Genomic DNA, 288,358 nt, shown 5'->3' with positions numbered 1-288,358 from the left:
GGTTAACAATATTTTTATATCTGTCTGCAGAGATGACAGGCAGCCCAGCTCTCGAGCAGGCCTAGAGGCCTCTGCACGGCTGTTTTTAGAGGCAGGCTCCATAGATGAAAGGCAGAAATCCCACCACCCCAGTGTCTCCTGATTAGCCCGGAGAAAAGCTGAATGACAAACATGTTTCCAATCTGCCTGGCCCATGCAGGGAAATGGGGCAATCTGGCCTGAAAAGGGATTTAGACTTTTGTTGTGTGCAAGGGAGGGGGGTTGGAGAAAAAAGCTGATTTAAATCCATCCACAATGCTTTCCCACTTGGTGAACTCTTAGATAAGAAACAGCCTGGCTGTGGTTCAGACCCCCACCACGCCCGTGCATCTTCCTTCTGCCTGCGTCACTGCTAGGTGATCTTGGTCCTCTCAGACAAAGTCGGATACTATAGAGATGACTGCAGCTGGACATTTCAGAGCACTCACCCTTTTGGCCAGAAGCCTATGTGCTTGTTGATTAATAAAACTGGCATAGAGCAAAATCCTCTATAGAATTTCTAGGCTAAAATAAGCATCAGTAACAAGGTATACACTACCTAGTTAGCTCTTTGGTTGCTTATGCTAATCACACTACAGTACACTAGTTTCACAGTAGTATAAAATACTACATAAAATGATTGCAAGGCTTATGTGGCAAATACTGAGTTAAATATGTGATTTATTTATTGGACACATTGCATGAAAACAGAATATTTTCATTTCTCTCTTCCTGATACAGAGAAGAGCCCCACAGATATTGAAATTATATACAGTTGATACAGACCTTCTTTTAACCATATAAGTCAATAAATCATCTGCCACATTTTATTACATAATTGTATATTCAGGTGGGCAGGGTTTCGGTGCTAATTTCTTTTTAACCCACAAGCCACATAGATGGCAACACTGTACTCTGATAACATTTATTCTGGCTTCAAACAAATCATCCTTTTCCTTTCTCAATGCATACACCCGGGTATCAAACTGATGGAATAAAGGGTAGGGTTGAGGGGAGTCTGTCCCCTTCAAGAGTCCCTTTCTTAGGGTGTGGTATATAAAAAGCACCTGTAAGATGGCTGCCTGCCACATGGCCATGGCTGCCTGGGTACAGCTAAGGCGCCCTGCTCTGCCGGCATCAGCACAGGGCTTCTTCAAACACAATTATCAAGAGAGTCCTCAGTGACCTCTTATTGCTGCCGTATTTGGGAAATAGCATTCAGATGCAGATTGGCTTAAATCCTATCAATCCATTCAACCATGTGTGTGAGTGTGCTTGTATGTGTGTATGCACACGCGCATTTGTGAACACACATCACACATGTATTTGCACTTATATAAGTTCTCCGTAGGGCATTTAAACCCCCCAACCTAAAATGTCCAAATGAGGAGAAATGATTATTTTCCCAGGCAACTTTGTCAATTGCTCCTGTGCTCTTCTTATAAATATTTCATAGCAAATATTTAACATGATTCTTTCCCCAATCGGATCAGCTTTGAAATACTCCTCAAAGTGAATTCTCCCCCAACAATAGCTTGATGCAAAAGCGCTTTTTTTCTCTCTCTTAAGCACAGGGTCTGCTGCCATAGCAGCATGAATAGTTCTTATTTAATGGAAAAGAAAAGATACTTTCCATTAATTCAGTAGGCAGTGCAGGTGGGGGTGGTGACAGGCACAGCACATGCGTACCTTAGGCTTCCAGTATGGAGGCGCAGCCTACCTTGACCTCCCCTCCCCCAGCATGCCTGCGATTACTACCCAGCCGACATTAGAACTGTAATGGGAAGTGACAAGTTTATGTAAATGATCCACATACGGATTTTGCTCTTGTAAAACAGAGCAGTTATTCTGGGCTTTCTAATTATTTCATGCCTCGTGGTTCTCTGATGGGGCAGAGATGACTATACTTGAAAAGTACCCTGTGATTGACAGACTTCTGTCCCCCTGGAGCTCATTAGGGCTTAGGCTTTGGAAGATGGGAAATAACCCTACCAGGCACCAAAAAAAAAAAAAAAAAAAAAAAAAGAATTCTCCCCAGCACCAGTGATTCTGTAAGATTCATTTGTTCAGATTTATGTTTTGTTGGGGAAACAGTGTTATCAGAAAATTGCACTATTGCTTTCCTGATCCAGCCAGACTCTCTGCTTTGGTGCTTTTGATTTTTAAAACCTACGTTTAGAGCCACACCAGCTGTATGATGTAGAACTTGAAGGGTATGAAATGCCAGTGGAATTCTTCACAATGAACTATTCTGAAGAAGAAAGTGGGGAAGGAGGGAGGTGAGAGGAGCAATATGCCATATAGAGCAGCTATGGAATCTAACTGGACTTGAACCAGTGTTATCATTTTATAGACACAGCGTGACCTGTTCCTAAGTCAAATCCACAGAGACATCAATGAAGGGAGCAAATAAAATTGAATCATTGATTAGGAAAATCTGACTATCCTCTCACTTGAAATACACCCTGAAGAGAAAGAGAAGAAAGTGCTGGGATGGGGGAAGATTGTGAAAAAAATATCCATAAGCTGGAAAGATTTCAAGGTTCATTTATTTTAGTCTTCCCATTTTATGGGTTAGAAAATTAAGAGGCAGAGTGGTCATATAGCTCACTAGCAGTATAGCCAGTATGGACTGCAGCTTTCTACCCAGTACCCGTTTCTCTGGCGCAGAACCAGGAAGGGGATAGGATCTGGGGAGACCAGGAAACAAGGTCTCCAATGGGTAAGGTTCCAAATTAAGGAAGCCAAAATTGTTAGTCTCATTGTAGTAGGGTCAGATTTTTATCCACCACACTGAAATATGTAAACATTGGAGCATTCTTTATGTTTCTATAACTGAGTAGTAAGGAAAAAATACTTAAACTTCCTAATTAAAGTAAGTTCAGTGTCTCTCAGTATTAAAAGTTTCATTCAGGTTGGTTTATTTTCATTCAAGTTCAATGGCCATTTGTCTTGTCTCAAAACTTCCCCAATCCCCATGACTACTTTCCTAAGAAGGCATCTGCGTATGTTATGTGCCTGTGTTGTGACTAGAGGGACTGCTTGGGCTGCCCTCTGGTCTTCCGATGCCTCTTCAGCTTGTCTGTTGTCAAGTAAACACATATGCAGATAGCCAGCTTCCCTTCCCGTCATCAATACAAATGCAAGAAAATGTGCCTCGAACCAAAGAAATCATCTTAGAACCTAAGAGAGAGAGAGAGGGGAGAGAATATTTATTCAAAATGCAATTGTGTTAAACCATGTTACTGAGATACTTTCTTTATATTTTGCAAATTTCAGTACCACCACATACCCTTATGTTGTCCTTCCCTGCCTCTATCACTGACCTCATGAAGGGATCATAAGGAAGTTTGAGTCAGTCATAAAAAATTGTTACCATTAAATGCACATCTGAGCCCAACGGTATAAATTTTCACTGCCTGCTGTATATAAGCAACACAGAGTCAGAAAAGAAGGCACAGACCATGAAGGGGTGCATGTAAACCAAACCAGGCATGAGAAGATGGAAGTGTGGAAAGGAAAAGAAGGCCACTCTGTAACAGAGGCATGCCACAAAACCTCCAAGTTAAAGAACACAGAAAAGGAGGAAAGCAGCCTAACTCATTTTAGGAGGCTAATAAAACGTTGATTTCTAAAACCAGTATGGACAGCACAAGAAAAAAATTGCAGGTCTATTTAACTTATGAGTATAGGTGGAAAAATTCTATATAACATGTGATCTAAGTAAATACCAAATAATGTATTTAACAACAAGCCAAGTGTGGTTTTTCCCAAAAATACAATGGTTTAATATCAGAAACCCCAGTGTTAAAGGAGAAAAGAAAGAAAAACATCTATGAATGCAAAAGAGTTTCATGAAATTTATATTTCCTTGTGATAAAACAATAACAATCTCAGTCGCCAGGAATAGAAGAGGACTTTCATTTGCTATAGATGCTATACCAAAAAAGTAACATCAACATGATAGCTGGTGGATAAACCTCAGGCTCTATTCCTTTAATATCTGGAACAAAACAAATTCTCCTTTGTCTCTGCTGCTATATAACCTGTCATGGGATGTTGTTGCCAACAAGAATTAAAAAATAGAAAACAAGAAGGATAAAAGATTACAGGATGCGGTGGCTTGAAATATACTCACAGAGTCTTTGAAAGTTCCTTGAAAAAGTGGAGACTAATTTTTCTCCCCTTAGTTTGGACTGAATTTAGTGAATTGCTTCTAACAAATAGAATAAGGTGAAGTAATGCTGTGTCATTTATGACACTAGGTCAGATTCCAGGATTCTTGACCTCAGAGACTGTATGTATGATCATATATGTCTATTGTTTTAAGCTGCTAAGTTTTGGGATAATTTGTTTGCAGCAACTGATAACTGGTACACCAGCACTGGAATAAAAGATATTAAATTGTCATTCATTGTTGACAGTATGATCATCTACATAGAAAATCAAGAGAGCCAACGGACTATTAAAAGTAGCCAGGGTTTGGCAAATTTGCCTTAAGGCAAGTTCAACTTACAAAAGTCAATAGTGTTCCCCCATCCCAGCACTAACCAGCAGAAAATTAAGTACCATTCACAATAAGAAGAGAACTGTAATGCATCTGAGAGTCAAATTTACAATAAATGTACATTTATGGAAACAAATATTAAAATTCTACTAAGAGACATAAAAGAAGACTGAATAAATGAAAACATATACCACAGTCATGGTTGCTGACTTGATATTTAAAATATTTTAATTCTTTCTCAATTAATGTATAATTTCAACACAAAGACAATAAAAATTCCAGCCAGGTTTCCCATCTGCCTGATGGCTTATTATTGCCTATCCCTGTGTTCTACAAATACTGAATACTTTCAAATAACTTCAAATACTATGCTATGCCTTTATCATTAGAGTTCCTCAGGTTGCCTTTGGCTGGGTCGATATCAAGGGCCTATCTTACCTCAGTGTCCACATTTCTTTTCCAAGCCTCCACCCTATGTGCTTGGGCTCACCTTGTTATTTACTGAGCTACAAGCTTCTGTTGTGAGTTGAGGGATGATAAGAAAGGGCAAACGAGGAAGGAAGGGGAAGGAGGAGGAGTGGGAAGAGCAGGAAGGAGGAGGGCACTACAAAAATAGTAATAACAAATATGGATCCTGTGAAGACTGGACCCCTTTGAAGATAGTTTTGTTATGAAGTCAAGAGACCATAAGATGGGAGGGAACCTGGTTATCAATTCATTGGAATAAACCCATGGGGCATATTTATTTGCAGTAATTAAAACCATTAGAAGTGAGAACTTTTATGCAAAGTTTAGAAAATACATCAGAAGAAAAGATGTCAGAACTGTGTGGCTATTTTATTTAACAGATCAGTGCAAACAACATTTTTATCATCTTCATGAATAAAACAGTAGGTTTAAAAATTATAGACTAGTTTAGATTGGCAAGGAGGTAAATATGAAATAGGGCTTTATCAAAAAAGAACACAGGATTACCTAAGCAGCAATTCTTTTTATTTGTTAGTCAAGAAAGGTTATCATTGATAAGGAATGCAGCTACAGGACATCCTGTAGCTAGGTTTCAAAAAATCATCTGATACAATGAGTAGTCAAGTAATTCAGCTATGAAAGATTTTTCCTCCATCTTTTATTTTAGATTCAGGGGTACACGTCCAGGTTTGTTACAAGAGTATATTGTGTGATGATGAGGTTTAGGGTCCAGTTGAACCCATCACCCAGGTACTGAGCATAGTACCCAACAGGTAGTTTTTCAGCCCTTGTCCCCCTCCCTCCCTCCCTCCTCCCTCCCTCCTCCCTCCCTCTAGTAGTCTCCAGCATCTATTGTTCCCATCTTTCTGACCACGTGTATCCAATGTTTAGCTCTCATTTACAAATGAAAACATACGGCGTTTGGTTTTCTGTTTCACATTAGTTCACTTAGGATATTGGCCTCCAGCTGCATCCATGTTGCTGCAAAGGACATGATTTCATTCTTTTTATGGCTGCAGAGTATTCCATGTTGTATGTGTACCACATTTTCTTTATCTAATCCTCTGTTGATGGCCACCTAGGTTGATTCCATGTCTTTGTTACTATGAATAGTGTTGTGATGAACATATAGCTGTATGTGTCTTTTTGGTAGAGTGATTTCTTTTCCTTTGGGTATATACTCAGTCATGAGATTGCTGAGTCAAATGATAGTTCTGTTTTTAGTTCCTTGAGAAATCTCCAAACGGCTTTCCACAGTGGCTGAACTACTTTATATTCCACAACTATGAAGGATTTGACGTAATGCAGAGGCAAACATTGCCCCCCCTAACTAGAATCTGCACTCCCAACATATTCACAGCCCACTCCTCCTGGCTTATTTCTTTTCATGCTTTGAAACTCAACTCTGATGTCAACAGTTCTGGAATGCTTTCCTTCACACCTCTTCCTTCCACCTCAATTTCTACTAATTGCCCCTTCTCAATTCACCTTGCATTGGCCCTTTCATAGACACGTTACCAAAGTGGAATTTGTTTATTCATCTTCTTCCCCAATAGACTGTGAGCTCTTCAAGAGCAGGAACTGTGCCTTTAATTTCTGTCTCCCAAAGACTCGATCCAGTCCCTTGAAGATAGCAGGCTCTCAATAACATTCACTCAATGAATGAATAAATGAATGCTGTTTCTCTCTGTAAAAGAGAATTACATGTAATCTCTACAAAGATGAAAAGAATTTGTATGCATAAGAGAATAGTGTCACTGAGCCAAATGTGAAGGACAAGTATGAAAAGGGAAAAGAAATCTGAGTGTCCAAAGGCACAAAGGAAAGTCATCAGAGACTGGAGGAGACAGAAGAGGTGGTAAGCAGGAACTTAAATAAACCACAGGAAATGAAGAAGATAGAGTTCAAGGGCACTATAGGCAAAGAAAGGTATTTCCAGAAGCTAAGGATAAATAAGAAAGTACAAGAAGAAGACAAGAGGAACAAAGTATCCTCTGAGAAGTGAAGACACGGTAGCGGGTTTCACTTAACCTCATCTGAGGTTTCTACAGAGGAAAGATGAATGATGAAGAAATTAGGGAAACTAACAAATTAATGCCTATACCAAGAAGGTATCGAGAGGGCAGAAATGCCAAAAAGAAGAGTGGCATAATAACAGTCAACATTTGTTGGGCATTTTCTCAGGCCACTGTGCTAACTTGTGTGTGTTAACACATTTACTCTTCATAGGTAGGTGCTATTTTATAGATGTGGATACAATGACTCAGAGTAGTAAAATATGTTTAAATTCACAAACTTAGTAAGTTGTGGAGATAAGACTCCAGTTCAAATCTTTCAGTACCTGAAGCTCAAGACCTGAGACAAATAGGCACTGAGGGGAGGGGAAGAAGGAATGACTTACGGAGGAAGCCTGAGTGTACCAAGTACATCCATCAAATATAGGTAATGCATGACTCCCAGTAGAATCCCACGATACAGATAGCATGAGAATGTCAGAATTTGGCTTTCAGCGCTCTAAGGAAGTAACTTAAGGGAAAAAGGAGAAGAACAAATGTTTTCCTCTATGTGGTTAGGGTCAGAGAATTTCTTTGTAGGAAGAGACACAAACATGTTGAGACCTAAAGAAAATAGTACAAGCTAGTAGCAACCACCTGCCTCTCTGCGCGGGGCCCTAGTTTCATAAGAAAGTGAGCAGGTGCTCTACATGATAAAATAGCGGGAGTAATTGAAGTTTCTAGGGGGGAGAAAATGCAATAAGGAGAAGAAGAAGGAAGTAGGCAAGAATGTGGCTCTATAAAGAGAGGCTGGAGGAAAAACATTCCCCCAGCCAAGAGAGCATCCCTGGGAGATGATACAGAAAACTAAAATGTCTAACTGGGATTTACGAAGTGTTTTATTGTGAGTTGTTAGAGTTAGGGATACAGACTCCTGTATGATCTTCAGCAAAGGCAATGAAAAACAGAATTTAACATTCTGAATATGGCTGTGTTTCTTACATAAAATGTTGAAGCTTGCTAGGTCAGAATGCTGGTTTTACATTTGGTCAACAGCCTGTTTGACAAGAGGACAGCTAAATCTGGATTACATTTATAATATATGAATACTTTCAGAGCAAACCCATGAAGCATCACATATCAAAAGCCTGAAAAAACTGAGAGTCATACCTTTTGTGCCAGCAATTGTAGTACTTGGACCTCATCTTATGGAAGTAATAGGTCATGATTTTGCCTGCCATTATTTCAATGGAGAAAACTTGTGAGGAATATAAACTGCCGAAAATGATTGGTTAAATAAATTGTGATAAATCCTTACAATTGAGGACTATCTGCATGCAAAAATTACATTATAGAGTCATTCATTCATGTGGCAAGTGTTTATCAATTGCCTGCAATGTGGCCAGTGTTATTCTAGGCACAAGTGACACAGCTGAGAACAAGTAAATGTTTCTAATCTGCTGGAAATTACACTTCAGTGGAGGAGAGAGAAAAACAACATGCAAGTAAACAAATAAATAAACAATATAATTCAGATAGTGGTAAGTGCCAGGCAGAAGAAGGAAGAAAGGGAGATAAATTCAAATGTAGAAGAAACGGCTATTTTATAAGGGTGCCCAAGGAAAGTCTCATTGAACCTAGGGTTGGCTACACACAAAGCCATGTGTCTCCTGGCCAGAGGTGTTTCCTCTTTGGGAAACATGATCTCTGTGGCTGAATAGCTCAGCATTGAGAAGACAGGAGGTACACAATCCCAGTGGATTACCAGGAGAGATGGTAAGTAGGATGACTCCTACTTCCATTGGTTCCTAGATCCACATATTCCACTTACTGGGACACGTCTTCATTTAAGTTTTTTTATTTAAAGTGACAACTGCATTTGCAAGGGTTGTTCCCCATCCTGCAAGCTGGCACTGCAGCTATGCCTTCATATTCCCGTTCCATCATTCTAGCAGGCTGGCAATATCTGGATGTGTCACATGTAGTATGACCAGTGGATCCCATGAGTATGGAAAGGAGGGTCTTGGTCTGATGTAATGTTATGTGTAATCCCATGCAGATGGACCAAACACTTCATAAGCTTTTGGAATGTGATACTGGCTGAGATCTTGAAGACAGGAAAGGCAAACATAGGTTCGAAATATGTATCTCTTCCAGTCGAGGTGAATGCTGCTTTTTTTCAGGTAGAAGGAGCCCAATGTGGTCGACTTGCCACAGGTAGCTGGCACTGTATCTGGGTCTCACAACTGATCTCTGTTATACACAGCTTGGATGTTTGGCAATGGCAGCTATATCGTATTTGGTTGGTGAAATTGTATAAGGATTCCTAACCCTAACTCAGCCACACAGCAAAACACTTCATAAATTTCCATTCATTTATATTTATTTCAGTAGACATTTCAGTTCTTCCCAACATTTCAGTTCTTCTAGCCTCTAAGGTTACTCTTCTGGCCAGAGAAGATTTTCTCATCCAGCCCTCTCTCCATAGAGCTTCATTCTGGCTTGCTCACTCCTCATTTCCATTCTTAGCCTCCATGACTAATCTGTTCGAGCATTCAATGTGCCAAGACCAGGGTGATGATAGAGGCTGGCTGGTGTCAACCAGGCTAAGTTATTGTGCCTACTAACCAAGTACTTACTCTCCCATGGTGGATGCTTTCTTGTGGGCATTAATAAGCAAGGGAAAGACCTTCACACTGCATGGCCATTCCCATGTTGATCCACAGGCCTCTACCCCTGGTCTCCTATCTTCCAATCCTCCTCCCAGGACCATCAAAAGGTGGCTATTTGCCACAGCCCAAGTAAGAGTCTGTGCATATTCTACCCTCAGGCCATTCTCTTTCCACACAAACTGGGCAACCAGGTGCACCACCCAAACCTCCATCATTGGGAAGATTTCCCCCTACTCTTGAGTATGGCAGCAGTGCAACTGCCATCTCTTTTCAGTTTGCACACACAGCACACCCGGGCTGACACACCCATGAACCAAAGAGGGCTTATTACTCCTCTGTCAGTTTGTCATGAAGGATTCACAGGAGGCCACAGATACCAGCTGAGAGAGAAGGGCCAGCCCAACAGTGGTGGGTGGCGTGGGGTCCTGGGCTACCTTGTATAGCTTCCCTGTGCTCTCCAGCCATGCTGGATCCTGGATATGCCACTTGCATCCTATGATGATTTGAACTGGGCTCATCTACCCTCACGACTTGGTGGTCTGACAGGACCCAGCTCAAGATGAATTGTTCTGGCGGCCTGATCACTTGGTGTTCCATGATCCAGCACTTCATCTCTACTAGGGCACAAGGCTGGGGGCTGTTTTCAAAAGGTGTATAATTCTCCATGGCAGATGGCATACTTCTGCTCCAAAAACCCAGGGCTCTGTCATGTGAATCTTCCACTGGGGCCTGTCACAAAAACCACATGGTGTCTTTTCCCACCATGACATCTCTAATATCATAGGTTCTGCTGGATCATATGGCTCAAATGGAAGGGCTGCTTGTACCACAGCCTGGACCTGCTACAGCAAACATCCTGATTTCTACTTAAATCCAGTAGCTTTTTGTGTCATCTGACATATGGATCAGAGCAGTATTTGCAAGTGTGAAATACGCTATTTCCAGAACCCAATGAGGGGTTATGCTTTCTTTTTTTATGATGGGAGATACAAGATGAAATAATTTATTTTTTATTTTGTAGTGGGTTTGGGGATTTTCCCCATGCCCACACCACTGGATCCTCACAATTTTCACTAATGTGAAAATGCCTCTGGATCTTTGTCAAGTTTATCTCTCACTCTCTGGAGGGGATGTTGTCTCACCAACAGGCAAGCCAGCAGGATGTCATCACTACAGTGGACCAATGTGATGTCTGGCAAGCTGTTCAACCACTCAAGACTCTTCAGACAATATTATGATAGAGGACAGGAGAGTTAATATAGTCCCAGGGCAAGATTGTAAATGTAATCTCTTGTCCGTTCCAAATGAATGTGAATGGTTTTTGATCCTCTTTCCAGATCAATGACCACCTATCATGGACCTAAGACCTAGTTAATCTGCTGTAGCAAAGAGACCACACCTGACACAGCAGCTGCAATTGTGAGTACTACATGTCTGAGTTTGCAGTAGTCCACTGTCATCCTCCAGTATCTGGTTTTTGCCGGGGCCAGACTGACGAATTAAACAGAGATATGATGGGGCCCACAACCTCAGCATCTTTTCATCTTTAAAGGTGGCTGGTGTGTGATATTATTTTTGATTGATTATTTTGGCTGGGAGTGGGGAGCAAGTTGCAGGATTCAGAGCTCCACTTGGCCTTCCTACTATGATAGATCTCATTCAAAAGTTGAGGGAATACAGGATTGTGTCAAATACAAAGTACACATGCTCCTTATTTTACAAGGGGGTTGCGTCCTGATTAACCCACCATAACTTGAAAATATTGTTGAGTCAAAAATGCATTTAATACACCTAACCTACTGCACATCACAGTTTAGCCTAGCCTGCCTTAAATTTGCTCAGAACACTTACCTTAACCTATAATTGGGCAAAATTATCTAACACAAAGTCTATTTTATAATAAAGTGTTGACTATCTCATGTAATTTATTAAATACTGTACTGAAAGTGAAAAATAGAATGTCTCAATGGGACTTGAAGTACAGTTTCTACTTAATGCTTATCACTTTCATACCCTCATATGGCTGAAAAATCCTGTCACACCACTGTAAGTTGGGGACCGTCTGTATACCTTCTCCCATTACACATTTGGGAACAGAGAACTGACCACCAAATGGATCCGTGGACCCAGTGGAGCCACTGTGAGCCAGGCCTGGGTCAGGATTCTACTTATTACTTGACTTCTATATGACCACATCATGATGCTTCAGGTCTTTGGATATCAATGTTAACTTCGAGCCTGTGTTTAGTTAGGTATTCCCCTTTCCCTAGTATATGGTCTCCCAAATAAACGGCCATAGGTCCCTTTGAAGGAGGACTGGGGATCCATTACCACATCTTCTTGTCATGCATGATATTGTAGGATCCTTTATCCTGGGGATGGCAGCTCCTTCGGGCAGGGGTTCCTAAGAATAAAAACTGTCTCAGGGTCAGAAAGTAAGCAAGAGACTGTGATTTTTTTTATATATATAAGTGTGATGACCCTCAGTCTCCTGATGGCATTCATCCGTGATTTCTTTTGATCGAACAGCTTGAGTAGCACCCTGTTGGCTGCCTATCTAGTTTCCCCCAGGGATAGTATATTCTATTAGCCAATTATATAATTTTCTCTTTTTTCATTTTATTTTTAAAATTTTATTATTTTTAATTTTGGGGTACATAGTAGGTGTATATATTTATGGGGTATGTGAGCTGTTTTGATACAGGCATGCAATACGTAATAATCACATCATGGAGAATGGGGTATCCATCCCCTCAAGCATTTTTCCTTTGTATTACAAACAATCCAATTATACTCTTTTAGTTATTTTTAAATGTACAATTAAGTTATTATTGACTATAGTCACTCTATTGTACTATCAAATAGTAGGTCTTATTCATTCTTTCTATTTTTTTTTTGTATACATTAATCATCCCTTTCTCCTCCCCACCCCCTCTACTATCCTTCCCAGCCTCTGGTAACCATTCCTCTACTATCTCCACGAGTTTTATTGTTTTGACTTTTAGCACCCACAAATAAGTGAGGACGTGTGATGTTTGTCTTACTGTGCCTGGCTTATTTCACTTAACATAATGATCTCCAGTTCCATCCTGTTGTTGCAAATGACAGGACCTCATTCTTTTTTATAGCTGAATAGTATTCCATTGCATACACATACCACATTTTCTTTATCCACTCATCTGTTCATGGACACTTGGGTTGCTTCAAATTCCTAGCTATTGTGAACAGTGCTGCAATAAACATGGAAGAGCAGATATCTCTTCGATATGCTGATTTCCTTTCTTTTGGGCGTATACCCAGCAGTGGGATTGCTGAATCATATGGTAGCTCTACTTTTAGACTTTAAGAAAACTCCAAACTATTCTCCATAGTGATTGTACTAATTTGCATTGCCACCAATAGCGTAGGAGGGCTCCCTTTTCTCTACATCCTCACCAGCATTTGTTATTGCCTGTTTTTTATATACAAGCCATTTTAACTGGAGTGAGATGAAATCTCATTGAACCAACTACATAACTTTCTGTGGGGCAGGTCCCCCTGCACTTCATTCTGACCTTACTCAATACATTAATTGCACTGACTTGGCCTCTGTGGTCAAATGCCACCACTTAGTCTCTAATGTTTGGGATTCTCTGATCCCCATTGCTATTGATGAAGACATAGCACTAGTTAGTGCATTTCTCTTCTACCAATATCCCATTCCAGTTCCCCATTCAGTGAAAGCTTTAACAATGCTCTGCTTCCTTGGGCCAGGGGTTGTCTATACTCCATCCACCACCACTCACAGGGTCTTGGGGAGAAAGTGAACCAGCTAGAAACTTGTATCATAGAGTCTGCTTTCTCAGACCACTCCCAATGTAGCTGTTATAGATTGGGCCCCCCAGAGAAAAAATTCTGAGACCGAGAATAACATATAGGAAGTTGACAAAGGAGTACTCCTAGGGTCGTGTCTCTGGAAAGGAAGTCATGGGTTGGCAGGACTGAGCAGAGGGAGAAGAGGGGCTATAGTGCTGTCCCAATGAAGGCCTCAGTCTACCCTACAGGGGGTTCTGAAGCTGGAATAACCCTTAAGAATTATCCCAAGCCAGGGCAAGAGAGCCTAGCCTTTATATCCCTGCATCTTGCAGCCACTGGAAGCCTGCAGCTGATGGATATGGGTTTTCCCTTGGGCAAGGCAAATACCTTCATCCAACAGTTCTAAATGGAGTAGAGGGCTAAGGGGCGCCTGCCAGCAGCATACAGATGGGTAATTAAGTCTTCTAGTTCTGAAGGGAGATCTGGATGGGACATTATAGCATCAGCTTATCATTACTTTGAATGAACCAGAAAGATACTGAAAATAGACTAATAAATGAAAAAAAAATCATGTTATAAAAACATATGACTAGATGATCCCTTCTGGAATAGCAGAAGGGATATATATCTAATATTGATATAAGCTAATAATAGTTTGGCATATGAGCTACATACATACCAAGATTTCCTATCTACCTCCTGTCCCCACACATGCAGAGCCTCCCCCTGTTATCAACATCCCCCAGCAGAGGGGTACATTTGTTACAAATGATGAACCTGTTGTAACACATGATTTTCTGATTTGTTTTTCCTCCTACATATCTACATTTTCTGATATTCCTTCAATTGATTACTTCTATAATAAAATTCTTAATTTTAAAATTTTCTGAGGATCAAATTGGTCGTTATATAAGAAATTAGAAATAAAGTGTTTTTTATTTCCCTTTATATTTTAAGCTATTTAACTTAAAAGTTTCTTTCTTTTTTTTTTTTTTTTTTGAGATGGAGTCTTACTCTGTTGCCCAGGCTGGAGTGCAGTGACGTGATCTCAGCTCACTACAACCTCCCCCCATTGGGTTCAAGAGATTCTCCCGCCTCAGCCTCAGGAGTAGCTGGAATTACAGGCACCCGCCACTACGCCTGGCTAATTTTTTGTATTTTTAGTAGAGACAGGGTTTCACCATGTTGGCCAGGCTGATCTCGAACACCTGACCTCAGATGATCTGCCCACCTCAGCCTCCCAAATTGCTGGGATTACAGGCGTGAGCCACCACACTCGGCCTTAACTTAAAAGATTTAAGTTGTGACCTTTATTGATTTAAGTAGGTGAAAGTACAAACGTGAGTTAAGGAAAATATGTTGGATTGTATAACTAGTAAAAACATTCACATTGCCTAGTTCTTCTAAGATTAAAAGTTATATTGCTATCATATTGTGATTTTCATCCGTGCACCCAAAAACTTTTAATGAGAATGGTAATTCCTACTTAACTGATGGACAAAATAAAATGTAGAGAGGTAAAGGGATCCAGCCCAAGCTACACAAATTACTGGCAGAAAAGACTTCTCAGCTTCTGATTTGGAACTCCATTTTCTAATTACTCAGCTATCCTTTCTCCAAGTAAAGTTTAAAAAGGTCAAGGGCATTCAATACCCAACTCACTAGTTCTAAAATGGCCCTCTTAATTACCAGTGCTCATTAACTTTATGTGTCATTATTAGAGCAAGGAGGTGGAGAGGGAAGTGGGAGATATAAAGGAAACAGGAAGTAATAAATTAATTTCTAACCAAGGTCAGCTGTTCCCCAGAGCACAAAGCAATGGACAGTGGATTGCTCCAGGGGCTTATATTGGCAAGAAAGTTATTTTGACAAAGTTCTTATGAAGTGGACAGAAAATTCTGTCAACGACAGCAAATATTCACCAGATAAAAACTATTTTTTTTTTAAAGAGATTTGAGTTTAAATATTTCCCTACAAGTCCTTTCTTCTATATGTCTGTTCTGCATAGAATAAGTTTAAGCAAAAGCAACCTATAGGGAAATAGAATGAGATGATCTTGGTAAAAGGAATCAGAGAGACAGAGAGAGAGAGAGAGAGGGAGAGAAACTGAGAGAGAGACTGAAAGAGAGAGACAGAGTGATCTCTAAGCATTCTTTCAGTTTGCCAGGCAGTTTGGACAAGCATTTCAGTTTCTGTCATCCTCTTCAAGGAGCTATCAATATTTCTGAGAGTCACACATTATTATAGTCATCAGTTAAGAAAAACCTGTTTGATATAAGCTAATAATAGTTTGACATATGACCTACATAGATATTCAAGACTTATAACATTTTCTATATAGACACTACAAATTCCAGAGATTTTGTAGATGAGGACAAAAAACACTTTAACTAAAGTTGACAAGAATCAACACAAAAAACCTTAAACAAGTGACCAAGCTTAATGTGCAACTGACACTAAGAGTCTCCTAAAGGGACGACGCAAAGGGAGACACTCTCACCGGGGTAGTCTTCTTATTAGAAGGCTTTACCTGGACCTATTAGCAAGACCAGCCCAGAACACTGGCCAGCATCCTCACAATGTCATTGCCATGAAAGGAGAAAAATTCACAGGTGGGAGTTGGGGGTTCTGTTTTAGATTAAAGTTGACTAAAGAGACATGACAACTAAATGTAAGGAATGATATTTGAGAAAATTCTAGATTTTTTTTTAAAAAAAGAGTGATAAAGAATATTTTCAATAGGGTAAACTTGAATATGGACTATATGTTAGATGATATTATTGTAATATAGTTTATTACTTGTCTGTGATAATGTCATTTTAGTTATATAGGAGAATGTCTTTGTTCTTAGGGGATAGGTGCTGATCTTTTTAGGGGTGAAATGTCATGATATCTGCAACTTACTTTAAAAATGGTCAGAAATGACTGAGCATGGTGGCTCAACCCTGTAATTCCAGCACTTTGGGAGGCCAAGGTTGGTGGATCATTTGAGATCAGAGTTCAAGACCAGCTTAGCCAACATGGTGAAACCCTGTCTCTACTAAAAATACAAAACTTAGCCAGGTGTGGTGGTGCACACCTGTAATCCCAGGTACTCAAGAACCTGAGGCAGGAGAATTGCTTGAACCCAGGAGACAGAGGCTGCAGTGAGCCAAGATCGTGCCACTGCACTGAAGCCTGGGCAACAGAGTGAGGGAGACTCTGTCTCAAAAAAAAAAAAAGTCAGGAAATAACTGAATGTTCATACATATAAAGAGAAATGTTTATACATGGGTATATATACACATATCTGCATGTTTATAAATACATATAAAACATATGTACATATATAGAAATATTTATGTGTGTATATAGAGAGAAAGAGAGAATATGACAATATGATAAATGTTAATTAGTAAATCTAGATGATGTACTGTTTTTTCAACTTTTCTACAGGTTTGACTTTTTTTCAAAATAAAAAGTTAAAGAAAAAAAAAGAATGAACTCAAAATGGAGTCAATTATTTGTCCATGGAAGTGATCTACACACTAAAGGAAGTATATATCCTGCTCTCTGAGCTTTACGTCCTTGATGGCAGGCCAAAGGAAAAGGTGCTGGCTCTTAATTCTCAGGTTGGACCCCTTTTCAAATAATTGATGTTCAAAGCAATAAATCCAGTCTTTTAATTTTCACTATTTAGTGAAAGGAAATATATTTTCCAAACTACTTTTTGATCTATATGAAATGTTGCCTATCAGATACACTCTCCTATAATTTTTTTTATTTTGAAGAAATTTGAACTTCAGTTTCTTCCTTTAGGACTATGCAAGAAGACTTTGGAAATACATAAAATATAATCAAAAGCAACTTATGATCTGGCTATAGAAATTTAAATTTTGAATTATAAAGACCTAAGACTATTATTATAAAAATGCATTTTTTCTAGTTAATGATGTCACAGAAAAATATGTAAATTTGGTTGAATATATGAACTTGACATTTTTATAGGTCAAAAAAAGTTGAGTAGAGGCAATTTCATATAGTTCAACTATATATTTTTCTATTTACTATACAGATCCAATTATAATATAAGGTGCTTTTATTTATTCAAAAAAATCCTTCTGAAAAGAGTTTATTCAAGTCCTTGCAAATCCTCTAGTATTATCGGGAGCTCTATAATTACTTTATTTTGAACCACAAAATATTTTGGGGAAAAACACATTAGCCTGAACTGACTTCGCCCAATATGTACTTTGGATGTTTTTGGTGGTTACCCAGAAAAATCATTTAATTTTTTTTTAAAAACAAATTAACACATATTTAATAATTACTCCAGAGGAGTTGACCCATCTTTAATGTTCAAATTCATTTCATTTTTATTTATTTATTTCAATTGTGGTGAGATATACACAGAGCCACCCTCATACAAAGAGAGATGATGATGATGATGATGATGATGATGATGATGATGATGATAGCAATTTCATGGAGAACTATATCGCAGGCACATTCCTAAACAGTTTATGTGAATCAATTCAAGTAATTCTCACAGCATTCTGTGCAGTAGCCTATGAAGCCCCCCATGATCTGGCTCAAGGCTCTATCCTGACTTCATTTCCTAGCATTTTTCCCACTGATTGGTCATTCTTCTTCAACCATACCAGTCTCCTTGGATTCCCTGAACATATCAAGAATGTTCCATTCTCAGGGTCTTAACATTGCCTGCTCCCTCTGCCTGGTGTGCTCTTTCCCAAGATATCTTCAAGGCTTAATCTTCTCTTCCTTCAAACCTCACCTCAAATGTCACCATATCAGAGAAAGCTTCTTTTACTACCACATTAATAGCACATCCCTTATAAATTTGTGTTTTAAAATATAAAATTGTGGTATAAAACTGTGTTATAATCATGTTGTAAATAGCACTATGTACCCCATCTATAGTGGAGATGGTTATATGCCACCTCCATCCCCTTCAGGACTGAAGGGCTTGTTCTTCTAAGTGCTGGGAGTAATGTCAGTTGACAACTCTAAATTCTCAGCCTTCCCTAAAAATTGCCCTTAGCTGAAAAGAGCCATTTTTCTAGGGGCAGCCCATGTCCAGTGGCTGATCAAAGCAGGGATATAAAGACCCAAACCCTTTGTCCCAACTTGGGTCAATTCAGAAAAGCCATCCCAGCTTCAGAACTCCCCATGGAGTCAACTGAGGCCTTTCCCCTCCTCCTGCCTTTCTGTTCCCACCAGGTATGATCCTGTGTCTCCATCGCAGAACCTGTTTCCCAGGGAACCCAACCTGCAGGACCACCCATCATTCTCTTTTATTCCTACTCTGCCTATTGTTCTTCAAATAACTTAGCACATCTGGATATATTATGTATTTATTTGCTTATTGTCTCTCTAACCATCTGTAGGTGAACTCCATGGAGTCAAGGACTTGTTTTGTTTGTTGCTGTATCCCTAGAGGACCTAGAGGACCTAGAGTAGCACCTGGCATGGAGGCAGAGCTCAAGGAACACTTGTTGAATCAATAGGTGGGCAAATAAATTAACAAACACCACTAGGAAGTTATTGGTGTTGGCATTTTACAGTTGAGAAAACCAAGATTCAGAAAGATTAAGTAACTCGCCCAAGGTCACACAGCTAATGATCAGTGAGGGGGATAGAAATACTTATATGGCATGTCTCAATAGAATGTAGACAGGAAGAGCTGCACATAATGTGCTAGGGGAACTTGAAGTAAGCCAAATAAAGGGACACAGTGGTGGGAGACAGAGGTAAGAGAGAAATGAGACAAATCATGGTTTCTGCATCACAACTTGGGAAGTACCAGGGTGTGAAGCTTATTTTTTAAAAAGTCAAGAAAGCAAAAAGAAGCATTTCACCACCCTGGTGAATGGCTAAATACTCTGGACTCTAAGAAAGATCAATCATTTCCTAATCTATCCCTTTATTTAGATCCAAAGCCATCTGAAATTAAGTATTTCCACTGAATTCTTACTTTTTCCTAAACCATCAGTTACTGGGAGCCTCATTTAAACTAAGATTTGGATCATAACGAATAATCAGATGTGTTATGTCACTGCCGGTATTCCTAGCTGTTCCAAAGTGGTGAGGGCATGGTGGGAATAAAAAAGGAGAACCTTCCCCTGTTGCAGCTGCTGAGAATTTCAGTGACACCAACAGCTGATGGGTGACAAAGTTATGGAAAATAGTTCCTTAGTGAAGCCTCCACATTTCAAGTATAAAACTTCATCTTTAGACAAGTGAATAGCTGCTTAGAAAAGTTACCATTTGCCTCTTGTTTCTCTTGTAAGAATAACAACAACAAAATTTAACGATCTGTGTCTCTGCCACAGAGAGAAGCAGTAGAAGATTATTCTAGTTTTTGGAACCAAAACAAGGAGCATTTAGGATCTGGGTGAATACGAAGTGTGAGGGGTGGGGCAGGGGGATATTGAAAGAAAGTCGAGGGTCCTACAACCGAGAAGGAGTTTTGACTTTCTTTTTCCCTACAACAAGTAGCGGTCACTTTGAACTTGTGGAGGATATTTCAAAGATCACAAGGAAAAAATCTACAAGAAAGGTATGTGGGACCATAGAAGGAAATCAAAGACTAACACATGACTTTCGGTGGCTTGCAAAAGAAAAGATAAAGGAAGCAAAGAGACAAAATACACCACAGAGTTAGAAAAAAATTATACTTTCACAAGTCTATCAAAGGGAATAAAATCCCCAAAGGGAAGTATACCGCTAAATAAGGAAGGCAAATATAAGAAGAAAACTCAAACTATTAAAATGCTTAGCAGACCACGCTGCAAACTGAAACCTTGCATGCTCGTTAGAAATTACTAACACACAGTATATTTTCCCCTAATTATTGAGATACCTAGGTTGACCATCAGCAAATTGAATTCAATGTGATTAAACTTTGCTCATTCATCATCTCCCCTCACCAGAGGCTAGTGTGGAGCTGAGCTGGCTTCTGAGGATGACTTCAGATTGAGAGCATTGGGTATCTGAGCCTGGAAGTCAACAGCCAAAGGGCATTCAGCTTTGCTTCAGATCCTTCCAGAGGTTACCTCCCCTCAGCCCACCTCCCACCTCCAACATCTCCCCACCCTGCCTCCCCCGACACAACATCCCCAGACAGGAATACCCTGGGCTTCTCCCTTACCCTTCCCTTCACAACTATTTACTGAGTGCTTGCTGTAATAAGTGCCTGGCACTATGCTAGGCCTTGAACCTACGAAAGTGAACAAAAGACACACAGTCCCTGTCTCATGTGGAATCACGTGGTAATAGAGACACTAATCAGATGATCAGACAAAGATTTAATTATACATTGTGGCAGGCGCTGAAGAAGCACCGTGAGAATATACGACGTGGGGTTCAGTCTAGCCTGGTGGGTCAGCGCTTTCCTGAGAAATTAATGTCTGAGCTCAGAACTGAAGGACAAGCAGTAGCAGCCAGATTTGGGGAGTGGGGCTGGAGAAGAGGATTCCAGGCAGAGGAAACAGCCTGTACAAAGGCCCTGAGGTGAGAGGGAATGTGGTGCACTTGAGGACTGCAAGAAGGCCAGAAAGCAGGTAACAAGAAGGAAGGGACAATGCAGGGCTGGAGAGTGAATTGAGGCCCAACAAAGCAGGGTTTTACGGACCACCGTAAGGGCTTGTGTGTACTCCAATAACAATCAAGAAGGGTGTTAAAGGGGCAGGGAGCATTTGACACACTAGATATTTTTAATTTGTTGTAAGTAGAGCCAAGATCAACTATAATACATAATTTTCAGGATTCAAAGCAAAATAAAAACACAGGGCCCTTTGTTTAAAAATTATTTAAAATGTCAAGGCTGTAACAGCAGAGCATTATAACCAAGCAGGCCCCTTCTAAGCCAGTCCTGGGAGGAGCATCCCTGAGTCCCTGGGATGTCTTGGTCTTGGGTTAGTCGGCGTGGCTCCAGGACTGATCTCAGCCTTTGCATAGTCAGGCCTGCTCTGAGCTCAACAAGAAAGCAACATGGGCCCCTTGCTCTGCATTTTAAGATGCCATGCAAGGTTTCCAGTCTTCAAATTCTTTAAACTGAGTAATATAGAGAGAGAAGTTAGTTGAGGTAAACAGAAGAGCTATCAAGCAGAGTGAGAGTGATCTGGCTGTGAGGCTTCCTGCACTAACACAATCCACAGATCTCTCACCAGAGACTCTGGAGTCCAAGGCCCAAAGTAGGGTGAGGCAAGGGAAGCTCCTGGGTGCAAAATTTAAGGAAGCACTTACTTTCAAGGAAGTACAAGTGTCGGTTCGGGACCTGAGATGTAGTGCCTCCTTAAATTTACCCCTCCCACCCCACGTCTGGCTTGCCTCTCATCCTAGTTCCAGCCCTGGTCTGAGCAAAGCACCAGAGGTGTAAATCTGGAGTTTTGGAAGCCCAGCAGGCAGCAAGTCAGCTCTATGCCAGGGGTAGAGAAATGCCTGCAGGTTGAGAAAGCAGGCCATCTTTGGGGTGGAAATACCTTCTGAAATTCAGTACATGGGGTAGGCCCTTTGGAGCTATCTACTTGCTAACTCTGTACTAGCAGCCTTGAGCCAAGTAAAGATCTGGGTGACCCAATGGGCATCTTTGCTGTGTTATAGTTTGTATATTACAGTGACCTATATAGGGTCTGCTCAGTTGGAAACTCAGTTTAGCCGACATACTTGTCTAGGAATTCAGACAGTGCATTGCTGATAGGAAAACAGATCTATCCATGTTAGCTCAGCCTTGTCTTATCAATGCTGTTATTTATTTCAAGCAAATCTCAAAACACAGGCTCCGACTCTTTTATGTGAAGAGAAATAAGATGGTGATTTGGTTAATCTTACCTTTTCTGCCATTTCAGTACTTGTATTCTCCTACCCTCCTTTCCCTGTCCCTTTATGAAGAAGAGAACCTCTTCATGCCCCACTGTCCATTACAAAACATTAAAGATGATTTCATTTGTGGCCAAGTAAAAGCTCTCTGCAAGTCCCATCAGAAGCCTGGCCAGGAAAGCAGGTAAGTTTTCCAAAGTGCAGACTATCTCCATAAAGTAGTTTGACCCCAGAGCCCTGTCTGATTTTGTCTGTCTTCTGTCTATTGCTTTGTCTGGATTTTTGCTCCCCTTTGCATTGAAAAGTGCAATTATTCCACAGCAACTGATTTTCCTGTTAGAAGATGGAAAGGCCGTTATTAATTTGTCCTCATGTTAATATACTTCATTTCCTTTCATCTTTATTACCCATCTATATATTCCTCAGAGGTCTTGTTTACATAAAACAGAACTCCTGGATGCAGAAAGTACTTAATGAGTCTCAGCATAACCACTACAGAGCAAACATAGTCCATTCACCCTTTATAATTATGAATCACTTGACAGTATTAAAAAACATCTTCAGCAAATGGTGCCAGGCAGTTTCTTTCTAGATTTTTTTATTACCATAAAGATCAGCCATAAACTATATTATGAGTTTGGTCTATGACATTCTGGCTTTAAGCTCTAATAGTAAGGGCATATATCTTAAACTATACTCACATTATAGGCTTGAACAATTTGGTTCTTCTTACCTTCACAAGTTCCCCGTCCTTCCTTCCTTCCTTCCTTCCTTCCCTCCTTCCTTCTACCCTCCCTTCCTTCTTTCCTTTTTTCCTTTCTTCCTTCCCTCCCTCCCTCCCTCCTTCCTTCCTTCACTCTTCTTACCCTCACAAGTTCCCCTTCCTTCCTTCCTTCCTCCCTCCCTTCCTTCCTTCTTTCCTTCTTCCTTCCTCCCTCCCTCCCTTCCTTCCTTCTTTCCTTCTTCCTTCCTTCCTTCTTTCCTTCCTTCCCTCCTTCCTTCTTTCCTTCCTTCCTTCCTTCTTCTTACCCTCACAAGTTCTCCTTCCTCCTTCCTTCCTTCCTTCCTGTTTCAAGCATTTGCACACAATTGGAGAATTATGCACAGAGAATTAAGACTTCAGGGGCATCACCTCCCTGAATCCTACTCACATTCTGTTTACTCACTTATGGATCTCTGGTTTAGCAAGACTGATCTGAGAGCCTGAGTTGCTGACCAGTGGGTTTTCTTCTAACTGAAACTATACCATAAACAAAGAACTTGGAGCAATTGGTTCAGTTTCAACAACTAGTTATTAAGCAACCAATATGCAACTGGCATTGTTTTAAGCACTGACAAAAAACAAATATGAGAGCAATTAATTCTGTCTTGGTAGGATGAGAAAGCCTATGAGATTCACAGGATATTTTAGTGGGCTTTGAAGGATGAGTAGAAGTTTGCTAGATAGATAAGGAGAAAGGACATGCCACACAGAAGGTCCAGGATAATCAAAATCTGGAAATACAAAAATACACCAGGGATTGGAGAAGCCTGCTACATCCTGGTATGATTGGGTTACAGGGATTTTAGGAAGGTGTGACTGGAGTGGAAGATGAAAATGGAGATGAGGGATGGGTGGCGTGTGAAAAGCCTTATGTTTATAGAGAAATAAGTTGATCAGTTACACAGAGGTGATCTCTAGTGTTTACAAATCATAAACACAGTTCAAAGGGAATTTAAAGGTGAACAATGTAGGATGATTCATTCTTTCACATAAACATTTTTGAGTGTCTTCTACATGCAAGTAGGTGTTAGGGTGGAATAGAAAAAATCTGGTCCCTGCCCACTGGGGGCTTACAAGCTACCTAGGAATAGAGAGCTCCATAACCAATGACAACTCAAGGCAATGTGAGACAAAGGGGTAATAGGAAGCCTATAAAGCAAGCATACAGGAGGGAGCAGTGAATGCCAGAAGGAATGGCTTCAGGAAAGGTTGGCTGGGGGGAAATATATGTCTAGGGGTACAAAGAATGGCATAAAACAAGGCAAGAGCATGCCAGGCAAAAGGAATGTCCTGAGCAAAATAAACAGGATGTGAGAGATCCGTTTGTGTTTAGAAAAAGGTGGAGCACAGAAGTTAGGCTTTGAGGTAGAAGATGATGGTGGAAAGATGGGCTGGGATGAGTTCACGGAAGGCCTTGAATACCATAGCAAGAAGCCTAGGCTTTATCCAGGAGAAAATGGAGATTAATAAAAGACTACTTAACAGTGACATTTTTTCAAGCACATAGTCAAGGCAAATATATTTCATCTTTAGAAAGTACTTATTTTGATTTATTAATAGCCATTACTGCCAGTGAAACTGGACACTTCCCTGACCCCTTTGCGGGGCTCACAAAGGGTTCTCTTGTTTACTCAGCCCATAGCTCTCAACCCCTCACGGGAGGGGGAGCATGCAGGTGAGCAGGGGCAGTGGCCAGGATGAGTACTTCTGGGCACTGGCAGGAGTAGAACTCCATGCAGCCCCACAGCAGCTTCTAGGGGGGTACCTGCAACCCCCAAAGCCCCAGAGGGTGTGTGTTACAGTGTGTTCTTTTAGCTTTGCCATCCACTGATGGCTTAAGTGTTTAACAGCTCAGTGGGGGGTCAGGATGATAGCCTTTTGCACCCACCTTCTTGGTACTCAAGTCCTTGTCTGACATTCAGAAAGAATCAGGCTGCATGAACGAATTGAAAGGCAGTGAATGTGGAGGTTTTTACTGAGCGGTGGAAGTGGCTCTCAGCAGGATGGGGAGCTGGGAAGGGGATGAAGTGGGAAGGTGGTCTTACCCTGGAGTTCGGCCATCCTTGGCTGAACTCTTCTCCGAAGTCCCATCGTCAAGCTGTCCCTCTGAAATCAAGCTGTTTCTCTCTGATGTCTGGCTGCTACTTCTCTTTTCTCCTTCGCTGCTGCTCCACTCTGCCTCTCAGCCACTCTGCTGTGCCTCTGTCAGTGAAGCCTGGGGTTTTTGTGGGTACAGAATCAGGGGTGGGGTGGGCCAGGGTGGTTTTGTAAAAGGCAATATTCGGGTGGGAAAACAGGAATGCATGTTCTCACTTTGGGCCATGGTCCCAGGCTTGAGGGTATGGCCCTCGCCAGGGACTGTCCTCTTCTACCCAGTATTTCCCTACCCCCTGTCCATATCACCAGAAATACTGTCTTGAGAAGGATTTGGGGCTCAGTGAGGAAGAAATGAATTCATTTATCCACACAGTTACGTGTCATCACTAGCCTACAGGGCACACCTTCTATGTGAGTAGTAGACAGCATCTGGGACAACAATGGTTTGTCTTTGGGAATATTTCCCTTATATTCACCTGACTAAGATCTCAGGAATAGTGGAGCAATACTCATAAGAGAAAGCAATTCTACCCTCATCAACTCAACATCAGAACTAAGCTATTAATACTGGCCAAATCTTTTGAAGTTCAAAAGTACCATAAACACACTACAAATTGTTATTAGTAACCAATGAAAGAGAGACATCTTTCTAGCATCCAACATAAAAGGCCAACTAGAAAGTTTGAAGATCCCAGGCTGGGCACGGTGGCTCATGCCTGTAATCCCAGCAGTTGGGGAGGCCGAGGCGGGAGGATCACTTGAGGTCAGGAATTCAAGACCAGCTTGGCCAACATGGTGAAACTCCGTGTCTACTAAAAATACAAAAATTAGCCAGGCATTCTGGTGCATGCCTGTAGTCTCAGCTACTTGGGAGGCTGAGGCAGGAGAATGGCTTGAACCCAGGAGGTTACAGTGAGCCGAGATCACACTCCAGCCTAGGTAACAGAGCAAGACTCTGTCTCAAAAAAAAAAAAAAAAAAAAAAAAAGTCTGAAGATACTGTAAGTGGTATTCCCTCCTTCTCAGTTACTACAATGTTTCAGGACATTGTCTCAGTTCATGTCACAGGCAGCTCTGCTTTTCCTAAATATCAGAGGACACTAGGAATATGCAGGGTCACCTGGCTCTAGAAATCACTGGCATTACTTGCCAAAACAACAAAGAGAAAAACAGATGAGTTGTTAGAAACCTTAGAAGACAATAATGGAACACAGCAATAGAGTCTTTGAGATGGGGAAATTGGAACAATTGTATTCTAGGTCTAGACAAAGCATCTGTAATCAGGGATCCATAGGATACCCTCCTCCCCAAAGGGTGCCTTGGATGAAATTTGAGGAGGTAGTCACTGAGCTTGGGTGGAAAATAATTTCCATCTTTATTTTCAATTACCTGTAATTGAAATTTAGTGTTTCCTTTAATTATGAATGTAATAAACCAACCACAATAATATTAGCAGTACTTGTGATTTTTTTTCAGCGAGAGAAATCAGAGTCATTTTCATGTCACATTGCAGTAGTTTTGGATATCCTGGAATATTGTTTATAGTCATCACTAATTTGAATTATGGTAGACTCAGTGCTAGATCTTCTTAAGTGTTAATAAAGAAAAGTATATATTAGTTTAGCACAAAAGTAGGATTTTTAAAACATATAGACTATTTTTTAAAGTGGTGTTAGATTCACACCAAAATGGAGTGGAAGATACAGAGTTCCCATGTCCCTTCCCCCAACATGCATGCGGAGCCTCCTCCACTATGGATATCCTGCTCCAGAATGGTACCATTTGTTACAATTGATGAACCAACATTGACAAACCATTGTCACCCAAAGTCCATAGTGTACACTAGGGTTCACTTTTGGTGATGTACATTTTATGCATTTTGACATGTATAATGTCATCTATCCACCACTGAAACCGCTGTTGCAAAATTATAACTGAGAAAATTACTACAGTGAAAGAGACCTGACCTAACTAACTCCATGTTGTTTCTAACCTCCATGTTGTCCCTGTTCATTCCTGGGCATAGGCCAAACTAACTTTTGGGAGGAACTTAGTTTACAGTTTAATTTTGAAACAAAGATGATAACAGCCCTTTTTCAAAACAAACCTCCTTCCTGCCTGGGGACTTGACTGCCTTCGTTAAGACTAACAAATTAGCCACAGGATTAGAAATTACAGTGAAGGAGTCAGGCAGCTGGAGGCTACAAGATTCCGACCCTCCCCAAATCTCTCCTGGGGATAATATCAGTATTGTAAAACCCAAGATCAGTACTTGAGATATTGTGGAGACCCTGCACTTGATGGATCAGCTGGCACCACCCAGATCAATGAACTAGCTCATCTGGTCTTGTGGTCCCCACCCAGGAACTGACTCAGTGCGAGGGGATGGCCTCACCTCCCCATGATTTCATCTCCGACATAACCAATCAGCACTCCTAACTCACTGGCCCCCCACCCACCAAATTATCCTTAAAAACTCTGATCCCCAAATGCTCTGGGAAACTGATGTGAATAATAATAAAACTCCTGTCTCCTGCACAGCCAGCTCTGTGCGAATTACTCTATTGCAATTCCCCTGTCTTGATAAATCAGCTGTCTACGCAGTGGGCAAGGTGAACCCACTGGGTGGTTACACCATTATAGTATCATATCAAATAGTTTCACTGCCCTAAAAGTTTCCAGTGCTCTACCTGTTCATCACTTCTTCCCCCCAAACAAATGTGGTTTAACATTTTTTTTTGATTACAACTTTACTATAACAAAAATCCTATATCTCTTATGTGTTTAAAAATTTTGAAAAGGAGTCCATTGGCTTTACTGGACTCCAAAAGAGCCCAAGGCAGAAATAAGTTTAAAGACACTGTGTTCCTTCCCCCAGCTCCCATATCCTCAGGGGTGGAGTCTCCTCTCTCTTTCCCTTCCAGCATACTGTCTTTTTTCCTTCATCTTCTTGGTACATCTCCCATCTCTCCCTTTTTATGTAAAGCTATTTAACTTTTCCCAGTTTCTCTTTCTAAACTTGCATACTTAATACTTTATACTGAGATTGAGGAATTTGTGATTTGCAAACAAAAGATTATCTAGTTACCAAGATCCACCCTTCTTGAAGACAGTGGGGATTATACACAGTAATTTTTTCCCTGTGACATGTTCAAATTAAGAACCAGAGATTAGGCAGTGTGCGGTGACTCAAGCCTGTAATCCCAGCACTTTGGGAGGCCGAGGCTGGTGGATCACTTGAGGTCAGGAGTTTGAAACCAGCCTGGCCAACATGGTAAAACATCATCTCTACTAAAAATACAGAATTAGCCTGGCATGGTGGCAGGTGCCTGTAATCCCAGCTATTCAGGAGGCTGAGGCAGGAGAATCACTTGAACCTGGGAGGCAGAGGCTGTAGTGGGCCGAGATCATGCCACTGCACTCCAGCCTGGGCAACAAGAGCGAAACTCTGTCTCAAGAAAAAAAAAAAAAAAGAACAAGAAATTACATGTCCAAAACAGGAGCCAGACCATTTTGCATTTCACCAATTACATAAGGAATAATGTGAGAAAACTACAGCTAAACGGCACCATATTCCTAACTTTCTCCAGGGGGTATTTTTGTACCCTTTCTAGAGAGGCACCTGGGAGCCAGTGGCTTGCCCATCCTTGAGTTCAGTTCTCACTCCATCTGGAGTGCCCTTTCCCCACCCCACTTGGTCTTGTCCATCTGCCTCTTCACTAACATCTCTTCTAGAAGGTTTTTGTTTCCTACCCCTTCAGGCATGGTCTCCTGTCTATGGACCTAGCACTTATTATATCATAATTGCTTGCTTAGTAATACTGGCTAAGACTTATTAAGTATCTGCCATGGGCCAGGCACTCTTTTCCACCATCTCAACAGTGGTTTATTAAATGCTTAACATATGCTGCATCATACTAAGACTTGGTAAATTTTATCCAATATTCACAACAATTCTAATGATATTAGACTCTTCCCCAGGTCGCAGATAAAGAATCTGAGGTCCAGGAAGGTTATATAATATTTCAAAAGTCACACAAACCTGGTCAGCTTGACTTTAAACCTTGTGTCAAAATCTAGTCCTGCTAATAACTTACTGGTTTTGGGCAAATCACTTACCTTTGCAGGGCTTCAGTTGTCCTCATCTTTAAAATAAGGGGCTTCTACTAATCAGGAGGCCTAGATTAGTAGATACTAAATAATCAATATTATAAAGGGATTACTTTAATAAATGCTTACATCTCTTCTATCTTGAAACTGTTCTTTTTCTGGTCATGGGATGTTGATGATTAGGGGAGTGGGAAAATTGTCCTGGTCACAGGAGAGCTGGAGGAGACTCAAGAGGTACACTCCAAGGGAGGTCCCTTTGTATCCAAAATACCCTTAAGGGGCACCAGTTGGCAAACCACAAAGTGTCTACTAGCTGACATTATTACTACCAAATTGCCTGGTTCTCCCAAGCCTTTTCCTCCCTCAAGCTTGAGCCAGGAGACCACAAAGTATAGCCTCAGCCCTATTCCAGGCCCCACAACAATCAGAACATATTATTATTAAGAAGTCCCAATTCAGTATTCAGGTGACTGAGTATTAAACCAATATATATGTCTAGTCCTTTGCTAACCTAGTTCTAGGAACTGGGCTTCTTTCTTGTTTTTGAGAACAAGCTTTCACACATAACCCAATCCTGGACCATGTCTTTTTCTTTATTGGGCCTAAGATACAATCTTAGTAGTTGGCTTACTACAAAATGCAGGAATAGAAAACATCTCAGCAGATGTCACCAGTTGATCACAGCATTCTTTCCTGCAGACTCCAGAAGTGACTTCAGGATCTTTCTCTAGGAAGCCACTACACTCAAGAGGAAACTGATTTGCCACAGCTGTATTTCCTTAGGGTCTGGCACTTGCGTCATTCTGGTTTTCTTCTCCTGAAGAACTAGAGTACTACCATGGGCCTTGCTGCCTGCCAAGTGAACTTTCTGATGCTGAGCACAGCCTGCACACCTGGGATCACTGGAGAAGACAGACTGCCCTCCCTGCCTCCCTGCCTCCCTGAAGGAGGGATTTAGTAGAGGTCATTGGGTTAAAGCCATAAGAACACATACATCTCACTTAGATTTCAAGGACACAGTATAAAAAGAATAAAAAGAAGTGTTAACTTCTTAAAGCCATGAAAGGAATTTCAGGAAGACTGTAAGCAGCAATTGAGGGCCAGCACAGGGAAAGGAAACTGGAAAGTGAAGGAGACCAGACGGTGGTGGAACAGATCGAGACCGTGGATGGATGAGGGATGAGGAAATAATTATACAATCCATCACACTTCTCTTATTGTTGCCAGAAGCTCAGAGTGAAACTTATGATATAAAAATAGTAACTATATTGGCTTTCATCACTAGACTATCTGCTCTCACCTCCCTTTAGAGGGTTTAGGGTTTTTGTTTTGTTTTGTTTGAACAATATGAGGTGTATCTAAATATATACATATTGCATATGTATTAATTTCTACATTTTCCATTTACAATAATAATGGATCTGTCCTAGCCTTGCTAAAAGCCCATGTGACCTCAGACTTCTATATGGAAGGAGCGATTTTAAAAAGTAGCACGAAATAAAAAGCCAGAAATCTTCTGTTGATCTTCTTCTCTCGGTATAGCTCAAGAAGTCTTCATTGGGAATCGAATTTGTGTTGAGCTCTGAATTAAATGCTGTGAAAAACATAAAACAGAAACGGTGACCATGATACTTAGGAGCTTAGCATCTTGGAGAGGCTGACTATACAAAAACATAATAGTTCATGTAAAAAGCTGGCTCATGTGGTTATATTGTGTGAGTAGTAAACCTCTGTTTTTGTAAGTGATTGAGATTTTGCAGGTCTCCTACACACAGCACACCCTAATCCAGTGATTCTCACAGTGTGGGGCCCAGACTAGCCTCATCAGCATCACCTAAATATTGCTAGAAACAAAAATCTTCAGGTCCCACCTCAGACATACTGAACCAGAAACTCTGGGGTGGGGCCCAGGAATCTGTGTACTATGTCAGGGGATTCTGATGTGCTAAAGTTAAGAAAATTCCAACCACAATATTCTTTACAATGCCCCACATTTTCCCCTCTTCCACCTCCTGTAACACAGGACCAGATCATGCAACTCTACATAATCCAAAATGCAACGGCAGATAGAGGAAGAATAGAATTCAAACAGAAGCCACCTTACTGAAGGTCCAAGCTAGCAGTTCCCTTTGTAAAAGTTAGACTCAAATATTTACACAAGAGGTTGTTTAAAATGGTATAAGCTCAAGGGAAGGTGGCTGAAAGACACAAATTCAAAGAAAAGAAAAGACCACAATTATTGATCATCTCCTATGTGTTATTTGATCCACCACTTCCTTACCTAGTTCCTTAACCCAAACCTACAAAGAAGGCAAAATTATCATTTCCAATTTACAGAGGAAGACAGAGAACCTGAGAGCATTCAAGGAACTTTCCCAAGACTCTACAGTTTGTATATGGTAGAGTGGATTTGAAAGCAAATCTGTCTGACCTGACCACAGAGCCTGTGCGCCCTACAACTCACCTCCATTAAAGAAATAAGCTATTTTGTGAGAGTGCCTGAGAGCTCGGAGGCCTGAGTAATGAGTCAACCCCCTGATCATATTACCAACTCTACCCCTAATTTGTTGGGCGTCACTTCACTATTGTGCCTGTAGAGTTTTTTTGCTTGAAAAATGAGAGATTCTGCTACTTACCACCCACTTACTTACCTGGAATGAATTGAGGTATGTAAAACTTGAGAGAACTAAGGATGAAAAGTGTTATAAATAGTATTATTACAAGTAGCAATAAATCACGTAAAGAATGTAATGTGCAGGTTGGAACATAAACTGGAATTAAGTCTCATAAATATAAAATAACCCAAAGCATGTGGTTCTTTGAATTCTGACAGTAAAATGTTTCACCTAAATTTTAAGTTACAGAGGCATCCAAGGAGCCACCTCAGAAAGGCACCCTCTGAGAACACTGGGGTAGGAAAATAACAAGGAACTTTTTTTTTTTTTTTTAGATGGAGTTTTGCTGTGTTGCCCAGGCTGGAGTGCAATGGCACAATCTTGGCTCACTCCAACCTCCGCCTTCCAGGTTCAAGTGATTCTCCTGCCTCAGCCTCCCAAGTAGCTGGGATTACAGGCATGCATGACCATGCCTGGCTAATTTTTGTATTTTTAGTAGAGATGGGTTTTCACCATGTTGGTCAAGCTGGTCTCGAACTCCTGACCTCAGGTGATCCACCCACCTCAGCCTCCCAAAGTGCTGGAATTACAGACACGAGCCACCATGCCTGGCTAAGGAACATTTTTGAAAAGGTGGCTAATCTGGTGTATATGTTTAATGTTTTTAGGAAATATTATAGTAATAAAATTTGACTGGTTACTGTGTGCCTGAGATGGTGTCTAAGCCCTTTACATTATTTAACTCGTTTATTTTCACAATTCTATGAAGTAAATCGTATTATCCCTTATTATGAAGATGGGAAGACTGAAAAACTGAGTTCACATAACTGTCAAGTAGCAAGCTAGAATAAGAACCTATGTAGTCTGGCTCTAGAGTATACAGTCTTAAGCCTAATGTTATGTACTAGGACGCACCTTTTTTTGTTTTGTTTTGTTTTGTTTTGAGATGGAGTCTCTTGCTCAGACTGGAGTGCAGTGGCACGATATCGGCTCACTGCAGCCTCCGCCTGCTGGGTTCAAGTGATTCGCCTGCCTCAGCCTCCTGAGTAGCTGGTACTACAGGTGTGCACCACCACACCTGGCTAATTTTTGTATTTTTAGTAGAGATGGGTTTCACCATGTTGGCCAGGCTGGTCTCAAACTCCTGACCTCAAGTGGTCTGCCGCCTTGGCATCCTAAAGTGCTGGGATAACAGGCAGGATGTATCTATTGATAAGTAATTTTTACAATCTCTTCCTCTTTTTCCATTAACTTGCTCTGTTTATCCCTCTTCTCTGTTTTTTACCATTATCCCTGGCTCACACTCCTTACACAGAATTCCAGTAGTAGGTCAGTGAGTGTTACAATAAGCTATTAATACAACAAAACAAAACAGCACTGCAATGATACATGAACTTTTCAATCTTCTCAAATAAAACCATCTAGACAAGAATGTTAATTAAACAGATTTGTGTCAAAGAACTCCCAAACAAGAAGCAAGTATTTTGCCCTGGTACATAGCATAACAAAAGGAACAGAGTATATTTATATCAATGCTTTGTTCTCAGTGATAACTGCTGCTCTTTACAACCTCACACACTTCCTTCCTCTAGCAAGTCTCACTCAATTCTTCTTATCTAAAAACTCTGCCCCAAATTGATGCCTTCTAGATAACTTTTTCAACGTAATTTCATTTCAAAGTATCTTAAAGTTGGTCAAACTCTTAGAAATCAACTACCTTGATCCCATGAGGCCCTGAGAAGTGAGATTTGCTCAGCCTAAAACAATGGGTCAATGCCTATTGCAGCAGGCCAGGCTGTGCCTGCCAGACCTGCCCTGAGCTTGCCTGAAACATTCCTGAATGAACAGGACATCTGAACATGGTCTCATCTCTCCAACAGATTCCAGTGCCAGGCCCAGTTTCACCATTTCCTAGATATGTCATCTTAAGAAATTAAGCAGACATTACTATCAGAAAGAGATTCAAATAACATTATTTGCAAAGAGTGCATGATTGCACAATTAGAAAAGCCAAAAAAAGTCACTAAAAAGCTATTTACTTTCATAGATAATATTTTATCTCTCCAGATACATAATAAACATATAAAAATTCATCACATTCCCATGTACCAATAATAACCAGTTATAATGTTTAATTAATTTCTTCCTGAATGGCTACCCAAAATATAAAATACTTACAAATTTAGCAAGAGGGATACATTACTTATATGCTAAGAAAGAAGTCAAATGACTTGGTAGGAGGAGAAATGTTTCTTCTCCTAAATGGAAAAATTAGATGTATAAATTATGTGTGATTTTTTACCAAAATAATGTATGTCTTAAACGCAATCCCAATAAAAATCTCAACAAGATTAATAACAGTATCCTACAAAATTAAAATAAAATTCATCTGGAAAAACAAATGAGTAAAACTATAAGCAATATTTTGAAAGAAGTGCACAAGGATAAAGGGCTATTTTTGGTGGATAGTAAAATATGATATAAAGCAAAATCAGAAAAGTGTTAATCCTAGTACAAAAGTAGAGACACACTAATAGAACTATATAGAAAGTTTGTTATGGTTTGGGTTTTTGTTCTTGTTGTTGTTTTTTGAGACAGAATCTCGCTCTGTCACCCAGGCTGGAGTGCAGTGGCACAATCTTGGTTCACTGCAACCTCTGCCTCTTGGGTTCAAAGATTCTCCTGCCTCAGCCTTTTGAGTAGCTAGGATTACAGGCACATGCCACCATGCCTGGATAATTTTTGTATTTTTAGTAGAGATGAGGCTTCACTATGTTGGCCAGGCTTGTCTCAAACTCCTGACCTAAGTGGTCTGCCCACCTCGGCCTCCCAAAGTGCTGGGATTACACGTGTGAGCCACTGTGCCCAGCCGAGAAAGTTTGTTATGTAAGAATGTAATACTATATGGAAACTTAAACTATTTTATTAATGGTGGTGTACTATCTGGTTAGAAAATGGGGGAGAGAGATAAACTTCAGTCCATACTTTACTTACACAAAAACCCAAATGAGTTCCAAATGCTGTTAAGAATTAAAGGGGCCGGTTTTTATACCAGTATCATGCTGTTTTGGTGACTATGGTCTTATAGTATAGTTTGAGATCAGGTAGTGTGATGCCTCCAGATTTGTTCTTTTTGCCTAGTCTTACTTTGGCTATGCAGGCTCTTTTTTGGTTCCATATGAATTTTAGGATTGTTTTTTCTAGTTCTGTCACATAGACGAATGGAACAGAATAGAGAACACAGAAATAAATCCAAATACTTAGAGCCAACTGACCTTCAACAAAGCAAACAAAAACATAAAGAGGGGAAAGGACACCCTATTCAACAAATAGTGCTGGGATAGTTGGCTAGCCACATGTAGGAGAATGAAACTGGATCCTCATCTCTCACCTTGTGCAAAAATCAACTCAAGCTGGATCAAGGACTTAAATCTAAGAGCTGAAACTATAAAAATTCTAGAAGATAAAATCAGAAAAACCCTTCTAGACATTGGCTTATGCAAGGATTTCATGACCCAAAACCCAAAACCAAATGCAATAAAAACAAAGATAAATAGCTGGGACTTAATTAAACTAAAGAGCTTTTGCATGGCAAAAGGAACAGTCAGCAGAGTAAACAGACAACCCACAGAGTGGGAGAAAATCTTCATAATCTATACATCTGACAAAGGACTAATATCTAGAATCTACAACACACTCAAACAAATTAGTAAGAAAAAAACAATCCCATCAAAAAGTGAGCTAAGGTCATGAATAGGCAGTTCTCAAAAGAGGATATGCAAATGGCCAACAAACATATGAAAAAATGCTCAACATCACTAATGATCAGGGAAATGCATATCAAAATTACAATGCGATACCACCACACTCCTGCAAGAATGGCCATAATTAAAAAATCAAAAAACAATAGATGTTGGTGTGGATGTGGCAAAAAGGGAACACTTCTACACTGCTGGTGGGAATGTAAGCTAGTACAACCACTATGGAAAACAGTGTGGAGATTCCTTAAAGAACTAAGAGTAAAACTACTGTTTGATCCAGTAATCCCACTACTAGGTATCTGCCCAGAGGAAAAGAAGTCACTATACAAAAGAGATACTTGCACATGCATATTTATAGGAGCAAATTTGCAATTGCAAAAATGTGGAACCAACCCAAATGCCCATCAATCAGTAAGTGGATAAAGACACTGTGGTATATATGTATACAATGGAATACTACTCAGCCATAAAAAGGAACGAATTAATGGCATTTGCAGCAACCTGGATGGGATTGGAGACTATTATTCTAAGTGAAGTAACTCAGGAATGGAAAATCAAACATCGTATGTTCTCACTCATAAGTAAGTGAGAGCTAAGCTATGAGGATGCAAAGGCATACGAATGATATAATGGACTTTGGGGACTCAGGGGGAAAGGATGGGAAGGGGGGTGAATGATAAAAGGCTACAAATTGGGTTCAGTGTATACTGCTCGGGTGATGGGTGCACCAAAATCTCACAGATCACCACTAAAGAACTTATTCATGTAGCCAAATACCATGTGTTCCTCAAAAACCTATGGAAATACATAATAATAATAATAACAATAAATAATTAAAGGGGCCAGGTCTGGTGGCTTATGCCTGTAGCCCCAGCACTTTGGGAGGTGGAATCAGGAGGATCACTTGAGCCCAGGAGTTCCAGACCAGCCTGCAGGCTAAGGTGGGAAGATTATTTGAGGCCAGGAATTTGAGACCAGCCTGGGCAACAAAGCAAGATCCATCTCTGCAAAAAAATAAAAATAAATTAGCCAGGTGTGGTGGCTGTGCCCGGAATCTCAGCTACTTGGGAGGCTGAGGTGGGAGGATCACTTGAGCCTGGGCGGTCAAGGCTGCAGTGAGCCTTGATTGCACCACTGCACTCCAGCCTGGGTGATGGAGCAAGATCCTGTTTCAAAAAAAAAAAAAAAAAATAGGAAAAGGAAAAGGAAAGAAAGAAAGAAAGAAATTCTCTTAAAATTTTTTTAAAATTATAAATATTAAAATAAGAAGGCAAATAGACTAAGAAAAAATCAGTAAAAGCGACAAATTGTCATGTTTATATTATCTTTACAATATAAAACGTCAGTTCAAGTCAATTTTTAAATGATATTGAAATATTACTGAAATAAATTATATAAAGAACTCTCACACATAGACAAGAAAATAATAAGACCTTAATGGATAATTAGGCAAAGGACAAAACACAGACAATTCAAACAAGAAGAAATGCATTTAATAAACAGGTCTATGGAAAAACATTAACATCACTATTAATCAAAGACATGCAAATTAAAGCAACAATGGAGCACCATTTTCCAGCTGTAAAATTAACAAACATTCTTTTCCACTAAAAATACTCAGTGCTGGTGAGGTTATAATGAAGCTGTACAGGCATGTATTTCTGATAGCAGTGTAGAGGAATATAGATATTTTAAGCCATAAAAGTGTAATTCACTTTTTGTTAAAATAGTTCAAAAAAAAAAAACTGGAAGCACAAAGGTGTTTACAGTACTGTTGTATTTTTTAGTAACAAATCCCTGATCTGTTGCTTCCTCACCTTGAGGCCACGTCAGTGTTACTCGCCTGTGCGTGCCTATCACTGGCATGTCCTCGACTGCTGGCAAGGACCTGCCACATGGTAGGGCCTTAATAATTATTTGTTGAATGAATGAATGAATCAATCAAATGAATCCATCTTAAACAGTACCAGATTGCCATAGTATGGTTCTTGATGAAATGTGAACCTATTAATTTGCTAATTATGAAAATTATGTTGCAACTTGGAAAATGCTTCAGGGTAGTAGAGCAAAGTGAGGGAAAACAGAATACATAATTGTACATATATTATGATTGTAACTAGATAGCAGTTGTCGGCACATGGACAAACCCTGGAAGATAATATGTAAATTTAATAATGTTTTTGTTGGAATCATGACATTATGGATGTTTCAGACTTTTTCTTTTTTTAAAGCATATTAATTTTTCTCTTTTTACAATTATAAAAAAAAGGCAGAGGAAAAATTTCACTGGCTTTAGAGTCAGAATAGTTGAGTATCAGTCCTGGCTCTACTATTTAATAGCTTTGTGACCTTGGACAAATTACTGGAACTCTGTGAGCCTCAGTTTCTTCATCTATTAAATGGGAACTATAATAGCTACCTCTCAGAGCTGTTGTGAGGTATAAATGACCTAATGCATGTGAAAGGATTTTATAAGCAATAAAGTGCTATATAAATGTAAGACACCATTATTATTAAAGTAGCCACTTTTTACACACTTGATCTTAGCCAAAAGGCCGAGAAGTGACAGTAGCCACTGTTTCTTAAGAAAAATAAGCTTTTTATTTCTTCTAAATCGTTTATGTTTGGTAATTTACATACAATGCAAAAATAATTTTAAAGTCATTGAAACACACACAGTGAAAACTGCGTTTCACAAGCTGATACTAAACAGGCCCTAAACACAGTCCACCAGGCAGCAGTGGACTTCCAACTGGGTAACAGAAAGGATCTAGAGATTCTGGGAATGAATGGGAAATGCGCCCAAAGTGAAAAAGTTTCCCTGGGTAATTAAGTCATAGAAAATCTATCACCAACTGTATTAGTCCGTTCTCACACTGCTATAAAGAACTGCCCGAGGCTGGGTAATTTATAAAGGAAAGTTCCCTCAGGAAACTTACAATCATGGGAGAAGGGGAAGCAAACATGTCCTTCTTCATATGATGGCAGGATGGAGAAGTGCCAAGCAAAGAGGGAAAAGCCCCTTATAAAACCATCAGATCTCACGTGAACTCACTCACTGTCTCGCAAGAACAGCAGCGTAGGGATAACCTCCCCTCATGATTTAATTACTTTTCACTGGGTCCCTCCCACGACATGTGGGGATTATGCGAACTACAATTCAAGATGAGATTTGGGTGAGGACACAGTCAAACCATATCACCAACTTTTAAATGTTAATTATTTTATTATTTCAAAACTCAAAAATATATAAAGGGAAAAAGAGAAGAAAGCCACCCTCCCATTCCTGTCCCTAATCACTTAGTGCCCTTTCTCCCAAATGGCTACTATTATTTGTCCTATATGTGTCCTTCTAGGATTTATTATGTGTCCTTCTAGGATACTTTATGCACATGTAGACAAACATAAATGCGTTATTTTTCCTGTTAAAAAAATTAACAATACATCTTGGTGCTATTTACCTACTAGTACATAAACCTCTTCCCTATTCTTTTTTTTTTTAACTTTTTTTGCAGCTGTGTTCCATTCATGGTACAAATGCACCTTTATTTAGTGCATTTTATCAGTCCTCTTCGAATAAAGGAACATCTAGGCTGTTTCCAGTCATTTGCTATGCCCTCTGAAGAAGGAAGTTTCATTTTGCCCTAAGCAGTGACAACAAGGCAGGAAGGGAGCGTCTCTCCAGTGCAATCCCGCTGAGAGATCCCATTGCTTGCTTCTCTTCTGATCCATGAGACAGGCTTTTGGAATCTCCTCAGTTATTTTTCTCAGCCTCGCTCAGAACTACATGATTGGAGGGATGTACCTCAGCCTTTTTCTTAAAAGTCATTAACATGTTGTGTTTAAGACTCTGAAGCTAGACTACCTGGGTCCAAGAGCTGGTTCTTCCCATTTACTATTCAGATTTTCTCTGCCTCAGAGTGGGGATAATCACAGTGCACCCCTCACAGGGTTTCACATGACTTAGTGAGTTATTATGTGCACTGGTGACTCTTATGATGTCCTCCATCTTTTGGAGGATATTCAGTTAGGAGGATCCACCAAAGCAAATAAAAGGCATCTTAATCTCAATAAATTATGCCCTAAATATTCCAAGTATGGTCATGGACCAACAGTATCACCTGAGAACTTGTGAGAACTGCAAACCTACCGAATCAGAAACTCTGAGGGCAGGACTTAGCAATCTATGTTTTAACAAGCCTTCTAGGTAATTCTGTTGCACACTATAGTTTAAGAATTATTGCTCTAAAATATAAGGATTGACAGGGGAAAGTAGTTTTTAAACATATTCAGATCATGGAACACCTGAAAACAATTCATGTCACCATGAATTGGTGACATAGAATTCCATGCATTTCACTAGTAGAAAAATATCCCCATATTATTTGTATGCTATTCTCTGCACCTCAAAATATACATATGGAATTGTTTTCCCTTAAATCACATTTCTAAAGTTTTCCCTTAACATTTGTTTGCTATGAGTTCAGTAGCACTGCTAAATTAAATATCAGCAGATCTCAATATTTTATTTAAAGGTAGAAAGGAGAAAAATTCAAAACAAAATATTCTGGTAAACTCATTCTAAATTACAAAATGGGAATAGAACACCATGATTTAGCTTTAGCCATTTTTTCTTTTCTTTTCTTTTAAATTGTATTATTTTTTGAGACAGCGTCTCACTCTGTCACCCAGGCTGGAGTACAGTGGTCCAATATCGGCTCACTGCAATCTCCACCTCCCATTCTCAAGGAATCCTCTCACCTCAGCTTCCTGAGTAGCTGGGACTACAGGTGCATGTCACCACGCCCAACTAATTTTTTTTTTTCGTGTGAGAAATGGGGTTTCACCATGTTGCCCAGGCTGGTCTTGAACTCCTAGGCTCAAGTAATCTGCCCACCTCAGCCTTCCAAAGTGCTGGAACTAAAGGCGTGAGCTACTAATCCTGGCCATTTTTTCCATTCATTTATTAATTCAGCACACATGTACTAAGTATTGACTACATGTCAAAGACAGCAAAGCACTTGGAATGTTGGTGCAAACAAGACAAACAGGAGGAAGATATTACCTGTCTATAGATCTATCCTATGATCCATCCATAGAAAATAACAGTCCACTTGTACTATACTCATGTTTCCATGGTATTAGGCAGACCTTCCAGAAAAAAAAACAAGCCATTACTCTTCCTACTCTTCCTGGGTCCAGCAAAATGGTTTCCCCAGTGAAGAAATGCTGCTATCCTATAGCATAAATCGAAGATGTCAAATGGGTCTGAGGTTAATTTCAGCCAGTTGGTAAGGCCTCCTTGGAACATTACTTTGAGAAGGATTATCAGACGATATCCTGGCTGGGCAGGAAAGAGTGCTGTGATGAACAGTCATACACAAGAAAGAAGGTAGTACCAAGATAAAGGTCTTTCATTTGCATCCCTTGGATAGTTCAGCCTTCCTTTTCCTTTGGGATATGGGAGGCTTTTTCTCAGCATTTCTTGGATTACAAAATCAGGCCCTTCACCTCTGCCTGAGGCTACCATTATTCCCCTTCTCTTTTCCCCTTGTACTTACCAATGGCTTCAAGAGCCGTTGGGAATGGGGTTGCAAAGTTCAGAGTCAGTGAACAGTGGTTTCCTGATGCCAAATACATTACCATGGAAGATGATCTCTGTGGTGTTTGGGCTGAGGTCCAAGTGCCCAGCCCTAATTCTTTCTTCCACTGGCTTTGAGACACCTGGCTTGCTCCTAAGCATGAAGCAGCAGGATTTGTATTTCTGAATGAGAGAGGACACACTTTCTCCTTTGCTATTTGGCTTGTGTTACATAGATGTGAATAAATGGTCCTTTACCTTCCACCTCCATGTAAACCACCCTCTCAGAATAAACATAAAGAAGAGTCACACTGCAAGCTTTATGCAAGAGAACACAAGAGAAGATGAAGTGGGCATTATAGTCAAGAATCCACTGTTGGGCTTGTTCTCCATTTGCTGTACAATTAAAAGGGTGCATATGACATTTCTAGATAACTCTATTTGTTTACATGCCTCTCCTACAAGAAAATAATAAATCCCTATTTAGGATCCATTACACTCATAGCTGTAGGGAAGTTTTATCAGCTCAATCTGGATCATATGGTCAGCTAGAACCATAACTTGGAATGTATGGTGCAGAAAACCTGTTCCATGATTTAAGAAATGACAAGGACACTGGATCTCTATGTCTGAAGGTCAAAAATTTTGTTTCCTAACCAATTTCCTTCAAGAAGATCCAATATGCAACATTCCTAGGAGATTCTTCATTAGCTCTACTGAGAGTAAATGGAGATTGTATTTATCCTGATTTGCTAAAGACATCTAGAAATCACCTTTCCCAAGAATGTTATTTTATTTCCCTTTCCTCATATTTTGCCTCTTTATCAAAATCCAAAAACGTTCGCAATACTCACTTGTCATTTGATTATTTTTAGGTACTCTTTGGATCTCCATTTATTGGCTTTCCTGTCTAAATATTTCTGGTTTTTAATTAGTTTTTTTTTAAGATCTTATTTTACCTTTCTTTCTGGTCATGAAAAAGTACATATATATTCTGGAGTTATCTAATTCTAAACCCCACCACGAAGTCATGCTTTATACTTTTTGTAAAGCTGTAAACAGGGAATTAAATCAATCTTCCCCCCAAGATAATTAACTGTAAAACTATTAGGTCTTCACCTGGTTGATTCTAATTTTATGCCATCTGATTAAAAGATGAACAACTCTCAATTACTCCCTAGTAATAATGGATAGGAAGAGCAGTCTATATTACATTAAATTATAAATTGCTTTTTTAAAAAATATTATTTTTAGAGACAGAGTCTTACTTTGTCACCCAGGCTGGAGTGCAGTGTCATGACTATAGTGCACGATGGCCTTGAACTCCTGGGCTCAAGCAATCCTCCTGCTTCAGCCTCCTGAGTAGCTGGGACTGCAGGCACACACCACCATGCCTGGCTGTAGATTGCTATTTTTATAGTAACATCAGTTTCCTCCATCACCAAATGTGTACACAAAGGTAACACTGAAGAGTAAAACTGATAGATGAATGCTCACTTTCTTGTTGTTTTTCTTCCCGTCTTCTTTCAGAAGAAAAACAAAGAGTAAAGGAGAAAAAAAGAGAGTAAAGCAGAAGGAACGTGGCTCTGCTGACATGTTAATTTTGAACTTTAGCTTCCAGAACTGTGAGAGAATACCTTTCTGCTGCTTTTGTTTTTAAAGAGAGAGAGAGTAAAGGATGAACATCAAAAAATGGGAAAATGCCATGAAGAGTAAAATGCCCTGGAGAGTAAAAAATTGGCTTTGGTTGGGACTTTCAAGATTGTGGACAAAAAAATGTAAGCCATGTCCATTCCTTGGCTCTAAGCACAGGTTTTTTTACAGCCAGTCATAAAAGGGAAAGTAAAGGTTCATTGTGAAACAGTTGGCACATATTTAACAAAGGTAAGACAAGCTGGCACCACTATAATTTATACTTATTAGTCTTAGGTGGTTAGCCTATGGTGGAGGGCATAGCTAATAAAGAACTTCAAAAGAAGAGAGAACAAATGATAAAGCATAGTGTGAGCAGTTCACAATTTCAACTATGGTGAAACTAAATTCTACTTGCAAAGATTAGAAAATATCACTATTAGCACATATAAATAGCCCAATGATTCTATACATGAATGCAGATTTCACACAATGAGTTTTACCATAAAAAGGCCCTGTTATCACTGTACTATTTAACTTTTAAAAGAAATGAAATGGAAGCTCTTGAAAGCACTTAAGAGAAGTTATCTGTCAAATCTTCACTTGTAAAGATTTTCCTTGTGAAGAAAGAGAATAACTGGATCTCTTTGCCTCATAATGACCTCCCATATTTCTAAAAATGAGAATTAAGTGACTCCTTCATCTCTACCTTTACAGGTAAAACAATTCCATCCCCATCAGCTTTTTCTTAAAGAACCCATTTCCATCTCCATGGTCATTTGGTTACTTTCCTGTGGATCTCCTCCCTGCTCCCACTTTTCTCTTAAAATAAGAAAAGTAGTTAAGTCTCACTAAAATTCTTCCAAACCTCGCCCAGAAGCATTTCCACTTCTTCCTCTTGTGTACCTTTCTTTAGCTTGGGCAGTTTCATAAAAAAATAAAATTAGACTATTTTAAATTCCTGAGAGAACAGATTTGAACACAAATCAAAGATGTCAACTCATCCTCCAACATCGTAATAATACCAAGCTCTCCATTAAGTGTATGGAGGGTCTGCAAATCACATGAGCTCATCCTAGCAAACATGCTGTTTACCTGTGAACCAGCAGCTTCACCATGAGTCAGGGTCTCTGCTCCTCTTAGGTTTTGGCCAAAGAGCTTACAGCGTAATACACAATATAGAAGGGAAGGAGAGCAAAACATTGTGATTAGGACACTTATATCTGTTTGGTTTTTGTGCATTACATTAATTGTGAGAAAGCTGAATGAGTCAAACTCTTTCTGAGACCCCAGATATCAAAGAGAATTCAGTTAAGGGAAATTGTTTGAAGAGTAGTAACCATACTAACCTTTACCAAAAGTTCTGAGAAATGTGAGTCTTGGCACACTTACTTCTGTCGTTGTTAGGCACATTTCACATGTCATGGAAATCTGTGAAAATGTATATGTGACCATTTGAAATTTGTCTGGACTAGCATTTTGTTGTAGGATAGCAGATTGTGGCATGGCGCAAGCTGAAGGCATGTCTTGATGTTATTTAGTAGTGCCACAATGGTTACATCAGTGAAATCCCTCAAAAGTTATGAAATAAATACACACAACTGTAAAGTGCTTGGTAGTCAAACTAAAACAGAGACTTTTGTTGTTTAACCAGAGGGACTACACTTCAGACCTAAAAGAAGTGCCATAAATACAACATTCATAAACCCTTGTCTCTGTTTTTCACCCGTGTTGTTCAGCACCTTGTTGCTCAAAGTGTGGTCTCCAAATCAGCAGCATAGACATCACCTGGGGGCTTGATAGAACTGCAGAATCTCTAGTCTCATCTCAGACCAGTTTTTAAATTAGTTAAAAACACTAATTTAACAAAAAATAGAGCAGCTGCAACTCTCTTGTAGAACCATCAGCAAAGCCTTCTTTCTGTCTTTAGATTCATAGGGTGGCCTATTCCACTATTTCACCCAAGCACTAAGGCAAGGGAATAAAAAATAGTTAAAAGAGTGCATTCAGTGTCTTACCTTGTCTGGTGAAGGATCTCTCTAGAAGCAGCTTTTTTTTTTTATTTCACATGCTTTCCTACTACTTAGAATTTTTAAAAATTTCAAAGGAGAACCACGTGCTCTAAGATTAACAGCTATTCCTTATTGTAATTAATTTACTGAAATAGATTGTTTAATTCCATAGTCATCCTAAGGAGATTTTGAACCAACCAGAAGAGCGAGTAAACTATAGGTGGACTCGCCAAAGATCACTCTATCCTGCAACTCGTAAAAAAATGAACCTTAAAAGATAGGGGAGGTCCAGGCGCGGTGGCTCACGCCTGTAATCGCAGCACTTTGGGAGGCCGAGGCAGGTGGATAACGAGGTCAGGACATTGAGACCATCCTGGCAAACACGGTGAAGCCCCGTCTCTACTAAAAATGCAAAACATTAGCCAGGCATGGTTGCACGTGCCTGTAGTACCAGCTACTCGGGAGGCTGAGGCAGGATAATCGCTTGAACCCGGGAGGCGGAGGTTGCAATGAGCATAGATCGTGCCACTGCACTCCAGCCCAGGCAACCCAGAGAGACTCTGCCTAAAATAAGTAAAAATAATAAATATATTTTAAAAAGATAAGGGAGGGGGGAATATTCTATTACCAAAAGTTCTTGGAATCTTTTCTCATCTGTTCAGATTAACACAGGAATGGAATTGTGGGGATCTAACTCGAGGTGAATTGCTTTTCTTTTGCAAGGACCTCGAAACAAGCCTGTGGTTTAGTCTTCCATGATGTCAAGCACTTAGCAAAACTTCCCTGGGTAAGGATTTTAGGAGTGGAGGCATGGGTTCTGATGAAGGAAGGGTAGATTTCCAAAGTTTGGTTTCAAAGGATATGGGAAATTATTTCTCACAATTCTAGATAATTTTCACTGGGGACGAAACAGAAATTGATGGTCATTCTTGCTGGTTCTGCAACTTATCCTTCTCTAGAAAGTACTTAGATATTTTCAGGCATTTTAAGGAATCATTTATAAATGGGTTGTTATGTTCTCCCTTTTTTGTTTTTTTCGGCCTACCATATGTGTGGCAGTATCTTCAGGGGATAGACTGTAAGACAAGCACTGTAAGCGATTCCTTACAGTAGTGTTTCTTAAAAACTGGACCAGAAGTCATCTGTACCAGAATCACCTGGAATGCTTGTTAAAATAAAGAAATGTGGGTTTCACTCCAAATCTACTAAACTAGAATATATAGGAGTTGCATTTTAGAATCTCCCTTTTTAGCAAGCTCTTGAGTGATTTTTGCATGTGTGAATTCCTGCTTCCAGTTTAAAATCAGTTGAATTTCGGACTATGAGAGTACTCCAGCCTGCATAGTACTCCATTACTACCTCCAACATTTAGCTAGGGTTGTGAGTAAGCCTGAGATGTCTTACTATGCTAGAAAATTCAAACCCAGCCCAGATTGTTTCTCCATATAAATGCATTAGGGGAAGGAACAAAGTATACCAGTAGACACTTTGGCAAATTGAAATGCTCCCCTGGTGACTTAAATTGTAGCTTGGTGGATCTCTAATCCAGATCCTCTCTGCCCAGTTAAAGATGTTTTTACACCAGCTAGCTCCAAACTGTGAGAATGGAACAATCACTGCAGGACAGGAAGTGGTATTCCAGCTAGATAATTGTAGAGACCCCTAAAGTTTCACCCTAGTAGACCACCTTGGAACATATAGCCTTACCAGTAGGTATCTGCTTAGTCCATGTTTGAACTTACCTTGCAGCTGATTGATTACATCTTGTGTTGTTTTAGAATTTATAACACCACCAAAATTATGCTCCCAATTCTTGGTTTGTACACTAATAAATGGTTAAGTTTAAATTTTCCATCCAGGTAAGTAGTAGTCAGCTGTGGTTGAGTGTGCCTATTCACCAATCTCTAAATTCACTGTGTTTTTGTCACATTATAGGTGTTGTTTTTTGTTTGTTTTTGTTTTTTATCTTTCCCTGGTAGAAAGGGAACATTCATATGAACAGTAGAATAAGAAGGTGGTCCAGAAAGAGAACCATCACAATAATCAGTGTTTATAAGTGAGTACTGATGCATATTTTAATTTAAGCTCCAAAGACAAGTGAATTATCCAGTACACGCTTTAAGCAACATGTATAGCAAAAGAGTTATCCTTCAATTATCTGTTTCTTATCAACATAAATTCAATCTTCCACTGAAATTAGCAATGACATAACAGATTTTCAGCAGGGTTTTCCCACCAACCCATATACCCAGCCCAGATTCATAAGCCATCATCTGGACACCTACATATTATGATTAATAGCCAACAGTCTCATGTTTCACTTAATGTGAGATTTCCTCTTTGAGGTCCTGTATTTAAAAAAAAATACACAAACAATTAAGTTTCGCTTCAAAGGAGCAATAAAAGAAATGTTATGCTTGGCCCAAGATCTAAATGATTTCCATCCTCTTGAAAAGCAGACAGCCATAGGTGTATGACCAGTAATTGATTCAGGTCCCTAATATGTAGTCATCAATTCCTTTTCCCTAAAATGACCCTATAAATGACTTACAACTAACAAAACTCAGAATGAAGTAAGCTTGGCCTTTGGATGACAGGAAGTGAGCATACCTGAACTTTGAGTGACATGTAGCCACCCTCACTTACATTTTTAACCCTTTGTTCTCCAAATGTCATTGATATGTAAAGCAGATATGTATTCAGGATGACTCAAAAAATTATTAGCCCAATGAACTACCTATTTAGTGTTTGATGTTTCTTGATCTGAAGTGTCCATACAATTGGCCAATTTATTTTGAATGTTTTAACAAAGCTTTGTGTGTTCAGGTGACAAAAAGGCAAATCGTGTATGACAGCAAGTCAGAGGTAGGGGAAAAAAATGGCTGTTTTCAATGTGAGTTTTGTGAAGCATGCTTTCATTGTCAGGTAGAAGTGAAGAAGTTGCTGCTTGAGCATTCATGAAGCCCTGTGGAGACAAGATGCACCCTTATGCCAAAGTTCATATTGCTCCCAGCAGAGCTGTGCATTTCTCATTGATCATCAGTTTACGAAATTACTAAGAGCTTGTTTGCCCTTAATTTCCAAGATTAGTAGGAAATATCATCAAAGATTATCACTATTTAATAGATCAAAAATACGGTACTTTTCAAATAAGTTGAATGATTTGACTCAAGTTATGTAATAATTACATGCTGAGGCTAGATTAAAACTCAGAATATAAAAAGGCCTGGGAAGAGGATATAGAGTGTGTTCTCTGGGCCCATACCTTATCTAACATAACAATCTAACAAGAATCCTGTGAGGTAGGTTTTCTTATACCCATTTTACAGGTGAAGGAATAGAGACTTGGCTTAGGTAATTTGGCTATCTTTACAGCATTGGAAAATGTAAGAGCCAGGAATTAAATACAAGCCTCCTTATTAAAAGCTCATGCATTCTAAGCTCTAAATCTAGTGTTTCCCAAAGTGTAATGAGCACAGCCCATCACTAGCTGGTATGTGGAAGAAAACTTCTTCAGTCGTGCAGTAGTTCTCAAACTTTATTAATTTTTTTTTTTTTAAAGACAGGGTCTCACTCTGCCACCCAAGCTGGAGTGCAGTGGCACAATCTCAGCTCACTGCAGCCTTGAACTCCCAGGCTCAAGCAATCTTTCCACCTCAGCCTCCTGAGTAGCTGGGACCACAGGCACACACCACCATGCTCGGTTAATTTTGTATTTTTTGCAGAGATGAGATTTCGTCATGTTGCTTAGGCTGGTCTAGAACTCCTGGGCTCAAGCAATCCACCCAACTCAGCCTCCCAAAATGCTGGGATTACAGGTATGAGCCACCGCGCTCAGGCTCAAACTACTTTGAGTGAGAATCACCTGTGAAGCTCATTAAAGCGCTTTCCTCCCTAGGAGCTTCTGAGTCAGTGCTGCCCAGGTGATTCTGGAGCAAGTTCTGATGGTCTCACGCTAGGGATGAAAATTTAATTAGCACTATGAGCCCAATTCACAGGCATTTTCCTCTAAATAAACTTAAGATTTGGGTATTGGGTACACTAAAAGCTCGGACTTGACCCCTACACAATATATACATGTAAGAAATCTGCACTTGTGCCCCCTGAATATATAAAATAAATGTTAAAGTTTTTAAATAAACTTGAGTGAAAAAGTGGGAGGGTTAAACCCACACACATTAACGCTATTTTTTAAATTTAACTTTATTTAAAGAGGCAAACAGTAAGGAAATAATAGTAGCAGTGATGGCAGATCTGCCAGTTTGGGGAGGTGGTCTATGATAACTGACATTTGGGAAACCCAGTAACTCACTAATCTGAGATTGAAAGGAAAGAAACATACCTCTGTTTGTCCAGATATAGGCATAAGCTGGTGAGCAAAGACCTGTCTGGAAACTCAGGGACCCTCTGCTGCTTCATAGCCTGATTCTGGCACTGGGGACATGATGGAGGTGAGGGCACAAGAAAGATCACTGGAGTCCAGACAGCCAGACCTTCTCCTCACTTAGCCAAAGTCACAAAGAAGCACCTCCTGCACTACAGTGGTTCAGTTGCACAAAGGAACATCACAGCTCAGGAGCTTGTTCAGCTCCTCCTGGGTTTTGAGGGTTCCTGAACTTTGGGATCACAGACCCCTTTGATAGTTAATGAAAGCTTTGTACCCTTTCCCTAGAAAAATGTGCTCATACACAGAAAACAAGTCTCATAACATTTCAGGGGATTCTCAGGCTCCTTGAAGTTCAATCACAGACTCCAATTTAAGAATCTCTTCTTTATGTGAGAACAGAGAACATTTCAGCTCATGGCAAGTTTTATTAATTTCATTCACTACTGATTAATATTGAATTTTGTTTGAATTCACCTTATCCCTCCCTGAGTAAAATATCTTTTAAACAGGAATTCTCCATCTGGAGTTCATGGTTCCCAGTGGAGTGGAGCTGGGGAGGCAGGGGTTGGAGGTGTCTACGGATCCCTCAACACCACAAGAAATAATCAGATGTTGATACAGTTTTCTGGTAAGGACTTTGATCAGAATGTCAGAGAAGCTTACGACTAAAACACGGTTTTTAAAATACATCTTTTAAAAAAAACTTAAAAAAATCTTTAGAAATCTACAATAAAATACAGATAACAGAAAACCGTCACTAAACGAAAGTCTGGCTTAGTGAATTATTATTGAGGCAGGAGAATAGGGTCTGGAGGGAGGGAACCTAAGGTCAATTCACACTGACTTCCTATAACTCAGTCAAAAGGAAAACCCCAACTTTCCATGCCCAAGTAACAAAAGACCAGAGGCTACTCCCTTTGCAAGCCCCCTGCTTTTTTCTGGATGGCAGACGAAAAATTAAAAGTACCTTTGATTGGTCCCCTTCTGCAACCAAACGGGCTGGTCACAGGCCAAGTCTTCATTTGCATAGGAGTATAACGTTGTAACTTCACTTCAGCCTCTGATAGGTCACCTTCCGCAACCAATCAGACATTTGCATAGGGTGTAACTTTGTAACTTCACTTCAGCCTCTGATTGGTCCCTTCCCACAGCCAATCAGACTGATAACAGTCCACTACCTTATTTACATAGGATGTATACCACATAACTAATGGGAAACATCTAGAGGACATTTAAACCCCAGAAAATTCTGTAACCGGCCCAGCCCACTCCCACCCTGTGGAATGTGCTTTCATTTTCAATAAATCTCTGTTTTTGTTGTTTCATTCTTTCCTTGCTTTGCTTGTGCATTTTGCCCAATTCTGTGTTCAAAGTGCCAAGAACCTGGGCACCCTCCACCAGTAACATTATCAGGGTAACATCCTGTAACCACCAAAGTCAAGAAACAGAACTTTGCCACCAGCAGCTCTTCTCTGTGCCTCATTCCAGTCACAGGCTCCTCCCTCTTTCCAGAAGTAACTACTATCCTAAGACTAAAAGTAATCATGTCCTAATAATATTTTGCTTGAATAGTGAATGCTATGTTACCAAATAGGCTTTATTATTTTTAATATCTTATATTAAAACTTTGTGATTCAATAATAATAAAAGTAATCATGTCCTTGCAATTCTTTATGGTTTTATCACCCAAGTGTGCATCCTGAGACACTGTAGTTAATTCCTGCCCATTCTTTAACATTTGAGATACATTTTCCATTTCTTTTAATCTACGTGTTATCTTCCAACCTTGTTTTGATTATTATTTTTACTGTGTAAAGTGTAGAACATGATGTTTTGATATACTTATCTTGATATACATATACATCGTGATCACAATAGTCAAGGAAGTTAACATACCAAGCACCTCATATAGTTACCTTTCTCCTTTTTTCTTTTCTTTCCTTTTTCTTTCTTTTTTTTTTTTTTTTTGTGGTAAGAGTAGCTAAAATCTACTACGCTTTTGGCAAATTACTAGTATACAATACAATATTCTTGACTATAGTTCTCACGTTGTATATTATCTCTAGACTTATTCATCCTTCATAATTGCAACTTTATACCTTTTGCCAACACCTCTCCATTGCCCCCCTCTTCTCTCCTCCCTGACCTGGTAACCACCTTTCTACTCCCTGTTTCTATGTATTCGATTCACTTTTGTCTGTTTCACATATAAGATCATGTAGTATTTATCTCTTTCTGTGTCTGGCTTGTTTCACTTAGCATAATGTTCTCATAGTTTCATCTATATTGTTGTAAATGGCAGGATCTTCTTCATTTTTAAGGCTGAAAAATATTCCATTGTATATATAAATACAATTTCTTTATCCATGTGTCCATTGATGGGCACTTTGTTCCATATCTTGGCTATTGTGAATAATGCTGTAAATAAATATGGAAGTGCAGATATTTTTACAAGGTGGTGATTCCTTTCCTTTGGGTATATACAGAGAAGGATTGCTGGGTCATATGGTAGTTCTATTTTTAATTTCTTTAGGAACCTCCATAGTGTTTCCATAATGATTGCACCAATCTGCATTCTTATCAACAATATACAAGAGTTTCCTTTTCTCCACATCCCCCCCAACTCTTATTTCTTGTCTTTTTGATATTAGCCATCCTAACAGGTGTAAGATGATATCTCTGTGGTTTTGATTTGCATTTCCTCAATGATTAGTGATGCTAAACATCTTTTCATATGCATATTGGCCATTTGTTACGTCTTCTTTTTAGAAAATGTTTAGTCAAGTCCTTTGCCTATTTTATAACTGGGTGATTTGGTTTTTTTGCTATTGAGTTGTATGAGTTTCTTACATCATTTGGATATTAACCCCTTATCAGATATATGGTGCACAAATGTTTTCTTCCAATCTGGAGGCTGCTTTTATTTCCCTTGTAATTTATCTGTTGAAAAAAATCTCTAGCTATTTGATCTGTAGAGTTTCCCACAGGCTGGATTTTGCTGACTGCATACCCTTGGTGTGGTTCAATATGTTCCTCCAACCTTGGTATTTCCTGCAAATTGGCAACTGGTTCCAGAAACCAGATCAGATTCAGTTTGTTAAAACTCTAGATGGTGTTGTGTTCTTTCATCAAGAGGTACAAAATGTCTGGTTTCCCTCCATTTTGATGTAAGAAGCCATTGATATTCATTGTTTGGATCTGTTAATTCATTAGGAGCTGTAAAACTGACATTCTAACTGTATCATTTTGTTTCTATTTGTTAGCTATAATAATTTTATAAGGAGATATTTGTTTAGTAGTACAGTTCACAGAAGAAAAGCAGATAAATGCTTGATTTTTCTCTTTTATCAACCCAGTTTTCAAAGCAACAAATTGGTCCTTGTTATATACACACGCATAGCAGCTTGCTCTCTAAAATGTCCTGGCTCAGTGCTCTCAACCCACCCACCTTTGCCTGAATCTTTTCTTCTCATCTCTCTGGTGTGGGTCTCTACCTTAGAAGAGAGCCTGGGACATCAGTTTAAAGAGCTCACAAGGGATATGCTGCTCCAGTCATTTAAGCCTCACCATGGGCCTCCTACATCACCAGCAACCGGGTAGGCAAACACTTGACAGTTTCAGCAGTTGTTATCAAATTGATCTAGTGTAATTTCTACTTTCATCTATTTTGGGGTCCTTCTATTCTCAAACCCATCCAATTCAACCTCATTCCTTGCCTGTTTTCTCTTATACAGATGCCAGAAAGGCACAGTCTTGTGGCTAATATTTTAGGGTTTCTAGGTTCACTTTATCCTCTGGCTTTGTCATACATGTTGTCCATGAGTTTTTGGTTTTATGATCTAGTTGGTCTGGTTTTTTTCCTTATAGTTTAGGATCCTGAGCTTTCACATATATATACATATATATTTCACATATATATATATATGTATATTCGCATATATACACATATATACATATATGTGAAATATAGATGTATTTTTAATACAGGATCTCACTCTTTTGCCCAGGCTGCAGTAGACTCAAATTCCTGGGCTCAAGCAATCCTCCAGTCTCAGCCTCTCAGCTAGCTGAGACTACAAATGTGAGCCACTATGCTTAGCTACTTTAAAAAAATTTTTTTGTAGAGACAAGGTATTGCTATGTTGCCCAGGCTGTTCTTCCTCCCAGCACTGAGATCAAAGGTGTGAGCCACTGTGCCCAACCATGTAAATATATATATATATATATGTATTTTTTCCAACAGCTTTATTGAGAAGTAATTCATATACCATAAAATTCACCTTCTGGTTTTTTTTTGTGGGGAATTCAGGAAGATCCAAAAATCACAGTACCACCATTTTCTCAGCATTCCAAAACCATACTTTAAGACAATCATCAACATTAGACTTTTGAGATAATGAAGATTTTATTATGGTAGCAGGTAGCAGACCCAATGGCTAGTGTAATTAGAGACAGATTGGGAATGTGTAGTGGGTGGCAGAGACATGGTGCTGTAATTTTCCATTTATTTAAAAGCAGGAACTCCAAGGGCTTCTTGTCACGCGTGGTACATGAGCAGTTCACAATTATTGACAGTGCTATGATGGTGACATTGTGATATGGTTTGGCTCTGTGTCCCCACCCAAATCTCACCTTGAATTATAATCCTCATGTGTTGGAGGAGGGGTCTGGTGGGAGGTAATTGGATCATGGGGGCGGACTTCCCTCTTGCTGTTCTCATGATAATGAGTGAGTTCTCATGAGATTTGATGGTTTAAACACGTGGGTACTTCCCCCTTCAAGCTCTCTCTCTCTCTCTCTCCTGTTTTGCCAGGGTAAGACATGTGTGCTTCCTCTCACTTTCCACCATGATTGTAAGTTTCCTGAGGCCTTCCACTTATGCTTCCTGTTAAGCCTGCAAAACCATGAGTCAATTAAACCTCTTTTTTTTCTTAAATTACCCAGTCACAGGTAGTTCTTTTTTTTGTTATTGTTGTTGAGACAGAGTCTCGCTCTGTCACCCAGGCTGGAGTGCAATGGCACAATCTTGGCTCACTGCAACCTCCACCTCCCAGGTTAAAGTGATTCTCTCACCTCAGCCTCCTGAGTAGCTGGGATTATAGGCACCCACCATCGTGCCTGATAATTCAGGTAGTTCTTTATAGGAGTGTGAAAATGGACTAATACACATTGGCAAGGACATTTGAAGTCCACCAATTATCCCCCAAATTCATTAATTTTATCTTTGTTATCTATTGCCTGAATTTCTTCTAGTTGATCCATGTGAGAAGTAACAAGTAATGAGGGTTGGAGGTGGCTATTCATTGGGTATAAAGTTTCAGCTATGCAAGATGAAATAAGTTCTGGAGATCTTCCGTACAGCCTCATGCCTAGAGTTAAGAACACTGTGTTAAACACTTAAAATTCATTAAAAGGGCAGCCCTCATGTTAAATGTCCTTACTACAATCAATCAATAAATACATAAATAAATAAATTACACACGTGTAATATTTCCACCTTCTGCCAGGGCCTCCACATCTGTGTGGAATTCTCCTTGTCTCACCCAAGAAGCACAGTTCTGCACTGAAGAAGTTCTCAATGATTCAAAACCCAGGTCACGTTGGAACAATCAACGCACTGTGAAACAACATACTGGGTTGGCGCAAAAGTAATCGCGGTTTTTCTCATTGCTTTTAATGGCAAAAACCGCGATTACTTTTGCACCAACATAATAGCTTATTTCCAGGGGCTCATTTCTGAAAACTTCTTAACACAATAACAAACAGAACACTCAAGGTCTCATTTGGGGCTCTTCCTAGCTTTTATGACTTGGAGGACACAGAAGCCTGTAATATCATTTTGAAAAGTGTTTTCCAGGCCTATCTGACAAGAAGGCTATATTTTTTTATCCAGGCCCATGAACTTCTGATTCTACTACTAACTGATAGACATTTCTAGCAGAGCCTGATCATACAAAAGTCTGTAAACTGCTAACTAAGCAAAATTAAACTTGTTGGAAAGAATCTACTCAGCCTACAACAATTTCTTCCCACAGGTGTTAATAAGTCTCAATATAAATGTATATAAATCTCATCTCTTCTGTCTGCCCTTGCCCATTTTTTAGGCAATGTGTTAAAAGGCAGCCAAGGAGAGGAAGTAGAGCACCCTCACATAATCCACAGCATGGATAATCAGTTCCTAAGAAATGGACACGAGACTTCATAATATTTTATTTTACAGCTGCACCTAGACCTTGTAGGTACAAAACAGCAGCCCTTTCTCCCCAAAACAGTCTAAGGATAGAAGCCACCCTCAGAATGCCACTCTAACACAAACTGATTCTCATATACACCCCACTAGTCATGATTTGTTTTCTTAAACAGCAAAAGTTTATTTTATTTCACTGCTCCATCAAAATTATTTATCTCATTTATCATACAGTTCCTGTCTAATGTATTTTGCCAGAACTAACATGCATGAAAATTATGTTAATGGGCCCTGGACTGGTTTTAATGTACTTCATATAATCAAGAAATTAAACAAACAGAAAGCTTTCTGAAAGGTGCTCATTCTACCAGGAAGGACCGCTTGCTCTCCTAAGACACGTTTTTGAGGGAAGGAACTGCCAAGAATCAAACCACCAGCAGTGCCCTTAGAAAAGACCAGTTTATTCAAAGAAGAAAATCGACTGAGAACTTATGGTTGTATCCCACTCCATCAAGTACCCGAGGTTTCCATTAACCAGTGGTGGTTTCATGGAGAGAGACTGGGAAGTGATTTGGAAAAGATTTTTAACACGAAAACTAACCGACAGAAAAATGAAGTTTCGATTTTTGAGGAGCAGCCAGCTTGGTGAGACTTGTCCACTGCATGAGGAAATCACTGTGGGAACACACAGGATGTCACTATCATGCTGGCCGGTGGGCCCTCCATAGCACACTGATGTAGAGAAAAGCCGGATTATAAAGAGGTCTTTCTGCTCCTTCTGAGAAGTGAATACCCAAGGATTTAGGACAAGAGGAACCCACATTATCATAAATTTTCCTCCATAAATAGGTCTTACGGAAAAGCTCCATTAAACTTGTTCAAGAACTGAAATTTTGAAGCACAAACTTTAAATAGTTTTGTGATATTGCTTTCAACAGTTATACTCCCATGCTGATTTTTTTATAAAAAACTGCAAAAAAAATTATTGAGAGCCAGGAATTGGGCTAGTCCCTGCAATACAACCACCCTCACAGGAACGACAACAAAAAACCTTATTGGCAATATCAAAAGAATGCTAAAATCAAATAAAATCTATTTTCTGAAATGAAAAAAGTCATTATTTTCTTTAGCTAATTTAATGATAGTAGCAGATGGACTGATTGACGAATCGAACCCATGGATTTGGACTTAGTAGTTAAGAGGGTCAAAGTATGTGATCTCTAAGGGATTTCAATGTGTAAAATACGTAACTTTCATTTTTATCTCAGATTCCATCCAGGACATTGACATCATCTCTGCACTAGTGACAGGAGGACCTTTGTGCATTTCACAGGAGAAATGGAGCTGGCTTCCAAGTTTTTGTTTTTGTTTTGTTTTATTTTTGCCTAATCTGTCTTCCATTGAGAACAAGTATTTTGATTAACAATAAGACAGCAAAACTCATGGCTAGACATGACCAAGCTCAGAAGAGCAGGCCCTAAGCATGCTGGGCCATGGGACAGGTTGCTGGAGCAGGGCTAGAGATTACAGGCTGGCAAAGAATCTACAAGTGAAGCAGGGAACAAAATACATGATATAATTTTGGTAAAGCACCCTCCCTATATGGTTCAAAAACAACAGCTACAGCTCCACAACTGGAACACTTGCTTTGATTGAAACTAATCAAGTCTTGGTGTATGGAAATAAAAATATATACTCTTGATGAGAGGTGGCATATTAAGCTTATCACTTATTTTGCACTTCAACTCAAATTCACTCCTTACTGTTTGTTGTAATAAGGACCAGCTTGGTGGGGAGGGTTTGTGGGGGTGGAGTAGGGGTGAAGGTAGCAGTGATGGGACAGACAGAAAGGGAAAAAAGTGAGATGACCCCTGTGGTGAAAAGAGAAAATAAACTCTGAAGGAGTAAAATAATAGAAATAGAAGAAGTAAAAATAGAAAAAGAAGTCAAGTCTTAATCATGTTGCCCCCTTAGGCCCTTCACTTATAGTCAGTCCTGCAGGCAGAACAAGACAATAATTCCTCTCTACTGTAAACTATTCAAATTTATGACAAATATTAGGTCTATGAGTATGCCACATTTTTAAAAAAAGACATTGACCAATTGTAGTATGCCCAGCACAGTATGACTAGAAAGATGAGAATTATGTAGAATCTTTTAGGAGGCTAAGTATGTTTAGCTAGGGAAGATTTCGCAGAGGCATGATAATTAACTCAGAGTTTACAAAGGGCACAAGGCAGGTACATGTACACTTATGACAAGCTTGGGCAACATAGGGAGACGTTGTCTCTACAAAAAATTTAAAAATTTGCTGGGCATGGCGGCATGTGCCTATAGTCCCAGCTACTCAGGAGGCTGAGGCAGGAGGATCGCTTGAGCCCAGGAGGTTGAAGCTGCAGTGAGCCATGATCGCACCCCTGCACTCCACCCTGGGTGATAGAGTGAGACCTGTCTCAAAAAAAAAAAAGATGTACAGTCATAACACAAGTGTTGCTACTGATAGCAGATATAGGGTCAATGAGCTCAGACAAATTTGGAATCAGTGTAGAACTTTGTAATATTCAGAATCACCAAAAAGGAGATGAACTGCTTCACAAAATGGTGGGGGCCCCTATCACTAGATGCATTCAAGAGTTGGCTGCTGAGTACTCATTAGAGTTATCACAGAAAGGAATTATATTTCTCAGAGCTCTCAATTGCAAGTGACAAAATACTAATTCAAATGGCTTGAGCAAAAAGGAAATGAATTTGGTTCAATATAATTCTAGATTCAGGCATAAATGGGCCCAAAGGCTCAAATAATATCATCAGGACTCTCTCCATTGCTCAGTTCTGCCTGCTTTTGTGTTGGCTTCATACACAGGAATGTCACCCCTGAGTTAGTGGCAAAGATGGCAATCTACAGCTCCAGTCTTACATTACACCAGCAATGCCTTTTTCTTGATAGCACCAGCAACTACTAGAATTCACTCCAGCTTAGGTCAAGTGCCTCATCTCAGCCTACTGCTGTGGCCATGGGAAAGACACGATCCCATCAGCCAGAAGGCATATGCTTACTTTTGTACACATCTTGGTGGCCATGGGCATAGAGCACTTTCTATGGCCAGATCTGGGTCATGTGTACACACCAAAGCAGAAGAGAGGGACGGGGGCCAAAAATTCCTCCTTCCTAGATCATGTGGACTGAGAGCTGGCAAGAGAAAACTCAAGATGTTATTATCAGAAGAGGGAAGAGATTCACCACAGACAAAATAACAGCTATCCTGTAACACGAGTTCTTCATAAAATAGGAGGCTGGCCCACAAAACTTTTACAGCCTCTTCCAGTTAATATTGTATTTATTTCTAAGTACACATGCTATGTCAAGAACTGGGTACTCATTCTATAATTTAAAGCTACATTTTTGACATTTTAGGTACTTAATCCCTTTAGATATTCTGTAAAATCAACACAGAAAGTGGATTATTCAAGTAGTAGCTTGTTACCTCCCTTTGTAGGATGTGTATAGACAGAAACAAGTGTTATGCTGGTATGATGGCTATCTGAAAAATGAACCCCTGATTTATAGCATTTGCCAATTTCCATGGTGTTAATACTCCCATAATTGCCAATTTCAAGCTATCAACATGAGGTCACAAAACACAGAGTTGGTGAGAGATGCAATGCTCATGTACCTTCATCTCCCTGAGCTGGTGCCATTCAGCTCTAACACATCACTTAACAAGAACTACTAAATGTTACAAGTCTGTGAAAAATGATCTTGGATGATGGTGTCTAGCTTGATCCCATTTCGTTTGAGGACATAGTAAAAGACTGTGGATTGTGGTGGCTCACGCCTGTAATTCCAGCACTTTGGGAGGCCGAGGAGGGCAGATCACCTGAGGTCAGAAGTTCAAAACCAGCCTGGCCAACATGGCAAAACCACATCGCTACTAAAAATACAAAAATTAGCCAGGCATGGTGGCAGGTGCCTGTGGTCCCAGCTACACTGGAGGCTGAGGCAGGAGAAGCACTTGAATGCGGGAGGCTGAGGTTGCAGTGAGCCGAGATCGCATCACTGCACTCCAGCCTGGGTGACGGAGTGAGACTTTATCTCAAAAATAAACAAATAAATAAATAAATAAAATGTGTATATATATATATATATATATATATAGAGAGAGAGAGAGAGAGAGAGAGAGAGCATAAAAATTTAACTGTATCAATTTCCCTACAGCAGATGCTATTAACTACATCAGTGAGTTTTTTTCAATACGATATGGAATTCTTAGTGAGGTTGTCATAAAATAGTTCTCATTCTCAAAGTTCGAGAATTGGAATGGTCTTGAAAGGAAACAGAGGTACTGTTAATTATTGATAGCTAATGATGATACCCACAGCCCTGTTTGAAAAGCCTAATATAAGACCCCTCTCCACCTAACAAAAACTGGTATAAATTTTGTCAAAAAGAACCAAACCTAATTGGGAATACAACACATAAGTTTATGATAGTTTATCAGTGACTTGACTTATTTTGTAATCAATATGAAAATATCACAAAAACAAATATAACTATGTATCAATGTCACATAGCAGGCAGTCAGCTAAGGAAGAAAATATGGGGGAGTGGCACAGAAACTCAACAGAAGAGTCATTCCTTATAGTGTGAGAATACATTAAAAGTGCCTTTAGCCAAGATTCTTCTTATGTTTCACTCCCAGATGCCTCAGTTCCAACTTCAAGCAGCTTGTATCCCAGATAGACAGTGGCAATGATTTAAAAGGAATTACTTATAATTCCAACTTCTTCAAATACTATAAAATAGAATATAGCTAAATGTATTTCTTAGTTTGTTCATAATATCCTATATGAATTTTAGAAACTAGTTTTTGTCCTCACCATCAGCAGCCTCAACTATTTAACTATTTTTGAACTGTGATAAAGACAATTTCAACTCAACACTGGGAATAGTGACAGTTAACACTTATACAACCCTTACTTTGTCTCAGGCACTGTTTTACTTAATATGGGCCCTTTGATGCATTCATTCAACAAACAATTTTGCACCAGACTGTGGTCTATAGGCCCGGTAAATGGGTCCCAAGAGGTCATTCAAACATGTAAGTGCTGAATCAGGGGTTAGCAGCAGAAGCCCAAGCACAGAGGTTGCATAGAATGACAAGAGTGAGGGAGACCTGAGAACAGCCAGGAAGGCCAGAAACAGGTTCTTTCTTTGCTATATGAGGCCTCTCAAGAGTGCTTGTTCCACTTATACCATAGATAAAATAAATATAGAACATCTTTTTAAAAATTAGAAATCTGAATTTACAATGAGAGAATTTTTAAAAATTCTGTAGGGAAAGTATTTTTAAGGAAAACAGAAACCATAAAAAAAGATTAATCTACTGAATTTGTCTCAAAATTTAAAATTTCTATAGGAAAAATATGCCATAAGTAAAGTCAAAAGACAAACAACAAACTTGAATACAACTTTTGCAATACATATTATTTCATATAAAAAGATCTCTTATAAATCAGTGGAGGGAGAGAAATAGAGAAAGAGAGAGGAGAAAGGAAAAAGGTAGAATTAAGAAAGAAAGGCAAAAAAAAGCAAAAAACAAACACAAAAACATCTCATAATTTTATATACATCATTCATAATTTAAAAACATTAACATCCCTCATAATTTTAAAAAGTCAAATTAACACCACAATGATGTATCCTGTTATAACCTACACATCCAAAATTTAAGCAAGCATGTAAGCAAGTATGTGGTGAGAGATAAATTATGCAACTTCTCTCGGGGACAAATTTGGCAAAACATCAACATTTAAAATACATGTATTCCTTGACTTCGAAATTTGATCAGAATCCAGAAAATAAATGAAATCAAGATTTTGACTAACAAACAAGCAAGCTACCTAAAAATGAACACTACCGTTTCTAGGTGATTGATGATGTGACTTGTAATATGGGAGAATCTGAGTTTTCCTGGACTGTCCTAATGGATACAAGTCAACTTAGCGGAATATTTATCAGCAAAGCTAATAACAAATTCTGGGCCTAATTTGATCTGTGCCTTGCTTAAATTGGTTTTGCCTTTGCCCTCCCCCAGACTCAAGAAACCCAGAGAAACCAAGGCTGTTCAATACCCAGCATATTACAACCCAGATTAGCAAACCATGTGTTGCACTGTGCCGGGGACCTGGGAGGAGAGAGAGAAAGCAAGAGGCCAAGTAACAGAGAAACCAAATGCTCTGTGAATGCATGGGTGGAAACAGCTTCACAGAAGAATACTACATGAAACAGACCTTGAACAACAGGAAGAAATTGGAGAGCTGCAGAGGATTAGAAGAGCATTCCAAGGGTAGAGAAGAGCAAGGCCAAGAGTCAGAAATGGGCAGGAAAATTCGAGACTTAAAGACAAATCTAGAAGATATTGGAAGAGGAGCCATAAAATTCTTGGCACTCATCCATAGCCATCAACAGACAAAGGAAAACAGAGTCCCTGTATCGCAAGATGCCCTATAATGGTGTCTCAAACTTCATACATTCATGAATTTCCTTCAAAGTCTTGCCATATTGGCCTATAGGCATATTTACTCTAAATTTTTTCTTTAAGTTGACTTCTTTTTTCTTCAGCCTCATTTTAGGAAACAATATCCATGAAATAGCAGGTTTGGTATGCCAGAAATAGTCTTCTAATACATGTTAAATAAATATATAGCCAATAAGATGTTTTTAAAAGTTCATGGTTTACCACCATATCTCATTGTGAGGAATGTTGCTCTTCAGAGATAGTCACTTTAAACTGAGCACCAAGAAAGCTGTATTTGTTCATGTTTATACCACATATGACAACTTAGACCAAACATGGAGTATGAAATTGGGGATACCAGATGGCATTGTAAAAGTGTGCTGAGGCATAAGTTAACTTACTACAGTAGAATGATAAGCTAACATTTTTTGAACAACTGTTATGTGCAGCCTGTGTACTACTTACATAAAATAGCTTATGAATGCACATGGAGTTTATAGAAAATCAAATAACATAACCAAGCAAGTAAGCTCCTAATGCAAACACCTTCACATTCTAAAACCCTGACAACCTGACATTAAATTAAATATCATTTCAAAGTCATTTTGGCTCAGTTTTGACTTCCAACCTTTGAGGAAGGTTGTTGTATCCCACTTAAAAGGATGACTATCCTTTAAGGGAGAAGACCACAATACCACAAGAAACAAGAAAAAAGATACAACCATCAATTATCCTACAACATTTACTAAAGACGGGAGAGGTTTCACAATAGTGTGGCAGCTGGTTGGAGTCATGGTGTGGTTTCTCTTTATCTGTTTATTTGCTCAAGGTACATGCATTTATGTCTCCCACCAGCATAGTTTCCTGGGTGACTAAGGAAGATTTTTAACTAGGATTCTAATTGTGTTAATATACACCTATCTTCATGGAAAACTAAACGACTCATCTTCCATGGGTCACAGAAAGAAATGAAGGAATTGTTTCTTATACTCCTAGTTAAATGGCCTATGGCTTTGGGAATTTGAGCAAGGTCTGTTTCTATTCCCCTGTTCACCCCTAAACCATACAAAACCCCTCTTCTTCAAGTAGCCATATGTGTTTGCTGAAGTGGAACAGGGCAGAAAGTACCAGCTGAAGCATGTTCTGGGACACTTGGAGAGAACAACCAAAATGATTAAATGTTTGGGAAATAAGTTTCACAACAAAAGAAATAAAGGAATTTGGGTATATTGTGCCTTAAGAGAAGAAGGCTGAGGGCAGACATGTGACTATGTTCCCAAGGGACGGGGGTAGTTCTTGACAGGCAGAAGACAAGGATCTGCAGGCATATACATGCAAGTGAAGCAATATTGACCTTAACAGATGTGTTATGTGAGCTCTAATTCCCTGTAGGTGAGAAGCAGGACAGCAAACAAGTTAGGTACACAGACTCTGGAGCTAAATTGCAGCACTCCTGACTGCATCACTACGGGCTCGCTAAGCCTCAGTTTCCTTGCGTGTAAAATAACAACAATAATAGTGCAACAATAATAGTGCCTACCTTATTAAGGTTTTTGTGAAAATTAGATTTGTTACCATATGTAAAATGTCTGAACCAGTGCCTGGTGCATAGTAAATGCTATGTGTTTGTTACTGCTGTTGTTGTTTTGTTAGGGTTACACTAATTATAAGCATTTGCCATATTTCCATTAAGAATAAGAAGTTTGGGAATTAAAGTGCATGAAATTGAGGTGAGATGTTGAATAGAATGAAATTTCTTACTAAGGGAGACTGGGAGTTTTGTCCTTCAGGATTGTTTTGACTTATTTTTATTTGTTTCTCCTGTTTAAGCTGGGCTGCTATGAATGTAGTTCTTCCTAGAAGGTAAGGTGGATACAAGGTGACCCACTGAGTTCTTCACAGCCTGCGCATTTGGTATTAACAATGTGACCACACCAGCCTCGGATAGAAAAGTTTTTCTTAAATGCAACTCACAAGAAACGTCTCCTGTCAAGGTCAATGTTGTTTCACTTGCATGCATATGGCCGACAGATCCTTGCATCTACCAGTCAATAAACATGTGTGATGGCGTCTCTTCCTACATTAGGAGTGGGGGTTGGGGAGTGTCTCTGAATCCAAACTTTACAAAAGATGTGAGCAGGCTCTGTGTGTCTCTGCAGTCCATGTCAGTCAATAAAATTAGTTCCTTACATCTCCCTTTTCTTGAAGACATTTAATAAGTTACATATTCATTGTTTTAAGAAGCACACTTGAGTAACAATACAGCTTGTGGGCAGAAAAAAAGAACACTCAGGCTGGGTTCTGATGCCATTAAAAAACTTGGTGATAAGAAGTAACCTCAAACCCTGGTGAAATCTTCTGAATAAAGTAGGAGTCTGCTTGCTGAAAGACTGCAGGGTTCGATCTGAGGGGAGCCACTTAGTAGTACACAGATGTGGCTCATTGGGTATTTAAATCCTGTAGAGCCTCGACATTTGCAGATTCAGCTATTCACAGTAGACCATTGGAGAGAAACCTCAACAGTCTATCCCATGTAATCATTCGTACTTCTACTGCAAGACTGGAGTTCATGAGAGACCACATAGCTAATGATGGAATACAGTGGACTACCTAGGGCAGTTCAACATAGTGCCAAAATTGAGACAACTTATTTATTGTACATATTGGGACAACTTTTGACAGTAAAGGGTAATTATTAATAATTACAAGAGGACGACAAGCATAAACTGAGCCTGTTCTGGGCAAATAGAAACATGTGGTAAGCCTATTTTTCTTAGTCCATTTTGTGTTGCTATAACAGAATACCACAGACTGGGTAGTTTATAAACAATAGAAGTTTACTCAGCTCACATTTCTGGAGGCTGAGAAGTTCAAGAAAGAGAGGCCACATCCGGTGAGAGCCTTCTTGCTGTGTCATAACATGTGGAAGGCATCACATGACAAGAGAGTGTGCAAGAAAGAGAGGGAAGGGGGCAGAACCTATCCTTTATAAGGATGCCACTCCCGAGATAGTGGCATTAATCCACTCATGAGGGCAGAGCCCTTGTTACCTAATCACATCTTAAATGTCCCACTTGTCAATGCTGTTGCACTGGGAATTAAGTTTCCAAAATGTGGGCTTCAGGGGAACATTCAAATCATCGCACTACCCCATATCCAACTTTAGGATCCTCTATTAGTGTAAGCCATATTGCTGATTAATTACTTTTTTAAAAATAATTTCTTTATTTAAAATAGTAGTAAAATGAGATATAAATTTTTAATTGTTCGATTAACTTGTGTGAAGGTTTACAGACAAAATGGATAATGGTGGGAAAATCAGGGAGCTATATAAACATTTCCATTTTGGATATTTATCAACATCTTGCTCTAGAACCATCATGAGATTCCGAAGAGTTTACTGAATTGTCACACAGAGAATACATCTGAAGATTTGTATGTCCTAGTCCTATTTCTATCAAATTGAGCCAGAGCACTTAAGTAACAAGAAGACCACCTGAGCTCAACTCCAAACACCAGCACCAGGGTTTGTTATTATTCTGATAACTACAATAAACGGTCAAGTGGGCCACTGGTGATATTGATTTCTTGTAAGGCATTATTTGGTAGCTGAAACTAATTATTTAACTTGGAAAATTTTGGAATCAGGAACATCAAATTTTGGAATTAGCAGCCCTACTAAGGCTCCAGGTAAGAAGAAATAATTAACATGTGCCATACACTCAGAATTGCCAGGCTCTGGGCTAGACTACATATATGAATGCTCTAATTTAATCTTACCACTCTCTGAAGGAGGTATTATCCTCATTTATCAGCTTGAGAAATCAGACAGCTTGTGTAACTTGCTCAAAGAAAGTCATTTATATTTTTCCTAGATGTTTTTACACAATCATGGCAAGAAGCATGCTTAAAGTTGAAAGCAGAAAAGCAACTTTCATCTTCTGTTCACCTGGGAAGGTGAAGAGATGTTAATTTTTTGCTGCTCCCAAAAAAACACTACTTTTCTATCATGCACTGACAAACTTCTAGAAACTAATTTGGCTAATCGGTGCTTTCCTACAAACTAGCCTGTCTATCCGTTGGCCGTGACTTTGTTGCTCTGTGCAATTCCCAGGAGATCTAGAGTAATTCTGGAGCCTAAGTGACATAAACAGGGCAGTGGTTTGCAAATATTTTACTATCAACAATCAGAAAGCCCTGTTTTGGGTAATCTCTTTCCTAGTCTTCAATTAAACATCTGTATTGAAAGAGTCATTAAAATGAAGAGGAACAAATTGGCATTACAGGGTGTAATGGGAAGACACAGTAACTTCAAACTGAAGCCAAGAGGTGGCTGAAAAGCGTTTTCTTACAAATGCAATGATAAAGAAGTGTAGAGAGCACCAGTGTGTTCAAAACTTAGCCACCATCTGTAATATGTGACCTCCCGTTGAACTCACTTCAGGTTGGAAGGTGAACAGACTGAGGTCTATGCTACAGTAATTACCTGTAATTATCATTTTGGAATGTTTTTTACATAAAAGGAAATCGGTTATAGTTATGCTGTAATCATCTACTTATGTACAGTTTTTGTCAGTTCTGCCTATGACACAAGATGGGAGGGTACAAGGAAGAACACTCTCTAGTCAAAGCTTTATATGAAAGTGACACCACAAGTTGAGCAAATAAAATGACCCAGAATTTTTATTTTTTTATTTTTTTATTTATTTTATTTTATTTTATCATTATTATACTTTAAGTTTTAGGGTACATGTGCACAATGTGCAGGTTAGTTACATATGTATGTATGTGCCATGCTGGTGTGCTGCACCCATTAACTCGTCTTTTAACATTAGGTATATCTCCTAAAGCTATCCCTCCCCCCCTCCCCCCACCCCACAACAGTCCCCAGAGTGCGATGTTCCCCTTCCTGTGTCCATGTGTTCTCATTGTTCAATTCCCACCTATGAGTGAGAAGATGTAGTGTTTGGTTTTTCGTTCTTGCGATAGTTTACTGAGAGTGATGATTTCCAATTTCATCCATGTCCCTACAAAGGACATGAACTCATCATTTTTTATGGCTGCATAGTATTCCATGGTGTATATGTGCCACATTTTCTTCATCCAGTCTATCATTGTTGGACATTTGGGTTGATTCCAAGTCTTTGCTATTGTGAATAGTGCCACAATAAACATACGTGTGCATGTGTCTTTATAGCAGCATGATTTATAGTCCTTTGGGTATACACTCAGTAATGGGATGGCTGGGTCAAATGGTATTTCTAGTTCTAGATCCCTGAGGAATCGCCACACTGACTTCCACAAGGGTTGAACTAGTTTACAGTCCCACCAACAGTGTAAAAGTGTTCCTATTTCTCCACATCCTCTCCAGCACCTGTTGTTTCCTGACTTTTTAATGATTGCCATTCTAACTGGTACAACATGGTATCTCATCGTGGTTTTGATTTGCATTTCTCTGATGGCCAGTGATGGTGAGCATTTTTTCATGTGTTTTTTGGCTGCATAAATGTCTTCTTTTGAGAAGTGTCTGTTCATGTCCTTTGCCCACTTTTTGATGGGGTTGTTCGTTTTTTTCTTGTAAATTTGTTTGAGTTCATTGTAGATTCTGGATATTAGCCCTTTGTCAGATGAGTAGGTTGCGAAAATTTTCTCCCGTTTTGTGGGTTGCCTGTTCACTCTGATGGTAGTTTCTTTTGCTGTGCAAAAGCTCTTTAGTTTAATTAGATCCCTATGACAAACCCACAGCCAATATCATACTGAATGGGCAAAAACTGGAAGCATTCCCTTTGAAAACTGGCACAAGACAGGGATGCCCTCTCTCACCACTCCTATTCAACATAGTATTGGAAGTTCTGGCCAGGGCAATTAGGCAGGAGAAGGAAATACAGGGTATTCTATTAGGAAAAGAGGAAGTCAAATTGTCCCCGTTTGCAGATGACATGATTGTATATCTAGAAAACCCCATTGTCTCAGCCCAAAATCTCCTTAAGCTGATAAACAACTTCAGCAAAGTCTCAGGATACAAAATCAATGTACAAAAATCACAAGCATTCTTATACACCAATAACAGACAAACAGAGAGCCAAATCATGAGTGAACTCCCATTCACAATTGCTTCAAAGAGAAAAAAATACCTAGGAATCCAACTTACAAGGGATGTGAAGGACCTCTTCAAGGAAAACTACAAACCACTTCTCAATTAATAAAAGAGGATACAAACAAATGGAAGAATATTCCATGCTCATGGGTAGGAAGAATCAATGTCGTGAAAATGGCCATACTGCCCAAGGTAATTTATAGATTCAATGCCATCCCCATCAAGCTACCAATGACTTTCTTCACAGAATTGGAAAAAACTACTTTAAAGTTCATATGGAACCAAAAAACAGCCCGCATCACCAAGTCAATCCTAAGCCAAAAGAACAAAGCTGGAGGCAGCACGCTACCTGACTTCAAACTATACTACAAGGCTACAGTAACCAAAACAGCATGGTACTGGTACCAAAACAGAGATATAGATCAATGGAACAGAACAGAGCCCTCAGAAATAATGCCGCATATCTACAACTATCTGATCTTTAACAAACCTGAGAAAAACAAGCAATGGGCAAAGGATTCCCTATTTAATAAATGGTGCTGGGAAAACTGGCTAGCCATATGTAGAAAGCTGAAACTGTATCCCTTCCTTACACCTTACACAAAAATTAATTCAAGATGGATTAAATACTTAAACATTAGACCTAAAACCATAAAAACCCTAGAAGAAAAACTAGGCAATACCATTCAGGACGTAGGCATGGGCAAGGACTTCATGTCTAACATACCAAAAGCAATGGCAACAAAAGCCAAAATTGACAAATGGGACCCAGAATTTTTAATGCATATACGAAATGTTGAAAGCCTGGCACTGGCAGATTTCTTTTTTTTTTTTTTTCTTTTATTATTATTACACTTTAAGTTTTAGGGTACATGTGCACAATGGGCGGGTTAGTTACATATATATACATGTGCCATGCTGGTGTGCTGCACCCATTAACTCGTCATTTAGCATTAGGTATATCTCCTAAAGCTATCCCTCCCCCCTCCCCCCACCCCACAACAGTCCCCAGAGTATGATTTTCCCCTTCCTTTGTCCATGTGTTCTCATTGTTCAATTCCCACCTATGAGTGAGAATATGCGGTGTTTGGTTTTTTGTTCTTGCGATAGTTTACTGAGAATGATGATTTCCAATTTCATCCATGTCCCTACAAAGGACATGAACTCATCATTATTTATGGCTGCATAGTATTCCATGCTGTATATGTGCCACATTTTGTTAATCCAGTCTATCATTGTTCGACATTTGGCTTGGTTCCAAGTCTTTGCTATTGTGAATAGTGCCGCAATAAACATACGTGTGCATGCACTGGCAGATTTCAAAAGTAAAATAAAAATTTGAGTAACCTAGCGAAGATCACCTAGACCTGTGTATCCAACTGGGAAATGTGTTCAAAGATGAAAAATCATTTTTGGCTGACTTTCTCCAGGACACCCCTTTGCTCTAGAAAACTCCCTTGGTAGAAGCAGACTTCCCACTCCTCCCATGCCCTGTGGCAAACTCCTGCTCATAGTTCAAGATGCATCTCAAATGTCACCTCTGCTGTGAAGCCTCCCCTGAACCTCAAGGCAAAAATTTGTGATCTCTTGGCAGGCTCCTTTAGCTTCTTGTACAGAAATACCTTTCCCACGGCTCGCTGCACATGGTGTTAGTGCCTGAGAGTGGTCTGCCTCCAGCAGGTCAGCCCACTGACCTCTAGAGCTGATTCTAGTGACCTGAAGGATTAGACACAGGAATTCTTCCTCATTCAATATCCAAGAAAATAATGTGCACACCTGGTGGAAGGCTTTTGTTCAGTACAGGGCAAGGAAGTAGGTCACAAGTGTCTGCTGTTCATGTGTGTGTTGTCTACTAGGTGTGAGTTCCTAGAGCCCAGGTAATTAGGTCCTACTGACTTTTTATAATCTGTGCATTTGTAATATAGAGTATACATGCCTTATACATAAATGTATGCTCATACAAGAAACTGCAAAGTAAATCATGTAACCCTTCTCCGTTTCTAGAAATGCCATTTTCCCGATTTTTATTTGCTAGGCTTTATCTCAATTTGAAAACACTTTTTTGACTGTAACTGAGGTAACCTCAAATTTGCAAAGGAATTCAAACTTCTGTCTCCCCATCCCTGGGATCCAGATACATATATGCAACTTCTGACCTGACTCTCTACTTATAAATCTAATAGGCATCTCAAGTTTATCATGGCCATAAAAGAACTATGGAGTTTACCCTCACCCCATCCCTGAAAGTGATCTTCCCCCACTCTTCCCATCTCAGTAGCTTCAGTCTCGAATCTAACCACTGCTATCACCTTGGTCCCAGCCATCAACATCTCATCTGAATGACTTCCATCTAGTCTCCTCGTTACCATTGTTGTTCCCTTACACACAGGAATAGCTTTAGTGTTCTTCTTAAATTATTAATGTCATGTTATTCTTGAACTCAAAAGTCTCCAATGTTTTTTTAAGATAAATCATGCGTCACTTAACAACGGGTACATTCTGAAAAATTTGTCCTTGGATGATTTCATTGTTGTGCAAACATCACAGTGAGTACTTTACACAAACTTAGATGGTATAGCCTGATACTTACCTAGGTTATATGGTATAGCCTATTGCTCCCAGGCTACAAACCTGTACAGCACGTTACTGTACTGAATACTGTAGAAAATTGTAACACAATGGCAAGTATTTGTATGTCTAAACATATAAAAGATGTAATAAAAATATGGTATAAAAATAAAAAATGATACACCTGTCTAGGGCACGCACCATGAATGGAGCTTGCAGGACTAGAAGTTGTTCTGGGTGAGTCAGTGAGTGAGTGGTGAGTGAATGTGAAGGCCTAGGACATTGCTATCCATTACTATAGATTTTATAAACACTGCGCACTTAGGCTACACTTAATTTACACCAAAATTTTCCTTCTTCAATAATAAATTAGGCTGGGCATGGTGGCTCATGCCATGGCTCATGGAATTTTAATCCCAGCACTTTGGGAGGCTGAGGCGGGTGGATCACCTGAGGTCAGAAGTTCAAGACCAGCCTGGGCAACATGGTGAAACCCCATGTCTACTAAAAATACAAAAATTAGCTGGGCACAGTGGCGCGTGCCTGTAATTCCAGCTACTCAGGAGGCTGAGGCAGGAGAACCACTTGAGCCCAGAAGGAAGAGGTTGCAGTGAGCCGAGAATGCACCATTGCACTCCAGCCTGGGTGACAGAGCAAGACTCCATCTCAAAATAATAATAATAAAAATAAATTAACCTTAGCTTACTACAACTTTTTTACTTGATAAACTTTTTAATATTTTTAAGCTTTTTGACTCCTGTTACACTTAGCTTAAAACACAGATTGTACAGCTGTACAAAATGTTGTCTTTATATCCTTATTCTATAAGTTTTTTCTATTTTTAAAAATGTTTCATTTTTTACTTTTTAAGCATTTTTGTTAAAAACTAAGACACAAACACACACATTAGCCTAGGGAAACACAGGGTCAGGATCATAAAGACATCACTAGGTGACAGGAATTTTCAGCTCCATTATGATCTTATTGGGACTAGTGTTGTGCATGAAGTCTGTCATTGACCAAAACATTGCTATGCAACCCATGACTATACTGAGGACAACATCCAAACTCCTTAGGGGACTCCAATGTTGAATATGGTCTGCGTGCTGACAACCTCTCTGAGTTCATTTCCTACCTCTCTCCATCATATACATTGGGCCCACATGCCCTCTTTCTATTCCAGGAACCTGCCAGGCTTTTCTCCTCTTAAGACATTGCATTTGGTCTTCCCTCCCTGGAATGCACTGACAGTTCTTCTCCGGGCTGTCTCCATCTGGTCATTCCAGTTTCAGCCTGAGCATTGATTCTTAGAGAAACCCTCCTCAACCAACCCTCTACAACAGATCTCCATGTACTCTCCAGAGCACCCCCTATTTTGTTTGCTTTGAAAATTACTTTGTTCATTGTCTTATTACCTACACTAGGATGCAGACTCCATGACAGCAGGGACCTTGCCTGTCTCATTCACTACTGAATCCCCAGCTCCTAGAACAGGAGAGGTGTTCACTTGTGGAAAGAAGAGGGAGGAATCCTGAAAACAAAACAAAAACACTGCCATGAGAAATTGAATTGTAATGCAAATGCCAGGAGGCGGCTGTCCTATAGACACATGATGCTCTCCTTGTTGTCAGCTGTAGGAGTAAGTGAGAATTACACACAAAGAACAATCTGGTGACAAATGTGCAACAGTTTGCTTTGTGACCTCCCTAACATGGAAGTTTGTCAGTGTGCTGGCAGAACAGATGTTATCCAAATTGCCTGTATGGCCAACACAGCTATGTTAGACATGTGGCCTGCTCAAAAGATAATGGGCAGGACTCTCAGTTCATAGACAAGGTTCTCATAACTGAAAACATGGTAGCAGATCCAAAACATGCTGAACCAAACAAATAGCCCAGCCCTTCAGTACAATGGAAAGAGGCTGAAGAATCGATCAGTGTTATAAGTTACAAATCTCAATCCTACCCTGTCTCAAATCCAGATCAGGGTGACTAATTAGCTCCCAATCCTAGTACACTTGTGTGACAGGCAAGTTAGTGAACTTCTGTGATCCGCGATTTCCTCCGATATTTAATGTCCCTGTTTTAAGCCCTTTTGTGATCAGCAAGTAACAGTGTGGCCATCACCTATCACCTAAGCAGAAATGTTATATGTCTCAAGAAATACCTCTCTGTGCTGTTTCTTACACGACACAGCATACCTGCTAGTGACAGGGCAGCGATGGGAAGAGAAGGACCTCCAGGTTCTGGGATGAGGTTATTGGAGAAACAGAACGGGGGCATGCCCCATTTCTTCTGTGGCTGTGAGTGAAATAAAGGACATGCAACAGAACTGGGTTTTAAATGAGGCAGTTAGGAATTCAAGCTCTGGAATTAAAAATGCCATATTTTGCCATTTATTGGTTTGTGATATCAGGTGACTAACAACCTCTTTAATTTCAATTTCTGAAAATGAAAAAAAAAATACAGCACCTACATTGCAGGCTGTTGGAAGGATTAAATTAGGTAATACATGTGAAGTGTTTAGCATAGTTCCCAGCATATGGTAAGTGTGTCAACAAATAGTAGCTTTTACTTTCACGGTGTAGAGAATTTGAGTTTTCAGATGCTATTTACTGATAAATACTGGTTAAAATGCATCTTCAATTACACTTATTGTTTGATGGCTTTGTTGGAAGGGTTTGGGCAAGGAAGGTGGCAGGCCCTTCCTGCCATGTATTTCCAGTGTTCCTGCAAGGGCTACAGGATACACAGAATGTGCCAGCAGAGGCATTAGTCCACAGAACTGATTACCTGGGAGTCTAATACACAGGTGCCCTGGCATGGGTACTGTATGAAAAAATGATAGAAATGCTCAATTTATAGGATAATTATAAGAAGTAAGTGAGATAAATTATGTAAAAGTACCTGGAGTCTAAGAAGTAATTTTTTTTCTCTTTCCTTGGCATGGTTTGGAAAATGCTTAAAGTCTTTACGTAGTAATTTACAATAATTTTTTTTTACCTGAAATCTAAAAGGAGATTGTTTCTTTCCATGATAAATTCCTGGAATGCTATGTGTTTATTAAACATTTTTTTCTAATAATCTCCCTTTCCCTTCTCACCCTTTGATCCTTTCCCTTGCAGTCCTTCCATTTTTCACATTCCATTAATTTACACTTTGTTGCAGAATCCGGTACAAGAGCTTTATTGTGGCACCAATCATAGAAAGACTTTTTCAAATGGTCAGTTTCTGTAGAAAAGAGAAGAATCCTGGCAGGATGCATCCTGCCACACTCTGATAGATGTTCTTTCTCCGAATTAAAAAAAAAATGGCTCTTTTGGTATTCTATGCAAATGATCTTTGACTGTAAGTTAGAAACACATTCAGCTGCCTCCTCAAGCAAAGATGTCTTTTCAATGTCAGAATTCTTAAAAGTCCTTGAATAAAAATTCACTTCCCTCTAGAGTTGTATTTGATGTATTTTTAATATTGCTATTTTTCTTTCATTGTTGCATAGAGATGCATTCCAATTTTGTTTGTTTGTAGTTTATAATAAAAAGGAACCAAGGGAAAAATTAGTAAGGGTCTATTGAAAGAGTTAAATCATTTCCCTACAGCTTCCCTAAGCGGAACTGATAGTCTTAGTCTGACTTAGGGAGATGGAATAGAAAGGCTGCCAACATCTGTTTTGGTCAGAGTCAGATAAAAGAGACTAATTCATAGTGGGAATAACCCATGTATGGCATTCTGTATTCCATTACCCTTTTCACAAAAAAATGCATGATATAGATACACAGATATATTTCTACCTAAACTTTTCCACAGTGGAAGTAAAAGAAAGGTGAAAGGCTCAATAGAGTTGTTACTGATTTATTTACCTAGAATAAAGACAGGAGGCATAGCACATCAACATTACCACCACTATGTTGTAGGGGCTAGGTCTCAGCCATTTGACAAAACTGATTTTGAAATTTTTAAAAATAGAAGTGAGAATAACTCCTCAAATACCAATAGAAACATGGGTTAGGACTGACATAAACAGCTGAAACACCAGAATAATGCAAAACCCTAGTTTTATCCATTAGTTTCAACTTTCTCTCTATTAAAAGTAATTCAAGAACTGCTAATATGTAACCAAATGAACTAGTTCGAGACCATCTTCTCTCATTATTGGTAAACAAGCTAACAGGTAGGCAAGAGAAGTAGTAAACGATCTGAATAATTGACAAAGTGAGTAAGGCACAGAGAAATAATCAGCTCATGGCTATATCAAGAGCTCAACACCAGAGACAATGTTTTGCATTTGGCAAGGGTGCAGCAGTGGAGGTGAGTGAACAGACAGTTGGTTTCGTTGACTGGTTGGTTGATTGGTTGGTTGTATGGGAATGAATACTATCAGTTCCATTTCTTACCCAAGGATACACAAAAAGCCTCCAACACCAGGGTCATCAAGAAACTTGTTTAGCTCCAAATTCCTTAATACAAACAGCTCAGGCTTAACATTTATTTTATTTTTTGAAATCTTTGCATGATTGAAATAGTGTTGTGATAGGAAGAGGGTTTTATGATATCCTGTTGACAAGAAGCAGGAAAGTCTGGAGTCAAAACAGCCCAGTGGATGAACTACATGCCACAGTTTTGATACCTAGAACCCATGATTCCCATTAGAAGACAGGCTCCACCGCAGGCACTCTGCAAGTGGATGCAACTGGTGTTCTTGTTCATAGAGTTCGAATTCTGTTCTCCTACTTAAAAATTAATCACAAGCTCTGGGTGGCTAACCCTGCTCTTTTGCTCTTCTATCTCTTTCCTTCTTGGTCATCTTTCTCACACTCCCTTTCTCTTCCATTGCCTTGGAAATTGGTCTTGGTCGTTTCAGAGAATATGTCGTGTACCTGAACACTGGAATGCAAGCTCCTTGGAAGCTGAGACTGCATAACGAGGACACATAGATGGTGCTCTAAAAAGCACTTTTAATTAAAGAGTAAGGCCATGACCACCCCAAAATCCAGTACTGAGGAATTAGCTGCATCCAAGGAAAAGCAGCTCCTGCCACAGGGTGGGTCAGGCTGAAAACATTTGCTTATGAGCAACTGTCTTGTTAAATAGCAACTGTAGTCTTTGATACCCAGAACACAGTACAAATGTTTTATGTTTCTGGAGTCTTTAAACATCTTAGCACTTTAACCAGAACCCAGCAAAATGGAACACTACCACCACCACCCCCTAAAAACTATTTGAAACTTTTTTGACATTCCACTTTTGTGAGAGAGATTTAAACTTTAAGTGATTCATGGAGACCACAGACATAATTAATAAAATATATTATTTAATCAATAAAAATGTCTATGCATGAAGTAAAAATACAACTAATAAAAGGGTTTTCTAAGATATTATATGTTTAAGCCAATCTCTTAAATCTTCTACAGGCAAAGCAAATGATGCTGAATGCATAATGATCATTCATATTCCAAATCTCAATTCTGCAGCAGAACAGAGCCATGATAATAGGAGAAATGCTGTTATGTTCTCTGTTTTTACCAAAGCAAGAAAAACTGCTACTGCCCTTCAAAAAGATTTTCAATAGGAGAGAATATTCTCTTTTTTTTAATTTGCATTCGAGATAACTGAATTTCTTTTTTCATCTGCCAAAGAATGTCGGTGCTCTGATCCTTCTAAGAAATCTGGGAGTAGTAGCCTGGAATTATTTATGATTTATGCCTACTGCCATAAAGGATTTGAGACCTGGGATTCAAATAATTGATACGACCAACATGCTAGACTCTGCCCTTGACTTTCTCACCAAAGACGTGTGTGTCATTCACCCTGTGAAACAAAAGATGAAGTGTCACAGAATGACAGAGTTATAAGGAAACTTTACTACTGGAAACTGTAGATAATTTTATATAAAACTTAGTTCCAAGGAAATAAAATAACCTGTACAAAGCCAAAGGGCTCATTAGTAACAGAAATGAGAGTAGAACCAAGTCCCCTGAGTTCAAATCTTTCCCCACTGGTCCACACAGTCCTCCCTCTGTGCAGGAGTCATTAGAAGGATACTGCTATGAGGGTGAGAACATTTTCTAAAGTCTCTGAATGCTTGAACATGCCCAGAAAGTACAAAATAGTAAGTTTAATTTTCTTTCAAATATGGTATTCTATCTGATACTTAGACTAACTCAAGGGGCACCCCAAATGAGTCACAAGCAAGCCACCATGTGGCCACCATCATGTTCCTCTTTTCCCTGTTACTGTCCCTGGCAAAGCCACTGGTTAAATGACATCCAAAGAGCCCCTGCCTTTTGGTAGATGCTATTAGGCTACCAGCCTGCCCTCTCTTGATGGTGTGGGGATGTGGGTGCCGGGAGGTACAGTCTGACTCACAGGCTATGAGCCAAAGCTGGTGGCATTAACAGATCCCAGACCATTAAGGCTGGGTGGAGTTGCATTAAAGAGAAGGAAGTATAACACATTGTCAAACTAAAGCATGTATTGGGAGATGGAATATGGCTCCATGCGCTCAGAGTACTAGAACAAAAAATGCCATGGGAAGGCAGCCTGGGTAAGTAACTGAAAAATTTTTTCACATGTATTTTTCTGATGAATAGGATCCATATTTAGGGCCTGGGGAGGCATGAACAGAAAGACTTCCTGTTGCCTCTTCTCTTCTGGCAAAGCTGTAGTTCTTTTTTTGGGGAATCCCTAGAGTCATCTTAAGCAGGCTAAGCATGTTTCTCCCTCACTTGTGCCATTGCTTCTCCAGTATCTAATACAGGAGGGACTTTGGCTCTGGGAAAACAAAGGCAAATTCCAAGCAGGAGGAAGAAACCCAAATTTATTTATGGGCAGTGATGTGCTAGTAAAAGTCTAACAATCAACTCTCCAGGAAAGAAATGTATCCATAAATATGTGCATTGATTTACTATCAATGTTACCAACATAAAGGATATAAGGACATAATTTATAAGTATAATAAAATATACAAAACTCTATATTGTAAATTCTATGTAGTAAGTTGATTTCTCACAGGATGCTCTCCTTGATTTTTATCTAACTCGTGTCCTTAGCCAACCTATAATGGCAGTTAACAAGTATAATTCCTGCATAAATTGTTGTTTAGTATTTTCACTTATATTAAGGAATAATAAACAACAAAGACTTATGTCAGTACAACACTTGTTCACTGATGACATGGGCAACTTCTTTGCTGAATTGGATACCATTTTAATAGTTGTTAAATACTGGAAGAATCTTTTCTCAATGTTTAGGCTATTCATATGTAATAACTGCAAGCATAACACATGTTTAAATTTAGTATGCATTATTAACATTTCCTCCACTTTCTTGTCTGGATCATCAATGAAATGATAAGTCAACGCCCTGATTTGTAGTCAGTTTCTGTGAGGCAACTACTCCCAACATGTTGACTTGAAACTATCCATGTGATGTCACTGAACATGGAGATGTAATGAGATACACAGTGGCCCACCATTATACAGTATTTCCATCAAATAGGTACAAGAGATGTAACTAACCTCAAGAACATAGATCATAATAAAATGTAGCAAAATAATTAGGAAATGATAATGAGTTTGGGACATTTCTTACCCTTGTTTTTAAGATAACTTTGAAAGTTTATGTAATTTAATTTTTAATAGCAGCTGTGTTTGACAACTGGCTCACAAAAGTCCTGAAAACTTAACAATCAGCTCTCATAAGCTAGTGTGAGCTGGCTCCAGTACTCCATGAGGGAGGAAAGGACATCCTTTGAAAATGAAGTATCAGGAAAAGGATGACTATTTATAAGATATATATTCAAATTAAGTTATAAAGCTTTGTAAAACCATTTGTTTAAAAAATGAATTTCCCAAATCTTGTCCAGTCAGTAGATTTGGCATTTCTGTCCAAGTGTGTGCAGGGTTAGAGTTTCTCCACTTTCCCCACAGCCTTTGACCACCCCCTCCAGCTCTCCCGCAGTTGCCCACTGCACAGAGGGATGCATTTAACACACCTCATGAGAGCTTCACCTTGTCCTGTCCAAAATAACTCGTTCTGGAGCCAATTTTTTAGTGTAATTTATTCCAAACCTTTGATGGGGAAACTTGTACTCCTGAAGCCGTTCAGATGTGCAGCCAGCAGGGAGCTCCTGAGCCACATTGGCTTCTCCAGCCACAGATGTTCTGGCCAAGCCTGACACCCAGGGACACCACGTGGATTTATAACATTCCTTGACGGAGAGTGGACCCATATCCTGTAAATGAATGCATTATGCTTATCCGCGTTCTTGTTTTTCATCTGTGACAGGTATTTTATGGATTGGAGGTTTCATTTAAACGTTGCATAATCCTCCTTTAATAAACAATGTGAATACTCAATATAATTGAAATAAGAAAGACCGCCTTTGTTTCAACATAACTGATTCAAAAATAAAAGGACTCATGACTAGAAATTGATCTTCAGAAATATCAGTTAGATTGGAAGGTATGATCACACGTGTATCACAGTTTAATCTTAATGAAAGAAGAATAAACAACCTAAGAATTTATGCCTTTTTATATGGTTACCATGAACCCCTCAGACATAAGACGCTAGAGAATGTACATTTGGTCAAATTACTAATTTGGCTTAGTTCAAAGCAAAGCCAGGATGTATCAATAAAAAATATTAAGTTATAAAATACTTTTAAAAGAAATTAAGTTGCATTACCTTGTAGTACAAGATATAATTGAAATTGCTGTCCACATTATCAAGTAGAGCTCCTGCTTAGGCAGCTTGAATGTGTGGGAGATTATGTGAAAAAGGGAATCTGTGACTACGTCTTAAAGAGTTTGTACCTGTAGCACTTAGCACAATGCCTGACATGTGGTAAACAGTCAAAAGTAGTTACTGGAATAAATTAATTAATAAATGTCTTAATGATTCAAGAAAATTTACTCTCATTATTTTAAAAGCTTCTTCTGTTCTATAGACTAAACATAATTAGTAATGCCATCTATGACACTAATTTCTTTAAATAAATATTTTCTCTATTAATACCATTAAAATTTAGGCCTTTACGTAAATTATCACACTTTGAATTATGGGAGTCAATAATTAAGAAGTTATAGTACTCTTCTGTTGTTTTTTCCTGCCCAGGGTCCATTTCCCTTTCTACCACTAGTAGCACTCTTATTTTACCTTGGGAAACCATGTCTCCACTTCTCACAGTCCATGAAAATACTTTGAAGCTGACTGCAACCCCTGTCCAGAGTGGGCATATGATCTAGGCCTGGCCAGCAGGGCTGTCCACAGTGACTGATTTGGGGATGAGCATATGACCTATTATGGGTCAATAAAATAAACTCCCAAGAACTTTGCTGGAACTCTTATGAGAGCTATTCTCTTTCGGCTAGTATGCTAACCTGGTAAGATGTAGGCCTGGTGTTGATGGCTATCACATTTAAGCTTAGGAAAAAAGCAGGACCAGGACTGAGGCCAGTGCAGGAGAATGCAGAGCTGAGAGATAAGGAAAGACAGACTCCAGATGGATGACATTATCTGCATATCTTCACAGTGACAAAAGGCTGCTCTACCCTTGGAGTTTTCCATTGCAGAAGCATGTAATTTAGCGGGATTTCTGTCATTAATAACCAAATGAGTCTATTCCATAAGTTTGTTCTATGCATATTTTCATAGCATATTCTTCTTGGTTATATTTTAAGTCCCAATAAAAGTACATAGGTTTCTTCTGCTGACAAAACACAAAATTTTAAACTCTGCTAACCATTCCAAACATTTAAATTACAGACTTCAGTGATTGAGAACTTACTGTATAATTTAAGCCAAGAACTGACTTTTTAATTCTTTTTTTTCTAGGAAAAAAGAATATTTCTGTGTATTTTGATCGCTTACAGAAGCTAAGACGGTACCTTGCTTTCAGAAAACAACTCAAATGTTGAGACATTATGATTTGGAAAGTCCTTTCCTATACAGGACCTTGGGTGCCAGCTTAATCATACCCGTCACTGCCAAGGGATAAGGGATCCAAGGTACCCAGAAGTAAGTAAGACATTAGGGTGACAAGAAGTACACAAAATGAGAAACAGGGTGCTCTTCTTCTAGAATGCATGAAATGCCTCACAAAACTCTTGTCTTCAGAGGGGAACTAGGAACTTTAAAGATTCCGAAACAATTTTTTACCATCCCAAATATAGTCTTATGAAACCAAAACACTGTAGAAGGAGCCCTGATCTTGGTGTGATGCCCACTTCTGACGTTACCGTCTCTGTGATCCCATGTGTTATTGTTGGTCTCTCCATCTAGAAAATGGGGACCATACTTTCTTCCTCATGAGAATCAATGGAGATAGTCAATTTTAACTACACTAGAGCTTATAAATGTGCATCAACTATATTTTCATCAATGTATTATTAATATGTTTATTGACAGAGTTCACATACTTGAAAGAAGCTCTGGTAAGGTGAGTAGTTAGTATACAGGAGATTTTATCCACGAGTCTCCTATTTATATACCTGAGACAGACTTATACCAGGCTAAGTACCCTGTAATAAGGGGATAAATAGTATGGGTGCTCCTCTGCTTTTGAACTGTGCTTAACTTTGGCTTGGCATAGTTAACCTTGCTTTTCTGTGCAGGCAGGATGCTAAGCACTATTAGTTACAGAGGTGTGTGTAGGACAGTCTTTAATTTCTAGGAACATACAGGCCGGCTGTAGAGCAGATGTAGCTCATACCAAGCACAGCATGAGCGCTAGCCCTGATGGGCATGCAGAGGACTATCTCGGTGGCACATAAAAAGTGGTTCAATCTAGTTAGCCTTCATCAAAAAGGGCATTTCAGCAGAATTTCAAGAATAGCATGGTTTTTAACAGGTGCTATGAAAGAGGCCTCACAAAGGAAAGGAAAAGTATATGGCAAGGTACTGAGCTGTGAACATGCATAACGGAATCACAAAAAGGCAGAGTTGGAGAATAAACTACGAATGAAGGCTTTATCAGATTGGGGAGGGCTTTGAACACCTAGCTAAGAAGTTGGACTTCATTCCATAGGCAATGAGGAGTTATTACAGGTTTTTAAATAAATGAGCTATAAAAAGCAAGATAAAATTTAGGAAGAAAACTCAAGTATCAGTGTGAAGAATTTCTTGAATAAGAGAAAGTATGTTGGCAGAGAAAAGAAGGAGGGAGCTGCTATGATTTATCTGGGCAAGGAAATGTTAGAACCTGAATTATGGAAGAGCCAGTGAGCGTGAAAATGAAGGAAGATATTTTAGAGACTTCTGCATATAGAATACAAATATTGCTTGATAAGTAATTAGATATGGGAAATAAAGAGAGGCACCAATATTTTTTGATAGAGTGACTGGGAAGTTGGTAATAGCATTATTGAAGTAGAAAATTCAAGTAGAAGTACATGTTTGGAAATGAAGTCACATTTTGTACTTTTTGAGTTTGAGGTGCTGTGACACAGTGTGAGAGATGTTACAAGGCAACTGGAAATAAAGACGTCAAGTCAGAAAGAAGGTTAGAGCTGGAGATTTAGAAATCATTAGATTTCTCAGGGAGGAAACGTAGACGGGTATATAAAATTACATGAGAAAAGATCCAAAAGTAATTCAAAAAGTAGAGTTCAAAACCAAAAGAATCCAGAGTCATTGAAGTGAAAGAACGAAGGACTTTAAGAAGAAAGGTGTGGTCCCCACCTAACAGGCTGCAGAAGGAGCAAGAAAGAAGGAAGATGAAGAGCATTTGCCCACTAAAAGCTCAATCTGCCCATTTGACTTTAACCAAAAGCTTGCAACTTTTAAAAAATCGCAATGCATACATAGATACTTTCGAGAGATCCCCCCCCCGCCCCCAGGACTAGGGCCAATTAACACACTAGTTGTAAAACTAGATATTATAGAAATCTGGTACAGTAAGAATTATCATTTATATTTCTTAAATCCCAACTTCTCTCTCTAATATTATTTTTCTAGTTTTTCTCTCCCCAAATTACCTTTGTTTCCAACAGAAAGTGACATTCGGGATTCAGGTGTTTTTTTTGTTTTTTTAGCCTTTCACTTTTAGGTATTTTTCTATTTTTAGAAATATTTTAGTCTGGGTGCAGTGGCTCATGCCTATAATTCCAGCACTTTGGGAGGCCAAAGCAGTTGGATCACTTGAGCTTAGGAGTTTGACACCAGCCCGGGCAACATAAAGAAACTCATTTCTACAAAAAATTTAAAAATTTGCCAGGTGTGGTGGTGCGCACCTGTGGTACCAGCTACTCAGGAGGCTGAGGTAGGAGAATCGCTTGAGCCCGGGAGGTCGAGGCTGCAGTGAGCTGAGATCATGACACTGCACTCCAGCCTGGGCAACAGAGTGAGACTATGTCTCTCTCTTATCAGATTTCATATATATATATATATATATATATATATAGAGAGAGAGAGAGAGAGAGAGAGAGAGAGAGAAGAGGTAGATATATTTATATAAATTTATATTTAAATTTTTATAATATATAATAAATATATTAAATATATATATACATAGAGAGAGAGAGAGAGAGAAACCTCTTCCTTTCTGAGGAAGGGGTCCCTGGATTCAGGTTTTCAGCTGCCACAAAAATATATATATAATAAATATATCTATACTTTGTTTACAGAGCGCTTATGTATAAATTATAATTTTAAATAGCTCTTATTTGAGAAAACTATAATTACTTAATGAGAGAATTCAAAATTACTTCAGAAAACAGACAAAAAGACCTTCGATTTCTCCCTGTTCTGGAAGCTCAGCAATGGGAGGAAATCCATGGAGAGGAAAATGAGAACTCCTTGGCGGATAGATACTTCTTACTTAGATAGGAAAATGTTGCAGACCACCAAAATGGCTTGGCTGAAAAGATCCTCATGGTGGTCCACACAAGCTTTCTGTAGAAGTAAGAGGATGAGGTCCTGGTGTCATGAACTGTCCTTTTGGATAGACGAGCACCACAGGTAGTTGCACTGCAGTTAAAGGTGGAGGAACAAGGCCTGGACACCAAGATGAGAATCTAATAAGAGAGAAAGGAAGAGGTTTCCCTGATGACAGCTGAACTTCTGCAGAGGACCGTGCTGGACTACTCTCAGCTGGGTACTCTAATGCAAGAAGCTACCAGTGATTTCATAGGCTTGATTTTTGTCCTAGTGACTCTACATTTCCAGAAATGTCAGCCCTCAATCTACCTAGAGCTAACTATTTAGACTTCTTTGTTTAGGTTTTGTTCTGTTTTGTTTTTTACTATAAAATCTATTTCACTCTGAAGTATAAGAATTGGTTAAATGGAATTAACTTTTACCAGTCACCCACCTCTGTTCAAGCTGTTCCTGATCACTCATTATTAAGGCTGACACCTTTTAAGGGTGAATTGAGGTCACTAAATGTTTATCTAAGTTTAAACATCTCAAGAATTTTACATTTTCTCTCAAATACTTTAGAAAGTTGCATAGCAAGGTGTTTCCCCTTTCTCACAGCTAACTTCTTTTTTTTTTCCTCTTTTTTTTTTTAATTATACTTTGAAGTTCTAGGGTACATGTGCACAACGTGCAGGTTTGTTACGTATGTATACATGTGCCATGTTGGTGTGCTGCACCCATTAACTCGTCATTTACATTAGGTGTATCTCCTAATGCTATCCCTCCCTCCTTCCCCCACCCCATGACAGGCCCCAGTGTGTGATATTCCCCTTCCTGTGTCCAGATGTTCTCATTGTTCAATTCCCACCTGAGTGAGAACATGCAGTGTTTGGTTTTCTGTCCTTGCGATAGTTTGCTCAGAATGATGGTTTCCAGCTTCATCCATGTCCCTACAAAGGACATGAACTCATCCTTTTTTATGGCTGCATAGTATTCCATGCTGTATATGCGCCACATTTTCTGAATCCAGTCTATCATTGATGGGCATTTGGGTTGGTTCCAAGTCTTTGCTATTGTGAGTAGTGCTGCAATAAACATACATGTGCATGTGTCTTTATAGCAGCATGATTTATAATCCTTTGGGTATATACCCAATAATGGGATGGCTGGGCCAAATGGTATTTCTAGTTCTAGATCCGTGAGGAATCGCCACACTGACTTCCACAATGGTTGAACTAGTTTACAGTCCCACCAACAGTGTAAAAGTGTTCCTATTTCTCCACATCCTCTCCAGCACCTGTTGTTTCCTAACTTTTTAATGATCACCATTCCTACTGGTGTCTCACAGCTAACTTCTAATTGAGTGAAAACTTTTGCTCCAAAAAAATTACCCAGAATCTAAGGATTGCTGCCCATGCCACCATTTCCAAAAGAAATCTGCAGTAATGAGGTCCCTGGATTCAGGTTTTCGGCTGCCACAATCTCATACAGCTTCTGCAGGAGAAGCCTGAATAAATCTAAAGCAGTTCACAGCCTCTTTGTGGCTATGATGACCAAATAGAGCTGCTTCTGGTTGCCAGTGTCCTAGGAGTCACAACAAACAAGTAGGACACTCCACACAATTCAACCTGGTTCCCAAACTGCTCCCAGTAAACAGGAAAGTGCATCAGTTAAGTTGTTCAATGGCAAAGGAGAGGCACATCCAAGGCGGAGCTGTTCAATGCTCTCTTTCGTTCCTTCCTCCCTCCCTCTTTCCCTCCTTCCTGTCTTCCTTCCTCCCTCTCTCTATGTGTTTGTCTTTCTCTCTCTTCCCCCCTCCTCAACTTTATTAAGGGACAGACATAGAATAAGCTGCCCATATTTAAGCATACAATTTGATGAGCTCTGACATAGGTATATAGGTATAAACCCATCATCGCAATCAAGGTAACAGACATTTCCGTCACCCCAAATTGTTTCTTTGTGGCCTTTTGTAATTCATTCCTCCCCCTCCCTCTCTCTGCAGACAACCAGTGATGTGCTTTCTGCCACTATAGATTTGTTTATATTTTCTAGAATTTTATATAAATGGAATCATGCAGTATCCACTGCTTTTTGTCTAGCTTCCTGCAGCCTACAGATTTTTAGATTCATCCATGTTATTCTGTGTATCAATACTTCATTCCTTTTATAGTAGTATTCTAGTATCTTGATATACCATAATTGGCTTAACTATTCACCTATTAATGAGCCCAGTTCTACAAATAAAGCTACTATGAACATTTATATACAAGTGGAAATGTTGTCCCAAGGCTCATTAATACTGTTTGGGTATTTTCTTTCACTTTTTTCTTTATTTTGTTTTCCTTATTGTTTTTTCAGTCTTTTTTCTTTCTGTGCTTCATTTGAGATAGCTTCTATTGCTATGCCTTCAAAATCACTAACCTTTTCTTCTGCAGTGTTTAATCTCCTATTCATCCCATCTGGTATATTTTTCATCTGAAGCATTGATTTTTCATCTCTAGAAGTATCATTTTGGTCTTTTTAAATATCTTTCATGTATTTCCTTATCATGATCATGCTTTCCTATATTTTTTTGAACATAAGAAGTGTATTTATAATAGCTCTTTTAACATCCTTATCTACTACATTTATGATTCATGTCATTTCTGTGTCTGTTTCTGTTGACTGATTCTTCTCCTCACTATATTATGTGTTTTCCTACTTCTTTGCTTGCCTGGTAATATTTTATTAGATACCAGACATTGTGAATTTTGGGCTGTGGGGTAATACATTTCTTTTGTTATCATGTTTAAGTATTCTTGAACATTCTTCTGAGACAGATAAGTTACTTAGAAACAGGTTTGTTAGGCAGATCTAGAACAGCATTTAGTGTAGAGCTTGACTGCACTACTAAGAAAATGCCTTTGTGAGATCTCTACTCAATGCCTTATGTGTTAAGAGGTCTTTCCACTTTGAATGGTGGGAAGATGAACTATTTCTGACTTTGAGTGAGCTCCGGGGATTGTTCACCTGCTTCTTCCCACTGATTCCTTCCCTGGGCACAGCACTTTCCTTACATACATGCACTGATCAGTAATTAGGTAAAGACTTGGGGTACCCTCTGCATATCTCCAGAGCATTTTCTCTGTGACTGTCTCCTGTTTGTATTCTGCCCTGTGAATTCTAGCCACCTTGGTCTCCTCAAGCTACAGACTCTTTCTCCTCATGGCAGGGAGGATTGCACTGCAGCCTGAAAACATTCACCAGGCAGCATCTGGGCCAATCATAGAGCTCACCTCATTTGTTTCCCTTCTCTTACAGATCACTGTTCTGTACTATCTATTTTTAAATAACATGATTGTTCCACATATTTTTGTCCTTTTGTTAAAGTTGTTTAAGGCAGAAGGGTAAACCCAGTCCTTGTTACTCCATCATAGCTCAATGCAAATAGCTGATTCAGGGGATTTAATGCCAGCTTCAGAATTCTAAATTATCATTTCTAAGGGTTAATGTTGAATAGTTGTTACAAATTTCTCAGTCCAACCCAGAGCCACATATGTGGACTAAGTGAATTCAGTGTTCCTTATATGAGTCCTATTTTCATTCCCATAAATCATGGTTCTAAGTATTATTGTGTTTTATACCACCATTTTCAGATTCAAGCCCAATGATCTATTGCTATTTCCTCTCTAGCTGTGTGCGTGTGTGAGTGTTTGGGAGGTGTTCCTGTAAACACACAGCATATATATTTTATATCCAGCTGTGTGCCTGGATTTAGGCTTAAAAGAAAACTTATAAGTACACCTTGTTTAATGTCCATAAACAGGAAATAACTACTTGTGAATTCATTAATTAGAATCCTGTTTATGCAAGTATTGTAAAGGATAATCCTTTGTTTGCATGAGTGAGGTCCTGCTGTCGGTATGGAAAAAATATGGAGTGATGTCCTGCTAAAGAACCACCTGGGAGCTTCACTGTACAGCCAGCCAGTCTCTCTCAAGAGCCCTCTGCACTACCCATATCCTAAGATTAGGTGTTACTCTCAAAGGCTAATTAGCTCCTAGCTGGACTAGAGCCTTGCATGCGAATCAGTGGCCCATTGACCTGCCCCCTTCCTTTGACTCTGTTCCTAGAGCCGCCTTGGCAGGCTGCCCAGACCCTTGACAGCTCAAGTTTCAGCCCACCTTGTTTCTCATGCCTGACTGAACCCAAGGCCATTCGCCTTTCCTTGACTTTTGGTATAAACTTTCTAGGCTCCTGTCTGCCTGTCCACCTGGCCATTGCTTGGCTTGATGCCCAGCATACACTAAAAGCAAAAGGCAGTATACAGGAATCTACTTGTTTCCTCTGAACTGCACAAAGTCAGCCAGCAGTCAAGAGAGATGAATATGGTACATATTTATAAAGTTAAGTGAACCAATGACACAGCTACAATATTAATGCAATTCAACAGTACATTTCTTAAGCTAAGCACTATGCAGAGGTCTGTAAGACAAGTTGAATAAGATATTACATTAGCCTTGATGATGGGGCCTCACCCTCTAGCATGGGAGACAGGCAAGAAAACAGATTATAATATACCACTGAGGGGACCACATCTTCTGTGTGCCTTTCTAGTTTCTAATTCACTACATATATATATATATATATATATATATATATATATATATATATATATATATGTTTGTACAACAGACTATGTTACTACTTGATGACACTGACACCGTGCCCAGACTGACATCTACCAACAGTTTATATGTCGGTGTTTCTAACTAAATTGTAAATTCCCAAAGAACATGGGTCATATCTTATTCCTCTCTTGTCACTCCCAGTGACCAATATAAATTTCCCTTGAATTGAAATACATGCGATGCATATACAAGGGTTTACTACAAAGTAATACACTCATCATACAAGCAACACATAATAAACTAAAGCACACTTCTTGATAAATAGTAATGATCCTAACTTAAGAAAATGTAGATTGTCACAGTTCACAATGGGAAGTGCTATAAAGGCTAACAAAGTAAACGCATTAAAGGTGTTCATTGTTCACCTTCCGGCAAGTTGCATCTTTAATGAATATATGTATGTGACCAGGTTACATCCACATATAAGCAACTCTAGCACTGCCAGCACCACACATTTGGGTGACTGACAAGATGGCAACTAGAATTCATATTTTCAAACAAGAAAAATCCTAGATCCCGCCACTGTTACTATTTTCTGGTTCTTTGGACATAACTTCAGCTACCATACCTTTATCCTTGCCTGGAGGAGAGAGGATAACTCCAGATAGTTTTGTGCCTAGGCAGCAGTAGTAAGGGTTTAGCTAGCAGTCAAGGAGAGGCAGGAGTTGGGGGTGGGGGGAGTCAGGCCAGCTCTGGTTAGGACTCTTCCAAGTGACAAAAAGCCAGACTCAAGCTGCTAGAGCAGTAAATAAATAATAAATGGAAAAATGTTCATGCTTCAGGCACAGCCAGACTCAGGGGGCTCAAACAGTGTCATCAGAACCCTGTCTCTTCATCATGTGGTTCTACTCTCCTCCATGCTGGCTTCATTCTCAGCCTGCATTCAGCTCATTGAACAATTCTACCTTTGGTAGAAGCTGAATGCATATTTTCCAAAAACTTCTTAACATGGCATTTGATAATAAATAAAGGATAAATGAAACTGTTTAACCACTCTTTGCTTTAGTAGGCTGCAATGTCAATCTCATTGACAACTAAAAGAATTAAAACAAGATCTAACCAAGAGAGGGCTGGCACCTTCTATTTTGGCACTCCCTGAACTCAATGGTGGTCAAGTCTTATAAACGCATACTATGTTATACAAAATGATGGATACACAGTTCTGTAAGTCTGTTTATGGATCTGAACCTTAATAAGCAATACTTTCACAGTTTATCTCTCGAAGTTCATGATAGGATTTATAATCCAGTTTGTGTGTGTGTGTTTTGGAGTTTGTTTGTTTGTTTGTAGACAGGATCTCACTCTGTCACCCAGGCTGGAGTGCTGTGGCCCCATCATAGCTCACTGCAGCCTCGACCTCCTGGGCTCAAGTGATTTTCTGACCTCAGCCTCCCAAAGTGTTGGGCTTACGGGCCTCAGCCACTGTACCCAGGCTATAATCCAGTTTTTAATTACATTTTATATCCTCAGTTTTCCATTTGTCATGGTAAAATAATATCATTCAGTTCTTGCTCTTGTCTCTGCATTGGCCTGGCTTACCATGCATAATTTGCAAGGTCAGATTATGTTTGTTCAAGTATTTTTCTCCAGGAGAGTGCTTGATCAGAAGTAGGTGAATAATACATATATTTTAAATGAATGGCCTACATCTTCAACAGTCTGACTGTCAGCCCCTGCCATTTGCTAACTTTGCCAGTCCCTGTATGCCTGCTTGCTGACTCATCCAACACATACGGATCATATGCAGTGTGTGTGTGTGTCTGTGTGTGTGTAAATTAAGGTATAACTTACATATAGTAAAGTGCACCCATCTCAAGTGTACAGCTTGATGAATTTCTACCAAGTGAATAGACTTGTGTGACCATCAGCAAGCTCAAACATTTCCCAGAAAGCTTCCTTATGCCCCCTTCCAGCCAATATCGGTAGTCAGATAACTATTATTCCAACCTCTATCACTGTAGATGAGCCTGTTTGTGAACTTCAGATAATAAAATCATACAGCCTATCAGTTATCTTTGCTGCATAACAAACCACTCTGAAACTTAGTCACTGAAAACAACCACAATTTTATTTCCCCACACTTCCTTGGGTTAGCAATTTGGCTTGGGCTCAGCTAGCCAGTTCTTCTGTTTGTCTCACTTTGGGTCACTCACATGGCTGCAGCATCTGGCAACTCAATTTGGTGCTTTAAGATCTGATGGGGCCCAAATAAATATCTTTCAATCAGCTTCAAACTGAAAACAACCCAAATGGTGTTTTTGTGGGCTGTCAATTGTGCTCTATGTCTTTAGCAGGGTGGCCTGGGCTTTATCACATGGCATCCATGTTCCAACAGAGTGAGAGCTGCAAGCCTCTAAGGCCTAGGCTGAGAAGTCACACAATGTCACTTCCTTCACATCGTGTTGATTAAAGTAAGTCACAAAACAACCTGCATTCAAGGGGCAAGTAAACAGACCTGGTCTCCTGAGAAGAGTAACTGCAAAATATATGAAGACATTTTTTATTCACCACATACAACATGCACTATTTTGTGCCTAACTTCTTTCAGCCAACTTCCTGTCTGTGAGATTCATACAAAAGATTGTGTGTACTAGTAGTTCATTCTTTCGTATTGCTGTGTAGTATCTTATTACATGAAAACACTTCAAACCATTTATCTATTCTACTGGTGGTGGACATTTGGGTTGTTTTCAGTCTGAGGCTATTCTAAACAAGGCTGCTGTGGATATTCCTGTTCATGTCTTTTGGTGGACACAGGCACTCATTTTTATTGGGTATATACCCAGGAGTGAAATTATTGGATCATGAGGTATGTGTATGTTTAGCTTTAGTTGTACTGAAAAATATTTTTCCAAGTGGTTACTGCAAAGTGTTTTGGTCTAGAAGTTTCACAGTGGCTTTGGAGACTATTTCAACACTGCTACCCATGTGTCTTCTTGGGTTCTCAAACAAAACTATGGATTGTTTTTCTTCTGTCGGGGACCCCTGTTACTCCTTTAATGATAAAATGATTTCAACATAGCCATTTCTTAATTTATTTGATCCTAACCAAATTTTCTTGAGCATAAAAATATCAATCTTTTTTTCCAAATTGTGCAGAAATATATGACAAATCTAGTCAGTGTAATTGACAAAGTATGCAGCAGCTGACTCAAACAGACATGATGAGAATCACACCAACACCAAAGTAGGAGAGGAGGGGAAAGAGAAGGAAATTACTGTTTACTGGAGACCTCCTGTATGACAAGCAAGCACTGTGCTATGTACTCTGCCTATGGAATCTCATTTAATCACAACAATATAGTGAGGCTGGCTTAATGATTCCCATTTTGTAGATGAGTAAGTGAGACTCAAAGAAGCAACCTAAAATCACACTCATTTGCCAAGTGGCAAAGTCTAAATCTAAGTTTTCATATGTAATACCTAGCACTGTATCATATCATTGTGAAATAAATATCTCTGAGATGACCAAGATTCATGAATTGTAGCAGATCAGGCTGAAACTAATTGCTTGATTAGAATGTGAATATATTGAGGCTCAGAGAAAGCCAAAATGACAGGTGCTACAAATTCCTCAGCAAGTCCTCAAAACACAAACTAAAAATGTCTCATACTTTGGTTTGAATGACTTTTCAAACCAAATTTCCTTCACCTATCTCAGGTCCCAGAGGGTGAATAGCATCTTCAACCTGCCCAGGAGTGAGAAGCATTGTGTGGTTGAAATAACCCAGGGTTCAAGGAAAGCATATCTGAGTCCACATTCATGCGATCTATTTCCTCACAGTATTCTCCCAGTTCTAAATTCTGTCATGCCCCTAGATTGTAGCCTTTTAAGCTCCTTGATGAAACTCTCCATGCCTTGTTGGAGTCCCTATTCCCACCTTCACCATTTACCCCTCACTCACTCTGACCCCAGGCATTGGATGAGATTGTCTCTCTCCTGTGCACACTACACAATGACCGCGTAAGCCCCACTGCCTTTGCTCAGTCCTTTCACTGGGCAAAACACAACCCATCCTAACATATACATGGGGCATGATTGCCATTTTTTTAAAGACAGGATCTCACTCTGTCTCTCAGGTTGGAGTGCAGTGATGCAATCCCAGCTCACTGCAACCCCCTCCTCCCAGGCTCAAGTGATCCTCCCACCTAGGCCTCCTGAGTAGCTGGGACTACAGGCACACGCCACCATGCCCAGCTAATTTTTTTATTTTTTGTAGAGACAAGGTCTCACTATGTTGCCCAGGGTGGTCTCAAACTCCTAGACTCGAGTGATCCGCCTTCCTGCCTTGGCCTCCCAAGGTGCTGGAATTACAGGAGTGAGCCACCGCGCCTGGCCGATTGACAATTTAAGAAGTATTTAGTCTGTGCTTCCTAAAGTTTTGCCACATTAGGAAAACACTTGGTCTGCCTTGTATGCTATCAAAACAATGTGCCTCTACACACAACTGTTAATTCCGCCATACTTCCACACATACACACGCATGTGCGTACACACACATTAACACATACACACATTAACACATACACAACATGCAACTCTCTCTTCATGGAAGATAACCGATGTTCTTGTCCTTTTCAGTCTGTTATTAAAGAAGGCATTTTTCTTCTGTCAAAGTTGAATAGGTTCCATAATTACGTAGGCCTTTCTTAAGAAAGAAAAAACAAACAAATAATCAGTTCATGCTGCAATTGCCTCAGTCTGTGAGGTGCTTTTCGAGGCTGGGGTTCACTGTGCGGCTTTGAAGTTCACTCACCCCAGGCTAACCAAAAATGAATGTCCTTCTCCTGATAACTACCTAAAAGAACACAGGACCTGAAATGTTCTGAATTCTTAGAACTTTTACCCCTGGGTGACACCTAGGAAGTGTCTGTGAAAAAGCAACACTATGTGGGGATTTATTTTTGGAGTCTGGAAGTGTGATGATTAAGGGGACAGGCTCCGGACATTTGAATCCTAAACCTGCCACTGGCCAATAATGGGGAGGTTACTTCACTTTCTAGAAGACAGAAATGGTATTAATTGATTTCATATTACTGCCGTGGGACTCAGAGAGAGAATTCATGGAAAGTGCTTCGTACAGTGCTTAGCACATAATAAGACCTCAATACATGTTAGCTATGACTACTTCTGCAACCTCAGTCAGCATCACCATTTCATCTTCAGCCTGTCTCCCAATCTCCTTCCTCCTCCTAATCCTGAAATATTGCCCTAGATGGAAATAGTCACCATCGTCTTCACTTTGTACACTCTCATTCTGATCTGACTCAACCCAAACCTTCTCCACAAGACAAATCCCTGAACCCCTATTGGGCTGTTTCGCCATGTCCTGGGAACCTCTGTTCTAATGTAAACACACACCCTCTTTGTCCATTCTCCTTAATATTGGCTTATCCCTGAGGATACCATTTCCCTCATAACCCTTCCCCATGGTAACCACTCATCTTACAATCCATTGTCCTGTGAGGTGAGCATGCTCCAGTCACAATCAGCCTTCTCCCCACATCTGCTTACCCCTGAAATCAAGGCCATCCATATATAGCACCTTTTTCCATTTTCGTTGCTGCCATGTATCTTAGCTATTTCATAAATTATACTTGGTTCAAATTTTGTTCTTATTTATGTATTTAATAATTATATAGCATTAATGGGTGCATGAAATTCTGCACCAGGCACTGGGGAAATAAGACTTTATTCAGGTTATAGAGGAAATACCAGGTGAGCAGGAAGAAGGCAGACATAAAAAGAAGATAACCATACAATTAGCTTAATCAAGGAGATAAGTACTGGTATAGTGGAAGCTCAAACCCTGTAGGTACCTCAATATCCATATGTCAATTCTTCCTCACATTTTCTCGATCATCTCAACTATTCTACTTGCCCTTCCTGTAAAGAGACTCTCAATTTAGATCAGATGATCTGTAACTTAGAACTGCACACTTCTAAGATCTAAAACTCAAATTCCCTCTCTTTGCTCATAACCTCCAATCCCTATTAAACTTGCTGTCTGCTCTCATTTTCCTTCTATTCCTAAAACATTCCCCATTCTCACTATTCATTGGTCCTTTTGAGACCTTTTCACAATCTCTATTTATTGCTATTAATTCTACTAGCCCAAGCTCTCTAGCGTTATTCACCTTAACAATTCCTAAACCTGGGTCTTCATCTATACTCAAGTTTCCTCCTAAGGTACTAACCATTACTGGAGACACTAAAATTTTTTTTAATCTTTAAAAGCTGAATAGCTCCACTAAAATTCATATATCCAATTTCATCCTTCCCCTTTTCCTACTCAACAGTTTTTTTAACTCAATAATTCTCAGTCACATTCCCTACAAAGCCAATTCTACATAATTCCCTTTCTTCAAATCCTCCTACCACCTTGCCTCAGGTCAAGATATAGCTCTTTCAACTTCCCCAGTTTCTCCTCAAAATATCTTTAAATTTTTGTCCATTTCTCTTCTTTCCTTCCCAGCACAGAGAATGGTTCCCGCTTTCCATACCTTATCCATCCCATTCCCCTTGAGCATCCCTATCAGCTATCAGTCCACAGGACTGTTCCCTTTCTCCTTCTCCACTGAGTCTTCCCTCTCAGCCAATAAGCAAGCTCAAACCTCCCTTCCTATCCTAGAAGAGCACTCTCTTCATCATACTACTCCTTAAGCTATCATGCATTCTCTCTTCTTCTCTTCACTGCCAACTTCTTAAAAGAAATCTACTCTGCTGAATTCTACTTCCTGACCACCCACTCCTGCCTCATGGTTTTGCAATCTGGCTTCCAGCCTTGTGGTCTAGTAACAGTGCTTTAGCATGACCACTGAGGAAAATACAGGATACTAGAAGGATCACTTGAAACCAAGGTTGAAATAGAACAGAGTTAGGCCTTGTCAGTGGAATTCTTACAAGAATTAACCAACACCCAATTCTCACAGTGCTGTGTTGTTGATTTTAAAAGGAAAAAAGTGTTCTTAATTATTTTTCTGAAAGAGGAAGAAACTCCAGGATGTAAATTACAAATCATATGGCTCTTTTTCCTCTTCCCTCCAATACCCTAGAGCATAACGACAATATATGATGATTTATATAACTATCTTGATTTATAATGAGTAACACAGTACTCTTTTACTTGTTAAGGTAGTTCCCAGGAATGGTAACATGGTTTGGCTCTGTGTCCCCACCCAAATCTCATCTTGTAACTCTCATTATTCCCATGTGTTGTGGGAGGGACTCAGTGGAAGATGATTGAATCATGGGGGTGGGTCTTTCCTGTGCTGTTCTCGTGATAGTGAATGGGACTCATGAGACTGGATGGTTTTAAAAACAGGAGTTTCTCTCCTCTCTCTTTGCCTGTTGCCATCCTCGTAAGATGTGACTTGCTTCTTCTTGCCTTCCACCATGATTGTGAGGCCTCCTCAGCCATGTGGAACTGTAAGTCCAATAAACCTCTTTCTTCTGTAAATTGCCCAGTCTTGGGTACGTCTTTATCAGCAGTGTGAAAATGGACTAATACAAATGGTAATGAGTTAATTTAACGAATAGTTCCACTAAGCCAGGAAAATAAATAATTAAAATTTGGAAAAACATATCTAACGTGAAGATATAATACGTTGATCATCTCTAGCCCTTGCAAACAAGGACCAAGATACACATCCTTCTAACTAAGAATAAAATTCAATATTAATTTTCTGTTTTAGTGAGTTTAGGGAGGTTTGTACATGTAGCTGGTTCCATCCAAGCCTTTACTGTGACTCACTTTCACTAGGATTCTGCTGACAATTACCTCTAATGCATTCTTGTCTTGCAAAGTGTATCATTACTCCTGCCTTGACATATCTATCTTAGTGTCATCATCAATTAACCCCATGCTTGCCAGTTTCACAATATAGGATGCTTTATAATTATTATAATGACATTCAATCATAATATAAGAATCAACTGAACCTTCAGAACACTGAGGGTGTGGGCTGTTTGCCTGGTATCCCCATGTTTTAGACAACTAAGGACTTTTTTATTTTTGCCTTCTTCTCTATGCCTCATGCTACGTAGGTTGATATCTGAAAGCATCTACAGAGTGAGTCTTTCTGTCACTTTAAACAAATTTCAAAAGCATTGATGTATAATTATTTTAGAAAAAAAGGTGAGAAGAAGGTATGATTTGGAGAGTGTTAATACTCATAATCCTTGGTTCATAGATTTTATATTTTAGAGTGCTCCTTCTATGGGTACTTTCTTTCTTCTTTTTTCTTTTCTTTTTTTTTTTTTTTTTTTGAGATAGAGTTTTGCTCTTGTTGCCCAGGCTGGAGTACAATGGCGCCAGCTCAGCTCACTGCAACCTCTGCCTCCCAGGTTCAAGTGATTCTCCTGCCTCAGCCTCCCGAGTAGCTGGGATTATAGGCATGCGTCCCATGCCCAGCTAGAGATGGGGTTTCACCATGTTGGTCAGGCTGGTTTTGAACTCCTGACCTCAGGTGATCCACCTGCCTCGGCCCCCCAAGGTGCTGGGATTACAGGCACGAGCCACTGTGCCCAGCCTATGGGTACATTTTTAAGTAGAAGGAGCTCATTGGCAGGGCGCGGTGGCTCATGGCTGTAATCCCAGCACTTTGGGAGGCCAAGATGGGCAGATCACGAGGTCAGGAGTTTCAGACCAGCCTGGCCAACAAAGTGAAACCCAGTCTCTACTAAGAATACAAAAAAAAATTAGCCAGGTGTGGTGGCAGCTGCCTGCAGCCCCAGCTACTTGGGAGGCTGAGGCAGGAGAATAGCTTGAACCCAGGAGGCAGAGGTTGCAGTGAGCTGAGATCACGCCACTGCACTCCAGCCTGGGTGACAGAGTGAGACTCCATAAAAAAAAAAAAAAAAAGGTAGAAGGAGCTCATTACAGTGACTATTCACCATCATATAATTAAGCAGGAAATAGGGCTGAATGCTATTTGCCAGTACCTAAAAAACACAAGAGAAAGACAGCCAAGTTACATGGAGGCTATCCCCTCTACTGTAAGATCATGAAAGTAGAAAAGTACAGATAGCCAGAACTATCTCTTAGTTTCAATAATCTAAGAATACACAGTTGAGAAATTCTGCTTACTTTTATGTTTCACCAAGAGTATATTCAGTTAAGAAACTTAATTGTTAACTATGGAACAATAATGCACCTTTCCATGGCTATTTTCTGGCAAGTAAAGTCAGAAGCCTAAGGTAAAACTCCTCTACACCATAATTAAAGCTGGAATACATCTTATCCTTTGTCCAGCACAGCTTACTTATGCAATGTCATTCACATACCAAAGGGAATTCTACTTGCAATGAAATACAAGCCACAGGGACACTATAGAAATTTCCCACAATTATTTGTTCCAAAGTAAATACATTTCCTTTGATTTTGACAAAACCATAAAACACAGAAGTGTATTGTGAGCCTCTATTTAGCTGTATGTTTACCAATACCCTGGAGGCTTTACTCTTTGAAACACAACTAAATTACATCATGCTATTTCATCTCTCTTCACTTGGCATGCATATATGTTATATCTAACAAACATCAGCAGGGCAAAACAATGAACTAATTCATGAATCAAGATTCTGTTTTATAGTTCACTTGTGAGGGATAATCGTGACTTAGCTTAAATGATATTCCATGCCTTGATTAAGGTTTCAAACTATGAACGTGTTGACTGAGCCTGGGTCCCTGATATAACACACAGAAAACATAGAACATTCATATTATCTTTGCTGAAGGACCCTAAAGGTTTTAGCTCATATACGGCATATGAACAAACAACTCAGTATACAGAAGACTGCCATCCTAAATTTTATCACTGCTTGGCCATAACAACAGTAACTCTGTTTTCACTGAACTTTGTTTTCTCTTCCAATTAAAAAGGCTTCCAAATGTTCGAGTCTCTGTAACTCAGGCTTCCACAATCAGATAATTACTTCAAGGGAGCACTTTGTCTTCAATTTAGATGGCCACCTTTTTTTCTCTCTTCATCTATTTTATTAGATAGTGGGTTAGATGAGATTATAAAAATAGCACTAAATGTTCACAAATCACATAACTGAAGAAGTCTCACTACTTTATAGTTTCTATTTGTGGTTACCCTTTTATTTATTTATTCATTCAGTAAATACTGAGCATCTAAAATACACCAGGCACTAACATTTCAAGAAACAATACAGAAGGACCTCGGAGTTCCATGCCCTCCTTTATTGTGGTTTGTTCACGTCCATTCTCATGAGCACATCTTAGCTTTATTACCACCTGGAATTGGGCCATTCTGAACTCATAAATGCAAACTACATCTTCCTATCTGTGATTCTCTTCTTTTCCTTTGCTCTTTATAAACCTATCCTTTCATAGCACTGACACCTTTAGTTCCTCATCACTTGGATGTCTCCACACATACCTGGGTTCAGACACCAGCTCACTTAGAGCCCAAAGTTATTAGTAGTTAATCACTCTATCAACACTCTAGCCAGTAGGCTTCTTTCTGGCCTCCTTTGTCATCTCACTGCCTTCACCATAACCATCCCTAGCTCAGGTCAACCAAGCTGGACCCACAGAAGCTGCAGTGGAATGGCATGGCCCCAAACAAAGTCCTGGCCCTTGGAGTCAGTCTGTGGTTTGTAGCTGCTTCTGTCACTTGCCAGCTATGTGACTTATATTAAGTGATTAACCTCCATAAGCCTCAGTTTCTTCATCCAAATGAGGGAGATAATGACACCTTCATCACAGGCTTCTTGCAAAGAATATAGAACAGGCAACTGAAGCATGTAGCATAGATCCTTGCATATAGCAGGCATGAATAAATAGCAATTAGCATTATTTTTCCTACATCTTGTTCAGGACTGCTTTCTGGAGAAAATTGCATATTCATGTTGCTGGGCTCCATTATAAATTTATGAGCTCCAATCTCAGCTGGGCCCTCAAGGGTTTCTCATCTGCTCCATTTCCATTCTCCATACAAGCTGTTCCAAACCTTTACTACTTTCCTCAAGGGTCCTCCCAGCTCCCTGCTTCCCTCACTCTCAGCAGGTGGCCTAACCTCCCCCTTCCCTGAGATAACAGGTGTCTGTGAGCAAGTACAACTTCCCCTTCGGTCCTGACTTCTCCAATCAGCTCTATATTCACACCTCTTCTTCCACTTCATGATTCTCTCAGACAAGAGGTATCCCTGCTCATTTGATCATTACCTAAATGATTCAGGAAGTATTTATTGGGAAGTATTTATTGACTGTATATCAGGCCACAGCTGGGTGCAAGCCTGCCTTCAAACAACTATACTGTAAAGGATGAGACAGATCAGTAAACAAATAGGAACTAAACAGTGGGACTCCTGCTCCAATTGATGTAAAAACAGGTACTAGCCAAGACTTAGAAGGTCAGCCAGGACAGCTTCCCATGGGAGACTGCATCTGAGCGAAAAGCTGAAGGAATAATAGCAGCCAGGTTGTGGGGAAGGGGAGGAAGTTTAAGTTAAAGAAAGTGTGGTGTACAAAATTATGGAAATGTGGAAGAGCCAGGTGGTGGCCCTGGATTTCATTACAGATGTAGGAAACATGGAGCAGCACAGCAATTGGATGTAACAGCAAGGCTCAATGCTCAGTTCATGGCATCAAGGGTTAGTGTCTTGGAGAAGCCAGACGGACCCTCTTGCCTTGCTCCAATCCAAGGCATCTCATGTTATAGAGGATGATCAGGAAAACCCCTAATTGGGGCTTAATGCCCTGTGCTGGACATTATGGCTTTCCTGCACATGACTCAGGTGGGACGAATAGATTTTGACCATGAGCTTTAAGAAAGGTAGGCCAATGTCCCTGTACCATTTTCTGTCTGCACTGAAGGAAATTGTAGTTAAAACCATTTTTGTTTAGAAATCCCGTTTGCTTCCTTTTTTGCTATGTATACCTTCATACATAGATTTGAGAGGAACTTGTTCTTTTGTATCCCAAATAAGGGAAAAGGAAGTTATAAATAACCTTCAAATTATGGGCTCGCAGTTTCTTCTCTAAGAGTACAAAAAAGGTTGAAAACTTTCACCCTTTACCAGAAAGACAAGCTGTAGTGACCCTGCTATGGGCCATGGCGATTTCTGCCATTCACCTCCAGGTGCTGGGGCACCAGTAGCTGCTCTGAGATCTGGGACCTTCCAGACAGCTGCAGTTTCTAATCTCCAAGCAGAGGGTTCAACACCATGGGGATCATATCTGAATGCTGTTTAGATATTATTTCTGAAAGGCATATAAAATCATTTGACTTGTTTCTATCCTGTTATGCACAGAATTTTGTCTCATTACACTGAAAAGAAGTGAAGTCACTCTTCACAGGGTCTCATTCTGTTGCCCAGGCCTGGCCTCAAGCAATCCTCCTCCCTTGGTCTCCCAAAGTATTGGGATTACAATTGTGAGCCAGTGCACCCAACCTAGCTATCTTTATAAATATGTGTTTGTACAAGTGTGTGAGTGTTTCTGTAGGGTAAATTCCCATTTTAAAATGAGCATATTTAGATGAAGAAAGATCTATCAATCAAATGGAAAATGAAAAAGAGCAGGGGTTACTATTCTTATTTCAGACAAAACAGACTTTAAACCAACAATGATCAAAAAGGACAAAGAAGGGCATTACATCATGGTAAAGGGGTTAATTCAACAAGAAAACTTAACTATTCTAAATAAATATGCACCCAACACTGGAGCACTAAGATTCATAAAACAAGTTCTTGGAGACGTATGAACACGCTTAGAAAACCACACAATAGTCTTAAAAACACACACACACGCAATAATAATGGGAGGCTTCAGTACTCCACTGACAGTATTAGACAGATCATCAAGGCAGAATACTAACAAAGATATTTGGGACCTAAACTCAACACTTGACCAAATGGACCTAACAGACACCTACAGAATACTCCACCCAAAAACAACAGAATATATACTCTTCTCATCTGCACAAGGTGCATGCTCAGCCACTCAACCACACGCTTGACCATAAAGCAATTCTCAATAATTCCAAAAAATCAAAATCATATCAGCCACTCTCAGACTACAGCACAATAAAAACAGAAATCAATACCAAGAAGATCTCTCAAAACCATACAATTACGTGGAAATTAAACAATCTTCTTCTGAATTGGGTAAACAATAAAATTAAGACAAATCAAGAAATTCTTTGAAACAAATGAAAACAAAGACACAACATACCAGAATCTTTGGGATACAGCTAAAGCAGTGTTAAGAGGAAACTTTGTAGTGCTAAGTGCCCATATCAAAAAGTTAGAAAGATCTCAAATTAACAACCTAACATCATACTTAGAGAAAGTAGAAAAGAGCAAACCAACCTCAAAGCTAGCAGAAGAAAATAAGTAATAAAAATCAGAGCTAAACTAAATGAAATTGAGATGTAAAAAACAATACAAAATATCAATGAAACCAGAAGTTCAATCTTTGAAAGAATAAATAAGATCGATAGACCACTAGCTAGACTATTAAAAAAAAAAAGAGGGATGATCCAAATAAACACAATCAGAAATGACAAGGGGGACATTACCACAGACTCCACAGAAATATAATACAAAAAACCCTCAGAAACTATTACAAACACCTCTATACACACAAACGAGAAAACCTAGAAGAAATAGATAAATTTCTGGAAACACAAAACCTCCCAAGATTGAATTAGTAGAAATCAAAACCCTGAACAGACCAATAATGAGTCCTAAAATTGAATAAGTAACAAAAAGTCTACCAACCAGAAAAAGTCCTGGACCAGACAGACTCACGACTGAATTCTACCAGATATACTAGGAAAAGCTGGTACTAATGCTTACTGGAACTATTGCAAAAATTGAGGAGAAGGGACTCCTTCCCAGCTCATTCTATGAGGCCAGTATTACTCTGATACCAAAACTGGGCATAAACGCAACAAAAAAAGAAATCTTCAGGCCACTCTCTCTGATGAACATAGAAACAAAAATCCTCAACAAAACACTAGCAAACTGAATCTGGCAGCACATCACAAAGCTAATCTACCACAATCAAGTAGCCTTTATTCCTGGGATCCAAGGTTGGTTCAACATACGCAAATCAATAAGTGTGATTCATCACATAAACAGAACTAAAAGCAAAAACCACATGATCATCTCAATAGATGCAGAAAAGACTTTCCAAAAAATTCAACATCTCTTTATGTTTTAAAATAAAAGAAAGCCCTCAGCAAACTAGGTACCAAAGGAACATATCTCAAAATAATAAGAACCAAACCTACACCCAACATCATACTGAAAGGGCAAAAGCTGGAAGCACTCCACTTGAGAATCAGAACAAGACAAGGATGCTTACTCTCACCACTCCTATTCAACAGAGTACTCAAGTCCTAGACAGTGCAATCAGACAAGAGAAAGAAATAAAAGCATCCAAACAGGAATAGAGGAATTCAAACTATCCCTGTTTGCAGATGACATGATTCTATATCTACAAAACCCCATAGTCTCTGCCCAAAAGTTCCTTGAGCTGATAAACAACTTCAGCAAAGTTTCAGGATACAAAAATCAATGTACAAAAATCAGTAGCATTTCTATACACCAATAACACCCAAGCTGAGAGACAAATCAATAACATAATCCCATTCATCACAGCCACAAAAAGAATGAAATACCTAGGAATATATAGCTCACCAGGCAGGTGAAAGATCTCTATGAGGAGAATTACAAAACACTGCTGAAAGAAATCAGAGATAACATGAACAAATGGGAAAACATTCCATGTTCTTGGATAGGAAAATCAATATTGTTAAAATGGCCATACCACCCAAAGCAATTTACAGACTCAATGCTATCCCTATCAAACTACCAAAGACATTCTTCACAGAATAAGAAAAAACTATTCTAAGACTAATTTGGAACAACAAAAGAGCCCAAATAGCAAAAGCAATCCTAGGTAAAAAGAACAAAGCTGGAAGCATCCCACTATTCAATTTTAAACTATACTACAAGGCTACAGTGACTAAAACAGCATGATACTAGTATAACAACAAACACATAGACCAATGCACCAGGTTAGAAAGTGCATAAATAAAGCCACACATCTACAACGACCTGATCTTCGACAAAACCAACAATGACAAACAATGGGGAAAGGACTCCCTATTCAACAGATAGTGCTGGGATAACTGGCTAACCATAGGCAGAAGATTGAAACTGAGCTCCTTCCTTTCACCGTATACAAAAATCAACTCAAGATGAATTGAAAAATTAAATGCAAAATCTACAACTATAAAAACCCAGAAGAAAACCTAGGAAATACCATTCTGGACATGGCCCCAGCAAAGATTTCACGACGAAGACTCCGAAAGTAATTGCAAAGAAAACAAAAATTGATAAGTGGGATCTAATTAAAGTAAAGAGCTTCTGCACAGCAAAATAAAGTATCAACAGAGTAAACAGCCAACCTACAGAATGGGAGAAAATATTTGCAAACTATGCATCCAACAAAATCTAATTTCCAGAATCTATAAGGAACTTAAAGCAACAAGCAAAAAACAAACAATGCCATTGAAAAATGTGCAAAGGACATGAACACTTCTCTAAAGAAGACATATACATGGCCAACAAGCACATGAAAAAAATGTTGAGTAACACTGATCATTAAAGAAATGTAAATCAAAACCACAATGAGATACTATCTCACACCAATCAGAATGGCTATTACTAAAAAGTCAGTGGGGCACCGTAGCTCACACCTGTAATCCCAACGCTTAGGAAGACAGAGGCAGGAGAATTGCTTGAGCCCGGAATTCAAGACTTGCCTGGGCAACATAGAAACACCACACTCTTCACAAAAAGGAGAAAGAAAAGACAAAAATAGACAAAACATAACAGATGCTGGTGAGGTTGCAGAGAAAACAGAATGCTTACACACTGCTGGTGGGAATGTAAGTTCATTCATCCACTGTGGAAAGCAGTCTGGAAATTTCTCAGAGAACTTAAAATAGAACTACCATTTGATCCAGCAATCTCATTACTGGTTATGTACCCAAAAGAATATAAATCATTCTACCATAAAGACACATGCACACATATGTTCATCACAACACTATTCACAATAGCAAAGACATGGAATCAACCCAGATGCACATCAACAGTGGACTGGATAATGAAAATGTGGGTACATATACACCACAGAATACTACGGTGCCATAAAAAAATAATAAGATCATGTCCTTTGAAGCAGCATGGAAAGAGCTGGAAGCCATTATTCTAAGCAAATTAACACATGAACAGAAAACTAAATACTGCTGTTCACACTTATAAGTGGAGCTAAACATTGAGTACACACAGACATAAAGAAGCGAACAACAAACACAGGGGCCTACTTGAGGGTAGAGGGTGAGGAGAGTGAGCATTTAAAAACTACCTATTGGGGCCAGGCACGGTGCCTCATGCCTGTAATCCCAGCACTTTATGAGGCCAAGGCAGGTGGATCACCTGAGGTCAGGAGTTCAAGCTCAGCCTGGTCAACATGGTGAAAGCCCATCTCTACTAAAAAATACAAAAATTAGCCGGGTGTGGTGGTGCATGCCTATATTCCCAGCTACTCAGGAGGCTGAGGCATGAGAATCACTGGAATCTTGGAACCCAGGAGGCGGAAGTTGCAGTGAGCTGAGATTGCGCCATTGCACTCCAGCATGGGCAAGAGCGAAATTCCATCTCAAACAAACAAACAAAAAAACTACCTATTAGGTACTATGCTGATTACCTGGGTGACAAAATTATCTGTACACCAAACCCCTGCAACACACAATTTACCCATGTAAAAAACCTGTACATGTACACCCAAACCTTAAAAGTTGGAAAGAAAATAAATAAATAAAATGGGCCCATTTTAAAATGTTCATAAATATTGACAAATTGCTCTCCAGAAATAAATATTTTATCAATCCACATTTCTATCAAGAGCACTCGAGAGGACTGGTTTCCTCACATCTTTACAAACACTAAAATATTAACTTTTTAAAAATGGTTGCCAATTAGACATGGGAAAAATATTTTACTGTGGTTTTAATCTATATTTTTTTTTACAATGAAGAAGTCAAGGACTTTTCAATATGTTTAATGAACATATTGAAAATGATATTTTTCTCATTCTATGAACTACCTGTTAGTATTCTTTGCTTGTTCATCTTTTGGAGCATTGATATCTTTCTAATTAATTTGTAAGAGCTTTTGTTTTGTAAGGCTGTTAACCTTTTGTCTGCCATATTGTCTGCAAATAGTTTTCAATTCAATGAAGCATTTTTCAGTGTATAAAGGCTATATATCCTTGGTGAATTGTATCTTTCATTAATATTAAAATAGTTCTCTATGTTTTCTTCAATATATCTTGTATCACATTCTTCTTTTATAAATATTTCTATCTCTAATTTCCTTTCGCGTATATTTACCTGACACATCTTTCCATGGCTTGTTTTTAAAATAATCCGTTGTTATTTAAATTTTGTTATTTACTTTTAAGTATATCACTTATAAACAGAAAATAGTGATTTTGCTCTTTCACTCAAAAAGACTTTGCTTTTTAGTTTAGGTATTGTTAAGTGGTGTGACAGAAGAATTAACCATTCACATTTATTTAACAATTAATATACTCTTACTATGAGAATATATTAGGCAAAACACAGTAGCTTATGCCTGTAATCTCAGCACTTTGGGAAGCTGAGGCAGGAGGATTGCTTGAGCCCAGGAGTTTGAGGCCAGCCAGGGCAAAACCCTGTCTTTACAAAAAATACAAAATTAGGCGAGCGTGGTGGCGTGCACCTGTAGTCCCAGCTACTCAGGAGGCTGAGGTGAGAGGATTGATTCAGCCTGGGAGGTTGAGGCTGCAGTGAGCTATGATCATGCCACTGCACTCCTGCCTGGGTGACAGAGGGAGACCCTGTCTCAAAAAGAAAAAGGTAATATATTAAATAAGGCCAGTTTAGTCTCTTTCCTGCCATCTTATCTTGTGCTTTTAATTTATATTTTTTATACTTGCTTTTTCCACCCCTTCTTTTTTATTAGCTTTTGTTTATTTTAACTTTAACAAACATAACTGAAGTTGTATTTCTCTAGAAAAGTCAAGAATTATTCAGAATCTATAACCAAGCTCCACACAACCATCAAAATTGATCTTCAGCAGATTTGAATTCCTCTCCCCATTGTAAAGTTTAATATAATCTGCATTAGACTTTATAACTACATCATTAGTGAGCTACTATGAATTTTAAAGTGATTCTATCCTATATACTGGATTTCCCTTCTTGATTTCTTTATTATGTTACTTTTAATTTGGCTGGAGTACTTCTTTGAGTAACTTTTTAAATAAATAGTATGTAGGGGCATATTTTCTGTGTGTTTTCACATCTTCACAATAGCTTGACTGTGTGTACAATTCTAGGGCATCTGGTCTTTTATCCTTAAAATCCATAATCTCAGCATATATGGTTTGCTGATGAAAGGTCAGGTTCCAATCTAATTATCTTTCTTGGTAAATAATCTGTTTTTTCTGCTGAGAAGCTTACACTAAGAATTTTCAAATGATATAAAGTCAAAGGTTACATAAAAAGAAACATTAATTACACAGCAAAAGAATCAACAAAATAAAAAGACAAACTACAAATTGGAAACAATATTTTCAAGATATATATATATTATATACATATACATATATATACATATATGGTTAATACCCAAAATTTATGAAAAAAATACTCATACAACTTAATAGCAAAAAAACAAATAACCCATTTAAAAAATGGTCAAAGAACCTGAATGGACACTTCTAAAGAGAAGACATAAAAATGGTCAACAGGCGTATTAGTCCATTCTTGCACTGCTATAAAGAACTACCTGAGACTGGGTAATTTATAAAGACAAGAGGTTTAATTGCCTCATGGTTCTGCAGGCTCTATAGGGCTCTATAGGTCTGTCTGTCGATGGACTAATGGATAAAGAAATTGTAGTATATATATATATATATATATAATGAAATATTCAGCCTTTTAAAAAAGGAGCTACTGCCTAATGTGGTTTGGATCTGTGTCTCTGCCCAAATTTCATGTCGAATTGGAGGAGGGGCCTGGTGGGAGGTGATTAAATCATGGAGGTGGATTCCCCCTTTGCTGCTCAGTAAGTTCTCACCAGATCTGATGGTTTAAAAGTCTGTGGCACTTCCTCCTTCACTCTCTCTCTCCTGCCGCAATTTGAAGAAGGTTCTTGCTTCCCCTTCGCCTTCTGCCAAGGGGAAGTTTGATTGTAAGTTTCCTGAGGCCTCCTAGTCATGCTTCCTGTTAAGCCTGCAGAACTGTGAGTCGATTAAGTCTCTTTTCTTGATAAATTACCCAGTCTCAGGTAGTTCTTCATAGCAGTGTGAAAACAGACTAACACACTGCCAATTGCCACAACACAGATGAGTCTGGACTTCATTAGGCTGAGTGAAATAAGTCAGACACAGAAAGAAAAATAATGCATGACCTCACTTATATATGGAATCTTAAAATAAAAACCTCAAATATACAGAGATAGAGAATAAAACACTGGGTGATGCAGGTCAAAGGATACAAAGTAGCAGAAATTTAGGATAAATAAGTCTAGACATCTAATGTTCAACCTGAGCACTATATTTAATAATGCTGTATTGTATTCGAGATTTTTGCTAAATTAGATGTTAACTGTTTTTGCTACCAAAAAAAGGGGGAGTCACTATGTGAGATGATGGATATGTTAATTTTATTTACTATAGTAACCATTTTACTATCTGTATATATCCCCTAATATCATGTTATATACCTTAGACACAATAACATTTTTTAAAAAGAAATATTAACATTTGTGATACAAATATAATTATTTCATAAAAGTGATTAATATTTACAAAGCCATAATAGATTGCTTTTTTTTAAAACTGGGTAGCAAAAAAGCAAATGTGGTTTATCTCCATGGTAAGAAAAAAAAAAGTTTGGAAGTTATTTTCTAATGGCAATGATTTTTTTTAAGTCTGTAAAATTAAGCACTGCAAAAATGTTTCTCAATGAGGGTCTGTGGATTTGGGAGAGAACCCCTGATCCCCAGATTCCATCACACAACAATCAACAATGGCAGAGAATGTGTCAGGTACTTTTCCTATACTATTTTCTTAATGGCTCACAAGAAGCTTGAAAGGTAGGTGTTATTACCTATCTCCAACTTCTGGGAGAAGAAATTGGTTCTCAGAGAAGGTAAACACTTACTCAACACCACACCACTAGTAAATATGTGGCAGAACTAAAATTTGAACCCAGGATTCTATGACCCCACTACACATCCTCTTTGTAGTGTGCAATAAAAAGGCTCACCCCCATGTTCAAGGCATTAGTCTGGAAGCTGCAAACAATGAAAAGGTGAATGCCCCAGAGGCCCTACCTTAAATTGTTACCTAGGTAGAACCTATTTAATTTACCGTCAGCCCTCCACATCCATGAGTTTCACATTCATCAAGTCAATCAACCACAGATAAAAAATATTGCCAGTGGGGCATGGGGGTGGAATCTGTACTGAACATGTACAGACTTTTTTTATTGTCATTATTCCCTAAACAATACAGTATTAACAACTATTTATATAGTATTTAAATGGTATTAGGTATCATAAGTAATCTATAGGTGATTTGAAATATATAGGAGGATGTGTGTAGGTTATATGCAAGTACTAGGCCATTTTATATAAGGGACTTGAGCATCCTTGAATTTTGGTACCTGCAGGGGTCCTGGAACCAAATCTCCCATGGTATGGAGGGACAATTGTACTTAGTAAAAAAAAAAAAAAACTAGCATTTTTCTTCTTGATAGTAAAAATTAATTAGGCCATGAATCTGTGATTCAGAAGAAAAATGTCCTTATCCAGGTGCATTTTTATACATTAGCATTTAGGGCAAATTGCCCAGAAATCCAATATTAATTTACCCCCAGGATCTCAGCCCATAGTTACTGTTGGAATTTTTGGCAAGTATATTTCCCTGGGGGTAACAGTCAAATTAAGAAGTCTTCTTAAAGAGAAGGTGTTAGAGTCTTAGGCAATAGTTCAAAGCTCAGTGTTTAAAGGTGGAGAGGGATACCCAAGCAGGCAGTGCTCCAATGGCAAATGAGGTGAGAGGCAGCCTGTTTTCCTGCCCTATGCTCCTGCTTAATGGATCCGCTGCTGATAGTTTGATGTGAGGGTGACAATTTTTACCTTGCACTCAAACTTATAATGGACCATATTTTAACTTCTAATTGTCAAACTATTTTAGCAGATTTGGGAGGGGAACACTTCCAGGGTCAAACCTGAACTCTCTGCAAGTGTGAACTACCAGTATGAGTTTCACAGTCCAAATAAGCATTTCCCACACCTCTACCCACTCTGACACCAGAACCCAAGTAGATGGATTCTGCTGCTAAACTGAGAGTTCCCTTAGATCAACCAGGAAAATAATAATAGTAACAACAATTACTAACTTTATTGGTCATTTTCTATGTGACACACACTATTCTAAAAGTGTTACAATTCACTTAATCCTCCCAACAACTCTACGAGCTTGTATATCTATTTTATAGATAAGAAAAAGAGAGATAAAGTGATTTGCCAAAGACTGTACAGCTTGTAAGTGGCAGACCTAGGATTTGAATTCACATGGACAGGTCCCTGAGCATGCATTATTAACCGTTGCCATTCACAAGTTTGCACGTGGTCATAACTGACCTTTATAGGCAATTTCCTTCATCAGTTAGATCAATCTTGCTTGGACTAAGTGCAAATTTGTTTGAAGAAATGGACTTACTTTAGTACTAACTCCTACAAGGTGAAGCAGTATCCTTTGCAGACTCCAAAGAGATCTAAAAGAAGGAATGTCAAGGAAATTTAAACATCAAGATTGGATAGGGTGAAAATCAGTCGGGGGACAATATTAGGAGAAAGCTACAACTAAATGGGCAGGTCAGTACTCATCCCTGAAACACGGTCTGTGGCAACAAGATTAAGTCATGCCCCACTACTTGGTAAGCCAAGGGTACTGAACCTGCTACTATCCTAATCAGAATTGAGTTATAATAAAAATTTAATAAAACTGAACCTGCAAATGGAAGGACTTATAGGCTGAGACGACAGGCTGGAAACTATAATAAACTTTATGTTCCTTTTATAGAAACAATTTTCAGGTCCATGTCCAATTCCAACTTGGGAAAACATCTACTTATAATTTCCCAATTTGAATTAAAGTTCTACTCTCAAGATACCTGCTCTACCTTAATGTCTCCTTAATGCAATGTCAATACAAGTTTGTTGATTGATGTCACGTGTAAGACAGAAGGAAGGATTGATTGCATATCATGTCTCCCTGTCTCCCCAGTGATCCTCTGAGAGAACGACTTCCTCCATTTTGCTCATAAGCACCTCCCCAAGATAGGAGCTTTAATCTAGAAAACTGCAGATGAACTCACCACCAGGAGCTAGCTGGCTATGTTCCAGCTGGCCCAGCTGAGCTCGACCAGTAGGATACAGTGTGTGGCGAGCCCAAGAAGCAGCAGCCCTGCGTAAAACAGCTAATGAGGCATTTTTACTGTTTTAGAGTCACAAAAAGAATGTCTCACATTGATTAAAATTCCTCTTGTCAAAGTGAGACTGACCAGGAACCCAGAGATAAGAACCTCGAGTATGGGCATCCCTGGTTGGCTTTTTTAACTTACATGGCTGTGAAAGACGGGGGCTTGTTAGTTGTTTGCATTTTCCCTACATTCAAGGTTTTCAGTCAAAGATTTCTCTGGCTGTCAAGGGAAGACATTGGCAGCAGTAAGGGGAGACTGGCCACCTTTTATTTCCATCAAACTCTAAGGCACTGCTTTCTGCCAAACTGCCCACCCCAGAGGAAAAGATTCTCTTTCTTCTGGTTTTGATCTAGTTCCCTGGCAAGATGGATGTGATTTTTCTTAGCACTTCTCTTCCTTCTGCCAAGGAACAGGCTGTTTGGACACATGGTCTCATTTCTACAATCCTTTAACTCCAGGAAACTTGTGCACCAGCGTTGATGTCAGGTCTGTTGGGTCCTATCTGGAATGAAGGTGTAGTCAGGAGGTCACTTCCTTATGCGATATATGTCTAGAGAAAGGCATAAGCTCCACGAAGTTAGGGTCTGTGTTGGTCTCATGCAGCCCTTATTCCTGGCAGTAACACATAATGGGCATGCAATAAATGCAGGTGTTCAATGGCGTTTTTGAAGTGAATTTCTCAGTAAATTTACTTTTGCATAGAATCTAGTGGTGGTAAACGGCAATAAGTGGGATAACGTGGAAGAAAATGTATCCCGTCTTTATTCTGGGTGGCTATCACTGTAGGTTATAACATCTTTTCTTAAGGTATTTTGTGGGACACTAGACTCAGAAAGTCCTCAGCAAAAAACTGTTTTTGTGATCAAGTAAGCTTGTAAACAGTGCATACCAGAATACCCATTCAAGAGTTCCCATGTACATTAACCTATTAAAGAGACTCCTCTCTTTAGTACATTAACCTATTAAAGAGGCTCCTCTTTAGTACATTAGCCTATTAAACTAAAGAGACTACTCTCTTTAGTACATTAACCTATTAAAAAGGCTCCTCTCCCTCCTCTCACCTTCCACCCTCAAGTAGGCCCCAATGTCTGTTGTTCTGCTCTTAGTATCCATGTGTTTTCTTGGTTTAGCTCCTACTTATAAGTGAGAACATGCAGTATTTTCTGTTCCTGTGTTAGTTTGTTTAGGATAATGGCCTCCAGCTCCATCCATGATGCTGTAAAGGAAATGATCTTATTCTTTTTTATGGCTGCATAGTTTTCCAGTGTCTATGTATGACATTTTCTTTATCCAGTCTACTGTTGATGTTAAACCAGAATTTCTTAAACATTTTTTTTTACCTCAGAATCTTCACCTTGCATCTATTATTTGCTATCCCATGAAACTAGTGTTCCTCTCAACTCACCTTGGAATTATACTTGGAATCACTGAGTTATACCATGATTAATCCTCTGGCCCCCTCCACCATAGTCTTTAGAGTGGATATTTCAGACCTCCTTCTGAAATCATTTATTACATGACCCTGATGATCTATGATTTCCAAATCACCCTACATGAAAATAGGAATAACAAGCTCCCTTATGCCTTTCTATGCAGAGATTTTAGCACTGTCTTCTCTCAGAAGAAGAGCTGGCTAAGGGCAGCTCTACATCAGCCCAGAAATCATGTACATTGCCTGGTATGGCACTCAAAGGGGGCTTAGAGACCTGGTGGGAGCAGGACTCAGGTCACCCTTCATGAACACTGCTTCTTCTTGTGACTGCCTGTGATGGCCAGTCATGTATCAGTTGGCCAGGCTAATGCACCCAGTCATTAAATCAAACACTAAGCTGGGCATAGTGGCCCACACTGTAGTCCCAGCTATTTAGGAAGCTAAAGTGGGAGAATTGCTTGAGCCCAGGAATTTGAATCCAGCCTGGGCTGTAACATAGTAACACCCTGTTTCTAAAAGAAAAAATTTTAACACTAATCTAGTTGTTACTGTGAGGTTCTCATCAATCAGTTCAGTTGGAAGACCTTAAGGGCAAAACTCAGGTTTCCCTGCAGAAGAAGAAAACTCACTTGGGAACAGCAGCTTCGGTGCCTGTGGAGAGTCTCCAGTCCCCTGCTGGTTCTGGGTCTGTGGGAGAACCTGGCTGACACACTGCCCATGGTGGTGTTCCCTCATCAGCGTCCCTGCCACACTGGCCATGATTTGAGTGAACACACCTCTCAGATGGAGTCACAAGCCAGCAGGGGTGATGACAGCATCTTCTTCCAAGGCTGGGAAAGGGTCTGCCTCAGAGCCATGAGGAAGGATCAGAATCTGTAGGTCCAATAAGGCTGAGGAGCGGAGGCGGGAGGCCTTCTTGCCCTCCACCTTGAAGGAGCTGCAGTTTGTGTCTCTTTAACTGCTTTTGCCTAGTAGTGAGGCTGGGGGTGAATTGCTTACCATGGATGTATATCCATGCCTAGGCACAGCCTGGTGAATTACTTTCCGGAAAAAAAAAGTTTGCCTTAAGATTTAATTAATTTTCACAGTTTAATAATATCTCAGGGCATTTATTCTGCATTTAAGATAAAGAGCATAGATTTGTATATATTATGGAAATAAATGGAATTCTCATTTTGATAAGAAAATGTGAAAGCCCAACCCATTTACCAGCATTGATAAGAGGGAGAGATGGGACGTGTTTGCGCACTTAGTGGATGCTCATTTGGCTATATGTAAAGAAGACTTTAATTTTCATAATATATATTTAGAACCTTAATATGTGAATACTAAATGATTCCATGTCTAGAATTTATCCTGAGAATGTATATAAAGTTATAACCTATAAGAAATATCATCTCAGTTGTGAAAAATTAGAAGCCACTTGAATGTCCAACAGTAAGATATTAGTAAACTACAGTGCATCAATATACAATGGAATACAAAAAAATAGCTATCATTCATTGAATTGTGTGCCAAGCACTGTTCTATACGGATTTCATACATATTAACTCACTGAATTGTCACAATAACCTTACAAGGTAGACTCTATCATCCTCTTTTTACTAAGGCACAAAGTGGCAGGGTGAACTGCCCGAGGTCACACAGTTAGTGAGGGATAGAGCCAGGATTCCAACGTGAACATTTTGGCTCTAGAGTCTACACTCTGAGTCTATGCTGTGCCCCAGTCTCAAGAGCCAACATATGTCACTTAAAACATCCATATGTTCATTTACATACATACAAAATGAACAACAACAAAAAGTGGAAAATTCTATACTTTAACATCAGTGATCTTTCTTTTTTGCTCATCTGTATTTACTAAATTTTCTATAATAAACATCTACTATTTTGTAGTTTAAAAATAAAAATAATGAAATAATTTATTTTTTATTAGGAACCAAACTCCTAATTTCCCTGGTCAGAGACTAGAATCATACTAGTGCAGACTGATATTCAGGGCAGCTCTCAAGCCAATACATAAACCTAGGTGGCGTGGGAAAGCTCCCAAAGGCCCAGGTCCCAGGCCCCTTGTCACACATACCACCCGTGAGCCAGCAAATCAATGCACCCTGCAGGGAACAGAGCTAGTCAGACAACATCTTCTGGACCTTTTTTTAGCCAACTTCCAAAGCTCGATTTTTTTCAACCCACCCAAGTTTTATAATTATCAACACTGACTATGAATTTCAGGTCCATAACATTTCCAAAACATTTTGAAATAAAATGAGTAATAAATGGGATAATTTGAGACTTCACAGAATACTTTGTGTGACTGCTCTGATCTCCTGCAGATGGTAAATGTATTGAATGATATAAGAAATAATTAAAAATGCAAAGGTTAGAACCATCTGGACCCTTAGAGATAAAATCTATGTATCTTCATTTGACATACAAAGATGCTAACACTCAGAGAAATTAAATAACTTGCTCTCGGGTAGTCAGTCTTTTAAAGGTCAAACCAGGATGAAAAGACAAGTTTTAGTTCCTAGTCCAATACTCTCTGCATTGAGCCATGCTACTTCAAGGGCTTGGGCTCAGTTGAAAAGAGGGAAGGAAGTATTGGTTATGAGAGCAATCAATATTTTATGAAAATCATTTTCTATTCGCTTCTATTACGCTAGCAGTATATACAAAAGAGGAGCATACAGGGTAAATGGTGAAGGTCCCTAGCCACAAACTACAACTCCCTCCCTCCCCCACAGGTGGGGGACAGTGATTACCACAGTCAATCCAGTCAATAACTTGCCATTATATATGTATTTAGCGGTGTGCTAGAACCAGCTTGTACAGGTTCTTAAGAGCCAACTTAAATTTTCAGGAAAGCTATGAGCTGGCTGTTTAAAAAAAACCATTATTAAATATTAAATTGCACAAATTTATAATCAAACTATATTAAAAACAAAGATAAGAAGTACTCAAAAAGCATCACCTCCCCACTGCTTTTAATTACATTTTACCTTTGTCTATGTTCTTGGGGCCACTTACGTCTACGGTATCTCTCTGGTGGAAAGCCCAGTGGTGTGTTCCCAGCTTCACAGTCAGTGACTCATAGTGGTAGAATCCACCACATGGGGAGTATTTACACCATAGAAATTGACAAACGCTGCACAGCAAGGCCTTCCCTCCCTTCACCCTGGACAGCCAGTGTTTAAGCATTTACTAGCATATCATGATAGACACATTTTTTTTTTTTTTGAGATGGAGTCTTGCTCTGTCACCCAGGCTGGAGCGCAATGGCGTGATCTCAGCTCACTGCCACCTCTGCTTCCCAGGTTCAAGTGATTCTCCTGCCTCAGCCTCCTGAGTAGCTGGGATTACAGGCACGTGCCACCATGCCCAAATAATTTTTGTATTTTTTTAGTAGAGACAGAGTTTCACCATGTTGGTCAGACTGGTCTCAAACTCCTGACCTCGTGATCCGCCCACCTCTGCCTCCCAAAGTGCTGGGATTACAGGCATGAACCACCATGCCTGGCCAACAGACACATTTTTTTCAAGTATCATTTTTCCTTACATCAATAGACTATTGAAAACTTTAAAGGTGGTTAAATGCATTTCTTTCCATTTGTAGAAATAAAGAAAAAGCACTCGCTAAAATAAGTGAAATATATTTGCCATCAGCCAGTTTTTCAAACTACTACAGTCATGCACCACATGACATTTTGGTCAAGACAGGCTGCATATACAAAGTGGTCCCATAAGATTGTAATATTGTATTTTTATTGTACCTTTTTTATGTTTAGACACATTTAGATATACAGATACTTACCACTGTGTTACTATTGCCTATAGTAGTCAGTACATAACCTGATGTACAGGTTTGTAGCCTAGGAGGACCATCCCACATATCCTAGGTGTGTAGTAGGCTATGCCATCTAGGTTTGTGCAAGTACACTGTATGTTTGCACAATGACAAAATCGCCTAACCGTCATTTCTCAGAAGGTATCCCCCATTGTTAAGTGATACATGACTGCATTTGTCTTCTGTCCCTCAATGCCCTCCCTGTTCCCTTGATAATCTAGCCTTCTATTTTAACTAAATCCCAGTTCCTTTGAACTTTCTTCTTTGAGTACATTCTACCTCCCCTCTTCAATTCCCCACATCTTTCAAGCCTTCTTAGACAGAGAAAGATGGTAAAGGTGCAGTTTTCTGAAGGTAATTAATTAGCAGGCACCCCACTTCTGGGCTCCTGGGTGTCAGAGGGGGAGTGATATACTTAGTCCTTTTTGTTTACACACCAAAAGATTAGGTTTCCTTACATTCCTAAGTAATTTCAGAAGATTAACTTTTAGATAGGAAACTTCATAGGCCGAGCAGGCTGAGAAAAGAAAAAAGAAAAAAATTCATGTCACCCTCAAGCAGTTCCATCAAGGGATGAAATTTTAAATCACATCATGTCTCACACCCATTTCTTAGTGCAAAATAAATCACTTGAACAGAGTGCAAGCCAATTTTTACTTTAAAAATGTTGTGTCCTAAGGCTGTCTTCTTGAACTTCAAAAGCACACTTTGTAATTACTCTACCTATCAAAGGAAACTCAACATTTCACCTCCAATCTTCTTCAGCTTGTGTTATCATTTTTAATTGTTAATAAACCACATTAATTTTAAACTTATTATTCTGTTTGGGAATTCAATGTTTTCGAGGAGAATATGCTGAATTATATTTAAATAAACTTGTTTACGTACACTTCTTAAATATACTTGTTTACATCAGCTAAAGTTAAGTGGGGCTTTTTCTTGCTACCTGTCATTGGTTTTATTTTTAGTAATTTCTGTCATTTTGGAGACTCACAACATTTCACATCTCTTGTTTTTTATTTTTTATTTTTATTTATTTATTTATTTATTTGAAACGAAGTCTTGCTTTTGTCCCCCTGGCTGGAGTGCAATGGCACGATCTCAGCTCACTGCAACCTCCGTCTCCTGGGTTCAAGCGATTCTCCTGCCTCAGCCTCCCAAGTAGCTGGGATTACAGGCAGCTGCCACCATGCCCGGCTAATTTTTATATTTTTAGTAGAGACAGGGTTACACCATGTTGGCCAGGCTTGTCTTGAACTCCTGATCTCCGGTGATCCGCCCGCCTGGGCCTCCCAAAGTGCTGGGATTACAGGCATGAGCCACCACACCTGGCATGTCTCTTTGTTTTTTAAAGGAATAGTTTTCTGGAAACTGTTTTTAATCTCTGAATTAAAAATGCCAGAGATTCTATCCACGTTTGTGCTCAACACTGATATCACTTGACTGTGAGTTGTGAGCCTTCCTGGGACTTTTTTTTTCTTAAGTAGAAATAGAGAGCCCAGAAATAAGGCCGCACACCTATAACCACGTGATATTCAACAAAGCTGACCAAAGCAAGCAATGGGAGAGGACTCCCTATTCAATAAATGGTGCTGGGATAACTGGTCAGCTATACGCAGAAGACTGAAGCTAAACCCCTTTTCCTTAGACTGTATACAAAAAGCAACTCAAGATGGATTAAAGACTTAAATGTAAAACCCAAAACTCTAAAAGCGCTGGAAGAAAATCTAGGCAATACCATCCTGGACGTAGGAATGCACAAAGATTTCATGACAAAGACACCAAAAGCATTTTCAATGAAAGCAAAAACTGACAAGTGGGATCTAATTAAGAGTTTCTACACAGCAAAAGAAACTATCAACAGAGTAAACACACAACCTACAGAATGGGAGAAAATATTTGCAAACCATGCACCTGACAAAGGTCTAACATCCAGCATCTATAAGGAACTTAAACAAATTTACAAGAGAAAAACAAACAACCCCATTAAAAAGTGGGCAGAGGACATGAACAGACACTTTTCAAAAGATGACATACATGTGGCCAACAAGCATATGAAGAAAGCTCAATATCACTGATCATTAGAGAAATGCAAATCAAAAGTATGAGACAGCATCTCATACCAGTCAGAAAGGCTACTATTAAAAAGTCAAAAAAATTGGCTGGGAGCGGTGGCTCATGCCTATAATCCCAGCACTTTGGGAGGCTGAGGCAGGCAGATCACCTGAGGTCAGGAGTTTGAGACCAGCCTGGCCAACATGGTGAAACCTGTCTCTACTAAAATTCCAAAAATTAGCCAGGCATGGTGGCACACGCCTGTAATCCCAGCACTTTGGGAGGCTGAGGTGGGCAGATCACCTGAGGTCAGGAGTTTGAGACCAGCCTGGCAAACATGGTGAAACCCCATCTCTACTAAAAAAATAAAAATACAAAGGTCAAAAATAACACAGCTGGTAAGGTTGTGGAGAAAAGGGAACACTTATGCACTGTTGGGACTTTAGTTCAACCATGTGGAAAGCAGTATGGTGATTCCTCAAAGAGCTAAAAATAGAACTGCCATTCAACCCAGCAATCCCATTACTGGGTATACACCCAGAGGAATATAGAGCATTCTACCATAAAGCCAAATCACACAAATGTTCATTGCAACACTGTTCACAACAGCAAAGACCTGGAATCAATCTAAATGCCCATCAATGACAGACTGGATAAAGAAAATATGGTACATGTACACCATGGAATACTATGCAGCCACAAAAAAGAACAAGATCATGTCTTCTGCAGGAACATAGATGGAACTGCAAACTAACACAAGAACAGAAAACCAAGTACCATATGTTCTCACTTATAAGTGGGACCTAAATGATGAGAACCTATGAACATAAAGAAGGAAACAACAGACCCCAGGGTCTACTTGAGGGTGGAGGCTGGGAGGAGGGAGAGGAGCAGAAAAGTAACTATTGGGTTCTGGGCTAAATTCCTGGGTGATGAAATAATCTGTACAACAAACCCCCGTGACATGACTTTACCACGTAACAAACCTTCACATGTACCCCCAAACCTAAAATAAAAGTTAAAAAGGCCGGGTGCGGTGGCTCACGCCTGTAATCCTAGCACTTTGGGAGGCTGAGGCGGGAGGATCACTAGGTCAGGAGATAAGACCATTCTGGCTAACACAGTAAAACCCCATCTCTAGTAAAAATACAAAAAATTAGCCAGGCGTGGTGGTGGGCGCCTGTAGTCCCAGCTACTCGGGAGGCTGAGGCAGGAGAAAGGCATAAACCCGGAAGGCAGAGCTTGCAGTGAGCCGCGATCGTGCCACTGCACTCCAGCCTGGGTGACAGAGTGAACTCCGTCTCAAAAAAAAAAAAAAAAAAGGAAAAAAAGTTAAAAAAAACAGAGAGAAGGAGAGGGCTAAAAAAATAATTTACTAAACTCAGACGATAGTACCAACCTGTATGATTCATTCAGATTTGTTTAGATACTTATTTTTTTAACAAGTTTTTTCCCAATCTGAAGTTAACTAGATAAGTGCTTTTTGTTATCAACCTCCCTGCCACTGTCAGCATGGATTATGTCTATTGAACAAACGCAGTTATTTAACAACCATATTTTTCCACCCAGTCAATTTTCTCTCATGGTAACAAACAAAATGTCCTTGAGATAGAAACGTCATGCTTGTTTCCACTTTGTCACCAAGCTCAGAATTCAGGAGCTGGGAACAGTTCCTGCCTGACTAAAAAATTCTCAGAACATCCTTCTCTCCATTCTAACGGTGTCCATGTGCTGCATCCTCCACCTGAAGGGCACTCCCTCTCCCCTGCCCAGTAAGATCATGTTTCGGTGCCCTCCCTTGCCTCCTGGATAAAAGTGATATGCCTTCCTCGGGCTCCCACTTGGAGCACTATCACTACCACCACCACCATCATCATCCTCTATCTAGGGCTGGCTGTGATACCAGGCACTGTTTTATGTGTAATAATTCAAGTAACCCTCACCACAACCTTATTTGTTAAGTGCCATAATTATTCCCATTTTATAGATACGGACACTGAGGCACGTAGAAGTTAGTGCTGAAGATCATTCAGCTGGTAAGTGACAGAGCAGGCCAGCTCCAGGGGCTATGCACAAAAGCACCCTACCATTGAACTGCTTAGTTACCTACATAGTTGTCTCTCCACTGGACTACACATTCCCAGAAGAAAGGCCCATCTCTTATCTATTCTTACATCACCCAGAGTGCCTGCCACAGTAACTGGTAAATCATTAACTGTTTATGGAATAAATGAATGGCTTTCCTGGCCTTTCCAGTGTGAACTGAAAGATATTGTCACAGAAAGACAGCCTGTGATGGCATCGGGGAAAGAGCACACCAACCTGGCGGCCCTGGAGTATACATGGCCTGAAGCTAAGATCTGTCCATGCTGGACTATACAAGGTGACCAACATAGCTGACCTTTTCAGTCGAGTAAACACTGATCAAGTATCATCTCCCCTAGAAAGTGACAGTAAGTAAGGGGCCACAGATGATGCCTGACATAACATAATTCAGTGATTGAGGTCGGTATAAGCTAGCAGGGCTGATCTTGGGTTGTGGTAAAGTGGTGAAGGTTGGAATTAGCATATTTTTCTAATTATTTTAGTGCTCCACTGGAAAAATGGTTGAATCTTATTCAATTATTTATACATACTCTGTCTTTTCCCAAATACTATATATATAATATATACACATATATATATATACACACACATATATACATATATACATATATACACACATATATATACATAATACACATACACACACACACACACACACACATATATATATTCAGCAGATTTATAAACTGGAAGTGAGAAACAAGAAAACAAAAATAGAGACCAAAAATGGAGCCTAGAATGAAACTAATACAAAAACATGTGCATAATAGAATCATTATATATTTACTGTGGCTAGGGAAAAGACTGAAATATATATAGCACTTTATCACATATTCACAAAGGTTCTTCTTGTATCTTCAAAGTGGCCATTTTCTATAGCTAATGTCATTAGGTCCAGGTTGCAGATGAGGAGCTTGAGGCTCAAAGAGATCAAGAAACTTTGTTGAGTTATTCACCCACAAATAAGTGTGACTTGAACCAAGGCTGAACTCCTCAGAGGTAAGGAACTAATTCTAAAACCTGCTGCCTGAGAGGCCTCACAACTCAGCCACGCCTAACCCATCTTTTCCAAATGGGAGAAAACAACCAAACATAATTTTGGTAAAATATTTATTTGTTCCTCAAACCTACAATTATTACCGTGTAATAATAAGCACTGCAGCTGTATGAAATCTAAGTTTGATTCCAGAACTAGTGTTTTGTGGAGCCTAATGGTGCCTCTTCCTGCATTCCTGTTGATATAAGTTACATTCTCTACCTACCCTCCTCTCAGCTTAGGCATAGACGCTTTTCCTCAACCAGCTTACTGGGTTAAGAGCAGAAACTTAAGATCTGAGTTAAGATCAAAACCTCCACTCCCTTTACTGTAAGTCCCTTGGGGCTTCCTGAGCCCTCCTGGGGAGGGCTGCTGCGGAGGGGCATGGTCCCTGGCAGACTGCTGTTCACTCTGCACAGGGCATGAGGAAACATGCGGACCAGTGGCCAGACATCCAGAACGCTGATGCTGCCTCCCTACTTCTAGTTAGGTTGGAACCAAAATATGAACCTGAAGGAATGCAGACATAGAGGATGAAAAAATGTAAAAAGCCAGCAAAAGAAAATTTTGATCATGATGAAGAAAGACTACTCACAGTAGTTTATGGGACAGGTAATTTATGGGATAGTTGCCTCCTAAGAGGGGCCTGTATCTCACTGGCCTCAGTGAACCCTGAGTTTCCTCTCTTTCTGTCCCCTCCGTCCTCAGCACTCCCTCCCATCCCCCACTGCCACCATCTGCCTAAGGACCGTTCCTCAGCTGAGCAGTCCTAAGAAAGGTGATGCAGACACTGTCTGCCTAGAATGTGTCTGTGCCTCTGCTGCTGTTGTCAACATCTACAGTAGGCCCCACTGCGGGGCATTCCAGTCAACACAGTGAACACATAATACTATCCACTTAGACATAGGATTAGTGCTAGCCAGACATACTGAGGAACAAAAATTCCTTAGCCACCTGCTGACTTATTGTGTGAAGAAGAGGCCCAGCTGATGTGCTAGCAATCTTCCCTGAACAATAAAATCATATAGTGCTTTCTATTTAGAGACAGAATTACCACTAACGGGATTCTGCCAACGACACAAACACCTTTACTGCCCCATCTTTCCTGATTTTCCTAATGTGGCCTGTTTCTGGCTGTGATAATGTACCAGCATGCACAACATAGATACTTCTCTTCAGAAAATTAACCACAATTCTGGGGGAGAAAACCCCAATATCATTTTGAGACTATCTGGAGTCCAATTACTTTATCTATCCATAAAACCATCCACAATCAATAGACTGGGTTTGTCCTTTAAATGTTTGTGGAGGTACATGAAATAAAATCCAAAGATACCTCAAAAAAGAAAAGGGATTTTAGGAAATAGTTTAACCATCTTAGCAAAATACTTTGACAAAACTACCACAAAATAGCAGACAATGCATTTACTGGAACAAGCTTTGGAGAAAATGTCCTAATCTTCATTTTACGAATAAAGAAATTGAGGCCCAAAGTAGTTAAATGAGTGCCCTAAGGTCATAGTACAAGTTAGTGTTAGGACAAGAAACTACATGAGCAACACAGGCAGCAGGAGAAAAAAAAATAGTAAAAGAAAACAGCTTTGAGAATCCAAGACTGCTGGGATTAGGCAAATCGGAGACGTATACACACTCTGGTCACCACTGACTCCGTATGATTCCTTTAAGACCCACTGCAATGCCCACTGCTCACACCCCTGCTATCCATCCTGGAGTAGATGCCATTTTACAGCAGGGGAACTGATGTCACAGAAGATAAAAAAACAGTGGAGGATAGAAGTCATTTGAGCCCCTTCCTATCCTTACTGGGCTCACCTTACACCTCCAGCAGTACTTTATTTATCTGTATTTATATATGCACCTCCCCCCACCAAAAAACTTGTTGCAAAAAAATTCAAGATACTTATTTTTTAAGGCTTAAGCAGCAGAAGTGTATGACCTTCAATGTTTAAAAAAAAAGTACTGCTATGAAAAATGAGTTCAGAACATCTTCATCTTCTCACAAGTGGTTAGCTAAAATACCCTCTTCAAGTTGCTTACAAAAATAAACTAAAGGAGAATTGGTTAGAAGACTGCAGTCAATATTATTGAGTTTTGGGGTTCTTTAAAAAAATCAATGTTATCACTTAAGAACTAGCTTCCTATTGTCTACCACCTGGTACTTGTAGATTGAAGTAACAATTGGTCCTTGCTGACAGTGCTCAATAAAGAAAACACATCAGCCTTTAAGGATTCTCATGGAGGCTGAAGACCAAGGTGGGAGGCCTTAATGGAGACCCAAAGACTGTTTAGATCTGAATTTATTCACTGTTGACTCATTTACAGACTCTTTTTTTCTCAACTCCTTTGTGATGTTTAATAATACATGAAGGTAAGTTTTACCATATGAACTAATCACCACTGCCAATTGCAACAAACATAACTGTTAAACTGCGAATCTTTGCAAAGATGGAGAGTGTTCAGAGCCTGGATGTGCAAATCAGCATCTAATACTGCATGTTACAAGTAACTGAACACATCTGGGACAAGAAACCCACTGCCGCTTAAAATATCTACTCTATTCTCTAGCACATCCCTGGTGCAATTAAAGAACCTAGTGCACAACTAAAATTCAGGTCAGCACACAGCAACAATGGGGCTCTTTGATGTGAGGTCAGCTTTGGTCATTCTCATATACTCATTAAACAGGTTAATCAACTTAGTGCAGAATATAGGATAGGAGTAACCAAACATCTATTTAATTACCATTACCCGGAGAGTTTTGGCAGAAAGAATCTGTTTTATGTGTTTGACATAGCAAGTGCAGTTGCCTTGTCAGTGCATGCTGGAGCTTTATAAAGGTGATATTTCTGGAATTATGTGATTTTTTTTCAGGTTATGAAATGTAGATATTAGACAAGTATTTGTGTATTATACTTAATTATTAATTAAAATAGAAAAATAGATGGTCTGGTGGGTGGCTTTCTCTTTCTCTCCTGTACAGTTCTCTTTCTTGGTTAAAGTAACAAACCATGAGTCAAATTTGTAGATTCTGTCTTATGCTCATTACATTGTTTGCCATCCTTGAGTCAAGATGATGCTGATGTGACACATTCAATTCAGATGAGTAAACTTGATTCATGTTCTCCTAATGTGCTTTGTTCGGTATACAAAAGGAAGAACAGTTAACATGAACTTTTAGTGCCTATGGCAAATGCTTTAGTAGAAAGGCCTGGACTTTAAGGTCAAATAGACGTGGATTTAAATCTAGCTCCCTGATCTGCAGATGCTCATTTGTGAAATTAATACAAGTCCTATTTTGCAGGGTTGTTGTGAAGATAATAAAATAATGTATCTAAAGTGTTTAGTACAGTGCTTGGAACACGGTAGAACTTAATGGCAACTATTTTTATCATTAAGAAAATGCTTTTCTAACCATTTCCTCACACTTGTAATCCCAGCACTTTGGGAGGCCAACGCAGACTGATCACTTGAGGTCTGGAGTTTGAGACCAGCCTGGCCAGCATAGTGAAACCCCGTCTCTACTAAAAATACAAAAATTCGCTGGGTGTGGTGGTGTGCACCTGCAATCCCAGCTATTCGGGAGGCTGACTCAGGAGAATCACTTGAACCCAAGAGGCGGAGATTGTGCCACTGCACTCCAAGCCTGGGTGACACAATGAGAGACTCTGGCTCAAAAAAGAAAAAAAAGAGAAAGAAAGAAAAAGAAAATGCTTTCCTAAGTCACTGAGAAATCCATAACATCATTAATCAGAGTGCAATTTTACTTCCCTCCCTAAAAACTATATTCAGTACTCCTAATACAAGTCATTGTTTTTTAAGGATGAAACTGAATATATGACATTGTAAAATTAAACAATGAACCCCCCTCACTAGACTTTTAAATAACAAGGTCTAAATGACCTCAAGAAAGAAGGCATAGTAAATGCTTCTTGTTTCACGATCAAGTAAGATACAGGGGAGTCCCATCTTTGGGGAGCGGGGAGTGGCACGAATACTCTCAAGGTTGAAATTCCCAAGTAGCCCAAATAATCCTGGAATATTCCGTAGAAAAGGACACTTGATTCTCATTATTTGTGGTAGGTATGTTCTATAAAGTTACTGCAAACAGTAAATTAGCAAATCCTGAGCCATTGCTCCTAGAGGACATACCAGGTTAGGGTCCTTCAAGCCTCTGGTCACAACATTTTCATAATCGAGATGTAACCTTGTTTCCTATGTGTTTCTGTTTAAAGAAACCTTCTTTAATATATATTGTTGATTCATTAACATTGAACTTAGAGCCAACAGCAGTGTAACTCATGCCTGAACAAAGCTTACCAAACACACATTTTTTTTCTCTGTAAGGCACATCAAAGACTTTCTGAGCTTAGGAACACTAAACAACACTTCAGCACTGTGCTTGAAGGGCATCTTAAACAGCAAAATCACCAACAAGAGCACAAAAATGCAAAAAAAAAAAAAAACAAACAAAACATGGCACTAAATTGATCTCAGAAAGGACAGTTGGCAATATGAGAACTGAAACAAGACAGCAGAGCATTGCCTGGTTCAGCCTCAGCTGGGAAACTTGCGCACTGCGCAACTCAAAGTTTTTCACTGTTTGTTGCAGGTCTGTGAATGAGTGTGAAAGCACAGCAAATATTGATTTGGGGGTTACAAATTAATTTCAGTGAGTAGGTGGATCCACAAAGGTACAATCTGCAAATAATAAGGATCTACTGAAAATTGACATATCACCTCTCACTAAATCCAACATAGTAAGTCTTTTATTCACTATTTTAAGGAAAACTGTTTCCTTAGATAAGCACAAGATGAAGTAGTTGACTGGCATTTAGGAGCCACATTGTGCAAAAAACATGAGAACAAAACTAAACACTAGAACAAAATTTTAGAGAGTCTCAGAATGAGAAGATCCTAACTCTATAAGAAGCAAGAGTGAACTGAGACCAACTAAAGGATGAATAAATTCAGATCTCCCATCTCAACATTTATTATGAAATAGTCAATTTAAAAATAGCAACAAAATATGACAGCTAGTAATTATGTTATGTTTATAAGTACCAGGCACAGTTCTAAGTTTAACTTATTGATTAAATATAGATCAACATAGTAATTTATTGATTATTTTTACTATTATTATTTAATGATCTGAGTTGTTGTTTCCCTCTATTTTTTCTTTAGAAATGTCAGTTTTGGAGTATGAAAACGGACGCTATTAGGCTGGTCAGAAAAAGTGAAGTGTACTGGCAGGAAGACTAGAGGCTACTGAGTTTCTAGAAGTGCTGTCAGCTCACACCTTATATACGGGCACTTATTGGTTCATGCAGAAAGCAACAACTACTGAGTTGAACATGGTCAACATGTGGAATCTTCTTCAGAGACAGACAATTCTTAGGATGATAAAATGTTAGACCTGGATGGGAGCCTGACAGTCACCTAATTGAACACCTTCTTTTGGGGGAAGAAAATTGAAGCTCAAGATGTTATGTAACAGAGCTAAGTAATAACATATATATAAATTGATCAGTTAGAAAAATTACATGATCATATCAATAAATGTTGAAAGTAATTTTATGAAACCCATACTAATTTGAAAGAAAAGAGGCTGGGCATGGTGGCTCACTCCTGTAATCCCAGCACTTTGGTAGATCCGCCAAGGCAGGGGGATCACCTGAGATCAGGAGTTCAAGACCAGCCTGACCAACATGGTGAAATGCCATCTCTACTAAAATTGCAAAACTAGCTGAGCATGGTGGTGGGCACCTGTAATCCCCGCTACTCAGGAGGCTGAGGCTGAAGAATCGCTTGAACCCAGGAGGCAGAGGTTGCAGTGAGCAGAGATTGTGCCACTGCACTCCAGCCTGGACAACAAAGCAAGAAAAATAAAAAAAGAAATGAGGATGGGTGCTTGCCCTATCACAATAAAAATATGTTATAAAACCACATTACTTTTTAAAATGTGACAAAAGGATCAACAGACCACTGGAGTGGCACACATAGCCAACAAATAGAATACAGTGTTTGCATGTATGTATGGGTATACACACACACACATAATATTGGGAAAATTGTTTAGGAATTAGTGAAAAAAATCACCTATAGTATCACTTGACATTATTCACCAAAACAAGTTATAGACAGAATAGAGTTAAATATTTTTATGAACTAGAAAATACAGATAAAATATAGGTTGACATTTATCAGACCTCTGTTTCAGAATGAAGTTGTAACTTTGATATATTGGATGGAATTAGAAAAGAAAATATATACTACATAAAATTTCTAATCTTTTGTTTTAAAAAATGACCAAACGTTAAAGTACACAAGATGAGAAATATATTTTGGCAGAGTCTGATGGTTGTCTACCTAGCATGGTTCTCTCCTTTTTACTTTACTAACAGAACCCCTCCAACCACCTTTTTTTTTTCTTTTTGAGACAGAGTCTCAATCTATCACCCAGGTTGAAGTGCAGTGGTGCTATCTCAGCTCACTGCAACCTCCGCCTCCCAGATTCAAGCGAGTCTCCTGTCTCAGCCTCCCAAGTAGCTGAAATTACAGGCACATGCCACCACACCCAGCTGACTTTTGTATTTTTAGTAGAGGCAGGGTTTCACTATGTTGGCCGTGCTGGTTGTGAACTCATGACCTCACGTTGTCCACCCGCCTCAGCCTCCCAAAGCGCTGGGATTACAGGCATAAACCATGGCACCTGGCCAGACCCCCAATTTTGTAAAAGTGGCAATGTATCCAATCAGAATTCCCATTTTAGATATCTTTGCAGCTAGAAGAGGTGGCTATATGGTAAGTCTGGATCAAAAGACTGTATTGGAGCTTGCTAAATAGAGCATCCAGAGAAACTTTATATAATAAAAGAGACAAACTGCAGCAAAGTCATGGTACTCCACCCAGACCGCCTCCAACTCTCTACCTGCTCAGTGAGCTCACTCCCTTATTTCTCTGGGTTGTATCCCTAACAACAGGCATCTGTTACTTTCTTTAGATGACTACTTTGGACTGTTACAGCCTCTTTGCCTGGATGTCTGAAGGGCGTGGGTGGTCAATCCCCACCACTGCCACCACCACTACTCCTCCCCCATCAACTGGAGCAGGAGTCTGTACACTGAGCTACTTTGCTTCAAGCTGACACAAACTCTAGTGTAATTTACACTCAGGATTCCTCTTGAGACCGTAAAATCCTTGACCTAAAATCACTCTTGCTTGGCTTTCTCTTCTCTATGCTGCCTTCTTTATCCTATTTACAGATTTCTCCTGGAAACACTTCCTTAGTAAATCACTAGCATATGAATGGGTGAGGGGCTGCTTCTGGAGACTCTGACCTAGGACATATACTCAGCTGACATGCTCTTCCATCTTTCATTCCTTTGCCCTTCACATGGCCACTTTTTTTCTTTCCTGGAGCATGGATGAAATGCCTGGATACTCAACAGCCATCTGGCAACCATGAGGCAATAGCACAGAGTCAAAGGCTCATACGCTAAGGATGGCATAGCAGAAAGATGGAAAGAGACTGGATACTTGATGGCATAATTAAGATGTCATGCTAGCCCTAGCCTTCTTTTTTGTTTATTTTTCTCTTTGTGATCCTCTCCACCACTGCCCCAGACTTCCTTTTATGTAAGACAAGTAAACACTTTACTTGTTTATATGCCTGGTATGGGAGGCAAAATGATGTCCCCACCCCTTCCCCACCAGGGATATCTACATCCTAATCCCTTGGACCCGTGTCTATGTTATGTTACATGGCAAAGAGGAATTAAGGTTGCAGATGGAATTAGGGTTGCTACTCAGCTAACTTTAAAATGGGAAGTTTATTCTGGATTATCCAGGTAGGCTCAATGTAATTTTAAAATGTCTATAAAAGTAGACCAGGTTCAGTGGCTCATGCCTGTAATCACAGTGCTTTGGGAGGCCAAGGTGGGAGGATCACTTGAGGCCAGAAGTTCCAGACCAGCCTGGGCAACATAGTGAGACCCCCATCTCTACAAAAAAATAAAAACAATTAGCCAAGTGTGGTGATGTGCACCTGTAGTCTTGCTGCTTGGGAAGTTGAGACATAAGGATTGCTTGAGCCCAGAAGGTTGAGGCTGCAGTAAGCTATGATTGTGCCACCGCACTCCAGCCTGGGCAACAAAGTGAGACACTGGCTTTAAAAAGAAAGTGGAAGAGGGAGGCAAGAGAGAGATCTGATTCAGAGAAGGAGGTGTGATAACAAAAGCAAAGGTGGGAGTGCACATATGCAAACAACTCAGCCTGTCATTGCTGGCTTTGAAAACAGAGAAAGGGATTGTGAGCCAGGGAATACAGGCAGCCTCTAGAGACTGGACAAGGCAGGGAAACAGATGCTCCCTTGGAGCCCCCAGAAGGAAGCACAGCCTTGAAGGCACTTCCATTTTGGCCCAATGAGATGCCTTTTGGCCCCCTGACCTCCAGAACTGTAAGATGATAAATTTGTTTGATTTAAGCCACCAAGTGTGTGATCATTTGTTACACAGCAATGGAAAAATAATGCACCTAGTTTTCTGTTACTTGCAGCCTAATACAGCTCTAAATGATATTTTTAAACTAAAAAATTGATTTTTCATATATAAAAAGCTTATGCAAATCAGTAAAAAGCACTAAGTCCAATAAATTGATGGTCAAATAGCACATGTAAAAACAAATAAAGAAGGTGCTGAGAAGCAACATGGAAACAGGTTTTTCACAAAAATACATAAAGCATTTTTAAATATCAAGAGAAAAAATCACTGTTACTACATGAAGAAGTAAGGCAGAATTTATATCATATGTTTCCAACTATGTGAGAAGAAAATAGCATTAAAAAAAGACTGAAAAGAGAGATTTTACAAGGAGAGATTTGGGGTGCTTTTTCCCTCTATTACTTTTTTGTATAGGTCATATCTAAATGGCTAATTCCCTCACTTTTTTCAGGCCTCTTTAATAGGAAATAGAAAATAAGCTTTGCCTTTAAAAAATTACAATACAGTATGGTATTTATAATAATACATGGAAGGTAAAGCCAAGTGCTCGCACAAAGGAGGGGGAGGCTTTGCTTAGGAAACAAGAGGACTTCACAGAGGTACGGGCAATTGAGTGGGGTCTTATTCAGGCCAACAAAGGAAGGAGAGCATTCCAGGTAGAGGCATGCCTGTGCACAAGTGCCAGGGTGTTGCATAGACTGCGAACAGTCCATGATGGCTGTAATATAGAGTGGGAAAGAGAGGGCAGTGGAAGATTGGTTATGGTGAGGTAGAGGCCAGACCTGAAAGAGTTTGACCTTTATACCACAAAGAAGTAACTTTTGTCAGGAAAGAGCCATGATCAGATTTGTATTTTATAAAGATGTTCCTGCCATAGTGTGAGGATAGACAGGGGACCAGAGTCAATGAGATAAATTAGCTCTACTGCAATTGTCCAGGCAAGAGGTCTGAACTGAAGCGTGAACAAGGGAGATGGAAAGAAAGAATAAATTCAACAGAGAGTTGAAAAGAAGTGTCTATGAGTCAAGGGTATGAGTTAGAGGAAGTGGTGAGCCTGACTCTCAGTATTTATTAAACATCTTTCTACCAAATTTTTCCTAGGTTTTTAAGTGAGAGGCAACATATGTAACATTGCAGAAAGCCATGCAAATAATGCACAGTATTTACAGCTCAATGAATTATCGCAAGTGAACACATTCATGTATTCCTCATGCATCCAATCACTTCTTGGACTACTGGAGCCTCAAAAGAAGTGACAACCACTTGCTAAGGCCATAAACCAGAATGTCACCCTTTCATTCTTTTCTACATCTCATATCATACATCTCAGCCATCAGCAAGTGCTGTCAGCTCTATCCTCAAAATATGTCCAGAATTCAACCTGTTCTCACCAACTCCACTGCTACTACCCTACTCCAAACTCATTTCTAACTTGGACTCTTGCCATAACCTCCTGTGTGTTCTCCCTCTCTTTCTAATCTTGCTCCCCTTCAATCTGTTCTCCACACAGTTGCTGGAGTGGTCCTTTTAACACGGGAATTGTATCATGCTACTCCCTGTAGTGTATTGCCATAATGGTGGTAGTTCTTCACCTCTCGCCGTATCGGTGCCCTTTGCCATGTAACTTTGCAGTAATCTGCCCTGCCTCTTTGACTCTAGGTTCAGCCATGTGATGGCTTAGTAGTAGACAAAATGCAAGCAGAAGCTTGAACTGGATTCAGGCAGTATGGCTTTATCTTTTGCAAAATTGTGTCACACACTATGCTTCTCCCACCTTAGGTCTGAATTCAAGTCTCACGAGATGCATCTAATTGGTCCAACCTAATTCACACCCAGAACTCCAGCTGCAAGGGTGTGTATAAACCATGGGCTCTGCAACACAAGAAGGAGCACTAGAATGAAGTTGCCATGAATGAGGAATGATCCAAGTCATAGTAGCCACCACCTCTCTCCTGCTTCAATGTGCCTTTCCAGATTGCCTTGCATAGTCTTGCCCCTGTCCCTGGCATTACCCCCAGGATCCCCCTACTCTACTCTCTGGATCTCAGAGTCCTGGCCAGGGTCCCAGGACCCACAGAAGATCCCGTCTTTCCCATGGGCCCTTCCCTGCCCACAATGGCCTATGTTGGTCTCTGCCCCACCCTGCACAGTGTCTTTTAGTAATCTCCTCCCACACTCCACAGCTGGCATCAGATAAAAAGGGATCTCCAGCCTCTCTCACTATGCACCTGTCCCCACTTCCTTCTCACCGCACTCAAGACTCGACCCAGCTGACCATTCTATCTCCACCTGGCCCTGGACACTAACCACTTAGCATCATCTTTTTGGCTAAATTTGAATCCCACAGAGCCATAGTTTACATCAAATCTCCTCCTCTTTGGAGTTTTTTTTTTCTCTCTGTCTTTTATTTGGAAGCAGGACCATCTTATCCATTAGGTAGCAGTAGCGTAGTGCCTAGAGGTCCACAAAAATGCTTAATTTCTTTTAAAATGAGAATTAAAAAAACAGAAAATAAGAATAACAAATCCAGCCTGGATTATATTCTTTTTTGAACACATTTATAGGATATATTTTTAAATTTTTCTTTGATGAAGAAAGGGGCCCACAAAGGCAAAAGTGCCTAAGGCAAACAAAAATCATAATATAATCCTGGTTGTCTCTTAATATGTTGTCACCTTTTGTAGGTGTATGTACGCTTCAACTTCATGCTATGAACATTGCCCAGGCTGGAGTACAGTTGCGCAATCATGGCTCACTGCAGCTTCGACCTCCCAGGCTCAAGCAATCTACCCAGTTTAGCCTCCCAAAGTAACTGGAGCTACAGGTGTGAGCCACCATGCTCCACTAAATTTTTTTCTTTTTTTTTTTTCTTTTCTTTTTTTTTTTTTTTGAGACGGAGTCTCGCTCTGTCACCCAGGCTGGAGTGCAGCGGCGCGATCTCGGCTCACTGCAAGCTCCGCCTCCCGGGTTCACGCCATTTTCCTGCCTCAGCATCCCGAGTAGCTGGGACTACAGGCGCCTGCCACCACCGCCGGCTTTTTGTATTTTCAGTAGAGACGGGTTTCGCCAGGATGGTCTCAAATCTCCTGACCTCGTGATCTGCCCGCCTTGGCCTTCCAAAGTGCTGGGATTACAGGCGTGAGCCACCGTGCCCGGCTAAATGTTTTTATTTTTTGTAGAGACAGGGTCTCCCTATGTTGCCCAGAGCTCTATTTCTCCCCAGCATTCGTCAGTTGAGTGCACAGGCTGCTTGGCCTTGGATCAGTCCAACCTGGCTACACGAATCCCCACATATTCTTATTCACAGGTCTTTGGTGCAATGTAGGCACTTCGTGCCTTACCATGCTGAATGTCTGCAGATAGAGGAGAGAATTTGTCAGCATCCCCACAAGTGGAGTTATAAAAGAAGCATCTCCAATGGTTGGGGGATTACTACAACAGCCAACTAATGGCTTTCCAAATCCAGTTTTGCCTCCACTTCAGAACATTGCCCACTGAGCAGTGAGAGATCTTTTTGACGGTGTGTACCAGATGGCATCACTTCCCTGATTATCCCTTTAAAGGTTTCTCTTTGGAGGTAAAGTACAAACTTACAGTGGCCTACTGGGACCTCCACCCTCCACCCCTACCGGCCTCTCCAGTGTCTCTTTCCCACCGTCTCCCACTCCCAGCTCCACACTCCAGACCTAACCTGAGTGTTCAGTTCCTCAAGCAACAACTTCTATTTATTTCACAGACCTCCTACCTGCCTTCCCCTGGGCTTTCCTCTGTGGAGGTCAATTTTCTCTTTTCTCTTCACTTGGCTGCTTTTCAGTCCCCTGCTGGGAAATGACTCTGACCCCAAGACTGGATTAGATTCCCCTGCTTTGCTTCCTCAACAGCACCTAGTATTTCCCCAACCACCAATGCAGTCTACTGTTCTTATCTGTTTAACATCAGTATTCCCAATAGACTGTAAGCTTTGTGGGGCCACCATTATGTCTGTTTGTCTGTGACTACATCCTCAGCACCTACCACAGTGCTTGTCCCATAGTGTCCCTCAACATATTTATTGACTGTAAGAATGAATTAATACATTAAAGAAGAAAAAGTCTCAAAAAGATAAAACCAAAAATAACTCTCAATGCCAAGAATCAGTTCACATCCACTAAAAGAACACAGGTGTGGGGCCAGAGAATAAGAGAGATATATGGGTAACCACTCTGTGCCTCACTTTCCTCATCTGTTAGGTCTATTTAAAAAGCCCACCTTAGAGGGTTGTTGTGAGTATTAAGGTAGTTAAATAGGCCAAGTATGGTGGCCTCATGCCTGTAATCCCAGCATTTTGTGAGGCCAAGATGGGAGGATCACTTGAGCCCGGGGTGGAAGAGCAGCCTGGGTAACAAAGTGAGACCCTGTGTCTACAAAATATACAAAAATTAGCCAGGCATGGTGGTATACACCTGTGGTTCCAGCTACTCAGGAGGCTGAGGTGGGAGGATCACTTGAGCCCAGGAGTTTCAGGCTGCAGTGAGCCAAGACCGTGCCACTGCACTCCAGACTGGACAACAGAGTGAGACCTGGCCTCAAAATAATAATAATAATAATAATAATAATAATAATAAAATTTTTAAAAAGGCAGTTAAGGCCAGGCACAGTGGTTCATGCCCGTAATCCCAACACTTTGGGAAGCCAATGCAGGAGAATAGCTTGAGGCCAGGAGTTCAAGACTAGCCTGAGCAACATAGTGGAATGCCATCTCTACAATAACTCTAAAAATTAGCCAGTGTGGTGTCATGTGCCTGTGGTCTCAGCTACTCAGGAGGCTGAGGTAGTAGTATTGCTTGAACCCAGGAGTTTGAGACTGCACTGAGCCGTGACTACACCACTGCACTCTAGCCTGGGCAACAGAGTGAGACCCAGTCTCAAAAAAAAAAGAACAAAAACAAAACCAGAACAAGATAGTTAATATAAATAAAGCACTTAGAACAGGATTTAGGATATGTTGGTATTGTACATGAGGATGATGATGATTTACTTTTGACATCTTTCCAGGGTAGGATACTCCACATGACAGAGTGAACGTGCAGGCACTTTACTGAGGCAAGCATGTGCCAGAAGGCACGTTTGTGTGCTGGTGATGCCCATTGCCCCATCCTAGACAGGCAGGAGCAAAATCAGCTGAGACTGCTACTTCCTGAAGTTTCCTGTTATCTACAACATAGTACAGAGTAGAAAGTTACAACCTTGATCTGTGGAAATGCACATAAACCACTGCTGCATTTTCAGCCCATCTGGAGAGTTGGGCCAAATGAGTATTCCATCTTTATCCTCCCAAGTCCCCAAGAATAACACATCAAAGAGCATGTTTGCATCCCTACAACAGATAACGGCACTGCCATAAGCTTCAGGGTCCACACATGCTACAGATAGAATGAATTAATAATTTCATATATTTATAAAATATAAATTAACCCAAGAAATATATCACTCCAAGTAAAATTCCTGCTTTTTGAAACTGAGCAGAGAAAGACACTTTGATAAATGAAAATCTAGTAAACTTTCATTATATGCATCACCAAAATGGCACTTATCACATGGAAAAAATCATTCCCCTCTGATATACAGGTGTTGACACACCAGAAGCATCAGGTTATGAGGGAGAGGGAGGGGGAATCCAGAAAACTGACTTTTAAAATTACATTTGATGAGTTAGCTATTTTTTTAACAATAGAAAGGAAAGTAATATGATCAGTAAGAATTCTAGAGGCTCTAGTGCATTTATGTAAGCACAGTAAATTATTCATAAAAACCATGGAGCATTTACCTTCGTCTTTGTGTATAATATACCATGTCTGTGTGGAACCCAGTTGCTTTGATGGTAAACAGCTATTCTTTCTGAAACCTGGCCTTATCTTGCTCTGCTCTGTGTCGACAGGTTCCCTTAATAGCCAAACTGGTTTTCCTGGAAGAAGAAGAAAAAGAAAGCAGTGCAAGAAATGTATGTATTAGACTTCTTTCTTTTCCATAATACTGTCATGATAATTTATATTCATATTCAAAGATGTAAGGATCCATAAACCAGCTTTGAAGAGAAGTGGTAAAAAATGTAAAACAGCATCCTATATTAAATGTACCATGGCAAAGAAAAAAAATTGTCAGTCTATTCTACAAAAATACAATACACTAAAAATCAACCTTTTCCATTCTCATGTCCCTGACCCTGAAATAGAATGGTGTGTATGTCTGCAAGAATGCTGTAGGCATGTGGATTATTTATTACTGGGTTTAGGGATTATTTTATTGTTGGATAGGCTTGAGGGAGGGTATGTATTATCTATGAGATATTTCCAAACCTTTTTAAAAACGTCATTAGAGATGAGAGCAACTCAGGAACATAAGGCTCTGTTTGTCCCATAAAGAATTTTCTATTCAGCACCTGAAATAATTCTATAGCTTGAAAATTTTCTATATATCTATATATCTCTCTACATAGATATATATTGTGTAGGATTTCATCTCTAAGATAGAGAAAAATAAGATTAAGTAAAGAAGAAATCATTAGCATCACCCCTAGGTAAAGAAATACGTGAGCTGAGATGGAAGGCCTGTATATGTAAAGCTAGGAAACCCTTATTTCCATATTGCAAAATGTGTCAAGTTTTGTAGAGATAATAGTATTGACTAAAGAATGTTAATGACAATAAATCTCTCAGAAATACCCAGAACTGGAATCTCTCCATCTAGCTCAGGATGGTCTGTGGAACAGACCAAGGAGCTCACCTTTGCCCCCTTCTATTCTGTGGCATTTTCCATATGTTTCCAGGTAAACTAGAAAATCTCCCTCTAGCAACATAACCTGGAAGTGGCACACAGAAGGACCCAAAGTTACCCTTAGTGGAAGCTCTTTAAGAGCCCCCACAGCTGCAGCCACAGAACAGACAGCAGGAGATTCTCCCAGAATCAGGCCTGTGAACTGTGCCCAGCCCAGGCCACCCGGCCTCTTGGCAAGACCCACCTGGGCAGACACTCAAGGGCTGCAACCACACTCAGGGCCACCTGAGAGAAGGGAAGTGATTCTTTCTGCTCCACACTCTTCCACCCCACTGGGTTTTATTAGGAATTTCTATTGTATAAAGATTCTGCATAAATCATATGTATCTGAGCCAATTCCATCCTTCCCACCAGCACACCAGGGAAAACATTCAGTACTGAGTAAAAGAGCAGCACACAGAAAAAGGAGAAGCTGGAGTAGTGTGTGGTCTCTGTACTTGACCATATTATCCAAACTTCTTCCCAGACCTGTTCTTTCACGGCATAAAAATCACACTGATAATTTCCAAGCAGTGGGCCTGGGTAATATGCTGGATATAAACCTTATTCAAGAAGAGGAATAGTGGGTGATGCCAGTGTATAAAAACTACATTTTATTCAGAATTTCTATTGTATAAGAAATCTGCATAAATCATCTCTGGAAGTTTCTATTATTATTCCATTCTACAGGAGACAAAACTGAAGCTCAGAGACATTAAGGAATTTGCCCAAGATTACATAGCTGGTCAGTATATGAGCTAGGATTTGAACACAGATTTTTAAGACTGCATGCTCTTTTTTAACCACTGAACCAAATCATACTATTTATTTTTGTAGATCAGGCAAATGTGGAGAGTATGAAAACAAGTAATGGTTTCATCAAAATATGCATGTCAACTTTATCCATAGTATTTGAATGAGGGACATTACAAGGCACTAAAAGTGTTGATTTGTCATATACATATACATACACACACACGCACACTTAGGCTAAACTAATGGAACAGTGCAAACACAGGAAGGCATATGTAGGACAGAAAGGCTGTATCATGAGATCAGATGATCTGATTCTGTGGCCATAAAGAGTTTCCTCCAGCCTTATGAGTAAAGGCCTATATGGATAACCCCAGACACTGCAAAGTATTAGGTTGCTGCCTCCCTCTTCAGACTAATCAAATAGAAATACTACTGAAAGCAATGTGGTATCCTGGTTGGATCCTGGAACAGAAAAATGACATGAATGGAAAAATTAATGAAACCTGAAAAAAGTTTAGAGTTTAGTTAATAGTAATGTACCAACATTAATTTCTCAGTTTTGACAGATACACCATAGTTATGTAAAATATAAACAGTAGGGCAAACTGGGTGGAAGGAACACAGGAATATTGTACTATATTTTTTATTTTTGAGGCAGGGTCTCGTTCTGTTGCCCAGGCTGGAGTGCAGTGGTGTGATCACAGCTCACTGCAGCCTCAGTCTTCCTGGCTCAAACAATCCTCCTGCCTCGGCCTCCTGAGTAGCTGGAACTACAAGCATGCACTAATACACTCGGCTAATTTTTTAATTTTTGTAGAGACGAGGTCTCACTATATTGTCCAGGCTGGTCTTGAGCTCCTGAGCTCAAACAATTCTCCTGCCTTGGCTTCCTAAAATGTTGGGATTACAGGCATGAGCCACAGTGCCCAGCCTGTACTATCTTTAGAACTTTTCTGTAAATCTAAAATTATTCCAATATACAAACATTTTGTTTTAAACATTAAGTAAAATATAAATATAAATATAAGAGAGAGGGAGGGGGAAAGCAAGAGCACAGTCCTAGAGGCCAGAAAATCATCTTGCTAGCCTCTTAAATCCATAAAGCAAAATCATGCAGGATAATTTTGTAAATGCTTTTATATGTTACTGATATGGTATACAGGTGTAAAAAAAAAAAAGAGCAGAAAAACAATTCTCAAAGATTAGAATCGGCCGGGCACGGTGGCTCAAGCCTGTAATTCCAGCACTTTGGGAGGCTGAGGCGGGTGGACCACGAGGTCAGGAGATCAAGACCATCCTGGCCAATATGGTGAAACCCTGTCTCTACTAAATATTCAAAAAAATTATCCAGGTGTGGTGGCGGGCGCCTGTAGTCCCGGCTACTCAGGAGGCTGAGGCAGGAGAATGGCCTGAATCCGGGAGGCAGAGCTTGCAGTGAGCAGAGATCACACCACTGCACTCTAGCCTGGGTGTCAGAGCGGGACTCCGTCTCAAAAAAAAAAAAAAAAAAAAGATTAGAATCATACAGAAGTTAGACTAAAATCTTGCTTTGTCAAAATGGCTCTCCAGGAAGCTTACCCTCTTGTGAGCACTTCATTAGCAGGGATTCCTTTTGCTAGGGATGGGAATGAGAAGAATCTGCTGCCAGACACAAAAGAAGAATTGAAAAAAAAAAAGGCAAAAAATACCATGTTATTAGAAAAAGACTCAACATCCTTACATGTCAATTTTCCCTAAATAAATCTGTAAATTTATTAACAACATGTTTCCAACAGAAAGGCTGAAATAATTTTTTAGGGGAACTCAGCAAGCTGATTTTAATATTCATAAACAGTCTTGAGGCAAATGGGCGGTGATATGGAAAATATCACTAAGTTGTTTTGTTTGTTTGTTTGAGACAAAGTTTCGCTTTGTCACCCGGGCTGGAGTGCAATGGCATGATCTCGGCTCACTGCAAACTCCACCTCCCGGGTTCGAGCAGTTCTCCTGTTTCAGCCTCCCGAGTAGCTGGGATTACAGGTGCACGCCACCACGCCCAGCTAGTTTTTGTATTTTTAGTAGAGACAGAGTTTCAACGTGTTGGCCAGGCTGGTCTCAAACTCCTGACCTCAAGTGATCCACCCATTTCAGCCTTCCAAAGTGCAGAGATTACAGGCATGAGCCACCGCACCCAGCCCCAAAGCTGTTTTTTTACATTATATGTCCCACTAAAATAAATTCCAGATGTATTAAATATACATTCATATACAAAGTAGGTAAAAACATAGAAAGATGTTTTTAAAAATCTATTTTGGGAAAAGCCTCTTTAAGTATAACATAAAAATCTTAAGTCAGAAAAGATAAGAAATGGATATCTGACTACATAAAAATTAAAACTTTCTGAATAAAAATAAAAAGTTTTCGTATTTTACTTTATTTTACTTTTTGTATTTTACTTTGTAATATTCACAAAGTAATATTACAAACATATTTACCAGTTTGCTGTTTATATTTTACTTTACTATACAGAGAAAAATACAAACAGTAAACTGGTAAATATGTTTGTAACTCATATCCCGGAAAAAAAGTACTAACATTATCAATACATAAAGAGCAATAACAAATCAATAAGGAAAGAATAACAAACCAATAGAGAAGTGAGCAAAGGATATGAACATACAGTTCAGCAGAATAGGAAATACATACTCAGGAGGCTAAGGCAGGAGGAGCACTTGAGGCCCAGAGTTTGAGGTTGCAGTGAACTATGGTTGCACTCCAGCCTGGGCAACAGAGCATGACCCCTATCTCAAAAAAAAAAAAGGGAAATATAAAGAGCTCTTTAAACTTACGCAGAGATGTTCATCCTTACTTGTATAAAAAGTACACATTAAAATACATTGAGGCAATATTTTCACCTTATGGACTGGCAAAGACAGAGAAATTTGATCAGTGTGAGGAAACAGGCACTCGCATATATTTGTAGTGGATGTATAAATTGGTATGATCTTTATGGAAAGCAATATGGCAACACAATTTCTATCCAAGCCACAAATGCTCATACCTTCTCACCTAGTAATTTCAATTCTAATAGTTTGCACTTCATGCACATTCTCACAATTGGCATGATCTCGGCTCACTGCAAACTCCACCTCCTCACACAAACACAAGAATATTAATTACCACATTGTTGGTGCTAGCAAAAGATTAAATACTACCTAAATATCCATCAATAAACGACAGGTAAAATAAACCAGAAAACATCCATATAATAGAATACTATGTTATAGATAAAAAGATTGAAGCAGCTCTAGAGAGACTGAGAGTAAAAGGCTTCCAGAATATGTTAAGTTAAAAAGGCAAATAATGAAACAATGAATGGTATGCTATCATTTGTGGGAGTGGGAGGGCAGGGGGAGGTGTATATATATTTAGAAATGGATATAAAATCTGAGTTTTGGTGATGGAACTTCACAAGTTTTCTCTTTTGTCCTAATTTTTTAAATAATGAACAGTAATTCCATTTTAAATAAGAAAAATAAACAAAGTTAATTTTTTAAGGAACTCAATCAAATGCCCTATAACTACCCAAACTCGTTTCTGGAAAGAGAAGAAAGTGAAAACAAATAAAACCACCTGGTTCTTTAGGTCTCTCTCCCTGATCCTAAGCAGTCCCCATCCTCTCCCTGGGAAAACAATGCAGTGTTAAACCCTCAAAGCCTCCCAGCTCAGTTGTTAAGGTAATTGTGTTTACTCTTTTCCAAACAAAGTAATTTGAATCAGAAAAGTAAATGTGCTCTGTCTTCAGGTTCTTTGATGTCATCTTCCTCCTTGCTCCAGAGTGTATGATGCCTGCCTGCTGCCCAGAGCATTACACACAGATTCTCTAAGCATTGCCATAGCTACACCATTCTGCTTGGGATAATGATGTAAAACAAATAAAACATAAGTAAAATCGAATTTGAAATAAAACAATAGGCCCTAAAAAACATAAGCTGTGTATGTTTTTTTCTTCCCTTTGAACACTTATGCTGATTATGAAACTTTGGAGTATTTTGAAATTTCAGAACAATTTTTAGTGTGCTAAAGCCCCAGAGGCATGACTATTTTCTTTCCTGAAAATAACATCTGATCAAGGCCAATGGTATGTTTGAAACATTAAGAGCCAGTGTTTGTACCTCTTAAGCCTATCAGATGATTTCCCTCTAGATGACCCTTGTTAAACATCACATCAGCTCTAAATGTGATTTTAGGATTTTAGGTTCTTAAGACTCTGAAGCTGGTAGCTGTTCAGTCATCCAGGCCGGATCTATGCAGGCAAAGGACGGAGTGGTTCATGCTGTATTAGATGAATTATCTGAGTTAGCCAAATAAAATCCTCTGGGCTGTGGGCTACCTACTGTCTCCACTGTCCCAAACCACCCCACAGTCACTTCATTCTTACTCTGGGATGTCCTGGGTCTACTTGCCTGGAGCTTCAGCTTCTTTTTCCTGTTTTCCTCTTTTTAAGACTCCTTTGCTCTGCCTTTTTTTTTTGTAACAACACATTTGGAGTTGGAAGTTACTTTAAGAAGACAAGAAAGTTAGGAAAATATTTAAAATAAATCTGCTAGAACGTCCCTTGCTCATTTAACACCCAGGAGTTAAGCTTCTATAATGGCATTTAAATCCTTGGGTTTTTCCTTTTTTTTTTTTCATTACTTTATGTACTTGCAATAAAAACATTCCTTTAGACTTTAGAAATTCTAAATAAAACAAGAACAAAAGAATGTTCCTTCTTTTCAACTCTCCACCCAAATGTTACCATTGTAAATCAAGGTAGCAAAGTAAATTAACTACTGGCATTTAAATGTTTGCTGTCCCAAATATTTATTCCTTCCCACTCCCCCAATTTGTTTTATACAAAACAATGCTCATAAAAACAATAAATACTCATTCTTTGTCTACTAAAATTTTAGATCAAAGTACTGTGTGGTCCAAATCCTGAATTGTAAAAAGTAATGTTTGTTCAGCAGGAAGCCTTCAACTTCCCAACAGCAATCTGACCAAATTTGGTTTCCAATTTTCTCTAAGCACTGAAGTGCTAGGTGTAGACATAATAATATGATTCACTCCACATTTGCATAATATACTTTACATCTGGAGTTTCATTTACCCCTTAACTGCATGATGTGCTAGAATCGGACGTATTTTGGTGTCAAGAAAGACCTGAATGTGCTGTCACTTGACGCTCTTATGCAGCTACAATTCAGTTTTGTCATGGGTAACAACAAGAGGGTATGTATGCCTACTTCTCTGGGATGCTGTGATGATTGGGTGAAATAACACATCCGTGGCTACTGCCCCACGGTGGGCCTGCCCACTGTTGCACATGCCATACCATGTTGTTTTTCTGTGTTTGTATATTAGCATCCCACCACTAGAATGTCTACTCCTCTGGGAAAGAACTAGGACCCCCTCTCCACCTCCTTCTGCAGCCTCAGGGTAGCTTCCATGTACATTCTTAAAAACTGATTTAAGCATACTGATTTTTGAATTCTTTTCTTGGGCTCACAAAAATTACTATACCCCATACCACTGCTCCCGAGCAAAAGGGCACTAGAGCCTTATTTCCCCTGCCACATTCCTACTTCTGGAGCCCTATTCAGGCTGAACATTTACAGGAGCTGTGAGAACCTCTGGTTCCCCCAGCCTCTAGCCCTGAACCAAGCTAGGTTGGCACAAACTATCCCCACCTTTGCCAGCCCCAAACTGCCCAGTGCCTCACTGTCCTTCATTCACTGCGCTTCAGCCCCAGCCCCACCCCCGCATGAACACATGCACATCACTCCCAGGCGTAGAATGCCAGGCAGTCCATAGCTTTCCATCCAGGCTCTTCCACAGCACTCACCACTCACACTTTTCTGCTGGCCTGATTCCCTCTGCCCAGAGGGTGAGAACAGCTCTATGTTTCCCTGAGGTGGAAGCCCTACCCCAGAGCTTTTGTGTGTGCCTTGTTCAGTGACAAAGTTGTCCCTGGGGACATGCTCTTGAGTAACGAACTTGACAAACAACTTTAAAATGACTACCAACAATCCACTCTAGGGCAGATTATCCCAGGGTAGATACACACTGCCCACCCCCTGCAAACTCTTTTGTGGTCCTATAATTGCCCTTGGGCTCATCTTTCAGAGAGTATGAGGAGAAATGACTGAGGCTCTTTCATAGTCTGGGTAAGTGGTTTTTGGTGAGGTGGACTACTCTCCTTCTAAATTATTCAGGAACGCATACTGATTGAAGCACTATTGAGCAACCAGTTGTGCTAGTTGCTACAAGGGAGATAATTATAAGACACAGCCCCTGCCTTCAGCAGCATTATTAGAGGCAGTATAGGGCACAGGTTCCAAATCCCAGCTCTGCCACAAACTATCTGCATGACCCTTAGCCTAGCTCTGAGTGTCAGTTTTCATATCTGTGAAATGGAGATACTCTACAGATTGTTTCCAGGACTAGAAATCACATGTGTGATACGCAGGGCAAGCAGTGAATAGGGTGTAAATGACAGGTGTTTGTTTCTGTTTTGTTTCATTGTTTTCTGAATGCTTGTTGAGAGGTGCAGTCCATGCTCTCAGGAGACCTACGGACACAGCAAGGAAGAGGAGGCAAACACATCACCTAGTACTAGAGTAGACTTCTCCACAGGGTAAAGTTCTAGGGTGGGGCCAAAGGAAGCTGCAGTCATGTCTCCCTGGGGTGGGGAAGTCCTTCATAGAAGAGATGACACAAGCTAGACCATGAAGGATGTTTAAGCACAGCACAAGCGGTGAAGACTGGAAGGGCATTTCAGATGCAGGGAAAGCCTGAGAAAAGGCCTAGAAAACTGCACGGAGTTGAACACCTGGAGCCTATGGTGAAAGCCTGGGCCCTGTGGTATGACTTGTGTGGGAGAGGACTGAGGGAGAATCAGAGGCAGAGCACAAAGTGATTTCTTGTAAGCAACTGAGGCAGGCAGTTGCTATTGAGCATGTTTTTCTTTTGATGATCTTTATGTATTTTAATTGTAAAAACAACATATGCTCATTGTTAAAGAAAAATTACATAGTAAAGAAGTACAGAGAATAAAAAGCAAATGATCCTGCCCCATTCCCTACAGGTAAGAGTTTAATGTTTACCCTTCTGGATCTTTCATTAGAGAGTATTTTAGGCAGGAATAGGCAATGACCAGATTTGTATTTAAAAAAAAATCACTTTGGGACCGGGCACAGTGGCTCACGCCTGTAATCCTAGCACTTTGGGAGGCCGAGGCAGGTGGATTGCCTGAGCTCAGGAGTTCAAGACCAGCCTGGGCAACATGGAGAAACCCTGTCTCTACTAAAAATACAAAAAATTAGCCGGGCATGGTGTTGCGTGCCTATAATCGCAGCTACTCAGGAGGCTGAGGCACAAGAATCGCTTGAACCCGAGAGGCGGAGGTTGCAATGAGTCGAGATCATGCCATTGCACTCCCACCTGGGCGACAGAGTGAGACTCTGTCTCAAAAAAAGAAAAAAAAATCACTTTGGGTAGAAGGTAGTGGACGGGGTGACTGAAACCAGGGAGACTCCCCAAGTCATGGGGCAGTTCTTTCAGAGAGACAGTGAGAGTCTGTATGTACTGAGGCAGCGCTGGGGGCGCTTGGTTCCTCACCCATCATGCAGGTGAGGGAGTGAGAGGAATTATAAATGACACCCTGGTTTTGGCTTATATGAATGAAATTAAATGTATAGAAGAACCAGAGGTTTGCAGGGGGAAATTATGAGGATAGTTTTGGGCATGATGAGTTTCATGTGGCCATCAGACAGGCAGAAAAGTATGTCCAAGGTCTGGGGCTTAGGAGAGAAATGTGGCTTAAAGAAGCAGATGTGGAATACTTTTCATGAGGGGGAGCTCACTGAGGGAGAACCAGGGGAAGGCCTATATTTAAGAAGCAAGAAGAAACAAGAGACCTTTCCAGGGAGACGGAGAAGGAGCAGACAGAGGAGGAGAAAGAGGAGAACAGTGTGATGGCGAATAGGAGAGAACTTCAGGAAGGATCGGGGCATCAAATGCTGTTCAGGGAACAAGGAGTCCGACGGAAGTGAGGGCCAGCTTTGCTCGTAGCAGTCATCAAGGAAGGGGCTGACAGTGGAGCAGGTTCAGTGCTTTGTTTATATTATCAGAAAAAGGCAGGGAGGAAATACGACACAATGTCCGCGAGTGTTACTTCTAGGTGTTCAGATGACGATGATTGCTATTTTCTTCTGTCCCCAGTAAAAGGGTGAGGGAGGAAGATGAAAGTACCACATTCCAAAAGAAAACCCTTTAAAATTACACAGATGAAGCAAGTTTATTCAACCTGCTTAAGCATTTAAAGTCTTAAGAGAAGATACCAGCTTTATGAGGAATATGGCATAAAACAATACAGTTGTTACGTATTACTGCTTGCCATTTTGTACAGGCCGCACATGAAGCACAGTGTGAAACTTTCTGGTTCTTCCAAAGATCCTCCAGAGCTAGCTCAGGAACTCACAGCAGGTTTTTCCCCAAGCTTCAGCCATGTGTGTCTATGATTTTTGCCATATCTCTTTACCACCAGTCTTATTATAAGCATTTTATTTAAACCAATTGGTTTAAATAAAGTAGTTCTTACATGAATCCAGTTATATCACAATAGTAAATGGAAAATCTAATATCACAATAAATAGTAGGCAATTAAAAAATAAATATAATGAAGGGGAAAAAAACCCTCTTAGTATAAATTCTAGCAAGATTCTCTCAACAACTCGAGGTTTCTAGCCTGAGACCTGATCTAGCTCTCTGGTAAAAAGGGAAATAAACAGGCACTAGAAATGGTTAAAGATTTGCAGGTACTGTAGTTCAAGTTTTCCCAGAAGCAAACCTGTGACTAGAATTCAGTTGCAATTAGTTTACTTGCGAGGTGAAGGAAATGTGGAAACACAATGAAGGAGGTGGGAAGTGAGGCAGAAAAGAGAAGGAAGCAATTGAATAACATATTATCAAGCCAGCTCTCACTGTGGACAACTAGAGCTTCATCCCTCTGAGGAAACTCAGGGAGCCAGTGTAAAACACACCTCAGAATTCGCCTACACAAAGAATGAGAGAGACGGGGTATTTATACACCAACTGCTATTAGTCACTTGTTGAAGGTCAATCCCTAGGACATTAATTCCCCAGCATTCCTGGGTTGCCTTGTGGGCAGCAAAGCAGGTCTCATAGTCAAGAGAAGGCCTTGGGCAAAGAATATAAGGGCTGTAGGTGTAACTCTGGCAGGCATACACCCACTTGATAAAGGTGAAAAGGTATGGGCCAGGTTCCAACAGAGGCTGCTACAGGTACTAGACTGATAGAGAATAGAAAAGGAAATAGTTTTCTCATGATTTGAGTGAAAATAATTTATTGCTAGTCCTGTAAATCACTCAAAATCATCTCCCATACCACCAAGCCAAGGCTCCCCAACCCCTGGAAACCTTCAAATACTCTTGTAAGGCCTGAAACAGCTCAGCAAGGATAAAGCCTGGCCCAACAACTGTCCTGAGGGGCCTGGTGGAATTCCATCCAGGCCACTGAAAAACAGAACTTTTCAGATATTTTGTTTACTCTTCTCCCTATCAATTAGAAATAGCTTCATAATACCTGCCTGCTCAATAGAGCATTCCAAAAGAGTTGTCTCTAGAGAAGCAGGTCACATTGACAACACAGACAAATTAGAGTATGACTGTTTACTTTTAAATGGAACTTTTACCTTTAAAAAAGGGCCATCAAATGCCTTCTAATAACAGCTTCCCTGATTTGTTTAAAATATGATTTATTGTTTATATGTATATTAAGCTATATCCATTTAGGAGATCACAACAATAACAAGAGGTAAAGTATATAGGTACTATGTGCTACGATACTTTTGTGTATGTATTTTTGTAGATATTCTTTCATTCAACAAACATTTATTGGATTCTATCTGCAAGTCAGGAACTGTTCTAGGTGCCTAGATTTATAGCAATGAAGGAAACAGACAAAAATCCCTTCCCTCCAGGGAATTACATTCTACTAGGGAAGACAGTCAAAAAATAAAAATAAATGAATAAAATACATAGGATGTCAGCTGGTAATAAGTACTACAAATATAGTGAGAGACGAGGATAAAGAGTACCAACAGCTAGGGGAGGAGTTATAATTTTAAATAGGGTGATCAGGGAAGACCTTACTGACAAGGGATATTTGGAAAGACCTGCAGGAGGTGAGGGAGTGAGCCATGTGAAGATCTGGGGAAACATTACTACGAAGAAAGGAAATAGCCTCTGCAAAGATGCTGGGGTAAGAACATGCCCAAGATTTGAGAAAGCAAATAAACTCAAGTGGCCAATGCACAGAAAGCAAGGGGAACAGTGAGAGATGAGATCAGAAAAGTAAGAGGTGGGTGTAGATCACACAGGATCCTGCAGAACATTGGGAAATGGTAAGCTGCTGGGGCATTCTGAGCAGAGGAGGGACATAAACTGACCTAAGTTTGTAAACCAAAAAAATGCCAAGCCCCCCAACTGACTGTATGGACCCCCTCTGTGCCAAGGGGATCCCAGAGAAACACGAAAAACTGAATTCCCAGCCATAAGAGGAAGGGACGTCAGGCATGCCTGGTTATACCCCTCCCTTCTAGAGTTTAGGACAACTGACCAGCATTAACACTGAAATAGAGATCATAAGACTGACAGAAACAGACTCTTTGTGGCAATAAGTTACCAAATTCCAACCTGATTCTGATATAGCATCACATGAGATAGAAGACTCTGAAGGAAATAAAGTGATTTTACCCTAAAATATATTTCTTTGACATATTTTGAAATGGCCCTAGAAAGCCCTCTCTCGGGGAAATTTGCATCTCTAGAAAATCTCCTTCCCTTTCTAGTTTTTCCTGGATCTAAAAGGGACTAAAGGAGAGTTTTGTTTCGAAAAGTTTTGAAAAGAGACATTTACCATCTATTCTAAGGCTGTTACCTGGAGGTTTAATCTAAATAACAAGAACCTTGGATTTCACAATCCTCCCCGCATCTTGACTCTAGCGTGTCTTTGTACTGACTTCAAGTCTAGACAAAGCTTAACTTTTTCAACCAATTGTCAATCCGAAAATCTTTGAATCCGCCTGTGACCTATAAGTAACCCCCTCATACTATGACGTGTCCTGCCTTTTGGGGCCAAACCAATGTATACCTTGCATGTATTGATCTATGTCTTTGTTGATATCTTCTGTCTCCCTAAAATGTATAAAACCTAACTGCAGCCAGACATGCAGCTCACACCTGTAATTCCAAAACTTTGGGAGGCCAAGGCAAACGGATCACTTGAGCCCAGGAGTTTGAGGCCAGGCTGGGCAACATGGCGAGACCTCGTCTCTACAAAAAATACAAACATTGGCCGGGCGCGGTGGCTCACGCCTGTAATCCCAGCACTTTGGGAGGCCGAGGCGGGCGGATCACGAGGTCAGGAGATCGAGACCACGGTGAAACCCCGTCTCTACTAAAAATACAAAAAATTAGCCGGGCGCAGTGGCGGGCGCCTGTGGTCCCAGCTACTCGGGAGGCTGAGGCAGGAGAATGGCGTGAACCCGGAAGGCGGAGCTTGCAGTGAGCGGAGATCGCGCCACAGCACTCCCGCCTGGGCGACAGAACGAGACTCCGTCTCAAAAAAAAAAAAAAAAAAAAAATACAAACATTAGCCAGGCATGGTGGTGTGTGCCTGTAGTCCCAGCTACTCAGGAAATTGAGGTGGGCAGATCACTTGAGCCCACAAGGTGGAGGATTTAGTAAGCCATGATCGTGCCACTGCACTCCAAAAAATTGTAACCCAACCACGTGGACATACTTTCTCAGGACCTCTTAATACTGTTCCCCAGGCCTGGGTCACTCATATTGGCTAAGAATAAACCTCTTTAAATATTTTACAGAATTTGGCTTGTCATCAATAGTTTTAAGATCACTCTGTGAGCTTTGCAGACAATAGCAGGTACAGCATGGTAGAAACAGGGAGACCTGTTAGGAGGCTATGATAAATATCTAGATGAAAAATGATTGCAGCTTGAACTAGGCTGGTGAGAAGTAGCTGGTTCTGGTTATATTTCACAGGGAAATAATTTGTAGATAAGGCTGGGGGCAGTGGCTCAGGCCTATAATCCCAGCACTTTCGGAGGCCAAGGCGGGTGGATCACCTGCGGTCAGGAGTTCAAGACCAGCCTGGTCAACATGGTAAAACCCTATCTCTACTAAAAATACAAAATAAAAAATTAGCTGGGTGTGGTGGTGCACGCCTGTAATCCCAGCTACTCAGGAGGCTGAGGCAGGAGAATCGCTTGAACCCGGGAGGCAGAGGTTGCAGTGAGCAGAGATTGTACCACTGCACTCCAGCCTGGACGACAGAGCAAGACTCTGTCTCAAAAACAATAACAACAACAAAAGAATTTGTAGATAGATTGGATGTGGGGAGTGAGAGAAAGAGAAGGGTGAGGATGGCTCTAAAGCTTTTGGCATGAGCAACTGAAATAATAGATCTGCCATTTCCTGAGACAGAGAAGACTATGAAGGAACAGATTTGGGGAAAGATCATAAGTTGGGTTTTGGACATGCTGAATTTCACATACCTATTAGACATCAAATAGAGGTTTGTAGGCAGCTGTATATGTAAGTCTGTAAATCTGGGGCTAGGTCTAGGCCAAAGATGTAACTCAATGTTGTTAGCATTTATAATATATTCAGAGGCATGAGACTGGATGAGGTCATCAGGAAATGAATTAGATAGAAAAGAGAAGGGGGTGAGAGACTGAGCTGTAGGGGCACTCCACCAAATACATAGAGGTCAGGAAGACAAAACAAGCAAAGGAGACTAACGAAGAGCCAAGGAGATCCGGAAAGAACCAGAAGCTGATGGCATCCTGGAAGTAAGGGAAGAAAGCGTTTGAAGAAAGTGTAATCAACTGTGTCAAATGCTGATGATGGGTCAAATAAGGGGGACGAGAATTGACCATCAGATTTAGCAGTTTTGGTGGAGAGCTGGGGCAAAAAGCATGCCTGGAATGTGGTCCAAAGAGAAGGCAGAGGAGGAATGTATGTTCATTTGCTACCCACTTTGTGCCTATGATTTCAGTACTGCTTGGAACCTAAAGAAATGTCTAATTATTTCCTTGACAAAATAAAGCACGATTGAATATTAGCTCTTTTTGAATTAATTAATTTGGGTTTAAATAAAGTTTTTCTTCAACAGTGTTTTACCTAAGTTATTTAAATGATTGGTGTAATTCTCTACTTTTCACATGAACAAAATATTGGCTACATACTACAGTATGTGGGGTAGATGTGATGGATATTCTGCATATGTAGTCTCTATGGTAAGTTAATGAATGTTTTATGTAAGTCAGTAAGTCTCTCCTCTGTTCTCTTCTGGTGAGGCACCAATAATCTGGAACATGAGAAAAAGGAGACAGTAGAAAGAAAAGAGGAGTAAGCAATACTTCTGAATTTTCTCCAACCTGAATGATGGAGTTAGTTCTATTTTAATCCAGTGTCAACATAATAGATGGACACAAAGTCAATTCATCAGTGTTCACAGTGAGGCTTGCAGCATAATTACTGAGTCATGGCACAATGTAAATTGAGTTACCAAAATAAAAAAAAGAAATTGTCCCCTTTTTCCTTTTAAATTAAATCTTGTGTCATGTTCCTGGTCAGATCTGGATACAATTCTGAGTTTTTAACTATATAAATTAGTTGTAATGTCTGCAATACCACTCTTATTTGATTGCAAATTCCTCTTTCATCTCACCAAGACTAGAGGAAACTATAAAGAAATAGGATATCACTCATCTTCTGATTAACTGAAAGTGAGGGCAGAGTTTTATTCAAAGGATCATATTTCTGGGCTAGAAATATAATTATTATTGCTTTATTTCTTTTTCTTTTCTTTTTCTTCTTTTTTTTTCTTCAATAAAAAAGGAGCAGAAAGAGACATTACAGCTGAAATAGAGTTACTTCCATGAAATGTTTCTTCCACAGTGCTGGGAGCCCTAAGATAACAGCCTTGTATTCAAATGTGAGAGGCAGAAAATGTAATTCACTTGAAGCATTAAGTGAAACAGAATAGTTTTTTTTTAAATCATCCACAGTAAGTGAAATATTCTTAGTAAATAATGTACAATGTCCATTTGATTTTCAATATTTTTTCAATTTGCAACCAAGAAATAAATAGACATAATGACAATGATTTTCATTTAAAGCTCATTGTTGCTATTATTGGAATAATGAATATAATTAATCATAGAGCATTAACTCTTATATAGAAAACAAACAGGCTTATCTTGGTTTACAAGTGAGTGAAAGAGATAAAAGTAAATATTTAGTTATTAAGTAAACTCTCTCTCCTGCTTTACTTCTTAGATTGTACCTTATCTAATTGCTGTCTGTCCAACTGATATTCTCATAGAAATTAACCTTTTTTACTTTAATTTTCAGCTCACTTATTTCTAACTTACGTAGCCACCAGGCAAAGGCATTTCTTACTCAGGTGACCTTCTGGCACCAATTCACCACTTTGGGCACCAAATCATCCCTCCTATCAATTCTAATTCCCTTCATTTTCAGGGGTCAAACTATGAAATTCTCATAGCAAACCAGTGGAAACAGTTTCTCAAGTGATTTCACACCCCACATGCTGTAGGGTTGACGAAGAGAGCAGGAGGGATGAAACGCACAGGGGCGCAACAGCAAGCAGCTCAAGAGTGTTTTGTGGGCCATACTTGGAGTAGATCCTTAACGTTGTTTTCGCATTATTGTTTTTATTTCCCTCACAGCATGCAATGTCTTTTTGGACTACCAGGCTAGTAATCCCAGAAGTCATCTGACCTGAACCATGTTGCAATCCATTCCATAGTCCTCTTTAGGACAATTTTAACCTATGTATTGATCACATTGTTTTGGCATGGACCTTTGAGCCCATATTTAAGTTAATTAAATTTTTCCCTTCCTGGAAGTTGAGGTTTATCTTCACCTTAGAAACAGAGAGGAAAGAGAAAGAGAAAAAGAGAGAGAGAGAAAGAGAGATGAACTTCAGCTATTTCACAGTAAGGGGGAAAAAAATACATCCTATCTGTATTTTTTAACACTTCCCACAAAAGAAATTCAGGAAATGCTATCTTTTTTACAGTAAGTACAATATTGTGCCACAGCCAAAAGATGTTCCTGTTTGCTGTGTTCAACCACATGTTGAACCGACAGAGGCCAGAGGAATGCTAAGCCTAGAAGGTATGTGCAGGGGGCATGCACAAATCCACGTTGCTCTCCTGCGCTTCTGCACCCACCAAAGAGCCTCATGTTCCCAAGTCTCTGGCACACAGCTGCCTCTGGAAATCACCCCATCAGGTCCTTAGTCACTTGCTCCCCTAATACCCTTCCCCAAACATCCATGTCTGGAGCAAACCAAGACCTCTTCCGACTGTCAGTCGTTAAGACAACAGACATTTCACTTACTACAATGAAAAACAGTTTATAATACAAATTATTTCATGCAATTTACTTGGTCAGTGTTTCAATTCAGCACTTTGATAGCCAATCCAATAACCTGAGTTCCATTTCTCTCCTTCCTATTAAGTACATTACAGTATTAGCATGTTTTCTAGAAAGGGATACTCTAAGGTGACAAGTTGTTCAGATAGAGAAAATAAATTACAGAGTTAAGGAATATATCCGAAGCAACCAGCAAGAAAACCACAAACTACCAACAAATGTCATTTCACCAAAAATGTAGCTTAAGAAGTTGCTTTGAAATAAGTTCATCCCATAGGGGAAATTTCTGGGATGACTGAAATGTTCTATATCATGATGGAGTGATAGTTTCACAGGTGTATATATTAATCAAAACACTCTGGGGAGTCTTTCAGAATCACCTGTGACTCTCAGAGCTGCCCGATTTAAAACACACACACACGTGTGTATTTGTATACTTTGTACACTTAAGACCTACACATTTCATTGTGTTTAAATTATTACCTTAAAAAAAAACAGCCCATCTTTCTGATCATTATAAACCAGGGGTGTCCAATCTTTTGGCTTCCCTGGGCCACAGTGGAAGAAGAATTGTCTTGGGCCACACATACAATATACTAACAATAGCCGATGAGCTAAAAAATAAAATAAATCATAATGTTTTAAGAAAGTTTACGAATTCATATTCAGCTGCATTCAAAGTTGTCCTGGGCCATATGTGGGCTGTGGGCCATGGGTTGGACAAGCTTGCTATAAACTGTCAGAGCCCTTTTATATTGACCTCTGCATGACCAGCAGGTGGCCCTGAAATTGTGTCTGCTATAATGCAGTGGCTCCAATACTGCCCCCAGTTCCTGATACTCTTCTTCTGTGATTTACTAATTTTTGTTGTCAAAATTACCCAAGATCAGCTCTTTCACTTTTTAAGATATTTTTATCACATAACATTTAAAATTATATTTTATTACTTTAAAAATGTTGGTTCATTGCATATAAAATTTTCCAAATGCAGCCAGGTGCGGTGTCTCATGCCTGTAATCCCAGCATTTTGGGAGGCTGAGGCGGGTGGATCACCTGAGGTCAGGAGTTTGATACTAGCCTGGCCAACATGGTGAAACACCGTCTCTACTAAAAATACAAAAATTGGCCGGGCATGGTGGCGCACGTCTGTAATCCCAGCTACTCAGGAGGCTGAGGCAGGAGAATCGCTTGAACCTGGGAGGCAGAAGTTGCAGTGAGCCGAGATTGTGCCACTGCACTCCAGCCTGGGTGACAGAGTAAGACTCTGTCTCAAAGAAAAAAAAAAGAAATTTCTAAAAGCACAAACAATAAAAAACTCAATAAAAAATCTCCACTATTCAGAGAAAACTACTATTAGTATCTTACTGTCTGTCCTTCCAGATATAGTCAACAGATATTGACTAAGTGCCTACTTTGTGCCAGGAATTGTTCTAGACATCAGATATACTGAGGTAAACAAAACAGTGCCCCTGCTCATAGAGTTTACATTCTAATAAATGATCTGTAAACATAAACTTTTTAAAATGAGGTATGATTGCATTTATTCTCTTATAACTTTATTTTTTAACTTAGCAATGTATCACTAATATCTTCATGTGAATAAAAATAATTGAGCATCATTATCAAAGCTGTGTGGTATTTCACCATCAAGCTATATTAGAATTTCACAAATCCACAGCTAGACCTTTCCAAGTTTTTCAAAGTTATAAACGCTTCTTTTTCTTCCTCCTCGTCTTCTTCTTCCTCTTCTCCTCTTCCTTTCTTCTTTTTCTCCTTCTTCCTTCTCTTCCCTGCTCCTCGTTTTCTTCTCCTTCTTCCTCTTCTCCTCTTACTCCTTCTCTTCCTCTTCTCTTCCTCTTTCTTCTTTCTCTTTTTCTCCTTCTTCCTTCTCTTCCCTCTTCTTTTCCTCTTCCTCTTCATCTCCTCTTCCTCTTTCTCTACTTTTCTCCTTCTTCTTCCTTCTCTTCCCTCCTCCTCCTTTCTTTTTCTCTTTTCCTCTTCCTTTTTCTTCTTCCTCTTCTCCTCTTCCTTTTCTCCTTATTCTTTCTCTTCCTCCTTGTTTTCTTCTCCTTCTTCTTCCTCTTCTCCTCTTACTCCTCCTCTTCCTCTTCTCTTCCATTTTTTTCTCCTTCTTCCTTCTCTTCCTTCCTCCTCTTCATCTCCTTTTCTTCCCCTTCTCTTCCTTTCTTCTCTTTTTCTCCTTCTTTCTCTTCCCTCTTCTTTTTGCTTCCTCTTCTCCTCTTCCTCTTTCTTTTTCTCCTTCTTCTTCCTTCTCTTCCTTCCTCCTCCTCCAATTCTTTCTTCTTGTTCCTCTTCTCCTCCTCTTCTTCTTCCTCTTCTCTTCCTCCTTCTTTTCTTCTCCTTCTTTCTTCTTTTTTTTTTTTTTTTGAGGTGGGATCTCACTCTGATGCCCAGGCAAGAGTGCAGTGGCATGATCATAGCTCACTGAAGCCTCAAACTCCTGGGCTCAAGTGCTCTTCTTGCCTTAGCCTCCTGACTAGCTGGAACTACTGGCGCACACAACCACATCCAGCTAATTTATTTTATTTTTAGAGATGGGGTCTTGCTATGTTGACCAGGCTGGTCTTGAATTCCTGGCTTCAAGCAATCCTCTTGCCTTGATTCCAAACTGCTGGAATTACAGGTGTGAGCCACTGTGCCCAGCCTACTCTCTGTACTTCACTGAAAATCTATGGTTCACTTTTATTTTTATTTTTTTTCTTGAGATGGAGTTTCGCTCTTGTCACCCAGGCTGCAGTGCAAGGGCATGATCTCAGCTCACTGCAACCTCCTCCTCCTGGGTTCAAGCAATTCTCCTGCCTCAGCCTCCTGAGTAGCTGAGATTACAGGCGCTTGACACCACGACCAGCTAATTTTTGTACTTTCAGTAGAGACAGGGTTTCATCATATGGGCCAGGCTGGTCTCGAACTCCTGACCTCAGGTGATCCTCCTGCCTTGGCCTCCCAAAAGTGCTGGGATTACAGGTGTGAGCCACCGTGCCTGGCCTATGGGTCATTTTTAGTCACAGTAAGGATAGTATGTTTATGTAATACTTCTCTACCATAAAAGCATATCAAGGCTTTAGAGGTACATCTCTCAACAAACAGTCTTTACCCATTTCTTCCAGAAAATGACCCTGCTCTTTTGTTCATCTTCCTCCTCTTATTGCATCAGGTTTAAATCTCTGAAATGGAGGGGAATGACTTTTGCAACTAAAAGAATTTGCTAGGCCTAAGGCTAATGCCTTATTAAAGCATTTTAGTGAAAACTCAAGGCATAGGACAGAATAGACTTACTATTATATCTGGCCCATGTGTACCAAGAAGCAGTTCAGGAATTGTACCTGAAAATGAAATCTGTAGTGGGAGTAGGCACTCTCCATGGTATATATTTCTGGAGAAACTTTTGATCCTGGATGACTCTTATAGAAGTGCAGGTTTGGCAGTTTTACAGGGAGGAGAAAGTTATTCTAGAGAATATGATACAGAAAACCTTCAACTTATGTATTTCCTAAAGTTCAATGGTAAATCTATTATTTACAATGTAGAAAAGTACTCAACTCAGCAACACACGAGAACCACAACTATTCATTGCACACCTCTCTTATGGGCAAAGCACTGTTATAATACACTTAAAATGATTATAATCTCAAGTTACTTCACCAAGACTTATTTCACCCTCCAATAAGTTGAAAGTCTGAATTTGCCATGAAAAATAGTATATAACAATATATTGTTATGATATTCTTTGATACATTTTTGATCAACTACTGTTTTGAGGGAAATGTGTAAGGCAATATGGGGGTTACAAAGATGAATCTGACAAAAACTTGTCATTAAACAGTTGACTGACTGCATACAGTAGCCTCTAGCCACACTCAAGCACTCAAAAGGTGGCCAGTTAGAACTGAATCGTGCTGTAAGTTGCTGGGCGCGGTGGCTCACGCCTGTAATCCCAGCACTTTGGGAGGCCGAGGCAGGCAGATCACGAGGTCAGGAGATCGAGACCATCCTGGCTAACATGGTGAAACCCCATCTCTATTAAAAATACAACAACAACAACAACAAAAAAGCCGGGCGTGGTGGCGGGCGCCTGTAGTCCCAGCTACTCGGGAGGCTGAGGCAGGAAAATGGCGTGAACCCAGGAGGTGGAGCTTGCAGTGAGCCGAGATCGTGCCACTGCACTCCAGCCTGGGCACAGAGCAAGACTCCGTCTCAAAAGACAAAAAAGAAAAAAAAAAGAACTGAATCTTGCTGTAAGTAAACTGCACTGAATTTCAAAGACTTAATATGAAAAAAGAATGTAAAATCTTTCATTAGTAAGTTTTCATAATGATTATATATTAAAATGGTAATAATTTCAACATTTGGGTTAAATAAAATGTATTATTAAAATTAATTTAATCTGTTTCTAGCTTTTTAAAATTACATATGTGACTTGCATTATATTTCATTTGGCAGTGCTGATCTGCATAATTACAGTTATCACCTACTGAGTGTATCTACTGTATGCCAGGTAATTTTATAACAATTATTTGTAATCTTCCATAAGGGAAGTATTCCAGATAAGAAACCTGAGGTTGTCAAAGGCATGTTAATTTATTCTTCTACACACCTTGCTAGTATATTTTCTATGCACCAAGAGCTGCCACAGGAAGTAAGGATAAAACAAAGCAAAGTCCCTACCCTCATGGAACTTATGAACCAGTGGGAAAGAAAGCTAATTAGTAAGTAAGTATAAAAAATAGGCCAAGCAGTGACAGTAAAAGAAGATGAAGTCCATAAAAAAAATGGAGAGTGACCGGAATTGGAGTGAAGGCAGAAGGTTTGGGGGGATGGCTATTTTTTAAGATAACAAGCTCTAAGGAGGGACTATCTGAGCAGAACCTGAATGAAGTCAGGGAGTGAGCCCTGTGAACATCTACCTGGCCAGGAGCTTCTGGGCAGAGGCAACAAGGACTGAGGTGTATAGTGTGTGTGTGTGTGTGTGCATGTGTGTGTGTGTGTGTGTGTGTGTACACGTGCGTGCATGTGCTTTGCACTCTGAAGGAACAGCTGGAGAGCCAGTGGTGCTAGAGAGCAGTGAGCAAGAGGAAGCCAGGTAACAGCTCACATAGGGACTTGGAAGCCACAAGTAGGAAATGTTAAAGGATGACTTTGGCTGCTCTATGAGGCATGGACTATTGTGGGGCATGCATGGAACCCAGCAAGAACGGATGCCAGAGCACTTTGAGAGGTCAAGGTGGGTGGATTGCTTGAGGTCAGGAGTTCAAGACCAGCCTGGCCAACACAGCAAAACCCTGTCTCTACTAAAAATACAAAAAGCCAACTGTGGTGGTGCACACCTGTAGTTCCAACTACTTGGGAGGCTGAGGCACGAGAATCACTTGAACCTGGGAGCCGAGTTCACACCACTGCACTCCAGCCTGGGCGATAGTGGGAGACTGTCTCGGAAAAAAAAAAGAATGAAAGCCAGAGACTCATTAGGAGGCAACTGCAAAGGTGCAGGACAGGGAGGGCTAACAGTGAGAGAGTTAGAGCTTCAACAAGGTCTGTCTTACTCAGCCACTGTGAGATACAAAGCAAAACAATGTAAAAAATTATCCTAGTAATTTGAACTGCAAAAATCAAATATCTCGGTAATTCAAATGAATCTCAAAATATATTTGGGAGTCTGGGGTTATCAGAACTGGCAGTCAAAAATTACCGTCTAACCTCATAGGATAGTAGTTTATCTCTGTCCTTTGCTTTCTGCCAATTTAACCTAAGGGAAGTGGACTTGAGATCTGTTAATTGGCAGAGCGGGACTGCAGGACCTTTAAGTCAAATTCAGATGAGGCAAATTAGCTTTATTTTGGCCAAAGAAAAGTGTTTGGTGGAGCCAGATGACAATTTTGTAGCCTAAACTATTTGCACTGGCTGTCTCTACCATCTGAATTCACTCCCATCGTTGTTAATTCTGAGTTTAAGCGTAGCCATACAAGCAAGACAAAGCTAAGGAAGGAACTAGAAATTGGCTGTGTCTTGGATAAATGTATATATGAGTACAGGTAACCTCACTCAAGGAGTCTGTTTTTATGGACAGAAGTGCTTTAAAACAGAAAGCATCCTCAAGGTCAAATGTCATACAGGCCAAGTTCTTCCTCTGAGAGGTAAATAAGGATTTAAAGCAGTTACCCAGTTTCAAATGAAAACAAATACAAACCATTCCCAAGGACACTCAAAAGTCATGTCATGAGAAAAAGGAGGCTCAATCCTGATGCTCTAGGTTGGTTTATTTACTTTGATGGAACTCACTGGAAAATTCTTCAACTCCACGCTTCACTGTGCCTGTGTAGGATGTGTTTTCTGGGCATTGGATGTAGATCTTGTCAATCAGGTACTTTCCTGGAGCACTAAAATGTACAGATTACACACATCAAAGGCAGGCTGCAACCACTGTAGCTGAAATTTACACAAAATCTATGCGGCTAGTAACTGGATAAACAATGAGACTAACGACCTTGTTCTGCATTAATCTCCCTATGGCTCAGTTGGTACTGCAAGAAGGTTGTGGCTTTGGCTTCTAGCCTCAAACCAGGCATTACGTGCTTGCCCAATGCCAACAGAGCCCAGGAAGCCTGAGAATATAGCCCCAGTCCATCCATTTTATGAGGTACATTTACCACAATTCAAGAAACACATCCATTACCATATCCACCCAGGAAAGAGATTTATAAAAATAAGTAAATTCCTTGGCCCTGCCTCCCCTTTCAGGGAGTTTATTTTCTTATAGAAGGCCTCAGGTTTTCCTTAAGTGTTTTCAGGGTTTCTCCATTGCCCCCCAAAAGCAAGATAGAATCCTTGAACTATCTTCCTCTTTTGGCCAAGAATAAATTTCAAAAAGGCTGCATCTGTAAAGAAAAGAGAAAGGAAGAATTGAAGTTGACCAGTGAACTTGATCAGCATCCACTTTTAATTTAGGACATTTGGGAAAAGGTACATTGAAAATAGAAGGTGCTTGGCCGGGCGCGGTGGCTCACACCTGTAATCCCAGCACTTTGGGAGGCCGAGGTGGGCGGATCACCTGAGGTTTGAAATTTGAGACCAGCCTGGCCAATACGGCGAAACCCCGTCTCTACTAAAATTACAAAAATTAGCCGGGCATGGTGGCAAGTGCCTATAATCCCAGCTACTTGGGAGGCTGAGGCAGGAGAATCGCTTGAACCTGGAAGGTGGTGGTTGCAGTGAGCCCAGATCATGCCACTGCACTCCCGCCTGGGCGACAAAGTGAGACTCCTTCTCAAAAAAAAAAAAAAAAGAAAAAAGAAAATAGAAGGTGCTTTCTAAGTGCCAATTAAAATTGCTATAGAGTCCCTTCCATACAATTGGCAAAGGCTGAGGGTTGCTTCTGGCAGGAGGCAGCTGAAGGAGATGGAGCATCTCAGGAGGAGTCTGCACCCTGGGCAGCCTTGGGCCATGCCAAAGGGACCTAGGAACCCTGGAACCCCACCCATCTCCCAGCCCTGCTGCTTTCATAACTTTGTATACAGGTCACACTGAAAAGCTTATATTGGAAAATGGCTCCCAATGAGCCCAGGAAATGGCTCCCTTGGTGGGGTTACCTTAGGTTAGAAAGGATCACACTGAGGTACATTCAGCTAAATGCCCTATGCACTACACCTGTGGTACTCCTGTCACTTCCCAGCCAGCCCTAGCAATAATCTTTACTGCATTGTAAACTTGAGATACCTCTGTCTGGGATACATAATCACAGTCTATTCTAAAACATAGATTTTTGTGGCACTCACACAGTCCCAAGAAACAACTCTTATATACCTTTCTAGTCACTCTCCCCACCTGTGAGTCCTTACAACTGTTGTTGGGGGTATTTTATCCACATAAACATTACTGCTTTCTCAAGCCATTATACTAAGACTGTTTTCAGAGCTGCTGTAATGTGTGTTAAATGTCTCACAAGAAGATATTGTTTTCAGTGTTATTTTCTTCATTCATTTATGAATTCATTAAGAGCCCAACATAAACACGAGTTAAGGCACATTCACCCTGTTCTGAAAATGTTCTCTCATCACACTCACTTGGGGGTAACAACTGCTTCAGTGATTTTGGTGGCCTTTGTAACACAACTGATGGAGGCGTGGAGATGGTCATAGCATGGACGCGAGAGCGTAACACTGTCCCCATTTGCTCCTGTGGTAAGGGTTTCTAGAGCTTCAGAAGTTTTTGGTTTTGCAACTTAACAGGTCCCCTTAAAAGGATCGTCTTTGCTTCATGGACTAATAATACCTCACATTTGTACATACTTTCATATGCATTATCTCACTTAATAGTACGGTATTATTATATCCATTTTTTCAGAGAGGAAACAGACTCTGGGAGAGGTTAAAATGGCTTGCCTAAGGTTACCAATGGCATGAGAGGGAGTGGCAGGGCCCATCTCCAACCCAGGATTTCTGACTCTTCGTATCACAGTATTTCAAAGCTGTCTCTTTCTTTTAGTTACTTCCATTAACAACAGAAGTGAAGGGACCTACAGTTTTTTAACCATAAAAACACAAAGGTTTCTGACTGGTGAGTGGCCTCTAGGAAAAGATCTCTGCAGTCTATCGACGAGAGGGTTTCAAATCACAGAGATCAACTGTGACAGTAAGTACTTTGATAAAAATACTAACATTGGTTTTCCAGAATCTAACTTCTGTGAAAGAAAACTATACGGTGCACCATATCATGTGTAGAAAAAAAGGACCACTATACACAACGAACATATCCACACGTGTTGTGTCAACGTTCTCTTCCCAAATGTGGCCGCAGAAGAAAGTGCGAAGCATGCTGAAATAAGACAGTATTTACGGCTAAGGAAATTCGGCTTCACATACCGGTAATTATGAACAAGATATTTTCCCTAATAAAATTACTCCAAAACGAAATATAGAGAAACTGTTTCCCTATGTTCTCTTTATTTTATACCATGTGCTCAAGAATGGTCACAGAAAAGAGTCAAAGGGAGCAGAGAGAGAAAGAAAGAGAGCTATATAGAGAGCCGGCCTCTGCTGAGGGTTGGTTTTGCTTTAGAAACTGGAATGTGTCCAGGCTTGATTTTTATTTTCAATTCACATTTCAGATCCAGCTCCCCAAACTCTTTGATCTTTCTCCCTGTCTCCTTACCCGGAAGAGAACCCTTGGCCTTCTCAGCTGGGAGCTGGGAGCACACGTGGAAAGACTGGCTCAGATCCATATTCTTGCCAAATTTAGTCACACAAAGGGGCCTGCGAGGGAAAAAAGAAAGGATGAAAGCGGCAGCCGCCGCGACTTCAAAGGCCGCGCCGCCGCGCGGGGCCGTGCGCAGGCGCCTCCCTCAGCCGATATAAGGCACGGCTCGAGCGCGCGAGCGGCCTTTCCGCGCGCGTCCCCGACCCGGGGGGCGGGCCGAGGGACGCGGAGGGCCGGTGGGAAGGAGGGCGAAGGGTTGGATACCGCGGCCGTGCTACCCGCCGGCTTTTCGAGGCCGGTCCCCATGCCAAGTTCAGGCGCCTGAGAAAAGTTTTTCAGAAAGGAGGGACAAGAATGTCACGTCCTGCCCACGAAATGAGCAGTCCTGTGGCCCGCAAAATGACTCCAGCTCCCACCTCCATTCTAGCTCCGTTCTAGGCATTCCCCGTGCGTGGGAGCCTGGGTTCCCGTCACGGAGCGCAGCCGAGCGAGGAGGGCGCGTGGCCGGGCCCTGTCTGGCTCCTTCGGCTCCCCTGTGCCCGCCTTGCGTTCCTGGTTCCCGTGCGCTCTCCTACCGGCGCGATTCCTCTCCCCCTTGGGCAGCCTTAGGACGTGTGCCCTCGCCTCCCAGCTGGCAGAAGGGCGGCCTGCAGAGCGGGGTGGGATGCGCCCCTTCCCCGCGGGCCGCAGGAGGAGGCGGCCCTGTGGACAGCCGCGCCCCGGACCCCCACCCAGCGAGGCAGGGACGCAGGGCTCGGCCTGCACTGGCCCAGCGCTGGGAAAGCCGCAGGAGGGCGCGAGGGGTGGCGGACCCCGCTCGCTGGAGCCCCGCGTGGCTGCGCCGAGCTACAGACGCCAACGGGCGCCGGCCCCGCGGAAGTCCGACGTCCGCAGGCGGCCGGATTTGGGAACGACTTTTTCACGGTCCCACGAGTTCCCTGATACCCCGGAGGGTGGGGGGTTGAGTTTGTTTGTCTTTAGGAGGCGGCAAGAAGAAGGGGAAGAACCCCTGGGACACAAACTGCCATTTCCCTCGCCCCCCTTCTCTCCTTTTCCGCGAAGTCCGTTAAACTGAAGATGCCCACAGCTTTCGTCTCCGGGTGAAGCCGGGGTGGGAAATAGAGGGGGTCGGGGTTCCGCCTCTGGAGTCACATTATTCGTTTTCTAGCCCTTCTCCCTGGCTCCTGGGTATCCTCTTCCGTAGGCCCCGCCACCTCCTTCCTTTTGGATCCCACCAAAGTCGTAGCTGGGAGAGAGTCCAGGCCACACAAAGGGGAAGACCTGGAGCCTGGGCGGGGGTTAGGACCGAGGGGGCGGAGAGGACTCGAGGGGCACCGTGCTTTTCTCTCGTCCTTGTAATTAAGGACTCACTGGACTGTCTGTAGCCGACTCGAGTTGGCAGCAAAATCGCCGGGGGGAGGGGTTTTCTGGTGTGAGTGGGGGTCACTACCCTGTCTCTCCTGCCCGCTCCCGAGCGGGGCTGGGCTCCGCTTACCCAGTGAGCAGCGAGGCCGTCTCTTCTCCCCCGCTCCTCTGTTCTTGTGCGGGGTGGGCGCCTCGCCCCCCACGCGCAGTTGAGGCGACGGCGCCCGATGTAGAAGGAAGTGTTGATATAAAACAAGTTTGTTCCCAAACTAAACCCAAACCAAGCAAAGCCACCAGGAGGGGAAAAACCAACAGCAATCCAGCCAGCCCCTAGCAATTGTTTTCACGGTCGGAATTAAATCACATCAAAACGCCCCCTGAAACCCACATCCTGAAGGAGTGAACCTACAACAGCCAACCTCCAGTCGTTCGCTCGAGTTCACACGAACAACTTGCCTCTAACATCCGAGTGAAGGGGGCGGCGGGTGCCTCTCCCGCACCGCACCCACCACATCCCGGACCTGGGATCCCACTCGCACCCGAAGAGGCGGCTGCTTATGTTAATATCAGCCCCCACACGAATTAGAAAAGACCGCCCGGTGACAGAATTGCTTATGCCAGGAACTACACTGAATCCGTAAGGGAGGGGGAAGAACGTCTTCCCGGGGTTACTTCGCCCCTCCTGCGTCCTCCTGCTGTTTCCAAAAGACAGACTTCATGTGCAAATGTCAACCTCTCTCCCAAACGAAGCTTTAGAAATTTGGGGCGCATGGTTTTTACTAAAGCCCCTTCTAAGTGCTGCTCATCAGAAGATTTACAACAATCCTAAAGACAATCAGCTAACACAAGTTACACCACTGTAAGGAAAACAGCCACGCAAATAGAGCAAGGTGCTGGGTGATTTCGTTAGAAACAATGTTTTCAATGGACGGGGTCTCAGTAAAATACCAAACGCAGCCCCCTACCCTTGGCCCTTCAAGTAAACAGTTTCCCCTAGTTATTGTTCTAAAAATTCCCATCTTCTTGAGCTTCTAATCTTCAGGAAACCTGGAGCATAGGCTCCAAATTACTCGGGGAATCCAGAGTTAACATGAAGGAGAAAGTGGGATCTGAATTAGTTTCAGCACTTAAACAGCGGGGGGGATGTAAGAGTCATCATTTAATCTCTCTTCGGCTTCCAGAAAGTACCCCCTGGCCATTCTGTGTTCTCCCCTCCCCCTCCTGAGGGTTTGATGAAAAGGAACCTCTACTCTGCTTTGGTGAAACTGCATTTTCCACTTGTTTTCCTATTGGTCAAATTGGTGCAGTTATGGGAGGACTTTTGACTGTTTTCCCATGTGTCTTTTAAGAATGGGGCTATAAATGTCTGACACAGCTACACGTTCACCTCTCTGGGACACTACTCACACTGGTGCCTAACTTTAAGGGAAGTGACATACCACCATCATCCAAAAACAAAAATTGGGTTTCTCACACACTGTAGCAGAATATACTCTTTTTCTTCTCTTGAGGCATAGCATTGTCAGCTATTAAAAATGGATTTAATGTTTTAATTTTCCTGGATTCCTTCACCAACCCCTTAATTTCACCCCAATCTTCCAGATAGAATTTACATGTGACTACTGGCCATGTTGTAGGGACCAATTGGATCCTTTGTAAAGTTTTAAAAATTGCTTCCTAGTAAATTCTTATTCCCAAGAAGTAGTCGTTATTAGTAGGTGAAGTCATTAGTGCTCACTTAGATACAGCATTGTAAAAATCTTTACCCATTCAATGTTCAGCAGCCTGAAATTTCACCTTTAGGAAAAAAAGAGGGATCTTTGCCAGACAATTCCTATATAATGGAGCAAAATCTGATTCTGTAGTGTTTTGCTTGTTTTCGATTTAAGGGAGATGAAGATACATTTCTTTATGTCCTTTGTTTACTGTTCTGAAGTTTTACAGATGGTTACTGTATTGGATATAATAATTTTGCCTAGATTTTTAACTGAGGGGGTTTGAGAACCAAGGGACAAAATGTAATGTGTTTTCAAACTTCAGCTTCCCTTCTGCTGTAACTTTCACAAAGTATCTCCTGAAAACTCCTGTCTTTGTACAAAATTCATCAAAGAGACAGTGGAGACTGGGGAATTTTTGAGGTTGTATTCGGATTGGTGTCTTCAAGGGTCCCTTTCAGTTCGCAGTCCAAGGTGCCAGGGACTACCCCGTCCTCCCTCCCTCTTCTGGCTTTGCTCTCCTGAGTCCTTTTGCCTTCTCTTCCCCCTTCTTGGATTATCTTTTCATTCTCGATGAGGTTCCCACACACTGCGGTGTGTGTCTCTGAAAACCCACTGGAGACCTAGCACAACTCTCCGTACATCCCGTGGTGAGAACAGAATGAAAGATATATTGTTTAAAAAGCAATAATTAAAATCTAGTCTTCAGTTCCTTCTTCCTCGTCATATTTTTTCTCCGTAAGCCTAGAGATTTTATTTTCACTAGTGTGTTCCCTTGTCTCCAAAGAGCGTGTGTGTGATATTATATTCGGGAAAGCTACAACTCTCTTTTCCTTGTCCTTCTGTTCTCTCTTAATAGTTGAGCAATGTCTGTTATATTTTCCCCTTTTCCTTTTTTTCTCAGTCCCAGATTCCCGCCTCTCCCCACTGTCAGAGCATCTATCAATGTGGTGTCCATCACAGCGGCAGCGGCTTTCTCTTTCATCTTCCTCCCTCTGCCAGAGCCAGGGAGGGAGAGTGGGAGGCGTCAAGGAGGTAGGGGAGAGACTGGCAGAGGAAAAGGAGTGGGTGGGTGGGGGCCAAGTAAATAGATACTTAGATGATGAAGTCAAGCCACTGCGGCAATGTTTCTTGTCAGTTTCACGCGGGCAAAGCGTGCCTTTCGGTGGGTTATAAGCAGCGCCCGGTCCTTCCTTCTCTCGCCAAGTTGCCTGATCCTTCCCTCCAGGCGCGCGCGCACACACCACACTCACACACCCCAAAACCAAGACTCGTCCTACAGGATCTGGGAAAAGAAAAAGAAAAAAAAGCCCTCAATCACCACCTCCTTCTCGCCGACTCCCCCTCACCCCCCGCCTCCCCTCCAGCGGGCAGCCAAGGAGAGCTAGAGGCGGGGGAGGGGAGAGGGAGGAGAAGCGACGCAAGTGGGTAGCTTTTCAGCGCCGGCGAGGCGCGGGAGGAGGAGAAGCAGTGGGGAGGCGCAGCCGCTCACCTGCGGGGCAGGGCGCGGAGGAGGGACCCGGGCTGCGCGCTCTCGGGCCGAGGAACCAGGACGCGCCCGGAGCCTCGCACGCGGCCAAGCTCGGGGCGTCCCCTCCCCTCGGCCGGGCGAACTCAAGGGGCGCAGCTCTTTGCTTTGACAGAGCTGGCCGGCGGAGGCGTGCAGAGCGGCGAGCCGGCGAGCCAGGCTGAGAAACTCGAGCCGGGAACAAAGAGGGGTCGGACTGAGTGTGTGTGTCGGCTCGAGCTCCGGGCAGAGGCATTTGGGCCCGAGGCCCCCGCTGTGACTCCCCGAGACTCCGCAGTGCCCTCCACTGCGGAGTCCCCGCGCTTGCCGGCAAAAACTTTATTCTTGGCAAACTTCTCTTTCTCTTCCCCTCCTCCTCGGCCCCCATCTTCTGCTCCTCCTCCTTCTCTAGCAGATTAAATGAGCCTCGAGAAGAAAAACCGAAGCGAAAGGGAAGAAAATAAGAAGATCTAAAACGGACATCTCCAGCGTGGGTGGCTCCTTTTTCTTTTTCTTTTTTTCCCACCCTTCAGGAAGTGGACGTTTCGTTATCTTCTGATCCTTGCACCTTCTTTTGGGGCAAACGGGGCCCTTCTGCCCAGATCCCCTCTCTTTTCTCGGAAAACAAACTACTAAGTCGGCATCCGGGGTAACTACAGTGGAGAGGGTTTCCGCGGAGACGCGCCGCCGGACCCTCCTCTGCACTTTGGGGAGGCGTGCTCCCTCCAGAACCGGCGTTCTCCGCGCGCAAATCCCGGCGACGCGGGGTCGCGGGGTGGCCGCCGGGGCAGCCTCGTCTAGCGCGCGCCGCGCAGACGCCCCCGGAGTCGCCAGCTACCGCAGCCCTCGCCGCCCAGTGCCCTTCGGCCTCGGGGGCGGGCGCCTGCGTCGGTCTCCGCGAAGCGGGAAAGCGCGGCGGCCGCCGGGATTCGGGCGCCGCGGCAGCTGCTCCGGCTGCCGGCCGGCGGCCCCGCGCTCGCCCGCCCCGCTTCCGCCCGCTGTCCTGCTGCACGAACCCTTCCAACTCTCCTTTCCTCCCCCACCCTTGAGTTACCCCTCTGTCTTTCCTGCTGTTGCGCGGGTGCTCCCACAGCGGAGCGGAGATTACAGAGCCGCCGGGATGCCCCAACTCTCCGGAGGAGGTGGCGGCGGCGGGGGGGACCCGGAACTCTGCGCCACGGACGAGATGATCCCCTTCAAGGACGAGGGCGATCCTCAGAAGGAAAAGATCTTCGCCGAGATCAGTCATCCCGAAGAGGAAGGCGATTTAGCTGACATCAAGTCTTCCTTGGTGAACGAGTCTGAAATCATCCCGGCCAGCAACGGACACGAGGTGAGCGGGCCGCTGCCCCAGTTCCGAGAGGCGTGGCGGGTCCCTGGGAAACTCAGAGAGGGAGGAAGGGAACGAAGGCGCCCGGCCGCCCGGCTGAGGGTCCCGAGTAGATCCCTCGTTTGTTTTGGGGTGTGTGCGTAGCTGGGCCCCCGGTCCGCAGTGTGTGTGTGTGTGTGTGTGTGTGTGTGTGTGTGTGTGTGTGTAGGATGGGAGGTAGAGGGGCAGGGTAACTTATTCCAAATGGATCAGTTTAGGGGGTTCGGTGGCTGAACGGTTGGTTCGCGGGCAGGAACCCACAATGTTTCGCCTTCGGTCTTTTTGTTGGGCTGAGGGGTGCCGTGCTTTAAAGCGAGTAGGGCTGAATAACGCTACTGATAAATTCTTCCGTGGGACGGAAAACAAAGTGCACACGCTATCTCTTGGTAGATGTCTCTGCAAAAGTGCGTTAAACCACCAAAGGCTTAGGTGGAGACGAGCAGAGCCACAGGCGGGAGGAAGGGGAGGCGGGCGTGGGCTGGGGCAGGCGGGGCCGTCCCTACCACCGGTGAGCCGGGCCGCGGGGAGCAGGCCGGCCGATGGGGCGCGCACCCGGGCTGCGGGGGCGGTGCGGGGTTCAGTCCCTGCGGCCCCAGCGCCTGGGCTAGCAGCTGGGAGCTGTGGGTGCGCCGAGCCGACCCACCGCAAGGGTACACCCTGGCTGTACCGCCCCCAACTCTAGTTTTCTCCAACCGCCATCACTTGGAAACAAACCCACAACTTTTATTTGGGGTTTGGGACCGGATCAGGCCTTAAATCTACGCAGAAGAAAGGCGGAGAAGCAGCGGAAGCCGGGCACTAGTCCTGCAGGGTGGAAGGCGCTTTATCGGGTCTTCTGGCCCGCTGCGGGCGATAGAGCTGGTAACCTGAGTAGAGTAAATAGAGACACGTGGGTGCTGGCTAGAGAAAGCGCGGAGCAGGGCCGCGCTGGAGGGCTGTTTGAAGCCTAGTCCAGAGCTGGTCTAGGGGGCGGATGGACCCTGATACCCGACACTCCACTGGTCACCCTTGTTCCACAACTGGGAAACCCTCTGGAGGAAATCCGGTAGAAAAGTCCTGACACCCGAATGATTTAACCAACGCCTTTTCCCTCCAAAGAAACTTGGAGGATATACCTTTTTTTCCTTAAATGGCATCTTTCTACCCCCAAAAAGAAAGTGTGTGGTTTTGAGGGCGGGGACATTTTGGGTTTTAAACAGCGCGTTTAAGAACACCTCAGATCTGCCTTCTCTATCCCAATGGCAGAGGTGAGTACGAATTTTGAAAGGCTGGGGGCCTGCGTTCAGAGAACAGAATGGTGTTCTTTACCCGTTGAATCCAGTTTGAGCGGGCTGGGGGCGGGGGTAGGGTGCACCTAACCCCGCGTAAAAGATTTGTGACTACTGTGTGCTGGGAAAAGGAGGTCAAAGGGAGGACACACGTCCAGAGAACCGAATAACATCCAAAACACAGGCTTTTTGCCAAACTCTCCTATTTGTAGAGCAGCCTCTCTTTCTACCCATTTTGCTAGTCCTGCCTTAGTCCATAAATAATTTTGCCACCCACTTCATATTCTCCACAATTTTCTGGTCCGGGTGAAGGACACTGCGTTCGAATCCGAGAGCACTCGGGTGTTAAGTGGGCATGAGGAGGCCTGAGGGTGAAGGAGTAATACCACTGATTTGCACGTGTTTGAGGCTGTCTGGGTGGATGGTGATTACCAAAACTGATATCAACTGGGCTACCTTTTAGATGTCTATAACCTGACTCTCTAATTTTCCTCCCTTTAACCACAGAATCGTTCTACTTTTGTAAGCCTGCACTCAGCCAGCCATAGTAGGTTATAAGCTCGAGTGGAGCTTCTGCTGTAACTGCGCTCAGGGCAGTTGCCTTAAGACCGCATCTGAGTGGTTGGCTTGTTTATGTTTAAATGCCATTTTCAGTTGCAAAATGATATTTCAGCCTTCTTTTAATCAGATCTGATTGAAGTGAACAGTGGTTGAAGAGGCTATCGAAACCATCAACCCCATTAACTCCTACTCCTGTAATATTAGGCATCCAAGGAGCCTTGATATGGTTTAATAAACAGCAGTCAGAACAGCATGTGGATCATTCCCAAATTTAACTATATTTTTATTGGTTTTGTTATTATTTATACGTTTTTGGTCCCGGGTGGATAATAATCACTCAAAAATACATGTTGACAAGAAAAGGATTATGCAGTACTAAACACTAGCGTATGTCTCTCAGAGTATAAAACAGAGTTGCCCCTAAACCTCTTCCTTTGAATTACCAGCGCACACACATTTGTACCATTATTGTCACAAACTCTAAGGTGATTTTCTTTCTTTTGGGTGTGGGGATTCATGATGTTAGGTGGCCAGACAAGCACAAACCTCTCAGGAGCCCTACCACGACAAGGCCAGAGAACACCCCGATGACGGTAAGACACCCATTCTACTTCTTCTGACTTTAGCAGATAAGGGGTGCAATTTGTATAAATAGGTGTGTTTTGTTACTTTTGAGTTCAAGAAACTGGGACTAGGTCAGACTATGCCCACTATTTTAATGGTAAAGAAAACGCAGGAAACTTATGGCTTACCTCTAATATATATTACATAATTTAAAAACTGTTTTTGAATGAGTTAGGGACCCTTGGATTTCAGGTGGGTTCCAGATTCTTTGGGAAGAGGGAATGTCTACAATGAGTTTTTCTCTTCCTCATCTTACCTTAAATCCTAATTAGCTTAGATCTTTAGTATTTTTAATATATTATTAAGAAGAACGACAGTATATATCGATTTATTTTCCAACCAGAATAGTTTTGAGTGGATTTTCACTTGCAAAATTGCTGTTTCTTGTTCCTTATTACAGTGAAAAGGCCGGCAGTAAATGAGCAGAGCAGAATCTAACTTGTAAAAATATAAAACTTATAATTAGGAATGTGCATATCAGAAATGATACCCTTTCTCCCTATTTCTGATTCTTGCTAAAAACTTTAAAATTACATACATATGTATTTAGACTTAAGGAGAATTCTTTGTGACTTTAAAAGAATCAAGTAACCTTAGGGATTTCTTGTCAGCCTATCTGTTTTCCATTAATTACTTAACAATTGGCCTAACTGAAATGAAGTGTTTTTACATACAATATGTCAACCAGGAGCAGGGAAGAGAATTATATATTAGGCTTCTTCCTCAGCTACAAGATAGTTACACAGATTAACAAGAAGAAATACACATATCGAACAGAAATTTTTTGGCAAAATGATCTAAGTGTAGCACATAAAATTAAGCCTCCCAGAGTTAATCCTTTATAAATTTAGATAGTTGCCTATATACTAGATAACAACTCTTTCAGTAGAATCTAGAAATTTTTCTAGAAATCTGCAAGCACAGGTAGAATCTTTGAGTTTGTCTACAAGGCAAAACATAATTTCAAGTGTATAAATCTCTGTGTTTGTGTGTAGCTAGATGGCCTAATATATTTATATTACATTTTTAAAGTTGTGTGTGTTCTGTATATTTTAGTCCAGTTTGTTAGTATTAGAACAAATTAAGTTAGATGGATAACACTTATTTTTGTAAAAACATCAGTCAGTAGTGGAAGAACTGTTTGAACTACATGTTTTTAAAACATCTGGTTTGCTGCTAAGCTATTTAAGAGAATAAATACTGTCAATCTAAAATAGAGCATAATAATCCAGTTACAGTATTTTGTAAACAAATCTTTTATGTAGGGTCTGATTTATCTTAGAACTATTAGATTTTCAGATGAAAAATACAGTAATATAAAAGGGAAGTCAGTGCATCATTGATTGTTCTTTGGATCTTCCCAGGAAAGCATCCAGATGGAGGCCTCTACAACAAGGGACCCTCCTACTCGAGTTATTCCGGGTACATAATGATGCCAAATATGAATAACGACCCATACATGTCAAATGGATCTCTTTCTCCACCCATCCCGAGAACAGTAAGTAACATGCTGATGTTGCAAATTATGTTCAGAAGTGCAAATTGATTTGTATTTTGGCAGAATGTTTATTTTTCCAAACTCATTGGTAATGCTTTCATTATATATAACTAGTCGTTGCTAAATAAGAGCTGTTATGAGGAATGGCCACCTTAAAACAGTGCTACCTTTGATGTCTTGCCTTTGAAATTTTAGCTTTTGGCTTATTGATTAAAATAAATATGTAACAGATCATAAGTTATAAAATCAAGTGAAGTTACATCAACAAATCCCTGATTTTATGAGTATTGTGCATTCTATGCTGATGAGAGGAAAAAATTGATTTACTTTTTCAGCTAAGTAAGGACTGTATAGCTTTTAATGCCCACAAGCTTTCTAGAATCAGAGCTACTTTAGCTCATTTGGAGCTGAATGTTTGTTATGTTACTTTGGCTTTTCAAATGGTGTCTTGTTTTATTGTATCGGCCAATGTTTCCTTAGGATCGGTTTGGCGGGGATGAGTTATTTTTGCTTTATTGTCAATTGTTGAGAAAGCATCACTCAAAGATAACCCTAATGAAAGTTGTTCCTTTTTTTTTTAATCTTGTGGTTTAGTTAACTTTTAAAATTCTAAAAATGCAGTGGTATTATAACTGCATTATGCAAATGCATAACATTATAAAGAATTTCAGGTTTATTTGATGATATTTCTCTTAGGAAGTGGAAACCTCATTTAAGTGAGAAAATACCTAAATGGTAACTTGTGTAGTATGTAGATGTAAAATGTGCTGGTGATGGAGTTCTCTCTTAGAATTAGCCCACCAGCGTTGGTGACGGACTTTTTACTGACCCATCAATATATTTACCTTCTCTCCAGCCCCACTCTCCCTTTATCACCTAACCCCCAATGAAAAACACATGTCTATGGGTCTCGGGGATTAGGGTTCCAGTCTCACTGACAGCCCTGGAGGTCAAATCTCAGATTGTAAAATGGAACCTATAGTGTTTGACTTACTTGCCCAGTGTTTCTACCAACTGAAAAAAATCAGTCACAAACATCTGGGAAGAGTAACGTTGTTAATACCTTAGTGAACAAAATCTGGGAGTGAGAAGATTCACTAGCAGAGAATAGTGGCTCAAAATCAACAGTTATCAACAAGAGTATTTGTGGTTATCATTACACATAATCTTCAGTTGTTGAAATGATACTTATATCAAATATGATCACTTTGAGCACTGCAATTTAGATGTTATTGTAATTATTTTCCAATAAATTGCTAAAGGATATTTGATCTCTCAGCTAAGGAATAAGCTTTTTCTAATTTTTATATAGTAGTTAAAGTGGAGATCTTGGGGTTCTAATCTTGAGGGAGATCTTGTGATGGTTGCTGTAAGAAATAGGTATTTCATATTTTATTTTAAGGCTTTTCAAGTATTTAATGATAAAGATGTCTGTGTGATGAGGATGAATCTCCTACTTAAAAAGTAATTTAAAAAAGCAAAAATAGTTTAATATTTAGAGGCCCCTCAAATAAATGCTTGAGTTTTAAAAGTTGTAGGAGACTTTAAATTTTTGAACAAAACATACAAATATATAGATATCTCTTTAATATTTGGGCAGGTTTTTTTGCTGTTTTTGGAGGGGGTGGAGAAGGGAAGGAGAATATGTTTTAGATAAGGAATATTTGAAGATTCCTGTTAAATCATTTTCAGAATAACAAATAATCTTTCCAAATCAAAGTAGTGTTGGTGACAATAGAAAATAGCCACAAAACAGCCTTACGTTTTTCAGCTGTGAGTATACAGCATTTGTGGAATTTATTTCTTAAAAAGATCAGCTACTTCTCCTTTCAAAATGGTAATTTTAAAAAATCAATATAATGAAAATTTATTGGTATTTATAAGCAATCCCTAAGAATATTGAAAATTAAGCTGATCTTCCTCTTTATGCCAGCATTCTGCCTTGTGTTTCCACAGTCTTTTCTCCCAATCTACCAGTATACTAGTCATTTTGAAATTTTGATAGAAAATATCTTTTGATAGAAGGTATTTATTGTTAGTGTATGTATTAAAATTTTGAGGTCAGTGAATCAAACAGTCATTCATTGTTTAGGAAAGATTTGTGGCCAGAATAAATGTTGGTCTGGGTAAAGTGTAGGAAAGAGGTGTGGTCAGGAAACAGTTACCTTACCCTGTTATCTGTTGCTTTGCTTTATTCTGTTAAATATTAGGATGTATTTATTTTAGGCATGTTTTCTTGAGATATTCTGCAGTTTGCACAATTCCAGAAGCTTTTCAGCTGTAACCACAAGACTATGTAAATTTTTTTTTTAGGGTCCAACCGAAGTGAGTTACAATCTTTGGTTTTTAATACCTAACAGCTGTTTTTAATGTGTCGGAGATCAAAAACACTAACCGGAAGACAGCCTCTCTTCTTCACCCCTAACCACACTTCTGCCTTCTTGCTCTTTAACTCTGTCCTTAGCAGGGCTGAGTGTTTGTGTCACTAACATCCACAGTGATAGATTTTCATCTAGGGTGTCAGGAGCATGGTGACCATTTGTGTTTGGGCTTAGGATGGGAGCATCCCCTTGGCATCCTGCTTCTTGAATTTCCATTACAAACAATTGCTTGTTTACTGCATCTGCTTCCCAAAAGTGTTAGGACTGGAAAAACACCTGGGGTGGGGGAGGGACCTGACCACTCCTTCCCTAAACAGTCTTCTGTTTGTATCTAACTGCAGACAATCCAGAGGATACCAGCTATGGCCAACTGGCATGCAGAGAAATGTTTCTGCTGGAATCTAATTATAAAAAGTGCATATGCTTTTGCTTATTTTTTAGACAAATGCTACTGTGTGTATCCTGGAACAGATTTTACCTATGACCAATATACAGTATTACCTGTTCAGGAGCACCACTTTCACCTACTCAGCTTTTTTTCTTCTCAAGGGGAATTTTAATTGGCAAATTACATCCTTCTAGAACTGGAATCCTTAGGGGTGTGAATGTGTCTATACCAGAAATCTTATGAATGGGTCTCTCACAGAATTTTAAATAAGAATTCTTAGTTCAGATAAATTGGGTCTAAGAAGAAAGCACCTATCATGACATATTTGGTGTCAGCGTGAGTTCTTAGGGCATAGTAAACTTTGGCTTGAGTTGGTCTTCTTCACAGAGAGTGAAGAGAAGATGCAGAAGCCTGTTAAATATTTTAGAGCCAGGACCCTGGAGAGTTTATTAAAAGCATACTCCCAAACCTTTCGTTCTCTGAACTTTATTTATGAAAATCCCTGTAGGCCAATGGTAAAGTATTAAAAGAAAAAAATAGTTCTTTACATCCCTAGTTTGGCTCTGGCAGTTGTGTGCCTGAACACCGTGTGAATGGTGAGCTTGGCCAGCTTTAATGTAGTGAAAGTTCCCACTGGCCTAATGCACTGTGGTTATTCATCTTAGGCGTCAATCTTCCATTTGTCCCGCATGCAACCCAAATGTTTAACACCTTAGAAAAGAAACATCTCATTTCTCTTCAGATGCTTGGGGAGGGAAAAGCAACACAGTGCAGGAAGCTGCAGCAAACGTTGCAGCTCAGTCACATCAAACCACAATAACACCTGGTCAGTGTAGCGCTGCAAACTTCATTGTTTTTGGTTCTTTGTGATCTTTCTAAGAGTCAATTTTTAGGTGGGAAAGGAAAGATATGGGTGTTCTCATTTCAGCTATCTTTTAAAATGTTTATTTTTTTAAAGTAGAAATTGCTATGAAAATGTTCCATGAGTTCTTTTCTAATTACCTTGTATAACTTAGTTCTGTTGTGACTTTTACCTTAAGGGAATCAACACTTTGGTTTCTATTAAACAGAATTATACCTATTATAACTTTGTCTTACCTACCCTGCATATTTGTACTTGCTTATAAACAGCTAAAATCTGATTTTGTCATTGTTCACATCTGGAATTAAGGAACTAAGTTGGACTTGTCTAATCAGTAAGCTTCTGAATGTACCACTGTACGTGACATTGTTGGATACCTTTGAAAATAATCACATAAATAATATTCAAGGATAGATGGAGACTAAGGCTTATATCTCATGCAAGATTTTTAAGGTAGAGTATCTTTTCACTTTATTGCAAGAAGCTATTGAATTTGACTTAACCTATAAATAATTTTCACTTTTCTATTTTAAGTTGTGCACTTTTTGAAGCTAAACACATTGAGTTTTCCCCTTCAAGTGGAGAATAAGTTTTAGAAAGTGTATTATTCTAACTCAAATGTATATATAGATGTCAGGAGAATGTGTGGGAAAATTCCTCAGAGCCCCCAAAGTTTCCTGTTTGATCCCTCCTTCATGGCATTGCTACAATTTGGGACAGGATCATAGTCAGAATAATTGGAAGCGCTTGCCATTCCCCCATCAAATACCTTATGGCCAGTTTGCTTATTTAAGTGTGCCAGGAAGCCATACTACATGTAACCCTTGCAGAGCTAATATTGCATTTACATGCCTGGTTCTTACTCAGATAGTTTTTTTGAAATGACCCTAGTAGTTTCTTCTTCATTGATAAAGACATGAGAACAACCCAAAAGATAGTCTTAAAAAAAAAAGACCACACACTAAAAAAAAGACCATTGAGCCAATCCGCAAAAATCTTGCTTTTGAAGTATTTTTTCCACTCCCATACAGGTCTTAGATTTGCTCTCATCAACCTCATTATTTTGATCGAGTCTTCCCTGTGGTCCGAGACCCTTATGTGATTTAACAGAGCAGAGGTAGGGTCTCACAAATGGGACTCTCTGGACTTGAATTTGTAGACTCACAAGCACTTGCTATAATATCAATTTTGTAGCGGATGAGTTTTTTTTTTTTAATGTTCTTTAGACAGAACCATTTGGGTTTATGTGATTGAATTTTTTTTTGAGCAATCAAAACACTTCATTTTTGACTCCTTTTGTTCCTCATTTATGTATCATAGACATGACTGGAATTTTATAAAGCTGATTTCCTTTTGATTTTGGTAAAAGACTTGGAATTTAAAGAGAAAACATGCCAGCACTGTCTGTAGCAAGCAGAAAAACATATATGTTTTATTCCCAGGTAAAAGTAGAGCTCAGCATTATGTAGGTGCTGCTGTCCTGGGACTAAAGGTTGCGCGCTCTCTCTCTCTCTCTCTTTTTTTAAGGGAATGTTCATTTAAAACTTGTCCTCTTTGAAGCTGTTGCTTAAGTGTTTGTGCTGAGCTGAGCCAATCTGTAGGAAGCTAATACTGTAGTAATCAAGACACTTAGTACTCTTCTGTGCTATCCTTACATGTCCTTACTTATTTAGAAAAGGCAGCCATTGGATTTTATTCAGATAATTTAAAAATTATACTTTAGGTTCATGATTACTTTTTAAATATTATGATCTTGAATTACCTGCCTAGGAACTGTGGACTCTGCTATAAACTCTTTTAGGGATATAAATCATCCAGTATCTCAGATAGAGAAGATGAAAGCCTTAAAATATCCTAGAGAACAACAACAAAGACTGGGGGTGGAGGTGGGGGGAGTTGGGAGTTAATCTGTACCAAAGTGAAGAGCGGGGAGTTGAGCAGAGGACTGGACAGGGAGCAGGAGGCATTGCTAACTCAGAAATTCTGATAATCTAGCTGGGACTATTTGCAGACTGTTAGCAGAGGCTGTGTAGAGGATTATAAAGTCTCTGTAAAAGAGTGCATTTGTATAATACCCACTGTAGCTAAACCTGTAAACCTGCTGCAATTATCCACTTGTTATCTCTAGATCACTTACAAAGCTCACTGAGCGATGGTACTCACATGCCTTCAATCTGTATAGGGAAAATTGCAAGGGCAGTGCAGAGCAAGCAAGAGTTTTGTTGCCAACCCCATTTTTCCATTTGTAGGAGAAATAGGACTAGCAGAGAAGGTTGCATCACAGAGTGTCTAGAAATACAGTTTATTTTTGCAGCTAGCTAGGGACAAGTAGAATCTTTAAAAAGCTGGATTTGTTGACCGTTGTGTCTACCTATGCTCACACATAACCCTATGTGGAACTTGATGACAGTTTTGCAGATGAAATTTTGATCTTCATCATAGTAATTTATTGTCATTGTTATGTTCACCTGTAAAAAGTTGCCTATTGCTCGAGGCAGGTGGATCACCTGAGGTCAGGAGTTTGAGACCAGCCTGACCAACATGGTGAAACCCCATCTCTACTAAAAAATACAAAAATTAGCTGGGCTTGGTGGCAGGTGCCAAGCTACTCAGGAGGCTGAGGCAGGAGAATCTCTTGAACCCAGGAGTCTGAGGTTGCAGTGAGCCCAGATCGCACCATTGCATCCAGCCTGGGCGAAAGAGCTATATGTGTGTTTGTGTGTGTGTGTGTGTGTGTGTGTGTGTGTGTGTGTGTGTATATATATATAGAGAGAGAGAGAGAGAGAGAATGAAGAGGTAGATATAAGTTAGGGTCTCTAAAAAGGAGAGTGGTTCTAGGGTAGCTTAATTTTCTTTTATTATTGTTGTCAGCTTCTGAATGAAACAGTAACCAAAGCAAAATTTTAAAATTTGACCTACTAAGATATATTTCTTTTATTTGTATAAGTTTATGGAGTACAAGTGTAATTTTGTTACATACATAGATTGCATAGTGGTGAAGTCAGGGCTTTTATAGTATCCATCATCCAGATAACATATCCATTAAGAAATTTCTCATCATCACCCCCCTCCTACCCCCTCACCCTTCTGAGTCTCTACTGTCTATCGTTTGACACTCTATGTCCACATTATTTAGCTCACACTTACAAGCAATAACATGATATTTGCGTTTTTACTAAGATATTTTTATAAATCTTTTTTAATCCTGGAAACCTTACAATAAAAATTATAAAAAATGTTGATGATAGTTAATCATCTAGTAATCAGTTACCATCATAAAGTAACTGGGGGACTATCATCAGCAGTCCTCCAGTTTAAACTCAGGGACTGCTGATGAATTATGTTAGTTACAGTCAGCCTAGCACAGAGTAGAAACCTCAGTAAATGTGCTGAGTTAATAAAGAATGTAGAAGAAATTTTGCATGTGTGTTTTCTGGATATTTCCAAATGATCTGTCTTTATGAAACCAAATGCTACGTGAAAAGTAAAACTTGAAAGTGTTTACTAAGTAATCCTTAGTATTTGATTATTTTACTTTTTCTCTTATTTTTTGCATTGGTGAATAAAGTAGCATTAGACCAGTGTTTTTAATGAGGAAGTCAAAACTACTCCTTATAGAATATAGAGTTTCCAGATAACTCCTGAAAACAGTCAGCCGGGGGAGTGCACTACTGGAATAAATAAAGAATGGACTAGACCCTCATATGAGGATTTATCTTAGGAAGTACTTATCTGTTAGTTAGGTCCTAGAAACCTAATTGAAGAAATGGAGATGATAAAACTGCTTTTTTCAGAAGGATTCTTGAGATGGAAACACAATACTAGTAAAAAGAAAACCATCTTCAAGTATGTTTCAGAATCATGTGGTTAATGCTTTTCAATTCATTTTTATTCTCTTGGCAATAGAAGGAACTTTTTTTTCAGTATCACGAGGTATTTTCAGCTATTAAAAAGTTCTGTCCTTTTCAAATACACATGGCAGCCTCAGTGCTGACTTTTCTAGGCCATTGTGTTTTGTAAATTGATTCTATCCTTTTGCAATGTGGTGAACAAAATTTTTGAGCCTTAATTAGGGAGAGATAGGTAGGCAGTGCCCTATGATGGCTAAACATAGAGAAGGGAAGGACTAGGCTAGATGTTAAAAGACCTGAGATCTAATGTCGGGTCTCCATCATCTTCTTCTGAAAACTTTGGGAAGGTTAAATGGCATATTAATATCGGGCTTGTCTACCTGATCTGATTGATGAGAAGTTCATATGGCACAAAGCCTGCAAAAGCGCTGTTTTCTAGCTGTGGCCGCAGAGCAGGAGTCTAAGATGGTGTAAGTCAGTGCCTTGGGCCCCACCTGGTGGGATTTCTGCAGCTATAAGAAGTGCTTGACTCTACCCGGGAAACTCCAGAGAAAGGGAAGAAACTTTCGGTTCCTATTGTGCCATCATGCTGACTCAGAATTTGGATACTGGGTGAAGGCCTTACACAAACCTTTAGAAAATGTTTGCATAAATAAAAATTCAGGGGAATGTCATCGTATTTTTACAGATCTGATTTTCCTCTCTTGGGCTCGCTTTCCTTGTGATTGTTAGGAGAGCAGCAGATTTTCTTCTTTAGCACCGTAATCCACCATGAAAGGGAATGAGACGTATGAGGGAACAGATTTCTAAATTTCAGGTTTGTTAGCCGAAAGTCTCATATCCTTCTAATATTTGATATGAAATTGCCAGATAACTCTTAACTACTTGAATGGAGTTGAATTGAGGTAAGAATATGTTTTTGGTTAGGAGATTTTTTTTTCCCCCTTAATCCCATAGGAGCTGGGGTTTTCTCTCTACTGCAAAAATTATAGAGAAAGGATATCCAGGAGCCGTATGAAGGACAATGGGCAAGTTATTTTTTTTTGCCCTTCGAATTTCCTTCTGGCTTAAATTTTTCTAGCTTTCTTGTCACCGAAAAGGATCACGTCCAAAGGGATGTGTTGGCTGAACAGCAAGGAGAAATCAATGTTTTTCTAGCCTCCTGGGAAATTCCAGCTTCTTTCCTTTCAGGACTTTTCTTTTTCTTTCAGTAAAATCCCATGAATGTTAAATATTTATATATTGGATGCAGCTTTCTTTGTACAGGATCCCTCAATTTTGAACACTATAAATGGTACCTTAAAATAATTATGGTCATATCATCTTTGTATACTGGTTAAAATGACCTGGATCGAGGGAAAAAGGTGCTGAAATCTTATCTCAAATATATTAGACTTTGTTTTGGCATCTTAAAGTCTGTAACAAAACCAAAATATGAAGTAAATAATATTTACTGTTTATTACAGTTGGGCTGACCAGTCAGCTGTCTGGCAGTGTTAGGAAAATAATCATTGCTTGAATTATTTTTTTTTCTTATTTGTATTCATACATTAGAATTTTAAGTTAAAACTCAAGTTTTTTGGTTTTTTTTTGCTTGAAAAAGAAGGGAAAGCAACTGATTTTTTTTTTTTTTTTTTTTTTTGCTACTACCTTGTGCTACATACTGTGCGAGGCACCTTACAGGGTTGTCATATTTAATTTAATCCTAATGTGAAAACTGGGGTGAGTGTTATACTCCCGGTGTTAAAGACAAGGATCCATCGTCAGCGACAGCAGTAACCTGCCCCAATTTAATACGGTTCCTTAAGGTCTAAAGACTTGTTTGTTTTCATTTAAAATAGCCATATTTACCTTTAAGAATACAAAGTACTTATTAAATTCATCATAATATTGATTAAAATTGAAAGCAGAAGAGAAATTGTTACAATTTTCTTGAAAATTTCAAAAATGCTTAACCATTTTTATTAAAATAAAAAGAAATTTAAAAAGCAATACATGTTCACTGGAAAAATTAGAAAATTCAAATAAGCAAAAATAATACCAAATATTAAATTCCCAGGATCACATTGTTAAAGACGATCACTTTTTCTGTGTGGCCTTTTAGACTTCTTTCTGTGCACACATATAAATGTAGGTAAACAAACACAAATACTTGTTATATATTCATGGCAATAGGAACATAAGGTATCATTTTGCAACTTGCTTTTTTGCCACCAACTTATTATGTATATCTTTTTCTATTAATAAATAATCTTCTGTAACATCATTTTTAATAGATTGCCTAATTTATTTAACCAGTATTTTATTGGTAGACATTTAGATTGTATCACCTTTTTCCCCACCTTATGCAGTACTGTGATGAAGTGCATATATTCTAACTAAAAGTTTGCACAGATTCTGAATTGTTTCTTTGGAACAAATTGCCAGAATTGCAGTCAAAGGCAATGCACCTTTTTAGGTAGGAGTTACCTGCACTGCAATTTAATCTTAAAAACATGTTTATAAAGTTAATATTTAAAAATATGTACTTGTTTACATTCAACTTTCGTTGTGGTTAGTGTTTTGAGGCTGATAATTTTCATGCCTCTTCAAGTCAATAATTAGTCCAGCAAAGTCAGACAGAGGGAAAGTGTAATATCAGCTTTATTATTAATAAGGCCAGACAGTATCAGGCAGTATAATACCAACTGTATTATCAATAAGGCTACATTGGAGAACGTGACTTGAACTGTGATACAAACCATGGACTTCCTTTGATTTTCCTAAATTGAACACAACACCAAGCCACATGCCTCTTTTGCAGAGGCAGGGTGCTCACATCCTGTAGAACTGGAGATGAGACCAAACCCATGTTTGGGCAAGCTGGCCTGACAGAGAGAACAAAGGGTCAGTCTGTCCTTGCTCAGTTCCTGCTTCTAGGTTGCCAAAGAGATGAGTGTCCTTCCTTGTAGAGAGTGCATGAGGTGCTGGGGAGGGAAAAGGGCTACAGCCACTGCTGAGAGGGCAGCAGTTCCTACTTTAGTGACCAAGCTAGGGAGGAAGGGAAAAGGGTGAGGTGATTGTCTCTTTAGTCATGACTTGCAGTCAGTGAGACTAGGGTCCAACCAAGATAATGGTAAAATAAATGAGTAAATAAAAGAGAGCAGCAGCAAAGCACTGCTGTTGGAGTCCATATACCTAGATGCTACCACTCTGCTACTGACTAGATGTGTGTTCACACTCTTTGACCCTTGGTCTCCTCATCTGGCATTGGTGGTGGTATGGCTGGAAGGTGGCCAGTGGCCTCTGAATTACAGGTGTTTCTGTTAAAAAGGCAGATTACTGGCCCCGTCTGCAAATGTCCTGAATCACACACTACAGGCAGGTCATGTAGATGCGCTTTTAACAAACTCTCCATTGATTCTTCTATAAAATAAGTTTTGGAAAAACATTGGCACAGTAGATGCTCAGTAATTTAACTGAGGTTCAGATAATGTAAATGACTTTCCAGAGGTCTCACACCCAGAAAGCAGTGGAGCTGGGACTCCAAGTGTGGCCCTTTGGCCCCAAGCTTACTTTCTCTTCACTCAACCATATTGGGCCCTAATTGAGACCACTGGCACTGTTCACCTCTCGTCAGATCTCATGAGGTTTTCTCCCCGAGTGCCTTGCCCCACTGGCTGTGGGATTAAATCACATTTTGGGGCATTATTTTTAAAAGCTTTCCACACCCTGGAACCATCTCCCTTTCAAGTCTTACCTCCTCACCACTCTGCCTTGCAGCTTATGATTCAGTTACACTCCCAGACCTGCATCCTAAACCCTTTTCCAAAACCCTGTCTTTGGATTCTTATAGCTTGCTCTCGCTGAAATGCCCTGTTCTCTATTCCCTGCCAGCAGGGTCTTGTCCATCCTTAAAGGTCTGGGGTAAGTGCTGCCTCCTCAATGAAGTTCCTCCGGATCCCACCGTCAGTCAAGAGTGACTACTCTCTCTTTCGGGTCCTCATAAGTCCTCCCTCAGAGCTCTGTAGCCATGTTTTCCAATAGCTTTTTGTCTTTGTGTTTGTATTTCTCATTGATTGTTAGTTTCTTTAGGATAGGGAGCATGTCTTATTCATCTTTGTTGCCCAGAACCTGTTATATTACTTGCCACAGAGCAGGTTACTCACCAGATGTTTGTGGAATAAACAGAACAGAAATTTTAAAACTTCAAGAATGTAACGCAACAACACCAGGTATCAATCCGTATTTAAATGGAATCTCTTAAAAATATATAAATTTGTATGGAATCGCAAAGCCAAAATGGAGCTTAGAAATTATTTGAGCATTTCATATAGAATCCATGGACTAGACGTTAGTTATTAGTTTTGAGTACTTAGCACATGCCAGGAACTGTTCTAAACCCCTTCTGTGCGTTAGCCCATTTAATCCTCATAGTAACTCAGTGCTATCTCTGATATCCCTGTGTTACAGTTGAGGGAACTGAAGTATAGAGAAGGTTGAGCAATGGCATGCAGGGCATAGAGAAGGGTAAGGACGACTGTAAACAGGTCAAGAAGTGGAAGGTCAGATAATTTACCCTGATTGCACAACTGGTAAGTAGTGGTACCAGATTGAGGCTCAAGTCTTCACTCTCACAGCAGGGTACTTTCTGCAACTTCAGTTTCTTATTACCATTTCTGCCACTAGCATGCAGAAGACGCTAGATGATTATTGAATCAGTGAGTTTCTCATAGGTAAGATGGAAATGATTCTTAGTAGGGTTTTGTGAGAATAAAATTGGAAATTGTACATTTCTTTAACATATTTTGGGTAGTAATAGCTATTATGATGCTAGTGGATAACACAAGAGTTCAAAGGTGACCAGTTAGATGTGGAGGAGGGAAAGAGTTGTGTAAAAGATGATGAGTGTTCTAGCCTGATGGTGAGAGGACAGTATTAATGGAAATAATTAATTTGGAAAGAGAAGCCAGTTTGAAGACAGGCATTCATGAGTTTAGCTTAGGAATCATTGTTTTCAGTTTTATGCTAAGAAAACAAAATTAACCAAGATCTGGAACCAAACCATTTTACATTATGGGCATCTTTTTGGTCCATACTTTATTTGATGTAAGTCAACAATGCCTCACAAAATCACTTCACTTACCTATGAAGCTTCCTGGACCTTGACCAGAAACCTCCATGTGATTATGAGAAATAAGTATTTTGTCCAAGGGTGAAGAGAGTACTGGTATTAATAATATACTAGCATGTAATATTTAATGATGTACTTTACATGCATTTTTCTTATTAAATCTTTACTAAACAGTATGAAGTGAATGCTACTAATATGCCTATGTTTCCAGTGAAGAAACTGAGGCACAGAGAAGTTACTTGAATGTCCATAGTCCCAACCAGAGTTTAATAAGTGGTAGGGAATTTGGATTCAAAGTCAGGTATTTTCAGGAGCTGGGGCCCAATTCATAAATCAGTTCATCTCTCAGAAGTGTTAAGAGTAATCCTTAGTCAATAAACTACTTTGAGGATTAAAGGTATCTGTTATACTTTTATTAAATAATGTAAATGGCTTAAATAAAAGGTTCTAAGAATACTTGGAAATTGTCTTCTGGTTCATTCAACACATAACCATGTGATTGCTCAATGTATTCTTGAAAATTCCCAGGAAATATTGCTTCCTGGGGTATATCAGACATAGTTTGATAAGTGTCTGATTTTTATGGGAATCTCTATTCCTCACTTCTAGAGGCCCAGTGTCCCCAAGTCTTAGGGACTAAACAGATTAATCAAATAGCTGTATGACCAAAGGTTTCATTATTCTTAGAATCTTTTTGGCAAATGATGTTGCCTCCTTATTACATAAGAACTGAGCATTTACAGGCAAAAGTCTGCCAAAGAGCATTCTTTGCACAGCAAGCAATTAAAATGTGGTATGTGCTTCATTTTTAGGAGCAGTTAGTGGTGATTTTTGTGGTATCATGATGTTGGTTTAAATAAGAGAAATTAGTTTAGAATTAACTGGAATTGTGATCATTCCTGAGAAGTTGCAACAGTGAGTTTCCTTTAAAAAGTGAAGAAACTTTTCTTTCTAAGGAGACATTAGGAACAGTCTTTTCTTCTTTTTCTCAAAAGGAAATATCTTTTTTTTTTTTTGGTTAACAGTAATATATAAAAACGGGGGAAAACCCATGAAAGAACAGAAAAAATAAATAAAAAGTACCTATATTTCTGTCATTCTGATATAATGGTTTCATTTTGATGAATTGTTTCATTTCAGACATTCTTTCTGTATCTATACCTGTAATACAAACGTTTTTGTAAATGAGCTTATAAGATTATTATTCTATTATAATCTTTTGTCATTAAAAATGTATTACGTGTGCTCATCTTTATGTGAATGTAGGTCTGTGTCATCAGTTGTAATGGCTGGATAGTATCCAGTTATATATATATATACACATGTACATATATGTACATATATATACACATGTATATATATGTACATATATACACACAAATATATACACACTTTAATTTATTGGATTTATCCTCAGTTATGGATGTTAAAGTTTTTTTGTTGTTATTTTAAATACCACTACAATGAAACCGTGTTAAAAATATATTTATAATCTATTTTTTTTTTTTTTTTTTGAGACGGAGTCTCGCTCTGTCGCCCAGGCTGGAGTGCAGTGGCACGACCTCGGCTCACTGCAAGCTCCGCCTCCCGGGTTCACGCCATTCTCCTGCCTCAGCCTCCCGAGTAGCCGGGACCACAGGCGCCCGCCACCACGCCCGGCTAATTTTTTGTATTTTTAGTAGAGGCGGGGTTTCACCGCGTTAGCCAGGATGGTCTCGATCTCCTGACCTCATGATCCGCCCGCCTCTGCCTCCCAAAGTGCTGGGATTACAGGCGTGAGCCACCGCGCCCGGCCAATCTATTTGTTTATGTTACTTGCTGGTTCATAGCTTTCTTGATTTAAGATAACTTTTTACATAGTAAGCATGTAAACAGTTTTGACAAACTATTCATGAAATAATGGTTCAAAACTATTTTACACCAACATCATGTATCTGTTTCTTTACTCCTGCACAATTAAGATCTGCTTGCAAGTTAATATGTAAAGAACTTGCTACTTAATATAAGAAAATTCATAGTAACTCAGTGCTATCTTTGATATCCGTGCAGCATTAGTTTGGTTCATTATTTATATTTAATTTCAGGAGTGAAGATGCTAATACAGCTCTTTTGACCCTCATAGGATGGTGCAATAACCAGAAAGCACATCTTATTGCAGTTCACTAATTATATGTTGTTATAGGAGTTTCTGAACTAATCCTAAAGTTTAAGGATAAACAAGTTTCCTGGTAGAATGAAGATAAATCCTAAAGAATGTTTTCAGGAATGATTTATCATTCATTCCGTAAATATTCATTGAAGATACTTATTTTGACAGTCAGTGTGCTGAGCCCCATTGTGGATACATGATGATAAAAGCAGAGTCACCACCCTCTAGAAGCTTACAGATTAGTGAGGGAGAGACACTTGTGCAAACATCCACAGCTGAGCAGAGTGAGGCAGGCATGACATCACTACTACAACCCAGGGATACAGGTGTGAACAGAGCCTAGCCTGCTCACCCTGGAGTGTTGCAGCCTAGTAGAGCAGTTCCAGAGGACTGTCTTTATATGTACTATTCATTCTTTACCTGCTTTCAGTTCCATGTGGCCCATTTGAAGCATGGTGGGGAATATTTGGTTTACTTGTTTAAAAAGGGTTGTGTAGACACCTCTGGGCTGGGCCAGGAAAGTTGCTTGATAAATTTTTTTTTTTTTATTAAAAGAGCATTCATGTTAAGTAACCTAAGACTATTTAAGAATAGAACTCAGAAACTCAGAACTATTTATAGAGCATTTGAAATGAACAAGTTTATAAACATTGCTGCCAAGTTAACTGATGGTTGGTAAGAGTGGAGGCCAGGACTTAGACCCTCTTCTGTTTTATGCTGTTGGTACTGTGTCACTGTTTATTTAGTACCACCACCAGAAACCTTTACCTTGTGTGAGGCACTTGCTTTTTGTACTATTTAACCACATTTTAAATCGTTGTTGTTAAATTTGACTACAATTTGAATTGGGCAAACAATATTATGAAGGTAGATAAGTTTTCATTTATTTACATATGTCATGTAGTGGCTGAGAACACATGCTCTGCATCTTAAGTGCCTGAGCCCAAATCCAGGATTAGCCACTTACTACAGGTGGGAAAATTGCTTTACCTTTTTGTTTCTGTTTCTTTACTCACAAGTACTTTAAAAAAATTTCTGGCATCCTAACGGTAAGTTGGAAAGAGTAGGAAATGACTGTTTCAAAAATATTATTTAGTTACCACATATAGGAAATACGTGGTCTGAATTCATTGCAGGGAATCACTGTACTGCTAGGAATAAGGTGTCAACATAGGACTGTGAATTGCAGGCTTGAGGATATTAGATCCCATTTAGTGAATAATGTGAAGCCAACAAAAAGTTACATAATACAGGATTATATGTACTAGATTTTATGAGGGCTTCTTATGTATCTATAGAGGAAAATGGAGATTAAATTTTTCAAAAAGAAATATTTCCTCCTAAGATGGCTGGGTATAAGGAAAAAACAGAGGCCTCTGTGTAGTGGTGAGAGAAATGTGACATTTAAGCTACAAATGAAAAAACCGTTCATAATTCAGGGCTATCTGAGATGTTTGTTTTTGTTCTTATTTGTTATTTTAATCTTGAGTTAATTCAATAATGTCTATGCAAATTTGAAAATATTGGCTACCTGAGAAAAACCTTTTAAAGACTTTTTTTTTTTAGGCTTCTATTGTTGCTAATCTCGTGGTAGAGGAAAAAATACTGACATGGAGTTAGGCAAGTCATTGACTAGCCATGTATCCCTGAACAGACTAGTCCCTAACTTCTTCAAGCCTGTTTCCTTCTCTCCCTCCCTCCCGGGCCTCTCTCTGTAACCCAGGCTGGAGTGCAATGGTGTAATCAAAGCTCACTGCAGCCTCAACCTCCTAGGCTCAAGTGCTCCTCCTGCACTTCCCAAAGATTCAGGTATGAGCCACCGCACCCCACTGAGCCTCAGTTTTCTTATCTGAAGCTCTAACAAAGGACTGTTGTGTAGACTAAGGGAAACACGGTTGTGTCAGTATGCTTCCCGTGCTTAAAAGCTCCTGGACTTCTTATGGTACCAGACTTTAGAGCTCACTCAAAGAAAACACACTTGCATTTCTCTTGAGTTGTTTTATCGATACAGGTTGAGTAACCCTAATCCAATATGTGAAGTGCTTCAAAATCTGAAACTCTTTGAACACTAACATGAAGATCAAAAAACAAAAACAAAAAACTTGTCGGAGTTTTTAGGATATTGATTTTCCCATCAGACATACTGAACCAATAGGTATATAATGCAGATACTCCAAATCTGAAATGAAATCTGAAATGCCTCTGGACCTAAGAATTTTGAATAAAGTATACTCAACCTGTACTGAAAGCATCAGAATTTACGTCAGTGCTTTTTAAGAAAGGAGGTTTTTTCTGCTCTAGAGGTGAAGCAAGGTCTGATGCTATGAGAAAGGTAGAAGATTGACTCAATACTTCTTTTTGCCTGGTTCTGGGAGGACATCTCATATGTTAATAACTTATTAGGGGCACCACAAGTGCATACCTATTATACCAAATCAGATCTGGACATCTAACGTGAATAATTCCACTGGTATATAATGCTTACCATTAAAGGTCTGCCTTTGGAACACCAAGCCATACCTACTTTCTGCTCATCCTCTGCTCACTCTCTCATAGAATCCTGAATTCCTTGACCCCAGTCATCATCCAGATACTCCTTTTCATGAGCAAACATTTAGTGTTTTAAAGTCACAAGGTCGCTACGTGGACAAAGACTAAGCAACACAGTTGTTTTTACTCATGGAGAACATGTCCAGGAGAGCTTTTCCTCTGGCTTTTGTTTAATTGGGATAGGAGGAATTCATTCACTTATTCATTCAGCAAATGTTTTTTCAGTGGTCACTTATTTTTAAAATAGTTTCATTTTTATTGAGATATAATTCACATAGCATACATTTTACCCACTTTGAGTGTACAGTGTAGTGGTTTTTAGTATATTCACATAGTTAGTGCAGCCATCATCACAGTCAGTTTTAGGACATTTTCATCACCTCGGAAAGTAACCCCAGAGCCTTTAGCTATTATCCCCTTATCTCTCATTCCCTCAGTGCTCACCCCAGGCCCAAGCAACTACTAACCTATTTTGTCTCAACATATTTCCCTATTTGAGACATTTCATAAGAATAGAATCATAGGCACATATAGGGTGTAGTCCTTTGTGACTGGCTTCTTTCACTGAGTGTAATGTATTCAGGGTTCATTCATGTCACAGTGAGTATCACAGCTTCATTTCTTTTCCACTCTGGCTTCCATGGCTCCATCTTGCTTCCAGAAGGTTAGATCAGTACAGTGAGGAAAGGAGCTGATTTAATCCATATTGAGAGGAAGAAAAGTGAAATCAATTGATATTTCAGATATCTAAATCCATGGTGAGATTTATTTTACTGCAAGCCCTCATCAATTAAAAATTTTGGCCACTGTATAATTATTTATGAATTATATACCTGAACTATATAATTATCTGATGGCTGTTATTTCAAATAAAATTGATAATTTCTCGTTATTTTGGTCAGCTTCTTGACAAGTCTTGTCCAGTGTCATTACAGATTTTAGCTTTAATGCAAGCTCTTAAAGGGTTGATATTAGAGGTAGAACTGTTGGCTTTGCCATTTTCTTGCTGTTTTTTGTGCTTACATTATTACTGTTATCTTCAGTCCACTTGGCATTCTTGACCGTCTGGCATACAGAGCAAACGGGGGCCCCAGTGGCAATTTGTATGTTAAATATTTCTGGTAAAACTTAAAATTTTTCATATAGAAATATGTATTGACATTGTAGTATTTTCTTCCTGCTGCACCCCAGTGGATAATGCTATGTATTCTTTGTATGATGTGGGATAACCAACTATTCTAGATTGATGGCTGGGGAAAGTAAACGGGAACCCTATTCCTATTTGTTCCGATAAGATACTTCTGAAAGTGTGGCTGTTGAGTGTTTCATATGAAAGTTTTTTATGAAACCTGCAGATTATGCAGTATTCATGAGGATACTCTTCTTTTTTTTTTTTTTTTTTTTTTTTGGCTGGTTGGGTCAATTCTTTGCTGTACAGATTACTTGCAGATTGCTCAGAATCACCTGGGTTTGCTGCACACTGAGCTGTGGGCTGAGGCTGTGTTTCACCCTCGTGTGGCCCAGCTAAATGACATCATTTGAGGTCGTGCTTCATGGTGACCTTGTGGCATCTCCTGTTCACCCCTCCTGTGGCCCTGCCCTCCAGCAGCTGTGTGGGAATTCTGCTCCCTTCCTTCTCTCTAGATTAGATGTCTGCACTAGGGCACTTGCTATTTTAAACCAAAGATGTACTGTGTGTGCAAGTGATGAAACCGCTTGAAAAGAAGGCTCTGTGCTATCTGAGACAGTTCTCAGTCTTTCATGAGCATGTTGAAAATTGGGCACCATCCAATTATTGACATATGATTGTAGATCTTGATGGCAGAACTCTGCCAATTCCCAGGGGGATCTGCTTGATAAGCTGTTCATTTGACTTGGGGAAGACAGGAGAGCAGTTTAAACCCAGCTCCAAATATAAGAACTGTTTCTTTAGCATGTGCCTGGGGCCAGCTTTGTTCTTCACTGAAGGAATAACCAAAGGAAATGGACTTAAATTGTTGAAAGAATTTAGGTTGGGAGAATTACTTCAGAGGGAGAGATTAATAAACATTGGAATGGTTTATCAAAGGAAAGCATGGAATCTGGTTATTTAAAGGTTTTTAAGAGTAAATTTGTATTTGTGTGAAGCGATTGGAATGCCTCATCTAGAGGGGTCCCAGACTTTGGGCAGTACCTATTAACTCCTGCTCCTCAACCGGCTTGCTTCCCCCACTCCTCACCTCTGAGGCAGTTTTCTTTTCTTTTCAGTAAGGAGCATAAGGACCCTCCAGGTTCTTCAAGAGATTATTTTTCCCTTCCTGAAGGGAAAAATAAATAGGCCAGCACATAGATTATGCTATATAACGAGTCTCCTGTGTATCATTACAGTGTTGTCACCTCCATTCTCAATGATGGCAATTTTTGCTGAGGGCAGTCTGAGAAATGTGTGGAGCCCACAGCTCCGGGGGCTACTGAGATTCCATATGCTTTTAGTTTGTCTCTGCTTAGCCACTGGAGTGCCTCTCTCAAGGTTGGTGGCTGAGCAAGTGGTGCTGTGTTCTCTCACATGCTGTTCAGGTGACTAAAATTCTAAGTACAGGTTTCTCTGAGGAGGGCCTTGAAGAAGGCGGGGGCAGGGGATTGAGGGGGCGCCGTATATTGACTTTTTCCTTTGGTTTGAATGGGAAGCCTGGGATGCTTCCAGTGACTGTTTTGCTTGTTACTTTGCAAGAGAAGGCTAATGATAGAATCACAAAAGAAATGTTTTTTTGCCTGATAATCTGAAATTAGAAGGGGGCCTTGGGATATGGAAAATGTGATAAGCTTATTAAGAATGCAACCTACAGAAAAATATTTGATAACACTGGAACTTATTTCCGGCATTTTCCGAAAATGGTAAAATTAAGGAAAGATGGCACTTTTCCAAGAGAAAAATATACAGATTTTGAGATGTTATTATTCAGGTTTTCTTGCTGATTTTGCTTTTGCAATTCTGAATTCATGTAGTTTGTACCCTTTCCTCTAAAGCAAAACAAACCCCAAATGAAACAAACATAAAAACTGTAACCCAGTAAACTGAAGTAGGCAGGTTGTTAAAAGAAAGAGTTTTCCAGTTCTGCACAGTTACAGACAAATTTTCAAAGAAAATTTACAGTTGGGTACCTTACAGCCAGGTCTGTTGATTCAAAATCCTTTCAAACAAAGATGGCTTTTGTTCGCCAATTACTTGGTGTTTCAGAACTAAGAAGTTTTGTGCAGAATGAAAGGAAGCAGTTATTTCATAGTCATTTCTCCTATGTCAATAAGTTTTAGAACTTTGTAGACTTGGAAAAGTTAAAGACTGATGGTTCATTGACTACTATCTACATAAACAATATTAAATCTTTGTGAAAAGGGGACTTTGTTAAACGAGATGCATTTTATTTTATAAATTCTCTTAAGATTCTACTTTCCTGCTCTCTCCATCCATAATCTTGTCATTTCAATGTGAATGTAAATTCAGAGTTTCTCTGTAGAGCTATGTAATATTGATTAGGGCAGACATTTTCAAAGGCAGCAATTAAAAATTAGAATTGGAATAACGGAAGGTTTTCTTACTAGGGAGTGATTACTGGACATATGTAACACTATATGTAGCACCAGAGACATAGTATAGTGATTTATGGTCGCCCTGCTTGCTTTTTATGTTGATTTTAAATGTAATAATGGATGAATTACACAATGTATTTAATCATAAGTCCAAAATGTCTTAATTATTTTTAAAAAATTAGAAATAGCTTTACTTTTAATTTCCATTTTAAGAAATAGGATACTAGTGTTGATGTATTTTGGTTATTATGTTCTTAGGAATTTTTCTGCCTCTTTTGGTGGCATTAGGTTTTGATTCACTTGTCAAGACGTGATCCTGTCATACTGATTTGTGTCTCTGTATCTGGAGCCAGAATTGAAAACCACCTTTGACTTTCCTGTTCTTCCTCTTCTGTTAATGGAATCATGCATTTACAACTTCCCAAATAAACCTGTGATTCTTACAAATGCAAGTATCTGCTCTGCTTAGTTGATTAAAAAGGGCTAAGGAGGAGCAGGTAAGGGCGCGGGACAGGTCTTTAGCAGCTGCACCCGTTCACCTTGCATCAGGTGTCTGCAAAGTCTTCAGACCAAATACATGTTAGAGTCCCTTTCCCAATTGGAATCACTTACCCCATCATTTTTATTTTACCCTTTAGGCTTGAAAAAGTGTGTATTTAGCCATCAGTTCATTTTGTGTGGTCTGAGTTATAAAATGCCCCTGCTGGTTTTTCCATATGAAAAACATGGTTTTCATTTGTGGAAACTTACATAATTTTTTTTCTGGGCCTTTTGTGCTGCTTTAAATTAAAAGCAAATGTATTTCCCTCCCCTTCATTCTTGCTTCCCCACCCCCATCTTTGCATGTTCCAATTACAGAGTTGTGAAAATAAGTCATCCTTCGGCTTTTGTTACTTTAAAACAGCTATCGGTGATGTCAGAGTCAATACTAAAAGCATTAAGAATGCTGGCAGAATGTAATGCAGCTGCAATCCAACATGATGCTGGAAATGGGGTTGAGAGCATAAAGGCTTTCCATATTCCCAGGGCGCACAACTGCTTGCGGCCTTGGCTTTGATCTCTTCAAAGGCTGCTGCCTCCTCCTAGATGGAGAGACTTGGCTGCCACTCGCTTGCATTGAAAAAAGGCAGAGGTCTCTATTCAGGCAGAAATCAATCACTGTGCAGAAACAATTATGTGTAATTCAACCATCATGAAAACAGGACGAGATTACGGGTTTGTTACCTGAGTGACTGTGTGAAGACGGGGAGCAGAGAACACTGGAGTCCCGCTGACATGCCACATCTCGATGACAATTATAGACATATGAATGATGTGGCGGGGGGGGAGGCACAATGACAAATACTGGTCACGCTGTCCAGCAGAGCAGAAAATGAGGTTACAATTGGGAGATAATGTTTGCATATGTAACCATATTTCAGCAAGCTGAACAACTTCAGGGAACAGACCCTCAAAACTCTTGTGAATATTTGTATGTACAGAGACTAACATATGAATTTGATATTGGCTGAATTAGGACAAAAATAATCCTAATAATTTGAGGATTATACTGAAAGAGAGAAGGAAAGTGAATTTAACTTTGGTTTATTACACTTGCTGATTTGGAGTACATACTACTGCTAACACCAAACTCTGAAAACACAACTAACTTTCTAACCTAATATATATGGATCTCTCTTTAAACATCTTCTGGTTCAAGAATAACATTTTTATTTTGAGTCTGTAAACTTGTCTCAAAAAAGCATTATGTTTTTTCACCTTGATTGAGGCTTTTTGGGGAAATGATTTTTGTCAGTTGTACCATCTTCCCTTGTTTTCAGATTTAATTTTTGAAAAGCAACTTTCTCAAATGTGTTGAAGTTTCCTTTCACTGAGAAGAAAAGCAAGGCATTTTTCTAGGTAGGAAATAACTTTTTGCTTTAAGTACAAGTATGCTTAATCTTGAAGCCCTGGCATGCAAAGCTATCGAGGTATTTATTTTTATTTTAACTTGCTTCTTGTCACCTAACAAAGGCGTAGGAGTAACCTCGCACTTTGCTAGCTAACCTGACTCCGGGTGAGGGGAAAGTCAAAATAAGATGAAAACCTAGATGGCTGATTATAAAATGGTATTGCTTCTGCTCAGTTTGATACCCAGGCCTGGGTTTACCTTTTATGCTGCTCCAGCTTAGACATCAGAGGCGTGAGAGCTGCTTTGAGTTACAGATCTTCAAACAATAAGTCAAAACAAAAAATCAATCCCCTCCGGTCCCTGGGTGCAGTTATCGAAAGATAAAAGAGAAAAATAAAGTTATGCTAAAGTAGATAGAGGAAAGGAGCAGATATGCCAAGGAAACACGGAGGACAAGTGCAGAGTTGAAGTGGGCCTCATATGAGCCAACATCAATGAATTTTTATCTTATCAAAAAGTTTTAGGGTTGCCAGTTCTTTTCAAACTGGATCCAGTCTGCTCCAGGGCTGCCTGGAGCGTTGGCTTCAATGAAGTTGCTTTTCCCCCCTCCCTCTAAAATATAACCACATAGGAATTAGACTGCATTTCACTCAAGGTATAAAACTTGCCACAGACTTCGACGGCAAATTAGGGGTTTTGATAATCCCTTGATATTTTGAATATAAATTGAGGGGAGTGTGTGTGTGTGTATTTTTATGTTTATTGAAAGCTGAGATTTACATGAAAAGTAAGGCAAATCTCTATAGTGTGTTTTTGCTTCAAGCCAAATTTCTAAGGAGAGCTAGAAAGTCCCCATGAATTCTTTTTGAGGTAAGAAATCTGTGTTTTTCCTCTGTTTCTTGTGGGTAATGTCAGATATTTTTGGATATTAATTATAACTATCTGAACCATTTTAGATGGTATTTTAACATATGAGCCAGTATATATTTTTATGAATCCAAGTTATAGTTTGAAAAAAAAGCCTTACATTTTTACATATTTTTAGAAAACAATAAACTAGTTTACTCAATTGTTTTACAGCTGTAAATGTTTGTGAGATGATCCTAGTTCCTCTATTAACGTCCCTAAAGGTCTCTCACAAAATGGCAGCACATATTTCATTCTTGTCCTTCCCTTTGCTTCCTCTTTGTTTTCCTTACCGAGAGAGTCATGTTCCTGAGCTAATGCCAGCAGGGCCAGCAGGGCCAGGGTGGAGGTCCAGGCTCTGCATCCACCTCCCTAACCACTGTGGAGCCCGGCCTGCACCTTGCCCTGTGATCTGTGCTGGACATAGTCACATTTAACAGCCCTTCAAGTTTCCAGGTTTTAAGGGAGAAAAGGATAGTTAGCTTGGCATTGTAGATGTAGATGCCATGCTATTTAAAGATGCATGTTCTATATATAAACTCTAGTTAATCATTTGACTAAAACCATCATAACTTTCCTTTGCATAGTTCAGATGATTCATTGTTTTGAAAACTATGTAAACTCAAATGGAAAACAACCACGCACTGATGGTTGCAACTTATATTTCCCAGTATAGAGTTAATGAGCAGAAAAATGGCAGAGCCGCTTCCACACATCTAAGGCTGAACATTTCTTGGAACTATTAATGAATGTACTTTACTGTAAACATTGAAGCTTAGCAGTATGTTCTATAGGCCCTGAGAAGAGGGGAATGAAGATTCTTTCTAGTTTCTTACAATTATACCATGGCAGGGAATCTCAGTCTGTATTTTTAGGTATTTGTCCTCCAACTCTCCTTCAGGCCTGGTTCAGCTAGCATTTCCAGTCCAGTCTCTACCATTTCCTATCCGTAATCCATCCTTGTTATCCTTCCAGGCTACTTAGAGGATGTTGCTACGAGTGGCTTCATGTTTACATGCAAGGAAGGGAAGGCAGAGGAGGAAAATGGGGCATGGTGGCACATGTAGGTCACATAGGCATCATGCGTCAGCAAGCTCCGTTCTGTCCCCCATGGAAGCATCTTTGAATTCCTGATGTTCTCAGCCCTAAATTCTCAGCTCTTCTATTCTCATATAGGCAGTGGCAACTTCAAGGCGTTTGGAGGAGTTGGGGCTAGCCCCCATAATCTCCAGCAATACCCTTCACCACCCCAAATAAACACCTTTGCTAAGTAAAAATATTCTTCAGATACAGCATTTACTTCAATCTTGCAACCAGATTGCTGTTCCTAAGCCCCCTTTGTGTAGAAATGTATATGCTAGGTAAGCTGTCAGGCATACTCGTGTGTGTGTGTGTGTGTGTGTATACACACACATACACACCTGTACATATAATGCAGTGTTTAAAGCTCATGAGTCAGATTGCCTGTGCTTGAATTTCACTGCCATGCAAGTTCCTAAAGCATTATAATGCTCACTTTCCTTATCTGTATAATGGGAGTAATCATAGTAGCGACCCATAGGCTTGTGTAAAGGCAATGCAAATACAGAGCATACTTGATACCTCTTTTTGTTGTTGGAAAATAACAATTCCATTCCATACATCATGAAAACATTATTTGCATTTCATTACTGACCTTTTGAGATGTACTCTTTCATCTATTTATTTTATACATATTTGATATTCGAAATTCCACATTTGACCAGCTCCCCGAGTAGAGGCCATGGGTGGAGGAAAGAACTGAGTCCAACAAGTCTCATCTAAACCTGTATTTCTGTTGAAGAAGCAAAAATAGGAGATTTTGTTGGGGTCATCCTAAAGGCTGCATAATCATGAGAGAAAATTATGTGGTTAATAATTTGTTAACCTCTTAGGTTTCAGTAATTTGGAATTTAGGAAAGCAAAATCATAGTTCACATTTTTCCCTAGTCTTTTTAATGTTAATATACTAAAGGAAATTATATATCTCTTTCAAAGGAAAAATGTTTTAAAATTAGGTGAATGTTATATTTTGGCATGTTATATTGGGTTGATATATTCTATAGGACAATATTAAGTTTTTATTACAGAGTCTATGAGTGTGCAATTCATTAGCATTTGGAATGGTAACAGGAAAACCATATTCAAATATTTTGAATCACAAAATATAAATTAGGATCTAAAATTTATAATATTCAGGGATATGATGGGTGAGATGAGCAAGATTCAAGTTAATAGATTATTATAGTCTTCTGAATAGTACCAGACTCTGGACAGCAAAGTAACCAATACCGTTCCTTCCTACATTCAGACTTTGCTCTTCTTCCCCCCAGCACACACAGCCTCTAATCCTCATGCCAACAAATCAGTGCCACTTTCCTCTTTTCCTATCTTTGAGGGCATTTTTATCACATAAAAACTCCACATTGAAAAATCTAAGTTGTAGTATGAAGATAGCTTTATGATGTTTAAAATATTACTTGGACTTTCTGTTTTAATTGCTTTTTTGATTGCATGAATCAGTTTTTTTAGTGGTGATTTCTGAGATTTTGTTGTATCCATCACCAGAGCAGTGTACACTGCACCCAGTGTGGAGTCTTTTATCCCTCACCCCACTCCCACCCTTTCCCCTGAGTCCCCAAAGTCCATTGTATTATTCTTACGCCTTTGCAATAGACTTTCTGTTTTAATAGGAAATTGCTAGCTTTGATGATTTGTGATGTTTTGTAAAAAATGTTGAAAATAACTATTTAAAAAACTATTCTTCGTAGCTTCAAAATTCTGTACTGTTTGAAGAATAATTACAATACTTATTTAGGGAGAGGCACCAAATACATATTTTAACTAACATTAAAGTCAATTTTAAAGTACTTACAATAAAGAAAAAGTTGACTTTTTAATAAGCCAGAAGAAACTTAGTCTGGGTTAAATAGCTTTATCCTTAGCAAAAATGACCAGACAACCTCTCAGAATTTTAAAGGAAGACTTAGAGCCCTTATTGGTAGCTATTTAGTTTTCAATGACTACATACTTATATAATTTCATAAAAATTATTGGAAGTTATTTCCCTTTTTACCCTTGGATATTTTGAGTTAGAACATTATTTTTAAAATCTTATAAGCACAGTAGGGTAAATAATCACAAACATTTATGTTTTTTAAAGAAAAAGACACCTTACTGAAGGGCAAATGACCCTATATTATTAGATTTAACTATTCAGTCACCGTAAGAATTACAATAGCATGTTTTATACAATGTGTGAATCGTAACTCTAGGTCTGCAGTTATAAGACCCCTGAAAGGCAAACTTCTGGCATTTGATCATATGTATTGCTGAACTTTCCAGATCTGGGTGGGGTATCCAAACCTGGAATTGTTATAATACTATGCAGCATAAGCATCTAAAGTTTAAAAAAAAAAAAAAAAAGGAAATTTAAGGAGATGAGAAGTATTTGAACTGGCAATATGCTATATAACTGTACATGTTTTTATAAAGATTAATCCTTTGATTTTAGAATACTTGGTCAAATAGCCAGTAGAATTTAAGTTTTGAAGGTTTTGGGGGGAATACGCATATAGTAGAAGGACAAAGCAGAAATGGTTAAGAAAGATACGAATTTTATAGCATGCTAAACCAACACCACGTGAAATTTTATAGGTGCAGGTTCTTTATGGAACTTCTAATGTTTGCACATTTATTTTAGAAAAAATGAACTATGCTTCTGAAAGTTATTTTACATTTAAGTTCAGAGTTATTTCCTGTTTTCTTCTCTTGTCTACCATAACTTGTTTTGTTTTTTTCTACCTGAATTTTAACCCTTGAAAGATTTCATTATTTTCACATCACATCATCACCTTCCCCTGAGCAGCTGAGACCAGTTTTTGCTCATTCAACCTGTTTGTGTAGTAATTTTGTGACTGATTTTCTTCATGTATGGGCAAGGAAGAAGTCATACTGTTTGTACAGTTCACATTTGGGCAGGATTGGGGGAAAGGGGGATGAAGCCAAAAAGAAAAAGTTCTTGGAGCCAGCCCATGGGGTGCGTGGGAGGAGAGCAGAAGGAATTGCAGGCTCCAAGCAGGTTAGCTTGAAGGACTCACAGTGGATAATTACCTACACTATATGGCTGGAGGAGGGCTACAAGTCTCCACTTGCCTAAAAACAACTCCCCCGCTGGCAGGCCATTGAAGTGTCACTCAGCCAGCTTCCTTACCCCCAGTTCCCACTGCTAGAGGCTCTCCATAGACAAAGCAGGGCGTTGTTGCCTAGAGGCCCCTGTTCTTGCCGGCTAGCAGACACAGCACTGTACCTCTCCTGGGGCATGCCAGTCCCCCAGTGGGAATAACTCCCTCCACCTTCACTCTCGCCATCCTGAGCCTCCACTGGAAGGGATGCTTGCATTTCAGGGCCATCACCAGAAATAGATGGAAGCACATCTCCATCTGTATTTGAGCCTGCTGTCATTTGCCTCCTCCTACCCTTTATCACTCTTCCAGGCTAAACAGTCTTAATTCTCCGTGCCTGCTGGTTTCAGAACGTTTGCTGTTGTGGCCCCACTCCTAGTTACATTCTTTGTTTTGGCCCAATAAAAGTTTGGGTTTTGAAGTACACTCAGTGCTTCAGATTGAGCTGGCCCCCCACAGGATAGGAGTGGTCTGTAGCTTCCCTCATTCTGGATGTTTGAGTTCCATTAATGCGCTGCAGGTTTTAGAGTCTTAATAGCGTCTTGACACCTGGGCTCAAAGTAGATTTTAGGCAGCTAAAACTCCTGTCTTCCTCTAACAAGTTTGGTTTATGGACCCATCAACTTGCAATGTTTTATTGTAATCTATATTAGCACCCCCCTTCTCAATTCACTTGGTCACTTTAGTCATTTGGGGTCTTTTTGGACCTAGTGATGTAGTGTTTTTTATTCCTTCCATTTTCTTGTCATATGGGAATTTGAAAGGCAGGCATCTGTATCCCTTTTAAAGTCATTGATTAAAATGTATGAAGAAGCAGGGATGCTGGGTGGGTTATCATTACCCTTTGAGTATATGAAAGGGTTCTGCTTCAACTTGGGAATCAGATAAGAATCCTGGATCTCCCTTTGGCTTGCTATGTGACCTTGAGCCATTTACTTTAACTTCTCAGGGTTTTAATTTCCTCATGTATAAAACGATGTTACCTCCTACTTCATAGAGCAGAGTGAGGAATGGAGAGTATGCATGCAAACCATCAGATGTGCCTAGCACATTGTAATGGGCAATACGTGCTCTTTTTTATCCTGTTTTGGAATCACATTGATAAGAGTTTAATCCTTCATCTGTATGTCTTGATGTATTTGGAATAACTCTGTGTGGCCCATCAGCTTCTCCAGTCTCCTCTTTTCTAGGATGGAGTGCCAGTGCTGTAGCCTGCTCCTCCAGTGCCCTGTATTATTCTACATTTGAACTTTAAATAAAGAAAGAAAGCTGCTCTGGATGAGCAGTAGAGCCCTATTCTAGCCCTCTTTGATTACACTAGGTTAATTTGTCAGTTGATAATTTAGAAGTATGACGTGTGGAGGCACAGTGGATAAGGGAGAAGTGTAAGAGCTGTCTTCCAATAGTGGAAGGACTGCTAGCATGGAAGAGGAAGTGGACTTACTTGTGTATTCACTGAGGACAAAATAATATATGTCCACAGTTCTTTATTTGTAAATTTGGAATTGAAAGATATGTGAAAGTTGATTTTTTTTTTTTTTGGTAAATTTGGTGGCAAAATCCAACTTTAATTAATGTGAAGTTATTTATATATACTCGTTAGCCCACTAATTGTGAATATTTATATGCTTCACTGCGAAAATACAAATGTGTTTGATGATGGAGTGCTTCCCTGGACCCCACTGGGGAGAGTATAAAACACACAGTATGTGTGCCCTATCTAAAACCTGAAAAATTAAGTTGTAAGACGTGCAGCCCCAAGGATTTCAGATAAGAGATTAGGGGCCTGTACCAATGAGTAGATAGAAGTCTTGGCAAATAGAACCAAGTTTAAGGAAGACATCCTCACATATATGACAATAAAATGAGATTATTTTCTGATGTAATGAATCTCAGACACAGATCATTCATGGTGGAGGTGAGGGTTGCCATGAAACCATCTATTAAGGATGTTATCAAAGGAGTTTATTGAGTAGGAAACTGGACCTCTAAAGTCCGTCCCAACCCCGCATTTATTGATTTAAAAGACACAGTTTTGCCAGTGCAGTGGGCACATGCCTGTAGTCTCAGAGGCAGGAGAATCACTTGAGCCCAGGAGTTCGAGTCCAGTTTGGACAACACAGCAAGACCCCATTTCCTTAAAGAAATTTTTTTTTAAAGGACATAGTTTTAGTCCTAGGTGGATGAGCTCCAACAGAGGTTTCTCTGATAGACTGAGCTTACAGCCCTGGCCCATTCTGAGAATTAGGCCATAAACTGAACATGGGACACTATGCTGGAGAGTACAGGCACCTAATGAAGGACGAGTCTGTAATTGCTTAACATGTATTACTTGTATTCCATGATTACATAGTCACTGTCACATTTAAATAAAAGTTACATGATAAACTCTCATTTAATAAGGTTGATCTAACCCAGTGGTTTTCAAAGTGTGGTCTCCAGATCAGCCACATCGGCATCACCTGGGAACTTGTTGCAGATGCTGGGGCGGGCGGATCACGAGGTCATGAGTTTGAGACCAGCCTGACCAACATGGTGAAACCCTGTCTCCACTAAAAATCCAAAAATTAGCCAGGCATGGTGGTGTGTGGCTGTAATCCCAGCTACTCGGGAGGCTGAGGCAGGAGAAGCGCTTGAACCTGGGAGGTGGAGGTTGCAGTGAGCCGAGACTGCACCACTGCACTCCAGCCTGGGCGACAGAGCGAGACTCCATTTCAAAAAAAGAAAAAAAAGAAATGCAGATTTCAGGCTGGATGCATCTGTAATCCCAACACTTTGGGAGGTAGGGGCAGGCAGATTGCTTGAACCCAGGGGTTGGAGACAAGCCTGGGCAACATGGGGAAACCCCATCTCTATTAAAAAATACAAAAAATTAGGTGGGTGTTGTGGTACATGCCTATAGTTCTAGCTACTCAGGAGGCTGAGCGGGGAGGATGGTTGGAGCCTGGGGAAGTGGAGGTTGCAGTGAGCTGAGATTGTGCCATTGCACTCTAGCCTGGGTGACAGAGCAAGACCCTGCCTCAAAAAAAAAAAAAAAAAAAAAAAAAAGGCAGATTTTCGCTCTCATCCCATATCTATTGAGAATGCTGTAGTTGAGGGTTGTTAGAAAACTGCATTTTATTAAAATCCCTCCAGGTGATTCTGATGCAGGCTAGTTCAGTAAACAATATCAACTAGTTTTCATAAAGAAAACCTCTGGAGGGCCCATAGTGCCTGCACTCCAGGTCTCAAAGTATACTTTGAGATCTAGGTTATCTGCCAAGGTGCTATCCTGAAAGGACTCTAAATGAGACTCGAGTTGCAAAAACAGAATAGAAGAGGAAAAAGGGATTCTAATTGGGATGCCAAGACAAAGCTTTCTGGGAAGTATGTGCTTTAAGACATGGGTAAGATTTTGAGGGGGTACAGAATGGGATAGTATTCCTTGCTGAAGGAAGAGAACAGTAAAACCTCTTCATTGGCTGGGGAACAGAATCGTCTCCAGAATGTCAGTGGGAATACAATACTAACAAGGGAGAGCTCCTATCAGCCGGACTAGTTAATTATGTTTTTTACATAATGTGAATATGAAATAAATTCTTTTTGGACCCAAATACCTGCCTTTATCCTTATTAAGGGTAGGCACATCAGTCTAGTCCTGTGATACATTTTGGATTCCTGAAGCTGTAGCCCCATTGCCTAATTAGATCCTCATCCAAATTGTCAATAAAAACGTTTACCTTGAATTTGAAATTTCCTTCCAGGTTGACCTAAATCCTAATACTGCTTCAGTGCATTTTGTTGCACTAGAAAGAAATAACCCTGATTTCATATGTGGTTTTATACAACCAGTATTTCATTGAACTCACTGTTATATCATCATACCCTATACAACGCACCTTAGTTTTTTTTACTGGGAGTTTTTACATTTTAAGCTTTTTATGAGATATGTTTGATACAATAAGCTGCATAAAGGCAGGGTTTTATCTAGGACTCTTAGCATGTCAGAAACTAAAAAAAAGTTATGTTTCCAAAGAGCCCATGTCTCATAGAAGCCATAATTGTGCCTAGTAGCTTATATCAGCTTGTGTACTACTCAAAAACACAGGCATTTGGTGGGTATTCAGCAACCTTGTTTTTCAGACTATGTAGGCAATTTGTGGAGATTGGCTTTGATGCTGTTGCTTGAGTTTAGAGTGTTTCCAAATGTCTTTCAGCCAAAATTATGTCCAGTGATATATGGAAGTGTGTTTTTGTGGTGGTCTTTTGCATAGCTGTGTAGGCATTGTGTAGATACTCTTGAGTAGATTTTTATTTAAAACATTTTTTTTTTTTTTTTTAGAGATAGGGTCTTGCTCTGTCACCTCACCCAGGCTGGAGTGCAGTGCCACCATGATAGCTCACTGCAGCTTGGACCTCCAAGTTAAATGCCTAGCTAATTTTTAAAACATTTTTAAATAGAAACGGGTCCTTGCTATGTTGCTCAGGCTGGTCTCAAACTCCTGGCCTGAAGTGATCCTCCTACCTTGGCCTTCCAGAGCACTGGGATTACAGGCATGAGCCACTGCTTGAGTAGTTTAAATTAAAATAAGCTGGATGTAGTGGCGCCACCTGTAGTCCCAGCTGCTCTGGCGGCTGAGGCGGAGGATCACTTGAGTCCAGGAGTTTGAATTCAGCCTGGAAAATACACTGAGACTCCTAAAAAAAAAGATAAATAAAAAATAACCTGGGAGGAAAGATACAGTAGTTTGGTGAAAAGCTTCCTAGGTGATTTAAATTAAAGAAAATATTTCTCTTTAGCACCTTACTACCACCACCACCAAAATGCAGTAGTTTAATATTGTTCAAGAAAAAAAATTTTGTATGCCTCATTAATTTTCTTTCTTCACTTGTTAGTGGAGTGTTTAAGTTCTAAGAAGCAACTTGGGAAGGGCAAGGAAGGGAATGTGTTATTTTACATTTAGTAGCAATTTAACTGGAAAGTCTTTTTTTTTTTTTTGAGTCGGAGTCTCACTTTGTTGCCCAGGCTGGAGTGCAGTGGCATGATCTTCGCTCACTGCAACCTCTGCCTCCTGGGTTCAAAGGATTCTCCCACCTCAGCCTCCCTAGTACCTGGGATTACAGGTGCACACCACCACACCTTGCCATTTTTTTTTTTTTTTTTGTATTTTTAGTAGAGACAGGGTTTCACCAATTGACTAGGCTGGTCTTGAACTCCTGACCTCAAGTGATTTGCCTGCCTTAGCCTCACAAAGTGCTAGGATTGCAGGCATGAGCCACCACGCCTGGCCTGGAAGGTCTTTTGATGAGCCATAAACAGTTAATAATATCATCTTAGGCTGATAGTGCAGCATCATAGGACTGGCAAGTAACATAAGAGAGCATTCTTGTGCCTTTAAGGATCTCATCAAAATTATCCAGGTAGATAGTTATCTGTCAAACTCTTAATGGTCTCATTTAAGGAGAATCATATAAGCAGTCTTAAATAACTGGTTCTGGTCACCAGTGTTATCATCTGTCCTCCTCTTTTTTTAGCCTTAATTCCAATTGCTGCTCTGCATGTCCTTGTATGAAGGGAGTGATTTGAAGGGCTATTTTAGCTCACCCTAAAACTCAAAGGGAAGTATATGAAGTAGTATTTTCCTCTAGGTGATTATTGGAATTGATCTTATGGAAGAAAAGAAATGAAAAATGGGATCACTATTGAATACCTTGGTTGTCATTCACCCTGTAAATAGTATCGTTACTCATAACACAGCTTAAGAGGACCATGTTTCTTTCCTAAATAGACACCATTTGTTATTGGTACTTGAGAAACACTAAGAAAATTGTTCAAAGCATACACAGTGTGATTCCTATGTGTAATCACAATGTGATTATACCCTACTAAGTACCCAAATTTGTATCACATTTTTTGTGCCTAGGATTTGCAGCCACCTTTTACTAACATAAACTAAGCATGTTTCTAACTTTATTCAACAATTAGAATGCCAAGGTATGACCTTTTTATTAATGAGGAATATTTTGTTATTGAAAAGACTTACAGAGAATGAGCAGAACAACCTTAGTTTCGTTGTTTATGAAGTGGAACATGCTGGCAAGGTTTTTGTTCTCTATCTGGAATTTTCTCAGAATCCAGAAAAGTGTTGTTTTACTTGGATTGTTCTCTCTCTCCTTTGCTTCTCCATTATTCATGAAGGACCATGTTTTTATAGAACAAAGCATTCAAAATTTATGCAATCCATACATGTTTTGAGTTTCTAACTATTACAGGAAAAATTATTACCCTGAGGCTTAGAGAAACCATGATTCAGTGATATTTTTTCTTCCTAAAATTATAATTTGCTTTGGAATTCCAGTGCTCTTGGAATGCTAGAGGTAAAGAAAGCATTCTAATTGGCCACTGGTTCTTGGGAATGGAAAGGGTTTGTGTTTTTTGACCTCCTTCTAGTGATTTGGTTGACTAATCTACATTTTATGGTAGAAACAATGTGGAGTTGACCAGAGCTCCATATACTCAGAAGGACTTTGAAGTGACCCCAGTCCTGCAGAGGTGTTAAAAGGAACTTTCTGCTGTGTATTCCCATAGAAGCAGCAGATTCAGTAATGAGAGGAGTTTGAGGAAGAATAGAAGCAGAAGGGATGTCCTGATTCAGCTTTGAGTGGTTGGAAAGGAGGAACTGATGAAGCTGGTGCCCAGTGGACCCTCTCCGGGATTTTTCCTGGCCTGATTTTTTAAAGTAAAAATGTTAGCCTGTAATTTGGTAAATATTCTTTCATCTGTAATAATATTTATTTGATTGTTAGAGACAACCACTTATGATGGACATTTTTATGGGTTTCTTCTCTTCTTCTTTGTCTTTTAATCTCTATTAAACCAACAACAAAGGAAATATATTTAACTGTACTGCCCTGATAGAGAACTCTTCTCATGATTTACAATTTTTTCTAGTCCTGCCCATATACATAGGTATTGTGTACATTTTTTAGTCTTACCTGATTAGGATTATAATAATCAATAGGTTCATACCGATTATCTTTTCAATAGGTATGGCTTCTGTATCTTTATGTATTTGTTTGCTAGCTCAAATGAACATATTTTACATGTTAGAAAAGAGCTCCTTTAGAATCAGCCTTAAAATAAGTAATGTCTTTCCAAAGGGCAAAAGAAAGTCTAAATCATAACTTCAGTCATCAGTTTATCGTAGAAAAAAAAAAAAGCCCTTCCTCAGTCTGCTTTTTTCCCTTGAGAATTTTAATCCCACCTTGTTTTTCTGCCAGTGACTTACTGATATCTTGCCAAGCTTTTATGAAGTTTTTTTAATGATAAATAATTTTGTTTATGTTGTAATCATTGACATTTAGGAGCTCTTGTTCCACTTTGTTCATCTTTTTGTTGTTTTTCTTAAACCCATAACCGGTGTTTAGAGGGCAGGACTGAAGATTCTTGTGAAGGTCCTGACTTGATTGCTGGACTCTGCTGCCACTAGTAAAATTTCCTTGGTGAGAACTCTGCTCCCTCCCAAATAGGTGAATACTCTCACTTTCATAATAGAGTTTGCATGTGTATTTATTTTGAGACTCTGCCATTCTCTCCTGAGAATGGTACATAATGGTACATATTTATTATGTCTTTGAACTAATGCACTGAACTTACTGGTATTCACTGTATTTATCAATTCAAATTATGCAGTGAATACCATTATTTGACACAATAAATATAACACATAAGCAAACCTCCAGTGGTTGGAGAGTTAAGGAAGTAGAGCCTGTAGGGCTGAAATGGTCAGGACAGACCCTACAGAGAGGATTCAGGGCCATGTGGAAACTCCAGAAAAAGGGATGCAAGGACAAACACCCAATCCCTGACCTCATTCTTTTTGCCTAGTCCCAAACCCTTCAGATCTTAAATTTCTGTTTCCCATAATCCAGACTTTTTGTCTTGTACAAGCTACATACCCCCCTGTTGCATCTCTAAGTTCTCTTGACTGTAATTTTCCTGCTATTTATATTCCTAAAATCTTTGGTTTCCTACAGTCACGATAATTTATTTTCCGCTTAAATAAGTGAGAAATGGCTAGATACTCTGCCAAAGTAAGTGAGATGAGCTATGAAACCTGTTCAGAATACTAGCAGTAGTCCCACTGAGGTGGTTTTCAAGTAGAAAGGGAGAAGGAGAGAGAACATAACATTTATGTCAACACGATTGTAATTGTACATAATTTGTCATGAGTGAATCCCTGGGTTTGCTTTTTTCTTGCCACTTCTTTCTCCAGTTCTCTCTTTAGCCTATCCCTGGAGAGTCACATGAGATTCAGCTTCAGTGATATATATAGCAGCATTCAGGCAGTAAACATTTCCGTAGATGCACAACTTTATAAATAACATAAGTAATTTGTAGATATTTTTATTCCTTTAGCAGTCTCCTAGATTAAAGGGTTTTGACATGACATGAGGAGCCTTCCCAAAAAAGAACCCAAAGAATTAACTTGTCAAATGAGAAGTCCCACGTCTGATCACTGAGCCTCTCCCCAGTTTTAGCATTCTGTTCTTGGCCTCTGGGCCTTCACCTGCACTGTTTTTTTCTGCCAAAATGAGCCCCCATTACACATGAAAAACTCCTACTTCCAGCTCCTATGTCTCCTGAGAAGCATTCTTCTAGCCCCTCATTGGCCATATAATTACCCCTGTAGTATTTAGTCGATGACTCACATACAGCATTTTCCACATTGTATCGAACGTTGTTCATTTACATCTCATCCCCCTCATTAGATTACATACAGATTCTTAAGGACAGAGATCATGTTTGTATGACTAGCCCCTAAAATAGAGCTACACACACACACACACACACACACATATCAGTAAATAATAGAGTAAATGAATGACATTTTCCACCTATTCTTTTTTTTTTTTTTTTTTTTGAGAGAAAGTCTCCCTTTGTCACCCAGACTGGACTATATTGGCGCGATCATGGCTGACTGCAAACTCTGCTTCCCGGGTTCAAGCAATTCTCATGCCTCAGTCTCCTGAGTGGCTGAAAACTACAGGCATGCACCATCATGCCCGGCTAATTTTTGTATTTTTTAGTAGAGACGGTGTTTCACCGTGTTGGCCAGGCTGGTCTCGAACTCCTGTCCTCAAGTGATTCGCCCTCCTTGGCCACCCAAGGTGCTGGGATTACAGGCCTGAGCCACCATACCTGGCTGCTTTTTCCACCTAATTTTTATTAAAAAAGAATAAAAAAATCAGGAAATGAGTATTTTGAGAAACTATTAAGTTATAATTTATCCTAATTTATGATTATTCCAATTGCATTTTATCCTGGTTCTTTTAACCACTTTTCTTCATTCCTATCACACCCTAATGTACATACCAAAGACACAAGAAGATCAAATTCTGTAATCAGTTTAAGTCCTAGTTGGGGACTTAGATGAAAAATTTTCAGTGGAGAGATTGCTAAAACTGACTAAAATGACTTCTAAAGACTTATAAAAATATCCATGAAATCTCTGGTTTTTTTTATTACTGTCAAAAATCTAGAATTGGCTTCTTATTCATGTGTATTTTGCAATTAAAGAAACTTATAACTGGAGCTTTAAGTCCTTAGTGGAAAATGGAAGAGAGTTTCAGAACATAGTTATGACCACTAGACTCAGGAATAGGACTATTTCCTGAAATAAACAACAAAAGTAAAAAAATTCCCTATTCCAGTAAAGTTGTTTCATGTACATCTAAGTACTTAAACATTGTAATTGGCAGGTTATGGTTAGTTTTGTGAATTTTGTGAAAAATCTGATTGGTGTTAACACTGTTATGATTAGTAACTTTTCGAACTTAGAGTTTTAAGTAAAACAACATTTACTTTTTAGGATCCATAATACACCTAGGATTACCTTATACATGAATCACTGCACAGTCACACTGCTGTACTTAAACTGTTGTGGGTCAGTTGTTTCCAAAATTTGACTACTAAACTGTTTTCCCAATATGCGTGCTAAAAAAAAAAAAAAATCCCAAGGTGTGTTATGTACCAAGCAAGTGATTTTTCTAGAACTTAAAGTTGTAAAAATCCCTGTAATATCATAAAAACTATCAGCAATATGTACATATCTGCTGAACTTTCACAAATTTTCATTAATTTATTCAGTAAATTCTCAAACACTAGATATTTTACCTGTAATAGTGGAAAACTGGAAAATGATAGCATGTGGAAGGATATAGTTAAAAGAGCTCGAGTCATACTACTGTAAATAATATTGATACGGCCGGGTATGGTGGCTCATGCCTGTAGTCCGAGCTCTTTGGGAGGCTAAGGTGGGCGGATCACCTGAGGTCAGGGGTTTTAGATGAGCCTGGCCAACATGGCAAAACCCCATCTCTACTAAAAATACAAAATTAACCAGGCGTGGCGGTGGGTGCCTATAATCCCAGCTACTCAGGATGCTGAGGCAGGAAAATTGCTTGAACCTGGGAGGCAGAGATTGTAGTGAGCTGAGATTGCGCCACTGCACTCCAGCCTGGGCGATAGAGCAAGACTCTGCCTCAAAAATAAATAAATAAAAATAAATAAATAAATAAAGGTACACAGATGACAAAATTATATTGAATTGATAAATGCAGTGAATACCAGTAAGTTCAGTGCATTAGTTCAGAGACATAATTACTGGCCTATCATGGGAAAATATGTTGGTATGTTAGAATTCTAAGTCAGAATGAGCTAAACTCTATATGATTAGCCTTTTAGTAGAGAGGTCATTTCAGATATAACCAGTCAAGAATAATGACTCCCACGGGTTGGTAACAGCTATGCCCCATCCAAGTGTATGGAACAAACCTAGTGATACCTAGAAAGGAGTGTTAGAAAATCTGTTTTAGTCCTAGGTCCAAGTTGACCTTTGGACAAATTACTTGAAGACAAAAGAATGTGGAAATCTGCAAAAGCTCTGCAATCTTAAAGTGTTTTCATAACTTTTATGTGGTGGCCCAAACTGACCAAAATTAAGACTTTTTATAGCCTTGTCTTTCCTACTTGGATGTTTCGCTAAAGCAATGTTCATGTTCCGGGCGCGGTGACTCATGCCTGTAATCCCAGCACTTTGGGAGGCCGAGGCAGGTGGATCACAAGGTCAGGGGTTTGAGACCAGCCTGGCCAACATGGTGAAACCCTGCCTCTATTAAAAATACAAAAATTAGCCGGGTGTGGTGGCGTACACCTGTAGTTCCAGCTACTTGGGAGGCTGAGGCAGGAGAATCACTTGAACTCAGGAGGCGGAGGTTGCAGTGAGCCTAGACTGCACCATTGCACTCCAGCCTGGGGGACAGAGCAAGATTCCATCTCAAAAAAAAAAAAATGTTCATGTATCTGTTTAAGGGGTATATACTCCCCACACTTTGCTGGGGGTGTTACATAATATATAATGTGCATTCTGTATTTTCATATATGTGAATATTTTGGAAACTGAAAAAATATCTGGCTTTGTGGGTTTCATCTAACACATATGGACCAAAATATCAGTTATCTCATGTAAATTAGAATAATAATACCATACAATCTTGCTAAGAGAAAAGTTTTTTGTTTTTAATTTTTTAAGGTAGAGTCTCTCTGTTCCACAGGCTGGAGTGCAATCATAGCTCACTGAAGCCTCAACCTCCTGGGCTCAAGCTATCCTCCCACATCAGCCTCTGGAGTAGCAGGGGCTACAGGGGCATGCCATCACACATGGCTATTTTTAGTTTTTATTTTTTTGTAGAGATGGGGGTTTCTCTATGTTGTCCAAGCTGGTCTTGAACTCCTGGCCTCAGGTGATCCTCCTGTCTCAGCCTCCCAAATTGCTGGGATTTACAGGCATGAGCCACTGCACCTGGCCCAGAAAAGTTTTTGATATCAGATTATAGATTGTTAATTTTAGATTTAAAGCTGATATTAGGCATCTTAAAAATTGGTGTTCTGGCATTATGGTAGATGTGATACCCTAAGCAACATCTGCTGAAGTAAACTAAAAATATGGAGATACATTTTACTCACACACACACACAAATATCACATATACATAATACATACTCACAAACATGCATACACATATCCAATCTGTAAAGTTTTTTCCCCAAAATATACATTTTGAATGCATCCATGAGCGGACTGAAAGTTAAGGGTACTCAGAAAGCAGTAAATGGACCATTAAAGCTGGCTGTTGTAGAATGTGATGAACCAGGCTTCAGATTCTATCTTGTAGGGTACGCAGGATAAAAAGTAGACTAATAGGTTTAAAAAAAAAAAAAAAAAAAAAAAAAAACCAACCCTAGCAGAAAGCTGGGGTCCCAAAGGCTATATCTTTAGAGTAAAGGCAAACTAGAAATAAACCTACCTTCCCAGGGAACTGCAGTGAAAATTTCTTGTCTCAAGTGCTGTCACTGACTAGAAGAAGAAAAATGCTGTCCTGAGAATTATAACTGCAGCTGGCTTTCATGCAGGTTTGCAGTCTTAGTTCATATTATCAAGGGTGACCGAAGGACCCCAAGCTGAGAATTTCCTCAACAGAGATCTGGTTTTGTAATGCTCCACAGCATATGGCAGAAGTGAAGACAGATTCATTCTGGAAGCACATACTATATAGGCCTCAAGTAATTTCTGCAGATAAACTTAAAAGAAATGGACACTTACAGTAAAGAAAAAGAAAAAAGAATAGAAAATCACAACACACAGGAAACATGGCCCCATGAGCCAAAGTCAACATATGCAGTTGAGTCAGACAAAAATCTTTAAATCTGTGTTGTCGTAAGTGTTATCCAACATGGTAGTTACTACATGCATGTGACTGTTGAGCACTTAATTAGTGTAACTGAGAAACTGAATATTTACTTTTATTTAATATTAAGTTAAATAGCTACATAGCTGATGACTATTCCATTGGGCAGTGCAGCTTTAGAAAATAGAATTATTGGCTGGGCATGGTGGCTCACACCTTTATTCTCAGCACTTTAGGAGGCCAAGGTCGGAGGATTGCTTGAGTCCAGGATTTCGAGACCAGCCTGGGCAACATAGTGGGACCCCATGTCTACAAAAAATAAAAATAAAAATAAATTAGCTGGGCATGGTGGTGCACGCTTGTAGTCCCAGCTACTCAAGAGGCTGAGGTAGAAGGATCACTTGAGCCCAAGAGGTCGAGGCTGCAGTGAGGCTGCAGTGAACCACTGCACTCCAGCCTGGGTGACAAAGTGAGACTCTGTCTCAAAAACAAAAACAAAAATGAATGGGTGGTAACAGCAGATTAGACCTGACTAAATTAATGAAACGAGGGATCTGAAGAAATTATGCAGAATTATAGAGACCAAAAGGAAAATTATGAAAGGTATGAAAAAAATACGCCATGATCAACCCAGAATAAGCTGATGGAACTATGATAATAACAGATAAAGGAAGATATAATTCTGAATCATTATGCATATAATAATGTAACTTTAAGATCTATAAAGGAAAAATGGACCAGAACCACAAAGACAAATCTACTTTCTAGTAAGAGATTTCAACTTATCTCTATCAGTAGTTAGTAAATCAGCAGGAGCCCCCTACCACCTTAAAAAAGTAAATAGGCTATAAAAGATTTGAACAACCATTAAGATTGATCAAATGGGTTATATGAGCTGCTATATCCAACAACTCTAGAATATAAAATATTGGGCCATGAATAGTGTGTTAAAAAACTTCAAAGGATTAGTTGTGACACAGACCATATTCTCTGCTCAGAAAACCATTAATTTAGAAGGAAACAACTAGAAAAACCCTTATTTATCAATAAGGAAAACTCTTCAAAGGTCAAAGAAAAGATTTCAGGACTGAATGGTAATAAAAAGTTTACATATCAAAACCAGTGATGTGCAGCCAACAGGTACTTAGAGGAAAGTTATGGCATTAAGTAGTTATACCAGCAAATAAAGACTAAAAGGTGCAGTAAAAATGTGGTGGATCAAAGAGAATGAATGAGGCATGAAGAATGATTGTAGCACAGTGCAGGCAGGGACTAGTGGCCTTTGCTGCTAGCAGTCCTTTGGCCCCTGTATTTTTGGAGAGTGCTCATTGACATTGTTAGGTGTGAGTTTTTTAAGATCTTGGCCAGAAAATGTTATCCAAGTTATTGGCAATAACTGGTCTAGCAAGTAAGAACATGAAAGTGACAACTCTGTAATGCCCGAAATACTGAGGTGTAATTGGCTTGTGCATTGGTATCTGTATTTTTCCTCAAGAGTTAAAAAATTCAGCTCCTTTTGTTGAGTATATCAGTAGCAGCAGCATTGGTTTAGTAGGTAGATTCTCAGAGTGTAGTGTCTGTACCTCTGGGGTCCCTGAGACATTTTTAGGGGGTCCATGAGATCAAAACTCTTTTCACAATAATACTGTTATTTTTTGCCATTTTCACTGTGTAGACATTTGCACTTGTATGAAAACAATGCTGGGAAAACTGCTCATCACTTAGCACAAATCATGGCCTGGCACCAACTGTAGTAGAAGTTCTTTAGTTACTATATTCATCACCATGGACTCTCAGTTAAAAAATGCTAGTGTCACTTAATAAAGCAGTAGAAGTTATTAATTTTGTTAAACCTAGGCCCTTAAGCACATGTGTCTTTTTAATATTCTAGTGATGAGATGGGAAGTACATATAAAGCACTTTTACAATGTGGCAAAGTGCCATGGTTGTCTCGAAAACACCAGTATGATTGAGTTTTTACTTTGCAGAATGATTGACAGGTCAGCTGTGGCTCTTCAGACTTGGTTATTTGGTAGACTTGGTTATCAAAAGTAAGTGAAATGAGCCTATTGTTTTAAGGAAAACAGTTATCAAGTACAAAATTCAAGCTTTCAAATACAAATTAGAATTTTGGAAATCTTGTATTCCGCAACATAAGCTTGACAGCTTTCCTATCCTTTAATGTCTCTTCTGATGAGTTCAGTGGTGATATTGACAAATGTGATTGTGGTATTATATAATGAAACAGGTAAACATTGGGAAAATCTACATGACTCAGTAACCCAACATTTTTCAGATGATCAGTGTTTGTTGCAAAATCACATGTGGATGAGAGATTCAAAGTGTAGGACTTTGATAGATTAATGGATTTCAATGTAACAGAGTAGGAAAAGTTCACTGATGGTTTCAGATTCCACATTGCAGCTGACCTTTAAAAAATTACTGCTTTGTCCATTGTATCAAAGAAGAATATTCATAATTATCTTAAAAAGCTATTAAAATAATTCTTTCCTTTCCAGTTATATATCTGTGTGAGGCTAGAATTTCTACATATACTTCACAGCAAATTTTATGCAGAAGCAGACATGAAAATTTAGTTGTCTTCTATTAAGCCAGATGTTAAAGAGGTTTTCAAAAACATAAAATGGTGGCTGGACACAGTAGCTCATGCACATAATCCTAGTACTTTGGGAGGCTGAGGCAGGAGGACTGCTTGAGTCCAGGAGTTTGAGACCAGCCTGGGCAACAAAGCGAGACCCCATCTCTACAAAATATAAAGAATTATCTGGGGGTGGTGGCACATACCTGTAGTCCCAGCTTCTTGGGAGGTTGAGGCAGGAGGGTTCCTTGAGCCCAGGAGTTCAAGGCTACATTGAGCCGTGATCACACCACTGCACTCCAGCCTGGGTGTCAGAGTGAGACCCTTCTTTTAAATATATACATACATACACACACACACACACACACACACACACACACACACACATATATAAAATATACACATATAATGGTACAACTTCCTATAAAAATATTTATGTTCACATGTAACAATTTAAACAGATTGTTTTTTAAGCAAATTAATAAATATTTTTTAATTTTCTCAGTTTCAGTTTCCAATATGATAAATATTGATAGATATAATCCATATAAACAAAAGCTCCCTGGGTGTCCTCAGTAATTTTCAAGATTATAAATGGATGCTGAAACCAAAAGTTGGAGAACCACCAGTTTACTAAGTCAAACTTTTAGGCCGCCTTATAGGAAAGACTTGAGGCTACCAAATGCACAGGTACATATGTGTTTCTTTTTGTAATGAAGGCTATCGTGATGGGGCAGATCATTCAACATACTCCCAAACAGGCCACATCCTGAAACTGGCAAAGACCTTCACACCTTTTATTGAGGGTTTTTTATTTTAATCTTTTGCCTTACAGTGGGACTTCCTGAAAAGTGTGGTGATTCTCAGTATTTCATTTTGTACATTACCATAATACTCTTACATGACATTTTGAGCATCATAAATCTGAACTCTATTATTAGGTTCAATATGTAATATGGACTCAGAAATTTCTTGAATGAAAATTTATGATGAGAATTAGTCATATCCCTAGGGTTTAGTCAGTGAAAACAAAACCTCAGTGTGTGCATTTAAAGGTGATCAGGAATAGAAATTATCTATTCTAAATGAAAGGAAAAAAGATAGAAAATTTCCCCATTTTAACAGAAAACAAAGACAAATGATTTAGAACCCAAGGACTGACTTTTCTCCTCAATATGTGATTTTCCATCACCTGATGTTGAACTTTTATCTCGTATGTGGGAGTTAGCTTTCAGTTCTACACTTATAATCTGTATAGCTGACCTGCTTGAAAGGCAAAGAAATTGAAAAAAAATGTTTTTTAAAAAATCTTATTTTCATGTGTTTTTCTTTGGTGTAAGTTGCTTGACTGTATTTCATCACAAATCATGTACTGTGCGGTATAGTTCCCTCACAAGGATGCATGATGTTGAATATACACAAAAAAATCTTTGTTTGAAAAAAAAATAGTTAGAAAGTTGGTGCTTTAACCAAAAAGAAGCTCAAGAATAGATTAGACCGTAACAACAAATTATGTAAAACAAAACCCAGAAAACAGGTCTGGTGGACGTTGTGTGTTATACTGTCTCATTAAAGAAAATGAGTCAAGATTGATCTAATTAACCACACAGGTTCAGTACATTTTACCTACTCGAGCAGGCTGCAGTGGCCATCTCCTGCCACAGCTGTTTGTTTAAATTGTTCACATGAGTCATACTGAGAAAGAGCCTTTAAAAAAAATAGGTAAACAAACTATTTGAAATCTCTGTCTTCTACCTGACAATCATCTAAGAGAAGCATTGTAATTATGTACTTGGGAGAGTCCCTGGCCTAAGGCCTTTCTAAACCTGAGGTGGCCTTACATAGATATTTAGAAGTAATGTCTTTTCACATGTCATTCATTGGGTGTATAGTGTTTTATGCAGTCTTTTACCTTCATGTTAGTTTAACTATAGCATGACAATTCACAGTTCGCATTAAGCCTAAGTTTCGCACTCAAAATCATTTTTGTATAAAATGTATGGAACTTGACTGTTGACAAATCGATCTGTTGAGTATTTTTATGTCACTGTTTAGCAAATGCAGAAATGTAGATTTGTGAAAAGATGACTAGAGATGAAAGCATGAATTCTTTGCCACCTTCCAAGTTAGCAGTAAGTATTAATAAGCTCATCTTTTAGAAAACAATGCAATGGAAATAAAAATAATTATTTGTTCTTGTGGTATGCTTAAAAGGATCATGGACTTTGGTGAAAGATCTGGATTTGACTCCTACCTCTACTACTTGTTAGCTGTGGGATCTTATGCAACTCATTTAGTCTAAGCCTCGTCACTCCCCACTCCCTACTCCCTAAAATGGAAATAATGATAGCAATCTCACAGAGTAGTCATTGGGACTGAACATTTATTTAGCATAGTACTTGGCTCATAATGACTGCCCCAAATGCTAGTAATAGTAATTGTGGCTGTTATCACTGCTAATATTAAGTTATATTTCACAAGTGCTAATTAAGTCCTGTTATCTTCCTGAGCCTTGGTTTTCTTATCTCTAAAATGGGGACTTGGGAGGTGATCTCTAAGATTCTTCCAGTCAGACCTTTCCAGTCACCCTGCAGAGGCTGGCGAGCTGCCCATTGCTGGGACCCTTCACGCCCACCCTGATCCCCTCCCTGCTCTTCCTCCCCCTCCCCGCAAAGCTTCTCTCTGGCCAGTTCTGCTCAGCAGGAGGTCGTTTGATCAAAGCCCTGGGAAAGGTCAGACATTCCTGGAGTGGTGACACTCAGCCGGCTGCAAGAGCTGCCCTTACAGAACCTTGTACTGCAGAAGCTGTAGCTCAAATGGAGAGGCTTTTCTAGGAGCCATTTTCTGAGCACTGTGGCGTAGCCCAGCTGGGAAGAAAGTTACTGAAGAACACCTGTTTGGGGGTGGCTGTCAAAAGCTTTGTTATGCTTTCATTTTCTTTTGGGATGTGCAAATGGTGGGAATAGAAAGGTGGAGGTTGAATCTTGTCATAAAGATGCTAACAAGTGGTAAATTACACTATAGTTAAACCGTGCAACCATTAAAAATTCTGTTAAAATATTTAATCACGGTAAAATATTTACAACATGTCGAGTAAATTAGATTATAAAATAATATCAGGGTTTTTTTTAAAAAATGTTTATATGTGAAGGTATAATGGAGAAAAATTAGGAAGAAATTTATCTCTAAGTTTTTTTCTGGGTGGCAGTATTAGGTAATTTTTGTTTAGATTTTCTAAATGTTTTACATGGGTTGATTCTAATGAGGAGAAACAAAAGAAATAAAATCAAAGAAAGAACCTTAATTGCTTATCAGATGAAAAGGCTAACCTCTTCACAGAAAAGAGGATGTGTGAATGTGAATTGTGTACAGTGATGTCTCACAGTGAGGGCACTCTGTGTCACACGTTGCCACCTTTGGCATCTTGTGGGCTTGAAGCTATAGAATGTGACCAGTCTCTTTACTTGTGGGCACTTACACAGTGCTTATGATGTGCCCAGCACTGTTCTTGGCACTCTAATACTAACTTATTGAATCCTCTCCACAACTTGCTGAAGCAGATCCTATTATCCTTACCTTACAGGAAACTGAGAGACAGGGATGTGAAAACACACAGGGCACACAGCCAGTGAGAAGCAAAGCCAAGATTCACACCCAGGTTCACCAGGCCCCAGAATCCAGGCTCCCACCACATACTGTTCCACTTTGCCCTGAAGTAAGACTCTTGACAGCCCTCAGGGCAAACAGCTCTCAAGTTGGATTTTATGTGTGTGGCCATCATGAGGGTTAATTGGGGTGTACTGTACTCTAGTGTGGTTCAGAAGTGGACTCGGAGGGCTCTTTGGTCCCTTCTTTTTGTTTGAGACAGTCTTGCTCTGTTGCCTAGGTTGGGGTACAGTGGTGCAATCACAGCTTGCTGCAGCCTCTACCTCCTGGGCGCAAGCAGTCCTCCCACCCCAGCCTGTCAAGTAGCTGGGACCACAGGCATGTGCCACCACGCCCAGCTAACTTTTCTATTTTTTTGTAGAGATGGAGTTTCACCGTGTTGCCCAGGCTGGTCTTGAACTCCTGGGTTCAAGCAGTCCTCTCACCTCGGCCTCCCAAAGTGCTGGGATTACAGGTGTGAGCCACTGTGCCTGGCCTGCACCCTTTTTTCTTGCTTACTGTTTCTCTTTCCTGTCAGCTGAGTCCAGCTCATGTCCCCCTGCCCTTTTCACTGTTTGAGTTCCAAGCCAACTCCCACACAGCTACCTTGATCAGATTTGACTCTCTTATTTTACCTCAGAGTCAAAATCTTGCCTGGGCGGGAGCACAGCAGTGAGCCTATAGCTTAACTTGGAATTGAAACCACCATTTATTTTCCTTCTGTCATTGTCAGGGACCTCAATTGTCTCTACAAAAATAGCTTTCCATAACTGCTCCTCAGTAGAGGGAAGAAAGCAGTAAAGAGGAAGGGGCACTGCAGCCTTCAGACCGCAGGCCTGCCTTACAGCCGTGTGTGTGTGTGTGTGTGTGTGTGTGTGTGTGTGTGTGTATGTGTTACATTATAGGCAGACCTTTTAACCTCTCTGGGCCTCAGTTTCCTTATTGGTAAAATGCAAGGATTGAAGTAAATGAATTTCAAGGTCTCACTGCTCTGATGTTTTGAAAAGCTTCAGTGTATCTTTCAACATTTTCCATTACAGATTCTTTTTTCTCATGCTGTAAATGCCAGAAGCAGAGAGAGGTTAGTCTTATCTATTTCTACAGCAGCAGCTACACAACTATCTTATTCTTTCTCTCTTTAACCTCTTCCAGTCTGATTAGGACTCAGCTTCATCCTACTGTTTTGATAGCAATTATCTATTCTGTGGCATCAGCTACTATTTATTTTTGAGATAGAGCTCAGAGTTACCAATTCTTGGGTTATTAGCACACTTGTATTTAGCAAGACCAATAATGTGAACCATCTTAAAATTAACACTTAAAAAGAAATTTTCTCAAGGTTACATAGCAGAAGAATGACATGGACTCACCATAGCCACTGAGAGAGCGGGTAGCTTCCCAGTATTAAACCGAATTATATCTGAGTAACTTCTCTTGATCAAGTCTCACCACTGTTTCTACTTACTACTACTGTTCTTGCCCTCATATTCATTCAGTTGTGTCTATTGATCTCTGATCTATTTGGATAGCTCATTTCCAATATATAAATTTGGATACTTGCATTGTCAGTAGATACTTTTTGTCCCTAACAGATAGTATAGGTGTGCGCATGGAATTATATGTGGACATAGATCTTTATTTGAAGCCTTACAACCTAAAATGGATTATAAATTGCTTCTTTAAATTTAGCCTCCTGGATTTAGGTTGTCCACAGCAGGCCAGTGGGAGCACAATTCGGATGCTCGTCTCCTCCTGTCCCATCCCATCCCATTCCGTTCCTTTTAGGCAGCAGCTCCCTGCCCTCCTCGAGCCCCATAAGTGCTGCTCGGGATAATTCCATCCTGGGCAAATGCAGGGCAGTGGTCTCTGGAGTTTCTGTTCACAGAGGAAGCCGGCTGTTCCATTTATAACAAGGAAGGGTAGTTCTCTCAGACATTGCACATACACTTCAACGTGATGTAACCTGATAGCCCCTGACGGAAGTCCTAAGGCTCTCTCTTTAAACCCTTTTCCAGAAGGCAAGGTGTTTTCCTTGCTCTTTGGCTGCTGCTCACAGTATTTTCGTGTTATCTCCTCAGACATTAAGTCCCATATCTTTAGCTCGCAGAGTTTGTCTGCTCATATGCACCACACTTAAACGTCCACATCTAGAAAACACTCTTGTTTTCACATCACTTGGGGCTGTTTCCCCAAACTGCTTACCTTTTCACCATGGCTTTGCTGTTTTCCTCATTTTGACCTTTTCTTGTTAACATAAGATGCTTGTGTGTTGTTTCTGCAATAACCACTTTCTGGAAGGGCCTAGTTGACATTTCTTATCCTGCTGTTTTGACTGTGATGATGATGATCATTATCATCATATATATGATTCTTTGCATACAAAGTGCTTTTACAAACCCTTTATCGTTTAGGCCAAGCTTGGTCCTCCTCCCTGGCTTCTTGTTACAGATTCCTTTACTTGACTCTGATAATACTTTTTAAATTAGTTTGCTTACCAAGTGGGTTAACAATAAAGAAGAGAGAAAATCTCTGAAGGACACTTTTCCTTTATGTTTGTTTGCCTAAATGCTAAATAACTGGCCTATTACAGTCACAGAGTATGACTGTAACTACTGACTTAAATATGCTGATTTTCTGCAATGAAAAGAATAGCTTTTGATAAATGTTAATAAATAGCTCAAAATTTTTGAGTAATCATAACTTCTTGAATTTTCTATAACATACTTGCCTTAAAAAAAACTCCAGATTGCTTTAAACTTATGTGTTTATTTTTTATTCTTTGTCTTCATATAGTGGTTTTTTAAATGAGTTTAGGGTCTAGAACTAAATCTTTTACAGCTGAAAGCAGAACAAAGCAACTTTCAATTGGATCCGTCTTTTCTTTTATTCAAAATGATTATTCTAAGCACTTGTGACAGTGGGTAGCTGAGTAGTAGAAATAGCCACATAGTGCTTCATCCTCCTTGCCTCTCTTACTTTTCTCTCGACATGCATACCTGCAATTTATCCATGGTCCCACCCTCCCAACACATTACTGCTGTTTTGCATTTGCCCATCCTCCCATTTGAAGGAGTGCCAGGGAGGTCCTGTTGAATTCTTCGAAGAGCAGATTTGTAGTTGTTGTATGTTTTGGTATTTTGACAGCACTAGATGCAGACTTGGGTTTAGGGTGCTGTGATCTGCGGCAAAAACAGGATGTTTTAGGTGAGCCTGACTGTACAGGCAGTGGGCTTGTGGCAGGGTGGGTACTCCCTAACTTTGGTCCCCGTTTCCCTCCCACCCCCACAACAATTTCTTTGTGTGTGGGTTTGTTTCAGGACTTGTCAAAAGACAGTCGTTCAGTAGGTGTTCCCTTCTCCCCTGTAACACAGCTGCGGAGATCTGCACTTCCCCCACCCAAACTCAGCTGGCTCTCCTCCCTGACACATGCCCCTGGCAGCAACTAGTGCTCTGGAGCTCTTCTACCTTTTTTCTGCCGTTCTCAAAATGCTATCTGGTTCCATGTAGCTTTCTTTCTGATTTCCAGATTGAAAAATCTGAATAGATTTACTGGCAAAATGTATTTCTTCCTCTTTAGTGAACTGTATGGCACTAAACAAAGAGAATGGTTTCCATCATTGTATTAATTAAAAAACACACCCTGTCTGTTTCACTATAAGAACATCTCACCTCGGATAGCATTCCACAGCTCAGAGATGTGGCAGCATCAGGCTTCCATTCCTGGGCTTCTGCCATTCTAATGTTGTTTTTCCTCCAACAGGGTGGTTTCTGACAGTGCTTTGATGACATTGTCTAATGGTGTACTTAATGGGTAGCTGGGGGATGTCTTAGAGACAGATAATATTTTACTTTGTAGAGTTAGACTCTGGTTTGACTCTGCCTTTTCTGAGAAGGCTGTTTCTCTACAAGGGTATAGGATTAAAATCAGGAGCATATACTAATTATGTGAAACTATTTGTACTAATCCCACTTGCAGGTAATGACATTTGTTTACTGTGCAGCTGATGCTGATTTATCTTTACATTTTATCTAGTTAACAAACATACTTATATATCATTACGAGCCAGAAATCATTCTAAGAACTTAACTAATAGCAGCTCACTTAATCCTTAACAACCCTATGAAATAGGTACTGTCATCATGATCCTTATTTTCCAATGAGGAAAAATCAAGGCACAGAAAGAATAAGTAACATGCCCAAGGTTGTACAATAAGTGTCAGAGTTGAGATTCAGCCCCTGGCAGTCTGGCTTCAGGCGTCATCCTCTTACTGCCTCATGGCTGTGTGCCCATGGGTGGGTGGGACTGGCCATCACACAGTCCTGAATGGCATTGCAAGGGACATTTTTCTCATTGCCTGGAGAAACCAGGATCAGAACACTCTACCCCAGGCATGGGGCATGCAGCGAAAAACTGACTCTCAAGCCTAGGAGCTATTTGTATTGGCTTTGGTCCTTGGACCTCTGCTTACAGAAGCAGAGACCTCACAGCCTTCATCTGACCACACGAAAACCATCATAAGCTCATAGGACAGGGTTCCAGAGATGGAAGCTTCTAATGCCCCAGCAGCCACACAGTGTGTATCAATGCCTGACCTCCCAACATCCTAGCACCATTGAACTCCCAACAGGTCATTACCACTGTTTTTTGCCTGTTTCCAACAGCCGAGCTCTTTGCATACTCAGATCACTAGCTGCTGAGCCTTGTAGGGGAATTAGGGCAGGGTCGATTTCACAGATGAGAAGATACAGTGTCAATAGTCCACCATAAGACTAGGACCTAAATCCTGCTGCCACTTTTTTTGTATGTCAGTACTTTTACTTTTTAACCTGAGACAGGTTCTCAGTCTGTCACCCAGGCTAGAGTACAGTGGCGCAATCACAGCTCACTGGAGCTCCCAAGCTTAGGTGATCGCCCACCTCAACCTTCTGAGTAGCTGGACTGGAAGGGTGCACCACCATGCCCTGCTAATTTTTTTGTATTTTTTTGTAGAGACAGAGTTTCGCCATGTTGCCCAGGCTGGTTTCGAACTCCTGAGCTCAAGCAATTCACCTGCCTTGGCCTCCCAAAGTGCTAGGATTACAGGCGTGAGCCACCACGCCTGGCCTGTATGCCAGCACCTTTCTTGCCTCCCTCTACCTCATTTTTTCTTTACTCTTCCTCCTCTGATTAAATAAGGTAAATGGTAATAAATGACAGTTAGGGCTGGAAATATATATGGTGGCTACAAAAGATAAAGAATCACTTTTTGCAGGCATCTCCTGTTTTCCCCTCCTTTCCTCCCTTCAGGCAGGAGTTGTGTGGCCTGCAAGATGGCCTGGTTGCTGGAAGGTGACTTAGTCAATGATGCAGTTCATTGGCTGGGTCCCCAGGTACACTCAGCAGGTGGTGCTTTCAAAGATTAGCTACAGGCCAATGTGCTGAGAATCAGGATAATAATGCATCTCTTGTGCAGTCATCACAGCTTTAGATACATTCAGGAAAAAAGCCAGTGGGAATGGAAGGAAGGCAGAGACTGTCACAACCACCTGGGCACATCTTGCATTTCTTCATTTGTCCTTACAGGGGCTCTGTTTGCATCATTAACATGAATAATTCTTTCTTCCTTTTCATTATGTGTTCTTTCATTTGGTGTATCCTATGGAAATATTGGGGGTAGTTATTGATTAGCACTATATTTTGCCTTGGAAGAACTTAGAGAAAATTACTGATCCAATTTTACCCAATTGTTAGGTCATCTTTCTATATACTAGTTTACCTATCTTTCATCCAATTTAGTAAGTGTTCATCTTCATTGAAATGCCATAAAATGAGTTGTAACCTAGAGTCTGGACAGATTTCAGAGATATTATGGTTCTAGGACCTACTCAAAGTTTGAAATAATAGGAAAGATTGCAGTGTGCTTACTAAGCAGCCATGAAGGGCTGTGAATTCTGCATATTTTCTGTAATTCTTACTACAAAACTGTAAGGTGGATATTATCTTCATTTTACAGCTGAGGAAGCAGCGGTTAAGTCACTCAACGAGGATGATGGAAGGGAGCAGGGTCGAGGTTTGAGGCCAGGTCTGTCAGTCTTGTCGCATACCTAGGAGACCCGCATGATGTGCCCATTGCAGGGGGTGGGGCACAGATCAGCTGTGGTGATTTCCTGAGAGAAGCAGTGATACCATTCTTAGGAGAGTAAAGAAAGAAAGAACATTGATATGTCTGTCTCTTTAGTGGGGAAAAAAGCTCCATTGTGTTTTTTTGCTTTAAAATATCCATAAAAATTCAATCTCAAAGACAATTGCAATCATCCTATTAGCAACCTTCTAGGCAACAGACAAGCAGTAGTTTCACTAGGGGCGTAGTAAGGCTATTAAGTTGTAGAGATAGTAAATGCCTGCAATGTATCATGTTTGAGAAAAATTCTGACTTCAGAGAAACAAGAATAGTGAAACTTGTTAATTTTAGAAAGTGAAAACATGCTCTATAAGGAAATGGTTTATAATACTTAGTGACCCCTGCTGCTGTACTCAAAATAGGAAAGGCAGAAACATTTAACAGTTAAGTATTGTTTGGAGAATGTTAATTTTCTACTTGGAAAACTGTTTGCCAACAATGCCACCTGCCATTCTTCTGCATCTCCCCTCCTACTGGAGGCTTCGTGCTCTTGCTGAAGAGAACAGTTCTAATACAAATCCTCATTACTTTCCCTTTCACACCTTTCCCCCACTAGACTTTAAAAGTGATAATTGCTTGAAATACTGGGAGAAACTAATTTGTATTGGTAAAGCTCCCGTGAACTTCAAACAAATCTGTGTTCTCTAATGGTGACTTCTTTTTAATTATGAGGCTGGGCAGGTGTGTATTTTGTAGACCTGCTGTGCCTGCCCCCCTTCCCCAAGAGCCTCCCATCTCAGCCTGGGACACTTGATGATGGAAAATAACTTCTCTGGATTAAAAAAACCATCTCTATGTATACAGTAAGAGGCCATAGTTTAGAACCTGAGGGAATGTCTTATTCAGTACCCTGAATGTTTTGCCTTCTGTTTTCTAGATTAAAACTTACATTAGATGGGAGTGGTAATATCTAGTGCCTATTGGTCACCATTCTAAGCACTTCACATGTTTTGTTTTAACACTTACATAGTACTTGCTATGTGCCAGATGCTGTTCTAAGTGGTTTGCAAATATTAATGCATGTCCTGCTCATACAGTCCTTCAAGGGTCACTCTGTTCTTAATACCATTTTACAAATGAGGAAAAACTAGGCACATGGAGATGGAGAGACTTACCAAAGATCACCCAGTTGGTAAGTGACAGAAGTGATATTCAAACCCAGGCAGTCTGTCTCTGGAGTTCATGCTTAATCACCTTCCATACTGGAAAACAACTTGTCCCTTTTTCATTTTTAGAGGCCTTTCTAGGTGATTACAGCCTCCAGCAAGTCAACAGCGTTTAGCTTCTGTCTGTTAATAATTGAAATGAATTGAGCGCCGAGGAAGTGCTCAGGCTAAAAACACTGAGACGTAATAGTTGATGGCCTTACAAGGAGTGGATTTCTCTTCTTTCCTCCAATTTAATTAGTTCTGCACAGGGGCTAACTGAAATATGCCTAAAGATTGCATGCCCACAGCAGATAAGTAGCTTCTAGCAGATTTAACAAATTACCCTTTGTCTGCCAAGCTCCTTTGTTATCAAAACTACATCCCTAGGTAGAAATGTTAAGTTTTTGCACATCAAAGTTTGCATGCTAAGCTGGGGACACTGGAGAGACCTATTGAATTTGATCCTTGGTCTGGTTCCAATCCTGTATTCCTGGTTGCAGATACAAAATGAAATACACACATAAGTCAACTCTATTTGTACGATCTTCAGTCCAGATCTTTTTAATGTAATTAAGAGGGTAAGAGTATGAAGGAGGAGAGAGAAACTTGCAGCTCAACAGGAAGAGCTCGTTTGCTTGTTTTCTGTTTATTTTTTATCCTAATATTTAACTGCTAATCCTAACGCAGTGCATGTGTATCTTATAAATAAAGAAACTGAGAAGTTAGTGATTTGTATTGGTTTCTTGAGTGATCCTGTTTACCACATGGAAAAGTCTGGTGAGATGAACAAGTGGGACTGCAGCACTTGCATGTTTCTCCTGACAGTGTGGCTGCTCTTATTTTGATGGAAGTATCCCCAGTTCCAAGACCACTGGACATCTCCCACATTTTAATATAATTTATTTTATACATACAGAAGGAGAACAGCATCTTTATGTCATGCTTTAGGTTGGATAGGAAAAATCAAGTCCAGAAAAATATTATTAGCGCTGCATCTCTTAACCAGGTCAGGTTGCAAGGAGAAAGGGTATACTACGAGTGAGTCAAATCTAGAAGAAGCTGAAAGTAAGAAAGAGGTGCTATGACAAACTGATTGCAGATAAGATGATGATAATCTAAGACCTTTTTTTATTACCAGCACAATGTTAGGCTTGTTACAAAACAGTCATCTCTTGCAAAGCACCTGAAGGTTGATGTGGAAAGTCTGAGCAACTGGAAAGGAAACCTCAAAGTCGAAGCACACTGTTAAAAGCTGTGTATCAAGGTTGAGGTCCTTTGTAACTATACACTTTCCAGAGTGATTGAATAGATGGTTGGGTCTCATCGAAACTTGCATCTCTCTCTTGAATTAAAGCGAAGACCAGCCTCACTTTGTAGCTTGCTTTGCTTTTCCCTGTCCCTGCCCAGGAGACCTGTCCCTTTCTAGCCCGCTTTAGCACTGTGGATGTCTGACTCTGAATTGAATTGTGAGAGCTGTGCTTTCTGGGGATCTCCTAGCTGTAAGCATCTAGAAGATCAGTATAAGCATCTTCATGTGGTAATTGTCCTTTTGAGTTATGTGCCTGTAGTAGGTTTTCTGTCTGTTGTTCTTTCTCTTATCAGTAACGGGGAAAATGGCAGTGAGAAGCAGCATGTTGGGGGGCGGGGGTGAAGAGTGAAATTGGACTGTTAGACTCCATGATAGTCAAAGGACATAACATCCTATTTTACTGTCCTTCAGAAGAGCTAAAATGTTCTCAGAGAGTGACAAAAAGATGATAGTTACTTCCTTGACAGCAACATAGGGAGAAACTTTATGAAAAGCTAGAAAATTTATATGCATCTGACTTCAGTGACTATCCAAAATAAATTTCAAAGTATACAATTTTTTTTTTTACAAGACAGCTCAAGTAGCACCACCATTTCCCTTTAAAAAAAATAAAATAAGCCTTTTCCCTGATTGTAAGGATTATGCACAATATTCTAGATAAAAATTTTGGAAAGCATAAGAGACGAAAATTACCTATAGTCTCACAAGTTAATATTGTGGTTTACATTTCAGTGCATATACTTCTGGTCTTTTTTTCTCTTTGTAGACTTTCTACGAAATTTCATATTTTTCCCAGAAGTCAGGCTGCTAGATCTGTGTGATCTTTACCAAAAAAAGAAAAAAAAAAAAACACCTTTCTCTGTCTCTCTGCTTATAAATTCTATCAAGTTTGCCTGCAAAGGTCATTGACCTCAGCTCTTCTTCCGAGGCATGGGTCCATATATTCGTGCAGAATAAAACCAATAAAAGTCATAATGAGGGGCAGAGAGAGTGGATTGTTTAAAGGCTCACTCCTTTCGAGCAAGATCAATGAGTCTTTTTATCTTAAGAGGCATGTGAGATGTGGGGTTTTTTTGTATTTTCCAATCATGCACAAGTGACCAGCCAGCTGTTGGACTCTGGGTGACAATGCTTGTATCTGACCTGCTGTCTGATTTTTTCTCATTCTTCTGTCACTACCCATTTTTCAACCTGTGTCCGCCTCCATGCAGATGGGTTTCCTCTCTCTGTGCACTCACAGAAGTAGAAAAGGAATGTAAATATGTGTAAACTCCCCTTCATTGGTGAGTGTTTTTAGATGACCATGTAATGTCACTTTTTCTTGCATATTTTTGACCAACTTGACTGGGTTTTGGAAAAATAATTTGTATTTCTCCCACTGATCTTTGCAACTCATCCAGGATAGGTAGTCTTCTGGAGCTATGGGATGGCTCGGAACCAGAAGTTGAGCTTTAGAGTCTAGTGCTGGCTCTACCACTTTGCAGCCCGATGACCTCATACAAGTCACTTTATAACTTGTGTTGCATGAAACGACAACAAAAGTACCCTAATGTGTGTACATCAGTGCACCATATTGTCGCTGGCTTGCTTCCACTGGACACTGAAAATGAAGCCCATCATCTTTCCTCATCCTGCCTGCCTGCCCCATCCTAGTCCGTAAAGGCAGCCTCAATCTTGAAAACCTGGAAGCCTCTTTCTCCTGGCCTTTCCCCTTCACCCGGCACACCCAGGCTGTTACTGTCTTCTTCCCTTCCTTATTACCTCCTGCCTGGAGTTTCATCTCCTAATGGCTGGTTTTGTTCTTAACATTACACATTATAGGTGTTTGCATATATGTCTTACCTCCTTGAGTAGATACTAAGTTTCTTGGGAATAGTGATGAGATTTTACTTATCTTTGTCTCCTTGTCATGCTTCCTTGGGATAGCACCTTAACATGGTAGGCATTTATTTACTTAAGTACTTTTTGAGTTGGATAGGTGAAATTGACTGATCAGACCGTTGATCTCCCTGAGCCATATCTGGGCTCACCTCTGAGCATTTGTGACTGGGTCTGGTAGTAGCTTTGTATCCCAGGTGGGGCACTGGATTCGGGGTGGCAACATTTGGAGCCCGACTGCAGACCCAGCTGCCTGACTTGTCTGAATATCACTTTCGTCATTGACTGACTGAGGGTGGTTAGAATTTATTGAACGCTTAGGCTCCTTCAGCTCTGGAATTCTACATTAATAAACTGCTTTGCACTTGATTACTTTGAAGTGGAAGTTTCCCCCCTTTCTTTATAAGGTAAATGAATATTTCATCTCAAGCCCAGGAGTCACTTTGCACATATCCTGTGATGGGAGGCTAATGAAAGCTTTGATAGAGACCTTAAATTGGGAGAGATGGGATCATATCCATTGCTCTATCATAAGAATTTCACCAGGTCTATAGAGAAACGAGATAGAAGACTTAAAATTTTCATTCATAGCTGTACAACTCATGATTTGAAACATTATTAAAATTAATTTTGAAAACACTTGGGAAAATGGAGATGTTTGAGGTAAAAACAATTTTTGAAATTCAAAGAGTGGCTTTTAACCTTTTCATTAGAACCCTAGTAGTCTTCTTAAGGAGTGGATATTAAAAGCGGGTTCAGGCTGGGCGTGGAGGCTCACACCTGTAATCCCATCACTTTGAGAGGCTGAGGCGGGCAGATCACCTGCTGTCAGGAGTTCGAGACCAGCCTGGCCAACATAGTGAAACTCCGTCTCTACTAAAAATACAAAAATTAGCCGGGTGTGGTGGCACACGTCTGTAGTCCCAGCTACTCAGGAGGCTGAGGCAGGAGAATTGCTGGAACCCGGGAGGCAGAGGTTGTGGTGAGCCAAGATTGTGCCACTGCACTCCAGCCTGGGCAACAGAGCAAGACTCCATCTCAAAAAAAAAAAAAAAAAGTGGATTCTTCATGCAATTTTAAGTTTAAAAAAAGCAGTGTTTTTAAATGTAGGAAAAACGTAAACCCATAGTATTAAGCTCTGAGGGTTAAATATGTATCGTTTCCAGGTTATTGATGAAGACTAACTGGGCCTGATGACAGAGACTTTTGCTCATGCCTGTGATTTTAGAGTCTGCACGTTCTCTTCAGCTCCCGTGTCACATGCCTATCTCTCACCTGGCAGCTGAGAACAAGCCTAGAAGACAGTGCGGACTCCCAGGAGGCTTGCACATTCCCTAATTGTCCTCTGGCAGTTTGGAGGATACCTGAAAAGGCACACCTCCAACTCCTAGCTGTCAGTTCACCGGCATGCCCCCAGAGAGTCAGATTGATGCCATTTATGGAACTCCAGAGAGAGCCCTGGAAGGGGAGGGGCAAGGAAAACTAATAACAGCCCTTTTGCCATCATGGGGAGATAGGCCCAGGAATTGAGGGCGGGGAGTGGGAAAGAGCATTCATAGGTATGTCCTTCATACGATAGTTTGGGTGTCACCTGTCTGCCTAAACATATACAATATGTCGTACTTTGCTGTGGGTTGGACACTGGTTATATAGCATCCCAATTTTAGCTTGCTGGAATTCCCCTGTCATCACTACATGTGAAATTACAATGTTCAGAGATATAATATGTATATTATTATTATATAATAATTTATATATATATTTTATATATATAATTTATATATAATATTTATTGTATTTTTATATATATATAAATTTCACTTGGTAAAATTTCACTTGGATTTGCCTTCTGTATAAAGTAAAATTAGCCTTCAATCAGTGGTTTTTGGTATATTCACTATGTTGTACAACTATCACCACTGTCTAATTCCATCACTCCAAACAGAAACCCGGTATCTGTTAGCAGTCATTCTCAATTACTGCCTCCACTTAGCCCCTGGCAACCCCTCATCTACTTTGTTACTATGACTTTGCCTGGTCCGGACATTTCATATACATATACATATACATATCATATAATATGTGGCCTTTCTGTTTATGGTTTATTCACTTAACAGAATGTTTTCAGAGTTCATCCATTGAATGTCAGTACTTTCTTCTTTTTCATAGATGAATAATATTACATTGCATTATATGTACCACAATTTGTTTATCCATTCATCAGTTGATGGACATTTTGAGTTGTTTTCAGTTTTTAACATTGTTAACATTTGTATATGTGTATTCATGTGAATATATGATTTCAATTCTTTCAGAAGGAGTGGCATCACTGGGTCGTATGGTAGTTCTATGTTTACCTTTTTGAGGAACTGCAAAACTGTTTTCTATTTCTTTTGAATATCTTTAAACCTCAAAACATCAACTACTTAGAATTTTTTAAGAGGAAGAGGGAGTTAAATTAACACTTTTCTTTAGAGAAAACAACTGAATTAGTAGTAAGAGGAGAAGGAAAAATTCAGGTTATGTTAAGCAAAAGAAAACATTATTTACATTGACTTACAGTGTCTCCACATTTACACATTGAAATGATTAAATAGGGTGTGTGGAGAAAATGAATTCCCACAGATCTTTTAATAGATATATCCAAATTCCGGTGAAATCAGTTGTAATTATGGTCAAGAATTAGATGTAACAAGGTAGAGAAGATATCTTGAGCATTTCTAGTTAGCTGGAAGAATTGAGAGCGTGAAGAAATTTGTAGCGTAAACTGGAAAATTAAGGGGAAGGTGAAAAACATAGGCACATAAATTCATTCCTTAAAATGGATGTTTCTTTGTTCTGTGGATGGGATTTTTCTGAATATGCAAGAATAGCTTACATTCTTTCTTGACATCCCATTTATCAGCTTGTCCTGGGAATCACAAGGCTTGTGAATAATATACTGATTGATTGTACTGTTCATTAGCACATTCACATGATATTACATAAACATTTCTAAAACATAAACACAGATGATGACAGCATTTTAGGAGGAAGGCGAAGGTTCCATAGTGATGCTTTGTTGTTTGGCTGCGTGTTTGCAGCTTGACAATTCTCACTCTTGCCTCTGAGGCCTAGTGGCCCACTCTAGGTCAACTTTTGAGACCCACGTAGTGACGGGAGCTGCGTGCTCTTAGAGAACCAGAAAATGGGCTGCATCATGGTTTGGTGAAAGAAAACAGGATTGAGTTCTACTGCTTTTGGACTTTGCTGAGCTTTCTTGTCCTTCTCTGAAACATGGGATATTTATTAATACCTTTCTTGCAGGGTGATAATGAGATCCAAATGAGATAAGGGTCATGGAAGCACTTTGTAAGCTAATGTAAATGTGATGGTTTTCATTATTGTTTAATTATAGCTTTCTCCCTCAAGACATCACCCTTTTGTTGGAGGAGCTCATTCATAGCTATACCACACTGCCAAAGATGTGTCCTCTTTGAAATAAAGTACTTACTGGAGACTTAGAATCCAGACCACTGGAATAAGACAGGACTCTTATTCCATATTTGCTGTATGTAAGACCCTAGCTCTGTAATCATACAAGGCATAGAACTTAGAACCACTGAACATCATGTCCCTGTATCAGCTGGAGTCTTTGCACTGACTTTATGTCTATGCAACTGACTCTAGGTGCCTCCTATCTCCTTCCCTTCTTCTGAGACTGAGGAATGCCACTTTCCTCATCACAGACTTGTCCAACTGAGTTTTTCTGTGAAGGTTAATTTAGTGGTAGAGATTCGAGGCAGGTCAAAGGCACAGGAGTACAGAGTGGTGCCTTTGCTGAAGAGAAAGGGCATAGCCCTTTGTGGAATTTTGGCAGGATGACCACGTCTCATCTGTAGGTTGTAATGATTAGCACAGCCTTACAGGTCCCTACGCTGGAAGAAATCAGGTTAGTAATAATTTTAATGAGAATTGAAGTAATGTAATGACAGAATGCTCCTGCTCTGTGTCTTAAATCTGTTCTGTAAGCTTTATTGATGTTCTTCAAATTACCATTTATGTTCTTTCAGATTCCCAGTGCACGTTGCCATTAAACCAGTGCCTACCATCAGCAATGTGGCATTGATCCATTTTAAAACTGATTCTTAAAATGTTCAGTAAATAAGTCCGTCCTTTCTTTTTTTTTTTTTTTTGAGACCGGGTTTCACTCTTGTTGCCCAGGCTGGAGTGCAATGGTGTGCTATCTTGGCTCACTTGCAAGCTCTGCCTCATGGGTTCAAGTGATTCTCCTGCCTCAGCCTTCCAAGTAGCTGGGACTACAGGCGCATGCCACCATGTCTGGCTAATTTTGTCTTTTTAGCAGAGATGGGGTTTCTCCATGTTGGTCAGGCTGGTCTCAAACTCCTGACCTCAGGTGATCCACCTACCTCGGCTTCCATATGCAGTTCTTTCTTTTGCTTTCCTGACTTTTTTCCATAGCTGCTTTTAGCCATAGTGTCAGAACTACAAAATATTAGAGTGTTGAAATTCAAAGCTTTAGAATTTCATTTATCATTTGTGGATAGCAGGAATCCAGTGCTCACACTTTATCATTTCTTGATAGCAGGAATCCAATACTCATGGGTCGCAAACTCCAAGTTGTTGTACACAGGAACTTGCCTACCCACTCCTCTCACTTCTGTTTACCATTCTTGCTACATGCAAGAGTAGACTGTCTTGAGAACATTCTTCAATAAGCCCTTAAATTATTTTTACTTCTTTACCCCTCTTCCTGAGATTCACAATGGTTTTCAGAAATCCCTAAGCTGATTTTCATATTCTCTAGAAAGAATTTGTTTCTTGAGTGAACCTGCTGCAAAGACAAAAGTGTCTCATCTTTCTCTATTTTAATACTGTATTTAGCCCAATGTCAGCTTCTGTGCATTTGGCCTGGACAACTGCGCTCTGATACACTGCCTCATGTCGAAAGCTGCATTAATTATTCTTTAATGCACTTGTGAAAGTCTCAATTATTTGCTTTTTTTGTGTCTTATGGATAACTTTCTAAAATAATCACATCAAACGTTTTACATTATGCCTTACATTAACACTTTCCTTGAGAAGTAAAAGGAAGAAAATACCTGTGAATCTTCTACAAATCTCTTCTCATTGCTGTGCAGTAAAGTTCCTCCTTGTATCCAGTGACTCAAACCCAATGCTGTCTAGACCCAAGGCAAGGAACCAGACAGAGTAATTAGGGACAAATGCCTACACATCCCTCCAGTGTTAGCAGGAAGTGGGTCATGAAGCAGGTCACCCCAGACCATGTTAAATGATAATCTTTGAAATTTTTCATCTGAAATAGTTTCAGACAGAGATCAAGATTATGATCCTCTTGTTTGTCAAAGAAATAAATAAGAGTTTTTCACCTAGTAATTTAGGAAGGGATTCAGTGTTTGCCAGTGGGGTGCTGTTATATGTGAAACAATTAGCTCAAGGGAGAGGGGACTTTTCACATGTGCCAATTTCCATGGTATAAATAATCCTACCATGACCAATTTCAGGCTACCAACATGATAACAGGCTCTCAAAATTCCTGAAAATTTAGCCATCAGGTCTCTGAGCTAGAACAAGCCGGCTCCTGGACACTACTGTAAATTCAGGGTAATGTAGATTGCTCTCGGGAAAGATACATAGGTTAGGCATTCAGTATCTGTCTTGAATTCTTCAGCATGTTCCCCTAAAAGAGATGGAAATGAAAATAAACTTCAGGAGGAAAATTTTCTATTTTTAATACATGGAACAAAGTGGAGTTTATCTTTGATTTTATATTCACAGAAATGCCCTTTTTCACTAGCAGAGAATAGCTGTTGTCTTTGCTACTACAGTTTTCCATGGGTTATAGAATATTTCCTTTTTATAATTTATTAATAGAATTGAAAGTCTTTTAAAAGGTCTTTAAATTTTGCTTCCTCTTTTTTGAAATAAATGTTTTCAGGGAAAATGTTCTCTTCTGGCTTGACTTATTTGAGAGCTTTAAGATGAAGCAAAGTTACATAGAACCCAGTTTACGTAATCTGCTTTCTTTCTCATTTAAGTTTTCAGACTCAATTCCAACTCATTTCAGGTTTTGTTTTTAAGTCTATAACAAAAGGTTATTTTTTTCTTGACTCATATAAATATATCCTGTGAATAGTGTTGTCTGCAGCATCATTTTTCACTCAAGATAAGCTCTGCTTTTTCTTCCTAGATAATGTGCTATGATGTGAAATGGAAAAGATGGTTACTTGTCAAGGAATGAGTTCATCAGTAACTTGTAATGAATCTGAAAATGTGTGTTAGGTATTTGTAAAAGTTATCTGAGTTGACTGGCAAGTTGAAGAAGTTACATATAACTGCTTCAAGACACACAATTTAATCATAAGGATCATTCTACCCTGCTTTTAGTAATTTTTTTTACACCATAAAATGAAAGGTTATAGTTCTGTACTAGTTGTCATATAAATATTTGGTTTTAAATATATTGACTTTAGCATTTGGAGAAATACCTAATGTAGATGATATAGGTTGATGGGTGCGGCAAACCACCAGGGCACGTGTATACCTATGTAACAAACCTGCATGTTCTGCACACGTACCCCATAATTTCAAGTATTATTTATATATATATATATATATATATATATATATATATATATATATATATACACACACACACACATACACACACACACATATACACATATATATATATATATACATACACATATATATATACATACATGTGTATAGACTTGACTCTCAGTATGGGATATTGAAATGTAATGTTAAATTACCAGCTCTGCCACTTACCTTCTCTGATTTTCAGTTTTTTTACCCATAAGAGTTCTTTTCCATACAAGGAAGCTTTGTTTCAAAAACGCCAATTTTTTTGTTTAAGTCAAATTGGAGTACGAGACAGAAAGGGGGCAGTCCCACCTACAAATTTTTAAACTGTAAGCAGAACTGCCTGATAGAAATGTAGTGCAGATCACAAATGCAAGTCATATATGTAATTTTATGTTTTCTTAAGCTACATCAAAAGGTAAAGACAGGTAAAATTAATTTTAGTAATAAATTTATTGAACATAATATGTCAAAAATGTTATTTGAGCATGTAATCAATATAAACATACTGAGATCATTTACATTATTTTCACACACAGTATTTGAATTCTAGTATGTATTTTACACTTATGGCATGTCTCAACTTGGACTAGCCACCTTTCAAGGGCTCGACCTAATGCCTAATGGCTACCATATTGGACAGCACAACTCTACAACGCTATAGAATAGCTTTAATGCTGATCTTACAGTGTAAATATCAAATTTACATGTTCATAGAAAATGATTTGAGTTTTCCAATAACTTTACCTCTCAATTATTCATACTTTTAGTCCCAATCTGACTGATAGTAGCTGAACCCAAGTAACTTGTTGTATTTTCCCCATTTGATTTCTGAAAGGCACTTCAGAAGTTCTATAGAAAAATGAGGACCCCTGTAGACATAAATGTTATCTTTTCACTTACTAAAACACCCAATTTTAAGTAGAGAATACTGTATATATATGGCACTTATTAAAATCAGAGAAGGCTCGGTGGGACAAAATTGTACACATAAGTATTTCTGTTACTGTCCTGTAAATCCTTCACACCTGATCTTAAAGAATCAGTTTTACTTAAACTAAAATAAGGCAAATGCTTTTCCTAGAAACTTAAGTGTGAAAGCCCCCCCTTTGAATATGAAATAATTAGATTTAAGTCTGTTGGCTTCGCTTATGGAATTTTGCACCCTCCATTTGCAGTCTGAACATTTAAACAGACCATCTGCACTTCGTATCTGGGTAACTGTGGGACTTCTCTGACCTTGACCTTGGGCAGACTGTAGCTTGCCGAACCCCACCCCCACAACCCCGCCACAGGAGATCTAGAGTCCATTTCTCAGGCCCAACCATTCATTGTTTCCTGCTGGACATTCTGAGTGCCAAGGAGAGCCCTTCCACCCTCTAAACTGCATAATAGAGAGGTGTGGCTGTGGTGGCAGTGGGAAGTCCCTCCCTCTGAATATGCCATCCCTGGGCAGTGGAGGAGAGAGGCTTTTCAACCAACATGTCCCCAGACCAGCACCAGAAAACCTTGTTGAGCCTATTCAGGATTGATGGCTGATGAGGTTCTGAGGAAATCTTTCTGGAATTTGTCCCCCCTGAACCAACCCGCCCCAAACAGTGCCCTCCCTCTCTGGTTCTGGAGTCCCTGGGGTTGCCTCATGTCGCCTCCGGTCTGAGCTCTCTGGATGGTAGACAGAGAAAGCTTTTGCTCCTGACTTCTCACTCACTTTAATTGATTTGTTTACCTTCCATTATTTTCCACTGACCTGCACAAATACTACTTTCATCAAGCTGACTACACTTCAGCTTATTAATCATAATAAGTTATTATGCAGTGATTGGATTGGTAAAATACTTCTCTCAGAATAAGGCAGCAGATATTAAAAAATGTCTAGGTTTTAATCATTATGGGTACATAATAGGTATGTATATTTATGGGGTACATGTGATGTTTTGATATAGGCATACAAGGTGTAGTAATCATGTCCAGGTAATTGGGGTATCCATCTCCTCAAGCATCTATCATTTCATTGTGTTAGGAACATTCCAATTCCACTCTTTTAGTTATTTTAAAACTTACGATAAATTATTGTTGACTATAGTCACGCTGTTGTGCTAGCTATCAAAACTAGATCTTATCCTAACTATATTTTTGCACTCATTAACCATCCCCACTCACCCAACCCCCATTCCAAGCTGCTGGTAACCATCATTCTACTCTGTATCTCCGTGAGTTCAACTGTTTTAATTTTTAGCTCTCACAAATGAGTGAGAATGTGGTTATTTGTTTCTCTGTGCCTGGCTTATTTCACATAACATAATGTCATCCAGTTCCATCCATGTTGTTGCAAATGCAAAGATGTCACTCTGTTTTGTGGCTGAATAATATTTCATTGGGTATATACCACATTTTCTCTATCCATTCATCCATTAATGGACACTGAGGTTGATTCCAAATCTTAGCTATTGTGAATAGTGCTGCAGTAAATATGGGAATGCAGATAGCTCTTTAATATACTGATTTCCTTTCTTTTGAGTATACCGAGCAGTGGGATTGTTAGATAATAAGGTGATAATATTTTTAGATTTTGAGGCAACTCCACACTGTTCTCCATAGTCATCATATTAATTTACATTTCCACCAGCAGTGTACAAAGTTTCCCTTTTCTTTATACCCACGCCACCATTCGTTATTACCTGTCCTTTGGATAAAAACCATTTTAACTGGGGTGAGATGATGTCACGTGGTAGTTTTGATTTGCATTTCTCTGATGATTAATGATGTTGAGCACCTTTTCATATACCTGTTTGCCATTTGTGTGTCTTCTTTTGAGAAATGTCTATTCACACCATTTGCCCATTTTACAAAGGGATTATTTCACTTTTTCCTATAGAGTTGTTTGAGCTCCTTACATATTCTAGTTATTAATCCCTTGTCAGATGGGTAGTTTGCAAATATTTTTCCCCATGCTGTGGGTTGTCTCCTCACATCGTTGACTATTTCCTTTGCTCTCCAGAAGCTTTTTAACTTAACGTGATCCCATTTGTCCATTTGCTTTGGTAAGGCAGCAGCTTTAAATCTAGGGATCATGGGCCACTTCTTTCCCTGTCCTCCCCTGTGCATACTGCAACTCCTCTGCCCCAACCCACTGATGTGTGATTGTATTTGTGTATAAAAACATTTAAACACAGCTTTCATCTTATTTTTCATGTCTGTGATCCAGAAAAGATGAACCATTGGATTCTCGCTCTGCCCCACGTCCTTCCACTGCAAAGTTTTCCATACCCCATAGAATCCTTGCACCACTACAGCTAGTGGTCCAGGCAGGCAGCTGCTACTGCTGCTGCTCTTCCTCCTCCTCCTGTTTCTCCTTCTCCTCCTCTTCCTCTTGCCTCCTTAGAATCTGGTGAGAATCTGGTGGTCCTTTCTTTTACTTATGCCCCATCCCTCTATTTGACCTCTGAATCAACCACTGTAATGCCTTACTTGTACTATTTTACCACTAAATAGTACAAGTAAGTAAGTTGCAAATGTTTTAGTTTGTTTTTTTGGCTCATTTATCTGGAATGACTCCAGTTCCTTCTCTTAATTTTCAAAGTATTTTCTTCAACATGAAAAATTAATGGAGTACTTAGATGATTAGGGGTATGGTGAGGGTGTTGTGAAATCAATCAAATAATAGGATGTTGCAACTTTACATAATTAGATGTCATTTTTCCTTTACCCTGATCTTTCCTCAGCCTCTAACCTTAACCCCAGTCCCTCTATTTACAGGCTCCAGTTACTGAAAACAATGGGTCTCCTTTTGGCTCCCAGAATGAATTATTCCCAGAGCCTTGTTTCCTTCTCGATAAAACAGAAATCTTAACACCTAACTTAGGTATGGCTTTAGGATTAAATGACGTAATGTTTGGAATTCACCACCTTACAGAGAACTTGGAGAATAGTGGGTTTTCCATGCGTTTTAAAAGGGAGCCCTTCCAGCATTCTGTTGTAGTCTGATTGCCTCTGGTAATATCAGTTTTCTCCAAGTGGTCCACTGTTCCTCTCTAGATGCTTCATTACAGTTGAGGCCACAGCAGGCCACATTCACTTGGTTGGGGGGTAGTTTGGAATAGAGATGGAGAGAGGAGCTGAGCACCAAACAGTGTGGGGCAGGAAGAGCAGGGACTTTGGTATCAAACAAATGCCGGCACAGATCCTCTCTCCACTAATTATTACTTAGCTCTGTGTTCAAAAAGACTCAGCCTTCTCATCTATAAATATGGGGGTAATAATACCCACTTACATGGACGAGTGCCAGAGTATATAAAAGCGCTACTGTAATGACTGGTACTTACTAACTGTGCAACCCATGTTAATTCCTTTCCCTGTGATATGTTCCTTCCCCTCTTAAGAAAACATTTCAGTTGTCTGATGATGGTGCAGGTCTCTAGACCATCCCTTTTCCTCCAGAGTTGGGCTCATGGACCGTTTGAATCTTAAGATCCTGGGGCCTCGTTCTTATCTGAAAAATGCAGCTGCATCACCACCAGTAGGGGGTCTTACATTTGAAAGCCACATCAGACCTGAAGCAGGTGTTTGGCTTTGGTGGATCTTAGGAAATATTTCCAGTACCTTGTTTCTGAGGTCTAGATGCAAGAATCAATGTATCCTTTTGGAGTAAATCTGCCTCTCTTTCTGGGAAGGCTTGAGAAGCTCAGATTCTCAGAAAAGGAGGGAAAGGCGCAGCATGAAGTTACATGGCTTTATGTCACGAGTACCAGACTTCTGAAGTGTTTAATGAAAAGCAAAAATGCCACCATAACAATCAAGGCCAGATGAAATTCCTCATCTCAATAAGTTGATGAAGTGTTAAAATTCCCCTGGATTCAGTTATTACCAGAAGATTATTGATTAAATGCACAGCCAGTTGAAACTCCAGACCTTTATGCACAGCCAGATCCCGCACTTTGGGTTTAGTTTAGTTAGAACCTGGAGATGTGGAAAATGAGGACTAGCTACCAGGACAGCAGGTTTCTCCCCCAGTTACTCCTCTATCCAGGAGGCCCCAGGCCTTAGCCAGTAGGGAGTTGAACCACCTTTTTAGTTCTTCCCAGAACCACATCCTCTGAGGCTAACAGCTTTCATGACACCTTCAATTCCTGCCAGTGGTGAGTGGGTCATTTCTGGGAATGCTGCTTTGGGGGTGGCTCTCAGGATCCCTAAGTGGCACCCACTTCGTGTCCACAGGAGGTATGGGTTTTATTGGCTGTGATGCCAAAGAGGTCCTTACCTGCAGGGACCAGCCTGGGTGGCAGCCAACCAAGCTTCCTTGGCATGTTTTCCAGTCCTGGAGAGAAAGGCTGCAGTTGAGTCTCCGTAGCTTTACCCACTTCTGCTGAGGTGCTTCTTTGTCTCAAGTGATTCCTGTGCCTGGGACAGAGACCACACAGCCATTTCATAGATGTCACATGCTCTCAGGTGTGGCCCAAATGGTCACCTCAGTGTCCAAGATTTTATGAACTTGGCTTTCAGGAAGGCCACATGATGTACAGGTAATGAGCTTGGCCTCTAGAGCCAGACTTCTGCATTTGAATCCTGGCTTGGCTGCTTGCTAGAGCACATACCCTTCAAGAATATTTTCTTCTCCATGCCTGTTTCCTCATCTGTAAAAGGGGGATAATAATAGTACCTGCCTCAAAGCTGTTGTGAGGATAAAGTGCTTAGCACACAGTAAGCAGTTGGTAAGTGTTAATTGCTGTAATTACTATGTATTATGTGGGTAGGTTGGCCTGATGGTGATTTGCAAATTTAAGAAAGGGTTTCAAGCTTCTCCCTAAACAGCCATCCTTGATATTTTCTCCCTTTTCTTTCTTTCTTTTTTTTCTTTTTTAAGTATCTACTCTTTTTGTCTTTTCCTTTGCTCACCCACCAATCACCTGCCTGAGATTAAAGAATGTGCAGTTGGAATCAGAAACCAAGGGTTTTGGCCTAACTCTTACTGCCTTGTGAGCTTAAACAAGTCACTGAACCTCTGACCAGAAGTGGAGAATTTGGGGTGACAGGGCTGCCAGGTATCTCGTAAAGCTGGAGTAACTGTGCATCCTGTGACCCTGGGATAATGAAACAGAGCACATATTGGGACTACCTGGTGATTCTCAACTGGAAGCTAAGACTTACCTGATTGTATCTGTGAATCAAAAAGCAGGTGATTTTTACCCTCTCTCCCTCCTTCCCTCCCTTACAGCGAGATGTGTAGTAGGAAAAGCACCCGAGTAGGAATCAGGAGACTTGGGTTCTATTAAGTGAGGTACTTACTATGTGTACAGTAGCCAGCACAGAGTAAGAGCCAAAAGGATCGAACTTTTCTACTGCTGATTCCACTGTATTGGGCAGCCCAGGGGGTTCATTCCCATTGTATTCAGTGTCCCTGCGTTACTGGAGTTGTGTAGTGAGCAGGACTGTACTATTTTATACAGTAGTCCTGGCTTGACCTACCCATTCCCTGGTGACCTCTGTTTCTCGGCTTCCAGTCTGTAAAATTAAAATAAGGAACTAAAATAAGCTACTAAATATACTTTAGGTTTCTTAGAGCTTAAACATAATAAAAAGGCATATACTTAGATACACACTTTCTCCTATCACCAGGTTCATTTTCTTCATAGTACTTGATGCTGCCTTTTCAGATTTTGCTTGTCTTTTTTTTTTTTTTTTTTTTTTTTTTTTTTTTACATATTCATTGTTTCCAATACCCACCCCCTGCTGCCTGACGCCACTTCCAGAGCCCCAGAAAGTAAGCTGCGAGAATTAGAGACCTTATCTGTGTGTTGGTCATTGGTGCTAGAATAGTGCTTGAAACATTTTAGGTGCTTAATAAATACACACATATGCACACGGGCATGTATAACTCTGCATGTGATGTAGCCACTTAATTTGTCTACAAACACTTAGATAGTTGGTTGATTATTCTTCCGCTTACCTACTCCCCACAAGAAAATATATACCACATTTTATTAGGAGATTAAATGAATGGAATTAAGAATGGTTTTACTGGCTGTCTTAAAACTTAACCAAAGTAGCAGTGCCAGGGTTCTCACTTTGTGTGTGCACATAGTGTCAAGGGGCAGTAACTTGTGAAATCAGAGGAAGCCTGCAGATTTTTGGGCTGAGGAATCTTGACTGTGATGATGATGTGCCACATATCCGCAGTGTAAGTTGGAATCCACTTTGTTCTGTTTATATACATAGTGGAGATGGTTGGCAGGAAGCAAACCATAACCCTTGGAATTCTGCTCACACATGCTATTGAAATTTCATATTACTTTTATTATTTGGCCACAAAAATGGACATAATCCTTGTTGGCTTTAACACACCTACTAGTACTGCTTTCGCTATCCATCTTGCAAAATATAAGACAAGGCCAGGCTTAAATTAAAATCCTCGGCTTCTTATCTCTTTCCCACAGGAAAGCAAATCTGTGTTGAAAACCGTAAAATTAAGAGGAGAGCAAGGATAGCATAATTTAGCAAAAATTCATGGCACCAGATTCTGAGCTATATGACTGGAGGGATAGGTCAGACATTAAGAAGATGCTGCCTGCTAATGCAAGTTCCTTAAGGTGGTGCTCTGGAAAGAAAGAATATATCCAGAAGATTTCCACAGTGTTTACTCTTTATAAGTACCCTAAGAAAATATCTTTGTAGATTGTTTGGCAATTATGCTTATTTATGAGACTTTTAAAATGAAACTGAAAGCCATTATTCTAAAGTATATTTGAAATCTATCGATTTTAACATTTGGGCGTTGAGATTTGTGTTTCCATTTTCAAAAGAGTTCATAATAAACTCCTCCTATCCTCACATCTACCCACCCCCACTTCTAGCATTCTAAATTCCATGTATTTAAGAAGCTTATTCTGTTATTTGGAAAACTGTGTCATTAACACTCGAAAAGCATTAGAAGATTTGTTTAACCTTTTACACATTTATATGCATAGATGTTTGTGCTGAGGTGTGTAGAGAAAAATTGTGTGGCTATGATAATGGCACTCTATTTAATATACGCCAAAAAAGCTATATGAGCTATGCAAGTTTTGCCATTAAAGAAGAGCTGATAATTATAAAATAGGGAAAATCTAGTATGGAAATTATATCATTTTCCAAAAAAAGTGTGATTTTTTTTTCCTTTTTTTTCCCCCCCCCGTAAGTTTCTTTTGGATGGAGGTTGTAATGATAGGGTATAAGAAGAATTACTAATTTTTCTTATAAGATAGGGTATAAGAATTCTAATTTTTCTAAGGGGAGTCCTTCTCATTGGAGCCACATATTTTTTATGGCTAATTTGTAAAAAATATTAAGTTCAAAATTAGTGTATGTCGTAGGTACAGCCACCATACACAAGTGTGTTTTGGGGGCCCTCTTTAACCATTCAGATATGGACTTACATTTTAAGCAGTTCACATTGTGCAGTTTTAGGCACTTCCTCAAATTTTTAAAAAATATGAATATTTGCTTCAGGAGAAAACTGATTTCACATGCATTTTAGTCAATAATATAGTAAGATCTTACTAATTCAAACTAATTATGATGAAGACATGTCTGAACTAGTGAATTGAGCATAATGATATGCTCAATTTTCTCTTAAATTCATGTTACCCATTACTATAGTGTTTTTAAGTAGAGATTTTCCTGCAACTGCTTTAATTATTAGATTAGTTTAAAATCAGAAACAAACACCTTTAACAGGTATATAATTGTGTTGAGTCCCTTTTTCTTTGGTGAAGGGTTTATTGAGTCTCTTTAAAATGATTCCCCTAGAGAAGTTGTTAATGGGTATAAAAATACGGTTAGATAGAAGGAATAAGTTGTAGTATGTACAGTAGAGAAACTGTAGCTAACAATAGATTATTTAATAGCTAGAAGGGAAGAATTTTAATGTTCACAACACAAAGGAAAGATAATGTTTGAGGTGATGGATATCCCAGTTATCCTAACTTGATCATTCCACCTTTTATACAGGTATCAGAATATCACATATACCACAAAATTTCTACAGCTATGCCATATCAATAAAAAATAAATAATAAATAAATAAGTGATTTTACTAATTAGGTTAAACCTACTTAAGTCTTCTTTATATTTTTTAATTACTTAGTAAGCACTTTTGGGTTGGGGGGAACAACCTTAACTTTGTAACCAAAGTAATCACAGATTTCAAATTGATGAAGTCCAATTAGATAACTTGAATTAAAAAGTGTGACTGTTGACTTCCAAATTAAATAATAAAATGTCTGTAAACAAGTATAAGACATATAAAGTGTGTTAAAATATACAATTTTAACAATTAAAAATATTATTAAAGCAGTATTTCAGCTGGACACGGTGGCTCATGCCTATAATCCCAGCACTTTGGGAGGCCAAAGTGGGCAGATCACAAAGTCAGGAGTTCAAAACCAGCCTGGCCAATATAGTGAAACCCTGTCTTTACTAAAAATACAAAAAAAATTAGCTGAATGTGGTGGCGGGTGCCTGTAGTCCTACTTGGGAGGCTGAGGCAGGAGAATCACTTGAACCCGGAAGGTGGAGGTTGCAGTGAGCCAAGATCACACCACTGCACTCCAGCCTGGGCGACACAGTGAAACTCCATCTCAAAAAAAAAAGACAGTATTTCATATTATGCAGTTCAACTCAAGATTGGAAATTCCTTTTTATCAATTAATGTTTATGGAAACTAGAGAAGCAGAAGATGAACTGAGGAGGGCCAAAGCATAATGGCTAGTCTTGTTTGATTGACAAAGCTATAAAACTCGAAAGAATGGTGTACCATGGTTCTTAAAGATGTACAACATAGAGTTATGAACTCTGTAAGCTGAGGGGATATCAGTATAGGAAATTTATATTTATTGGGTTTAAAAATTTATCCTTTGAATTGGCAATATTTATTCATTTATTTGCTCATTGGACAGTTTTTTGCTTTTTGTGCCAGACATATGTAGTGAATACAAATGTTGTAAAACATTCATAAATTTTGCTGTAATTCGCTCTTTATTGACTTAACCTGAGGAAATAATCTAAAAGAGAGTATAAATATATATGTACAGAAATTCATGCCATATGGAAGAGTAGTGATCAACCTAAATCCCTGAAGAGTCACTGGTGAAATAACTGATAACTCATGAATATCAGTGACATATTCATATATTTGAGAAGTATTTACCATGGAAAAATTCAGAAAAATTCTAAAAGAGACATTTCCACCTGTCCAGGTCTGAAGGTGATTCTTGGGTTATGTTGATGACTGGTTACTGCTGCTGTGTGAATTTTTTTCTTTGGGAGAAAAGACTGGAGCTGGGCATCCATATTAACTATTGACCTTGTGGTTACTTTGCAGTCAAATAAAGTGCCCGTGGTGCAGCCATCCCATGCGGTCCATCCTCTCACCCCCCTCATCACTTACAGTGACGAGCACTTTTCTCCAGGATCACACCCGTCACACATCCCATCAGATGTCAACTCCAAACAAGGTGAGAGTCCCTGTCTTTCCAGGCCCTTTTTTTTTGCCAAATGAAGAGCCAAATCTCATCAGCCTGAGTGACCTTCCAGATGCCAGTGCTCCATGTCACTGGGTGGATCAGAATGTGTTTTTACAAGACAAGAGTAATTCATTTGATAGCAATTCTTTGGAAACACACAAGAATCTGTTACATTTATTATGCATTATTAAAAAGCAGAAGAAAAGCATAGCAGGGCCACAATGAATGAAAATCTTTCATTCACAATGTAAACCAATAGATTGTGCAAATATACTAAAAAGTCAGTACTCTACAATATTCATTTATTTCAGCATGTACAAGATATTGATGCTGGTAATTTTAAAATAGGAATGGGGAAAGTAGGAGATTTATTCTTTTGAATCTCTTTTGGTTATTCCATTATATCCCTATGGTGTTTCATCTTTTGTTATTTACCAGCACTAGGTTACATATTCTACATAATCATTGATGTATAAAACCTCTATTTAAAGTCCAAGAATCGTGAATCTTATTTTACGCCTCTGCATTAATATTTGCTTCTACTTTGTTTATAGAAAAAATATATAGTGCAAGAGGTCTGAAAAATTAAAACATCCTGTTTCTGCCTGATGTGTACGGGTACGAGTTGGGAGTAGGACAGAGAGCTCTGGTGCACCAAGCCTTCTGGTCCCATCACTCAGGGCGCAAACCTCAAGGATGGATTTGCTCTCAGGGTGGCTCGTTCCTCTTTGCATGCACATGCGCACTTGGACTTCAACAGGGTCTTTGAAAGTTCAAAATAAAAGATTTTAAAAAATGTGAAGGCAGAGAACGTAAAGGGGTAAAATTTGCCACTGCCTACATTTTACCCCTTTGTCCATCCCTTTCTGGGACTTACAATGGACAACAAAATTTAATGACTGTGTGAAAAAGAGTGGCATAGAGGCTGGGTGTTCTTTCCACTACTGGTGAACACTTCTAGGTTAAATACTTAACGCTTTCATTTCCCTTCCTTGTTAAAACAGAATGCTTATTTAAAGACTTAGTTACTAGTGCACTAGACTTGAATAGAGTCTGAGTACTTTGAAAAGTTGAGAATCACCGATGCAGACATTTCTAGGTTTGCTTCTGTTTTATTTTTTAATCCTCTGTCCTTCCTCCACCCTGCTTCCTTTAATCAAGAGCCTCCAACAAATTAGGAATGTTCAAGAGTCAGGTCTATGGCTGTATAGTGAGAAAGGGAATTAAGATAGGGGTCTCAGGAAGCAGGCTGAGTTTGAGAGGGAGGACCAGTCTTGGTCGTGGTGAATTTGAAGTGTCTGTGAGATACCCAAGGGGAGACAGGAGGTAGGCCACTGAAACCTGTGGGTCACAATCTCAGACCAGCATCCGAGCAGGAGGTGCACATCTGGGAACCTATTTAGTTGTTAATTATTTCTTTATTTAACAATTAAATAGTGCTTACCCTGTCCTAGGTCCTATTTGAAACTCTTCGAAACATTAACTCTTTAAAAAGAATAAGAAATCAATCATAGTTCAGTAGTTTTTCTCTCAAGAATAATAGGACAGTTCAATTTTTTAATAGTTAAGTTTATAACTGGCTCTCAGTTACGCTTATAGTTTCTCTTCTGTTTCCATCTCCTACTGCCACCCTACCTTGTTTTGCATAATTGTTAAGTTATATCATTGCTTCTCAAACTTTTTTTAAAAAAAAACTCTCCAAAACTACCGAGAAGGGACTAATGGTCATCACCAGAAGTTGTCTGCTTGCAGTTTCTTCGGTCTTTATTTTGTTCTAAAGATTGATGTGATTTTTGTATTCTGGTCCAGACACTATTTGTGCTTGTTTTAAAAAAAGATCCTGTTTTATCCCAGGCCTTGTGTTCCTTATCATCGTGTACTTCTGGAGATATATAAACTCCAATTTGAAAAAAGCACTCACTTCCATGATACTGAGTTTGTATCATTCCAGTTGGGCACTTTTGTTGCGAAGAAAATAAGCTTACTAGATCTCTTCCTTTTAATTCTTTTTCTCTCCTGCCTTAGGGCATGATGGTACTGAGGCCAGAGCTGCTGGTTTCAAAGATCCTAATAGACTAGTTAGCTGTATCTTCCCCCAACCCCTCCGCCTCAGCCAGAAAAAAACAACCGAAGATCATCATATTCACACTTTAACCCTAGATAGAACTATTCCATAAATATAAAATGTTTGCCAGCAGAGCTCATTCTCATTTGTGGAAAAACAACTCCAGGTTAATTTCCTATTAGGGAGCACATTAGTTTTCACGTGTGTGTGTGTGTGTGTGTAAGTGTGTGTGTGTAAGGGACAGTACATTAATGTCAATTTTCTCATTATGTGTCTGGTAAAAATATCAAAAGGAAAGCGCTTTTAGGAAATCCTAGGTTTAGATGTCTGTTTTTATCTATGTGTTACCCATTTTATCCTTACAGATGACAACAAATACTTATACTTTTGCTCCAGGCATTTTCCGTAGTACATATATTAATGCATTTATTCTTCACAACAGTCCTATTCTTATTTTATAAAACAGTAGCAATTACATAACTTCCTCAAAAATGCATAGCTAGTGAGCTGTATATCCATATAGTCTGACTCCAGTATTATTTCACCTATGTCTATAGAAGTTACCTATACAAGTTTAAAAATCTTAAAGGCTACGCTCAGTATATCCTCCAGCACATAGTAAGTGTTCAATAAATACTAGTTGAATAAATGATGTGAAATGTGCTGGGCACAATGTGGTTCATGCCTGTAATCCCAGCTACTCAGGAGGCTGACGCAAGGATCGCTTGAGGCCACGAGTTTGAGGCCAGCCTGGGCAACAGAGTGAGACCCCCTCAGCTCTAAAAAAATTAAATAAATAAAAAATAAACTTAAAAAAAAATGATGTGAAATGTGTCTTCAGTGGCATAGTAGTTGGTGGAGAGACACACACTTCTGAGAATCTTTGGAAATAGGATTTTTAAAGGACAGTGACCTATTTAGAATACTCAGATCCACTTTCTGCTCACATAATGACCTAAGCCACATCATGTATTTGCATGTACATGCCAAGTGGTTGATAATATTGACCCAGCATATGGAATGGGTCTGTTTTAACACTTCTGACTTCACTTGTTTGTTTGTTCAATTGGTCAGAAATATTAACTAAGAGGCTCCTCTGCAGAAAACCATGGTTAGATACATAAATTGGTAAAATGTGATCTTTTTCTCCAAGCAGTATATAAGCTCATGCAGGAAATCATTTGCACAGACTAACTATAAAACAAAATGAAGAGCATCCCAAGTACCACATTAAAAGTACAAATAAAAAAACTTGTAGATTCAAAGGAGAAAGATTTCTCAGAGCTGTAAGTTAGAGAAAATTGCCTATGAGAGGAACATTTGAAAGAAGAGTAGAATTTCTATAGAGTCAAACGCCTAGCATAGGACCTGTCCTCTAGTTCCTTCCTTCTTCCTTCTAGCAGAAGAGTGACATCCAACTAGTTGGTATTTTTTGTTCTGTTGAATCACTTCTGAACAGTATCACTACTGCTGTGTTCTAAGCATGCTTAGAACATGGAGTAGTACGGAGAGTAAGAGTTTAAGCTTAAAGACATGTGACTGCAAGCAAGTTACCTCTCCATGTCCCAGTGACAAAAGTTCAGGACAGAAAACAGATGCCTTAACAGTCACTTGGTCCCTCTAGACCTCAATTTCCACACCTGTGAAATAGAGGAATTAAAGTAGATAATTCAGGGCTGTGGTTCATGCCTGTAATCCCAGCACTTTGGGAGGACGAGGCGGGCGGATCACCTGAGGTCAGGAGTTCAAGATCAGCCTGGCCAACATGGCGAAGCCCTGTCTCTACTAAAAATATAAAATTGGGCATGGTGGCACGCGCCTATATACCTGGCTACTCAGGAGGCTGAGGCTGGAGAATCGCTTGAACCCGGAAGGCAGAGGTTGTGGTGAGCTGAAATTGTGCCACTGCACTCCAGCCTGGGTGACAGAGGGAGACTGTCTCAAAAATAAAACAAAATAAAATAAAATAAAATAGATAATTCAGATAGTCTGTGACCGCTACGATTTTCAAGTTAATAGAATAAAACATTGAAATTTTCACTACATTTCTGATGTTTTTCAGGGTTGGTCAAATTGTATTGCTTTTATTTTATTTTGTTTATCCCCGCGACTGAGCCATCCCCTTACAGACCGTGAGATTTGGGGAGGTATCTGGATCTCAGAGTTAAGGGGGCAGCAAGTTGAAAAACCTCCTCAATGATTCTGATATGTTAAGAATCACCACTGCAAACTCCCCCACCCCAAAAAAATCCTAGGGTAAAAAATTTATGTTCTGCTGTAACCAAAAGAGTCAGTATTTCTAACAAAAACAATTTTTTTGAATAAAGGAGATTTGAAACCATTATTTTAAAAACAGCAAAACATGAGATGATTTAAGGTAAGCCCTCTGTTGAGAAATTAAAGAACTTTTTTCTTTCCCACCTACTTTCTGTAAGAATTGAGAAATAGTTCGTTCTAACTTCAAAGTTGAATTAACACCAACTTTCAAGACAGCACTTCTTGTCATTCCCAATGTGAAGGCTTTCAGTATCTTTAAGATACAAATGAAATTCCTAGGCACTTTAAATAGTAAAAAGCAGAATATTTAAGAAACATCTTCCATGTACTCATCTAATTCCACATATTAGCCAGTATATAATATTTACAGTCACTAAACGTATAATCTGGGTGTTAAACCTTGGAATATGTGCTTGTATATGGAAGTGGTCTTTTAAAGCCATCATTAGCTATGTGAAGACACATCTGTGGCTTTTTTTCTATTCTGAATCACTTTCCCCCAAACACATTGAATCTAAGTTGTTATATTTTACATTTTATGCATTTGTCTTGTCATTTTTTTCTTCTGTACCTAGGGTAAGGTATAAAGGGATGTCACTTGGGACTGGGATTACATATAATCTTTAGGTGGTTTTCACAGTTACAGGGCAGTGTACTCCAGGGACTGTGAGCTCAAGAAACAATTTGGTGGCACTTTCATTTTCTGTGGAATTCAGCTAATCCAGAACAGCTTGACCTTGCAGCCCAGAGGACTCAACTTGATGAAGAGCTTAGACAGAGACCAAATGAATCATATCAAATGTGACCATTATGGGGCTGAAGATGATTCCTAATTAATCTTTGATCCTCTGAGGTGTCACATTTCCCAAATCTATATGTCCATAAGGGAACCAATGAAAATATGAAAATGGCAATTTACCTAATCCTTGAACTTTGTGGCAAGCCATCTACTTACGAAGGGCTGTCATTTTCCATTCTACAAAAAAACATTCTCATTCTATATAAAACAATTGTCTACCATTTTCTTAAATAATGTGAAATATTGAGGGCAAAACAAATAATTTAAAAGTCTATTTTGATGATTGTATTACTAGCAGCATCTTTACTCCTGTAGGAGTTCCTTAAGATAATACTCTCTGAAGGCCCAGTTTTCCCAGATGTTGAAATCTTGAGAAAAGCTAACAAATGGACTCCTGTTCCTTGGATCTGGTGAATAAATATTGTTTCATTCTGAACCTTAAGTATGAATGGTATAAAACATGTAGTTGCATTTCTGGTTAAATATCCTGTGAATCTGTAAATGATACCTCTCTGTTCTGTTTAACAGGCATGTCCAGACATCCTCCAGCTCCTGATATCCCTACTTTTTATCCCTTGTCTCCGGGTGGTGTTGGACAGATCACCCCACCTCTTGGCTGGTAAGAACCTTGCTGCACCCTTCAGCCAGGCATTTGAACACATGTTCCTCCACTTTCCATTCATGGAAATTAGATTTATGAATGGTAACACTTGTGGAGTTGAAGAAATTTCACATCAACAAGCAAGGTGCTAACTTTATTCATTTCAATTTAAAAGATTAAAAAACATACAGACTTTGAAATGGATTGATCCGTTTGCTAATATGGGTAGAAAATGACTGTAGCATTTGCTTTGAAGCTTATAGTTTTATGGATTCCCTTTGTGGCTTTGGGCATTTGCTATGCCTGTACAAAGTTAGTGCTCAGTGTGGTTCTTCTTTTCTAGGTTTTTTAATGAACAACTTATATTTTTCAAAAATGAATTTAGACGCATTGAATATCTACCTTTACTTGTAAGTGGGCAAGTGAGGTAAATGACAAAAATAACTAGAGAGAAATTCAACAATATAAGAGCATTTTTTGGATGTTAATGAAGTAAGCATCCAATTTGAGTTCAGAGTAGTAAAAAACTGATTTGGGGGCCTTCTTTTTTTCTGAATATGAACGCTAGTGCTCTTTATTTTGTTGTTTATTTCTAAAAATATGCTTACTGCTGCCTCCAAAATCTTTTCAATTATGAAGGTGAAGGAAATATATTTTGGGAAGAAAGAATAACATGGTATAGCCTATTTTTATTATTTTATGATTAACCCACAACATTTCCTCCTCCCACTCCCATGCTCTCTCCACTCTTCCCTCTCCAATTCTCCCTCCATAGAAATAATTCTCAACTCAAGCAATTGTTTCTCTCCTTTTTCCACTTGACTCTCTATGTCACAGCCCCCATGTCATTGTACCCCATCTCCCTACCTGGACATCCTTGCATTATCCTTCTTCAGCTAGGAAGGGTCATCCTGCCATGGACAATCCAGCTTTCTCTCTTTTTCTCTCTCTCTCTCCCTAGCATTACATCTCTTAGTCAGTAACTGCTTGAACTTAATTGATTATGCATACATTTTCAAACCTAGATCAATTATTCTGTCTGAACTTAGTGACTTAGGGGCAATAGTCCTGTGCTGAATCGTACCACTGGCAGCTGGAAATAAAGTCTGTGTAAATGAAAAATGAGAGATGTAGAGAGAACAGAGGGAAAAAATGGACTTCTCAGGGTGGAGAGAAAATAATTCCAGTGAATTAATCTTTTATTTCTTGACTTTAACATGTATATGGGGGAAATGGTACAGTGTTTTTAAAATGTTTATTTTTATATGAATATACAGTTTTATTTTCTTCTTTCTTCCCTTGCCTGAAATTCTCAAAGATTCTGATAAAGAAGTCACTCAGCTCCTTCTCTGAAGGGAATATTTCACTATTCTCAGGGTTATGTTATATTCAATAAACATTTAAGTGCTTACTTTGTTCAAAGCATTAATGGGGTTGGGAGAGGGGATGGGATAAAAGAGATGTAATTCATGGATGGTTTGTTTCAAAGTTGAGGGTGGGAGATTTCTTTCAAGGCAAATGACACTTTGATTGGGTGGAGGGTAAGGAAGGGGAACGGTTACGTTTCTGAAACAATCCCGGGGTCTGTAATACTTCCACAAGATTCTGTTTGAATATCTCCCTCTTCTCCCCTCATCCAACTCTTACTACTGGTTGGTAACTGGTGTTTTGTCATTGATGGGTTCCTTTCTTCTGTGACCTCAGGCAAGGTCAGCCTGTATATCCCATCACGGGTGGATTCAGGCAACCCTACCCATCCTCACTGTCAGTCGACACTTCCATGTCCAGGTAGGTGGAGGTGGAAACTGGGGCGCTCGAGGACAAGTTGCTCTTCTCGTGCTTGCATCCTGTGCGCCTCTGCTTGCCTTTTGGTTGGCTAGGAGGGTGCATACCTCAGCCATGTGTCTGTCTGTGCAGTGTGCCTGGCTCCCACACTAGGTGTCAGAGAGAGTCCCGGGTAGGAGCTCTGCGCTGTGCCCCGGCCGGACCAGCCACACCATCGGGCGATGGACTCAGCCTCCTTGGAAAGCGTTGCCTCCAAACAAATTCATGGCCGCCTGACTGTGGGATGGGAACTGTCCGGAAAGCGGACATTACAAGAAGAGTTTGTTTGATTCAAAATATGCCGGGGGTGGGGTAAGGGAGGAGGATAAAACTGGTTTGGTCTCAGCTCTATAATTTGCTTCCTTTGTGGAAAGTTGTATCAGTTTGATGCGGCAGTGTTTGAAAATGCCCAGATAGTCTAGAGCCTTCCTGGATGGAGGCTGTCAGAAGAGACAGAACAGTGCGGACAGGCTGGCAGGCCATACAGGGTGTGCGTCCTAGTGTGTGAATCAGGCCCTGTGTGGACATGGTCATGCCAGCGGAGCTCGGGAGGCCTGCCGCGCCGCACCGAGAAGCTGCTGTGTGTGATGCTTTTGCTTCTGGAGAGGATGGCACTGTGCCCTGTGCTTGATGTACACACACATTTGGGGTGCATCATCTGTGTGTTCGATGTGGCTTTGTCAAGGGAGCTAGCATTATTGTGCCGGAAGTCAAACTGGTGGGTTATTAACTGGTTGTGAATATGTCTTTTTTATATGGGTATAGTATTCAAAGTTTCTGTGGTGAATTACAGCTTTAAAAAAACTTTTTTTTTCAGTGAGTTGTAAATGTAGCTGATTGTGGGAGGAGGTGGAATTAATATCCTTCCCCTTAAAACATATTTTTATACTTTTTAACATTGTAAGAACTATCTGATGATAGAACTCTCACAGGCAAATAACTATCATCATGTATTTTTGCAAGTAATACATTTAGCAAAGCATCATTATTTGGTCAAATATTTGTATTTTTACCATGCTTCCTTCATATTTTAAAATTTGTTTTTGAAAAATATATATCCTAGCAGAGTTCCTTTCAAGAAAAGGAAATTAATTGTGTAGGCTGTGATGAAAGACCTGAGAATGTTGTTCTTGCTGAATTAAATGTTTACTTTAAAAAGTTTGAAAAGCAAAAATTTCTAAAACATATCCAAATTTATCTAGAGAGCTTATTGAAAATACTGTCTTTATTTTATTTTTCTTGCCTGGCAGTTTCCCTCCTTTGTGTTGGCTGGTGGTGGATATTTTAAGATTTTTTTTAATGCTGTTCAAGCGTACTTGGGAAAAAGCCTTTGGCAAGTGTAGTTTTTAACCTTGATGCAGAACTTTATCCTTCCTTTAAATTCTTCTCCTTATTTCTGTTACCAGTTTTCCATAAGATGAGATCTCTGAAACATTAGTGTATTTCTGCACAGAAAATCATTTTGGATGATGTTAATGGAAACCTTATTAAATGGGAGACTGATTCCTATCCGTTTTCTCAGTTGTTCCCTCCTAATATGGATGAGGAAGCCAATAATATGAGAAAATTCCCATTGTGATGGTTTGCTTAGGAATATAGGCAGAGATTTTAAAACATGATGTGTTTTGCTTTCATTTAAAAATCATTTAAAAAGTCAAGTCTTAAATAAAGTGTTATATTTCCAATAATTACTTTTCGTGAAATTCCTATTTCAAAATTGCTTTGCAAGAAAAATGATTCACTTTTTTTTTTCCACCCGAATATAGAAAGAAAAAAATAATTATCGGCCCACTCTAATTTATAGTTAATGCTTCTGTGCGTAAAGATGTGTTTTTACTCTTAGCCAGTAGCAGTTAGTGGATTGCTTTGAAATTCCATCTAGCTTTTGCTGCAACAGCCAGTAGTACATTGTTTTCTTCTCTTTCCTCCTTTCAGGTTTTCCCATCATATGATTCCCGGTCCTCCTGGTCCCCACACAACTGGCATCCCTCATCCAGCTATTGTAACACCTCAGGTCAAACAGGAACATCCCCACACTGACAGTGACCTAATGCACGTGTAAGTATCCACCCGGGCTCTGCTGTGATTGCCTTAGGATACTGAGGATTTCTACACTGTTGCTCCTTTGCAACAGTGATCCTTCACCCCTTTGTGTTGCTGTGAAACTCAATGCACCTCTGCCTTGAAAACTCTGTCCCTGAGGACATTAAGCAGCTTCATTCCTACTGTGCTGATTTTGATTCTGAGGTTGCAAAGGAGCACGGACCCTAAAAGATCATGGGAACCTCACCAAAATGGAAGAATCTTCAGAACATAGGCATTCGAGACTCTTCAGCTGTTTAGCCATTTACCACTGAATTTTCATTTGGTTCAGATTATTGGGGAGAACCTGTTCCTACCTGAGTGAAGTAGATTGGAGGGTTTAATGCACTTTCTTCTGGAAGTGCAGTTACCCTGGCTCCAAGCTTCAACAGCACAGAATTCAAGGGAAAGGAACAAATAAAGCCCAGGATTCCCTGTTGGGCCAGGGTTGTCTCAGACTGTGAGTGCAGGCCTAAATTAATTTACTCTGAAGAGATGAGTAATTAGTTTCTTAATCTAGGTTTTGTGGATGGGAGGGTGGGGGTGAGAGGCAGCATGTGATGGTCCATAAAGCCCTTGCGAATGTATGCAAAGGCAACATGCATTTGTTTGGGGGAAAAGGTCTAAAGATTTATTAGCTTCTCAAAGTGCTCCTTAACCCCCTGCAAAAGTTAAGAACCTCTATTCTGAAAGAGGAATGATCACCTGTGCTGTGTGTTCAGCTTCTTCTGAGGGGACCAGAGAAGTCCTCAGCCTCAGAGCCCATCTGGAGCATCTTCACAATGCCAAGTCCATTTCTACTTGGTGTTCATAGTTCTATAATGACAGGTCCACTTTCTCAAACCAAAGGGTTTTATTCTCAGTCACTGAGTAGATAGGAAGCCCTATTGGATGGGTTGTTTGCCTCTCAGTGTTTTGTCAAATGAGTCAATAACTGCTCTTCCAAGTTGGTGGTGGTCTGGGGTGAGAGGGTTGTCGCCATCCTGAGTGTAGCCATGTGAGCAGGTGCTCTGCTTTTCTCCTCCCCCATCCCTTCCTCATTCCTTCAACCCCTTCCCCTAACCACCACCACCACCACCTTTTAGGAAGCCTCAGCATGAACAGAGAAAGGAGCAGGAGCCAAAAAGACCTCACATTAAGAAGCCTCTGAATGCTTTTATGTTATACATGAAAGAAATGAGAGCGAATGTCGTTGCTGAGTGTACTCTAAAAGAAAGTGCAGCTATCAACCAGATTCTTGGCAGAAGGGTAAGTAGCCGAGTCATGTGTAAATGTTCATGGTAGCCATGGAACTGCTTCATGAAAATCTGCCCCAATTTAATCCCATATCAGGTGGTCATAGAATGTGTTTGCACTTCAAGATATGATATGATGCATTTTAAAGAATTTTGATAACTGTTTTTACTGTTATTCTTTTTTTTTGAGACAGCGTCTCACTCTGTTGCCCAAGCTGGACTGGAGTACAGTGGTATGATCATAGTTCACTGCAGCCTTGACCTCCTGGGTTCAGGCGATCCTCCCACCTCAACCTCCCGAATAGCTGGGACTGTAGTCGTTGTGCCACCATGCCTGGCTAATTTTTTTTTTCCAATTTAAAACTTTTAATTAAAAAGTAAACTTTAATGTTGAAAATGCAAACTTGGGGAGGGCAGGAAGATCACACACAAGGCTGTCACTTCACACTTGGAGGGTTGCACAGAGGCCGGGCAGAGGCGCCCCTCACTTCCCAGATGGGGCAGCAGCCGGGCAGAGGCGCCCCTCACTTCCCAGATGGGGCGGCAGCTGCGCAGAAGCGCCCCTCACTTCCCAGACGGGGCGGCAGCCGGGCAGAGGCGCCCCTCACTTCCCAGACGGGGCGGCAGCCGGGCAGAGGCGCCCCTCACTTCCCAGACGGGGCGGCAGCCGGGCAGAGGCGCCCCTCACTTCCCAGACGGGGCGGCAGCCGGGCAGAGGCGCCCCTCACTTCCCAGACGGGGCGGCAGCCGGGCAGAGGCGCCCCTCACTTCCCAGACTGGGCGGCAGCCGGGCAGAGGTGCCCCTCACTTCCCAGACGGGGCGGCAGCCGGGCAGAGGTGCCCCTCACCTCCCAGACAGGGCGGCAGCCGGGCAGAGGCGCTTCTCTCTTACCAGTCAGTTGGGTGGCCGGGCAGAAGGGTTCCTCACTTCCCAGTCAGTTGGGCGGCCAGGCAGAGGCACTCCTCACTTCCCAGATGGGGCAGCCAGGCAGAGGGGCTCCTCACTTGCTAGACGGGACAGTGGCCAATGCCTGGCTAATTAAAAAAAAAAAATTTTGTAGAGATGTGGTATTGCTATGCTGCCCAGGCTGGTCTCAAACTCCTGGGCTCAAGCAAACCTCCCACCTTGGCCTCCCAAAGTGCTGGGTGAATAAGTGGGAGCCACCGTTTCTGGCCCTGTTATCATTCTTTTTTTTTTTTTTTTTTTGAGATGAGTCTTGCTCTGTCACCCAGGTTGGAGTACAGTGGCATGATCCTGGCTCACTGCAAACTCTGCCTCCCAGCTTCAAGTGATTCTCCTGCCTCCGCTTCCTGAGGAGCTGGAATTATAGTTGCCTACCACCACACCTGGCTAATTTTTGTATTTTTTTTTTCAGTAGAGACAGGGTTTCACTGTGTTGGCCAGGTTGATCTTGAACTCCAGACCTCAAGTCATCCACCCACCTCGACCTCCTAAAGCCCCATTATCATTCTTTAAACAGATATTTATTATCCTTTTGGGTCAGGCATGATGCCTGGAGATTAGGTAATAATTGCTGAATAAAGTAGATGCAGCCACTGGGCACGGTGGCTCATGCCTGTAATCTCAGCACTTTGAGAGGCCGAGGCAGGCAGATCACCTGAGGTCAGGAGTTCAAGACCAGCCTGGCTGACATGGTGACACCCCATCTCTACCAAAAATACAAAAATTAGCTGAGTGTGTGGTGGTGGATGCCTATAATCTCAGCTACTCGGGAGGCTGAGGCAGGAGGCAGGAGAATCACTTGAACCTGGGAGGCGGAGGTTGCAGTGAGCCGAGATTGTGCCACTGCTCTCTAGCCTGGGCAACAGAAAGAGACTCTGTCTCAAAAAATTAAATAAATATCCACCTAGAATTTACAGATCTATAAATCATTGTTAGGGCCTCTATTAGCCAAAATAGGTACAGCCCCTTTCTGGAGCTTCAAGTTTTATGACAGAATACAGACATTAGACAAATAAATAGCCAATAAATATGTAATAAAAATTATGATAAATACTGTGAATGTAGGGAATAAGATTCAGTGAGAAAGAACAGTAGGGGCTTGGGCAGGCCCCTCTGAGGAAACTGTATTTAAGCTGAGATGTGAGAGTAAGTAGAGACGAATGGGGAGAGGTAGACTCCCCCACATGCAGATGGAGTAGCATGTGTGTGCCGCCTCTGAAACAGGAAAGCGTTTAGCTCTTTAGGGAGCTACAGCAAGGCCTTTGGGGGACCGTCCTGGCAAACAGAGGTGGCCACTCCTTCCAGGACAGAAGCAGAGCTGTTCTACCATGAGGCTTTACATGGAAGAATGTATATGATCCTGAGGAGTCTTGATTCTAGAAAGACTGTTCTCCAAATCTCCAAGTGTACACCTGCCAGGTTTCTGGGTTGCCCTTTTCTTTTCATTCATTCTTTCACCAATGCTATGATATTTTTCTGAGCCCCTGTTATGTACCAGGCAGCAGGCTACAACTAGGATAGACACTCTAAGATTGTTTATCCAACTGTCAGCCAAAAGACATACATAGTCAGTCCTTCCAAGTACTTTGTATGGGATTGAAGTGATTTCAGTTAGATGGCTGAAGAGTGGTAAGAAAAGTTTGAGTTTCTCTAATTTAAATTACATTTTCACCATAGTCACGTTATCATTATAATTTTAGAAATGTTTCATCTTAATTTGTTGATGCTCTTCATATCTGTGTGGTAGCCTCTTAATTTGTGACCCTGTGTTTGTTTTTGCAACCTCTCAAGAAATTCATGATTGGCAAATGAACATTCAGTTGAGGAGGATCTAACAACCCTTGTGAAACATAGAGGATCATGTGTTAGCTATTGTCGATGATAATTTTACCAGGTCTGTTCTGAACCTAATAAATTTGAGCATTTATAACAGAAAACATTTAGGAGATTTCCAGTCCATGTGAACAGGAGGGAAGCAGGCCCTCTTACATTATCGATTCCCATTGGATAGCCTCAAAATGCAGCTATTTCCAATCTGCAAGTCACCAGGGTTTCCAGGGGAGGATGTGGTGATAGATTATAGCTTTTTTGGTGTCCTGTGTACAATGCCCTATCTCCCTGTGGATTCTTAGACACTTAATAACAATAATTACAATGCTTTCCCAAGCCAGATCATGGCAGATGAGTGATTCCCATCATCTTGGAAGAACTCCGCCTTAAAAACTGATGATCATTTTCCCTGACTCTTTAAAAGAAGAAATCAGAGGAAAAGAAGGGCTGATGTTTTTATTTCAGCTTGTATGCAACTCTTAGTTTTTTCTTTTTTCTTTTTTGAGTTAAGGGCCCCCTGGCCCTCCAGTGGGAATTACTTTCCTGCTGAATACAGAGAGTGAGGATATGATATGAAGGTATGCTTCCTATTCTTAATGCACATTTCCAACAATTGCTACTTTCTCAGCTCCCTTAACAATCCCCAGATCCGAGCATGTGTCCTAAAGGATGGTTCTTATTTGGGGTCTCTGTCTGTCTCTGATTTAGACACCTGTTTCTATTTATAGGTCTCTGAGATCTTTGATTAAGATCAGGTTTTCTATCCTTTCATAACTCCCCTCTGGCAGGGCAGCCCTTGCTAGCTCTTTAAAGTCTCTGGCATCAAAATCATGACGTTTTACACTGGGATAATTTGAGTTCTTAAAAGTGGATCTTAAATCCATCCCAGAACATTTTATCTTTTGATTTTTATTCATCTTTACTATATCTCTAAAATAGTGTTCATATGAATTAATCAAAGTTTTATTTTTAATCCATATTATAAATAATAATATCACAAATTTTATTTTAAAATAAGCCTTTTCTCTTCAGACCTTCCTGGCTATTAAAGGAAATCCATTTATCACAAATTTGTCATGAGAATGTTTTATCTTGGAACTGTACAAGTTTATTCAAATTAAATGGATATTTTCCCCACAACTTGGTGAAATCTTGACAATGAGATTTGATTTTTAAAAAGTTTGACTCTTTATTTTGCAGTAAATAGAGATAGAGAAGCATTTTTAGTCAATTGTGTTTCAGAAATTCCTGTAAAGAAAGACCATCTTTCAGGTCTGTACTAGACTTTGTTTTTGTTTTCAATGCAAAACTTTAATTACATCATTTTATCTACTGTTCATTTTGGTAAGTGATCTTCTATTTGTGAGTCATTTTTGTACATTAGAAATATCAGAGAACTTCCTGGCTAACACGGTGAAACCCCATATCTACTAAAAATACAAAAAAGTAGCCGGGCGTGGTGGGACGCACCTGTCGTCCCAGCTACTAGGGAGGCTGAGGCAGGAGAATCACTTGAACCTGGGAGGCGGAGCTTGCAGTGAGCCGAGATCGCGCCACTGCACTCCAGCCTGGGCAACAGAGCGAGACTCTGTCTCAAAAAAAAAAGGGGGGGGGGTTATCAGAGGACTTAAAGCAATGGAACATGTAAATAAATAGTTTAGTTTATGCCTACTTTGCCTCCTTGCCTTTTATTCAGTTTCGTTAGCTTGGGTCTTTTTGTCAACCTGTTTCTTGTTTTAACTGAAAAATACCTCGTTGTTTGGGTAGAAGACCCAAACTTGATACCTATTTTGGGAGTTAATTTGTATTTATGATTCCAGGTTTTCTCAGCTACTGTAAGTTACGTAAAACTATACTGATACAGTAATAAAAGGTGTTGTATATAGGGGAATGATAGTTGTCAAATAGTAAATTTAAAATGGAAGACTTCCTGTCTTCTTTTATTTTTTTTGTCCCTAATTTTTTTCCTTATTGGTAAAACTTTGCCTCTTGCCAATCATCCTTATTTAGCACTAAAGCTAATTGTGTAAATATCAGTTTTCTTTTTTCTTGTTGAGACAGAGTCTTGCTCTATCACCCAGGCTGGAGTGCAGTGGTGCAATCTTGGCTCACTGCAACCTCCACCTCCTGGGTTCAAGCAATTCTCATGCCTCAGCCTCCTGAGTAGCTGGGATTACAGGCATGCACTGCTACGCCTGGCTAATTTTTGTATTTTAATAGAAACAGGATTTTGCCATGTTTGCCAGGCTGGTCCTGAACCACTGGCCTCCAGTGATCTGTGTGCCTCAGCCTCCCAAAGTGCTGGGATTATAGGCATGAGCCACTGCACCCTACCATAAATATTGCTTTTCTTTTACAAAATCAAGGATTAGCCAGGCCTGGTAATGTATTCCTGTAATCCTAGCTCAGTGCTGCGGTGGGAAGATTGCTGGAGCCCAGGAGTTCGAGGCTGCGGTGAGCCATGATCACACCACTGTACTCCAGCAACACAGCGAAACCCTGTCTCTTAAAAACAACAACAACAACAACAACAACAAAAAACGATGATGTTTCCTTTTGTATCCAGTTTGGTTTTTCTCCCTGTGAAGGTCTGTAATACTAGGTCAGTGTTCCAGGTTTAAAAAGCTGTCAGTTGCTAGCAGCAGTGTGACTTTTCCATCCCAATTTAAACCACTGCTGCTGCCCCAGACACAGATTCTTCTCAGGCTCGATTTGTCTAATGTTTATTCTACTAGTACAAAGAACTGTACTTAAGGTAACTGTTTCCAGGGTTGTTTTGTTTTGTTTTCCTGGCACCTCCCTCTAATTTTTTTTTTAAACAAAAGCACATCACCTGATTTGCTTTAGGCTCAGGGCAAGCCCTGCTGTGTGTCATGCTTTTTAACCTCACGCTCTGCACTTCTAAAGCAATTAAACAATAAATCATCTATCCTCTTCAGCACAGACTGCCTGACTTTTAAGGGGCTTTCAAAGGAAACGGACTCTGTTACCCTTCTGGTGGGAACTGCTGCTTCTCGCACTGGTGGTTGGAACTGGAGGTGGGGTGTGGCCGGAAGGTGCTGTCATGTCTCATGAAATCAGCTTCATGTACTGTTGTCAAACAAGAGCAGCAGGTGTTTGTTTTCTTAGCTACACTTTAGGGGCTGAGCCCAAGTTGATGAGGACTTAGACATAGCCTCCTCTAGGAGAAGTTTTTCTCTCTCATCAACCTCTCTCACTCTATCCTTCCTCCAACCCACCCATTCCCTTCTTATTTAAAAATCATTTTAAAAAACATGAACAGGGAGATCAAAATTAATATGCAGGGCAGCCATGAATGGGAAAGAATCTCATAGCCTGCAATGGGAAGGAAGCAAAATGGGAAGCTCCACACCTGAGAGTTGGGGGAGAGCAGGAGCAGGGAGGCTCCCAGCTGACAGATTGTGTGTGCACACAGGTGAGCACATGCGGGTACAAAAGTGAGCGTGTGTGGTGTGCACATAGTTTATGTGCACAGAGGAGCATGTGTGTTATGCATGTGGATGTGGGTATATGTGCTCAGGTGAGCATGTGAGTGGGGTGTGTGTGTGTTTTGCATGTGTATGTGCTCAGGTGAGCATGTATGTTTGCGTAGTGTGGGCTCTGGTCTCATCCTTGTATAGCTACCATCGCCTCTGTGTCATACCCTCATGGACAGTGGTTCTCCCAAATCCCAGATGGTTCTCCCTGGAAAGTTCTGCTGGCAGATCCTGGCATTGGGGAAGTTGGGAAAATACATGAACACTGTCTGCTGGGGACTGGGGTGAGTCATGTGCAGATGTATGCAAAGCAGTGTGCAAATGTAAACCCCTTAAAATCCCAGATACCTTTCCTACATAAATGACTTTGTTATATGTGCTATATAATCAGTTATGTAAAAAGGAGACAAAAAGTTTGAAGGATATTAGCAGCTACATTCTTCATATTAGAAATTACAGTCTCAAATTCTAGATGGCAAAACAAACTTAAATAATGCCCCGTGCTGTCCATCAGAAGGAGGCTAAAAGCCATAGCCATAAATGCTTGTGTGACTGGACAGTGTCATCAGTGTTGTCCCTATAGACAGCGTCTATATGAGTGTGAGGAGACAATGAAGAGATGGAGATACACAGGCTGACTTTTCATGTCCTTCTTTATAGATAATCATATGATTAAGGTTTCAGGCTCTTCATATGACAAAATGGGAAAGTGTTCATATGAGGAGAGGGTATATCTGTTTTAAAAGACATCTGGAAATTATCACGTTTTGCATAAATAAAAAGTACTTGGGCTCAGATATCAGAATATGCTAGTAACTGTGAAAAACAGTGAAGTTGGGTGTTGAGGTTCACCAGTGAAAGTTCTTTTTAATTTATATTGGAAAAGAGAAAGGGTGGGTGACAGAGATCATTTTACTTTGAACACTTTGATTGACTTTGATGTGTTTCATGTGATATCAGAGAACAGGATAGAGAAACCAAAGTTTGAGTTTCACTGTAGCCACTAGACTCCAAGGAGATTTCTACGGCACTTGGCACTTGGTCTTCTGCAATTTAAAAATAAATCAAAGTTTAAATGCTTAATATTTTCATTTTTTGATTTTTGAAACATAAAATATGCTATTGCTATTTTGCTTACTTTTGTTTTTTTCTTCCTTCCTCTCTGTTTTAGTGGCATGCCCTCTCCCGTGAAGAGCAGGCTAAATATTATGAATTAGCACGGAAAGAAAGACAGCTACATATGCAGCTTTATCCAGGCTGGTCTGCAAGAGACAATTATGTAAGCCCCTCCTCCATACCAGTGGCTCTCCACTCTCACTCATTCGCTCTTTTGCGTTCAAGAAGGAAATGTGTTTTAGGTGTATATAATGCTGGTACTACTTATTTTTTGGAAGTTAATGAACTTTGTAATAAGGATTTCATGGATATATTGCATTATGAAAGCTTCGAGCTATCTTTTTTTTTTTGCTATGGGTGCTAATGAATGCTTTTAAATAAAATTTTTGAAATAAACTAATACCTTATTATTAAAATTTGATAAAAGAAACATTAAAAAAAGACCATAATCTTACTATGTAAAGGCAACATTAGTAATAACTACTTATATTACTTTCTAATATTTTTTCTATGCGTGGTTTTTTTTTACTTGTATATTTGTGTGCGTGGGTGTATATATATACATGTTTGTTGCATACTTCTCGATCTTATATATAAAAAGCATTTATCTGTTATGGCACAGTGTTTATGTCTATCAATATTCCATTAAGTGAATTTCACAATTTATTTAATCTTATTTTTTCCTGCTTTTAGACATTTAAGTTGCTTCCTATTGTTTTTCTTACAAATGTAAATATTCCTTCAATGAATATGTCTATACATAACAGTTTTTTTCTGTATTTAGGGCTATTATTTATGTTGAATAGATTCATTGTGGAGGTAAAGGATATAAATGTTTTAAAGTTATTTTGCGTTTTTTTTTTTTTTTGAGACAGAATCTCACTCTGTCGCCCAGGCTGGAGTGCGGTGGCATGATCTTGGCTCACTGCAACCTCTGCCTCCTGGGTTCAAGCGATTCTTCTGCCTCAGCCTCTCAAGCAGTTGGGATTACAGGCATGCACCCCCACACATGGCTAATTTTTTGTATTTTTAGTAGAGACAGGGTTTCACCATGTTGGCCAGGCTGGTCTTGAATGCCTGACCTCAGCTGATCTGTCTGCTTCTGCCTCCCAAAGTGCTGGGATTACAGGCATGAGCCACTGCCCCGGCTATTTTAAATTTCTTCATACATATTGTCACATTGCTTTCCAAAGGACTGTATTATTTTACACTTCTTATAAACAGTGTATTCAGGTGACTGTTTTGCCACAGACTACTTAAAACTGGGTAAAAAAATCTTTTTTCATGTTATCGTACCCCAGCATCTATCACATATTCTATTCAGTGTAGGTATATCATGTTTAAGTCATACTAATTTTATCAGCAGGAAATACCTCACTTATAGTGCCAATTGTTTTATTACTGTAGAATTTGAGCATCTCACTTATGTAGTCTTGATAGGGCAAAGACTTTTATTTTATAGAGGGGAATAATTTTCACTATTTAAGCTCTTAAGTTAATTTAATATTTTGCAGTTATTATGTCTGAGTTCATGCAGCCTGCTATAATAAAATACCATGGACATGGTGAGTTATAAACAACAGGTTTATTTCTCACACTTCTGGAGCCTGTGAAGTCCAGGATTAAGGTGCAGGCAGGTTTGGTGTCTGGTGAGGGCCTGGTCCCAGTCTTCTGGCTGTATCTTTGCAAGGTAGAAGAAGGGGGAAGAGAGTGCTCTGGGGTCTCTTTTATAAGGACATTAATCCCCTTCATGAGAGCTCCTTGCTTAGGCTATGATCACCTCCCAAAGACTCTCCCTCATTATACCATCACATTGGGGGTTAGAATTTCAGCATATGTATTTGGGAGAACACAACATTCAGTCTATAGTAATTCTCAGGGTCTACGTGAGACAAGCATTAGAAATGCCAGCCAGGTCAGTCTTAATAAAAGTGAAATTATTTCTTTTTAAAAGAGCAAGAGTGAAGCCGTTAATTAATATACAATTTAATATGTAGCCATTGCTTTAGGTGCTGCTGTGGGGCTCAAGTTCTCACAAGAGATGATGACAAGGATGCATATCTGAGGTCATGCACACATGGAAACTTATTTCTGGAAATGGGTTGCACAATTTATTTCCTATAATATGCTCCACAGAAAAAGTCACTTTACTGGTCAAGGTTTGGAGCTCAGACATTGGATATAAGTTTGACACAGGAAGTAAGAGTCTGTCTGTTACTTATGGGAAACAGCATAGTCAGCTCTTCTGAGTTATTTTGGTTGCCTTAATAACTACCATATGCTGATGGTTAGGAACTGTCTTAAATTCTTGACAGCAACCCAGTGGTGGAATGAATACTATTACATGAATATTATTACTCCATTTTTCAGGTGAGGAAATTGAGAGGCTGAAGAGTTTAGGTAATTTATGCAAGGCCTTGTAGTAGGTGGCTAAGCTGAAGTTTTCACCCAGGTCACTCTGACTTCAAAATCTACGTGGTTTTCCTCCTCCTGAGTGGATTAGCTCAGTCTTCCAGTACCTTCTTTTTGTTTTGTTTTGTTTTGTTTTGTTTTGTTTTGAGACAGAGATTCGCTCTTGTTGCCCAGGCTGGAATGCAATGGCATGATCTCGGCTCACCACAACCTCTGTCTCCCAGGTTTAAGCGATTCTCCAGCCTCAGCCTTCCGAGTAACTGGGATTACAGGCATGCACCACCACACCCAGCTAATTTTGTATTTTTAGTAGAGACGGGGTTTCTCCATGTTGGTCAGGCTGGTCTCGAACTCCTGACCTGAGGTGATCCGCCTGCCTCAGCCTCTCAAAGTGCTAGGATTATAAGCGTGAGCCACCACGCCCGGCCCGGTGCCTTCTTAAGACTGCTGTAGTTGAAGAATTTTCACCCCTGAGCCAGGCTTCTGTTTTCTGAGCAGCAATTACCATCTCTATATAGAGCTCCTGCCATGCCCTGTAAGTAGGAAGATCAGTGTTCACCCAGAGGGTTTCAAAAGTGTCTTCTGGCCAGCCATGGTGGCTCACGCCTGTGATCCTAGCACTTTGGAAGGCTGAGGCAGGCAGATAACTTGAGGTCAGGCATTCGAGACCAGGCTGACCAACATGGTGAAATCCTGTATCTACTAAAAGTACAAAAATTAGCTGGGCATGGTGGTGTGCGCCTGTAATCCCAGCTACTCGGGAGGCTGAGGCAGAAGAATTGCTTGAACCCGAGAGGAAGAGGTTGCAATGAGCCCAGATCGCACCACTGCACTCCAGTCTAGGTGACAAGTGCGAAACTGTCTCCAAAAAAAAAAAAAAAGGATCTTCTAATCCTGCCTTAGGTGTCTTTTGGGTGTAGTTTGTCTAAAGGGGGAGAGCTAATCTTCCTCATATGACCTTTGTAAACTTCATTGTGCTGTGAATTTTATTCAGCATTGCTTCTTGAATGCCTTTAAATTTGTTTTTCTAATTCTTAAGTAATGAGTTTTAACTTTTAAAAAGACATGAAACAAACACCTACATATTCTATCTCTTTCTCTATCTGCTCTCTCTTCTCCATGTTGATGGGTGGGAAGAAAGTAGTTTTAAAGAAAGCTACTGTAATGTGATTTATCTTTAAAGATTTCCCTCTGCACAACTTTTAAAGGAAATTGTTTTGCATATTCCTTGAATGAAGGGAAAGCCCAGCTTCGTTCATAGTGTTTTCATCATAATCAAAATAAGTCATTCAATTACTGAGGCAAACAGAAGCTGATCAATGATAGTACTTTATCTAAAGATACTGTTCTTTAAATAACAGTACTGTACAGGGATAGAATAAAGGTAAAATTAAGGCATTTAGTGCCAGAATGGTATCCTGATCCTCAGTGAGATCGTGTGAAATATATATCTCAATTATTCAGTATTAAAATACCCTATTACATGACATAGATTTATAATTTGAACTTGTTTTTTTAACTTTGGCTAATAACAGGCTAATTAATAGTGCACAAATTTTCTTGGGTGAGATTAGCCAAATATTTATAATGTTAGAACTTTTCAATTTAGTTTTTAATGCTTTCCAATATTATACAGTCCGTATAATTTTAACAAAAAAAATTTTTTGTTTTTACCATACATGAATTTTGGTTTTTGTATAACTTGACATTAATACATCCAAACTACTTAGTTCTCTTTGCCTATCATAAATGTAGATTCTCTTGAAGAACTGGTTGATATCCTAGAAGGTAACAGGTTATTTGATTTAGCGGTAGAAGCGTAACGGTGCAGGCTCAGTTGGTCACTGTGTGCTGGCTATGTTCTAGACATGTGTGAGTGGGGGAGCGTGGTGCTGAGACCCAGGTGGTGCTCTGGGGACAGAGCCCATTATAGCACCTGTGAGGCATTCAGTCATGCAGTGAGCTCAGGGTCATAGGGAGCGAGGAAGAAGAGCCCCAGCTCTGCCTGAGGGATGGACCAACAAGGTGTGGAGCAGAGAAGGTTCATGGAATAGATAACACTTGAGACACGGGTTGAAGGGTTGGGAAAGAAGAAAGTGTGAAATAAAGTTCCAGACACATGAAACAACCTTGTAGCAACTTCTGAACCTTGCAGTAATTACATTGAAAGGACCGTTGTGGATACTTGAAAGAAGCGTGCACTCCCTCTCTACTCCCTGTCCCCAGAGCACCTTTAATAATCTTGAAAGAAGCCCCACTTATAGGGGCGGATTACTTGAGGTCAGGAGTTCAAGGCCAGCCTGGCCAACGTGGTGAAACTCCGTATTTACCAAAAATACAAAATTTAGCCAGGCATGGTAGCATGCGCCTATAATCCCAGCTACTTGGGAGGCTGAGGCAGGAACATCGCTTGAACCTGGGAGGTGGAGGTTGCAGTAAGCCAAGATCACGCCACTGCACTCCAGCCTGGGCAACAAAGACTCCGTCTCAAATAAAAACAATAATAATTATTATTGTTATGAGAGCAAGACCCTGTCTCAAAATAATAATTATTTTAATAGCGTATAGCCATGGTCCGCTTATAGTAAATGACCAACCTGCATCAGGTATTTTCAAATAACTAAAATGGAACACATATCATATCCAATATCTCTAGCTTATGTCTGCTGTAATAATCAAATTAACAAATAATTTTTTTAAAGGCTATAAGATTGTACCATATATATTTTGTGGCTCTATAAAAGTGCATATTTCTGCACCTCAAGATAGTTCTTCATGTCACTTGGCCATTGAGGCTTTACAGCTTCAGAAGGGTGACTGAAATCATCCTCCCCAACACTGAGGCAAAGAGCAGATATCAGTGACCCTGAGAAACGGCACATCAAAAATAATGGAGTCTTCTTTCAAGATTGTTATTATTTTTTGAGATGGAGTCTCACTCTGTGGCCCAGGCTCACTCTGTGGCCCAGTGGAGCAATCCTGGCTCACTGCAACCTCTGCCTCCGGGTTCAAGTGATTCTCCTGCTTCAGCCTCCCCAGTAGCTGAGATTACAGGCGCACGCCACCACGCCTGGCTAATTTTTGTATCTTTAGTAGAGACAGGGTTTCACCATGTTGGTCAGGCTAGTCTTGAACTCCTGACCTCGTGATCTGCTCACCTCGGCTTCCTGAAGTGCCGGGATTACAGGTGTGAGCCACCACACCCAGCCTAAAATTATTTTTGAGGACAAAGTAGTTATGAAGGAAAAGGGAAAATTAGACCACTGTAAGTGGGATCTAAGCTTTTTAATTTGGCATTGAGATGTTTTGAAATGTATTTAAAATGGTGTGCATATCCATGTTATTTTGTCTGTTTTGGGAAGCAAGGTCCTTAATTGCTAGAAATAAGTCTTTGAGATATCTTCAGTTTTCTCAGGTTCTCTCACTCTCTTCTCCCTTTCTCCTTGGTTTTGTCGTTTCTGTGCCACAGGGCCTGTGGGTACTCAATTAACACCAGGGAACTTTTAATCAGACAATGGAATTCACAGTAAGGTTTATCTTAAGCACTACCAGAAGTGGGTTCTAAGTATGTTGGTTAGTAAGAAAAGGAATGGCTCATTAAGCTGGCTTTCCTTGAAGAGGGTCCTATGGCCACAGCTCTAGGACATCATTATCCGTGTGTGTGTATGTGTGAGAGAGAGAGAGAGAGAAGGCTCTATGGCCACAGCTCTAAGACATCATTGTGTGTGTGTGTGTGTGTGTGTGTGTGTGTGTGTGTGAGTGAGAGAGAGAGAGAGAGACAAAGTGTCTACCCACGGTGTCAATATTGATGATGTTAAATATGAAGCTATAGAGACAAAGGTCACCAGGTCACTATTTTCTCCCGTTCTCTTGCTTTCTGACTTTGTTTCTAGATAGAGATGGTGAAGAGGGAGAGAGAATGAGTCATCTTTACCTCTTTGTTGACCACCTGCCTGTACTTCCACATCACATTCATCTGTGTGTTCATGGTACAATCTGTGACATGACAGTATACCTCTCTTCTTCCAGGGTAAGAAAAAGAAGAGGAAGAGAGAGAAACTACAGGAATCTGCATCAGGTAGGCACCATGAGACTTTCCAGTCAATCCTCAGGCTTCTGACAAACACCTTTTAAGGCAGTTTGCATCTCTCTACACACTGCTTTCTTCTGTGACTGTAACTTATGATGCTTTAACTCTGCTTTTTCTTCCTGAAATTCTTTTAAAAATTTAAAAGACCCTTCTTTTAAATGTGACTGTGGGAAGGTACATGTAAAAACTGTTTCCCAAACCCTGTCACCTGGAATCCTGGTTGTAAACTGTGGGATTTTGTTTGTTTGTTTGTTTTATTTTTGCTTCTGTTGTCTGTGTTTACTTTGCTTTAACACTCTTGCCTTTTTACTATGTTATATAACTCCTTAAAGATACAATATTTTATGTTGATTAAATGATGTTACCTGGTGTTCCCTTGAGAATCTCTTTTGTGATTTGGGTTTTTTAAAAATTTAAAACATAATGATAGGGTTTGTCTTTCTTGTACATTAATTCAAGACATCAGTGAGGTCCCATTTATTTTCCTTTTTTCTTTCATTAAAAATAAGGCCACTACTTGTACTGCACAAATAAAAATGGCTGGTATAAGAACCATGAAAAGTAAAGCAAACAAGTTCACATGATATTGTAGCTACTACGTATTTGGAATGTACAAAAACCTCTTCAATAAAAATTTGTTAAAGACACAATTTTCTGCAGGTACAGGTCCAAGAATGACAGCTGCCTACATCTGAAACATGGTAAGAACGACTCTCTGGTCCTACTGCTGACGTTAGTTGTTATAAAAAGAGGCACTTGCTTGTGAATCTTCTTGCTCATAATGAGTTCATTCGACATTGCTCCTTAAAGAGGAGAACTCAGCAAAATCAAATTAGTGCTTTAAAAAATCTGATGGTTTTTATACCGGCTATGTATTTGCAATATAGTATGCTTTTATCTTTTCTCTTCTATCCTCTTTGGCACATTTATTCTTCCTCCATTTCCTTTCCCCTAACTCTTTCTTCTAAACCATTTCTTACTGATCAGTGGCAAATCGGCCTGCTTAAAAAAAGAACAAACAACAACAAACAGTAAGCAAAATGCCATCTTACTCAGCAAATCCAGGGTGGGTTTGAGGAGCACCATTTTAGCCCAGAACTCCCAAGCTTTTGCTCAGTAGAGACTTTTTCTCAATTGAAATCACATGTAGTCACTCAAAAGTAATGTATTTGTTTCTAGTCAGAAAGCTATATATGCTTTATATTTTTTCTATTATTTAATATGGCATGGGCACTTATTTAACTGTGTTTCTTCTATCAAGTATTTCTCTTTATTGGTAACTATTGCTAGATTTTGCTCTAGTATTTATAAGTAATATTTATTTTATTTCTTTTTACTATAATTTTTTATTTATTTCCACATGACCACTAGCCCAAGGAACCTGACATTGTAAATTAAGGCTTGGTCTTTATTAAGCTTTAAATTAGCAGGGTGTGTACCTCTTCTCCTGGTAACAGTTCTCAAAGGAGCTGCCTTTGGTTATCCTCTCTAAGAACCCACATCCAGTCAATCACCAATCCCTGTCTTTGGGGTCTGTCTTGAGCCTTTTCTCTCACACTTACCACTGCCATAGCCCTAGTTCAGGTGCTCAGACTTTCCATCTGGAGTACTGTAATACACGTTAATAATTTTTCTGCCTCCAGGCTTTCTTTCTACCAGTTCATCCTTCACGTTGCTCCTGGAGGGATTTCCTACAACTCAGATTGTGCATCACTTCCCGACCTGGAAACTTAGCCAGTACTTCCCGTTGGCTAAAAGATAAAGCACCCGCCACTGAGTGTGTGGGTCTGCCCAGTCCTGCCCTTGTAGCTTTGCCCCCAGTCACTCTTGCTCTCTGCCTCCCCTCACTTTCACCCTAGCCCTTCTGAGTCCTATGATCAGTCCAAACAAAATTATTAGCAGTTCCCCACATGGCAAGAGGGCACCGCACATGCTGTCCCTGGGCTTCGAAAGCCCATTTCCTCTACAGAGGACTGGATAGACGTGTGCAGTGTTTCTTAGGAGAAGAGTGTTTACTGCAGCTCATTTGGCTTTTGACTAAACCAGGTGGCCCTTACCTAAACTTTTAGAACTTAATTTTGGTGCTGAGGTTTCAAACAACTTGCCCAAAAGGGGCCAGCAGAGATTTTGGTACCAAATAGATCTGAATTTTAAATCAGTTGATTCCCTGAGCAATCTACTTCAGCTTTTTAATCTTCATTTTCCTTACCTGGAAAAGGGGAATATCGATACCTACCCCCTGTGGTGGTTGATGTGCAGGATCTGCCCAGCGGCCAGCACACAGTTGGAGCTCAGACTCACTCCTTCCTCCTACTGAGACCTAAGTCAATTGCCCTCTCCTCTGTGAAACTTTCTTCATCTTTATTCAGATTCCCCAGGTTTTTCCAAATCCCATCACTGTAGTTTTATGATATCAAAATTCTTCTAAACTAATACTGAGTGGCAAGCTTTCCTCCAGGTGAAAGGAGGACCATCCCTTCATATAAGATCAAAAAATAATATACTCATTTTAACTCAGTGGCTATTAATCGAGAACCTCTTCTGAGCCAGCCACCTGGCTCCATTATTAGAAGCACAGATAGGATGTAAGCATGGCTGATGACACCCACCCCAGTAGCTCATGGCTTCACAATAGAAGTAAATCTAGTCAAAATCACAAGCCTTGTAATTTTTTTTTTTTTGAAAAAAAAAATTGTTTTAATTACTGAACACTTAGGAATGGCCAAAAGTTTTTTCATGTTCTGCCTGTAAACAGAAAGCCCTCAGAATGGCAGTGTGCCAAGGGCTGGCACTCGATTTACCTCACTTCTGTTTGCACCAAAATCTGTAAAGCTAACTATTTATATTAAAAAGCATGGAAAAATGTATTTCTGTATTTCAGAGTTTGGTAGTCGATTTGGTGTTCTTCAAGATGAGCATCCTATGGTATTTTAGATGTAAAAGATGGCTATTTTTGTCCTAAAGTGTATCCCAAACATCTTTTTCTAGCAAGTCACAGCTGTCATTGTGCTTTCTTGTCACTTATTTATATTTTCTTAAGGTTAAGATGTTCTCTCTATCCTGCGCAAGAAAAACAAAAATAACCCTCTCTCTCCACCCTACCCCCCTAAAACATTCTCAGGCCATCCCGCCGCTGGTGAGGCTCCAGTTGGTTGAGCTTCCTGTAATCAGAGTCTCTGGTGTTGCCCTCCCTCTCATTCCCGGATCAGTCATGCAGCCTTTGAAGTCACTGCCCTGCACACCATCCGAGTTTGGAGACCAGAACTGGCAGTTATTGGATAAGAATTGTAGAGTAGAGAGGAGCTCAGATCCACCTTCATAAAGATTTCCATAAATTAGACATGATAATTATTTCTGTTGTACCCCCACCCCTTCCTTTGTTGTAGGAATTCAGAAACATTCTGTTTGTATAGTAGCTGACTTGTTATAGTCATGATTCAGCATTTATTGAGCACCTAAGATAGGCCCTATGGAGACTTGTGTGACCTGGAAATAGAGTGTTGGATGGAGCAAAGAAGGTCCCTATTCTCACAGTGCTTGTTATGTTGCTGTGAGGGTAGTTGATTAAAAAAAACAAACAGGAAAATATAAGTACTATAATAAAAATAAGTTAGGGAGTAACTTAGGGGTCTGCTTTTAGATTGGATTGTCAGGAAAGGCACCTCCGAGGAGGTGGCACTTAGAAATAACCACCGTTATTACAGAAAAATGGAGGGGGTCTTCTGTTCTGGAACAGAGCCCTGGCAAAGAAATGAAAGACAAAGGGAACAGAGCGTCACGTTATGGAAAGAGCAGAGCCCAGGAATGAGGCCACCCAGTCTCCCAGGTTAGCTCTTGTATAAATTTGTGCGGCCTGGGGCAGGTCACCTAAAGCCTCTGGTTTCTCAGTATAAGTGAAGGATTGTGCCCAGCGTCCTCTGAGATCCCTGTCTGTCTCTCCCTCAAGTCCAACTTTCTGGTCTGCTTTGCTTTTGTGTGGTCTGCACTGCCTCCCAGTGTTATTATAGGGACTCAGATCTCTTTTTTTATTTCCTAATTTATAGTCATCATTTTATGTCTGAGTGGCTCTGTATAACTATAAAGCTTCTGCACGACCTTGAAAATGGCTTATACATGATGGGGATGTTCTTCAGTTCCTGTACAGATCATCCCCTGTGTCCCTCCTTCCTCCCCAGGATGGCTACCTTGTGTCCTGGGATATTCGAAGCATTGCCTCTAGTTTGAGGGTTTGATTTTCCACTAATGTAATAATATGGTTCCTTGTTTGCCAGACTACAGTCATACTAGTGCTGACCTCACCTTAGAAATAGTAAAATACTTGATTAGAACCAATCCTCCAGGCTGGGTATGGTAGCTCATTCCTGTAATTCCAGTACTTTGGGAGGTTGAAGTGGGTGAATTGCTTGAGCCCAGGAATTTGAGACCAGTCTGAGCAACATGGCAAGATCCCTTCTCTACAAAAATTAGCTGCGTGCGGTGGTGTGTTCCAGCTACTGGCGAGGCTGAGGTGGTTGGATCTATTGAGCCCGGGATGTCAAGGCTGCAGTGAGCTGAGATTATACCACCGCACTACAGCCTGAGCAACAGAACATGGCTCTGTCTCAAAAAACGCAAAAAACAAACCAGTCTGTCAGAGTGTGATGTGGAATATCACACAGCTGGTTTTCAATTCTGAAGGGAAGTTGACGAGTAAAGGTAAAGCTAGGCTAGAAGCAGTGGCTCATGCTGGTAATCCCAGCACTTTGGGAGGCAGAGGGTATATACCATCACTTGAGGGTAGGAGTTTGAGACCAGCCTGGGCAACATGGCAAAACTATGTCTGTATAAAAAATAAAAAGCATTAACTGGGCATGGTGACACACACCTGTAGTCCCAGCTACTCAGGAAACTGAGATTGAGAATAGCTTGGACCTAGGAGTTCAAGGCTGCAGTGAGCTATGATTGCACCACTGCACTCCAACCTAGGTGATGAAGTAAGAACAAAAAACTTGTATTTTCATTTCTTTAAAGATCCTATGGGTTTCATGGAATGCTTCCCATTTTTTGATGGGCAGCGCCAGCGCAGTGGCCGCATGCAGCCCAGCGGAGAGGCTGGCTCCTGAATCAGTGCTTTATTCACCCGGTTGTGTTCCTGTCTCCCCGTATGTTTCTACTTTTGAGCATTAAAAAATGTTTCACCCTGGTGAAATCAGATTGAAACAAATAAATTACCATTAATGTGGTCTCAACACTGTGGGGAAACTTTTAGGATAATTGGAAATGAGATCCCTAAAAGCCATTCCTCCAGGTTGGAGATGGTGGTCCCCAAGCTGCAGGATCTTTGGGAGAGGCCAGATTCATCTGTTTAGCTTTTCGGACTAGTCATTTGTGGGAATGCTGGGAGCCCAGGGCCTCAGGGGATAAGACTGCACACACTGTCCTTTGTCCAGCTGGAAGACCGGTGTCATGAACACTAATCACTTGTTTACTCACCACGCAAACATTTAGTGAGGACTGCTGTAAGTCACGAATCCTGTTAGGCGGTGGGGGTGTTTGCAAATGAGATCCTATCCCTTCCTGGAGGAGCTTCAAGTTTAAGAAGATATAGACATATTAAGTGGGTAGTTATAAAAGAGTATGTTTTATGCTGTGAAGAAGTGGCATGCTGTGCCTTATATAAAAATAAAGAGAATAAGAAGTATATAAATCGGAGTGAAATCAAGGAAGGCTTCCTGTGGTAGATAGCACTCGAGCTGTCAGGTTGGTGGCGGAATTTGGGGGTTTGATAGCACAGTAATAGAATTGATGTGAGTTTCTGGTGTTTGGGATATGTTTGATTTGGAATACCACCTTAAAATTTGTCAGAAGTTAGAGATTATTATCAAATACTGAACTTTGCTTTCTTCCTGACTTAAGATTTATATGAAATTAAAGAAGTAAAGAATTATAATGTTTGAAGTGCTGGAGAGAATTATGACTCTGAGTTTACTAATTAAACAATTTTCAAAATTGGCTTATTAATATTTACTTTATCAAAACAAATATAAAAAGCCTACCACCTTTAAATTATATAGATTGAAAAGATATTTTTAGATACTTTATTTCTTTTAGTTGTATGACATGAGAGTTAGTTTAAAAGAAGGAACAGGCTACTTTTAAAAGATAAAAAAAGGCTGGGCACAGGGGCTCACACCTGTAATCCCAGCACTTTGGGAGGCAGAGGTGGGCAGATCATGAGGTCAGGAGTTCGAGACCAGCCTGGCCAACGTAGTGAAACCCCGTCTCTAACTAAAAATACAAAAAATTAGCCAGGTGTGGTGGCAGGCGCCTGTAATCCCAGCTGCTCAGGAGGCTGAGGCCGGAGAATCACTTGAACCTGGGAGGCGCAGGTTGCAGTGAGCAGAGATAGCACCATTGCACTCTAGCCCAGGTGACAGTGAGAGACTCCGTCTCGGGGAAAAAAAAAAAAAAAGATAAAAAAAATCATCTGCTTAAACACATTTGGCTAAATAAAAACTTCAGCCTTTATTTCCCTAGGGCCAAGAGATGAGCATGAGAGGTAATTGCTAAGCTCAATATAGTAGTTAATGTTCAGTGCTTGGATTTACATTTTTTAAGAAGATTGTTTCTGGCTTTTCTTTGATGATGATGTTCGAGAGCCTGATGAGGTGGTTAAGGGTTGAGAACTTGGGGCTCCTGGGTCCTGTGAAGCTGTGCTACAGAGCTGACAAGTTGCAGAGTGGGAATAGAAGCACCAGTGAGAGGACTGCAACCCTGAGGGTCTGCCAGGAGCTGTGCCTGGTGTCCAACATTTAGCCCTGTCCTCTTAGAGCAGCCAGGGAGTGTTCTAAATATTTTCAGTGGTCTCAATGAGAAAAATATTTATTTCCTATGATTTTTGAAGCTCACTCTGGTAAGTTTGACACTTTTGCCTAATGTTTGTTCCAAATTCTGTTCCACAATGTAGTCACCAACATTAAATATCAGTGAGCTGCTGGGTTATGTTTAGTTAGAAAACAAAGCCAGATTCTTAAAAATTAATAAAATTGAAAGGAAATTGGAGGCAGCTGAAGAACTCTTAAGTCTTGTCCAAGTCTCAGGGTAAAAATTAAGGCTTCAACAACTAGAAAGTGAAAAAATGACATCCTGTTTTCCATTCTTTATCTTTTGTAACATATTTAGAAAGCACCTCAGCTAGAATTGTTACCAAACAAGCAAAAGACCCCTGGGGGTTCAGAACTCTTGGGAAGGAAGCCTGCATCTAGGGAGGGGAAGGGGGATGTCAAACTGGGGAGAACCAAGTGTCGCACGGCAGCCAGGGCAACACGTGGCTGCGCAGCTACCCTTGGCCACAGGTCGGCACCTCCTGGGAAAACTTCTGCACCCTGCTCAGCACTGTCCCACACTTGGCCTGCAGTGGTTTTTTTTTTTTTTTTTTGAATAGTGGCCTAGCCCAGTTGGGGGTACCTTGTGCTGCCATTTTACCACAGTGGTGAGGTCCTGTGGAAGCGACTGCTGGCGTGCTGTTTATCTTGCATGGATTGCCAGATCGCTGCATAGGAGGTGGAGGTTGTGGTGGCCCGGAGAGGCTCCCATATGTGTCGTTTCTGGGAATGCTCCAGTCTGAGGTGACGGCCTACCTGTGTCTTCCTTCTTTTTATGCTTGTGTTCAGAAATCCCTGTGACACCTGTCACAGACTAACAGGAAATGTGTACAGGATTCACAAGGTGATGACACTTGACTACAGATAATCTCAGGCTTGGTTTCATTGTCTTAAATAGCAATGGCAGCATAATGACAGTGTGGTTAGACTCAGTTATGCGTGGACTGCAGTTTTTCACATCCTGGCCATTGTTCCAGGATCCCTAGGTGCATTCATGGGAGCCTTTTGATGGCAAGTGCCGGAAACAAATGGTGCTCACTTAAGGAGAAAGGGGAAATGTGTTTTAAGGATATAGGAGCATCTTGTGGAATCCAAGGACAGTAGAGCAGTTGGGCCAAAAAGAAAACTGGAAATTGGAAAGCTGTCCAGACACTTTCCCTGCTGCTTCCATCTGTCCCTCCCTGAAAATCACTTCCTCCTTCCCTTCCCAGATTGACTCTCTCAGTTCTCTGAGCCTTATGTTTAGAGCACTCAAGCTATATGTTGTTACAATATCATCTCCCAAAGAGACAATAATTCTTTCAAATTCTGTAGAAGCGACTCTGGTTAGCCCAACTTGGGTCAAACTTCCACCCCAATCTATAATCAGCTGTGGCCAGAGGAGAAGGTCACATTGTACAAAATGGCTGTCAGGAGCTCACTGCTCTAACAGTGTTGGAGTTGGGATAATGGAGAGGAGAGCTGGACAGCAGCCCGACAGATGTCCGCTATAGCTCACTAGGAAGCTGATAGTTGGGGTGGTTTTATCTAGACAGCTCTGTGTTAATAAAGAAATTGGGTTGGGTTCATGGGTACAGTGAAAGCTTTTAAGAATGGGCAGTATCCCTTCCATCAATTATCTTTTCTCTCCTTAATGATCAGAAGAGCTAGAATTGTGTTTAAGTTGCCTTGGGGAGCAGAAATAGAGAAATAGACCCTCAGGTAGCAAGACTGATCTGATGCCATTAAAAAATAATAGCAGAGGGAGAGGAGTATATGAGGTTCATTAAAACCCTCTTGAAATGCTTCATGTTTAGTATTGTTCATGAAAACTTACCAAATGGAATTAAGATCAATGCACTAGAATATAGAATAAAAAAGAAGTATTTTGGATAAATTTTGTTTAATAGAACTGTTTGTTACTGAGTTGTGAGGAACTGTGTGGAAATGAGCCCTTCTGGATAATGGAGTTTTTCAGAGAAGCTATATGGTTTACATCTTTAAGTGTCAAAACATGTAATTTTTCAAAGCACTTTTGGATGCAACTCTGTCTTCTTCAGCAGAGTACATTGAAATTGATTTGAATACGAATACCTCATGCCATTATTTTACAGTGAATATTATATATGCCACAAGGAGTATGGTGATTTGTATAATACTATTCTAAATGACCCCAAATAACATGGAATTTTAAGAAACTGCTTTTTAATAATTCTTTTGTGGCTTCCTTTGCTGTTTGGGACTATACCCTGTACCCACAATAATATGTTTCTTCTGATCTGTGTGGATTTAGGAACCAGGAAAATGAAGCTTAATTGAATAATATGTAAATTAAAAGTAAATGGGGTCTGATTTGGGGTATAGAGAAAGGCTAAAATGTGCTATTTTAAGAAAGGCTAAAATGTGCTATTTTTGCACATAAATTTCATGACATTACTGTGATACCTTGAGATAGTTTTAACGTGTTTTTCCTCAGCAGTGTTCTTCATAAATGAAGCTACCATGTTACTGAGAGCCAGATGAGTGGGAAATCCTGCTGCTCATAGCTGTCTGTGACCTTTAGCAAAGTAACTTTATTCTTTTTGACAGAATGAAAGAAAAATTAAAAGCATTAAAAATTAAACTCACTTTTTGGCATAAGGTTTACATCAATCTCTACACTAAATTTTTCTAACTGCCTATATATCGTTTTTGTGAATCTAACTTTTTTTTTGTATTGGGATTAGTTTTTCTCAGCTAGCATCATGCTTTTAGAAGCATTCTGTTTCATAAGAGATATTTTAATTAATTGGCAGAATACCCTGTTGGTCTTAATTTTCTACCAGAAGTTCTGTAATAGTATGAATCTTGCTTGCTGCCCCGAATGTGTCGTGTGAAGTTGGAACAGCAGAAATGGTCCCAACCTGTATGGACCACCTGCCACATTCCAGAGGCTTTAACAGATGCTTCTGCATGTGTTGCCTCCTCTCGTTCTGTAGCAGCCCCATTGTGGGGTGGAGGGGACAGATTTCAGTTCTGTCTGAAGGATGAGAAAATAATCACTTGTCCAGGGCCATGCAGCTGGCGAGTAGCAGCGCTGCGTCTGCAGAGTGAATTACCATCAGCTCTGAGCCCCAGTTCTCCATCCTCTGCTGTTACTGCACTCACTACGCTGCTTCAGGGCGTCTGCCCTGCACTCGCCCGGCTCTGCACATACGTCTCCCACATCCCGCAGCGCACCTGATGAGGTAGAGCAGCTTCTTATCTTCACTTTACAGATGAGGAAACAGGTTTGGTACGTTCAGAGTGCATGCCCGAGATTTCCAGGTGGTAACCGATGGACCCAGGATCCAAACCCAACCCAGGACTGTCAGTCCTTAGAGCCCACACTCTAACCCATACAAGTTATCACCTCCCTGTGCTTAACCAGATGCACAGGTGCACACACAAATGCTGGCATAACTGTGGAAGGGCTTGGTTTGGGTAAACAAAACAAAAAAAGACCAAAGTGTGCCCTGATCCTGTCACCTCATTTGTAGAAGGTGAACTTAACATCTTTAGTGTGAGAGAACGTCTGTTGAGAGAAATGTGGATTGGATAGCGTTTGGAGGTGAGTAGATGAGGGAGGTCTACCTAGCTAGTTATTACCCTCTGGAAGCACTTCAGCTGACAGAACTACAATGGGCTTTTGAGGCTCTCTCCTTCAAAACTTGCTCAAGACCATTTCTCCCATGTTTCCCGTGGTAGGAAGGATCTAGCGGTCATGACCTGCACCAGGAGGTCTGGCCTACCAATAGGACACATGTCCTCACAGAGGAGACAAACACAGAGGGCTAGGCTGATCAGGAAGAGAAACCAGTAGCTACAGAAAAATTCCCCTGGAGTAATTCATTAACGGTCACAGGCTTGTCTCAAAGTCATCTTGACATTGCCAAAGTCTGGTTGAGCTGATGGTAATTCACTCTGAATAGCCACAGGAGAGGAAGCCTTGCCTTGGTAGAACATGAATCCAGGAGTGGCAATGACCCCTTTCCTCCCACCTCCAGCTTCTGGGAATCTTTTTGCTTTAGAGCTTTGTGGTTAGGGGATTAACTAACTAGTCTTGAATGCTGGGACTAAGGAGTCATTCAGCTGCAGAAATAAAACTCAGTGTTAACCTTCCTAACCACACATTTTCATTTTTCTTTTTTCTCAAATGTTGGGTAATGTTTACTGTCAAGGAGCTGAAGCTGGCTTTTGTAGGTTATATTTCCAGTCTTAGGGACTTAAATTTCAAAGTTAACTTATGCGTTTGTTTCTCTTTATCATCTTTCTTCAAACAGAGCGTGATATCCTGGGGGTGGCTGCACTGTTACAGATGTAGACTGCCTCCACCAGGATACAGGGGTTGTTGCCTGGGGATGGACAGACAGAATGATGGAAGGTAGGAAGGAGAGAAGAAAGTGAATGATAATTTAGTTCCAAGGTATGGTGGAGAGAACACATGTTGAGAGTTCAGAGGCTCATCCTGCTGCCTATTAGTTGGGTGACCTTTGGCAAGTTACTGAACTTCAGGTAGCCTCAGTGTCCTTATCTGTAAGTGGGTGGGAAGATGCAAACTGTAATGATGATAATGTGAAATTCTAAAGTCCATGTCTCAGTGCCTGGCAAATCAGTGCGTAGTGGACAGTGTTTTTGTTCCTTCCCCCTCACCAGCTTCTTGCAGACAAGACCACCTTCAAGTCAACAAGACTGTCACTTTTATGATGCCAGGAGGCCTGGGGAACAGCCCAGCACTGGGACTCTCTAGGGGTCACCATGGGCCAGTCATTTTATGACCATATTCCTAAGTCTCTGCTAAAAAAACAGGATTAGACTAGCTCTGTCACGCTTGCTTCCTGCTGTAGAAGTCTGTACCTCTCTTCCTTCATACACACATGACATTGTGCAGCAGAAGAGTTCACACCCTCAAATCACAGGCTTTTGTCAGTTTTTCCCAAGGTGTAAAAATGGAGACAATTGGCATGAGGTGTGTGGTGTGATGCTGGAATTCCATTTTTGCAATTAAAATCTGTGAATCTGTTTACCTCTCATAAAACCAATCTCTAATATTCTCCCCTCAAATTGCACATCGTTTAAGGCTCCTGCCTCTTGTTAGTAGCATTTGAGAGTGGCGTAAAAGGAAGAGGACGACGAAGAAAGGGTCTTTTATTCCAACTCACTTTTTTTGTATCCTCACCAATTCTGAATAAGGAAGTGATATTACATGATGGGGCAGGGGTGCATTTTGTTCCTGGACACCAGCTTTGCTGCCCTTGCCTTGGCCTGGACAGCTTAAACTGACTGGCCAGTGAGCCCTGAGTGGCACCCTGACAGGGCTGGCCCTTGCCTGCTCCTGACCCTCCACTCCACCACCTCAGAGCTCACCCATAGACTTGTCTCCTTGGCCCTTTCTTCCAGAGGACAGCCTGGGGAGGAACCCCCAGGACATGAGCTGGCCAAGCGCTCTGCTTTTGGTAGGATTTTACATTTATTTGGGCTTAGAGAGAAGGAGTTTCCCCCTTTCCCTTTCTTCACTCCTGAGTCAGGGTCTGTAAAGCCCTATTGGCCCAGGGTCGGTGCTGTTGACCTCCCAGAAACAGGCCCACTCTTGAAATCTTTAGATTCACCTTTATTGCTTGGGCTTTTAGTAAGGAACTCTACCCATTTGGGTTCATGGTTCCATTTGGTTGATGGGATATTTTGTCAAGATTGGAATTTGGTCCAGGAGAGCATCAGGGGGGTTCGGTTATATGGGGTGGGGTGGGGTCTTGTGCCGCCTTTGCATCCCCAGTACAAATGCGTGGTGACTCCTGGTGGAGGGAGCCCAAGTCTGAACATATGTAAGATGGGCCTTGCCTCACTCCCTTTGAAGCCCAGCCGCAGCCGGAGAGCAGTAATTGCTGGCTTTGATTGCGCAGACTTCACTGGTGGGTTGGGCTGTGCCGGGGCTCGCCTGGCCTGGCCCAGCTTCAGCCGCAGCCCCCCAGTGAAGCCTTAGATGTGGGAAAGCTCCAGCCCCTGGAGCCTCATGCCTGTGGTTTCTTGAAAATAATCTGGACTGGACCTGTTTTATATCTGTAAAGCAACACTACAAGGCCCCCGTTTCTCCCACTTGGAAGTAAGACTTGGTCTCCCCTGACATCCCTGTATTTTAAAAGAGCCACCAGGGACAAACTGCCTCATTTCATAGTGAAGGAATTTCTTTGCTCTTTTTTTTTTTTAAGCACTAGTCCCTGAAAGGGATTAGTTGCTTTTTGGTAAGCAACTGTACAGAGGTTCTCTGAAGCCAACTTTCCAGGAGAATTTGCAAGGTGACCCCATGGAATAAGGAAATAACAGGTGGGAAAATGTGAGACTGTGGAAAGAAATGACTTTATTAGGAGATATAGACTCTTTCTTGGCAAGTGACATACTATCCTTTAGGTAAATGGCTATCTCTGGGCACCCATGTTTGTGTTAATCACTATATTATCACTTGTACTCAGCTTAAGAGAGGAGGAGAAGGCACCCTTAGGTAAGGCAGTGAAGGGACAAGAAGACTGGTGGAGCCGGAAGTGCAGGGTGCTCTAGATTGGAGGTGTTAGCCCTGCTTGAGAATGGGGCCACAGCAGGGCCATGGAAGTTGTCTGTACCTCAGTACTTCACAGTTCGCTGTGCCAGGCAGTGGTGGGATGGCCCAACAGAAGGGCAGGTTGTCTCCCTCAGGCGTTCCTGGCTGCCAATGGCGAGTCTATTCTGAGTCCCAGTGCTTGTCTCAGGCGCTAGCCTAGGACTGCAAGGCCAGGCCTCACCAGGAAACTAAATGTTTTCATGTCAGACTGAGAGGAAAACCTTCCCAGGAAGAGCAACCTGGACCAAGCCTTTGAAAATCTGTGATGCAAAATTATAATGTAAATAGGAATCTGTGGGGTGCCCTCTCTCCCACCCCAGGCTCTGCTAGAGCCCTGTTTCTTTCTCCGTAGAAAGGCAGGGTCCTTCGTAGCTCTTTGATCCTCCTGCGTGCAAGATCCATACCTCTGTGGGCCTGGCACAGCGAACTGTGAAGTACTGAGGTACAGACAACTTCCATGGCCCTGCTGTGGCCCCATTCTCAAGCAGGGCTAACACCTCCAATCTAGAGCACCCTGCACTTCCGGCTCCACCAGTCTTCTTGTCCCTTCACTGCCTTACCTAAGGGTGCCTTCTCCTCCTCTCTTAAGCTGAGTACAAGTGATAATATAGTGATTAACACAATGCTGTAGTGTTTTCCTGTTAAACAGGGAATGGTTGATTTTCCAGGAGAATAGAAAATGAAATTGTCATTGGAGGACCTCCTCAGTTGAAATCATTCTGTGGCTGATTTCCTCCTATTTTGTTTTTTGTTGGTTGGTTGGTTTTTGCTTTTTCAGTAGCTACCCAGGTATACAAATAGCTTCTTTGCAGTTCTGATCATCTTTAGGGGCCGCATTGGGCATAATTGGAATAATAATACTAGCTAACCTGCTTGCAGGGCTTGCTCTGTGCTGTGCACTTTGTGAGCACTTTAAATATAGGAGCCAAACCTCTCTTTCCAAAAGCCTGAAGGGCAGGTGTCCTCGCAGTTCCCATTCCATAGATCACCATCCTTCCATGGAAAGTACTCTGTGGACTGTAACTTGCCATCTAGACTTTTGTATTCATTATTAAACTATGTCAAAGTTTCCTTTTATTTCTCTTTTACTTTCTTTTTCCATTGAAATGAAAGTGTACGATAATCCACCATTATTTAGAATGAGTTTCTAAAAGGAAACTTGTGCTTGTAACACGGATAGCACAATCACAAGCACAAAGTGTTGGGATTCATCTGAGGCTGTCAAGGGACCCAGGTTGAGAAGGTGCTTCCAGCATCGCTGCCACCAAAGGAAAGCAGCCTCCCCAAGTTCAAAGCAGCGGAAGCAGGTGCTCTCTGGAGTGAAGGAACGGAACTTTGCCATGCTTTTACTTTCCTTTTGTCTTTGTCTCATCTTGTTACAATGTTACATTTTACTTTTAATCACTTTTTAAAAAATCTCAGATCATTAAAGCTTTGAGGATGTGGGAGTTCTCTTATTTGAAAATCATTATCACCAATATCTGGCAACATTATTTTAACATATTTGCTGAGTGTCCTTTCCGAGGCTATCATTAGAGATCCTTGATGTTAGGAAGGAAAAAAAAATCTTGAAAATTGTAAGATCTTAAGGAAAAAGGGAGCGGTTTGTATCCTCTGGGCTGTGAGTGTGAGCGGACAGAGCACATAGCGTCACGGGAGTTGGCAGTGCGTTGGGTAATGTGATTATGTCTGTCCTATGTAGAATCATACAGTGGCTTCCCACAGTGGACCAAAAACACCAAACACTGCAGAATGACACATCTTTCCCTGATCTGGCTGTTGCCCGCCTTCCCTATTCATGTTTGCCTGTTTCCTACTGGTGTTTTTCAAACTTTTTTTTTGTTCTGTTTACCATGACCCAGAGTATTCACTACACTTCACATCATAACTCTGGGCATACGTATACATGGAACCAAAGTAAAAATGTCACTATATTAACTCTGTAGTGTACTCTCAGGATTTTTGACTGATAGGGCAATTCATTTTAGCCATCCCCAAATTAACAAAATGGATTAATTAAATGCAGAGGTTGTAAGACATATATGGTATGGAATAGAGGTTATAATCTTAAGGCCTACGGCAAATTCATATTAATAGCATTTCATTTGTTCCTTCTTGAGGTGGAAAACGAAGCTCATTCCCAACGTGCAAAGCCAAGGCAGCGACCCCAGGACCTCTTCTGGAGATGGAAGCTTGTTGAAAACCCAGACTGTCTCCACGGCCTGCCCAGTCGACCCCAAAGGAACACTGACATCAATTTTACCCTGAGGTCACTGCTAGAGACGCTGATCCATAAAGACAATCACTGCCAACCCCTCTTTCGTCTACTGCAAGAGCCAAGTTCCAAAATAAAGCATAAAAAGGTTTTTTAAAAGGAAATGTAAAAGCACATGAGAATGCTAGCAGGCTGTGGGGCAGCTGAGCAGCTTTTCTCCCCTCATATCTGCGTGCACTTCCCAGAGCATCTTGCATCCAAACCTGTAACCTTTCGGCAAGGACGGTAACTTGGCTGCATTTGCCTGTCATGCGCAACTGGAGCCAGCAACCAGCACATCCATCAGCACCCCAGTGGAGGAGTTCATGGAAGAGTTCCCTCTTTGTTTCTGCTTCATTTTTCTTTCTTTTCTTTTCTCCTAAAGCTTTTATTTAACAGTGCAAAAGGATCGTTTTTTTTTGCTTTTTTAAACTTGAATTTTTTTAATTTACACTTTTTAGTTTTAATTTTCTTGTATATTTTGCTAGCTATGAGCTTTTAAATAAAATTGAAAGTTCTGGAAAAGTTTGAAATAATGACATAAAAAGAAGCCTTCTTTTTCTGAGACAGCTTGTCTGGTAAGTGGCTTCTCTGTGAATTGCCTGTAACACATAGTGGCTTCTCCGCCCTTGTAAGGTGTTCAGTAGAGCTAAATAAATGTAATAGCCAAACCCACTCTGTTGGTAGCAATTGGCAGCCCTATTTCAGTTTATTTTTTCTTCTGTTTTCTTCTTTTCTTTTTTTAAACAGTAAACCTTAACAGATGCGTTCAGCAGACTGGTTTGCAGTGAATTTTCATTTCTTTCCTTATCACCCCCTTGTTGTAAAAAGCCCAGCACTTGAATTGTTATTACTTTAAATGTTCTGTATTTGTATCTGTTTTTATTAGCCAATTAGTGGGATTTTATGCCAGTTGTTAAAATGAGCATTGATGTACCCATTTTTTAAAAAAGCAAGGCACAGCCTTTGCCCAAAACTGTCATCCTAACGTTTGTCATTCCAGTTTGAGTTAATGTGCTGAGCATTTTTTTAAAAGAAGCTTTGTAATAAAACATTTTTAAAAATTGTCATTTTATTAAGAGTGAAGTTCCTGATAATCTAAAATTGCTAATGAACTGAATCCACAGGCCAGGGCAGAGCTGGTTTGTAGAGAGGAACAGTTTGTGTGAGAGGGGTGCTGCTGGTGCAGCCTTCTCCAGGGACAGGCCAGAACCGGCTGTAAATGGGCACCTTGCCCTGTCTCCTAGACATGCAGTCCTCAAAAGTACTTGTATGGCTTGGGCCTCTCCCTCCTTTTCCAGGTGGTATGAAACAGGGTCAAAGGAAAAAAGAGGGTTGCCAGGATTCAGATGGGAGTGAGTCCTTTCCTGAACACAGATCCTCATGGGCTCCCACCATCTGGTTGTCGTGCTCATTGAAAGTCCACAGGTACCGCCTCTCTTCATAGCTCATTGGTATTCAAACTGGGCTTCCACATTGTGGGGTCCCAGTGGAGAAG

At 40.1% G+C, this 288,358-nt stretch overlaps 2 protein-coding genes and 1 long non-coding RNA gene across 14 annotated transcripts, besides 18 other annotated features; 1 reads left to right on the top strand and 2 right to left on the bottom strand.

Moving 5' to 3' along the window:
- Positions 1-2,294: part of an enhancer, noted in NCBI's record as "VISTA enhancer hs1545", that runs on past the window's edge. NCBI's record gives its function as "enhancer in: midbrain (mesencephalon)[8/8] | forebrain[8/8]" and the evidence as "EXISTENCE:transgenic organism evidence [ECO:0001131][PMID:17130149]".
- Positions 148,178-148,677: an enhancer, noted in NCBI's record as "H3K4me1 hESC enhancer chr4:109107957-109108456 (GRCh37/hg19 assembly coordinates)". NCBI's record gives its function as "activates a minimal SCP1, AML or CMV promoter by ChIP-STARR-seq in naive H9 embryonic stem cells {active_cell/tissue: H9 hESC(naive)}" and the evidence as "EXISTENCE:reporter gene assay evidence [ECO:0000049][PMID:30033119]".
- Positions 148,678-149,179: an enhancer, noted in NCBI's record as "H3K4me1 hESC enhancer chr4:109107455-109107956 (GRCh37/hg19 assembly coordinates)". NCBI's record gives its function as "activates a minimal SCP1, AML or CMV promoter by ChIP-STARR-seq in naive H9 embryonic stem cells {active_cell/tissue: H9 hESC(naive)}" and the evidence as "EXISTENCE:reporter gene assay evidence [ECO:0000049][PMID:30033119]".
- Positions 159,048-167,953, bottom strand: LEF1-AS1 (LEF1 antisense RNA 1). Of its 2 annotated transcripts, none has more exons than NR_029374.1 (3): positions 167,645-167,953; positions 161,959-162,059; positions 159,048-159,686 (listed from the first exon to the last, which is right to left on the bottom strand). It is a non-coding gene; the product is annotated as an LEF1 antisense RNA 1 (long non-coding RNA). The 2 variants fall into 2 exon arrangements; NR_029373.1 differs by lacking the exon at positions 167,645-167,953 and adding an exon at positions 162,420-163,358.
- Positions 162,081-162,270: a silencer, noted in NCBI's record as "silent region_15619". NCBI's record gives its function as "represses an Ori minimal core promoter by ATAC-STARR-seq in GM12878 lymphoblastoid cells {active_cell/tissue: GM12878}" and the evidence as "EXISTENCE:reporter gene assay evidence [ECO:0000049][PMID:35858748]".
- Positions 162,511-162,760: a silencer, noted in NCBI's record as "silent region_15618". NCBI's record gives its function as "represses an Ori minimal core promoter by ATAC-STARR-seq in GM12878 lymphoblastoid cells {active_cell/tissue: GM12878}" and the evidence as "EXISTENCE:reporter gene assay evidence [ECO:0000049][PMID:35858748]".
- Positions 164,156-164,786: an enhancer, noted in NCBI's record as "NANOG hESC enhancer chr4:109091848-109092478 (GRCh37/hg19 assembly coordinates)". NCBI's record gives its function as "activates a minimal SCP1, AML or CMV promoter by ChIP-STARR-seq in naive H9 embryonic stem cells {active_cell/tissue: H9 hESC(naive)}" and the evidence as "EXISTENCE:reporter gene assay evidence [ECO:0000049][PMID:30033119]".
- LOC124900752 (uncharacterized) lies at positions 164,508-167,539 on the bottom strand. The gene is made up of 2 exons (XM_047416528.1): positions 166,576-167,539; positions 164,508-166,368 (listed from the first exon to the last, which is right to left on the bottom strand). The coding sequence occupies exons 1-2, from the start codon at positions 166,976-166,978 to the stop codon at positions 165,782-165,784; spliced, it is 990 nt and encodes a 329-aa protein (XP_047272484.1). The 5' UTR covers positions 166,979-167,539; the 3' UTR covers positions 164,508-165,781.
- On the top strand, positions 166,546-287,930 carry LEF1 (lymphoid enhancer binding factor 1). 11 transcript variants are annotated; one of them, NM_016269.5, is made up of 12 exons: positions 166,546-167,923; positions 170,315-170,381; positions 171,777-171,910; positions 246,221-246,353; positions 252,032-252,122; positions 253,809-253,892; positions 255,864-255,986; positions 257,096-257,258; positions 264,708-264,815; positions 271,094-271,142; positions 271,815-271,855; positions 286,727-287,930. In NM_016269.5, exons 1-11 carry the CDS (start codon positions 167,711-167,713, stop codon positions 271,847-271,849), a joined length of 1,200 nt encoding a protein of 399 aa, NP_057353.1. In that variant the 5' UTR covers positions 166,546-167,710; the 3' UTR covers positions 271,850-271,855; positions 286,727-287,930. The 11 variants fall into 11 exon arrangements, 8 of the variants coding, with proteins under 8 accessions (NP_057353.1, NP_001124185.1, XP_005263103.1 ...); NM_001130713.3 differs by lacking the exon at positions 253,809-253,892; XM_005263046.4 differs by lacking the exon at positions 271,815-271,855.
- Positions 166,547-166,596: a silencer, noted in NCBI's record as "silent region_15617". NCBI's record gives its function as "represses an Ori minimal core promoter by ATAC-STARR-seq in GM12878 lymphoblastoid cells {active_cell/tissue: GM12878}" and the evidence as "EXISTENCE:reporter gene assay evidence [ECO:0000049][PMID:35858748]".
- Positions 166,857-166,946: an enhancer, noted in NCBI's record as "active region_21796". NCBI's record gives its function as "activates an Ori minimal core promoter by ATAC-STARR-seq in GM12878 lymphoblastoid cells {active_cell/tissue: GM12878}" and the evidence as "EXISTENCE:reporter gene assay evidence [ECO:0000049][PMID:35858748]".
- Positions 167,974-168,475: an enhancer, noted in NCBI's record as "H3K4me1 hESC enhancer chr4:109088159-109088660 (GRCh37/hg19 assembly coordinates)". NCBI's record gives its function as "activates a minimal SCP1, AML or CMV promoter by ChIP-STARR-seq in primed H9 embryonic stem cells {active_cell/tissue: H9 hESC(primed)}" and the evidence as "EXISTENCE:reporter gene assay evidence [ECO:0000049][PMID:30033119]".
- Positions 167,974-168,592: a biological region, named in NCBI's record as "H3K4me1 hESC enhancer GRCh37_chr4:109088159-109088660".
- Positions 168,353-168,592: a silencer, noted in NCBI's record as "silent region_15616". NCBI's record gives its function as "represses an Ori minimal core promoter by ATAC-STARR-seq in GM12878 lymphoblastoid cells {active_cell/tissue: GM12878}" and the evidence as "EXISTENCE:reporter gene assay evidence [ECO:0000049][PMID:35858748]".
- Positions 199,510-200,061: an enhancer, noted in NCBI's record as "OCT4-NANOG-H3K4me1 hESC enhancer chr4:109056573-109057124 (GRCh37/hg19 assembly coordinates)". NCBI's record gives its function as "activates a minimal SCP1, AML or CMV promoter by ChIP-STARR-seq in naive and primed H9 embryonic stem cells {active_cell/tissue: H9 hESC(naive and primed)}" and the evidence as "EXISTENCE:reporter gene assay evidence [ECO:0000049][PMID:30033119]".
- Positions 216,749-217,028: an enhancer, noted in NCBI's record as "active region_21795". NCBI's record gives its function as "activates an Ori minimal core promoter by ATAC-STARR-seq in GM12878 lymphoblastoid cells {active_cell/tissue: GM12878}" and the evidence as "EXISTENCE:reporter gene assay evidence [ECO:0000049][PMID:35858748]".
- Positions 217,596-218,105: an enhancer, noted in NCBI's record as "NANOG hESC enhancer chr4:109038529-109039038 (GRCh37/hg19 assembly coordinates)". NCBI's record gives its function as "activates a minimal SCP1, AML or CMV promoter by ChIP-STARR-seq in primed H9 embryonic stem cells {active_cell/tissue: H9 hESC(primed)}" and the evidence as "EXISTENCE:reporter gene assay evidence [ECO:0000049][PMID:30033119]".
- Positions 218,440-218,509: a silencer, noted in NCBI's record as "silent region_15615". NCBI's record gives its function as "represses an Ori minimal core promoter by ATAC-STARR-seq in GM12878 lymphoblastoid cells {active_cell/tissue: GM12878}" and the evidence as "EXISTENCE:reporter gene assay evidence [ECO:0000049][PMID:35858748]".
- Positions 218,700-218,859: an enhancer, noted in NCBI's record as "active region_21794". NCBI's record gives its function as "activates an Ori minimal core promoter by ATAC-STARR-seq in GM12878 lymphoblastoid cells {active_cell/tissue: GM12878}" and the evidence as "EXISTENCE:reporter gene assay evidence [ECO:0000049][PMID:35858748]".
- Positions 262,841-263,060: an enhancer, noted in NCBI's record as "active region_21793". NCBI's record gives its function as "activates an Ori minimal core promoter by ATAC-STARR-seq in GM12878 lymphoblastoid cells {active_cell/tissue: GM12878}" and the evidence as "EXISTENCE:reporter gene assay evidence [ECO:0000049][PMID:35858748]".
- Positions 278,502-279,003: an enhancer, noted in NCBI's record as "H3K4me1 hESC enhancer chr4:108977631-108978132 (GRCh37/hg19 assembly coordinates)". NCBI's record gives its function as "activates a minimal SCP1, AML or CMV promoter by ChIP-STARR-seq in primed H9 embryonic stem cells {active_cell/tissue: H9 hESC(primed)}" and the evidence as "EXISTENCE:reporter gene assay evidence [ECO:0000049][PMID:30033119]".

This window comes from Homo sapiens, chromosome 4 (genome assembly GCF_000001405.40).
Source record: "Homo sapiens chromosome 4, GRCh38.p14 Primary Assembly".
Taxonomy (NCBI): Eukaryota; Metazoa; Chordata; class Mammalia; order Primates; family Hominidae; genus Homo; species Homo sapiens.
The sequence above is the reverse complement of the archived record's forward strand: the minus strand, read 5'-3'. Positions and strand labels throughout refer to the sequence as shown.

Coding starts and splice junctions, on each gene's coding strand:
- LOC124900752 (XM_047416528.1), bottom strand. CDS start 166,978: ATGGGGGCCGAGGAGGAGGGGAAGAGAAAGAGAAGTTTGCCAAGAATA. Junction 166,369..166,575: donor CTCCGCGCCCTGCCCCGCAG/GTGAGCGGCTGC, acceptor TTCTTTTCCCAG/ATCCTGTAGGACGAGTCTTG.
- LEF1 (XM_005263046.4), top strand. CDS start 167,711: ATGCCCCAACTCTCCGGAGGAGGTGGCGGCGGCGGGGGGGACCCGGAA. Junction 171,911..246,220: donor CTCCACCCATCCCGAGAACA/GTAAGTAACATG, acceptor GTTACTTTGCAG/TCAAATAAAGTGCCCGTGGT. Junction 257,259..264,707: donor ACCAGATTCTTGGCAGAAGG/GTAAGTAGCCGA, acceptor TCTCTGTTTTAG/TGGCATGCCCTCTCCCGTGA.